This window comes from Musca domestica, unplaced genomic scaffold (assembly GCF_030504385.1).
Source record: "Musca domestica strain aabys unplaced genomic scaffold, Musca_domestica.polishedcontigs.V.1.1 4, whole genome shotgun sequence".
In the NCBI taxonomy this organism is placed as follows: Eukaryota; Metazoa; Arthropoda; class Insecta; order Diptera; family Muscidae; genus Musca; species Musca domestica.
Genome location: NW_026712328.1, coordinates 10,860,922 through 11,120,029, shown reverse-complemented (window position 1 = coordinate 11,120,029; position 259,108 = coordinate 10,860,922). Strand labels below are relative to the sequence as shown.

The 259,108-nt window shown below is 35.0% G+C and overlaps 3 protein-coding genes and 2 long non-coding RNA genes across 9 annotated transcripts; 3 read left to right on the top strand and 2 right to left on the bottom strand.

Moving 5' to 3' along the window:
* Positions 1–74,676: 74,676 nt before the first annotated feature.
* LOC131804147 (uncharacterized) lies at positions 74,677–238,752 on the bottom strand. The gene is made up of 8 exons (XM_059126562.1): positions 238,363–238,752; positions 238,101–238,295; positions 195,742–195,895; positions 156,211–156,289; positions 155,911–156,116; positions 155,660–155,788; positions 155,459–155,604; positions 74,677–74,904 (listed from the first exon to the last, which is right to left on the bottom strand). The coding sequence occupies exons 1-8, from the start codon at positions 238,635–238,637 to the stop codon at positions 74,751–74,753; spliced, it is 1,338 nt and encodes a 445-aa protein (XP_058982545.1). The 5' UTR covers positions 238,638–238,752; the 3' UTR covers positions 74,677–74,750.
* LOC131804150 (uncharacterized) lies at positions 123,752–124,787 on the top strand. Of its 2 annotated transcripts, XR_009342914.1 has the most exons (4): positions 123,752–124,132; positions 124,254–124,385; positions 124,451–124,600; positions 124,679–124,778. It is a non-coding gene; the product is annotated as an uncharacterized LOC131804150 (long non-coding RNA). The 2 variants fall into 2 exon arrangements; XR_009342913.1 differs by having other exon boundaries at positions 124,451–124,787.
* Positions 132,023–136,587, top strand: LOC131804146 (uncharacterized). Of its 2 annotated transcripts, none has more exons than XM_059126561.1 (2): positions 132,023–135,810; positions 135,885–136,587. In XM_059126561.1, exon 1 carries the CDS (start codon positions 132,105–132,107, stop codon positions 135,150–135,152), a length of 3,048 nt encoding a protein of 1,015 aa, XP_058982544.1. In that variant the 5' UTR covers positions 132,023–132,104; the 3' UTR covers positions 135,153–135,810; positions 135,885–136,587. The 2 variants fall into 2 exon arrangements, with proteins under 2 accessions (XP_058982544.1, XP_058982543.1); XM_059126560.1 differs by having other exon boundaries at positions 132,023–135,815.
* LOC131804149 (uncharacterized) lies at positions 168,638–258,790 on the top strand. The gene is made up of 7 exons (XR_009342912.1): positions 168,638–168,896; positions 248,724–249,540; positions 249,601–250,751; positions 250,843–251,300; positions 251,381–251,518; positions 252,077–252,268; positions 257,988–258,790. It is a non-coding gene; the product is annotated as an uncharacterized LOC131804149 (long non-coding RNA).
* LOC131804148 (uncharacterized) lies at positions 171,833–181,846 on the bottom strand. Of its 3 annotated transcripts, XM_059126564.1 has the most exons (3): positions 181,674–181,846; positions 180,790–180,972; positions 171,838–173,527 (listed from the first exon to the last, which is right to left on the bottom strand). In XM_059126564.1, exon 3 carries the CDS (start codon positions 173,523–173,525, stop codon positions 172,581–172,583), a length of 945 nt encoding a protein of 314 aa, XP_058982547.1. In that variant the 5' UTR covers positions 173,526–173,527; positions 180,790–180,972; positions 181,674–181,846; the 3' UTR covers positions 171,838–172,580. The 3 variants fall into 3 exon arrangements, 2 of the variants coding, with proteins under 2 accessions (XP_058982546.1, XP_058982547.1); XM_059126563.1 differs by lacking the exons at positions 180,790–180,972; positions 181,674–181,846 and having other exon boundaries at positions 171,833–172,177; positions 172,563–174,851; XR_009342911.1 differs by lacking the exons at positions 180,790–180,972; positions 181,674–181,846 and having other exon boundaries at positions 171,840–172,177; positions 172,563–174,835.
* Positions 258,791–259,108: the final 318 nt, after the last annotated feature.

Genomic DNA, 259,108 nt, shown 5'->3' with positions numbered 1-259,108 from the left:
CTAAATAATGTCGCTTAAATCATCAAAATACCGAAAATCGGGGGGTACCCTTATATGGGGGCTATACGAAGACGTGGACCTAAGACGATTTAGCCATGTCCGTCTGTCTGTCTGTCTGTCTGTGTGTCTGTCTGTCCGTCTGTCTGTCTGTCTGTTGTAATCACGCTATCTTTCGAACAGATTGAGATAGAAGGCTAAAATTTTGCACACATGTATATTTTGCCAATAGGCAGGTTAAGTTCGTAAATGGGCCATGTAGGTCCAAGTTATCATATAGCCCCAATATAACTGTACCTCCCGATATTCAGTATTTTGATGATTTTAGCGACATTATTCACCGGGATTGTTTCAAATGTGGCATTTGAAGTTCGTAATGACATCTACAGCCTAAGACAGAAAATTATCTGTGCAGGTCCACGTCCTCGTGTAGCCCCCATATAACGGTACCCGCCGATATTCGGTATTTTGATGATTTTAACGACATTCTTTACCGGAATCGTTTCAAATTTGGTATTTGAAGTTCGTAATAGATACTAAATCCTAATTAAAAAAATGAGCCATGTAGGTCCACGTCTTCGTATAGCCCCCATATAAGGGTACCCCCCGATTTTCGGTATTTTGATGATTTAAGCGACATTATTTAGCGAAATCGTTCCAAATTTGGTATTTGAAGTTCGTAATGGATACTACGGCCTAAGACAGAAAATTTTCTGTGCAGGTCCACATCTTCATATAGCCCCATATACCGTACCCCCCGATATTCGGTATTTTGATGATTTTAGCGACATTATTTATCGGGATTGTTTCAAATTTCGCATGTGAAGTTCGTAATGGATACTTCAGCCCATGCCAGAAAATTGTCTGTGCAGGTCCACGTTTTCGAATAGCCCCCATATAACGGTACCCCCCCCATATTCGGTATTTTAATGATTTTAACTACATTATAAACAGATTTTTCTTCAAGTTTCACATTTAAATGATTGTAATAACTTATGACAAAATATGCCTATGCAGGCCCACGTCGTCGTATAAGAACTCGGTATTCTTAAGATTTTAACAGAATTTTTAACGGATTTTATTTTTTGGAAATTGCCAAATTTGTACCAAATGGTGGAGGGTATTAAAAGATCGGCCCGGCCGAACTTACAGCTTTTTTACTTGTTTCTGATATGTTTTATTTTTGTAAACATATATTATATATTACCTCTCTGGAAAATGGATTTTAGTTCTCTCAATTTCTACAGTTGTGTTTGTATTATGAGAATAAAGAGCAAAATCCATTAAATGTTTTCTAGTTATAAAACCGTCCAAACCGTGAGTCGTGGAAATCATTGTAGTGAAGAGAAAAGAGAGATCATTTTAAATGATTTTGAAAGAAAACCCTATCCTGATGTAGGAATTTTATTGGGCTGGTCTAACAGAATAATACACAATGCCATTATATTCGTGGAAAAGAATGAAAAACGTGGACGAAAGCCTCGCAGTTGTTGGTGAAGCGATTGCTTTGCCGGAGCCGGAGCTAAAAAAGAACTACAAGTATCGGTCTTTGTTAAGACAGTTTAAGCTCGCTTACGTTCAATGCGTGTAGTCAAATAAAAGTTCCGCTTTTAAGTGTAAAGTGTACGTCGTCAAGAGAACAAAGTTTTCAAAAGAGCGCCTGAATTGGCCTGTGGAGAAATCGTATATAGCTCCCGTTATACCTGCAAAACCATTAAACATGGTGCGTCTATATCTATAAAAGAGGAAAAATGTTTGTATGTTTGTTTGTAGTTTATGGATTCGAAAACCGCTCAACAGATTTTCCTGAAAATTTTAAAGTATATTGCAAGTCGCCTGAAAGTAACATAGGCTATATAATTCTTTGAAATTCCACTTGATATAGCATCAGAATCGGAGGTATCTCCCAAAAATTTAGATTTTATATGCACATATCTATTGATGAAACAAAAATAAATTTTCCAATTATATTGAAATTGGCTCAGATTTGGATGTAGCTCCCATATATATTTTTGCCAAATAATACTGAAATCGGTTCAGATTTGGATATAGCTCCCATATATATTTTCGACCGATATCGTTTATTTGATGCACAAAACACGATATGTATGTCCGAGTCCAATGAAATTCGGCATGAGTGCCTCGATTTGGTTTACAATTGAATTTTTGAAATTATATTGAAATCGGTTCTGATTTGGATATTGCTCCCATATATATTTTCGGAGGATTTCATATATTGGATACACCAAACACAATACGTATGTCCGATTCCAATCAAATTCGGTATGAGTGACTAAATTTGGTACAAAAGTAAATTTGTCAAATTTTATTGAAATAGATTCAGATTTGGATATAGCTCCCATATATATTTTCGGCTGATTTTACATATTTGATGCACCCAAGGCGATATGTACGTCCGAATACAAAGAAAATCGGACAGAGGGACGAAATCTGGTACCAAACAAAACTTGCCAAATTATATTGAAATCGGTTGAGGTTTCGGTATAGCTCTTGAAGGCATATAAAATCAAAAGGGGTAGCGAAGCCCGCCGGGTTCAGCTAGTACAATATATACAGACAAATTGCCAAAATATCTTAAAGCCATCTAGATGATAAAAGATTCATTCTAGAGGATGATATTCATACTTATGCTTGGGACCACTATAGAATTTATAATGTACAAAGAAGGGATACAGATTTCAGACCGATACATGCATTCATCATGCATTTGAAAACACACCATATGTTGAGTAGTGGTTTATAGGAAATTTTTGCATTAGCTTTTTAAATTCTTTGTTGAAAAATTATTTTCTATCATCGGTTTTCAAATTATTTGGAATTATTCCGCTTTGTAAGATTTTTTTTAAATGCATGATGCCGAAAATTTATCGGTCTGAAATCTGTATCCCTTCTTTGTAGATTATTAATTCTATAGTGGTCCCAAGCAACTAAATCTGCCTGTCAGAGATCATCAATACCCTTTCTAATAACCCTTCGCCTTTGAAAATTTCTTCGTGCTTGATGGCAAAGTTCATTTACCAAATCCCGCTTTTTCATTATTCAATTTTAGAGGGATATATGAGAGCAATAACATTGAATGGAAGCTTAGATAAGACTTTAAATATTTCTTTTCGTGAACGTTTCAGTTGTGATATTTCTTCTTTTAGGTAGGAACACTCCTAATGAATTTTTTTTATTTTATTTAATATTGCTTGTATGTGCTTGATTTGCGTATATAAGTTTATTTGGTTGACCGCATCCGCTCCTTCTTATTTTGCAAGTTAAGGTTGTTATCATTGTCAATATTCACTCCCAATATCACTGCTATTGATTGTTTTTTTTAATGTAATTATGTCTAAACTTGTCAATAGTCATATGTATGTTCGTTGGATGATTATTATCTTTGATAATAGAAACAGTGTCATATGTGTGACTATTGTTTCCAGCTTGTTGTGATGCTATCAATAGCTTTAATCGCTCTATCTATTCGTTGGGATCGTCCCAGTATATATAGTTGGGTTTACTAGGATTTATTGTTAGTAAGCCATTCGTCCATAAGTTCATATTTTAACTTGTGTGCATTTTAGTCTAATAATATTGTTTTGTATATATCGAGATCTGTATGGTCATAACTCTTTTGATTTTGATAAAACAACAATTCAAACAAACCGGGTGTTAATGCCCAATTTTTATTTCCAATCATAATCTTTACATCGCTGATTTTGAGTGGTTATTCCCCATATCTCCATTTATATCTTTGTGTGGATCATAGACTTCATATATTTTCTTTCTTCAGCAGGAATTGTACGAAAAACAGTGTAATTTATTTCACTGTTGCAAAATGTACAAATGTACATTATTTAATCTATAGTGGTCCCAAGCATAAGTATGAATATCATCCTCTAGAATAAATCTTTTATCATCTAGATGGCTTTGAGATATTTTGGTAATTTTGTCTGTATATATTGTACTGAACCCGGTGCGCTTCGCTACCCCTTTTGATTTTATATGCCTTCAAGATTTTATAAACGAATATATGTTGGCTTCAAAAAAAATGAAAAAAATTCAAAAATTAAAAAAAAAACAAGTAAAAAAGCAGTTAGTTCGGCCGGGCCGAACTTTGAATACCCTCCACCTTTTGGAATGAATTAGAAAAATTTCAAAAAAAATAAAACCATTAAATTTTATTTTAAATCTTTACAATATCTTATATAGGAAGGTGCCGATATATGGGGGTATATATGATATTGTGGACCTATTAAGACAAATCTATGTCTGGGTGTAAAGTACTCACAAGGACTGTGGATTTTCTGATAATTCCATTGGAAAAAGTGGCTAACATCTTCAAAATACCGAATATCGGAGGGTACCGTTATATGAGGGCTATACGATATCGTAGACCGATATAGCCCATCTTCGAACTTGACCTGCTTGCAGACAAACGAGAAATTTGTGCAAAATTTTAGCTTCCTATCTTAATTCGTTTAGACTGTAGCGTGATTACAACAGACGGACAGAAGTACGGACAGTGCTAAATCGTCTTAGAATTTTACGCTGATCAAGAATATATATACTTTGTTGGGTCTAAAATGATTATTTCGATGAGTTACAACGGAATGACGAACTTAATATACCCTCCATACTATGTATGGTGGAGGGTATAAAAATCGTAATATTGCAATGCGTAAATAAACAAATAGCTCGGCTTCCCAACGCGAGAACATGACAGGAACAGCTGCCATGAGAAAAGCAGGAACATGCCAAATTTTGTCCGCATATACTAAGGGTTCGGATTTATTAATTTCACAGCAAATGCCAAGCGCGCAGTAAACTGCAATCTTTAGAAGTTGAGTGCATTTCTGTTGCAATTAGAGAATTCGTGGTAGCAACATACTTCCCCGTAATAATCGTATCCTCAATTAAATTGTTGTGTAGTTTTATACTGATAGCCTAATACCATTGTAAAGGCATTGTGTGTGTATGGTTCTTAATAAAATCGTATCCCAATCTGAACCGATTTCATAATAATTTGACAAAATTTGCTTTTACTACAAATTCCGTCACATCTGCCATATTTCATTAAAATTAGTGCGTCAATTACATGAAATCGGCCGAAAATATATATTTGGATATACATATCTAAATTTAAAATTTATTTTTTTACCAAATTTAGTCATTCATGCCGAATTTTATTGGACTCGGACATACGTATGGTGTTTTGTACATCAAATACATGAAATCGTCCGAAAATATATATGGGAGCTATATCCAAATCTGAATCGATTTCAATATAATTTGACAAATTTAGTTTTGTACCAAATTTAGTCACTCATACCGAATTTGATTGGAATCGGACATACGTATCGTGTTTTGTACATCAAATACATGAAATCGTCCGAAAATATATATGGGAGCTATATCCAAATCTGAATCGATTTCAATATAATTTGAAAAATTTAGTTTTGTACCATATTTAGGCACTCATGCGGAATTTCATTGGACTCGGACAAACGTATCGTGTTTGGTGCATCAAATAAACAATATCGGTCGAAAATATATATGGGAGCTACATCCAAATCTGAACCAATTCAAAATAATTTGTCAAATTTATTCTTGTTTCAAATTCCGTTACGCATTCCAAATTTGGAGACTGTATCTGTTACCTACCAATAGATATGTGCATATAAAATCTAAATTTTTGGGAGGTACCTCCGATTCTGATGCTATCTCCAGATCCAAGTGGAATTTCAAAATTTAAATATAGCCTATGTTACTTTCAGGCGATGTTGTAGTATACTTTTAAATTTTCAGGAAAATCTGTTTAGCGGTTTTCGAGTCCATAAATTATAAACAAACAGACATGCAAGCATTTTCCTCTTTTATAGATATAGATGGTGCCATAAAAAATCTTTTCTTTATAAAGACATTCTCTATATTTATCTACAATATATTTTTAGGGCCGACTTTAAAACCCTTACGTTTCTTTACTTCTTCACTTTCAACTACATTGATAGCGTAGATTTTGGGTCGAAGGCCTACAAATTCAATCATTGTTTTTTCCCTTAATCTCATCCTCCATTATGCCAAGTTTATTTTTATTAAGAAGAGGTATTTTATATATGCTATCCTGAGGTGTCAAATCTAACCAATATTTTATTTAAGGTTAATTCGAAATACAAATTCCATCCGTTAAATGTTAATATGAATGAGTCTGTATCCATATAGTTTAAACTGAAGTCATCACATCATCCAATAATTTTAGCTACAGTATTCACTGGAACTATTTTAAATTTCGTATTTGAAGTTCGTCCTCGTATAGTCCCCATGGAACGGGTTTCATATTTCAAGTTCCTTCCAAATGGTGGAGGGTATTAAAAGTTCAGTCCGACCGAACTTAGTTGCTTTTTTACTTGTATTTTATTTTTTGTCGATATTTTCCATTGTCTTACAGAATGAAGAATTATTCAATAACTTGTAAAAATCTTTTTCAAACCCCTTTGTTGTCTTTTCTCTTTTTTTTTCGATATGTAAGGAGCTAACCAAGCGCTTTATGTGAAAGTCAAAACTCTATGGACTTTTTTAAGAATCAGACTATGTTTCAGAGATTGCTTAAGCACTTTGTGGTGGATCGTGTATGTTTTTTGTCGGAAAAATCGGCAATTAATATTTCGAGTATTAAACCACCAACACATTTTTTTTTTCAAAAAAAAGCAAATCATTATATTTTTCGTGAAGGTGCAGGGTATATTTAATATTAAACCTTCCACAATGCACAATGCAGTAGAAGCATTGATAGGAATAGATAATATTACAGCTGATTATTATATATCTCCAGTTGAGTTTAAATCTTTTTCGGGGAGACATTCAGTCATAACTGTAATAATAAGTAAAAAAGCAGCTAAGTTCGGCCAGACCGAACTTTTAATACCCTCCACCATTTTGAAGCCTCTTGAAAAATTCAAAAAAAAAAAAAATCCGTAGAAAAACACCACTTAAATGAGAACTATTAATTGGGGGCTATACGACGACGTGGACCTGCAGTAACTTTTTGATAAAGGCTGTAGTACCGATTAGAAAATACCGAATATCGGGTAGTACCGTTATATGGGGGTTATACGATATCGTGGACCTATGTGGACAATTCTCCTTTAGGAGGTGAAGTACTCAGAAGGAACCCCTGGTGTGAATTTTTGGACAATTCCATTAAAAAGTGTGGCTAAAATTATTAAAATACCAAACACAAGGAGGTATCGTTGAATGGGGGATATACGATATCGTGGGGGTAAATTACTCAGAAGAAATTCCTTGTGTCGATTTTTAGACAATTCCATTAAAAAATGTGGCAGAAATCATTATAATACCGAATATTCGTAAGTACTGTTTCATGGGGGATATACGATGCCGTGGACCTATATAGCCAATTCTATTCCAGGAGGAAAGTACCCACAAAGGACTTCTTGTGTAGAATTTCAGATAATTCGATTGAAAAATTTGGCTACAATAATCAAAATACCGAATATCGGGGGGCACGGTTATGTGGGACGGATAGACGGACGAACAGGACTATATCGTCTTAGAATTTTACGCTGATCAACAATATATACTTTGTTGGGTCTCAAATTATTAATTCGATGAGTTACAATCGGAATGACGAAATAAATATACCCTCCATACTACGTATGGTGGTATAAAAATTGTCCTCTGGTTTGGAACTATCATAATTTGGGGTATCTTCATTATTTGCTAGTGTCTGGTTGAACACTTGGTTAGCCCCACTCGAATACCATTTTTGCAGAAATTGTGCATGTCTATATCTGAAAGCAGTTGAAGTTTAGTACATAGTATCCCATGATAGAGATGGTGCTGTAAAATACTGGGAAGGGCCAAGTTCGTGAATTCCCCTACATAACCTCATCTATAGTCATTTAAAGACCACTCAGTATCTGTCAACTTATTATAAAATTGGTCTTTAGATGGAAATTGTTTCTCCTTCAATTTTCCAAATGATGAAATATAGTCCTAGAGAAATACACCTTTCCTAGTCTTGAGTTCAAATGTTTAATAATCAGGAAAATGAGATCTGACAACAACAAAAGAATCTCGAGATAAATTCTTTACTAATTAATATAAAGAAGAAGGCATAAATCTATAACGAAGAACTAAGCTCTAATATATTCACTTTCTTCTTTTTATACCCTCCACCATACATAGTATGGAGGGTATATTAAGTTCGTCATTCCGTTTGTAACTCATCGAAATAATCATATTAGACCCAACAAAGTATATATATTCTTGATCAGCGTAAAATTCTAAGCCGATTTAGCCCTGTCCGTCCGTATGTCCATCTGTTGTAATCACGCTACAGTCGAAACGAATTAAGATAGGAAGCTAAAATGTGCACAGATCTCTCTATTGTCTGCAGGCAGGTCAAGTTCGAAGATGGGCTATATCGAACCACGATATCGTATAGCCACCATATAACGGTACCCCCCGATATTCGGTATTTTGATGATTTTAGCCACATTTTCCAATGGAATTGTCTGAAATTCCACACAAAGAGTCCCTTGTGAGTACTTTATCCCTTGGAAGAGAATTATCTATATAGGTCTAAGATATCGTATAGCCCCCATTAAACGGCACCCCCGATAATCGGTATTTTGATGATTTTAGCCACATTTTTTAACATAATTGTCTGAAATTCTTCACAAAGAGTTCTTTGTGAGTACTTTATCCCCTGAATGGGAATTGTCTATATAGGTCCACAATATCGTATAATAATAATAATACAGCGGTACCTCCCGATATTCGGCATTTTGATGATTTAAGCCACATTTTCCACATAATTTTAGCCACATTTTCCGAAATTGTCTGAAATTCTACACAAGGAGTTCTTTGTGAGTTTTTTACCCCAGACATAGATTTGTCTATATAGGTCCACAATATCATATATCCCCCCATATGTAGGCGCCTTCCGATGTTAGGTATTTTAAAGATTTTAACAGAATTTTAATGGATTTTTTTTTTTAAATTTTCTAATTCGTTTCAAATGGTGGACGGTATTCACTGCTTTTTTACTTGTTTTCTTTTGGCTTGTCATCCTCTTCTTGCTGCAATTCTTCATCATCTTCATCACTTGAATCTTCTTCCCCTACAATAACTGTACGGTTTAAAAAACTAATGTCGGTAGACTCGTTATCCGTATTATTATAATAAGACATTGCAATTTTTTTTTGTCTATAGGTTCGACTCTTTATTTCACCACCAAATTCAATTAATTCTTTAAAGAAGAGGTTGCAATCATACGAAGAAAAGTTGTAGCAAAATATCGGAAGAAATTTAGTTAGATGGTATTTCACCTTGCAATTGCACAAACATTTACAATATTGAATAAGGGTAAGTGCGCCTACGTTCGGCATGTCCCAGTAGTCGGCAGTTTTGAAATTTAAACATAAATAACTAAGAATAGAATTGACCAAATAATGAAATAATTGCAAAAAACCGTCAACAGTGTTCTCTGCTCTCTTTCTGTAAAAAACAATGAGTTCCGATCATTTATTACAAGAGAATAATGGTGTTCGTCAGTGAGTGATAAAGATATATATGGGAGCTATATCCCATATATATAAAATTTGGCAAAGATATTTTTGAGCTGTATTTGTATTTGAATATCGTTGTTACGGAGTGCATATTACGGCTGTGGGTAACATATACAACAAATCGGATGAACAATATATATGGGAGCTATAGCTATATCTGAACCGATCTTCACTTAATTTGGCTGCTTCCTTCTAGACTCAATTCGGCCGTATGTGCCAAATTCCATCCCATTTATAACAATATTAGACGCTTGGTGCACAATAAAAGGTAAATCAGACGAAGTTATATATGGGAGCTATATGCAAATCTGAACCGATCTCGATAAAATTTAGCAAAAGTATTTCTGAGCTGTATTTGATATATTTCCCTGAATATCGTTCTTACAGAGTGCATATTACGGCTGTGGGTAGCATATACCACAAATCGGATGAACATTATATATATGAGCTATAGCTATTTCTGAACCGATCTTTACTAAATTTGGCATACTACCTTCTAGACTCAATACGGTCGTATGTGTCAAATTCCATCACATTTGGGCAAATATTAGACGTTTGGTGGACAATAAAAGGTAAATCGGACGAAGTTGTATATGGGAGCTATATCCAAATCTGAACCGATCTCGATTAAATTTAGCAAAGGTACTTCTGAGCTGCATCTGATATATTAGCCCAAATATTGCTGTTACAGAGTGTATATTACGGCTGCGGAGGACAAAAATAACAAATCTGACAAAAATAACAAAAACAATATATATGGGAGCTATAGCTATATCTGAACCGATTTCGATCAAATTTGGCATACTTATTTTCAGGCCTATTTCAGGCCTTCCATACAATTCGGGCTGATATTACACGTTTGGTGCACAATAAAAGGCAAATCGGACGAAGATATATATATATATATATATATATATATAGGGCCTGTACGACAAGCACCTACCTGTTTGCCCCAAGCCATTACCATATTCAAATTCGAAACTTGAAATAAACGGTGAATAAAGTAGCCAAAATCATCAAAATACCGTACCGGAGGTACCGTTATATAGGAGCTATACGAAGACCTGGACCTGTATAGACAATATTCTGTCACAGGCTGTAGTATCCATTTCGAACTTCAAATGCCAAATATGAAACGATTCCGGTGAATTATGTCGCTAAAATTATCAATATACCGAATATCGGGAGGTACCGTTATATGGGAGCTATATGTAAACGTGGACCTACATGACCCATTTACTTAACGAAAAATAGCGTGATTACAACAGACAGGCATGGCTAAACCCTGGTCAAGAATATATATACTTTGTTGGGTCTGACATGAGTATTTCGAGGAGTTACAAACGGAGTGACAAAATGAATATACCCTTCATAGTATGGTGGAGGGTATAAAAACATACAAATCAAGCATTTTTCTGTTATATTATTTAATGCCGATATTAGGAACAGAAAAAAAAACGATTTGCTAGTGGTCGGCATGGGATGCCGATTACTAAAAAATATCATTTTTGACCAATTTCACCAAAACTTGAGAAAAGTATTAAAAAATAATCTAAATAAAAAATAACTCAAATAAAACCAGTAAGGAAAGCTCAAAAGTCGGGCGGGGCCGACTATATGATACCCTACACCACTATGGATATTTAGTAGAGCTCTCGTAAAAAGGTTTATACAGGGCATTTCAGAGCTCTATGAGATATTTGGTACAAAATCAAAATCTATCTAATTCTATCGTGCATTTTACGAACTATAGCTATATCTGAACCGATTTTCACCAAGTTTGATGTATTTGATTCTAGGCTGAATTCGGTCAGATTTGCCAAAACCCAGGACATTTGGGCTGATATTGGACATTTGGTGCGCAATCAACACGAAATTGGATGAAGATATATATAGGAGGTATATCCAAAACTGAACCGATATTTGTAAAACTGAAAAAGAAGATATTTCTTGGCTGCATCTGATACCAAATATTATTCTTGTATCGTACATTTTTCGAATTTGAGGGACTTAAAGTACAAATCGGATGAAAGGTATATATAGGAGCTATAGCTGTATCCGACCGATTTTCACTAAATTTGATGTACCAATATTAGCCATTTGCTGCACATTTAATCCGAAATCGGATGAAGATATATTTGGGAGCTATAGCTATATCTGAAACGACTTTTACTAAAATTGGTGTCCTTGCTTCTAGGCTGAATTTGGCCAGATATGCCAAAATTCATGCCATTTCGGTTGATATTGGCCATTTGTTGCACAATTAACTCGAAATCGAATGAAGATACATATGGGTGCTATATCCAAATCTGAACAGATTTTGAGAAAATTAAAAGCGACTACTTTTGGGCTTTATCTGATACCTGGTACCAAATATCATTCCTGTGAAGAGTATATTACGAATGTAAGGGACTTAAAGAGCAAATCGGATGAAACATATTTATCGAGCTAGAGCTATATCTGAACCGATTTTTACTAAAATGTGTGTACTTGCTTATAGGCTGGTTTCGGTCGGATTTGCCAAAATTCATGCCATTTGGGCTGATATTGGCCATTTGATGCACAATTAACACGAAATCGGATGAAGATATATATGGGAGGCATATCCAAATCGGAACAGATTTTAATAAAATTAAAATCAACTATTTTTGGGCTTTATCTGATAACTGGTACCAAATATCATTTCTGTGGAGTGCATATTACGAATGTGAGGGATTTAAAGACGAAATCGGATGAAACATATATATGGGAGCTATAGCTATATCTGAACCGATTTTTACTAAAATTGGTGTACTTGCTTCTAAGCTGGTTTCGGTCGGATTTGCCAAAATTGATGCTATTACGGCCATTTGGTGGTCAATAACCCGAAATCGGATGAAGATATATATGGGAGCTATATCCAAATCTGAACCGATTTCGATAAAATTTAAAACAGCTATTCCTGTGCTCCATCTAATACCTGGTACCAAATATCACGGTTGTGGAGTGAACATTACGAATGTAAGGGACTAAAACACTAAATCGGATGAAACATATATATGGTTGCTATATCTGTATCTGAACCGATTTTCACTAAATTTGATATACTTGCTTCTAGGCTGAATTTGGTCCGATGTACTAAAATTCAGTCCATTTGGACTTATATCGGCCATTTGGTGCACAATTAACCCGAAATCGGATGAAGATATATATGGGAGCTATATCCAAATCTGAACCGATTTCGATAAAATTACAAACAGCTATTTCTGGGCTGTACCTTATATCTGGTACCAAATATCACGGTTGTGGAGTGAACATTACGAATGTAAGGGACTAAAACACTAAATCGGATGAAACATATATATGCTTGCTATATCTATATCTGAACCGATTTTCACTAAATTTGATGTACTTGCTTCTAGGCTGAATTTGGTCCGATGTACTAAAATTCAGTCCATTTGGGCTTATATCGGCCATTTGGAGCACAATTAACCCGAAATCGGATGAAGATATATATGGGAGCTATATCCAAATCTGAACCGATTTTCTCCAAATTTGTTGTATTTACTTTAAGGCTAATATCGGTCACATGTGCCAAAATTCGGGCCATTTGGGCTGATATTGGCCATTTGGTGGTCAATTAACCCGAAATCGGATGAAGATATATATGGGAGCTATATCCAAATCTGAACCGATTTCGATAAAATTTAAAACAGCTATTTCTGTGTTTCATCTAATACCTGGTACCAAATATCACGGTTGTGGAGTGCATAGTAGGAATGTGAGGGACTTAAAGATCAAATCGGATGAAAGATATATATGGGAGCTATAGCTATATCTGAACCGATTTTCTCCAAATTTGATATACTTGCTTCTAGGCCGAACCCGGTTAGGTGTGCCAAAATTCAGGTGATTTGGACTGATAGTGGACATTTGGTGCTCATTTAACCCGAAATCGGATGAAGATATATATGGGAGCTATATCTAAATTTGATCCGATTCTCACCAATTTCAATAGGGTTCGTCCTTGGGCCAAAAAAATATTGTTTGGAAAATTTCATCTCAATCGGATAATAAATGCGACCTGCATTTTGTTCACAAGAATACATGGACAGACGGACGGACGGACGGACGGACGGACGGACGGACGGACGGACAGACGGACGGACATGCATAAATCGACTCAGAAAGTGATTCTATGAAGGTTCTCAAAAGTAACTATGGGTCTATCTCGTTTCCTTCTCCATGTTACAAACAAATGCACAAAGACATAATACCCTTACCACTATGTGGTGTAGGGTATAAAAATAGTTTTGAGTCGGCAGTTGCTTTTATTTGTGCTTTTTGACCAACTTTTTATACCCTCCACCATACTATGGAGGGTATATTAATTTTGTCATTCCGTTTGTAACTCCTCGAAATATTCATGTCAGACCCAACAAAGTATATATATTCTTGATCAGCGTAAAATTCTAAGACGATTTAGCCATGTCAGTCTGTCTGTCTGTCTGTCTGTCTGTTGTAATCACGCTATCTTTCGAACAAATTGAGATAGAAGGCTAAAATTTTGCACACATGTATTTTTTCCCAGTAGGCAGGTTAAGTTCGTAAATGGGCCATGTAGGTCCAAGTTATCATATAGCCCCCATATAACGGTACCTCCCGAAATTCGGTATTTTGATGATTTTAGCGACATTATTCACCGGAATTATTTCAAATTTGGCATTTGAAGTTTGTAATGGATGCTTCAGCCTAAGACAAAAAATTATCTGTGCAGGTCCACGTCTTCCTGTAGCCCCCATATAACGGTACCCCCCGATATTCGGTTTTTTGATGATTTTAGCGACATTGTTTACCGAAATCGTTTCAAATTTGGTATTTGAAGTTCGTAATGGATACTACATCCTAAATCTAAAAATGAGCCATGTAGGTCCACGTCTTCATATAGCCCCCATATAACGGTACCCCCGATATTCGGTATTTTGATGATTTTAGCGACATTGTTTACCGGAATCGTTTCAAATTTGGTATTTGAAGTTCGTAATGGATACTTCATCCAAAGTCAAAGAATGAGCCATGTAGGTCCACGTCTTCATATAGCTCCCATATAACGGTACCCCTCGATATTCGGTATTTTAATGATTTTAGCGACATTATTTACAGGGATTGTTTCAAATTTCGTATGTGAAGTTCGTAATGGATACTTCAGCCCATGCCAGAAAATTGTCTGCGCAGGTCCACGTCTTCGTATAGCCCCCATATAACGGTACCCCCCATATTCGGTATTTTGACGATTTTAGCTACATTATAAACAGATTTTTCTTCAAGTTTCGCATTTAAATATTGTAATAATTTATGACAAAAGTTGCCTATGCAGGCCCACGTCGTCGTATAAGCATTCGGTATTTTTAAGATTTTAACAGAATTTTTAACGGGTTTTATTTTTTGGAAATTGCCAAATTTGTACCAAATGGTGGAGGGTATTAAAAGTTCGGCCCGGGCGAACTTACAGCTTTTTTACTTGTTAAAATTAAGTAGGCTTAGAACAGTGTTGGTTTGTTTGTTCGGGATACCGTAGTATTTTGTTGTTGCAAAATGGTCAGGCTTTAACCCTTTTTGTTGTTTTTATAAAAACAACGTTTGTTTATTATTGGAGAACGATGGTAATGTTTACCAGGGGGTAAGGCAGGGAATACCTAGGTTTCGGAAAGAGCCACCAATCCTCATCAGTTCCCTTGTTATACCCTCCACCATACTATGGAGGGTATATTAATTTTGTCATTCGGTTTGTAACTCCTCGAAATACTCACGTCAGACCCAACAAAGTATATATATTCTTAATCAGCGTAAAATTCTAAGACGATTTAGCCATGTCCGTCTGTCTGTCTGTGTGTCTGTCTGTCCGTCTGTCTGTCTGTCTGTCTGTTGTAATCACGCTATCTTTCGAACAAATTGAGATAGAAGGCTAAAATTTTGCACACATGTATATTTTGCCAGTAGGCAGGTTAAGTTCGTAAATGGGTTATGAAGGTCCAAGTTTTCATATAGCCCCCATATAACGGTAACTCTCGATATTCGGTATTTTGATGATTTTAGCGACATTATTCACCGGAATTGTTTCAAATTTGGCATTTGAAGTTCGTAATGGACACTACAGCCTAAGACAGAAAATTATCTGTGCAGGTCCACGTCTTCGTATAGCCCCCATATAACGGTACCCCCCGATATTCGGTATTTTGATGATTTTAGCGACATTATTTAAGGGAACCGTTCCAAATTTGGTACTTGAAGTTCCTAATGGATACTACATCCTAAGTCAAAAAATGAGCCATATAGGTCCACGTCTTCCTATAGCCCCCATATACCGTACCTCCCCCGATATTCGGTATTTTGATGATTTTAGCGACATTATTTAACGGAACCGTTCCAAATTTGGTATTTGAAGTTCGTAATAGATACTGCAGCAGAAAGCAGAAAATGGACCATGTAGGTCCACGTCTTCGTATAGGCCCCATATACCGTACCCCCCGATATTCAGTATTTTGATGATTTTAGCGGAATTATTTACCGGGATTGTTTCAAATTTCGCATGTGAAGTTCGTAATGGATACTTCAGCCCATGCCAGAAAATTGTCTGTGCAGGTCCACGTCTTCGTATAACCCCCATATAACGGTACCCCCCGATATTCGGTATTTTGATGATTTTAGCGACATTATTTATCGGGATTGTTTCAAATTTCGCATTTGAAGTTCGTAATGGATACTTCAGCCCATGCCAGAAAATTGTCTGTGCAGGTCTACGTCTTCGTATAGCCCCCATATAACGGTACCCCCTATATTCGGTATTTTGATGATTTTAGCTACATTATAAACAAATTTTTCTTCAAGTTTCCCATTTAAATGTTGTAATAACTTATGACAAAAGTTGCCTATGCAGGTATACGTCGTCGTGTAGACATTCGGTATTTTTAAGATTTTAACAGAATTTTTAAAGGATTTTTTTTTATTTTATTTATTTATTTATTTTATTTTTTTTTTTTTTTGGAAATTGCCAAATTTGTACCAAATGGTGGAGGGTATTAAAAGTTCGGCCCGGCCGAACTTACAGCTTTTTTACTTGTTTTTTGTCTGGGATATTCTCCCCAGAAGTTATTTTAAAAACAAGTTAAAAAGTATCAGTCGGTATTGCCGACAGATATATACCCTCAGCCTATGTTCGATTAAATAATCGAAATATATTTGACTAGTGTTACAATTATTCAAACGTTTGAACCTCTATAGACCCGGTTCCGAAGGAATGGGCCAATATTGTCCATTTTGTATCAGACCCAAAAATATGATATTAATATTCCAACGTTCCTGGTATGGATTATATTGACTCACTCCTTCACTTCTTATGAGATATGTAATAATTTTTAGAAAATGTTAAAATGTGCGTGATGTACCATATAGAGTCTACCGGAATATTCAATTTTTATACTTCATCTGATACAAATAAAAAATATTGAGCCAATTTTATGCGAAATCATAAATTCCGATAAATGTCATATTCATATCAGGCTTCTTATTGAGAAAAATATTTGAGCATAGCAAGTAGTAAAGAATTGAATCGAATCAATTTAGAAAGTTATGACAGATAAAATTATTGAAAATTGTGACCCTTTGTGGGTGAGGTACCAGAAGGGGTTCGCAGATATATATCAACTTCATAACAGATCTTGTGTTAGCAAAAAGAATTTTATGTGTGAAATTTGAAGAGATTTGGATGCTTATTTCGCTTTATTAGAGCGTTTTGTTTTTCAAAATCTTGAACCCTAAGTATGGGGGAGGTACCAGAAGAAATTGTTCGATCTATACCACCTTTATAACAGATCTTGTGTTGATAGAAATATTGAGATGTGCCAAGTCTAAATGGATTCTGATCTTAATGTGGCTGTTTCTCTCCGTATGAGACGCTGATGTTCTCTCAGGCATACAAACCGTAACCGCATAGAAATAAAAATAAATAAATAAAACCAAATAAGGATTAGTATTAAATATAATATAAATGACCGTTTATTGAAACGTTGTGAGAGTTTGTCAACCCGAGTCGACAGATTACCTTTGTTATGCGGTTAGCTCCGTAGCTAGCAAGAGAGTCACTATGAATGCCAAGTCGCAATGCATCGAGGTGGCTGGAAGCACCGATGATTCCAGGAAATCTATAACAGCAACACGGGCTGAGAGAGTTGTAGAGAAATGACTTGGAAAAGCTGCCTACGGTCCGAGCTGTGCGAACGTAGGCCCCAAGGAGAGTTGTAGGGAAAATCTTCAGACTAGGAAGGCTTTCTCCCTATGGTCCGAACCAAGCGAACGTAGGCTCCAAGGGGAAGTTGCAGGCAACCTTTTAGCCCAAGAATGCATCTCTCTACGGTCCGTACTAAGCGAACGTAGGCTCTCTGGATCGTTTGGCAATTTGCAATTCTAACTTAAACATTGCCGCCCAACTTAAAACATTGGACAATGTTACAATAATTATAAATATAAATTAGTTTGCAATATTAATTATTCTCGTATTCTTTTGTACCAAATTGCGTGGAATCAATATAATTCGTATTAGCCATTTAATTTATGGTAGCAAGCAATGTTATAGAATCAATAAGTTAAGAACTTAATCAAAGTAACTTAATAGTAAGAAGAGGTGAGATCAGTTTCTAGTGAGCGTATTTCATATTTTGTTTATAAATTCATTTGTAAATTTATAACGAGTGTATAGCTTAAAATTATCCATCCAAAAACCGTATATTGTGGCATAAATAATCCACACAAGAAGAAAGCGTAATTTAATTGGCGAGAACGACGCGCTTTTTTACTGGTCGCCGTACCATCCCTTGTGATGTCTTTACGCCAATTAGCCGAACCATTCCATCATCGCCGTGTTGAACCTTAACAACTCGATCTAGCCTCCATGCCAAATTTTGTAAGTTTTCTTCCCGTTTTCTATTACAAAACGGGCCGAACTTTAAATACCCTCCACCATTTAGAACGAATTTGAACATTTTCGAAAAAGATAACATTCGCCAAAAATTCTGTAAACATTTTTATAATACCGATTATAGCCGTTATATTAGGCCCTGTACGACAAGCACCTACATAGGCATTGTTTGCCCCAAGCCATTACCATATTCAAATTCGAAACTTGAAATAGACGGTGAATAAAGTAGCCAAAATTATCAAAATACCGTAGATAGGGAGGTACCGTTATATAGGAGCTATACGAAGACCTGGACCTGTATAGACAATATTCTGTCACAGGCTGTAGCTTCCATTACGAACTTCAAATACGACATCTCAAACAATTTCGGTGAGTATTGTACCAAAAATCGTCAAAATACCGAATATAAGGAGGTACTGATATATGGGGCCTTTACGAACACCTGGACCTGCATAGGCAATTTTCTGTCACAGACTGTAGTTCGCATTACGAAATCTAAATACGTAATTTGACGCTAAAATACGAATAATGACGCTAAAATCATCAAAATGCCGAATATTGGGAGGTACCATTATAATGGGGCTATACGAAGACGTGGACCTGCACAGACAATTTTCTGTCTCAGGCTGTAGTATCCATTTCGAACTTCAAATGCCAAATATGAAACGATTCCGGTGAATTATGTCGCTAAAATTATCAAAATACCGAATATCGGGAGGTACCGTTATATGGGGGCTACATGTAAACGTGGACCTACATGACCCATTTACTTAACAAAAAATAGCGTGATTACAACAGACAGACAGACAGGCATGGCTAAACCCTGGTCAAGAATATATATACTTTGTTGGGTCTGACATGAGTATTTCGAGGAGTTACAAACGGAGTGACAAAATGAATATACCCTTCATAGTATGGTGGAGGGTATAAAAACATTCAAATCAAGCATTTTTCTGTTATATTATTTAATGCCGATATTAGGAACAGAAAAAAAAACGATTTGCTAGTGGTCGGCAGGGGATGCCGATTACTAAAAAATATCATTTTTGACCAATTTCACCAAAACTTGAGAAAAGTATTAAAAAATAATCTAAATAAAAAATAACTCACATAAAACAAGTAAAAAAGCTGTAAGTTCGGCCGGGCCGAACTTTTAATACCCTCCACCATTTGGTACAAATTTGGCAATTTCCAAAAAAAAAATAAAATAAATAAATAAATAAAATAAAAAAAAAATCCTTTAAAAATTCTGTTAAAATCTTAAAAATACCGAATGTCTATACGACGACGTATACCTGCATAGGCTACTTTTGTCATAAGTTATTACAACATTTAAATGCGAAACTTGAAGAAAAAATTTTTTATAATGTAGCTAAAATCATCAAAATACCGAATATAGGGGGTACCGTTATATGGGGGCTATACGAAGACGTGGACCTGCACAGACAATTTTCTGGCATGGGCTGAAGTATCCATTACGAACTTCAAATGCGAAATTTAAAACAATCCCGGTAAATAATGTCGCTAAAATCATCAAAATACTGAATATCGGGGGGTACGGTATATGGGGCCTATACGAAGACGTGGACCTACATGGTCCATTTTCTGTTTTCTGCTGCAGTATCTATTACGAAATTCAAATACCAAATTTGGAACGGTTCCGTTAAATAATGTCGCTAAAATCATCAAAATACCGAATATCGGGGGAGGTACGGTATATGGGGGCTATAGGAAGACGTGGACCTACATGGCTCATTTTTTGACTTAGGATGTAGTATCCATTACGAACTTCAAATACCAAATTTGGAACGGTTCCGTTAAATAATGTCGCTAAAATCATCAAAACACCGAATATCGGGGGTACCGTTATATGGGGGCTATACGAAGACGTGGACCTGCACAGATAATTTTCTGTCTTAGGCTGTAGTATCCATTACGAACTTCAAATGCCAAATTTGAAACAATTCCGGTGAATAATGTCGCTAAAATCATCAAAATACCGAAAATCGAGAGTTACCGTTATGTGGGGGCTATATGAAAACTTGGACCTACATAACCCATTTACGAACTTAACCTGCCTACTGGTAAAATATACATGTGTGCAAAATTTTAGCCTTCTATCTCAATTTGTTCGAAAGATAGCGTGATTACAACAGACAGACAGACGGACAGACAGACAGACAGACAGACACACAGACAGACAGACGGACATGGCTAAATCGTCTTAGAATTTTACGCTGATCAAGAATATATATACTTTGTTGGGTCTGACGTGAGTATTTCGAGGAGTTACAAACGGAATGACAAAATTAATATACCCTCCATAGTATGGTGGAGGGTATAAAAATAGTTTTGAGTCGGCAGTTGCTTTTATTCGTGCTTTTTGACCAACTTTTTAAAATTAAGTAGGTTTAGAACAGTGTCGGCTTGTTTGTTCGGGATACCGTAGTATTTTGTTGTTGCAAAATGGTCAGGCTTTATCCCTTTTTTGTTGTTTTTATAAAAACAACGTTTGTTTATTAGTGGAGAACGATGGTAATGTTTACCAGGGGGTACGGCAGGGAATACCTTGGTTTCGGAAAGAGCCACCAATCCTCATCAGTTCCTTTGTTTTTTGTCTGGGATATTCTCCCCAGAAGTTATTTTAAAAATAACTTCTATGACAAAAAAACCTTTTTTACCCAAGTGACGAGATCGTAAGCTCAATAGAAGAGGAACCAAAGAATTAAATAAAACTAAAATTCTTTTAGAAAGTCTTCTAAATCTTACAACCGCGCTTATAAACATTTACATCTTTCTCCACTTGTTATGCTTTCATTCAACCTGAACGAAGTAGCATAACAATGTAAGTTGGCTTTGTCTGTTACAACAAAAATCCCTTCGTCGACCGTGCCTTGCCTATTAATAGAACAGTGTTGGTTTGTTTGTTCGGGATACCGTAGTATTTTGTTGTTGCAAAATGGTCAGGCTTTAACCCTTTTTTGTTGTTTTTATAAAAACAACGTTTGTTTATTAGTGGAGAACGATGGTAATGTTTACAAGGGGGTAAGGCAGGGAATACCTAGGTTTCGGAAAGAGCCACCAATCCTCATCAGTTCCCTTGTTTTTTTTTCTGGGATATACTCCCCAGAAGTTATTTTAAAAACAAGTTAAAAAGTATCAGTCGGTATTGCCGACAGATATATACCCTCAGCCTATGTTCGATTAAATAATCGAAATATATTTGACTAGTGTTACAATTATTCAAACGTTTGACCCTCTATAGAGCCGGTTCCGAAGGAATGGGCCAATATTGTCCATTTTGTATCAGACCCAAAAATATGATATTAATATTCCAACGTTCCTGGTATGGATTATATTGACTCACTCCTTCACTTTTTATGAGATATGTAATAATTTTTAGAAAATGTTAAAATGTGCGTGATGTACCATATAGAGTCTACCGGAATATTCAATTTTTATACTTCATCTGATACAAATAAAAAATATTGAGCGAAATATTGGGCTAAATTACAAGAAAGGATATTTATATCCAATTTTATGCGAAATCATAAATTCCGATAAATGTCATATTCATATCAGGCTTCTTATTGAGAAAAATATTTGAGCATAGCAAGTAGTAAAGAATTGAATCGAATCAATTTAGAAAGTTATGACAGATAAAATTATTGAAAATTGTGACCCTTTGTGGGTGAGGTACCAGAAGGGGTTCGCAGATATATATCAACTTCATAACAGATCTTGTGTTAGCAAAAATAATTTTATGTGTGAAATTTGAAGAGATTTGGATGCTTATTTCGCTTTATTTGAGCGTTTTGTTTTTCAAAATCTTGAACCCTAAGTATGGGGGAGGTACCAGAAGAAATTGTTCGATCTATAACACCTTTATAACAGATCTTGTGTTGATAGAAATATTGAGATGTGCCAAGTCTAAATGGATTCTGATCTTAATGTGGCTGTTTCTCTCCGTATGAGACGCTGATGTTCTCTCAGGCATACAAACCGTATCCGCATAGAAATAAAAATAAATAAATGAAACCAAATAAGGATTATTATTAAATATAATATAAATGACCGTTTATTGAAACGTTGTGAGAGTTTGTCAACCCGAGTCGACAGATTACCTTTGTTATGCGGTTAGCTCCGTAGCTAGCAAGAGAATCACTATGAATGCCAAGTCGCAATGCATCGAGGTGGCTGGAAGCACCGATGATTCCAGGAAATCTATAACAGCAACACGGGCTGAGAGAGTTGTAGAGAAATGACTTGGAAAAGCTGCCTACGGTCCGAGCTGTGCGAACGTAGGCCCCAAGGAGAGTTGTAGGGAAAATCTTCAGACTAGGAAGGCTTTCTCCCTACGATCCGAGCCAAGCGAACGTAGGCTCCAAGGGGAAGTTGCAGGCAACCTTTTAGCCCAAGAATGCATCTCTCTACGGTCCGTACTAAGCGAACGTAGGCTCTCTGGATCGTTTGGCAATTTGCAATTCTAACTTAAACATTGCCGCCCAACTTAAAACATTGGACAATGTTACAATAATTATAAATATAAATTAGTTTGCAATATTAATTATTCTCGTATTCGTTTGTACCAAATTGCGTGGAATCAATATAATTCGTATTAGCCATTTAATTTATGGTAGCAAGCAATGTAATAGAATCAACAAGTTAAGAACTTAATCAAAGTAACTTAATAGTAAGAAGACGTGAGATCAGTTTCTAGTGAGCGTATTTCATATTTTGTTTATTAATTCATTTGTAAATTGATAACGAGTGTGTAGCTTAAAATTATCCATCCAAAAACCGTATATTGTGGCATAAATAATCCACACAAGAAGAAAGCGTAATTTAATTGGCGAGAACGACGCGCTTTTTTACTGGTCGCCGTACCGTCCCTTGTGATGTCTTTACGCCAATTAGCCGAACCATTCCATCATCGCCGTGTTGAACCTTAACAACTAGATCTAGCCTCCATGCCAAATTTTGTGAGTTTTCTTCCCGTTTTCTATTACAAAACGATTGAGGTACAGCTGAACCTCTGCGAAATCTCTTAATCGGAGGAGACAATATTGAATCGCCTAAAAGATTTTCCTTTTTTTCGAAATGCAGCCTAGAATTAAAAACTTGCATATGTTTTGCTAACAATGGACCCGTTAGGATCCAACCGAATGCCGTATTTTGAGCTACAAGTGACCCTAGAACCTTTTGATGATCTCCCTCTAACACTATCTGGGGATACATATCAGCACCTATCAACAAATCTACCGGACGACTGTCAAAGAGGTGAAAATCAGCTAATCGTAGCTTGTGCAATTGATCAAAAAGATTAGACCGAACAGCAAATGAAGGCAAGTTTTTCGAAATCTGAGGGAGAATGAAAGCGACTGTCTCAAGCTTACCAGAAGGAATGTGGTTAGAACCAAGGCAAATCGATCAATTTTTCCTTACTGTGGTAGAAACGGAACCGTTGACACCAGAAACCGTAGCATCTACCGTACGTACTGGTAACCGAAGTTGCTTTTGAATGCGATCAGTAATGAATGAAGGATCAATTAGAGCCCGAACTGGATAAGAGGCACCCTGATGAAGGATATTGACCATAGCCTTACCTAGCAATACATTCCTATTCTGCGAAGTGTGAAAAACTTGCGCATTGCTGGTAGTGGGATTAGAACGAGTAGAAGTGGATGCGACGTTAGGATTTGATAAAGCAAACGAGGGCGAGGGTGAGCTATTTGATACCCGAGTATCACTGCTTTGTCTATGTATTAACGAATGATGAGTGCCTTTGCAAATACTACACCGATTAGAACTTTTGCACTCTTTAACTGAATGTCCCCGAGACAGACAGTTCCAACAACATCCCTGTGTTTTGACAACAGACAATTTCTTTTCTATCGACAATATTCGGAATTTAGGACATGACCGAAGTGAATGATATTGTTTGGGACAGAGCGAACAAAAGAATTCCGAAGAGGATTTGGCGTGAACATTTAGCGAAGCATTATTGAAGTGAGGCTGAACCTTGGCTTGATTCGATCTGGTATGCGAATCAGAACCCTTAATGTCCCGTAAACAATCAAGAGTCTGAATTCTCTCAGTCAGAAATAAATCTAAATCTATCCACGAAGATAATGCCGATTTATCGCGTATACTTTGCTCCCACAAGGTGACCGTTAACCTAGACAAACGTTGAATACACAAAAAGACTAAAATAGGATCCCATTGATCCGTTGGAATATCGTAAACAGCCATAGCCGACAAGCAGGCGTTTATACCTCGTTGAAGAATTTTTAAATTAGAACTAGTCTCTCGATCTACCGTGAATGTCCCCGAGACAGACAGTTCCAACAACATCCCTGTGTTTTGACAACAGACAATTTCTTTTCTATCGACAATATTCGGAATTTAGGACATGACCGAAGTGAATGATATTGTTTGGGACAGAGCGAACAAAAGAATTCCGAAGAGGATTTGGCGTGAACATTTACCGAAGCATTATTGAAGTGAGGCTGAACCTTGGCTTGATTCGATCTGGTATGCGAATCAGAACCCTTAATGTCCCGTAAACAATCAAGAGTCTGAATTCTCTCAGTCAGAAATAAATCTAAATCTATCCACGAAGATAATGCCGATTTATCGCGTATACTTTGCTCCCACAAGGTGACCGTTAACCTAGACAAACGTTGAATACACAAAAAGACTAAAATAGGATCCCATTGATCCGTTGGAATATCGTAAACAGCCATAGCCGACAAGCAGGCGTTTATACCTCGTTGAAGAATTTTTAAATTAGAACTAGTCTCTCGATCTACCGTGGGAAGGTCAAATAAAATCTTGAGATGACTATTCACAATGACTCGTTTATTGTCAAAAGTACTCTTTAAAGTGGTACAAGCTAAAGTGAAACTTCGGTGAGTGAGAGGAAATTTGTTTACGATTTCCCTAGCTTCCCCGGATTTTTTTTGCACTAAATGACAAAGTTTCTCTATATCACTTAAGCGGGCATTGTTTATGAAAACCGTACTAAACAAATCCCGAAAAGTCGGCCATGAAAGGAAATCTCCTTTGAAAACTTCAATATCGCACGGAAGAAGGGTAAGGGAGTGAACATTATCCGAAGGAAATCAACCTGAGACGTTGTGTCTAGCACTTTTCATTGAATCAACTTCAGAAGCAATTGTATCGACCTGTGTTCCCATATCCTTAGATTTTCGGGACGACGAACTTAAATTGGGAACTGCGTTTTCCGAAGTTTCAACTAATGACACAATAGAACCATTTAAGATAGAATTAGAAGGTGACGATGGGAGTTTCCGATATTCGGTAAGTCTCCGCTTAATGGCCGAAAGACATTTAATATATGTCTGATGCGAAACTTCATATTTACTGTCTTCTGAATCGATATCCTCTTTTCGTGAATCTACCGATGACATCAAATAGTCCAGGCATTTATCAAACATTTCCTGAACTTTTGCCTACAATTTTTCGATTTCTCGGGAACAAACATCTAGTTCAAACTCATCAATGTCCTCATCGCGCACGAAATTGAAATGTGCGTCAAATTTAATGAGAGCATCCGAAGCTCTAATAAACATGTCCAAAGGTGTGAACGGCATGGTGAATAAGTATTAAAGCCAGAAAAGAAATTACTTGAAATTTCGACGAGAAAGTGCACGAACCACTGAATATCAAATCGTACTCAATAAGATGGACGATGGAGGAGTTCTACTATTTATCGCAAGTCAGAAAATGCAAAAACAAGCACTATATAAGCCACAGATATCTAAAAATATTTGTTTAACACCAAATTATTATTTAACTGCCAAAACTAATTCCATAAATTATATTTCAAACTTTCGATAGGACCGTCCGTAGGGTGTGCGTCTAGCGAAAAAAGAAAAAAAAACTAAAATTCCAAGAAATACCACCAAGTTGATTTTTGAAGCAAGAAAATATAAAAATCTTTATAATCCAATAAATTTTCCAAGAAATATTAAGTTTATTCTTCCGCCGTTCCGATGTGACCGAATGTAGGGTACGCAATAATTAAGAAATTGTTGCCCAATACAACAAAACTAAAAATAGTACTCTTTATAACCAGGAAACCAAGCAATTATTTTATATAAAGTTTAAAAATATACTGTATTTTATTCTGGCAAAAATAATATCAGTATTCGTATATATGTGGTTGGCTGTAGGGTGCAAATGTCCAAAAACCCCGTTGGTAGCAAAATATGTATTCAACTAAGAAAAAACACCAACTGTCTATTTTCATAAATTTATTTAAAAATAAATAATGGATTTTTCACCTGCGACCCACTGTGCAGCGAAATAAAGAAAGAAGACAAGTCGACAGCGTAGTCAACGTGCCTGTGGTGGTGCATAAGCAAGCGGCAGAGCAGCAACAACTGACTGCGTTGTTGTTAGAAAACAAGTTAAAAAGCAGTAAGTTCGGCCGGGCCGAACTTTGAATACCCTCCACCTATTGGAACGAATTTAAAAATTTTCAAAAATAAAATTCTTAACAAATTCTGTTAAAATTTTAAAAATACCAAATATGGCCGTCTATTGGGGTCTATACGACGTGGACCTACATAGGCATTCAAACTCGAAACTTGAAATAAACAGTGAACAATATAGCTAAAATCGTCAAAATATCGCATCTAGGGAGGTACTGTTATATCGGAGCTGTGCGAAGACCTACACCTGCATAGACAATTATCTGTCACAGGCTGTAGAATCAATTACGAACTTCAAATACCACATCTCAAACAATTTCGATGGGTATTGTACCTAAAATCGTCAAAATACCGAATATAGGGAGGTACTGATATATGGGGCCTATACGAAGACCTGGACCTACATAGGCAATTTTCTGTCACAGATTGTAGATCTCATAACGAACTCCAAATACGTAATTTGAAACAACTCTGGTGAATAATGACGCTAAAATCATCAAAATACCGAATATTGGGAGGTACCCTTATATGGGGGCTATAGAAGACGTGGACCTGCACAAACAATTTTCTGTCTTAAGGTGTAGCATTCATTTCGAACTTCAAATACCAAATTTGAAAAAATACCGTTAAATAATGTCGCTAAAGTCATCAAAATACCGAATGTAGGGAGATACCGTTATATGGGGGCTATACGAAGACGTGGACCTGCATAGACAATTTTCTGTCTTAGGGTGTAGTATCCATTTCGAACTGCAAATACCAAATTTGAAACAATTCCGGTGAATAATGTCGCTAAAATCATCAAAATACCGAATATCGGGAGGTACCGTTATATGGGGACTATATGAAAACGTGGACCGACATGACCCATTTACGAACTTAACCTGCCTACTGGAAAAATAAACATGTGTGCAAAATTTTAGCCATCTATCTCAATTCATTCGAAAGATAGCGTGATTACAACAGACAGACAGACGGACAGACAGACGGAAACCGCTAAATCGACTTAGAATTTTACGCTGATCAAGAATATATATACTTTGTTGGGTCTGACATGAGTATTTCGAGAAGTTACAAACGGAATGACAAACGAAAGATTGCGTGATTACAACATACAGACAGACGGACATCGCTAAATCGACTTAAAATTTTACGCTGATCAAGAATTTATATACTTTGTTGGGTCTGACATGAGTATTTCGAGAAGTAACAAACGGAATGACAAAGTTAATATACCCTCCATAGTATGGTGGAGGGTATAAAAAAAACACTACAAATGTACATTCGAAAATAGCAACTCAAACCGTAAACAAGTAAAAAAGCTGTAAGTTCGGCCGGGCCGAACTTTTAATACCCTCCACCATTTGGTACAAATTTGGCAATTTCCAAAAAATATAATCCGTTAAAAATTCTGTTAAAATCTTAAGAATACCGAGTTCTTATACGACTACGTGGGCCTGCATAGGCATATTTTGTCATAAGTTATTACAATAATTTAAATGTGAAACTTGAAGAAAAATCTGTTTATAATGTTGTTAAAATCAATAAAATACCGAATATGGGGGGGGGGGGTACCGTTATATGGGGGCTATTCGAAAACGTGGACCTGCACAGACAATTTTCTGGCATGGGCTGAAGTATCCATTACGAACTTCACATGCGAAATTTGAAACAATCCCGATAAATAATGTCGCTAAAATCATCAAAATACCGAATATCGGGGGGTACGGTATATGAGGCTATAGGAAGATGTGGACCTGCACAGAAAATTTTCTGTCTTAGGCCGTAGTATCCATTACGAACTTCAAATACCAAATTTGGAACGATTTCGCTAAATAATGTCGCTTAAATCATAAAAATACCGAAAATCGGGGGGTACCCTTATATGGGGGCTATACGAAGACGTGGACCTACATGGCTCATTTTTTGATTTAGGATTTAGTATCTATTACGAACTTCAAATACCAAATTTGAAACGATTCCGCTAAATAATGTCGCTAAAATCATCAAAATCGGCGGGTACCGTTATATGGGGGCTACACGAAGACGTGGACCTGCACAGATCATTTTCTGTCCTAGGCTGTAGTAGTCATTACGAACTTCAAATGCCAAATTTGAAACAATCCCGGTGAATAATGTCGCTAAAATCATCAAAATACTGAATATCAGGAGGTACAGTTATATGGGGGCTATATGATAACTTGGACCTACATGGCCCAATTACGAACTTAACCTGCCTATTTGCAAAATATACATGTGTGCAAAATTTTAGCCTTTTATCTCAATTTGTTCGAAAGATAGCGTGATTACAACAGACAGACAGACAGGCAGACGGACATGGCTAAATCGTCTTAGAATTTTACGCTGATCAAGAATATATATAATTTGTTGGGTCTGACATGAGTATTTCGAGGAGTTACAAACGGAATGACAAAATTAATATACCCTCCATAGTATGGTGGAGGGTATAATAAAGAAGTAAATTCAAGCTCTCACAACAACGGAACGGACTACCAAATCGTTTTTATACCCTCCACCATACTATGGAGGGTATATTAATTTTGTCATTCCGTTTGTAACTCCTCGAAATATTCATGTCAGACCCAACAAAGTATATATATTCTTAATCAGCGTAAAATTCTAAGACGATTTAACCATGTCCGTCTGTCTGTCTGTGTGTCTGTCTGTCTGTCTGTCTGTCCGTCTGTCTGTCTGTTGTAATCACGCTATCTTTCGAACAAATTGAGATAGAAGGCTAAAATTTTGCACACATGTATTTTTTACCAGTAGGCAGGTTAAGTTCGTAAATGGGCCATGTAGGTCCAAGTAATCATATAGCCCTCATATAATGGTACCTCCCGATATTCGGTATTTTGATGATTTTAGCGACATTATTCACCGGAATTATTTCAAATTTGGCATTTGAAGTTTGTAATGGATGCTACAGCCTAAGACAGAAAATTATCTGTGTAGGTCCACGTCTTCCTGTAGCCCCCATATAACGGTACCCCCCGATATTCGGTTTTTTGATGATTTTAGCGACATTGTTTACCGGAATCGTTTCAAATTTGGTATTTGAAGTTCGTAATGGATACTACATCCTAAATCAAAAAATGAGTCATGTAGGTCCACGTCTTCATATAGCCCCCATATAACGGTACCCCCCGATATTCGGTATTTTAATGATTTTAGCGACGTTATTTACAGGGATTGTTTCAAATTTCGTATGTGAAGTTCGTAATGGATACTTCAGCCCATGCCAGAAAATTGTCTGTGCAGGTCCACGTCTTCGTATAGCCCCCATATAACGGTACCCCCCATATTCGGTATTTTGATTTTAGCTACATTATAAACAGGTTTTTCTTCAAGTTTCGCATTTAAATATTGTAATAATTTATGACAAAAGTTGCCTATGCAGGCCCACGTCGTCGTATAAGCATTCGGTATTTTTAAGATTTTAACAGAATTTTTAACGGGTTTTATTTTTTGGAAATTGCCAAATTTGTACCAAATGGTGGAGGGTATTAAAAGTTCGGCCCGGCCGAACTTACAGCTTTTTAACTTGTTTTTTTTTCAGTATGCAACCAGTGGTTGGAATATCGATATATCGTTGTTGTTATTTTTTCATTGCAGTGGAGTAATTAGAGGCTGCGAATAGGAATAGCAATAATAAAAAAACAACTAGAACAATTGGCGAAGTAGGTGTACTGTAAGTGAATGATCAGAATGATAGGTAAATTCACTACTGCATAGACAAATGCTTGTTTGTTATTTTAACCGATATTTATAGAAGGTTCAACCGAATAAATATTTTAAAAACATTAAATATTTAGCAATTACTGGTGAGGATTATTATGCACTGCGGTTTTATTTACAAAACAAGAATAATATATTGCCGTTAATGCCGAGAATAGAGTGTAGATGGGCACTCATTACAACTATTTTCCGAAGAAGCACTCACGAACTTTGGGTTTCGTTTATTTTTTCGCTCACTTTTAGAAAATGATTTCAATGATTGTTTATGTGATCGATGAAGATGATGTTGTTGTTTATAGTGTGTATGATGTAATGTGGACTGTATGTGGATGCGGCGGGATGATTTTTCGTGCTTTATGCCTGAGAAAAGGGGAAAAGTACTGGTAAAAGATCCGGCTCGATTGGACCAAATGTTTCTCTCCGTATGAGACGGTGATGTTCTCTCAGGCATACAGACCGTGACCGTATAGAAATAAAAATAAATAAATAAAACCAAATAAGGATTAGTATTAAATATAATAAAAAAGACCGGCAATTGGCAATTTGCAATTCTAAATTAAACAGTGGCGTTTTATGAGCTTCATGGGTATTCAAAATTTCGACACTTTGTGGGGGAGGTACCAGAAGGAGTGGACCGATACATTCCATGTTAACAGCAGATCCTGGGTTTATAAAAATATTGGAATGTGTGAAATTTGAAGACGTTCGGATCCTTACATCACATTTTATAAGAGTTATAATTATTCAAAATGTTGACCCTTTGTGGGGGAGGTACTTGATGGAGTGGACCGATACTGTCCATTTTAGCACCTGACCTGGCACTGACGCAAATATTAGGATTTGCAAAGTTAGAGCAAAATCGGGTAACCATTTCTCCTTCTGTGCAAAAAATATATTTTATATATATTTTTTGAAAATTTCGACCTTTTGTGAGGGAGGTACCAAAAGGAGGGAATACATTCCTCTTAACACCAGACCTTGGGTTAATAAAAATATTGGGATATGTGAAATTTGAAGACAATCGGACTTTTACTTGACTTTTTATAATAGTTGTAATTATTCAAAATTTTGACCCTTTGTGGGGGAGGTACTTGATGGAGTGGACCGATATTGTCCATTTTCGCACTTGACCTAGAACTGATGCAAATATATGGATTTGCAAAGTTTGAGCAAAATCGGATTATTGCTTCTCTTTATGTGCAGAAAAACTATATATATATATATATATATATATATTATTTTTCTTTTTGAAAATGTCGACCTTTTGTGGGGGAGTTACCCGAAGAAGTGGACCGATACATTTCATTTTCACACCAGACCTTGGGCTAATAAAATTATTGGGATGTGTGAAATTTTAAGACAATCGGACTCTTACATCACATTTTATAGGGGTTGTAATTATTCAAAATGTTGACACTTTGTGGGGGAGGTACTTGATGGAGTGGACCGATATTGTCCAATTTCGCACCTGACCTGGCACTGATGAAAATATTAGGGTTCGCAAAGTTCGAGCAAAATCGGATTATCCTTTCTCTTTCTGTGCAATAAATTATTCTCTTTGAAAATTTTGACATTTTGTGTGGGAGGTAACAGAAGGAGTGGACCGATATTGCCCATCTCCGAACTCGATCTAAGTTTGACAAAAATATTACGATGTACCAAGTTTGGATGAAATCGGATACTCCCTTCGAGAGTTATCATGCGCACCAGCCAGCCAGACAGACAGACGGACGGACGGACGGACATCGTTAGATCGACTCCAAATGTTCTGAAACGGATTTGGTCCAAAGAGACCTAGGGTCTAAAACCATTATTTCGACTAGGCACGTTTTGACCGTATCAAATGATATATACCCTCTGTAGCCATATGGCTGAGGGTATAATAACTTCTATGACAAAAAAACATTTTTTACCCAAGTGACGAGATCGTAAGCTCAATAGAAGAGGAACCAAAGAATTAAATAAAACTAAAATTCTTTTAGAAAGTCTTCTAAAGCATAACAAGTGGAGAAAGATGTAAATGTTTATAAGTGCGGTTGTAAGATTTAGAAGACTTTGCTGTACGCTTGGTATTTGCTATAAAAATGTTTAAATCCCGAGGACAAACACTTCCTGATGCGGACTAAATTTGGCATGTTCCTGTTTTTCTCATGGTCAGCAAATTCACCTGTTGGTAGACCCAACGATTTGTTTCTTTACGCCCCTGAAGGAAAAACAAAAAAAAAAATATGGTTTATCCTAAGGCATTACAACTGATGAGGGTTGATGGCTCTTTCCGGAACCTAGGTATTCCCTGGTAAACATTACAACATTTAGAAACAACAAAATATTTTTATATAAAATATTAAATGCATATAAAATCAAAACGAGTAGCGAAGCTCACTGGGTTCAGCTAGTATCTTATGTACTGGTACCACCTGCTGAATCATAGAATTGTCACGATCAAGGATTAATTTGATTCAGAATGTTAAATAACTTTGTTGCCGCCACAACTTAGTTTTTAACATTCCGCGATAGATTAGTTTCATAACATATACTAAATTGTGAATTGTCACGATCAAGGTGAAGCTGTAAAACAGAAATGCTAAAAATTAATTTTAATAATTCTCTATTGCGCATAGCGAATAGAACATTTGCCACATTTTTCTATCATATATTTTAAATCGTAATTTGTAGATCGTATTGGTCTACAATGTCTACAATGGTCTACCTTTTCCCTTAGCACCCATATAACGATATCTCCTTATATTCGGTATTGTGATGATTTCAGCTACATTTTCCCACAGATTAGTCTCAAATTTGCTGTTAAGGTTCGACCCGGCCGAAGTTAACGTTTTCCTATTTGTTTATATTAAATTTAATATGGTATTGTTACACGAAAAAATTCGTGAATGAAGTTCAGAATTTATGTCTAGAATTAATTTCGAGCACTCATTCATTTACGTTGGTATAGATTTCTTTAGCGCCTACCGCATTCAATGGTGGAAAAACTCGTGATGGCGTCTTCAACAATCAGCTCATTAGAAGCCTTATCATTTCTTCAGAAGTTTCCTTTCTGTTTCCCGTTTAATCAACCATTATATCGGTGTATGAATGGGAATTTAATAGAATTTTTTATGCATCGTATTCATTTTTTAATTTGTAGTATTTCTTTAGTTTGGTGTGGTAGCTATCCCAGTATACTGTCCTTTTTTTACCTATGCCTCTATTGTAAAGCTTTCGAACCTCTTACCTTTGTTACAAATTTTATATGTCAAGCGATGCGGACAATTATCTTCATAGGACATCAATCTGGTGTCCGATAGATTGTTGATGTTTTGTCGACGTCTTCGCTACTCAGGGATTATTCATTGTCCTGCCTTAGTCATTCTTTTATTAATCTTTCGTATTTTGTGCAATTAATTTTGGATTTGTTGCGGAAGGTTATCGGACTTGTCTTTTCCCTAACTTTGTTTACAAATATGGGCATGTATAATTTAGTACCGATCTTACCTTGCAGTCGTAGAAACACTACTACCGTATTTCTAAACTAACAGATAAGCCAATGCCAAAATTTAAAGTTCAAATACTATCCGTTCACCCAGTTTCAATTTTAGTTCCACTTAGCACCTTTCATGTACATTTAGAGCGTATATCCGAAACCACATCTTTATTTCACCCTACCCATCATCCGTTCACTCAAAACTAAATTGCACCAAAATCTAGTACCATTTAGTACAGTTCCTATATTTAGTACACATTTTCTTAAAACACCTCCTTATATCAATTCTACTTCACATCCTGACCAATTTATTATCTTTTGTATCAAATTTACAAAATTTTTATACCCTAGCTGGGCCAGTCCGCATTGCCGGCCCGAAGTTTTAGTCTTTAATGCATAGTTTTTAAAGCATTATAATTCACACATCTGGCTCACATAAAAGGCACCATTTTTAGTATAAATATAAATGATTACTCGTATAGTATAAATGATGGCTCGATTAAATAGAACAAAATACGTCTTTAAAAACCCTATTTTTCAGTAAGAGATTTTAGTTTTAGAGATAAAATCCTAAATAATATAGCATATATATTAAAAAGTATACATTAACTGTTTATAATAGCCCCATGTAAGATGGTTCTCTACCCCCAAATTAGCATAAACACTGATTTTAAGTCAAATCGATTCGAAAATATAATCAAAACCCTCGAAATAAGTAGAATCAGGAGGTATTTTTATATGAGCCCTACTCCGAAACATTGACATTGAAAAATTTCCACAAAGAGGTTTTTTACCAGAAGCTAGATGCCAAATAAGGACAAAATCAATTGAAAAATGTGACCAAGACTGTCGTAATAGCTAAAATCACCGGATACCTTCACATAAGAGTTATAATGGAGCATGGTCCTATATTTATAATTATTTGAAGGAATTTGTTTTTCTTTCTAAAATCTCAAATTACCAACATTTGAGGAATTTGAAAGAGGCTATATCACAATGTAGACCAACCTGATACATATTTTGTACAAATTATTCCTCATGTAACTCCTAGGACTGTATCAAATCTAAAACATTATCGTAACTTTTGCGGAGTATTAGGAAAATATTTGCGACCTTTTGTGTATGGTTAAGCTATATAAAATGAACTCTAAAAAAGTTAGATCGGGGTACCCCTCTTTTGGGATTTTTATTTACCAACCGAAAATTTTCCTAACCCCAAGATTGTCTGCGGCTCAGTATATATTCTTGATCAGCGTAAAATTCTAAGTCGATTTAGCGGTGTCCGTCTGTCTGTCCGTTGTAATCACGCTATCTTTCGAACGAAGTGAGATAGAAGGCTAAAAATTAGCACACATGTTTATGTGTCCAGTAGGCAGGTTAAGAGTTATGATATCACCCCATCGCGTCATTATTTAAATGGTTACCTTTCTTAAATAACACACACGCGTTTCCTGTTCTTCATGCACTTGCTTCTTTATTTTTTTTTTTGTCGTTGTAATTATTTTTTGTGTGCTTACTTGTTGGAAATATAATTCAGCACACTTATGCTGTTGACCCCAGAAATTGCAACTTTAGCAATTTACCTGGGAAACTAAAATGTTGGGAAATATAATTTAATATAACACGCGTATGCAAGTAATCAATATTTTTTGAAATAAAATAATAAGCGTGCAGAAGAACAAGAACGCTTAATAAGCACTTTAATTTAATAAATAAAACCGAAATTATGTTTTTCAATTAGTCTAAGAATAGTACTCAAATAAAGTGGTAGCAGAAGCTACAAGAAAATAAAACAAAAAGAATTTTGTTTTTTTTATTGACTAGTAAAAGTCAAACCAAAAGTGGCGACGAGGATGGGATATCGCGAATAAGGACATTAATTAAAGAATTAATTATTTCCTTGTTAATATTTTAAATATTTTAACGCGATCCCAAGTGACAGTGAAAAAAGGATATTAAAAAAAAGGACAATAATTAAATAATTAATTTATCCTTTTTAAAGTGATCCTTAGTGACAAAAGTGTTTTACAAAAATTACAATAAAAAAAGGATATTGAAAATAAAAAAAAGGACAATAATTAAATAATTAATTTATCCTTTTAAACTGATCCTTAGTGACAAAAGTGTTTTACAAAAGTTACAGTAAAAAAAGGATATCAAAAAAAAAAGGACAATAATTAAATAATTAATTTATCCTTTTAAACTGATCCTTAGTGACAAAAGTGTTTAACAAAAGTTACAATAAAAAAGGATATTGAAAAAAAAAAAAAAGACGATAATTAAATAATTAATTTATCCTTTTAAACTGATCCATAGTGACACAAGTGCTTTACAAAAGTGAAAGTGAAAAAGGATATCACAATAAAAAAAAAGGACAATAATTAATTTATCCTTTTAAAGCGATCCTTACAAAAGACAATAATATTTATTTTACAAAAAAAAAACAACAGTAAAAACAAAATAAAAAATTGTTAAAAAAAGGTGAAATCGAAAAATTGTTAAAAAGAAAAAAGGTGAAACATTTTTGGAAAAAAGAGGTGACATCACCAAAGAAGAATATTACAAAAGAAGAAAGATCTGGCAAGGAGGAGGAAAACAAGACGGAAGGAGAAATCACACGCAGAGGAAGAAGGAGCTGGCAAGAATTAAGAAGATAAAAAAAAACGAAAACGAAGTAGAAGGAGAAACTAAAACTTATAACTTATATACTTATTGAAAATCATAAAATGGCACTCCCTAATCAAATACAGTTAGACCCTATTAAATACCTTAACACGATCCCCCCATTCAATGGAAACCGCAATGATCTGACGAACTTTACCAGACTAATAGACCGAATACACCCAATGCTTAGGACCTATGACGAACTATCACAACTATTATTCTCAGACATTATAAAAAGTAGACTCGTCGGTAGCGCAAAGGAAATTATAGAAATAAATACACAAGCACAATCCTGGACAGAAATAAAGACAGTATTAGAAAATAATTTCGGTGAAAAGAAAAACTGTGAACAGTTATTTGACGAACTAAGGGCGGTTAATTTCGAAACTACCACAATCGATTTTTATAACGAAATAAAACACAGACTTAGGCGTCTGAATAACAAAGCCCTACAAGTTTTAGGCGAGGGTGAAGGAGCTAATCAAGTAGCTCTTAACAACAGGAGATCTGCCCTGCACATCTTTAAAAATAAGATGCCAGAGCCAATGCGAACAGTGTTAGCTTGTAGAAATCCTGAAACTTTAGAATCCGCGATGGATATCCTATTTGAAAATGGTTATGAACGTATGGGAAAGGACGGCCGAATTATAAAAAAGACCGACAAAATAAAAAAACATAATAGTGAAGAACTAGACGGTAACCGCGAATCAATGGGGAATAAAACGAATAATAATAGAAAACAATACTTTAATAAATCTAACAATCGCAACAATTATCATCGAGATACCCAATACAATTATAGACAGGACAATCAAAATAGTTATTACCAACGCAATTCGGATAATTACCACCAAAATCATCATCGCAACGGCGAAAATTATAACCAAAATCATAACCAATACCAACATCGTAATATGCATAAATATAATCAACCCCAAACAGTAGAACCTATGGAAATTAATAACATACAATATTTTCAACCGACATCCTCAACTAAGGGTTACCAATGTCATTGCAATCAGGACAACAAACAGAAGGGAACAAATACAAAGAATGTCCAAAATTTTCAGACGAAGGCCTCAACGGAAACTTACCATATATAACAATAAAAACCAAACTAGGAAGTCTAAAATTCCTAATTGATACGGGAGCAACACATTCCATAATTAACCCTGGAATCTGCAACCCTAAGTGGAAGGTACCTTGCAATGTCACAAACATTAAGACCCTCCAACACACTATTAAAATTTCGGAAAAAGTAGCCATACCAGCATTTAAAGAATTTGGAACAAATGTAGATACCAAAATAGAATTCCTCGTTTGTCAATTCCATAACCAATATGATGGAATAATTGGCAATAATATATTAAGACAAATTAAATCAATAGTAAATCTGAAGGATAACTTTTTAGAAACTGGAGAAATTAAAATACCTATTCAATATACCAATGACGGTGTTGAATACTATTTCGAAAAAAACAGGTTTTCATCAAGTCTCGTTACCTGTTGAACAGAAAAACGGACTTGTATATAACCCCCAAACCATATATGACGATAAGAATATCGAAATAATGGAAGGTGTATATGAAGCAGAAAATTATAAAATTAATGCTTTCATTAAAGTTAATGGAAATTTACCAAAACGAGTTATTTTAGAAAGCCAGAACACAAAAGAAATAACCTCTGATAATTTTTATACATTTGATTTTGGCGATAATATAGACAAACCAATACTAGAACAAGTTCGTTTGGACCATCTAAACGAAGAAGAAAATAGAAAACTTGTACCGATTATTAAGAAATATAAAGATATATTTTACTCGGAAGAAAGTGACCTTACATTTACGAACGCCATTAAACATGAAATAAGGACCATGAATAACATCCCTATTGCAACAAAAACATACCGATATCCGTATGTTCATAAAACTGAAGTAAAAAAACAAATTGAAGATATGCTACATAAAGGTATAATAAGACCCAGTCATTCACCTTACTCAGCGCCGGTTTGGATTGTCCCGAAAAAGATGGATGCCAGTGGTAAACCTAAATGGAGACTCGTGATAGATTATAGAAAACTCAACGAAGTAACCATAGATGACAAATACCCAATACCAAATATTGATGAAATTTTGGAAAAACTTGGACGCTGTCAATATTTTACCACACTTGATTTGGCGAAAGGATTCCACCAAATCGAAATACATGAAAAGGATATTCCAAAAACAGCATTTAGCGTGGAGGGCGGACACTACGAATTTTTACGTATGCCATTTGGACTGAAAACAGCTCCAGCCACCTTCCAACGCCTAATGAATGAAGTTTTGGGCGATCTTATTAATACAATTTGTTTAGTATATATGGATGACATCATCATATTTTCAACCTCTCTTCAAGAGCATATAGAATCCATAACAAAGGTTTTTCAGAAACTCAAAGAAGTTAATTTGAAAATCCAATTAGATAAAAGTGAATTTATGAAAAGGGAAACGAAATTTCTCGGGCATGTAGTATCAGAGAATGGTATCAAACCAAATCCTGAAAAGATAACTTGTGTACAAAATTTTCCCCTACCGAAGACACAAAAAGAAATAAAGCAATTTCTTGGACTAGCAGGCTATTACCGAAAGTTTATTAAAGATTATTCAAAGATAGCCAAGCCAATGACAAAATGCCTTAAAAAAGATTCTGTTGTTGATATTGAAAATTTAGAGTATATAGAATCTTTTGAATCACTTAAAAGATTATTGACAAATTCACCTGTTCTAGCTTATCCTGATTTTAACCAAAAATTCGTACTTCAAACCGATGCTAGTAAATTCGCTCTGGGAGCTGTTCTATCGCAGAATGGACATCCCATTTGCTATGCTAGTCGTAGTCTGAATGGTGCCGAACAGAATTATAGTACTATAGAAAAAGAACTACTTGCAATTGTATGGGCAACAAAGTATTTTAGACCATATCTCTTTGGAAGAAGATTTTTGATCGAGACCGACCATAGACCGTTAGTCTGGTTATTTTCTATAAAAGAACCTAATTCTAAGTTAGTTAGATGGAGATTACGCTTACAAGAATACGACTACGATATCAAGTATAAAAAAGGTATTATGAATGGAAATGCAGATGCATTATCCAGAATAGAAATTAATTTCAATGACGATGGAAGTGCACCTAGCACTATTTCAGAAACAAATAATCCTCTAAATTTTTACAAGAGACAAATTATAATTCATAAAACACAGTCAGGATCGTTGAAGATAAAAAATGAACAGATTTTTAATAATAACAGGAAGACAATTTATGCTAAAACTTTTGACGAAAATACTTTAATCACTCTATTAAAAACCCATTTTAATCCAGACAGATCTAACGCAATTTTTGTTAATGATGAACTAGTTTTTAACGAAATGAAACAAACTTTTGACAAATACTTTGGGGAAAACGAAAACTTTAAGATCATACGTTGTAAATTTCTCCTTAAGGATATTACAGACGAAAATGAGTTGACGGAAATAATAGAAAAAGAACATTTAAAAAATAACCATAGAGGAATTAATGAAAATTTTGCAGAATTAAAAACCGAAATCTATCACCCACAACTAAAGTTACGTATAACACAGTTCATTAACAATTGTGACGTTTGTAATAAAGAAAAATATGAAAGAAACCCCATTAAACAACAATATAGAATTACTGAAACACCTAATAAACCCGGAGAAATAATTCACGCGGACGTATTTTATATCTTAGGTAAAACATTATTTCTTACCTTTTTAGACAAATTCTCAAAACATGCTCAAGCTATTAGGATAAAAAATAGATCATGGATCGAATTTAAGAAAGCACTTTCTCAATATCTTTCTGCAGTTGGAAGTATAGAGAAATTAGTTATGGACAATGAACTAGGTTTTAAGGCAATACCCCTTCGAGAGTTTTTAAGGGAGCAGGAAATTGAAATTCACTATACCTCAAATAATAACCATACTTCAAATGCAGACGTCGAAAGACTCCACAATACCATTAATGAACATATCCGAATTTTAAAACATGACCCCAACCGAGAAACAGAAAGTGTTGAAGAAAAAATGTATAGAATTATAATGTATTACAATAATACTATCCATTCAACAACCAATAAGAAACCAATAGATTTTAAAAATGGAAAAATAAGCCAAAATGAATATCCACTAATTAAAGAAAAAATAATGAAAACCAAGGAAAGGATCATAAACAAACTAAATGAAAACCGCGAGAATGTAGACATCCAAACAGGTCCAGTCTATTTAAATGATAAACGTGGTGGGAAAAATCATTCTAAATTTCGAAAGGTAATTGTGACCGAACTAGACTCTGACCATGTAGTAACAGATAAGAATCTAAAATATTATAAGTCACATATAAAAAGAAAAAAGAAATTTCAAAACATTAACTAGCAACAGACTTCAACATAATATAATTACTACATTATATTTTTAGATGAAATTACAAATAAATCTTTTATTACTCACTTCAATTGTGAACATTATCAACTGCCAACTAATGGAAATACACGACTTATCTATAAACGAAGGATACATCCCAATTAAAGACGGCAACATAAGGATCATCGATCATTACCGAAGAATTTATCATATTATTAATGTAACTGATTACTACAATACTATAGAAATAATAGAGAATAATATTAATTCGTTACATGGCTCACTATTTGAGTCAACGTCGTTATTGGATACAACTATAAATAATTTTCATATTTTGAAAATTAAACTAGGGAATTTATCACCAAATTTTAGAGTTAGACGAGGTTTAATAAATGGTTTAGGCAAAGGGTTGAAATTTATAACAGGAAATATGGATAGTGATGACGAACAGGAAATCAGATCCTATCTTACAAATTTAACGACAATTTCTAATTCTAACTCAAATGATATAGCAAACATTGCGCGCATAAGTAAAATTCTTTCTACACAGATTCAAAACATAGCAACTCATATTAATAGACAACAATATATAGTTAAAACGTACATCAACAAGTTCCGTAATGAAATTGAAAATAAGATATCTTCATTAGAAGACGAAATAGATTTCATTAAACACATTTACCAAATTAACAACGACATAAGTTTACTCAGAAATCATATAGATGATATCGCAGGAGTTATATTTACTAGTAAATTAAACATAATACCAACAGACTTACTCGACGAACAAGAAATTGAATTAATAGACGACTTTGAAAAATATACTAAGACAAAAGTTGCCGTTTCCTTTGAAAAAGACCAAATTATCATCATCCTCTCCATTCCCCAATTTTCCAAATCATCCTTTGAACAAATAATCCTCGAACCAATGCCTAATAACATGAATAAATCAATTCTTCTTAAAGAAAATAAAATTTTAATAGACGATAAGCAAAACGCATATTATTCAAATAAAACTTGTTTATATAAAAACCTTAAAAAAATTACCGACCTATGTATCTCGGGCATTTTAAAGAATAAAACAGCAAATTGTATCCTTAAAGATAATAAGAACACAGAAGTAAAAGAATTAAAAGAAGGAATAATTTTATTCAAAAATTTCTTTGGAAATTTCACTAATACTTGTCATTCTGAAAGAAAACATACTAATATAAGTAAAAACTTTATAATTAAATTCGAAAATTGTTTAATCAATGTTGGAAACTTAACATTTAAAAATGAAAAACTAATAGTTAAAGAAAAATTAATACAAACCTCTCTTTTAAAAGAAATAAAAGAAAATAGAACATATAATGAAATAAATCTAGAGGACCTATATATAAAACAAATAAAATATGAAGATAATTTTACCAGAACTCAAGAATTAAACAGAATATATAACATAGCTACAAATAGCACCACAATAACAATATTAATTATATTGCTAATTATTATTCCTATATTTTGTAAAAGAAGGGCAACCATTCTCCAAATTTCGTCGGAGCCTCAATCTAACGGAGGGGGAGTTATGATATCACCCCATCGCGTCATTATTTAAATGGTTACCTTTCTTAAATAACACACACGCGTTTCCTGTTCTTCATGCACTTGCTTCTTTATTTTTTTTTTTTGTCGTTGTAATTATTTTTTGTGTGCTTACTTGTTGGAAATATAATTCAGCACACTTATGCTGTTGACCCCAGAAATTGCAACTTTAGCAATTTACCTGGGAAACTAAAATGTTGGGAAATATAATTTAATATAACACGCGTATGCAAGTAATCAATATTTTTTGAAATAAAATAATAAGCGTGCAGAAGAACAAGAACGCTTAATAAGCACTTTAATTTAATAAATAAAACCGAAATTATGTTTTTCAATTAGTCTAAGAATAGTACTCAAATAAAGTGGTAGCAGAAGCTACAAGAAAATAAAACAAAAAGAATTTTGTTTTTTTTATTGACTAGTAAAAGTCAAACCAAAAGTGTTAAGTTCGTAAATGGGCCATGTAGATCCACGACTTCGTATAACCCCCATATAACGGTACCTCCCGATATTCGGTATTTTGATGATTTTAGCGACATTATTCACCGGATTTGTTTCAAATTTGGTATTTGAAGTTCGAAAGGGATACTACAGCCTGAGACAGAAAATTGTCTATGCAGGTCCACGTCTTCATATAGCCCCCATTTAACGGTACCTCCCGATATTCGGTATTTTGATGATTTTAGCGACATTATTCACCGGAATTGTTTCAAATTTGACATTTGAAGTTCCAAAGGGATATTACAGCCTAAGACAGAAAATTTACTGTACAGGTCCACGTCTTCGTATAGCCCCTATATAACGGTACCTCCCCATATTCCCCCATATGATTTAAGCGACATTATTCACCGGAATTGTTTAGGCCCCATATATCAGTACCTCCCTAAATTCGGTATTTTGACGTGTTTAGGTACAATACCCACCGAAATTGCTTGAGATATCGTAATGAACTTCGTAATTGATGCTACAGCCTATGTCAGAAAATTGTCTATGCTGGTCCAGGTCTTTCGTATAGGCCTCATATATCAGTACCTCCGTATATTCAGTATTTTGACGATTTTAAGTACAATACTCACCGAAATTCTTTGAGATGTTGCATTGTTCTCATTGGACGGATAATTGTCATATGAAAGAAGTATAATGTACGTAGGTCACTGATTTCATTTTTAATATTTTTCATTCACAACTCAATAATAATTATTAATGTTCACTTCAATATAGTATGTCAAATTGAAAAAAATCATACCAAAAACATTTTTTTCATTTTGATTGGCATATTTTTCCGCGATTTTTTTTTTGCCAGGATACCATTCCAAAATTGTATGAATTGTATGAATTGCAAAAATCCGTCAAGTCGCTCTTTAGTTATAGATTTCGATTGAATTCAACATGATAACCCAAATTGAAAAATCATTTAAAATTTAATCGTACATTATAAAAAATTGAAAAAAAAAAAACAATAATTGAAAAAAGAAAAAAAATCTTCACCTTGTTCGAAGTTTTAAGGTCCGTGCAATGTTTGTCAATAGAATGTACTATTATTTTAAAATTCGATTCCATTGAAATTTTTTTTCGATTTTTTCCCGATTTGAGAATTTTTGCAGTGAGATGTCTTTTATCGTGATTTTTAGCGATTTTGCGATTTCGATGTCATCTATTCCGTTTCGCCACTACATAATTCGATACTACACTTTCATGTAAACTACCATCAATTTCAGTTCTCAAGAAATCAAGTCAATTAAATAAATTGGTATTAATATTCGAATTCAAAAATAAAATTCAAAAAACACTACAAATATACATTAGAAAAAAGTAAGTCAAAATGGGAAAAATCATACATTTCAAAAGTCAAAATGAAAATGTTAATATATTACATTTTAACGCGATTTTTTTGGTTTCAATCCTTTTCGGCCAGGAGACAATTCCGAATTTGTATGAATCGTTAAAGTCAGTCCAGCGGTTCTTAAGCGTAGTAACTAACCCAAAAAAGAAAAGCAAATTGAAACCAGTAAAGAGAATTCAATAATAGACGCTATGATTATAATTATAATTTAAAGTTCGATAGACTAAATACGCCGAAGCATTTGTATCTTTTAAATTCGGACTTGTATTGCCCATTTTGTGCACAATTAATTTGAAATCAGATAGAGATATATATGGGAGCTATATCCAAATCTGAACCGATCTCGATAAAATTTGGCAAAGATATTTCTGAGCTGCATTTGATATATTTCCCCAGATATTGTTGTTACAGAGTGCAATTTTTGCAATGCTTTTTCGTGATTTGATAGCGATTCTAAAAAGTAATTAAAATATTATTGTTCATAGCTTGTTATCTTCTGAAATTATATTATTCGTATAATTCCACTTTGCCACTAAATACATAAAATCTATAAATAACAGTTTTGTCCGTTGTCGCTTTATGCTCCCCAAAAAGACTACACATTATATTACAATTTAAACAAGTTAAAAAGCAGTAAGTTCGGCCGGGCCGAACTTTGAATACCCTCCACCTATTGGAACGAATTTAAAAATTTTCAAAAATAAAATTCTTAACAAATTCTGTTAAAATTTTAAAAATACCAAATATAGCCGTCTATTGGGGTCTATACGAAGTGGACCTACATAGGCATTCAAACTCGAAACTTGAAATAAACAGTAAACAATATAGCTAAAATCGTCAAAATATCGCATCTAGGGAGGTACTGTTATATCGGAGCTGTGCGAAGACCTGCACCTGCATAGACAATTATCTGTCACAGGCTGTAGCATCCATTACGAACTTCAAATACCACATCTCAAACAATTTCGATGGGTATTGTACCTAAAATCGTCAAAATACCGAATATAGGGAGGTACTGATATATGGGGCCTATACGAAGACCTGGACCTACATAGGCAATTTTCTGTCACAGATTGTAGATCTCATAACGAACTCCAAATACGTAATTTGAAACAACTCTGGTGAATAATGACGCTAAAATCATCAAAATACCGAATATTGGGAGGTACCCTTATATGGGGGCTATAGAAGACGTGGACCTGCACAAACAATTTTCTGTCTTAAGGTGTAGTATTCATTTCGAACTTCAAATACCAAATTTGATAAAATACCGTTAAATAATGTCGCTAAAGTCATCAAAATACCGAATGTAGGGAGGTACCGTTATATGGCGGCTATACGAAGACGTGGACCTGCATAGACAATTTTCTGTCTTAGGGTGTAGTATCCATTTCTAACTGCAAATACCAAATTTGATAAAATACCGTTAAAGAATGTCGCTAAAATCATCAAAATACCGAATATCGGGAGGTACCGTTATATGGGGACTATATGAAAACGTGGACCTACATGGCCCATTTACGAACTTAACCTGCCTATTGGCAAAATATACATGTGTGCAAAATTTTAGCCTTCTATCCCAATTTGTTTGAAAGATAGCGTGATTACAACAGACAGACAGACACACAGACAGACGGACATGGCTAAATCGTCTTAGAATTTTACGCTGATCAAGAATATATATAATTTGTTGGGTCTGACATGAGTATTTCGAAGAGTTACAAACGGAATGACAAAATTAATATACCCTCCATAGTATGGTGGAGGGTATAAAAAGATCGTGCAATATAAAACATTATTATTGTATATTGAAAAAAGTTAAACAGAAAATTTTAAAATTTCACATTTTTACGCGATTTTTTTGGATTTTATCCTTTTTGCCAAGAGACAATTCCGAATTTGCCTGAATTTGTCAGATAAGCGGTTCTTGAGTTATTAGCGTATTAACTAATACAATTTTCTTTTATATAAATAGATATATTTATATTAAAAAGTAGGCGTGGTTAGTTCCTCAGCCCCAAAGTAAATACTTAGGTTTGGATGGGAAGTCAATAGTTTCTCCTGTAATAATATTCAAACCAAATTTTTCATTATTTTTGCAAATATAGAGATTTTAGATAAATCGAAATAGTGGGTGTAAACGTAGGTGTTGTCAATATTTTTATACCCTCCACCATACTATGGAGGGTATATTAATTTTGTCATTCCGTTTGTAACTCATTGAAATAATGATCTTAGACCCAACAAAGTATATATATTCTTGATCAGCGTAAAATTCTATTTAGCCATGTCCGTCTGTTTGTCTGTTGTAATCACGCTATCTTTCGAACAAATTGAGATAGAAGGCTAAAATTTTGCACACATGTATATTTTGCCAATAGGCAGGTTAAGTTCGCAAATGGGCCATGTAGGTCCACGTTTTCATGTAGCCCCCATATAAAGGTACCTCCCGATATTCGGTATTTTGATGATTTTAGCGACATTATTCACCGGAATTGTTTCAAATTTGGCATTTGAAGTTCGTAATGGATACCACAGCCTAAGACAGAAAATTGTCTGAGCAGGTCTACGTCTTCGTATAACCCCCATATAACTGTAGCTCCCGATATTCGGTATTTTGATGATTTTAGCAACATTGTTCACCGGAATTGTTTCAAATTTGGCATTTGAAGTTCGAAATGGATACTACAGCCTGAGACAGAAAATTGTCTGCCCAAGTCCACGTCTTCGAATAGCCCCTATACAACGGTACCTCCCGATATTCGGTATTTTGATGATATTAGCGACATTATTCACCGGAATTGATTCAAATTTGGTGTTTGAAGTTCGAAATGGATACTACAGCCTGAAACAGAATATTGTCTGTGCAAGTCCACGTCTTCGTATATGCCCCATATATCAGTACCTCCTTATATTCGGTATGTTGGCGATTTTAGGTACAATACTCACCGAAATTGTTTGAGATGTCGTATTTGAAGTTCGTCATGGAAGCTACAGCCTGTGACAGAAAATTCTCTATGCAGGTCCAGGTCTTCGTATAGCTTCTATATAACGGTACCTTCCTATGTACGGCATTTTGATGATTTTGGCTACATTATTCACTGTTTATTTCAAGTTTCGAATTTGAATATGGTTTCGAATTTGAATATTGTCTGTGCAAGTCCACGTCTTCGTATATGCCCCATATATCAGTACCTCCTTATATTCGGTATGTTGGCGATTTTAGGTACAATACTCACCGAAATTGTTTGAGATGTCGTATTTGAAGTTCGTCATGGAAGCTACTGCCTGTGACAGAAAATTGTCTATGCAGGTCCAGGTCTTCGTATAGCTTCTATATAACGGTACCTTCCTATGAATTTAAATATGGTAATGGCTTGTGACAAACAATGCCTATGTAGGTGCACGTCGTACAGGCCCTAATATAACGGCAATATTACGTATTTTTAAAATGTTAGCAGAATTTTTGGCGAAAGTTATCTTTTTCGAAAATTTTCAAATTCGTTCTAAATGGTGGAGGGTATTCCAAGTTCGGTCCGGCGGAACTTACTGCTTTTTTACTTGTTTTCTAAATCTAACTCCGGGTATGACGAACGTTTGTGCATCAAATTACGCAAATCGGTCCATCCGTCCTCAACTGATTCCATTACCAACGAACAACAATTGATTTTTATACCCTCCACCATACATAGTATGGAGGGTATATTAAGTTCGTCATTCCGTTTGTAACTCATCGAAATAATAATTTTAGACCCAACAAAGTATATATATTCTTGATCAGTGTAAAATTCTAAGATGATTTAACCATGTCCGTCCGTCTGTTGTAATCACGCTACAGTCAAAACGAATTAAGATAGGGAGCTAAAATTTTGCACAGATCTGTCTTTTGTCTGCAGGCAGGTCAAGTTCGAAGATGGGCTATATCGGTCCACGATATCGTATAGCCCCCATATAACGGTACCCCCCGATATTGGGTATTTTGTTGATTTTAGCCACATTTTTTAATGGAATTGTCTGAAATTCCACACGAGGAGTCCCTTCTGAGTGCTTTATCCCCTGAAAAAGAATTGTCTATATAGGTTCACGATATCTTATAGCCCCATATAACGGTACCCCCCGATATTCGGTATTTTGCTGATTTTAGCGACATTATTCACCGGAATTGTTTCAAATTAGGTATTTGAAGTTCGTAATGGATACCACAGCCTAAGACAGAAAGTTGTCTTCGTATAACCCCCATATAACTGTACCTCCCGATATTCGGTATTTTGATGATTTTAGCAACATTGTTCACCGGAATTGTTTCAAATTTGGCATTTGAAGTTCGAAATGGATACTACGTATAGCCCCCATACAACGGTACCTCCCTATATTCTGTATTTTGATGATGTTAGCGACATTATTCACCGGAATTGTTTCAAATTTGGTGTTTGAAGTTCGAAATGGATACTACAGCCTAAAGCAGAAAATTGTTTATGAAGGTCTTCGTCTTCATATAGCCCCCATATAACGGTACCCCCCGATATTCGGTATTTTGCTGATTTTAGCGACATTATTCACCGGAATTGTTTCAAATTTGGTGTTTGAAGTTCGAAATGGATACTACAGCCTAAAGCAGAAAATTGTTTATGAAGGTCCTCGTCTTCATATAGCCCCCATATAACGGTACCTACCGATATTCGGTATTTTGAGGATTTTAGCGACATTATTCACCGGAATTGTTTCAAAATTGGCATTTGAGGTTTGAAATTGATACTACAGCCTGAAACAGAATATTGTCTGTGCAAGTCCACGTCTTCGTATATGCCCCATATATCAGTACCTCCTTATATTCGGTATGTTGGCGATTTTAGGTACAATACTCACCGAAATTGTTTGAGATGTCGTATTTGAAGTTCGTCATGGAAGCTACAGCCTGTGACAGAAAATTGTCTATGCAGGTCCAGGTCTTCGTATAGCTTCTATATTCTATATATGTACTTTATTTTGATGATTTTGGCTACATTATTCACCGTTTATTTCAAGTTTCGAATTTGAATATCGTAATGGCTTGTGACAAACAATGCCTATGTGCTGCTGCTTTTTTACTTGTTTTCTAAATCTAACTCCGGGTATGCCGAACGTTTGTACATCAAATTACGCAAATCGGCACAGCCGAAAATTTTCAAATTCGTTCTAAATGGTGGAGGGTATTCCAAGTTCGGTCCGGCGGAACTTACTGCTTTTTTACTTGTTTTCTAAATCTAACTCCGGGTATGACGAACGTTTGTGCATCAAATTACGCAAATCGGTCCAGCCGTCCTCAACTGATTCCATTACCAACGAACAACAATTGATTTTTATACCCTCCATCATACATAGTATGGAGGGTATATTAAGTTTGTCATTCCATTTGAAACTCATCGAAATGATCATTTTAGACCCAACAAAGTATATATATTCTTGATCAGTGTAAAATTCTAAGACGATTTAGCCATGTCCGTCCGTCAGTCCGTCTGTTGTAATCACGCTACAGTCACAACGAATTAAGATAGGGAGCTAAAAGGAGTTAATTTTGAGCACTTTACCCCCTGAAAAAGAATAGTCCATATAGGTCCACGATATTGTATATCCCCCATATTACGGTACCCCCCCCCCCCCCCCGATATTCGGTATTTTTATGATTTTAGCCACATTTTTCAACGGAATTGTCTGAATTCCACACAAGGAGTTTGTTTTGGGTACTTTACCCCCTGAATGAGAATTGCCTATATAGGTCCACGATATCGTATATCCCGCATATCACGGTACCCTCCGATATTCGGTATTTTTATGATTTTAGCCATATTTTCAACGGAATTGCCTGAAATTCTACACAAGGAGTTCTTTGTGACCACTTTACCCCCTGACAGAGAATTCTCTTTATAGGTTAACGATATCGTATATCACCCATATAGCGGTACCCCCCGATATTCGGTCTTTTTAATGATTTTAGCCACATTTTCCAATGGTATTGTCTGAAATTCACACAAAGAGTTCCTTGTGAGTAATTTATCCCCTGTAAGATAATTATCTATATAAGTCTACGATATCGTATAGCCCCAATATAACAGTAAGTCTTCGCTATTAGGTATTTTGACGATTTTAGCCACATTTTTCAACGCAATTATCCGAAAATCCACACAAGGAGTTCCTTGTGAGTACTTTATCCCCAGACATAGGTTTGTCTATTTAGGTCCACAATATCGTATTTTCCAAACCAAACCCCCCCCCCCCATATATCGGCACCTTCCGATATTAGGTATTTTAAAGATTTTATCTGGAGGGTATTCAAAGTTCCGCCCGGTCGAACATACTGATTTTTTACTTGTTATATATATAGATAGATATATATGTATATACTAGTTGGCCCGGTCCGCGTTGCCGGCACGAATTTTTTGTCCATTATGCATATATGTCAAAGCATAATTATTCATAGATATGGCTGATATAAGTGTTCAGGTACTGGTCGATTAAAAGTGTTTTAAAATACCTGTACCCATATTTAAGCCGTGGGCTTCTATATTTAAACCGTGGGATTCAAATGTGTGGATGTGCTGTACAAATTAATTTCTAGTATGGTAAAAATCGTAACAAAATTTTTCTGTATTTTGTACACCACATAATTGAGGCCTGAATGAATTAAGAAAAGCCAAAGTTAATAACTGTTTTAAACCAATTAACTCCTTAGACTGTGCATTAGAGTCCTCATAAGTCCCCCTAACGATGTCGGTCTGTTTAAAAAAAAAAAAAATTTTCAAAAAATAAAATTCTTAAAAAATTTTGTTAAAATTTTAAAAATACCAAATATAGCCGTCTATTGGGGTCTATACGACGTGGACCTACATAGGCATTGTTCGTCATAAGCCATTACCATTCAAACTCGAAACTTCAAATAAATAGTGAATAATGTAGCTAAAATTGGTACCTCTAGGGAGGTACCGTTATATCGGAGCTGTGCGAAGACCTGCACCTGCATAGACACTTATCTGTCACAGGCTGTAGCATTCATTACGAACTTCAAATACCACATCTTAAACAATTACGATGGGTATTGTACCTAAAATCGTCAAAATACCGTATATAGGGAGATACTGATATATGGGGCCTATACGAAGACCTGGACCTACATAGACAATTTTCTGTCACAGATTGTAGTTCTCATAACGAACTCCAAATACGTAATTTGAAACAACTCTGGTGAATAATGACGCTAAAATCATCAAAATACCGAATATTGAGAGGTACCCTTATATGGGGGCTATAGAAGACGTGGACCTGCACAAACAATCTTCTGTCTTAAGTTGTAGTTTTTATTTCGAACTTCAAATACCAAATTTGCAAAAATACCGTTAAATAATGTCGCTAAAGTCATCAAAATACCGAATATCGGGAGGTACCGTTATATGGGGGCTACATGTAAACGTGGACCTACATGACCCATTTACTTAACAAAAAATAGCGTGATTACAACAGACAGACAGACAGGCATGGCTAAACCCTGGTCAAGAATATATATACTTTGTTGGGTCTGACATGAGTATTTCGAGGAGTTACAAACGGAATGACGAAATTAATATACCCTCCATAGTATGGTGGAGGGTATAAAAAGTACCCGTGGAAAATTTCCAGCTTTAAAAGTACAAATTATGCTTATTCTTTTAAAATAAATAATTTTTTGGCAAATATCTCTTCATATACATCTATATCTTTGCCAGTACTTACGTACTAACCCAGTTATATAATTTGTGTTTAATAATAATTGAAATCGATTTAACAATATCGCTTACGAACTAAGTGGTACTTGCCAATTACAACAAGTAAAAAAGCTGTAAGTTCGGCCGGGCCGAACTTTTAATACCCTCCACCATTTGGTACAAATTTGGCAATTTCCAAAAAATAAAACCCGTTAAAAATTCTGTTAAAATCTTAAAAATACCGAATGCTTATACGACGACGTGGGCCTGCATAGGCAACTTTTGTCATAAATTATTACAATATTTAAATGCGAAACTTGAAGAAAAATCTGTTTATAATGTAGCTAAAATCGTCAAAATACCGAATATGGGGGGTACCGTTATATGGGGGCTATACGAAGACGTGGACCTGCACAGACAATTTTCTGGCATGGGCTGAAGTATCCATTACGAACTTCACATACGAAATTTGAAACAATCCCTGTAAATAATGTCGCTAAAATCATTAAAATACCGAATATCAGGGGGTACCGTTATATGGGGGCTATATGAAGACGTGGACCTACATGGCTCATTCTTTGACTTTGGATGAAGTATCCATTACGAACTTCAAATACCAAATTTGAAACGATTCCGGTAAACAATGTCGCTAAAATCATCAAAATACCGAATATCGGGGGTACCGTTATATGGGGGCTATATGAAGACGTGGACCTACATGGCTCATTTTTTGATTTAGGATGTAGTATCCATTACGAACTTCAAATACCAAATTTGAAACGATTTCGGTAAACAATGTCGCTAAAATCATCAAAAAACCGAATATCGGGGGGTACCGTTATATGGGGGCTACAGGAAGACGTGGACCTGCACAGATAATTTTTTGACTTAGGCTGTAGCATCCATTACAAACTTCAAACGCCAAATTTGAAATAATTTCGGTGAATAATGTCGCTAAAATCATCAAAATACCGAATATCGGGAGGTACCGTTATATGGGGGCTATATGATAACTTGGACCTACATGGCCCATTTACGAACTTAACCTGCCTACTGGGAAAAAATACATGTGTGCAAAATTTTAGCCTTCTATCTCAATTTGTTCGAAAGATAGCGTGATTACAACAGACAGACAGACAGACAGACGGACAGACAGACAGACACACAGACAGACAGACGGACATGGCTAAATCGTCTTAGAATTTTACGCTGATCAAGAATATATATACTTTGTTGGGTCTGACATGAATATTTCGAGGAGTTACAAACGGAATGACAAAATTAATATACCCTCCATAGTATGGTGGAGGGTATAAAAACACAGAACAAAAACATTACTTATAATTATATTGTCTGCAATTCTTTATTTCATTCATACATTTTTCAGCAAATGGGCATGATTTGCATTGGTTCCAGTTTTGCAATAAAATCACGAAGTAATATTAACATCCATTAGGAAGTTTATAATAATCAGTGCACTCTGTTCCGCTTATTCCAATAATGACGGCTTTTAACGTTGACATTAGGGGAAATGTTTTTTGTAAAAGTTTAAAGTTATCTGCATTTATTCTTCCAGCAATCCAACCTGTAGCCAAACTGTAAGCAATGACAAATATTATATATATATATATATAATGTACCCTTGGCTTTAAAAGTACAAATTATACTTGTTCTTTAAAAATAAATAATTTTTTGGCAAATATCTCTTCATATACATCTATAGCTTTTCCAGTACTTAGGTAATATCCCAGGTATGTAATTTGTATTTAATAATAATTGAAATCGATTTAACAATATCACTGGTACTTGCCATTTACAAAAACACAGAACAAAACCAGTCAAGAAAGTCCTAAAGTCGGGCGGGGCCAATTTTATGATACCCTACACCACTTTGCTAATTTAGTTGAGCTCCACTTAATAATTAAAAGTTTTTTTTTTTATGGGAGAATTCAATCATACACGCTATGATTATAATTATAATTTAAGATTAAAAGGACTAAATATGCCAAAGCATTTGTATCTTTTAAATTCGGACTTGTATTGCACATTTGGTGCAAAATTAATTTGAAATCAGATAAAGATATATATGGGAGCTATATCCAAATCTGAACCGATCTCGATAAAATACGGCAAAGATATATCTGAGGTGTATTTGATATATTTCCCTGAATATCGTTGTTACGGAGTGCATAGTACGGCTGTAGGTAACAAATACAACAAATCGGATGAACAATATATATGGGAGCTATAGCTATATCTGAACCGATCATCACCAAATTTGGCATACTACCTTCTAGGCTAAATTTGGTCGTATGTGCCAAATTCCATCCCATTTGGGCAAATATTAGACTTTTGGTGCACAATAAAAAGTAAATCGGACGAAGTTATATATGGGAGCTCTATCCAAATCTGAACCGATCTCAATAAAATTTAGCAAAGGTATTTCTGAGCTGCATTTGATATATTTCTCCACATATTGTTGTTACAGAGTGTATATTACGGCTGCGGAGGACAAAAATAACAAATCGGATGAACAATATATATGGGAGCTATAGCTATATCTGAACCGATTTCGATCAAATTTGGCATACTTATTTTCAGGCCTAATTTGGTTGTATGTGTATATATATATACATATAACTGTACCTCCCGATATTCGGTATTTTGATGATTTTAGCAACATTGTTCACCGGAATTGTTTCAAATTTGGCATTTGAAGTTCGAAATGGATACTACAGCCTGAGACAGAAAATTGTCTGCGAAAGTCCACGTCTTCGTATAGCCCCCATACAACGGTACCTCCCTATATTCGGTATTTTGATGATGTTAGCGACATTATTCACCGGAATTGTTTCAAAATTGGCATTTGAGGTTCGAAATTGATACTACAGCCTGAAACAGAATATTGTCTGTGCAAGTCCACGTCTTCGTATATGCCCCATATATCAGTACCTCCTTATATTCGGTATGTTGGCGATTTTAGGTACAATACTCACCGAAATTGTTTGAGATGTCGTATTTGAAGTTCGTCATGGAAGCTACAGCCTGTGACAGAAAATTGTCTATGCAGGTCCAGGTCTTCGTATAGCTTCGATATTCTATATATGTACTTTATTTTGATGATTTTGGCTACATTATTCACCGTTTATTTCAAGTTTCGAATTTGAATATCGTAATGGCTTGTGACAAACAATGCCTGTGTAGGTGCACGTCGTACAGGCCCGAATATAACGGCAATATTCGGAATTTTTAAAATGTTAGCAGAATTTTTGGCGAAAGTTATCTTTTTCGAAATTTTCAAATTCGTTCTAAATGGTGGAGGGTATTTCAAGTTCGGTCCGGCCGAACTTACTGCTTTTTTACATGTTTTCTAAATCTAACTCCGGGTATGCCGAACGTTTGTACATCAAATTACGCAAATCGGCACAGCCGAAAATTTTCAAATTCGTTCTAAATGGTGGAGGGTATTCCAAGTTCGGTCCGGCGGAACTTACTGCTTTTTTACTTGTTTTCTAAATCTAACTCCGGGTATGACGAACGTTTGTGCATCAAATTACGCAAATCGGTCCATCCGTCCTCAACTGATTCCATTACCAACGAACAACAATTGATTTTTATACCCTCCACCATACATAGTATGGAGGGTATATTAAGTTTGTCATTCAATTTGAAACTCATCGAAATAATCATTTTAGACCCAACAAAGTATATATATTCTTGATCAGTGTAAAATTCTAAGACGATTTAGCCATGTCCGTCCGTCAGTCCGTCTGTTGTAATCACGCTACAGTCACAACGAATTAAGATAGGGAGCTAAAATTTTGCACAGATCTGTCTTTTGTCTGCAGGCAGGTCAAGTTCGAAGATGAGCTATATCGGTCCACGATATCGTATAGCCCCCATATAACGGTACCCCCCGATATTGGGTATTTTGTTGATTTTAGCCACATTTTTTAATGCAATTGTCTGAAATTCTACACAAAGAGTCCCTTCTGAGTGCTTTATCCCCTGAAAGAGAATTGTCTATATAGGTTCACGATATTGTATATCCCCCATATCGCGGTACCCCCCCGATATTCGGTATTTTTATGATTTTAGCCACATTTTTCAACGGAATTGTCTGAATTCCACACAAGGAGTTTGTTTTGGGTACTTAACCCCCTGAAAGAGAATTGTATCGTATAGCCCCCATAAGTGATACCCACCGATATTCGGTATTTTGACGATTTTAGATACATTTTTCAACGGAACTGTCTGAAAATCCACACAAGGAGTTACTTGTGAGTACTTTACCCCCTGAATGAGAATTGCCTATATAGGTCCACGATATCGTATATCCCCCATATCACGGTACCCTCCTATATTCGGTATTTTGATGATTTTAGCCACATTTTCAACGGAATTGCCTGAAATTCTACACAAGGAGTTCTTTGTGACCACTTTACCCCCTGACAGAGAATTCTCTTTATAGGTTAACGATATCGTATATCACCCATATAGCGGTACCCCCCGATATTCGGTCTTTTTTAATGATTTTAGCCACATTTTCCAATGGTATTGTCTGAAATTCACACAAAGAGTTCCTTGTGAGTAATTTATCCCCTGTAAGATAATTATCTATATAAGTGTACGATATCGTATAGCCCCATTATAACAGTAAGTCTTCGCTATTAGGTATTTTGACGATTTTAGCCACATTTTTCAACGCAATTATCCGAAAATCCACACAAGGAGTTCCTTGTGAGTACTTTAGGTTAGACATAGGTTTGTCTATTTAGGTCCACAATATCGTATTTTCCAAACCAAACTAGCTGGCCCGGTCCGCGTTGCCGGCACGAATTTTTTGTCCATTATGCATATATGTCAAAGCATAATTATTCACAGATATGGCTGATATAAGTGTTCAGGTACTGGTCGATTAAAAGTGTTTTAAAATACCTGTACCCATATTTAAGCCGTGGGCTTCTATATTTAAACCGTGGGATTCAAATGTGTGGATGTGCTGTACAAATTAATTTCTAGTATGGTAAAAATCGTAACAAAATTTTTCAGTCAAATGAGCAGCAATTTGGAATTTACTGTATTTTGTACACCACATAAATGAGGCCTGAATGATTTAAGACAAGCCAAAGTTAATAACTTTTTTAAACCAATTAACTCCTTAGACTGTGCATTAGAGTCCTCATAAGTCCCCCTAACCATGTCGGTCTGTTTGTCCGCCAAAAGGTGGACTTGAGGGAGTCTATTACATAGAGAAAATTCTAAAATTTGTAGATATGTTGAAATGTTTGTGTAAGATTTTCACCACCCAAATACACATTTTTAGCCAAATCCTTTGAAATATGGTAAAATCAGGAGGTACCTTTATATGGGCACTACTCCGAAACATCGACCTACATTGAAAAGTTTCTTCTACCCCTTATGATCCAAGATGACAAATAGAGGCCAAATCAAAAATATAGCAGAACAACATAGCATGTCAAACTGAAAACAAATTCGCGTGATTTAAATAAGTAAAAATAGTTTTATCCACCACATAATTGTAAGTTGGAGACCCCATAAAGTCCATATTTTTCATCAAAGTATAATTCAATTGCGATTCAACAAATATTCGGTCCCGTGCTACTTTCTTATATTTGTAATTTGTTCATGTTTTCACAATTTATTTCATATAAATGTACATCCCAAATCTACGTTCCCAACCAATATTCTCTTGGGGGTTACAAATTCAAAAGAATAAAAATTTTTCTTTTCTGACCACACATTAGATGCGAAAGTGGTATTGGGGATACTCCAATGTGGGGACTTTACTTAGATAAATTCCTATGTGGCAATTATCTGTATGATGGTTCCCTACGACAGGGTAGCATAAATACAATTTTTTAGCCAAATCAATTGATGAATGTGGTCAAGACCAATATGGGCCCTACTCCGAATATTTTATGCGAAGAGTTTCTCTACCCCCTTAGAAACAAAGATGCCAAATAAGGGCCAAAAAATGAAAAAAGTGGCTAAGACTCCAACACTAGCTTAAATCATGCGATGGTTATATAAATATTTTGTTTGTTTAAAGAAGAATAACAAGTTGAAAAAATCTTCAACTTGTTCGCTAATTTTTTAACAGAAAATGTTTAAAGGTCATTACAAAGTTTGTCAATAGAATGTACTATTATTTTAAAATTCGATTCAATTGAAATTTTTTTTTTTTTTTTGATTTTTTCCCGATTTGAGAATTTTTGCAATGAGACCTCTTCTTTGTGATTTTTTTAGCGATCTTTAAACTTTGGTGTGACTGCGTTAAATTATTTCTATGTCATCTATTTCGTTTCGCCACTACATAATTCGATACTACAAATTTCAGTTCCCAAGAAATCAAGTCAATTAAAAAGCAGTAAGTTCGGCCGGGCCGAACTTTGAATACCCTCAACCTTTTGGAACGAATTTAAAAATTTTCAAAAAATAAAATTCTTAAAAAATTTTGTTAAAATTTTAAAAATACCAAATATAGCCGTCTATTGGGGTCTATACGACGTGGACCTACATAGGCATTGTTCGTCATAAGCCATTACCATTCAAACTCGAAACTTCAAATAAATAGTGAATAATGTAGCTAAAATTGGTACCTCTAGGGAGGTACCGTTATATCGGAGCTGTGCGAAGACCTGCACCTGCATAGACACTTATCTGTCACAGGCTGTAGCATTCATTCCGAACTTCAAATACCACATCTTAAACAATTACGATGGGTATTGTACCTAAAATCGTCAAAATACCGAATATAGGGAGATACTGATATATGGGGCCTATACGAAGACCTGGACCTACATAGACAATTTTCTGTCACAGATTGTAGTTCTCATAACGAACTCCAAATACGTAATTTGAAACAACTCTGGTGAATAATGACGCTAAAATCATCAAAATACCGAATATTGAGAGGTACCCTTATATGGGGGCTATAGGAAGACGTGGACCTGCACAAACAATTTTCTGTCTTAAGTTGTAGTTTTTATTTCGAACTACAAATACCAAATTTGCAAAAATACCGTTAAATAATGTCGCTAAAATCATCAAAATACCGAATATCGGGAGGTACCGTTATATGGGGGCTATACGAAAACGTGGACCTACACAGACATTTTTCTGTTTTGGGGTGTAGTATCCATTTCGAACTTCAAATACCAAATTTGACACAATTCCGGTGAATAATGTCGCTAAAATCATCAAAATACCGAATATAGGGAGGTACCGTTATATGGGGGCTATACGAAGACGTGGACCTGCATAGACAATTTTCTGTCTTAGGCTGTAGTATCCTTTTCGAACTTCAAATACCAAATTTCACACAATTCCGGTGAATAATGTCGCTAAAATCATCAAAATACCGAATATAGAGAGGTACCGTTATATGGGGGCTATATGAAATCGTGAACCTACGTGGTCCATTTACGAACTTAACCTGCCTACTGGAAAAATAAACATGTGTGCAAAATTTTAGCCATCTATCTCAATTCATTCGAAAGATAGCGTGACAGACATCGCTAAATCGACTAAGAATTTTACGCTGATCAACAATATATATACTTTGTTGGGTCTGACATGAGTATTTCAAGGAGTTACAAACGGAATGACAAAGTTAATATACCTTCCATAGTATGGTGGAGGGTATAAAAACACTACAAATGTACATTAAAACAAGTTAAGAAGTAGTAAGTTCGGCCGGCCGAACTTTGAATACCCTCCACCATTTAAAACGAATTTGGAAATTTTCAGAAAATAAAATCATTAAAACATTCTGTTAAAATTTTAAAAATACCAAATATAGCCGTTATATTGAGGTGTATGCGTTGTGGGCCTACATAGGCATTGTTTGTCATAAGCCATTACCATATTCAAATTCGAAACTTGAAATAAACGGTGAATAATGTTGCTAAAATCAACAAAATATCGTATATATGGAGGTACCCTTATATCGGAGCTGTGCGAAGACCTGGACCTGCATAGACAATTTTCTGTCACATGCTGTAACATCCATAACGAACTTCAAATATAACACCTCAAACAATTTCGGTGGGTATTGTACCTAAAATCGTCAAAATACCGAATATAGGGATGTACTGATATATGGGGCCTATACGAAGACCTGAACCAGCATAGACAATTTTCTGTCTTATTCGAACTTCAAATACCAAATTTGAAACAATTCCGGTGAATAATGTCGCTAAAATCATCAAAATACCGAATATAGGGTGGTACCGTTATATGGGGCTATACGAAGACGCGGACTTGCACAGACAATTTTCTGTCTTAGGCTGTAGTATCCATTACGAACTTCAAATGCCAAATTTCAAACAATTCCGTTAAGTAATGTCGCTAAAATCATCAAAATACCGAATATCGGGAGGTACCGTTATATGGGGGCTATATGATAACTTGGACCTTCATGGTCCATTTACGAACTTAACCTGCCTATTGGGAAAATATACACGTCTGCAAAAATTTAGCCTTCTATCTCAATTTGTTCGAAAAATACAACAGACTGACAGAAAGACGAACAGACAGATAGACAGACAGACACAAAGACAGACAGACGGACATGGCTAAATCGTCTTAGAATTTTACGCTGATCAAGAATATATATACTTTGTTGGGTCTGACATGAGGATTTCGAGGAGTTACAAACGGAATGACAAAGTTAATATACCCTCCATAGAAATTGCCAAATTTGTACCAAATGGTGGAGGGTATTTAAAGTTCGGCCCGGCCGAACTTACAGCTTTTTTACTTGTTTAATATAATTCTCTCCAAGTGATAGCATGCGCTCTATAGCAAACTATAATTGCTCTAAAGACATATGTTGTTAAGTGGTATGATCTACTTGAAATAATGCATGGTAGAAGCATGGTAGAAAAATACAGATAGATGCATCAACGCTTGGGAGCATTGATATGTCAAAAATTTTTAAATTTCTTTTTAAATATAAGTAGATTTTATATGTTTCCTAATACGACGTCATTCGGAGGTTATTATTTTCTTTTTCAACAATTTTTACAAATTTAAATAATTTTTCATTCAACATTTTCAATTCCAAAATTGGTTTGACAGTTCATTGTCCCAGCAGCTGCGTCGATGCGTCAGCCTATATTCTTCTACCATGCTGGAAGTATGCACTCAAAAGTATGTACAAAAAATTTTGTACACACACTCTCTCTCTCTTTCTGCAATAGAGGGTAATATGCGGTTAAGCCAATTGGGAAATGCTTCAGACTTAAGCAATCAATTAATTGTTTTGAATAAATTAAGCTAAACAAGTAAAAAAGCTGTAAGTTCGGCCGGGCTGAACTTTTAATACCCTCCACCATTCGGTACAAAAAAAAATAAAAAAACCGTTTAAAATTCTGTTAAAATCTTAAAAATACCGAATGCCTATACGACAAGGTAGGCCTGCATAGGCAACTTTTGTCATAAGTTATTGCAATATTTAAATGCGAAACTTGAAGAAAAATCTGTTTATAATGTAGCTAAAATCATCAAAATACCGAATATAGGGGGTACCGTTATATGGGGGATATACAAAGGCGTGGACCTGCACAGACAATTTTCTGGCATGGGCTGAAGAATCCATTACGAACTTCACATGCGAAATTTGAAACAATCCCGGTAAATAATGTCGCTAAAATCATCAAAATACCGAATATCGGGGGGTACGGTATATGGGGGCCATACGAAGACGTGGACCTACATGGCGCATTTTCTGTTTTATGCTGGAGTATCTATTGCGAACTTCAAATACAAAATTTGGAACGATTCCGTTAAATAATGTCGCTAAAATCATCAAAATACCGAATATCGGGGGGTACCGTTATATCGGGGCTACATGAAGACGTACACCTACATGGCTCATTTTTATACCCTACACCACAAAGTGGTCAGGGTATTATGTCTTTGTGCATTTGTTTGTAACAGGCAAAAGGAAACGAGATAGACCCATAGTTCCTTTTGATGATCTGCATAGAATCACATTCTGAGTTGATTTATGCATGTCCGTCCGTCCGTCTCTCCGTCTGTCCATGTATTTTTGTAAACAAAGTACAGTTCGCTATTTATTGCCCTATCCAGATGAAATTTTGCACAAATCATTTGTTTGGACCAAGGACGAACCCTATTGAAATTGGAGATAATCGGTCCAAATTTAGATATAGCTCCCATATATATCTTCGTCCGATTTGCATTTTATTGTGCACCAAACGTGTAATATCAGTCCGAATGGTATGGAATTTTGCATGTACGATCAGATTGGACCTGAAAATAAGTATGCCAAATTCTATCGAAATCGGTTCAGATATAGCTATAGCTCCCATATATATTGTTCATCCGATTTGCCATTTTTGTCCTCCGCAGCCGTAATATGCACTCTGTAACAACAATACTTTAGGAAATATATCAAATACATCTCAGAAATACATTTGCCAAATTTTATCGAGATCGGTTCAGAATTGGATATAGCTCCCATATACAACTTCGTCCGAATTACCTTTTATAGTGCACCAAACGTGTAATATTTGCCCAAATGGGATGAAATTTGGCACTTACGACCGAATTGAGTCTAGAAGCTAGTATGTCAAATTTGGTGAAGATCGGTTCAGATATAGCTATAGCTCCCATATCCGATTTGTCATATTTGTTACCCACAGCCGTAATACGCACTCCATAACAACGATATTCAAGGAAATATATCAAATACAGCTCAGAAATATCTTTGCCAAATTTTATCGAGATCGGTTCCGATTTGGATATAGCTCCCATATATATATTTATCCGATTTCAAATTAATTGTGCACCAAATGGGTAATACAAGTCCGAATTTAAAAGATACAAATGCTTCGGCATATTTAGCCCTTTGAACTTTAAATTATAATTATAATCATAGCGTTATGATTGAATTCTCCCATAAAAACTTTTAATTGTTATGCGCAGCTCTACTAAATTAGCAAAGTGGTGTAGGGTATCATAAAGTCGGCCCCGACCGACTTTAAGACTTTCTTTACTGGTTTGACTTAGGATGTAGCATCCATTACGAACTTCAAATACTAAATTTGAAACGATTCCGGTAAATAATGTCGTTAAAATTATCAAAATACCGAATACCGGGGGTACCGTTATATGATAACTTGGACCTACATGGCCCATTTACGAACTTAACCTGCCTACTGGCAAAATATACATGTGTGCAAAATTTTAGTCTTCTATCTCAATTTGTTCGAAAGATAGCGTGATTACAACAGACAGACGGACAGACAGACACACAGACAGACATGGCTAAATCGTCTTCTTTTAAAATAAATAATTTTTTGGCAAATATCTCTTCATATACATCCATATCTTTGCCAGTACTTACGTACTATCCCAGGTATATAATTTGTGTTTAATAATAATTGAAATCGATTTAACAATATCGCTTACGAACTAAGTGGTACTTGCCAATTACAAAAACACAGAACAAAAACATTACTTATAATTATATTGTCTGCAATTCTTTATTTCATTCATACATTTCTCAGCAAATGGGCATGATTTGCATTGGTTCCAGTTTTGCAATAAAATCACGAAGTAATATTAACATCCATTAGGAAGTTTATAATAATCAGTGCACTCTGTTCCGCTTATTCCAATAATGACGGCTTTTAACGTTGACATTAGGGGAAATGTTTCTTGTAAATGTTTAAAGTTATCTGCATTTATTCTTCCAGCGATCCAACCTGTAGCCAAACTGTAAGCAATGACAAATATTATATATATATATATAATGTACCCTTGGCTTTAAAAGTACAAATTATACTTGTTCTTTAAAAATAAATAATTTTTTGGAAATATCTCTTCATATACATCTATAGCTTTTCCAGTACTTAGGTAATATCCCAGATATGTAATTTGTGTTTAATAATAATTGAAATCGATTTAACAATATCACTGGTACTTGCCATTTACAAAAACACAGAACAAAACCAGTAAAGAAAGTCCTAAATTCGGGCGGGGCCGATTTTATGATACCCTACACCACTTTGCTAATTTAGTTGAGCTCCACTTAATAATTAAAAGTTTTTTTTTTATGGGAGAATTCAATCATACACGCTATGATTATAATTATAATTTAAGATTAAAAGGACTAAATATGCCAAAGCATTTGTACCTTTTAAATTCGGACTTGTATTGCCCATTTGGTGCAAAATTAATTTGAAATCAGATAAAGATATATATGGGAGCTATATCCAAATCTGAACCGATCTCGATAAAATTTGGCAAAGATATTTCTGAGCTGTATTTGATATATTTCTCCACATATTGTTGTTACAGAGTGTATATTACGGCTGCGGAGGACAAAAATAACAAATCGGATGAACAATATATATGGGAGCTATAGCTATATCTGAACCGATTTCGATCAAATTCGGTATACTTATTTTCAGGCCTAATTTGGTTGTATGTGCAAAATTCCATACTATTCGGGCTGATATTACACGTTTGGTGCACAATAAAAGGCAAATCGGACGAAGATATATATGGGAGCTATATCTAAATTTTTACCGATTATCTCCAATTTCAATAGGGTTCGTCCTTGAGCCAAACAAATATTGTTTGCAAAATTTCATCTCAATCGGATAATAAATGCGACCTGCATTTTGTTCACAAGAATACATTGACAGACGGACGGACGGACAGACGGACGGACAGACGGACTGACATGCATAAATCAACTCAGAAAGTGATTCTATGCAGATCATCAAAAGGAACTAAGGGTCTATCTCGTTTCCTTTTGCCTGTTACAAACAAATGCACAAAGACATAATACCCTGACCACCTTGTGGTGTAGGGTATAAACATTAATTATAGTTATATTATCTGCAATCCTTTATTTTTATACCCTCATCCATAGTATGGAGGGTATATTAAGTTTGTCATTCCGTTTGTAACACCTCGAAATATACATTTTAGACCCCAAAAAGTATATATATTCTTGATCAGCATAAAATGCTATGTCGATTTATCAATGTCCGTCCGTCTGTCCGTCTGTTGAAATCACTCTAGCTTCCGAACGAAATGAAGTAGGTTAATAGAATTTTACTCAAATGTGTATTATGTCTGCAGGACCTTTGGTATTGGTCTTCGTATAGCCCCTATATTATGGTACCTTCCGATATGCGGTATTTTGATGATTTTAGCGACATTATTTACCGGAATTGTTTCAAAATTAATATTTACAGTTCGTAATAGATACTACGGCTTAAGATAGAAAATGGGCCATGTAGGTTCACGTCTTCGTATAGCCCCCATATAATGGTACCTTCCCATATTCGGTATTTTGTTGATTTTAGCGGCATTATTTACAGGAATTGTTTCAAATTTGGTATTTTAAGTTCGTAATGGATACTACATACTAAGACTGAAAATGAGCCATGTAGGTCCAAGTCTTCGGATAGCCCCATATAACGGTACCTCCCAATATTGGGTAATTTGATGATTTTAGAGACATTATTTACCGTAACTATTTCAAATTTGGTATTTAAATTTCATAATGAATACTACAGCCTGTGACAGAAAATTGTCTGTGCAAGTTCACGTCTTCGTATAGGCCCCATATAACTGTTCCTCCCAATATTCGGTATTTTGGCGATTTTAGGTACAATACTCACTGAAATTGTTTGAGATGTCGTATTTGAAGTTCATAATGGATGCTGTAGTCTGTAACAGAAAATTGTCTGTGCAAGTCCAATTTTCTTCGTATAGCTGTGATTTAACGGTACCTCCCTATATACAGATTTTGATGATTTTAGCTACATTATTCACCGTTTATTTCAAGTTTCGAATTTGAATATGGTAATGGTTTAAGACAACAATGCCAAAATAGGTCCACGTCGTATAGACCCCAATATAACGGCTATGTTGTTAAGATTTTAACAGAATTTTGAAGGGATTCAATTTTTTGAAAATTTTAAAAATCGTTCAAATGGTGGAGGGTAATCAAAGTTCGGCGAACTTACTGCTTTTTAACTTGATTTCAAGTAATATTAACATCCATTACGAAGTTTATAATAATCAGTGCAATCTGTTCCGGTCATTCTGATAAGGGCGGCTTTTAACGTTGAAATTATATATATATATATATACTAGCTGAACCCTTTTGATTTTATATGCATTAAAAATTTTATTTACGAATATATGTTGGATAAAGAAAAACAAATTTAAAAATTAAAAAAAAAATATTGCACTAATTTAATGCGTTAATAAACAAAATCATTACAAAAGCAGATTATCAACATACCCAATATAGATACGTATCGTTATATGTGTTAGACAACTCCGAGGAGAAATGTGGCAAAAATCATCAAAATACCGAATTTCTAGAGATACCGTTATAGGGGGACTATACCAAAACGTGAACCGATAGATCATTTTCAATACCAACCATCCTATACACAATAAAAATTCTTCGGCTAAAGTTTGACGCTATACGTCAAATAATGTGGGCTGTATCGTAATTTAAACAAACAGACATACAGACGGACAAATCGACATAGAGTTTTATGCTGATTATGAATATATATATGCATATTTAACGAACATTTAGTGATGTTACAAATGGAATGAAAAGTTAATATACCCTCCTTTCCAAGGTGGATGATATAATAGCATTAAAGAATAAAATTACGGGCCGGCAACGCGGACCGGGCCAGCTAGTATATATATATATATATATATATATATATATATATATATATATATATATATATATATATATGTATATATATATATATATATATATATATATATATATATATATATATATATATATATATATATATATATATATATATATATATATATATATATAGATACGTCTATACGACGTGGACCTATATTGGCATTGTTGTCATAAGCCATTACCATATTCAAATTCGAAACTTGAAATAAACGGTGAATAATGTAGCTAAAATCATCAAAATCTGTACATAGGGAGGTACCGTTAAATCACAGCTATACGAAGACATGGACTTGCACAGACAATTTTCTGTTACAGACTACAGCATCCATTATGAACTTCAAATACGACATCTCAAACAATTTCAGTGAGTATTGTACCTAAAATCGCCAAAATACCGAATATTGGGGGTACAGTTATATGGGGCCTATACGAAGACGTGAACCTGCACAGACAATTTTCTGTCACAGGCTGTAATGTCTCTAATGTCTCTAAAATCATCAAATTACCCAATATTGGGAGGTACCGTTATATGGGGCTATCCGAAGACTTGGACCTACATGGCTCATTTTCAGTCTTAGTATGTAGTATCCATTATGAACTTAAAATACCAAATTTGAAACAATTCCTGTAAATAATGTCGCTAAAATTAACAAAATACCGAATATGGGAAGGTACCATTATATGGGGCTATACGAAGACGTGAACCTACATGGCCCATTTTCTATCTTAAGCCGTAGTATCTATTACGAACTGTAAATATTAATTTAACCTACTTCATTTCGTTCGGAAGCTAGAGTGATTACAACAGACGGACGGACATTGATAAATCGACATGCTGATCAAGAATATATATACTTTTTGGGGTCTAAAATGTATATTTCGAGGTGTTTCAAACGGAATGACAAACTTAATATACAATCCATACTATGGATGAGGGTATATAAATAAAGAATTGCAGATAATATAACTATAATTAATGTTTTTGTTCTGTGTTTTTGTAAATGGCAAGTACCAGTGATATTGTTAAATCGATTTCAATTATTGTTAAACACAAATTACATACCTGAGAGATTACCTAAGTACTGGAAAAGCTATAGATGTATATGAAGAGATATTTGCCAAAAAATTATTTATTTTTAAAGAATAAGTATAATTTGTACTTTTAAAGCTGGAAATTTTCCAAGGGTACTTTATATATATATATATAATATTTGTCATTGCTTACAGTTTGGCTACAGGTTGGATCGCTGGAAGAATAAATGCAGATAACTTTAAACTTTTACAAGAAACATTTCCCCTAATGTCAACGTTAAAAGCCGTCATTATTGGAATAAGCGGAACAGAGTGCACTGATTATTATAAACTTCCTAATGGATGTTAATATTACTTCGTGATTTTATTGCAAAACTGGAACCAATGCAAATCATGCCCATTTGCTGAGAAATGTATGAATGAAATAAAGAATTGCAGACAATATAATAATAAGTAATGTTTCTGTTCTGTGTTTTTGTAATTGGCAAGTACCACTTAGTTCGTAAGCGATATTGTTAAATCGATTTCAATTATTATTAAACACAAATTATATACCTGGGATAGTACGTAAGTACTGGCAAAGATATGGATGTATATGAAGAGATATTTGCCAAAAAATTATTTATTTTAAAAGAATAATCATAATTTGTACTTTTAAAGCTGGAAATTTTCCACGGGTACTTTTTAGCTTAATTTATTCAAAACAATTAATTGATTGCTTAAGTCTGAAGCATTTCCCAATTGGCTTAACCGCATATTACCCTCTATTGCAGAAAGAGAGAGAGTGTGTGTACAAAATTTTTTGTACATACTTTTGAGTGCATACTTCCAGTATGGTAGAAGAATATAGGCAGACGCATCGACGCAGCTGCTGGGACAATGAACTGTCAAACCAATTTTGGAATTGAAAATGTTGAATGAAAAATTATTTAAATTTGTAAAAATTGTTGAAAAAGAAAATAATAACCTCCGAATGACGTCGTATTAGAAAACATATAAAATCTACTTATATTTAAAAAGAAAAAAAATCTTAACAACAAATACGACGTGGACCTATATTGGCATTGTTGTCATAAGCCATTACCATATTCAAATTCGAAACTTGAAATAAACGGTGAATAATGTAGCTAAAGTCATCAAAATCTGTACATAGGGAGGTACCGTTAAATCAGAGCTATACGAAGACCTGGACTTGCACAGACAATTTTCTGTTACAGATAAGGACGCTTATTCTGATAAGGACGGCTTTTAACGTTGAAATTAGGGGAAATGTTTCTTGTAAAAGAATATATATATATATATATATATATATATATATATATATATATATATATATATATATATATATACATATATATATATATATATATATATATATATATATATATATATATATATACATATATATTATATATATATATATATATATATATATATATATATATATATATATATATATATATAGAGAGAGATATATGTATATATATATATAATATGTATATATATATACATATATATCTCTATATATATATATATATGGAAATTTTCAGGAAAATCTATTCAGCGGTTTTCGAGTCCATAAATTACAAACAAACATACAAACATTTTCCTCTTTTATATATATATATATATATATATATATATATATATATATATATATAAAAGAGGAAAATGTTTGTATGTTTGTTTGTAATTTATGGACTCGAAAACCGCTGAATAGATTTTCCTGAAAATTTCCATATATACAGCAACATTGCCTGAAAGTAACATAGGCTATATACATTTTTTAATTTCCACTTGAAACTGGAGATATAGCATCAGAATCGGAGGTACCTCCCAAAAATTTAGATTTTATATGCACATATATATTGATTGGTTGAAGATACAGTCTCCAAATTTGGAATACGTAATTTGGAACAAAAATGAGTTTGCCAAATTATATTGTGATCGGTTCAGATTTGGATATAGCTCCCATATACATTTTCGACCGATTTCGTTCATTTCACAATATGAATGTTCGATTCCAATGAAATTTGGAATGTGTGACGGGATTTAGTCCGAAAATATATTTGTCAAATTATATTGAAATCGGTTTAGATTTGGATATAGCTCCCATATATATTTTCGGACGATTTCAAGCATTTGATGCACCAAACACGCTATGTATCCCCAATTTCAATGAAATTTGAAACGTGTGATAGTTTTTATCTAAAAAATTGATTTCCCAAATTATATTGAAATCGGTTCAGATTTGGATATAGCTCCCACATACATTTTCGGCCGATTTCATGTATTTGGTGGACCAAACACGACATGTATTTCCAATTGTAATGAAATTTAAAATAAGTAACGGAATTGGGAGCCAAAATGAATTTGTCAAATTAAATTGAAATCGGTTCAGATTTGGATATAGCTCCCATATATATTTTCGACCGATTTCATGCATTTGATGCACCAAAGACGCTATGTATCTCTAATTTCAATGAAATTTGGAATGTGTAGCGGAAATTAAAACAAATATACATTTGTCAAATTATATTAAAATCGGTTCAGATTTGGATATAGCTCTCATATATATTTTCCGCCGATTTCACATATTTGATGCACAAAACACGATACGTATTTCCGATTCCAACGAAATTTGACATGAGTGGCTAAATTTGGTACAAAAATAAATTTGACAAATTATATTCAAATACGCTCAGATGTGATTATAGCTCCCAAATATATACTCAGCCGATTTCACATATTTGATGCACCCAAAGCGAGAGAGACAAAATCTGGCACCAGCAAAAATTGCCAAATTATATTGAAATCAGTCGAGGTTTGGATACAGCTAACATACATATTTCGGCCGTTTTCATACATATTATGCACCAAACACGATATATATGACCGATTCCAATGAAATTCAGAATGTGTGGCGGAATTTGGTTATAATAATAAATGTGATAAATTAATTGGAAATTAGTTAAGATTTGGATATAGCTCCCATATATATATTCTCGGCCGATTTCACATATTTGACGCACCAATTTCAATGAATTATGAAAGGTGTGGCGGAGTTTGGTGTAAAAGTAATTTTTTTAAAATTATATTTAAATCGGATTGGGATATGATTTTAATAAGAACCATTGACCTACAACGCCTTAGGCTAACACTAAAAAACAACACAACAATTTGTTTGAAATACGCTTATTACGGCGAAGTATGTTGCTATCTCGAATTCACTAATATCAATAGAAATGCCACTCTACTTAAAAAATTGCAGTTTCCTGCACGCTTGGTATTTGCTATGAAATAAATAAATCCAAAGGACAAACCCTTCGTGTATGCATGCCATGTTACTGCTTTTGTAATGATTTTGTTTATTAACGCATTAAATTAGTGCAATATTTTTTTTTTAATTTTTAAATTTGTTTTTCTTTATCCAACATATATTCGTAAATAAAATTTTTAATGCATATAAAATCAAAAGGGTTCAGCTAGTATATATATATATATATATATATATATATATATATATATATATATATATATATATATATATATATATAACAAATTTAAAATTAAAAAAAAATATTGCACTAATTTAATGCGTTAATAAACAAAATCATTACAAAAGCAGTAACATGGCATGCATACACGAAGGGTTTGTCCTTTGGATTTATTTATTTCATAGCAAATACCAAGCGTGCAGGAAGCTGCAATTTTTTTAAGTAGAGTGGCATTTCTATTGATATTAGTGAATTCGAGATAGCAACATACTTCGCCGTAATAAGCGTATTTCAAACAAATTGTTGTGTTGTTTTTTAGTGTTAGCCTAAGGCGTTGTAGGTCAATGGTTCTTATTAAAATCATATCCCAATCCGATTTAAATATAATTTTAAAAAAATTACTTTTACACCAAACTCCGCCACACCTTTCATAATTCATTGAAATTGGTGCGTCAAATATGTGAAATCGGCCGAGAATATATATATGGGAGCTATATCCAAATCTTAACTAATTTCCAATTAATTTATCACATTTATTATTATAACCAAATTCCGCCACACATTCTGAATTTCATTGGAATCGGTCATATATATCGTGTTTGGTGCATAATATGTATGAAAACGGCCGAAATATGTATGTTAGCTGTATCCAAACCTCGACTGATTTCAATATAATTTGGCAATTTTTGCTGGTGCCAGATTTTGTCTCTCTCGCTTTGGGTGCATCAAATATGTGAAATCGGCTGAGTATATATTTGGGAGCTATAATCACATCTGAGCGTATTTGAATATAATTTGTCAAATTTATTTTTGTACCAAATTTAGCCACTCATGCCGAATTTCGTTGGAATCGGAAATACGTATCGTGTTTTGTGCATCAAATATGTGAAATCGGCGGAAAATATATATGAGAGCTATATCCAAATCTGAACCGATTTTAATATAATTTGACAAATGTATATTTGTTTTAATTTCCGCTACACATTCCAAATTTCATTGAAATTAGAGATACATAGCGTCTTTGGTGCATCAAATGCATGAAATCGGTCGAAAATATATATGGGAGCTATATCCAAATCTGAACCGATTTCAATTTAATTTGACAAATTCATTTTGGCTCCCAATTCCGTTACTTATTTTAAATTTCATTACAATTGGAAATACATGTCGTGTTTGGTCCACCAAATACATGAAATCGGCCGAAAATGTATGTGGGAGCTATATCCAAATCTGAACCGATTTCAATATAATTTGGGAAATCAATTTTTTAGATAAAAACTATCACACGTTTCAAATTTCATTGAAATTGGGGATACATAGCGTGTTTGGTGCATCAAATGCTTGAAATCGTCCGAAAATATATATGGGAGCTATATCCAAATCTAAACCGATTTCAATATAATTTGACAAATATATTTTCGGACTAAATCCCGTCACACATTCCAAATTTCATTGGAATCGAACATTCATATTGTGAAATGAACGAAATCGGTCGAAAATGTATATGGGAGCTATATCCAAATCTGAACCGATCACAATATAATTTGGCAAACTCATTTTTGTTCCAAATTACGTATTCCAAATTTGGAGACTGTATCTTCAACCAATCAATATATATGTGCATATAAAATCTAAATTTTTGGGAGGTACCTCCGATTCTGATGCTATATCTCCAGTTTCAAGTGGAAATTAAAAAATGTATATAGCCTATGTTACTTTCAGGCAATGTTGCTGTATATATGGAAATTTTCAGGAAAATCTATTCAGCGGTTTTCGAGTCCATAAATTACAAACAACATACAAACATTTTCCTCTTTTATATATATATATATATATATATATATAATATATATATATATATATATATATATATATATATATATATATATATATATATATATATATATATAATATATATATATATATATATATATATATATATATATATATATATATATATCTATATATATATATATATATATATATATATATATTATATATAAAAGAGGAAAATGTTTGTATGTTTGTTTGTAATTTATGGACTCGAAAACCGCTGAATAGATTTTCCTGAAAATTTCCATATATATATATATATATAGAGATATATATGTATATATATATATACATATTATATATATATATACATATATATCTCTATATATATATATATATATATATATAGATATATATATATATATATATATATATATATGTATAAATCTACTTATATTTAAAAAGAAAAAAAATCTTAACAACAAATACGACGTGGACCTATATTGGCATTGTTGTCATAAGCCATTACCATATTCAAATTCGAAACTTGAAATAAACGGTGAATAATGTAGCTAAAATCATCAAAATCTGTACATAGGGAGGTACCGTTAAATCAGAGCTATACGAAGACCTGGACTTGCACAGACAATTTTCTGTTACAGATAAGGACGCTTATTCTGATAAGGACGGCTTTTAACGTTGAAATTAGGGGAAATGTTTCTTGTAAAAGAAATATATATATATATATATATATATATATATAAAAAATTTTGTACACACACTCTCTCTCTTTCTGCAATAGAGGGTAATATGCGGTTAAGCCAATTGGGAAATGCTTCAGACTTAAGCAATCAATTAATTGTTTTGAATAAATTAAGCTAAAAAAGTACCCGTGGAAAATTTCCAGCTTTAAAAGTACAAATTATGATTATTCTTTTAAAATAAATAATTTTTTGGCAAATATCTCTTCATATACATCCATATCTTTGAAAGTACTTACGTACTATCCCAGGTATATAATTTGTGTTTAATAATAATTGAAATCGATTTAACAATATCGCTTACGAACTAAGTGGTACTTGCCAATTACAAAAACACAGAACAGAAACATTACTTATAATTATATTGTCTGCAATTCTTTATTTCATTCATACATTTCTCAGCAAATGGGCATGATTTGCATTGGTTCCAGTTTTGCAATAAAATCACGAAGTAATATTAACATCCATTAGGAAGTTTATAATAATCAGTGCACTCTGTTCCGCTTATTCCAATAATGACGGCTTTTAACGTTGACATTAGGGGAAATGTTTCTTGTAAAAGTTTAAAGTTATCTGCATTTATTCTTCCAGCGATCCAACCTGTAGCCAAACTGTAAGCAATGACAATATTATATATATATATATAAAGTACCCTTGGAAAATTTCCAGCTTTAAAAGTACAAATTATACTTATTCTTTAAAAATAAATAATTTTTTGGCAAATATCTCTTCATATACATCTATAGCTTTTCCAGTACTTAGGTAATCTCTCAGGTATGTAATTTGTGTTTAACAATAATTGAAATCGATTTAACAATATCACTGGTACTTGCCATTTACAAAAACACAGAACAAAAACATTAATTATAGTTATATTATCTGCAATTCTTTATTTATATACCCTCATCCATAGTATGGATTGTATATTAAGTTTGTCATTCCGTTTGAAACACCTCGAAATATACATTTTAGACCCCAAAAGTATATATATTCTTGATCAGCATAAAATGCTATGTCGATTTATCAATGTCCGTCCGTCTGTTGTAATCACTCTAGCTTCCGAACGAAATGAAGTTGGTTAAATTAATATTTACAGTTCGTAATAGATACTACGGCTTAAGATAGAAAATGGGCCATGTAGGTTCACGTCTTCGTATAGCCCCATATAATGGTACCTTCCCATATTCGGTATTTTGTTAATTTTAGCGACATTATTTACAGGAATTGTTTCAAATTTGGTATTTTAAGTTCGTAATGGATACTACATACTAAGACTGAAAATGAGCCATGTAGGTCCAAGTCTTCGGATAGCCCCATATAACGGTACCTCCCAATATTGGGTAATTTGATGATTTTAGAGACATTAGAGACATTACAGCCTGTGACAGAAAATTGTCTGTGCAGGTTCACGTCTTCGTATAGGCCCCATATAACTGTACCCCCAATATTCGGTATTTTGGCGATTTTAGGTACAATACTCACTGAAATTGTTTGAGATGTCGTATTTGAAGTTCATAATGGATGCTGTAGTCTGTAACAGAAAATTGTCTGTGCAAGTCCATGTCTTCGTATAGCTGTGATTTAACGGTACCTCCCTATATACAGATTTTGATGATTTTAGCTACATTATTCACCGTTTATTTCAAGTTTCGAATTTGAATATGGTAATGGCTTATGACAACAATGCCAATATAGGTCCACGTCGTATAGACGTATCTATAAGATGGATGATAGTAATAATTCTGCCCGGCCGAACTTAATTTTTTTACTTGTTTTTAAAGTAATATGAATTATTTGTCATTGAAATTGCGCGTTGGAGACCCCATAATTTCCATATCTTTTATCATAGTATAATTCAAAGATTAAACAAATGTCCCGTTCCTTAAATCATATGATATACAAAACGTGATCAGTTTTTGCATAGATGGTTTCTTCCCAAATTAGCAACATTTGCCGAAATTAGTATGAAAATATGGTTAAAATGTAAGATATACTTGAAATCGGGTTGTATCCTTATCCGGGGGTTATGGCCCATATCATGAACTGAAAAAGTGATTTAAGGTATCGTGAAAGTTTAGGAAGAATTTCTGAATGAATAGAAATCCTTTTCCCTTTATATTCGGTATTTCACTAATTGCAGTCCCAATGAATTTTGCATATTGAGTTCTCATTGGACGGATTATTGTCATGTAATAGAAGTAGGTAGGTCCACGTGTTGAAATGGGGCTCATTTCGACAACGTTTTGTCGGTTATTTTTGCTTATTTAAATGTGTTCGCATCTTCCAGCTGAAGCACGATGTAGATCCTGAAGTTGAAAGCTAAATGCCAATTTCAGACATGAAAGATCGCCATTTAACATCTTATTGCGTACTATTTCATTTTTGATATTATTCATTCAGAATTCAAAACAATAAAAAATGTACAATTCTACATAGTTTTTAAATTGAAAAAATTTCACGCCCAAAGGATTTTTTCTTTTATATTTTTATTGTCATATTTTACGCAATTTGTTTTGCAAGATTCTATTCCGAAGTTGTATGAATTGTGCAAATTTTGGTTTCACCACATTAAATTATTTTGACATCATCTATTCAGTTCCGCCACTCCATAATTTTCGTCGCTTTCTACTACCCAAAAAGACTACAAATCATATAAGAATTCAAAAAAAAAAAATACTACAAATGTACATTCCGAAATAGTAAGTCTAAATGGAAAAAAATCATGCAAAATAAAACATTACTATTGTACACTTCAAAAGTCAAAATGAAAATTTTAAAATTTCACATTTTTACGCGATTTTTTTTTTTGGATTTTATCCTCTTCTGCCAAGAGACAATTCCGAATTTGTGTAAATCGTTGAAATCAGATCAGCGGTTCTTGAGTTATAAGCGTAGTAACTAGTAGTAACTAACACAACTTCCTTATATATATAGACAGATTAGAAGTATGCGTGGTCAGTTCCCTGGCGCCCAAATAAATTCCTAAGTTTGGAGGGAAAGTCAACAGTATCTCGTGTAATAATTTTCAAACCGATATCTTCATTATCTGGCAAATATAAAGATTTTAGATAAATCAAGATAGTGGGCGTAAAAGTAGGCGTGATCAATATTTTTTTTCTTTAAAAACATAACTCGGAGTATTGCGAACCTTTGTACAAAAAATTATGCAAATCGGTCCAGCCTTTTTCAACTGATTCCGTTACCAACAAACAACAATTGATTTTATATATATAGATATATATATATATATATATATATATATATATATATATATATATATATATATATATATACATGGAAATCTGAATATAATCTATATCTATAAAAGAGGAAAATGTTTGTATGTTTCTTTGTAATTTATGAACTTGAAAACCGCTGAACAGATTTCCATGTATACTACAACATCGCCTGAAACTAACATAGGCTATATACATTTTTGAAATTCCACTTGGAATCAGAACCGGAGGTACCTCCCAAAAATTTAAATTTTATATGAACACTAGCTGGACCGGTCCGCGTTGCCGGCCCGTAATTTTAGTCTTTAACGATATTGTAACATCCACATTGGAAAGGAGGGTATATTAACTTTTCATTCCATTTGTAACATCACTAAATGTTCGTTAAATATGCGTATATATATTCATAATCAGCATAAAACTCTAAGTCGATTTGTCCGTCTGTATGTCTGTTTGTTTAAATTACGATACAGCCCACAATATTTGACGTATAGCGTCAAAATTTAGCCGCAAAATTTTTATTGTGTATAGGATGGTTGGTATTGAAAATGATCTATCGGTTCACGTTTTGGTATAGTCCTCATAAAACGGTATCTCTCGAAATTCGGTATTTTGATGATTTTTGCCACATTTCTCCTCGGATTTGTCTAACGCATATAACGATACCTACCTATATTGGGTATGTTGATAATCCACACATTTACGCGTATAATTGTTTCAAATTTGGCATTTTAGAAGGTTTGATAGATGACAATCCTTGAAGTATATGCGGCGGTTATTTCCCATATCATGAACTGAAAAAGTGATTTAAGGTATCGTGAAAGTTTAGGAAGAATTTCTGAATGAATAGAAATCCTTTTCCCTTTATATTCGGTATTTCACTAATTGCAGTCCCAATGAATTTTGCATATTGAGTTCTCATTGGACGGATTATTGTCATGTGATAGAAGTAGGTAGGTCCACGTGTTGAAATGAGCCCCATAACGTTTTGTCGGTTATTTTTGCTAATTTAAATGTGTTCGCATCTTCCAGCTGAAGCACGATGTAGATCCTGGAGTTGAAAGCTAAATGCCAATTTCAGACATGCCATTTAACATCGCCATTTGACATCTTATTGCGTACTATTTCATTTTTGATATTATTCATTCAGAATTCAAAACAATAAAAAATGTACAATTCTATATAGTTTTTAAATTGAAAAAAATTTACGCCAAAAGGATTTTTTCTTTTATATTTTTATTGTCATATTTTACGCAATTTGTTTTGCAAGATTCCACTCCGAAGTTGTAGGAATTGTGAAAATCTGTCAAAACGTTCTTGAGTTATAAGCATAGTAACTAATAAACAAATTGGAAAAAAAATCTTCAACTTGTTATCTATATATATATAAAAATCAATTGTTGTTTGTTGGTAACGGAATCAGTTGAAAACGGCTGGACCGATTTGCATAATTTTTTGTACAAAGGATCGCAATACTCCGAGTTATGTTTTTAAAGAAAAAAAAATATTGATCACGCCTACTTTTACGCCCACTATCTTGATTTATCTAAAATCTTTATATTTGACAGATAATGAAGATATCGGTTTGAAAATTATTACACGAGATACTGTTGACTTTCCCTCCAAACTTAGGAATTTATTTGGGCGCCAGGGAACTGACCACGCATACTTCTAATCTGTCTATATATATAAGGAAGTTGTGTTAGTTACTACGCTTATAACTCAAGAACCGCTGATCTGATTTCAACGATTTAGACAAATTCGGAATTGTCTCTTGGCAGAAAAGGATAAAATCCAAAAAAAAAAAAAATCGCGTAAAAATGTGAAATTTTAAAATTTTCATTTTGACTTTTGAAGTGTACAATAGTAATGTTTTATTTTGCATAATTTTTTTTCCATTTAGACTTACTATTTCGGAATGTACATTTGTAGTGTTTTTTTTTTTTTTTTTTTTGAATTCTAATATGATTTGTAGTCTTTTTGGGTAGTAGAAAGCGACGAAAATTATGGAGTGGCGGAACTGAATAGATGTTGTCAAAATAATTTAACGTGGTGAAACCAAAATTTTCACAATTGATACAACTTCGGAATGGAATCTTGCAAAACAAATTGCGTAAAATATGACAATAAAAATATAAAAGAAAAAATCCTTTTGGCGTGAAATTTTTTCAATTTAAAAACTATATAGAATTGTACATTTTTTATTGTTTTGAATTCTGAATGAATGATATCAAAAATGAAATAGTACGCAATAAGATGTTAAATGGCGATCTTTCATGTCTGAAATTGGCATTTAGCTTTCAACTTCAGGATCGACATCGTGCTTCAGCTGGAAGATGCGAACACATTTAAATAAGCAAAAATAACCGACAAAACGTTGTCGAAATGAGCCCCATTTCAACACGTGGACCTACCTACTTCTATTACATGACAATAATCCGTCCAATGAGAACTCAATATGCAAAATTCATTGGGACTGCAATTAGTGAAATACCGAATATAAAGGGAAAAGGATTTCTATTCATTCAGAAATTCTTCCTAAACTTTCACGATACCTTAAATCACTTTTTCAGTTCATGATATGGGCCATAATCCCCGGATAAGGATACCACCTGATTTCAAGTATATCATACATTTTAACCATATTTTCATACTAATTTCGGCAAATGTTGGTAATTTGGGAAGAAACCATCTACGCAAAAACTGATCACGTTTTGTATATCATATGATTTAAGGAACGGGACATTTGTTTAATCTTTGAATTATACTATGATAAAAGATATGGAAATTATGGGGTCTCCAACGCGCAATTTCAATGACAAATAATTCATATTACTTTAAAAACAAGTAAAAAAATTAAGTTCGGCCGGGCAGAATTATTACTATCATCCATCTTACCCTCAGATGGATAACAGTAATAATTTTTTAATATAAAAGTATCTAAATTCAAGCGTGTTTCACTTTAAACTTCATATACCAGTAAGACTGTTTGAATAATGCAGTTAACTTATCAAAAAACCATAAAGTGAATTAGGCCGTTATATGGGGCCATACCAAAACGGGAACATCTGTGGACAATTTTATACTTCAAGGATTGTCATCTATCAAACCTTCTAAAATACCAAATTTGAAACAATTATACGCGTAAATGTGTGGATTATCAACATACCCAATATAGGTACGTATCGTTATATGTGTTAGACAAATCCGAGGAGAAATGTGGCAAAAATCATCAAAATACCGAATTTCTAGAGATACCGTTATATGGGGACTATACCAAAACGTGAACCGATAGATCATTTTCAATACCAACCATCCTATACACAATAAGAATTTTTCGGCTAAATTTTGACGCTATACGTCAAATAATGTGGGCTGTATCGTAATTTAAACAAACAGACATACAGACGGACAAATCGACATAGAGTTTTATGTTGATTATGAATATATATATGCATATTTAACGAACATTTAGTGATGTTACAAATGGAATGAAAAGTTAATATACCCTCCTTTCCAAGGTGGATGATATAATAGCATTAAAGAATAAAATCACGGGCCGGCAACGCGGACCGGGCCAGCTAGTCTATATATATAAAAATCAATTGTTGTTTGTTGGTAACGGAATCAGTTGAAAACGGCTGGATCGATTTGCATAATTTTTTGTAAAAACTTTCGTCATACCCCGAGTTAGGTTTTTAAAGAAAAACAAGTTAAAAAGCTGTAAGTTCGGCCGGGCCGAACTTTTAATACCCTCCACCATTTGGTACAAATTTGGCAATTTCCAAAAAATAAAACCCGTTAAAAATTCTGTTAAAATCTTAAAAATACCGAATGCTTATACGACGACGTGGGCCTGCATAGGCAACTTTTGTCATAAATTATTACAATATTTAAATGCGAAGCTTGAAGAAAAATCTGTTTATAATGTAGCTAAAATCAAAATACCGAATATGGGGGGTACCGTTATATGGGGGCTATACGAAGACGTGGACCTGCACAGACAATTTTCTGGCATGGGCTGAAGTATCCATTACGAACTTCACATACGAAATTTGAAACAATCCCTGTAAATAACGTCGCTAAAATCATTAAAATACCGAATATCGGGGGGTACCGTTATATGGGGGCTATATGAAGACGTGGACCTACATGACTCATTTTTTGATTTAGGATGTAGTATCCATTACGAACTTCAAATACCAAATTTGAAACGATTCCGGTAAACAATGTCGCTAAAATCATCAAAAAACCGAATATCGGGGGGTACCGTTATATGGGGGCTACAGGAAGACGTGGACCTACACAGATAATTTTCTGTCTTAGGCTGTAGCATCCATTACAAACTTCAAATGCCAAATTTGAAATAATTTCGGTGAATAATGTCGCTAAAATCATCAAAATACCGAATATCGGGAGGTACCGTTATATGGGGGCTATATGATTACTTGGACCTACATGGCCCATTTACGAACTTAACCTGCCTACTGGTAAAAAATACATGTGTGCAAAATTTTAGCCTTCTATCTCAATTTGTTCGAAAGATAGCGTGATTACAACAGACAGACAGACGGACAGACAGACAGACAGACACACAGACAGACAGACGGACATGGTTAAATCGTCTTAGAATTTTACGCTGATCAAGAATATATATACTTTGTTGGGTCTGACATGAATATTTCGAGGAGTTACAAACGGAATGACAAAATTAATATACCCTCCATAGTATGGTGGAGGGTATAAAAATATAGACCATGCCCACTTTTGCGCCCACAATTTTTATTTATCTAAAATTCTTATGTTTCCCAATATAGAGGAGATATCGGTTTGAAAATTATTGCACGAGATACTGTTGACTTTTCATCCCCTTCTAAGTATTTATTTGGGGCTGAGGAACTGTCGTTGTCAGTACTCTTTAATCTATATCTATCTATATATAAAAGAAAGTTGTGTCAGTTACTACGCTTATAACTTAAGAACCGCTGGACTAATTTTAACGATTCATACAAATTCGGAATTGTCTTCTCTCCGAAAAGGATAATATCCAAAAAATCGCGTAAAAATGTGATATATTAAAATTTTCATTTTGATTATTGAAATGTACAATAGTAATTTATTTTGCATAATTTTTTTCCATTTTGACTTACTTTTTTCTAATGAACATTTGTAGTGTTTTTTATATTTTATTTTTGAATTCAAATATTAATACCAATTTATTCAATTGACTTAATTTCTTGAGAAATGAAATTGATGGCAAGTTACATGGAAGTGTAGTACCGAATTATGTGGTGACGAAACGGAATAGATGATGTCGAAATAATTTAATGGAATCGAATTTTAAAATAGAAGTACATTCTATTGACAAATAATATAAGGATCTTTAAACATTTGCTGTAAAAAATCAGCGAACAAGTTGAAGATTTTTTCAATGTGTTATTCTTCTTTTGTCAATTTTTTTTTCAATTTGTATTATCTAATTGAATTCAATAAATTTTTTGTGAACAAAATAAAGAATAATTTTTCACTATATACAAATTTTCACCAAAAAATGAAATAAGTGGGAAATACGATGTTAACTGACATCTACCTTTCAACTCCAGGGCCGACATCGTGGTTCAGCTGGAAGATGCGAACACATTTGAACAAACAAAAATTACCGAAAAAGCCTAATGGGGCTCATTTCAAAGCGCGGAACTACTTCTTTCCTGTCACAATAATCCGCCCAATGTACATTCAGAAAAATACCGAATATAAAGGGTGGAAAATAGTAGAGCGAATGGGACTCTTAGTAAGAAAAGGATTTCTATCCTTCCAGAAATTCTTCCCAAACATTCAAAATAGCTTAAATCGCTTTTGCAGGTCATGATATCGATCATAACTCGCGGATAAGGGTACAACTCGATTTCATATTTATATAACCATCATATGATTTAAGCTAGTTTTGGTGTTTTGGTCACTTTTTTAAATATTTTGGCCATTATTTGGCATCTTTGTTTCTAAGGAGGTAGAGAACCTCTTCGCATAAAGTTTGAAATTTTCAGAGTAGAGCCCATTTTGGTCTTGACCACATTCATTAATTGATTTGGCTAAAAATTGTATTTATGCTACCCTGGGGTAGGGAACAATCATATAGATAATTGCCACATAGGAATTTATTTAAATAAAGTCCCCACATTGGAGTATCCCCAAGTCCACTTTCACATCTAATTGGTGGCCAGAAAAGAAAATTTTGTTTTCTATTGAATTCGTAACCCCCAAGAAAATATTGGTTGGGCCACGTTTTGGTATAACCCTTATATAAATGTATCCCTGATTTCAGCTGTGACTGTGGCAACTGATTTGGCCATTATTTGCTGTATTTAGGCTACTTTGTGAGTAGAGAACCATCTTACAGAAAAATGTCAACATACGTAAATATTTTGGTACAGTCCCCAGGCCCGCCGATCTATAGTGATGTTTACCGATTGGCGGACAACAACGGGTATTGTTTAATCGTCATTGAATTTTACAATAAACAAGAACATAGACTCTTTAGGGACTCTAATGCGCAATTTGAGGTGCTATGGTAATGGGTGTAAAAGCGTAATTAACTTTGACTATTCAGAAATTATTTTGCCCTCCTTCCATAGTTATTTATTTCTATTTAGTCGAATCAATATTTATATTAAACTAGCTGGCCCCGTCCGCGTTGCCGGCCAGTACTTTTAGTCTTTAGTGCATATTTTCTAAAGCATAATAGAGCATAGACTTATGTGAGCCGGACAATTTTTATTATAAGTAAAACAACTCCATAGTAATTTTTAAATAGAAATAAAAACATTCATGTCAAAAATTATAAAAGATAATCACCCACCGTCGCTTTTAGATAGTTTGAATAGCTTGATCTTATTATTCAGCCGTAGGCTTTAATTGAGTGTTAAAAACCTATATGATATAGAACATCCATAATAATCCCATGTTAAAACTTAATTTTTGGTATTGTAAAGAGCTTAGCGAAATTTTCCCTTCAAATGAGCTGTAGTTTGGGATTTGTATTTACAACGTTTAGAATACCGTGCTGTGTGGAATTAGTCCACCTCATAATTAGGGGCAGAATGATTTCAGAATAGTCAAAGACAATTACTCTTTACTTATTTACTTATTTTTGTCATTTTTCATGATAGTATAATTCAAAGACGAATATTAAATATTAATTACGAATATTAAATCATTGATGGTTATACCAAAACGTAATCACTTTTTGCGAGGATTGTTCCTTCTCAAATTACCAACCTTTGCTGAAATGAGTACTCAAAATATGGTTAAAATGTAAACTATACTCGAAATCGGGCTATACACTTAACCGAAAGTCATATATCATGACCTGCAAAAGCGATTTAAAATATTATGAAAGTTAAGGAAGAATTTCTGGAAGAATATAAATCCTTTTTTACTAAATGTTCAATTCACTCTACCATATTTACTGACCCAATGAATTGCCCAATGAATTGCATTTTTGAGTTCTCGTTCTCACATCAAAGAGATTGTTTTTCATTCACATTTTTATTGGCATATTTTACCGCGATTTTTGGCAGGATAACGTTCCAAAATTGTATGAATAATCAAAATCCGTCAAGCCGTTCTTTATTATAAGCGTAGTACCTAACATAACATTCTTTTATATTGTGAAAATAATTCTTTATTTTGTTTACAAAAAATCTACTGAATTCAATATGATAAGCCTAATTAAAAAAAATTGTAAATTATACAAAATTGATAAAAAAAGCAAACTGAAAAAAGAAAAAAAATCTTCACCTTGTTCGATGATTTTTTACAGTCGAAGTTTAAAGGTCCTTGCGAAGTTTGTCGATAGAATGTACTATTATTATAAAATTCGATTCCATAGAAATATTTTTTCCGTTTTTTTCCTATTTGTGAATTTTTGCAATGAGATCTCTTTTTTCGTGATTTTTCGGGGAGTATAAAGCGACAACGGACAAAACTGTTATTTATAGATACAAGCTATGAACAAAGATATTTTAATTACTCTTTTAAAATCGCTAAAAAAAATCACGAAAAAGGCCATCTCATTGCAAAAATTCTAGAATCGGGAAAGAAAAATGAAAATTTTTTTAATGGAATCGAATTTCAAAATAATAGTACATTCTATTGACAAACTTCGTAACGACCTTTAAACATTTGCTGTAAAATATCAGCGAACCAATTGAAGATTTTTTATTTTTTTCAATTTGCTTTTCTTTTTTGTCAATTTTATATAATGTACGATTTTTTTCAATTTAGCTTGAGATATTGAATCCGATCGTTTTTTTTATGAAAAAAATAAAGAATAATTTTCACCATATATTAGAAAATCATGTCAGTTACTACGCTTTTAAATCATGAACGGTTTGACGGATTTTAAGAATTCATACAATTTCGGATGGTATGCAATACGATATTAAATGGCAATCTTTCATGCCTAAAATTGGCATATAGCTTTCAACTCCAGGACCTAAATCGTGCTTAAGCTGGTAAATGCGAACACATTTAAACAAACCAAAATGGCCGACAAAGCGTTATGGGGCTCATTTCAAAACGTGGACTTACTTCTTTCACATGACAATAATCCGTCCAAAGAGAACTCAAAATGATAAATTCATTGGGTCTGCAATCAGTGAAATACCGAATATAAAGCAAATTGGAATTTAGTAAGAAAAGAATTTTTTCCTAAACTTTCAAGATACCTTAGATTGCATTGCAGGTCATGATTTGGGTCATAGGAGTACAACCCGATTTTAAGTATAGTCTACATTTTAACAATATTTTTTCATACTAATTTCGGCAAATGTTGGCAATTCGAGAAGAAACCATCATCATCCAGAAAATTAATTGCCATCTTTCGGTAATGGGTGTAAAAGAGTAAATATCTTTGACTATTCTGAAATCATTCTGCCCTCAATTATGAGGTGGACAAAAATAAATAACACGCAGCACGGTATTCTAAACGTTGGAAATACAAATTCCAAATTACAGCTCATTTTAATGGAAAATATTGCTAAGATCTTTAAAACACCGAAAATTGAGCTGAGTTTTCACATGGGGCTATTCTAGACATTCTTTATCATAAAGGTTTTTAACACTCAAATTATAGCCTATGGCTGAAAAATAAGATCAGGCTATTCAAAATATGTAACACCAACGGTAGGTGAACATCTATAATAATTTTTGCCATGGTCCCCAGGCCCGCCGATCTATAGTGATGTTTACCTATTGGCGGACAACAACGCGGGTATTGTTTAATCGTCATTGAATTTTACAATAAACAAGAACATAGACTCTTTGGGGACTCTGTGCCAGGCCAGGTAGTATACATAATACATTCGTATATATATATATAAATATATATATCTATATATATATATATATATATATATATATATATATATATATATATATATATATATATATATATATATATATATATATATATATATATATATATATATATATATATATATATATATATCTATATATATAAATGTAAGTTGTGTTAGTTACTACGCTTATAACTTAAGAACCGCTGGATTAATTTTAACGATTCACACAAATTCGGAGTTGTCTACTCTCCGAAAAGGATAATATCCAAAAAAATCGCGTAAAAATGTGATATATTAACATTTTCATTTTGACTTTTCAAATGTACAATAGTAATGTTTTATTTTGCATGATTTTGTTTCCATTTTGACTTACTTTTTTCTAATGTACATTAGTAGTGTTTTTTTATATTTTATTTTTGAATTTGAATATTAATACCAATTTATTTAATTGACTTGATTTCTGGAGAACTGAAATTGATGGCGGGTTACATGGAAGTGTAGTACCGAATTATGTGGTGGCGAAACCGAATAGATGATATCGAAATAATTTAACGCGGTCACACCAAAAGAAAGATAATTATTAATTAAAAATAATTACTTTTTCAAAATCGCTAAAAAATCACAAAAAAGAGATCTCATTGCAAAAATTGAATCGAATTTTAAAATAATATTCTGACTATTCTGAAATCAGTCAGCCTTCAATTATGATGTGGATAAAACTATTTTGACTTATTTAAGTCAAGTGATTTTTTCAGTTTGACATGCTATGTTGTTCTGCTATATTTTTGATCTGGCCTCTATTTATCATCTTGGATTATTAGGGCTGAAGAAAGTTTTCAATGTAGGTCGATGTTTTGCAGTAGTGCCCATATAAAGGTACTTCCTGATTTTACCATATTTCAAAGGATTTGGCTAAAAATGTGTATTTGGGGGGTGAAAATCTTACACAAAAATTTCAACATATTTACAAATTTTAGAATTTTTTCCATATAATAGTACCCCCTCAAGTCCACCTTTTGACGGACAAACAGACCGACATGGTTAGGGGGACGTAGAAGAACTCTAATGGACAATCTGAGGTGCTAATGGCTTTAAAAAAGTAATTAACTTTGGCTATTCTTAATTCACTCAGCCCTCAATTATGAGGTGTACAAAATACAGCAAATTCCAAATTACTGCTCATTTGACTGAAAATTTTGCATACTAAAAATTAATTTGATCCCTTACATGGTTATAAGATTGATATATACTTTTTAATAGATTTGTATAGCACATCTACACCTTTGAACCCCACGGTTTAAATATTGAAGCCCACGGCTTAAATATGGGTACAGGTATTTTAAAACACTTTTAATCGACCAGTACGCGAACACTTATATCAGTCATATCTGTGAATAATTATGCTTTGACAAATATGCATAATAGACATTTTGACTTTCGAATGTACATTTGTAGTGATTTTTTTTTTTTTGGAATTCTAATATGATGTTTAGTTTTTTTGGGTAGTATAAAGCGACAACGCATAAAACTGTTATTTATAGATTTTATGTATTTATTGGGTAATATGTATAATATCATTTCAGAAGAGAATAAGATATGAAAATTCTAAAATCGGGAAAAATCGAAATTTTTTCAATGAAATCGAATTTCAAAATAATAGTACTGTAGAATGTACTTCATAAGGACCTTTAAAAATTCGCCGTAAAAAAATCAGCGAACCAGTTGAAGATTATTTGTCTTTTTTCAATCCTTTCTTTTTTCTATATTGAAGTGTACATTTCTTATTATTTTCAATTCTGAATGAATAATATTAAAAATGAAATGAGTGTGTAATACGATTTTAAATGGCGATCTTTCATGTATAAAATTGGCATCTAGCTTTCAACTCCAGGACCTTCAGCTGGAAGATGCGAACACATTTATACAAACAAAAATGACCGAAAAAGCGTTATGGGGTTCACTTCAAAAAGTGGACCTGTTTCTTTCATATGACAATAATTCGTTCAATGAGAACTCAAAATGCACAATACATTGGGACTGCAATCCGTGAAATACCGACTATAAAGGACGCAAAATAGTAGAGCGAATTCCTTCCAGAAAAATTTTCCAAACATTCAAGATACCTATAATCGCTTTGGCAGGTCATGATATGGGTCATAACCCCCGATAACGGAACAACCCGATTTCAAGTATATTCTACATTTTAACCATATTTTTCGTACTAATTTTATCTTATGTTGATAATTTAAAAAAACCATCCTTGCAAGAAATGATCACGTTTTAGTATCACCATCATATGATTTAAGGTATTTTCGGGGTCTTGGCCACTTTTTCCATTTTTTGGCCCTTATTTGACATCTTTGTTTCTAAGGGGGAAGAAAACCTCTTCTCATAAAATTTTTATTTTTCGGAAAAGGGCCCATCTTAGTCTTGAGGCTACATTGGGTAAAAAACTCTGAGGTCGAAAATCATCTTACAGATAATTATCCACATAGGCATTTATTTAAGTATAGTCCCCACATTAGTATACCCCCAAGTCCACTTTCCCAACCAATGTGTGGTCACAAAAGAAAATTTGGTATTCTATTGAATTTGTAACCCCCAAGAGAATATTGGTTGGGAACACAGATTTATGATGTACGTATATATGAAAAAAACTCCGAAATGTCAATCTTGGACTTATTCAGTCGGAAATTGAGGCAGAAACATGAAAAAATACGAAATTAGAAAGTAACACGAGACCGAACATTTCTTTAATCATCATTGAATTACACTACGATGAAAAATGTGGACTTTATTGGATCTCCATCTCACAATTTAAATGACAAAAAATGTATGCCCAAAAGAGTATTTTTTTTGGATATTCTGACAACATTCTGCCTTCAAGTATGAGGTGAACGAAACTAAATACCAAGCAGTACGGGATTTTAAACGTTGGAAATACACATTCGAAATTATAGATCATTTGAATGCAAATGTTAAGCTTTTTACAACAATAAAAATTGAGCCGAATTTTCACATTGGACTATTATAGATGTTCTTTATCATAAAGGTATTAACACAAAAATTAATTTCTATTTAGTCATGGAGTCATTACTTATAATGAAAATTGTGCCGCTTACATAAGTCAGATCTGTGATTTATCATGCTTTAAAAAATACGCATTAAAGACTAAAAGTACGGGCCGGCAACGCGGACCGGGCCAGCTAGTATATATATATATATACACGAATGTATTATGTATACTACTATATATATATATATATATATATATATATATATATATATATATATCGGCGGGCCTGGGGACCATATGGGGACTGTACCAAAATATTTACGTATGTTGACATTTTTCTGTAAGATGGTTCTCTACTCACAAAGTAGCCTAAATACAGCAAATAATGGCCAAATCAGTTGCCACAGTCACAGCTGAAATCAGGGATACATTTATATAAGGGTTATACGAAATCGTGGCCCAACCAATATTTTCTTGGGGGTTACAAATTCAATAGAAAACAAAATTTTCTTTTCTGGCCACCAATTAGATGTGAAAGTGGACTTGGGGATACTCCAATGTGGGGACTTTATTTAAATAAATTCCTATGTGGCAATTATCTATATGATGGTTCCCTACCCCAGGGTAGCATAAATACAATTTTTAGCCAAATCAATTAAAGAATGTGGTCAAGACCAAAATGGGCTCTACTCTGAAAATTTCAAACTTTATGCGAAGAGGTTCTCTACCTCTTTAGAAACAAAGATGCCAAAATAATGGCCAAAATATTTAAAAAAGTGACCAAGACACCAAAAATAGCTTAAATCATATGATGGTTATATGAATATGAAATCGAGTTGTACCCTTATCCGCGAGTTATGATCGATATCATAACCTGCAAAAGCGATTTAAGGTATTTTGAATGTTTGGGAAGAATTTCTGGAAGGATAGAAATCCTTTTCTTACTAAGAGTCCCATTCGCTCTACTATTTCCACCCTTTATATTTGGTATTTTTCTGAATGTACATTGGACGGATTATTGTGACAGGAAAGAAGTAGTTCCGCTCTTTGAAATGAGCCCCATTAGGCTTTTTTGGTAATTTTTGTTTGTTCAAATGTGTTCGCATCTTCCAGCTGAACCACGATGTCGGCCCTGGAGTTGAAAGGTAGATGTTAGTTAACATCGTATTTCCCACTTATTTCATTTTTTGGTGAAAATTTGTATATAGTGAAAAATTATTCTTTATTTTGTTCACCAAAAAAAATTACTGAATTCAATTAGATAATACAAATTGAAAAAAAAAATTGACAAAAGAAAATGTTAATATATCACATTTTTACGCGATTTTTTGGATATTATCCTTTTCGGAGAGAAGACAATTCCGAATTTGTATGAATCGTTCAAATTAGTCCAGCGGTTCTTAAGTTGTAAGCGTAGTAACTGACACAACTTTCTTTTATATATATAGATAGATATAGATTAAAAAGTACTGACAACGACAGTTCCTCAGCCCCAAATAAATACTTAGAGGGGGATGGAAAGGAAACATAAGAATTTTAGATAAATAAAAATTGTGGGCGCAAAAGTGGGCGTGGTCTATATTTTTTTCTTTAAAAACCTAAGTCGGGGTATGACGAAAGTTTTTACAAAAAATTATGCAAATCGGTCCAGCCGTTTTCAACTAATTCCGTTACTAACAAACAACAATTGATTTATATATATATATATATATATATATATATATATATATATATATATATATATATATATATATATATATATATATATATATATATATATATATATATATACTATATATACTAGCTGGCCCGGTCCGCTTTGCCGCTTTGCTTGGAAAGGAGGGTATATTAACTTTTCATTCCATTTGTAACATCACTAAATGTTCGTTAAATATGCATATATATATTCATAATCAACATAAAACTCTATGTCGATTTGTCCGTCTGTATGTCTGTTTGTTTAAATTACGATACAGCCCACATTATTTGACGTATAGCGTCAAAATTTAGCCGAAAAATTCTTATTGTGTATAGGATGGTTGGTATTGAAAATGATCTATCGGTTCACGTTTTGGTAGTCCCCATATAACGGTATCTCTAGAAATTCGGTATTTTGATGATTTTTGCCACATTTCTCCTCGGATTTGTCTAACACATATAACGATACGTACCTATATTGGGTATGTTGATAATCCACACATTTACGCGTATAATTGTTTCAAATTTGGTATTTTAGAAGGTTTGATAGATGACAATCCTTGAAGTATAAAATTGTCCACAGATGTTCCCGTTTTGGTATGGCCCCATATAACGGCCTAATTCACTTTATGGTTTTTGATAAGTTAACTGCATTATTCAAACAGTCTTACTGGTATATGAAGTTTAAAGTGAAACACGCTTGAATTTAGATACTTTTATATAAAAAAATTATTACTATTATCCATCTGAGGGTAAGATGGATGATAGTAATAATTCTGCCCGGCCGAACTTAATTTTTTTACTTGTCTTTAAAGTAATTTGAATTATTTTTCATTGAAATTGCGCGTTGGAGACCCCATAATTTCCATATCTTTTATCATAGTATAATTCAAAGATTAAACAAATGTCCCGTTCCTTAAATCATATGATATACAAAACGTGATCAGTTTTTGCGTAGATGGTTTCTTCCCAAATTACCAACATTTGCCGAAATTAGTGTGAAAATATGGTTAAAATGTAAGATATACTTGAAATCAGGTGGTATCCTTATCCGGGGATTATGGCCCATATCATGAACTGAAAAAGTGATTTAAGGTATCGTGAAAGTTTAGGAAGAATTTCTGAATGAATAGAAATCCTTTTCCCTTTATATTCGGTATTTCACTAATTGCAGTCCCAAAGAATTTTGCATATTGAGTTCTCATTGGACGGATTATTGTCATGTAATAGAAGTAGGTAGGTCCACGTGTTGAAATGGGGCTCATTTCGACAACGTTTTGTCGGTTATTTTTGCTTATATAAATGTGTTCGCATCTTCCAGCTGAAGCACGATGTAGATCCTGAAGTTGAAAGCTAAATGCCAATTTCAGACATGAAAGATCGCCATTTAACATCTTATTGCGTACTATTTCATTTTCGATATTATTCATTCAGAATTCAAAACAATAAAAAATGTACACTTCTATATAGTTTTTAAATTGAAAAAATTTCACGCCAAAAGGATTTTTTCTTTTATATTTTTATTGTCATATTTTACGCAATTTTTTTGCAAGATTCCATTCCGAAGTTGTATGAATTGTGAAAATCCGTCAAAACGTTCTTGAGTTATAAGCATAGTAATAATAAACAAATTAAAAAAAATTTCAACTTGTTCGCTGGTTTTTTACAGCCAATATTTAAAGGTCCTTACGAAGTTTGGTTCTTACTATTATTTTGAAATTTGATTCCATTGAAAAAATGTTCTCAGTTTTTCCCTATTTTAGAGTTTTTGCAGTGCAATATGCTCTTTTTTGATTTTTTAGCAATTTTGGTTTCACCACGTTAAATTATTTTGACATCATCTATTCAGTTCCGCCACTCCATAATTTTCGTCGCTTTCTACTACCCAAAAAGACTACAAATCATATTAGAATTCAAAAAAAAAACACTACAAATGTACATTCCGAAATAGTAAGTCTAAATGGAAAAAAAATCATGCAAAATAAAACATTACTATTGTACACTTCAAAAGTCAAAATGAAAATTTTAAAATTTCACATTTTTACGCGATTTTTTTTTGGATTTTATCCTCTTCTGCCAAGAGACAATTCCGAATTTGTGTAAATCGTTGAAATCAGATCAGCGGTTCTTGAGTTATAAGCGTAGTAACTAACACAACTTCCTTATATATAGACAGATTAGAAGTATGCGTGGTCAGTTCCCTGGCGCCCAAATAAATTCCTAAGTTTGGAGGGAAAGTCAACAGTATCTCGTGTAATAATTTTCAAACCGATATCTTCATTATCTAGCAAATATAAAGATTTTAGATAAATCAAGATAGTGGGCGTAAAAGTAGGCGTGATCAATATTTTTTTCTTTAAAAACATAACTCGGGGTATTGCGAACATTTGTACAAAAAATTATGCAAATCGGTCCAGTCGTTTTCAACTGACAAGCAACAATTGATTTATATATATATATAGACTAGATGGCCCGGTCCGCGTTGCCGGCCCGTACTTTTAGTCTTTAAAGCATAATAAATCACAGATCTGACTTATGTAGGCGGCACAATTTTGATTATAAGTAATGACCCCATTATAATTACTCCAATTTTGATTATAAGTAATGACTTGATTATGAGTAATGACTCCATGACTAAATATAAATTAATATTCATGGCAAAAATTATAATTACCCTCGGTTTTAGATATTTTGAATAGCCTAATATTATTTTTCAGCTATAGGCTTTAATTTGAGTGTTAAATACTTATATGATAAAGAACATCTATAATAGTCCCATGTGAAAATTCAGCTCAATTTTTGGTATTGTAAAAAGCATTCAAATGAGCTATAATTTGAAATTTGTATTTCCAACGTTTAAAATCCCGTACTGCGTGGCATTCAGTTTTGTCCACCTCATACTTGAAGGCAGAATGTTGTCAGAATAGCCAAAAAATCACTCTTTTACCCGTAAGAAGAGCATTAATTGTTTGTCATTTAAATTGTGTGGTGGAGATCCAGTAAAGTTACTTTATAATTTCGTATTTTGTTATGTTTCTGCCACAATTTCCGACTGAATGAGTCCCAGAATGACATTTCGGAGTTTATTTCATATAGACGTACATCCCAAATCTACGTTCCAAACCAATATTTTATTGGGGGTTACAAATTCAATAGAATACCAAATTTTCTTTTCTGACCACACATTGTTTGGGAAAGTGGACTTGAGGGTATACTAATGTGGGGACTATACTTAAATAAATTCCTATGAGGATAATTATCTGTAAGATGATTTTCTACTCCAGCGTTTTTTACCCAGGTAGCCTCAAGACTAAGATGCGCACTATTCCGAAAAATAAAAATTTATAAGAAGAGGTTTTCTTCCCCCTTAGAAACAAAGATGTCAAATAAGAGCCAAAAAATGAAAAAAGTGGCCAAGACCCCGAAAATACCTTAAATCATATGATCGTGATACCAAAACTTGATAATTTTTTGCAAAGATGGTTTCTTCTTAAATTATCAACATGAGCTAAAATTAGTACGAAAAATATGGTTAAAATGTAGAATATACTTGAAATCGGGTTGTTCCGTTATCAGGGGTTATGACCCATATCATGACCTGCCAAAGCGATTAAAGGTATCTTGAATGTTTAGGTGGAATTTCTATTTTGCGTTCTTTATAGTCGGTATTTTACTGATTGCAGTCCCAATGTATTTTGGATTTTGTGTTCTCATTTGACAATTTATTGTCATACGAAAGAAGCGGGTCCACTTTTTGAAATTAACCCCATAACGCTTCTTCGGTCATTTTTGTTTGTTTAAATGCGTTCGCATCTTCCAGCTGAAGCACGATGTAGGTCCTGGAGTAGAAAGCATTTAACATCGTATTGCGCCCTCATTTCATTTTTAATATTATTCATTCAGAATTCAAACCAATAAAAAAATTTTCACTTCAATATAGAAAAAAAAAATTTCACTTCAATATAGAAAAACAAGTAAAAAAACATTAAGTTCGGCCGGGCCAAACTTTTAATACCCTCCACCTTAGGGTAAAAGAAACATTAGAAGAAATGTGGCAAAAACCATTAAAATGCCGATTATGGGGAGGTACCGTTATATGGGGGCTATACCAAAACGTGGACCTATAATTACAATATTTCGCCACCGGAGCTGGAACCCATTATGACCCACAAATACCAATTTTTAGACAAATCAGTGAAAAAATGTGGCAAAAACCATCAAAATACCGAATATCGGGAGGTACCGTTATATGGGGGCTATATCAAATCATGGACCCATGCATGCAATGTTTCGCCACCGAAGCTGGAACCAATTATGAAAAACAAATACCAATTTTCGAACAAATCCCTGAAAAAATGTGGCAAAAATCATCAAATTACCGAATATCGGGAGGTACCGTTATATGGGGGCTATACCACAACGTGGACCTATACATGCAATGTTTTGCCACACACTCAGGGACCCGCTATGACCTACAAATACCAATTTTAAGACAAATCCGTGAAAAAATGTGGCATAAATCATCAAAATACCGAATATCGGGAGGTACCGTTATATGGGGACTATACCAGAACGTGGACCGATATATCTCATTTTCAATACCAACCATCCTAGACACAATGCAAATAGCTCTGCTAAATTTTGGAGCTCTACGTCAAATAATGTGGGCTGTATCGTGATTTCAACAAACAGACAGACGGACAGATAGACAGACGGACATCGTTAAATCGACTTAGAATTTTATGCTGATTATGAATATATATACTTTATGGGGTCTAAAACGAATATTTAGGGATGTTACAAACGGAATGACAAAGTTAATATACCCTCCTTTCCAAGGTGGAGGGTATAAAAAAAAGAATCTTCAACTGATTCGCTGATTTTTTTTGCGGCAAATTTTTAAAGGTCCTTATGAAGTTTGTCGGTAGAATGCACTATTATTTTAAAATTCGATTCCATTGAAAATTGTCGATTTTTCCCGATTTTAGAATTTTCATATAAAGCGACAACGGATTTCATGTATTTATTGGGTATTACGAATAAATACATAAAATCTATAAATAACAGTTTTATAACCTACACATCATATTAGAATTAAAAAAAAAACACTACAAATGTACATTCGAAAATAGTAAGTCAAAATGGAAAAAATATGCAATATAAAACATTACTATTGTACATTTTAAAAGTCAAAATGAAAATGTTCAAATTTCACATTTTTACGCGATTTTTTTGGATTTTATTCTTTTCTGCCAAGAGGCAATTCCGAATTTGTCTAAATCGTTAAAATCAGACCGACGGTCTTTATCTTATAAGAGTAGTAACTAACACAACTTTCTTTTACATATAGAGAGATAGATTTAAAAGTAGGCGCGTTCCTCAGCCCCTAAATAAGTACTTAGGGTTGGATGGAAAGCAAACAGCATCTCGTGTAATAATTCTCAAACCGATATCTTCACTATTTTGGCAAATATAAATATTTTAGATAAATCGTAATAGTGGGCGTAAAAGGAGGCGTGATTAATATTTTTTCTTTAAAAACCTAACTCGGGGTATGGCAAACGTTTGTACAAAAAATTATGCAAATCGGTCCAGCCTTTTTCAACTGATTCCGTTACCAACAAACAACAATTGATGTTTATATATATATATATATATATATATATATATATATATATATATATATATATATATATATATATATATATATTTAATACCCACCCAAATGTATGCTGTTTTGTCAATAGGAAAAAAATAAAATAACAGTGGTTTATAGCATACAACTAGCATCCGATTTGGATGAGTCGCATTGCTATTACATTGTGGAACAAAATCCATATTAGAATTAAAGAACAAAACAAAATATAATAAAATGTGTCCATCGCACTTGAATCTGAATCGGATGCCTTTGTATTGTTTTGTAAAGTTTTTTTTGTGTGTGTTGTTGCAGCCGGTGTTGTACCGTTATTCATTTTTGATGCTTCTTTCTTTTTTAAAGCAAAATTTTATTCTGTGAAGTGTTTTTGAAAGCGCAAGTTGTGAATATTGAAAAAATGTTAATAATATAAGAATATAGTAAGTGTTGTGTGTTAAATAAGTGAAATAAAATGTCAGGATTCAGAGGAGAAATTTAAGACGATTAAAGAAAGTGGAAGCAGACTATTTAAAAAGAAATGCACAGTTGAGGACGGACTGTTTGGAAAACAATGATATTGTACTAAATGAGCAGATTCCATGCATTCCAAAATTGTAGAAGATATTGGAAAATATGAAAGAATATTAAAAACTCTCCGTTATAATCCATTATTAATTTAAATTCTTTCAGGTTGGTATCATAAAAATTATACTTTCACCAGTTGGCTTATTAAAAACTTCTGCAAGATTATTGACATTTCTATAATATTATCTTACAACTATGATAGTACCCAAAATAAAAAGGCGTTTAAGGATTATAAACTTTTAAACATGGCCATTTTCGGTAAGTTAAATTTTTTCTTACATATTTTTTGAAAAGTGATATTATATTACCTTAAAATGTAGTCCATTAGTCTATTCTATAATATAACTGTTTGATATTAAAAAAATGTTCTATATTTTCTATCCTTTTTTCAGAAGCTGTCATATGTGAAGAATTCAATGAACAGGATTACGCCAAAAAAATTAGAAATTGTTTCAAATTCCCAAAGGCCAGACACTTCCGAACAATGTCCTTTAGTTTAAGCTTTGTTTCTTCTCATTATTTGAATAAGAATAAATATAATAAGAATATTTTATTGTTAAAAACACTGTTCTATAGTAGTTGAATATTTTAATAAAAAACAGCTAAAATTTAAGTTCCACAATCTAAAATGTTGATGGAATCGGACCCATCCAACCTTCGCTTACAATGTTGATAGATTTCGGACCCATCCAACATTCGCTTACATTGCCGGTACATTTCGGACTCGTTTGACGGCCTAGGCCATCGCTGTGTAAATGTAAGTAGAAATTATATACAGGCTTTGGATGGGTTGCATCTACATGGTCTGTGGCCGCAGATGGAAGATGTATGTGCAAAAAAATCCGCTGGGTTATTAAATGTAATAGCAGAGAGCGAGGAGTGCGTGCAAACTTTAATCAATAACGAAGATCAAGAAAACGGGAGAATAAAGCTAGTCTCTCTGATTGACGACAACGACTTACAACGGGCAAAACTGGGTATAAGAGAAAGGGTAATAATTGATAATAATTAAAACAAAATAATAATTAAAACAAAACTATCTGTTGTGTAAGAAGGAATGTGATACCAAATTGAGGAATATGCTACGGGACATGTGTATATTTAGACTACTAAAACGGGATCCAACTTATAACCAACAAAATAAAAACAACAAATCGACGAAAAAATTACTAAAAATTAATATAATAAATGTTTTCGAAGAAAAAAAAAAACAAATTGAGTACTAACACAGCAGTCGCGCCAAAAATTTACCGCCTACCTAAAAGCCATAAAGAAGGAAACCCACTTAGACCGATATGTTCATCAATAAACTCCCCAACATATGAGCTTTCCAAATACATCGTTGACATTTTAAAACATTTGACGAAGGATTCTGGTTATAATAGCAAAGAGGCGCTGGATCTAAAAGGCTGAAATAAAGATGTAAAAATTTAAGAAATCTTATTATGATTTGACGTTATATCGCTATGTCCTACCATATCTATACATTTTGCTTTGAGGACAAAAATAAAAAATGGGACATTATTAAAACCCATACACCAATTCCAAAGGACCTCTTCAATGAAATACTGAATCTTTGTATAAAAGAATCAAGATATTTTATTTATTACAGAGTGCATATTACGGCTGCGGAGGACAAAAATAACAAATTGGATGAACAATATATATGGGAGTTATAGGTATATCTAAACCGAATTCGATCATACTTCGTTGGCATACTTATTTTCAGGTCTAATCTGATCGTACGTGCAAAATTCCATACTATTCGGACTGATATTACACGTTTGGTGCCCAATAAAAGGCAAATCGGACGAAGATATATATGGGAGCTATATCTAAATTTTGACCGATTATCTCCAATTTCAATAGGGTTCGTCCTTGGGCCAAATAAATGATTTGTGTATAGGATAGGTCAATAAATGCGAACTGTACTTTGTTTATAAAAATACATGGACAGACGGACGGACAGACATGCATAAATCGACTCAGAATGTGATTCTATGCAGATCATCAAAAGGAAGTATGGGTCTATCTCGCTGTCATGGTACCAATAACCGACAGCTTCAGGACAATTTATTAATTATTACTTAAAACACGCAAGATGAATAAAAATAAATGCAGCCGTAAATTTTATGAAAAGAGTACACAGTTCAGCGACGAACGAGTTCACCGAAAAACGAAAAGCGAATACGTAATGTCCTTCAAAACAACGACTTCTCGAAAATAAAACAAGTTAAAAAAAATAAGTTCGGAAACGAAACGAATTTGGAAATTTTCAAAAAATTAAATCCGTTAAATGTTCTCTTAAAATCTTTAAAATACCGAATATAAAACGTGAAATAAACGGTGAATAATGTAGCTAAAATCATCAAAATGTCGTATATAGGGATGTACCGTTATATCAGAGCTGTGCGAAGACCTGGACTAGCATAGACAATTTTCTGTCATAGGTTGTAGCATCCATTACCAACTTCAAATACGACATCTGAAACAATTTCGGCCAATACGAAGACCTAGACCTGAATAGACAATTTTCTGTCACAGACTGTAGTTCTCATTACGAACTCTAAATACGTAATTTTACGGTGAATAACGATGCTAAAATCATCAAAATGCCGAATATCGGGAGGCCTATACGAAGACCTGGAGCTGATTAGACAATTTTCTGTCACAGACTGTAGTTCCCATTACGAACCCTAATAACGTAATTTGAAACAATTCCGGTGAATAATGAAGCTAATATCATCAAAATACATCAACTTTGGGAGGTACCGTTATATGAAGGCTATACGAAGACGTGGACCTGCACAGACAATTTTCTGTCATAGGCTGTAGTATCCATTACGAACTCCAAATACAAAATTTTAAATAATTCCGGTAAATAGTGTCGCTAAAATCATCAAAATACCGAATATCGGGGGGTACCGTTATATGGGGGCTATATGAAAACGTGGACCTACATGGCCCATAATATGATGGAGGGAATAAAAAAATCATGAATTAAAGCTATTGAGTCAATTATAGAGCATGGAATTCTTTCCGGTGTCAACTTAACTCAAATAAAATCTTCGAAAAGGGAAATTGTGCAAATAGGTTGTAAAAAAGTTGTGTCGGTTGTGTACAACTTGGCTACTCTCAAAGTGTAGCAACGGCTTTGTAAAATTAAAAATTTTACAGAACTTATAACTGGAATTACGTCATAATCTTTTACCTTTAGTCGAAAAATATTAGGAGATAGCAATATTTACGGGTTATATCTAAACGAGGAACAATATATACCATTTCTAATATCAATGTGCTAATAAGGAGAACTTTAATAGAAAACAAAACATAGGTCAACAATATTGTGCTTCTTATAGAAATGAAATAAAGATGCTACATAAATAATCCATAAATCAAGGACAACATTAATAAACTTAACCCATGGAAAAGGCTACGTTCAAGCTTTATCAAAGAGTATGAAAACAGGTAAGAAAGCAGCTAAGTTCGGGTGGTACCGAACTTTTAATACCCTTCACCATTTTAAGGAGCTTAAAAAATTAATAAAAATATCCGTAGAAAAATACATCTCAAATTAAATGCTCTATATGGGGGACATACGAAGATGTTGTCCTTCATAAGTCATTTTTTGTCATCAAATCAAATACGAAATTTGAAACAAGTCCGGCGAATAACACCGTTGATATCATCAAAATACCGAATATTGGGAGGTATCGTTATATGGCTATACGAAGACGTGGACCTGTTATAGGTTGTAGTACCCATTACGAACTTTACCTACAAAATTTGAAACAATTCCTTTTATGCTTCTTATACACCCTCCAGAATATTATTCGCGATAGTATTCGGCATTTATTCTGATGCCACGGTCTATTAACACAAGCGGAGAGCGACCATCGGCTGTTATGCCGGTCCACACCATTACCATGGTAGGCGCTTGAGTTCTGGTGGCCAACAGAAGGTGCACATTTTCAGCTGACCGATCATTTTATTTGTTTACAAACTGCTGTATAATGAATATTTTCTAATCGGAGAAAACCAAATTCGGCAGTTCACAACTTTCGGCCAAGCGAAGCAACTCTTTAGCTCTTTAGAGTCTATTTTCTTTCTGTTGCGATGTAAGTTCTAACAATTTTTGGAATTTCAATGGCTTTACCCCGAGCTCATTTTTCAATATTTACGGATGGAATATTGCTATATGTTCAGCTCACGAGCTATTTTTCGGCCACTGCGACGCGGTTTTCGATCAAGTCGCTTCTTTACTTTTCTGCTGATGCTGCTGTTTTCCTCCGTCCACTTCCTTGACATTGGGCCACGCTACCAATATCACGGTAACGAGCGATGGTACGAGACACAAAAGATTTATTCACATTTCAATGCTGGAGTGCTCTAACGATAGCCACTTGTGATTTTCCAGTCAAATATAAAGAAATCACACTATTACGCTTGAATTCCATCACGAATAACTATTTTTCTGGAAAATTCTCACCAAAATGCTTTTGTAAGCTTGTAAACAATATAATGAGCTGTCACTGTAATAATTTTAACAGCTGTCGGACGAGTGATATGACAGCAGTCTTAATTTGTTTGAAAATTTTCAATAAAATATATTCAGCAGTTTCTGAGTCTATAAATTAAAAACAAACAATCAAACGTACAAACAGAGGAAAATGATTTTCCTAAAAATTTATAGCATCGCCTAAAAGTAATATAGACTATTTATATATATATATATTTTAAATTCAACTAGGAACTAGAGATGTAGCATCAGAATAGCAGTTAGCTCCAAAAATTTTAGATTTTTTTTATGAGTTTTTATCGGTTATAGATAGTCTTCAATTTTTGCAATGTGTTTGAGAAATTATATTGAAATCGGTTGAGGTTTGGATATAGCTTCCACATATATTTTCGACCTATTTCGACTTCAGGTATTTAATATACCAAACACGATATGTATTACCAATTTCAATGACACTTAGAATCTGTAACGGAATTTGGTACAAAAATTAACTTGCCGAAATATATTGAAATTGGTTCATGTTTGAATTATATATATATATATATATATATATATATATATATATATATATATATATATATATATATATATATATATATATATATATATATATATATATATATTTTCGGTCTATTTCGTATATTTGGTTGACCTAACACGATATGTATGTCCGATTCCAATGAAATTCGAATCCCTCTAATACCAACAGAAATGCTGTTCAACTTTAAAAATGCCGTTTTTTGTATCATTTGCTATGACAATTAGTAAATCACAAGGACACACTCTACGTGTAAGAGGGCTATATTTAGCATGTTCCTCGACTATATTTAGCATCGTCAGCTGAACCTGGCACTTTGGTAGACCGAGCTATCTGTTTGTTTACGTCCCTGAAGGAAAAAAACGTTGTATATTCCAAAGCAAAATATTGGTATATAAGGGTTGCGAATCGCCCCGGAATTTGGAATGTGGAATGGGATTTGAAGCAAAAAATTAATTTGTCAAATTATATGGAAATCGTTTTAGATAGTAGTTCCCATTACGAACTCGAAATACGTAATTTGAAACAATTCCGGTGAATAATGAAGCTAAAATCATCAAAATACATCAACTTTGGGAGGTACCGTTATATTAAGGCTATACGAAGACGTGGACCTGTACAGACAATTTTCTGTCATAGGCTGTAGTATCCATTACGAACTTCAAATACAAAATTTTAATTCCGGTGAATAATGTCCCTAAAATCATCAAAATACCGAATATCGGGGGGTACCGTTATATGGGGGCTATATGAAAACGTGGACCTACATGGCCCATAATATGATGGAGGGAATAAAAAAATCATGAATAAAAGCTATTGAGTCAATTATAGAGCATAGAATTCTTTCCGGTGTCAACTTAACTCAAATAAAATCTTCGAAAAGCATAATTGTGCAAAGAGGTTGTAAAAAAGTTGTGTCGGTTGTGTACAACTTGGCTACCCTCAAAGTGTAGCAACGGCTTTGTAAAACTAAAAATTTTACAGAACTTATAACTGGAATTACGTCATAATCTTTTCCACGATTTCATTTTGTAACACTACTGTACTGACATTGAAATCTGTACCGATTTCAATATAATTTGGCAAATTTATTTTTCGATCAAATCCCGTCACTCATTCCAAATTTTATTGGAATCGAACATACATATCGTGTTTGGTGCATCAAATAAACGAAATCGGTCAAAAATATATATGGGAGCTATATCCAAATCTGTACCAATTTCAGTACAAATATATTTTCTGATCAAATCTCGTCACTCGTTCCAAGATTGAAATCTAATTTTTTGGGAGGTACCTATTATTCAGATGCTATATAAAATTGAATTTAAAAGCTAAATAAAATGGAATTATCTCCAGTTCTAAGTTGAATTTCAAAAATTTATATAGCCTATGTAACTTTCAGGCGATGTTGCATTATACTTGGAAATTTTTCAGGGAAATCTGTGCAGCGGTTTTCGAGTCCATAAATTACAAACAAATATTTTCCTCTTTTATAGATATAGAAAAGAAGAAGCTTTGGTTATTAAAATACGACTGGAATTGAAATTGAACATTTAAGCACCTGGTCCTAAATTAAGACTATGAATTTGTAGTCAATATAATTAGAAAGGAGCGACAAAAAACATTCAAAGTAACTATAATGGCAGATACAGCAACATGATCTTTTTTCGTAGCGTTAACCAACTACTTTCGTAAGACAAATATCCATCAAATGAGGACCCAAAATAAAATACAATGAAAAGCTGTACAAAGAGATACATTTGTATAAGGAATAAAGGAAATAGTGGGCATTTATTGCTTATTTGTCACAAATGAATTTTTATTCCCGAAAAAGCATTTCAAACCTTCAAAATAAATCTGCAATTTTCATAGCATTTCATGATCCACAGTGAAGCAGTGACTATTTCCAGGAAAGAGTTTGCTATTCTGAAAACCTTAAATATCAAGTTTAGTCGAAAAATATTAGGAGATAGCAATATTTACGGGTTATATCTAAACGAGGAACAATATATACCATTTCGAATATCAATGTGCTAATAAGGAGAACTTTAATAGAAAACAAAACATAGGTCAACAATATTGTGCTACTTATAGAAATGAAATAAAGATGCTACATAAATAATCCATAAATCAAGGACAACATTAATTAACTTAACCCATGGAAAAGGCTACGTTCAAGCTTTATCAAAGAGTATGAAAACAGGTAAGAAAGCAGCTAAGTTCGGGTGGTACCGAACTTTTAATACCCTTCACCATTTTTAAGGAGCTTAAAAAATTAATAAAAATATCCGTAGAAAAATACATTTTTTGTCATCAAATCAAATACGAAATTTGAAACAAGTCCGGCGAATAACACCGTTGATATCATCAAAATACCGAATATAGGGAGGTATCGTTATATGGCTATACGAAGACGTGGACCTGTTATAGGTTGTAGTACCCATTACGAACTTTACCTACAAAATTTGAAACAATTCCTTTTATGCTTCTTATACACCCTCCAGAATATTATTTGCGATAGTATTCGGCATTTATTCTGATGCCACGGTCTATTAATACGAGCGGAGAGCGACCATCGGCTGTTATGCCGGTCCACACCAACAGAAGGTGCACATTTTCAGCTGACCGATCATTTTATTTGTTTACAAACTGCTGTACAATGAATATTTTCTAATCGGAGAAAACCAAATTCGGCAGTTCACAACTTTCGGCCAAGCGAAGCAACTCTTTAGCTCTTTAGAGTCTATTTTCTTTCTGTTGCGGTGTAAGTTCTAGCAATTTTTATACCCTCCACCTTGGAAAGGAGGGTATATTAACTTTGTCATTCCGTTTGTAACATCCTTAAATATTCGTCTTAGACCCCATAAAGTATATATATTCATAATCAGCATAAAATTCTAAGTCGATTTAACGATGTCCGTCTGTCTGTCTGTCCGTCTGTCTGTCTGTCTGTCCGTCTGTCTGTTGAAATCACGATACAGCCCACATTATTTGACGTAGAGCTCCAAAATTTAGCAGAGCTATTTGCATTGTGTCTAGGATGGTTGGTATTGAAAATGAGATATATCGGTCCACGTTCTGGTATAGTCCCCATATAACGGTACCTCCCGATATTCGGTATTTTGATGATTTATGCCACGTTTTTTCACGGATTTGTCTTAAAATTGGTATTTGTAGGTCATAGCAGGTCTCTGAGCGTGTGGCAAAACATTGCATGTATGGGTCCAAAATTTGGTATAGCCCCCATATAACGGTACCTCCAGATATCCGGTAATTTGATGATTTTTGCAACATTTTTTCACGGATTTGTCTGAAAATCGGTATTTGTTGGTCATAATGGGTTCCAGCTCCGGTGGCGAAACATTGCATGTATGGGTCCATGATTTGGTATAGCCCTCATATAACGGTACCTCCCGATATTCGGTATTTTGGTGGTTTTTGCCACATTTTTTCACTGATTTGCCTAAAAATTGGTATTTGTGGGTCATAATGGGTCCTAGTTCGTGTGGCGAAACATTGTAATTATAGGTCCACGTTTTGGTATAGCCCCCATATAACGGGACCTCCCGATATTCGGTAATTTAATGATTTTTGCCACATTTTTTTCACGGATTTGTCTGAAATTTGGTATTTGTTGGTCATAATTGGTTCCAGCTTCGGTAGCGAAACATTGCATGCATGGGTCCATTATTTGATATAGCCCCCATATAAAGGTACCTCCCGATATTCGGTATTTTGATGGTTTTGCCACATTTTTTCACTGATTTGTCTAAAAATTGGTATTTGTGGGCCATAATGGGTCCTAGTTCGTGTGGCGAAACATTGTAATTATAGGTCCACGTTTTGGTGTAGCCCCCATATTACGGTACCTCCCAATAATCGGCATTTTAATGGTTTTTGCCACATTTCTTCTAATGTTTATTTTACCCTAAGGTGGAGGGTATTAAAAGTTTGGCCCGGCCGAACTTAATGTTTTTTTACTTGTTGGAATTTCAATGGCTTTACCCCGAGCTCATTTTTCAATATTTGCCGGATGGAATATTGCTATATGTTCAGCTCACGAGCTATTTTTCGGCCACTGCGACGCGATTTTTGATCAAGTCGCTTCTTTACTTTTCGAACCATTTCTGCTGATGCTGCTGTTTTCCTCCGTCCACTTCCTTGACATTGGGCCACGCTACCAATATCACGGTAACGAGCGATGGTACGAGACACAAAAGATTTATTCACATTTCAATGCTGGAGTGCTCTAACGATAGCCACTTGTGATTTTCCAGTCAAATATAAAGAAATCACACTATTACGCTTAAATTCCATCACGAATAACTATTTTTCTGGAAAATTCTCACCAAAATGCTTTTGTAAGCTTGTAAACAATATAATGAGCTGTCACTGTAATAATTTTAACAGCTGTCGGACGAGTGATATGACAGCAGTCTTAATTTGTTTGAAAATTTTCAATAAAATATATTCAGCAGTTTCTGAGTCTATAAATTAAAAACAAACAATCAAACGTACAAACAGAGGAAAATGATTTTCCTAAAAATTTATAGCATCGCCTAAAAGTAATATAGGCTATTTATATATATATTTTTATACCCTCCACCATACTGTGGAAGGTATATTAATTTTGTCATTCCGTTTGTAACTCCTCGAAATACTCATGTCAGACACAACAAAGTATATATATTCTTGATCAGCGTAAAATTCTAAGTCGATTTAGCGATGTCCGTCTGTCTGTCTGTCTGTCTGTCTGTCCGTCTGTCTGTCTGTCTGTCTGTCTGTCTGTCCGTCCGTCTGTCTGTCTGTTGTAATCACGCTATCTTTCGAATGAATTGAGATACAAGGCTAAAATTTTGCACACAGGTTTATTTTTACAGTAGGCAGGTTAAGTTCGTAAATGGGCCATGTAGGTCCACGTTTTCATATAGCCCCCTTATAACGGTACCTCCCGATATTCGATATTTTGATGATTTTAGCGACATTATTCACCGAAATTATTTCAAATTTGGCATTTGAAGTTTGTAATGGATGCTACAGCCTAAGACAGAAAATTATCTGTGTAGGTCCACGTCTTCCTGTAGCCCCCATATAACGGTACCCCCCGATATTCGGTATTTTGATGATTTTAGCGACATTATTTAGCGAAATCGTTCCAAATTTCGTATGTGAAGTTCGTAATGGATACTTCAGCCCATGCCAGAAAATTGTCTGTGCAGGTCCACGTCTTCGTATAGCCCCCATATAACGGTACCCGCCGATTTTGATGATTTTAGCGACATTATTTACCGGAATCGTTTCATATTTGGTATTTGAAGTTCGTAATAGATACTACATCCTAAATCAAAAAATGAGCCATGTAGGTCCACGTCTTCATATAGCCCCCATATAACGGTACCCCCCGATATTCGGTATTTTAATGATTTTAGCGACGTTATTTAGCGAAATCGTTCCAAATTTCGTATGTGAAGTTCGTAATGGATGCTACAGAATATGACAAAAAATTGTCTACGCAGGTTCAGGTCTTCGCACAGCTCCGATATAACGGTACCTCCCTATATTCTATACTTTGATGATTTTAGCTACATTATTCGCGTTTATTTCAAGTTCCGAATTTGAATTTGGTAATGACTCATGACAAATAATGCCTGTGTGGGTCCACGTCGTATAGGCACCAATATAACGGCAATATTCGGTATTTTTAAAATTTTACAAAAATTTTTTCAGGATTTTATTTCCAAATTCGTTCCAAATGGTGGAGGGTATTCAAAGTTCGGCCCGGCCGAACTTACTGCTTTTTAACTTGTTTAAATTCAGATTTTTATGAGATTTTTTATGAGATTTTATCGGTTATAGATAGTCTTCAATTTTTTCAATGTGTTTGAGAAATTATATTGAAATCGGTTGAGTTTTGGATATAGCTTCCACCTATTTCGACTTCAGGTATTTAATACACCAAACACGATTTGTATTACCAATTTCAATGAAACTTAGAATCTGTAACGGAATTTGGTACAAAAATTAACTTGCCGAAATATATTGAAATTGGTTCAGGTTTGAATATAGCTAATATATATTTTCGGTCTATTTCGTATATTTGGTAGACCTAACACGATATGTATGTCCGATTCCAATGAAATTCGAATCCCTCTAATACCAACAGAAATGCAGTTCAACTTTAAAATGCCGTTTTTTGTATCATTTGCTATGACAATTAGTAAATCACAAGGAAGTATAAGTGTAAGAGGGCTATATTTAGCATGTTCCTCGACTTTGGTAGACCGTCCCTGAAGGAAAAAAAACGTTGTATATTCCAAAGCAAAATATTGGTATATAAGGGTTGCGAAGCGCCCCGGAATTTGAAATGTGGAATGGGATTTGAAGCAAAAAATTAATTTGACAAATTATATGGAAATCGTTTTAGATGGATATAGCTCCCATATATATGTGAAGCGCACAGTTATATATATATATATATATATATATATATATATATATAGTGGTGTCCACCCCATACATGAAGGCAGAATGTTGCCAGAATAGCAAAAAAAATTACTCTTTTACTCCGATTACCGTAAGATGGGCATTAATTATTTGTCATTTAAATTGTGCGGTGGAGATCCAATAAAGTTACTTTATAATTTCGTATTGTTTTCATGTTTCTGTCACAATTTCCGACTGAATGAGTCCCAGATTGACATTTCGGAGTTTATTTCATATAGACGTACATCACAAATCTACGTTCCTAACCAATATTTTCTTGGGGGTTACAAATTCAATAGAATACCAATTTTTCTTTTCTGACCACACATTGGTTGGGAAAGTGGACTTGGGGGTTAACTAACGTGGGGACTGTACTAAAATAAATTCCTATGAGGATAATTATCTGTAAGATGTTTTTCTACCCCAGAGTTTTTTACCCCAGGTAGCCTCAAGACTAAGATGCGCACCTTTCCGAAAAATAAAAATTTATAAGAATAGGTTTTCTTCCCCCTTAGAAACAAAGATATCAAATAAGGGCCAAAAAATGAAAAAAGTGGCCAAGACCCCGAAAATACCTTAAATCATACGATGGTGATACCACAACGTGATAATTTTTTGCAAAGATGGTTTCTTCTTAAATTATCAACATAAGCTAAAATCAGTACGAAAAATATGGTTAAAATGTAGAATATACTTGAAATCGGGTTGTTCCATTATCAGGGGTTATGACCCATATCATGACCTGCCAAAGCGATTAAAGGTATCTTGAATGTTTAGGTAGAATTTCTATTTTGCGTTATTTATAGTCAATATTTGAATGATTGCAGTCCCAATGTATTTTGCATTTTGTGTTCTCATTTGACGATTTATTGTTTTGAAATTAACCCCATAACGCTTCTTCGGTCATTTTTGTTTGTTTAAATGTGTTCGCATCTTCCAGCTGAAGCACGATGTAGGTCCTGGAGTAGAAAGCATTTAACATCGTATTGCGCCCTCATTTCATTTTTAATATTTTTCATTTAGAATTCAAACCAATAAAAAAATGTACACTTCAATTTAGAAAAAGAAATCTTCAACTAGTTCGCTGATTTTTTGCGGCAAATTTTTAAAGGTCCTTACGAAGTTTGTCGGTAGAATGTACTATTATTTTGAAATTCGATTCCATTGAAAAATTGTCGATTTTTCCCGATTTCATATAAAGCGACAACGGATAAAATTTTTATTTATAGATTTTATGTATTTATTGGGTATTACGAATAAATACATAAACTCTATAAATAACAGTTGTGGTTTTATACTACCCAAAAAAAAACCTACACATCATATTAGAATTCAAAAAAAAAAAAAAAAACGCTACAAATGTATATTCGAAAATAGTAAGTCAAAATGGAAAAAATATGCACTATAAAACATTACTATTGTACATTTTAAAAGTCAACATAAAAATGTTCAAATTTCACATTTTTACGCGATTTTTTTGGATTTTATTCTTTTCTGCCAAGAGGCAATTCCGAATTTGTCTAAATCGTTAAAATCAGACCGACGGTCTTTATGTTATAAGAGTAGTAACTAGCACAACTTTATTTTACATATAGAGAGATAGATTTAAAAGTAGGCGCGTTCCTCAGCCCCTAAATAAGTACTTAGGGTTGGATAAAAGCCAACAGCATCTCGTGTAATAATTCTCAAACCGATATCTTCACTATTTTGGCAAATGTAAAGATTTTAGATAAATCGTAATAGTGGGCGTAAAAGGAGGCGTGGTCAATATTTTTTTTAAAAACCTAACTCAGGGTATGACGAACGTTTGTACAAAAAATTATGCAAATCGGTCCAGCCGTTTTCAACTGATTCCGTTACCAACAAACAACAATTGATTTATATATATATACTAGCTGGCCCGGTCCGCGTTGCCGGCCCGTAATTTTATTCTTTAATGCTATTATATCATCCACCTTGGAAAGGAGGGTATATTAACTTTTCATTCCATTTGTAACATCACTAAATGTTCGTTAAATATGCATATATATATTCATAATCAGCATAAAACTCTAAGTCGATTTGTCCGTCTGTATGTCTGTTTGTTTAAATTACGATACAGCCCACATTATTTGACGTATAGCGTCAAACTTTAGCCGAAGAATTTTTATTGTGTATAGGATGGTTGGTATTGAAAATGATCTATCGGTTCACGTTTTGGTATAGTCCCCATATAACGGTATCTCTAGAAATTCGGTATTTTGATGATTTTTGCCACATTTCTCCTCGGAGTTGTCTAACACATATAGCGATACGTATCTATATTGGGTATGTTGATAATCCAAACATTTACGCGTATAATTGTTTCAAATTTGGTATTTTAGAAGGTTTGATAGATGACAATCCTTGAAGTATAAAATTGTCCACAGATGTTCCCGTTTTGGTATGGCCCCATATAACGGCCTCATTCACTTTATGGTTTTTTGATAAGTTAACTGCATTATTCAAACAGTCTTACTGGTATATGAAGTTTAAAGTGAAACACGCTTGAATTTAGATACTTTTATATAAAAATGTTTCCTTTACCCTCAGATGGATGATAGTAATAATTCTGCCCGGCCGAACTTAATTTTTTTACTTGTTTTTAAAGTAATATGAATTATTTGTCATTGAAATTGCGCGTTGGAGGCCCCATAATTTCCATATCTTTTATCATAGTATAATTCAAAGACGATTAAACAAATGTCCGGTATACAAAACGTGATCAGTTTTTGCATAGATGGTTTCTTCCCAAATTACCAACATTTGCCGAAATTAGTATGAAAATATGGTTAAAATGTAAGATATACTTGAAAACGGGTTGTATCCTTATCCGGGGTTTATGGCCCATATCATGAACTGAAAAAGTGATTTAAGGTATCGTGAAAGTTTAGGAAGAATTTCTGAATGAATAGAAATCCTTTTCCCTTTATATTCGGTATTTCACTAATTGCAGTCCCAATGAATTTTGCATATTGAGTTCTCATTGGACGGATTATTGTCATGTGATAGAAGTAGGTAGGTCCACGTGTTGAAATGAGCCCCATAACGTTTTGTCGTTGAAGTTGAAAGCTAAATGCCAATTTCAGACATGAAAGATCGCCATTTAACATCTTATTGCGTACTATTTCATTTTTGATATTATTCATTCAGAATTCAAAACAATAAAAAATGTACAATTCTATATAGTTTTAAATTGAAAAAATTTCACGCCAAAAGGATTTTTTCTTTTATATTTTTATTGTCATATTTTACGCAATTTGTTTTGCAAGATTCTATTCCGAAGTTGTATGAATTGTGCAAATTTTGGTTTCACCACGTTAAATTATTTTGACATCATCTATTCAGTTCCGCCACTCCATAATTTTCGTCGCTTTTTACCCAAAAAGACTACAAATCATATTAGAATTCAAAAAAAAAACACTACAAATGTACATTCCGAAATAGTAAGTCTAAATGGAAAAAAAATCATGCAAAATAAAACATTACTATTGTACACTTCAAAAGTCAAAATGAAAATTTTAAAATTTCACATTTTTACGCGTTTTTTTTTTTTTTGGATTTTATCCTTTTCTGCCAAGAGACAATTCCGAATTTGTGTAAATCGTTGAAATCAGATCAGCGGTTCTTGAGTTATAAGCGTAGTAACTAACACAACTTCCTTATATATAGACAGATTAGAAGTATGCGTGGTCAGTTCCCTGGCGCCCAAATAAATTCCTAAGTTTGGAGGGAAAGTCAACAGTAACTCGTGTAATAATTTTCAAACCGATATCTTCATTATCTGGCAAATATAAAGATTTTAGATAAATCAAGATAGTGGGCATAAAAGTAGGCGTGATCAATACTTTAAAAACATAACTCGGGGTATGACGAACCTTTGTACAAAAAATTATGCAAATCGGTCCAGCCGTTTTCAACTGATTCCGTTACCAACAAACAACAATTGATTTTTATATATATAGATATCTGTTGATCGATTGCAGATAAAGTCTCCAAATTTGGAATGCGTAACGGAATTTGGAACAAAAATAAATTTGCCAAATTATATTGAAATCGGTTTAGATTTGGATATAGCTATCATATATATTTTCGACCAATTTCGTTTGTTTGATGCCTCAAACACGATATTAACGTTAGATTCCAATGAAATTTGGAATGTGTGACGGAATTCGATCCGAAAATAAATTTATCAAATTATATTGAAATCGGTTCAGATTTTGATATAGCTCCCATACACATTTTCGGCCGATTTCATGTATTTGGTGCACCAAACACGATATGTACGTCCAATTTTAATGAAATTTGAAATAAGTAACGGAATTGGGAACAACAAGTAAAAAAGCTGTAAGTTCGGCCGGGCCGAACTTTTAATACCCTCCACCATTTGGTACAAATTTGGCAATTTCCAAAAAATAAAATCCGTTAAAAATTCTGTTAAAATCTTAAGAATACCGAGTTCTTATACGACGACGTGGGCCTGCATAGGCATATTTTGTCATAAGTTATTACAATAATTTAAATGTGAAACTTGAAGAAAAACCTGTTTATAATGTAGTTAAAATCATTTAAAATACGGAATATGGGGGGGGGGGGTTACCGTTATATGGGGCTATTCGAAAACGTGGACCTGCACAGACAATTTTCTGGCATGGGCTGAAGTATCCATTACGAACTTCACATGCGAAATTTGAAACAATCCCGATAAATAATGTCGCTAAAGTCATCAAAATACCGAATATCGGGGGGTACGGTATATGCGGCTATATGAAGATGTGGACCTGCACAGACAATTTTCTGTCTTAGGCCGTAGTATCCATTACGAACTTCAAATACCAAATTTGGAACGATTTCGCTAAATAATGTCGCTTAAATCATCAATCAATTATTATCTTCCCTTGTTATGAAATTATTTGAGTTTGTTCCTGTTGTTCGCAAAAGGATTAGTAGTGGTGATAATTGGATTAAATCCAACTGCATTACTTTGGCTTGTTCTATCCGTGATCTAGCTTTTAGAGTCTATCTAAGTGACAAGAGTCGGGAGAATTGGAAAATTTTTTGTAAGTGCCGTAATAAGGCGAAATCTCTTATCCGACGCGAACGCAGACGATTTTACTATCGGAAATTTAACGCATTGGGGTCATCGGCCCTCTGGCGCTTTTTGAGGAGTTCAGGTTGCATGGAGGAAGATTTTGATATTGATGTTAATGTTGCAAATGCATCATTTATTGGTTATAACTTGCAGGTCAATGATAATATGCCGGAGTTTACTGGATCAGATGCTGGGTTCTCCTTTAGTTGTGTTCATGTTGATGACATTTTTATAGCGCTATGTAAAATCAAATCTAAATCTATTGAAGTAGATGGTATACCGCCCGATTTCTTGAAGCTCATTTTTTCATACATTTCTGATTATGTCTTGGACGTGTTTAATTATATTTTCATGACATCTGCGTACCCCCTTTTGTGGAAGACAGCTCGTGTGGTCCCAATACCTAAAAGTAGTGTAGTAAGCAGCCCTGACGAACTTAGACCAATATCTATTCTTCCAGTGCTTTCTAAAGTTTGAGAACACATTATGAAGGTTCAAATATTATCACACGTAAGGAGATATATTTATAACGGGCAGTTTGCTTTCCGTAAAAATCACAGTGCAACAGGATTGTTACTCTATATGACTGATGAGATTAGGGGTATTCAAATTTGAACAGAAATACAGTAGTGGTGTCTTTAGATCTTACTAAGGCATTTAATTCGGTATCTCATCCTGTTTAACTCAGGGGAGTGGGGGGAAAGGCTTCGAGAGCGGTAGCAACAACAAAACTCCCCAGAGTTATTATGATGTGAGATTTGTAGGTGAGAGATGTGAGGTGATGTGTTGTGAGAGGTTTGGTGAGGTGCGGGTGATACGCGTGTGTGGTGTAGGATAAAAAGAAAGACAAATGCAAGAAATGAAACACAGAAATATAATTAGTGTAATTCAATATAAATTCATGGTTTTATTGGTGATTCTTTCTTTTCAAACAACAAAGTTACCTCTTTTCAATATGGTGTTGGCGACAGTGGCCGTGATGGGTTTCGCTTCAAAGACTAAAGACAAGTGAACGCAATGGTTCTGAGTGACCGCTGAGGGTCCCATGTCTGTCTACAATTACAACTACAACTACTTCCAATGAGAGCAAGGTGAGCCTACCGACAACAACCAATGCCCAGCGACGATCCGCTCACTACGGTCTCCGCCAGGGGAGGTGTAGAGGAGATGCCTGTGCGCCAATCAGCATCCGTGATTGATCGAGCATTGGAAAGTTGTGGTGGAACGTATCGAACTTATACATTCCGGCCCCCTTGCTAGAACTACGAGTCTAGCAATTAATATAACTTTATTATAAGTTAGGAGAGAACGTAAATTCAGATTCCTAAGTGCGCTATAGTTGCAGATTTTCGTATTTTCATCTAAGCGATTACCGAATTACCGATAGATTCGGTCTACAATTTCAATATTTAGCGCAAATAATTCATGTTTTCAGCAAATTTCGTTAATGATACGATTATTATACCCTCCACCTTGGAAAGGAGGGTATATTAACTTTGTCATTCCGTTTGTAACATCCTTAAATATTCGTCTTAGACCCCATAAAGTATATATATTCATAATCAGCATAAAATTCTAAGTCGATTTAACGATGTCCGTCTGTCTGTCTGCCCGTCTGTCTGTCTGTCTGTCTGTCTGTCCGTCTGTCTGTCTGTCTGTCTGTTGAAATCACGATACAGCCCACATTATTTGACGTAGAGCTCCAAAATTTAGCAGAGCTATTTGCATTGTGTCTAGGATGGTTGGTATTGAAAATGAGATATATCGGTCCACGTTCTGGTATAGTCCCCATATAACGGTACCTCCCGATATTCGGTATTTTGATGATTTATGCCACGTTTTTTCACGGATTTGTCTTAAAATTGGTATTTGTAGGTCATAGCAGGTCCTTGAGCGTGTGGCAAAACATTGCATGTATGGGTCCAAAATTTGGTATAGCCCCCATATAACGGTACCTCCAGATATCCGGTAATTTGATGATTTTTGCAACATTTTTTCACGGATTTGTCTGAAAATCGGTATTTGTTGGTCATAATAGGTTCCAGCTCCGGTGGCGAAACATTGCATGTATGGGTCCATGATTTGGTATAGCCCTCATATAACGGTACCTCCCGATATTCGGTATTTTGGTGGTTTTTGCCACATTTTTTCACTGATTTGCCTAAAAATTGGTATTTGTGGGTCATAATGGGTCCTAGTTCGTGTGGCGAAACATTGTAATTATAGGTCCACGTTTTTGTATAGCCCCCATATAACGGGACCTCCCGATATTCGGTAATTTGATGATTTTTGCCACATTTTTCACGGATTTGTCTGAAATTTGGTATTTGTTGGTCATAATTGGTTCCAGCTTCGGTAGCGAAACATTGCATGCATGGGTCCATTATTTGATATAGCCCCCATATAAAGGTACCTCCCGATATTCGGTATTTTGATGGTTTTGCCACATTTTTTCACTGATTTGTCTAAAAATTGGTATTTGTGGGCCATAATGGGTCCTAGTTCGTGTGGCGAAACATTGTAATTATAGGTCCACGTTTTGGTGTAGCCCCCATATTACGGTACCTCCCCATAATCGGCATTTTAATGGTTTTTGCCACATTTCTTCTAATGTTTCTTTTACCCTAAGGTGGAGGGTATTAAAAGTTTGGCCCGGCCGAACTTAATGTTTTTTTACTTGTTTTTTTTTTAAATTGGTCGATTTCAATTCGTGATGCAAGATTAGGTTGCAGTCGCGGGAGGCACTGAACCGGTAAGGATATACCCGAAAATAGACTTTTGGGCCAGCAAAGAATCCAAAACTATTTTTGGAGGTTCAGCTTCTAAAATTTTAGGATATAAGTCAGCGCCAAGTAGCAAATCTATTGAGCTATTATCGGAAGAATCCGCTAAATCTATGTTAGGAATCCGAGTCTTCAAATTGCTAATAGATGGTGACAAAAACAACTTCCCCTTAATGTTTGGTAAGACTAATGCATTCGTTTCTACAGTCTTAGATGCATTTTTAGGGGAGGACAACTTCAGAGAGCAAACTTCCTTTTTATACCCTCCACCTTGGAAAGGAGGGTATATTAACTTTGTCATTCCGTTTGTAACATCCTTAAATATTCGTCTTAGACCCCATAAAGTATATATATTCATAATCAGCATAAAATTCTAAGTCGATTTAACGATGTCCGTCTGTCTGTCTGTCCGTCTGTCTGTCTGTCTGTCCGTCTGTCTGTTGAAATCACGATACAGCCCACATTATTTGACGTAGAGCTCCAAAATTTAGCAGAGCTATTTGCATTGTGTCTAGGATGGTTGGTATTGAAAATGAGATATATCGGTCCACGTTCTGGTATAGTCCCCATATAACGGTACCTCCAGATATTCGGTATTTTGATGATTTATGCCACGTTTTTTCACGGATTTGTCTTAAAATTGGTATTTGTAGGTCATAGCAGGTCCCTGAGCGTGTGGCAAAACATTGCATGTATGGGTCCAAAATTTGGTATAGCCCCCATATAACGGTACCTCCAGATATCCGGTAATTTGATGATTTTTGCAACATTTTTTCACGGATTTGTCTGAAAATCGGTATTTGTTGGTCATAATGGGTTCCAGCTCCGGTGGCGAAACATTGCATGTATGGGTCCATGATTTGGTATAGCCCTCATATAACGGTACCTCCCGATATTCGGTATTTTGGTGGTTTTTGCCACATTTTTTCACTGATTTGCCTAAAAATTGGTATTTGTGGGTCATAATGGGTCCTAGTTCGTGTGGCGAAACATTGTAATTATAGGTCCACGTTTTGGTATAGCCCCCATATAACGGGACCTCCCGATATTCGGTAATTTGATGATTTTTGCCACATTTTTTCACGGATTTGTCTGAAATTTGGTATTTGTTGGTCATAATTGGTTCCAGCTTCGGTAGCGAAACATTGCATGCATGGGTCCATTATTTGATATAGCCCCCATATAAAGGTACCTCCCGATATTCGGTATTTTGATGGTTTTTGCCACATTTTTTCACTGATTTGTCTAAAAATTGGTATTTGTGGGCCATAATGGGTCCTAGTTCGTGTGGCGAAACATTGTAATTATAGGTCCACGTTTTGGTGTAGCCCCCATATTACGGTACCTCCCCATAATCGGCATTTTAATGGTTTTTGCCACATTTCTTCTAATGTTTCTTTTACCCTAAGGTGGAGGGTATTAAAAGTTTGGCCCGGCCGAACTTAATGTTTTTTTACTTGTTAGATTTAGATTTTGCTAAAACACGAGTTGTAATGCCAAGTGCATTTTTGAGTTTCTTGCTAACAATTGATACCTTAGAAGAAGGGTCTACTATAGCACGGGCAGTATGACTTTTTCCATTATGAACCATATTAACTAGTGCAGTCCCCAGAAGCACATTATCTTCAATGGTGTTGGGAGACTGGCTGTTCGAATTATTTTTTGCAGAGAGAGGGTGCGTTTTAGAGGGCTTTGGAACTCGACTTTTGACCTTCGTAAAAGTCGGAGGGGGATTTGGACCTCGACTTTTGACTTTGGTAAAAGCCGGAGGTACCTTCTTAGATTTCAAAACTACTTTTTGCGATGTTGAAACAACTCTAGTAATTTGTGGCCGGTGAAGGAGGCTGTGATGCCTTTGTTTACACGATTTGCAACTATTTGTGCTGTGACAATTTTTAACAGCATGACCACGAGATAGGCAATTTATACAACACTTATTCTTCTTGACAATCGAAAATTTGTCCTCAAACGAAAGATTTATAAAGGTTGGGCAGAGTCGAAGAACATGACTCTGGTTAGAACAAATGGGACAATTACTATTCGACAATGATTTAGTAGACCGAGGGACACGCACAGTTTTTGGCCCATGTGCCAATGGCTTTTTAATGGTGAAACTAGATGTACAAACATGCTCTGATGCCAACGATCTAGTGGAGCAGCAAGAAAGTTCAACGCTTTTTGGCAATAACGATTTCTTTGTAGGTCTAGAAGTAACATTCTTTGATGACAACGAGGAATTGGGAGAAACAACGTTGGTGGATGGATTTTTACACAAATTTTGAATACATTGTAAAGTTTGTATTCTTTCTGTGAGAAAAGCATCTAGGTCTGGCCAGGAAGGCAACAACGACTTATTTTTGATACTTTGCTCCCACAAAGTCAAGGTGTTTAAGGGCAAACGCTGCAAACAAATATGTACAATAATTGGATCCCACTGATCCGTGGCGACGTCATAGACGGCCATTGCAGCAAGACAACTATTAATTCCATTTTGAATAATTTTCAAACAATAGCAATTCTCTTTTTCAAAGGTAGGAAGCTCGAATAAACGTTTAATGTGACTATTTACCACGATGCGCTTATTATCATACACATCCGACAAAGCTTTCCAAGCTAAATGCACGCCTTTCAATATCTGAAAGGCGTGCATTTTTCACAAATAGGGTGGTAAATAAATCCCGAAACGTGGGCCAAGACACAAAATCGCCTGCAAAGACTTCTATTTCAAGTGGAGGTAGGGCGAAATTATTGCAATCGAAAGGCGGACTGGAGCAAGTATTGGTGGCAGAAGATTTGGAACAAGTATCAACGGGTGGAGAAACAGACTTCACAGGAACCGATAAGAGAGGTTCGCTCGAAAGCAAGCTTGAAGGTGGTGTTCTATTAGATTCATTACAAATAGCTGTGTTTGGTACGTTAGAACTGGGAGCAGGTAAGGACTGAGGAGCCTCAGCAGGAGAGCCAATTTCATTGAGTGGGGATTTAAGGCGGACAAGATGCTTGTTTATGGTGGTCAAACACCAATGATATGCAATAAATGCATTATTGTACTTATCCTCAACGACATCAAAATGGTCAGTCTGTGCAGTCTCCGATGCCGTGAGGTAGTTTTTACACTCAGCGTAGGTGAACAAAACCTTTTCCCACAATTCTCGTATTTCCGAAATACGGACTTCAAGATTAAATACTGTAAACTGGGATTCATTTATCTGTTCGAAGTATTCAACAGACTTGAGAACAGTGTTAGTAGCTCTAATTAATCGAGTAACTGGTGTTATCGACATTCTGTTACGTGGATTAGACGGAAAAACAAAGCAAACAAATGCAACTACGAGAAATAAAAAGCTCCCTCAAAAAACCTCCACGAATTTGGTAAAATTGGGAATGAAAACAAGGATAAATAGGAGAAAATTTAGGAAAACTTTTCCTATATGGCAAAAACTACAAAATTTAAAAAGACTAAAATTGCTCCAATATTAACAAAGTTAAGGTAATTAATAATTAATTAAGGGTTTGTACAACATATGTCCCAATTCCAAAAATCTTACAACCAACTCGAGATTTTTGTCAAAGTTTTTACAAGAGTCCTGCAAAATTGTGTAGTTCTACAGAATATATTATGCAAAATTTGACAATTTTTGCAAGATTATGCCGAAAGTAGGGTGTATTCTTCCAAAAAATACCCAAAACCCTACAGAGAGTCACAAATAGTGTAAACAACTGTGATTTATTTACCCAAACAATTACGTAAAAACAAAAACAAACAGATTCAACTAACATGTGCTGCTTAAATATATGCACAGAATGCCGAATGTAGGGTGAATTTATCAAAAAAATTCCAAAAACCCTACGTAGAGTTGCAATTGCAAGCAGAAGTTAAACAAAATCTAAAAATGTTGTAAAATTAACCGAAAAACTATTAATTTTAACCAATATGTTTCACTAAATATGTCTGCAAAGAATGCCGAATGTAGGGTGAATTTATCAAAAAATTCCAAAAACCCTACTACTAGTCAAAAATATTTCAGAAAATTATCGAAAAATAATTTCTAAAATAAATTAAAACAAGTAAAAAAGCTGTAAGTTCGGCCGGGCCGAACTTCTAATACCCTCCACCATTTGGTACAAATTTGGCAATTTCCAAAAAATAAAACCCGTTAAAAATTCTGTTAAAATCTTAAAAATACCGAATGCTTATACGACGACGTGGGCCTGCATAGGCAACTTTTGTCATAAATTATTACAATATTTAAATGCGAAACTTGAAGAAAAATCTGTTTATAATGTAGCTAAAATCGTCAAAATACCGAATATGGGGGGTACCGTTATATGGGGGCTATACGAAGACGTGGACCTGCGCAGACAATTTTCTGGCATGGGCTGAAGTATCCATTACGAACTTCACATACGAAATTTGAAACAATCCCTGTAAATAATGTCGCTAAAATCATTAAAATACCGAATATCGGGGGGTACCGTTATATGGGGGCTATATGAAGACGTGGACCTACATGGCTCATTTTTTGATTTAGGATGTAGTATCCATTACGAACTTCAAATACCAAATTTGAAACGATTCCGGTAAACAATGTCGCTAAAATCATCGAAAAACCGAATATCGGGGGGTACCGTTATATGGGGGCTACAGGAAGACGTGGACCTACACAGATAATTTTCTGTCTTAGGCTGTAGCATCCATTACAAACTTCAAATGCCAAATTTGAAATAATTCCGGTGAATAATGTCGCTAAAATCATCAAAATACCGAATATCGGGAGGTACCGTTATATGGGGGCTATATGATAACTTGGACCTACATGGCCCATTTACGAACTTAACCTGCCTACTGGAAAAAAATACATGTGTGCAAAATTTTAGCCTTCTATCTCAATTTGTTCGATAGATAGCGTGATTACAACAGACAGACAGACAGACGGACAGACAGACAGACAGACACACAGACAGACAGACGGACATGGCCAAATCGTCTTAGAATTTTACGCTGATCAAGAATATATATACTTTGTTGGGTCTGACATGAATATTTCGAGGAGTTACAAACGGAATGACAAAATTAATATACCCTCCATAGTATGGTGGAGGGTATAAAAACATTAAGTTCGGCCGGGCCAAACTTTTAATACCCTCCACCTTAGGGTAAAATAAACATTAGAAGAAATGTGGCAAAAACCATTAAAATGCCGATTATGGGGAGGTACCGTAATATGGGGGCTACACCAAAACGTGGACCTATAATTACAATGTTTCGCCACACGAACTAGGACCCATTATGGCCCACAAATACCAATTTTTAGACAAATCAGTGAAAAAATGTGGCAAAAACCATCAAAATACCGAATATCGGGAGGTACCTTTATATGGGGGCTATATCAAATAATGGACCCATGCATGCAATGTTTCGCTACCGAAGCTGGAACCAATTATGACCAACAAATACCAAATTTCAGACAAATCCGTGAAAAAATGTGGCAAAAATCATCAAATTACCGAATATCGGGAGGTCCCGTTATATGGGGGCTATACCAAAACGTGGACCTATAATTACAATGTTTCGCCACACGAACTAGGACCCATTATGACCCACAAATACCAATTTTTAGGCAAATCAGTGAAAAAATGTGGCAAAAACCACCAAAATACCGAATATCGGGAGGTACCGTTATATGAGGGCTATACCAAATCATGGACCCATACATGCAATGTTTCGCCACCGGAGCTGGAACCCATTATGACCAACAAATACCGATTTTCAGACAAATCCGTGAAAAAATGTTGCAAAAATCATCAAATTACCGGATATCTGGAGGTACCGTTATATGGGGGCTATACCAAATTTTGGACCCATACATGCAATGTTTTGCCACACGCTCAAGGACCTGCTATGACCTACAAATACCAATTTTAAGACAAATCCGTGAAAAAACGTGGCATAAATCATCAAAATACCGAATATCGGGAGGTACCGTTATATGGGGACTATACCAGAACGTGGACCGATATATCTCATTTTCAATACCAACCATCCTAGACACAATGCAAATAGCTCTGCTAAATTTTGGAGCTCTACGTCAAATAATGTGGGCTGTATCGTGATTTCAACAGACAGACAGACAGACAGACAGACGGACATCGTTAAATCGACTTAGAATTTTATGCTGATTATGAATATATATACTTTATGGGGTCTAAGACGAATATTTAAGGATGTTACAAACGGAATGACAAAGTTAATATACCCTCCTTTCCAAGGTGGAGGGTATAAAAATTCACAAATTATGCTGTTTTACTCCACTGTGCCGAACCAACAACGGATATGGCACAAAGAGGAATAAAACACAAGCGACGTCGGCAGAGAAATGACTATGCGTAAGCAGCTACGCACCCACACAAGAACCGACGCTACAAACGATCCAACAGTGAGAGTTGGAGATCAAAACAATTTGTTGTTATTTCTATTGAATATCTAACCGCCCGCTGGCAATGAAAATTCCATTTAACTCAATTTCACCAGTCCTATACTAGATATAAGCCGGACTAGTACCAAATGTGTCCCCAAGTAATGCAAAGGTAACCAATTGACACCTTTTCGTCCCCAAGTAATGCAAAGAAGCGACAGTTGTGCATAAATAAAAACCACCACGAAAAAACCAAACGAACATTTGAATGATATCTCTACGAACAAGAACCACTTATAGTTTTTTTTAGATTACCAATAAAAAAAACAATGCACCGTTATTCTTGAGGAATGCAAGTGCGTTTTGTTTGGAAAAAACATTCTTATTCTGATCGTTGTGAAGTGAAGTATCATTTTTCTGTGCAAATAAGTTATAAAGTGTTGAAAATAACAAATAAAAAGGTAAGAATGAGTAGTATAAGTAATAATAGTAATAAAATAATAATAAAAGTAATTCAAGGTAAAATTATAGCATTCTTCTCAGAATTGTTACAAATTATTAATTTGTTTGTTTTCTCTATAGGTCAAATCAAAATTTTAGCTGATGCTTTAGCTGAGTTGAAGATGATGGTGCTACGATCTCAAAGTGATGAGATACCATTATCGAATAGGTTCCCCATCACTTATGAAAAATATTGAGAATCAATACATATATGTAAGTATTTTTTAAATGTATTACTGAACAAACATAGATTATATACAATTTTTGTTAATTTTTAGGTAAAGATTATAGCATCAATTATAAAAGGAGAGGAAATATCGAAATGTTTAAAAATGTTATCGGTTCAAATATTACTACGAGTATAATATTGAGGGAAACCATGGAAAAAAGTTTGAAGTCCCTAAGTAATATATACAGCGTTATTTTAGGTAAGGTGTATATAAACATTATTTTTATATTCTACATTTTCATACATTAAACATTATTTTTTGCACATTCAATACCAGTTACAGAATATTCGGACACCCCTGAAACACAACTGCGAAAAGCAATACAAGTGCTTTTATAAATATTAAATTTAATTTATTTTTGTTCAAGTTTTATAGAGTAAGGTATATTTGTATTCACTTGTTTGCAATAAAAAAATTAATTAAAACTAAAAATTAGAATTTCACTAACAATAATTGGTACTGAACTAGTTCATGGGAAACCAGTTTAAAATTGGTCTGCTTATGCTAGATAAGGGATAGTCAAATGACACTAGTACATAACTGTATACATAGAACTAGTTAAAAGGTAGTCTGCTGACACTAGTCTGTGGCTGTGTACTTGGAACTTGGTAAGGGTTAGTCTTTTGTCACTGGTATATGACTGTAAACCTGGAACTAGTAAAGTACCATCTACAGGTAATGCAAAGGGAGCCAATTGGTTACCTCGTATGACATCCCCATGTTAAAGTTTACAGTTGTTTGCACTGTGAGGGGTCTTAAGTGGAACTAGTTACTGTAACTCTGAGAATCGACGAGTTTCCGATGCCGAACTAGTTCATGTTGCTAGCGGGCGACGCTTAAAAAGGGCGCGTGGAATGTTGGAGTATTGTTGTTGCAATTTTGGCAATGTAAATTCTCAAGTGAGAACTGATCAATTTTTCAAAAAACAAATGAAGAAGGAATTGCAACAACAGTGAATGTGTGGTGGCGACCACGACAAAATAACCAACCGACAGTGAGATAGTCGGTTATTGCAAGAATGTTGTTTTTGCAAATGAGTGTTGCTCGTTAAAGGGCTCTACCTTTGAAACGTGAAGGGGGATAACAACAGCGACCAAATGTGTAATATGTATTTATGTTATGGACAAAGCGATGATGCAAAATTCTTCTCCAACTAAATTGAGGGAATAGAGAAAGAACGAGGGGGAATAAAACAACATCAACAACTCGATGGAAGGAGGTTGTTGAGAAAACTCTGTCCGTAACAAAGAGATTACAAAACGAAATAGAATAGAACAACACCAAATATTTGGTGTTGATCAGTACAAGAGAAGCTAATTACATGTATTTTCACAACAATAAAGCTACTTGGTGTAGGGAAATGCACTTGATTAACACAAAAAGTGTTAATACGAGTCGACAACTGACTTGTTTTCAAACGAAAGGCAAATGTATGATCACCGCGGCGTTGGATGTTCAGTACAAATAATATTTTTTTTTCTTGTACAAAGACGAGAGTGGACAGTATATTGAATGCAACAAATACACGCGTAGAACAATCGTCGCGGGTAGCTCACTTCAAATGGAAAACTGAATTTACGTACCTGTTTCTTAGTCAAATATTTTGGTGATGATGAGAGGGATCCAGTGATTTCTTCATCCAAACAAACGACAACAAATTTTGGCTCGAATCCGGCTCGATACGACCAAATGTTTAACTCAGGGGAGTGGGGGGAAAGGCTTCGAGAGCGGTAGCAACAACAAAACTCCCCAGAGTTATTATGATGTGAGATTTGTAGGTGAGAGATGTGAGGTGATGTGTTGTGAGAGGTTTGGTGAGGTGCGGGTGATACGCGTGTGTGGTGTAGGATAAAAAGAAAGACAAATGCAAGAAATGAAACACAGAAATATAATTAGTGTAATTCAATATAAATTCATGGTTTTATTGGTGATTCTTTCTTTTCAAACAACAAAGTTACCTCTTTTCAATATGGTGTTGGCGACAGTGGCCGTGATGGGTTTCGCTTCAAAGACTAAAGACAAGTGAACGCAATGGTTCTGAGTGACCGCTGAGGGTCCCATGTCTGTCTACAATTACAACTACAACTACTTCCAATGAGAGCAAGGTGAGCCTACCGACAACAACCAATGCCCAGCGACGATCCGCTCACTACGGTCTCCGCCAGGGGAGTTGTAGAGGAGATGCCTGTGCGCCAATCAGCATCCGTGATTGATCGAGCATTGGAAAGTTGTGGTGGAACGTATCGAACTTATACACATCCTATGTTGATTAGAAAGCTTAAGAATGAATTTAATTTTTCTGATACTGCTTGTAAGCTTATAATGTCTTATTTGAGTGATAGATCGCAATTTGTCTCTTATAACGGAATATCTTCTGAAATACTTTCTCTGACTTGTGGTGTGCCACAGGGTTCGGTACTGGGTCCGTTGCTGTTTGTCCTCTATGTGAATAGTCTTGCTGAGTGTTTTAGTGGATTAAGTTGTACGCCGGTTTTATTTGCGGGTGATGTGTATCTTATTTTGAAGGACGATACGTCTTCCCCAGCTGCCTTTGAGAGCAGAATAAATAATTGCCTTGCTAGGTTTAATCAGTGGTCTTCAGACAATTCATTAACAATAAACACTCTTAAAACAAGAGCAATGATGTTTGGAAGTCGTGTGTATGATCTTAACATTACTTTGGATCGGAATCCAGTAGTGTTTGTTAGCAAGCATAGAATTTTAGGTATTTTGGTTGATGACAAGCTTTCATTTGAATCTCATGTTGACACTGTTCAACGTAAAGTCTTTGGAATTATTCGCAAGCTCTACTTAACTAATATGTATGTTCCTCAGTGGGTTAGAAGACGATTGGCTACAGCACTTCTTATGCCTCATGTTAATTATGGTTTAGAGACATTTTCTGGTACGATTGATCGTGTTTCCTGTAGGTTGCGACGTATTGTTAACTCTATTGTACGATTCGTCTTTGGTGTGAAAAGGCGTGAGCACATTTCGAGTTATGTTGTGAGTTTTTTGGGCGTTGATTTTGAACGATATGTTTGCAGTAGGATTTTAAGTGCATTTTATAAGATTGTGAAAAATGGTGTACCTGTTTTGCTAAATAATATGTTTAGCTTTAATATGTCTTCTAGGACAACTCAGATTTTTATACCTAGGATATTTAACACTACTTTTGAGAAGTCCTTTGTGATACGTGTTGCTAGAATATGGAATTATTTGCCTGTTGAACTTAGAATTTTTTCACAGTCCAACAATGCGTTTCGCTTAAAACTGTTGAATCATTTGAGATTACTTCGTTGAAGGGAGACGTGGTTGTAATATTACTGTACTTTTTTTTGTTTAATTATCTTTTGAAAAATTTTCTATTGTGCCTTTTTTGTGAGCTTTTATTATTAAATTCTTTGATGACGGTGGCATATATTTTTTGTATTGTTGCTTATGGTATATAGATGCATATTGTCCTTTTTTAGTATTTTTTGTAGTTATGGCTGGGGAGCCAATTATATATGAGATTTTGTTATGGATATTGTTATTAGTTTTAAGTTTACTCAGGAATATTTTATATTGTTAATACTATTTATTGGCCTTGAAGGCTTTGGTATTATACAATGGAAATTGAATAAATAAATAAATAAATAAAAAAAATACCGAAAATCGGGGGGTACCGTTATATGGGGGCTACACGAAGACGTGGACCTGCACAGATAATTTTCTGTCTTAAGGCGGGATCACATGATTGCCGCAATGCGCCTGTTCATAAAACTATGAACATGAAAGACTGCTGCAATAAATTAGATCGTTAAGTGATTTAGGCTATAAAATGTTTATGTAATTTTAACCCAACATTCTAGAGTACTTGTAAATGTGTGTGCATGAAAGATAAGAGCATAAGGGATGATAACACTTCATGCTGCTGGAGACGCATTGATAATAAAGAATATTCTCCCATAAACATGCGCTCAGCTGGGGAGTAAATATAGATCACAGCAATTGTGTGTTGCATTAGGCCTATGCATAGAATTAGAAATGTCAAGTGTTTGTAGCCTTAAGTAGATGCATAAGATTAAACCCCCCTAAGATTTCTGTTGTGTACTAGCACTTAAGTAATACATTTTGTTCAATAAAATTAGAATTAAACTGACAAACGAACAAACAAGTTCTAGAATTTGATTCTCCCGCTAACATTGGTCCTTCGACAAAAAAAAAACCAGCGGCCACAAAAATATATTTCAAAAAAAAAAAGAGAATTATATTTTTGTAAAAAAAAAACAAAACAGAAAAAAAAAGCCATAGGGGCAAAACAAAAAAAGCCATAGGGGCAAATAAAAAACAAAAAAAAAGCCATAGGGGCAAAACAAAAAAAAGCCATAGGGGCAAATAAAAAACAAAAAAAAAAAAGCCATAGGGGCAAAGAAAAAACAAAAAAAGCCATAGGGGCAAAGAAAAAATCAAAAAAAGCCATAGGGGCAACAAAAGCAAAAAAAATAAAACAGAATAATTTTGAAAAAAGCCACAGGGGCATTAAAAGAAAAGAAGCTAAAACTACAAATTTTACTTGCTTCACAAAACAAGGAAAAATGGCGTCGAGACATAACTTGTATAAGCTCCAAAGCCTACTCCTTAAAGAAGTAATTGGGATTAAGGAAAAACTGCAAGCAGGCATGGTTCGGAAAGCAGCCATGGGTGACACACTACGATCCCTGGAAAGCAAAATGAAGGAAGCCACTACGAACCACGAAATGCTGAGAGTGCATGGCGAAAACACTGATCCCTATTTCAAAGAAAATGTTTGGGATCTCATCAACTTGAACTATGGAAAAGCAAAGGAACTCCTAGCGAGTTTGGAAGAAGAGGTCGAGCGAGAACCGCAAAGGGTAATAAAAGAAGCAGAGCCCGAAGTGCATGGGCTAATGCTCGATCAACAGTTAAAGGCCTTCCAAGAGGAAATGCAACAACAGATGCAACAACAAATGCAACAATTTATGTTGATGTTCGAGAAGAATAAAAGAGAAAATGAGGAAGAAAGACAAACCCATATAGAATCATCACCAATGGGCAATCAGGCGAATATAAAAGTAAGCGCAATCATCTACCAATTCAGGAAAAAAGTAAACAAACTCGCCGATGCCGTTGAATGCGATTTAGCTGGACTATCAAAATATGCTTTGGAGTACATGAAGTCATCGTGGGAGAAGCATATGGATGAAATTAGGAAATTGCATCTCGAGCTCTCAACGGTGCATGGAATGGAAGAGGTAGATCTCGAATTTGAAGAAATTGAAGAAAAGTTTGAGAGCAAAATGCAGGATATGATAAGAAGGATAGATGGTCTTAAAGAGGAGTCACTGGAAGTAGAACTAAAAAGAGTTCAAATACCATCCTTTAGTGGTCATGTGGAAGAGTGGAGTTCATTTCACGATTTATTTAAAAAGATGATTGATGAAAACTCCAAATTATCAAAAGTTCAAAAACTGTACTACCTCAAGACAAATCTAAAAGGAGAGGCATTTCGCTTGGTGCAACATCTTCAAGTGACCGAGGCAAATTATGAAGCAGCATGGGAATTACTGGAAAAAAGATATGGCAACAGGAGAATTTTATTCACTAAATTGGTAGATAGAATACTGGACCATCAAAACATCAACAGCCTGTCAGCAATAAGCATAAGAAATTTGCTGGACAATGTAAATGAAAGTATTCAGGCGTTGAAAGCAATGGATATTCCCCTAGAGCAAGCGGATCCCATTTTAGCCCGAATAATTATACGGAAACTGGATAAGGATGGGCTTATTCTTTATGAGCAGAATGTAAAGAAATCCAAGGACATCCAAAAACTTGAGGATGTGATGGACTTCCTGGAGCAGCAGTTTCAAGCCTTGGAAGCTTCAGTAGGCAGAAAACACAATAACATAGGACTGTACAAACTCCAAGAAAAATCAGCAGTGGTAGCGGAATTAAAACAATGTAAGTTCTGTAAAATGAGCGGACATGATATCGCATGGTGCAGAAAATTTTCGGCGTTATCTTCGAATGAAAGATACAATTGGGCAAGATCAGCACAGGTCTGCCTCAGATGCTTAAGCCACAACAAGGATAAAAAATGTTACAATGAAATTAAATGCCAGAAGTGTGGAATGAATCACATCACAGTGATGCATTTAGAGCGAAGAGGACATACGAAAGCAATGACCACCAATACAACAACAAATGTTCTGCTAGCAACAGCCCAAGTTCGTATAAAATCACTGCATGGAGAATTTGTAACAGTCAAAGCGCTGATAGACCAAGGATCACAAATTACATCCATATCAGAGGACGCGGCTCAACTGTTGCAGCTACCAAGGAAGAAGACAGAAGTGAGGTTACAAGGTCTAGGAGAGACCCTAGTTGGCGTGGCGAAATCTAAAGTTGCACTGGAACTACGACCCAGATTTTTGAGCAACATAATGATTAAGGCAGAAGCACTAGTCCTTCCAGCACTTGCATCAGCACATCCCGACAGAAGGTTTCAATATGACGTGGATAAATGGAGAAATGTAAATTTGGCAGATCCAAATTTCAACAGCCCGGAAAGAATCGATTTAGTCATTGGAGCCGATCTTTACTCACAAATATTGGAAGAAGGAGTTCGCCACGATGAGCAAATTGTGGGACAAAATACGAAGTTGGGTTGGATTTTATCTGGAACAGTAGTAGTAAATCCTGGATTGAACATAAAGAAATCGGCAGCAACAACAACAATTGAGAGGTTCTGGGAAATAGAGGAAATAGAAGATGAAAAAACGACCGAAGAAGACGAATACTGCCTTAAGTTATATGAAGACACAACACGCCGAGACAATTCAGGAAGATTTGTCGTGCGTTTGCCGTTAATTGAAGAAAAAGATTTGGGAGATTCATATAAAAGAGCCATGGCGAGGTTTATAAACTTGGAAAAAAGATTAGAAAATAATGCGGAATTAAAGTCAGAGTACGAGAAAACAATGAACGAGCTCATATCCATGGGCCAAATGGTAAAGGTGGATCCAAGTAAGAAGGCTTTGTATTATATGCCGCACCAAGCAGTGGTACGTGAAACAAGTCTAACCACAAAAGTTAGAGTGGTATTTGATGCTTCATCGACAACTTCAAATGGGAAGTCGCTGAATGACATACTTCACGTGGGACCAAGGCTTCAAAAAGATATATTTGACATTGTAACAAAGTGGAGATCGTGGAAGTTTGTCATCTCAGCTGATGTGGAGAAAATGTTTCGTCAGATTAAAGTTGAAAAAGAAGACCAGGAATACCAACATGTGTTGTGGAGGAGTAATCCGTCGGAGCCTATCCAACAATATAAACTTACTACGGTAACATATGGCACTGCATCAGCACCATTTCTGGCTGTAAGATCGCTCATAGAAATTGGAAATAGGTGCCAGAATCAAGAAATCGCTCAGAGGATCAAAGAAGATTTCTACATGGACGACCTTTTAACAGGAGCGAATACAAAACAAGAATGCAGGGAGGTGCAGAAGAAGATAACGCTGCAACTGGAGGATTATGGGTTTCATTTAAGAAAATGGATATCAAACTCTCCTGAAGTATTGAGTGCGGTGAAATTGAATGAAGAAATGAAGTGCTGAGAATAGAAGAAGATGAATGCTTGAAAACATTGGGATTACAATGGAATCCACAGATCGATTGCTTTACATTTAGTATGCAAATTAAAAAAGAAGACAAGTTGACAAAACGAATAGCATTGTCAAGACTGGCACAAATATTCGATCCATTAGGTTGGCTGACGCCAGTCACGGTAACAGCAAAACTATTTATACAGCAGTTATGGATACAACAAATAGAATGGGATGTGCCATTGGAGGAGAAATTGAGTGGAGATTGGCGGCAGTTTACATACAGTCTGCCTGCTTTAGAAAATTTAAGGATTCCAAGATGGTTTGGAATATTGGAAGACAAAACTGCACAGTTACATGGGTTTGCAGATGCTTCCGAGAAGGCTTATGCAGCAGTCGTATACCTTAAGGTAAATTCGCAGGTGACCATAGTGGCTGCAAAAAGTAAGGTAAATCCAGTAAAAAATAGGAAGACGCTTCCAAAGCTGGAACTTTGTGCAACACATCTATTGGCTAAACTACTACAGAAGATCAAAGGAGTATTGAAGTCAGCAACACCAACTTTTGCTTGGAGTGATTCCATGATTTCCTTGGCATGGATTCACAACTCCAAAAACAAGGATAAGTTCATAAAAACAAGGGTGATGGATATTTTGGAGAGAATACCCGAAGCGAAATGGGGCTACGTCAAGTCAAAGGAGAATCCAGCAGATATGGGTTCAAGGGGTGTCCCACCGGAGACTTTGACAAACAATACATTGTGGTGGGAAGGCCCCGAATGGCTGAAAAAAGATGAACAAGATTGGCCAAAAAGCAACATAAATCAAACAGTAGCAACAACAGTAAAGTTTTCGACTGAAAACCACTTATATGAAAGTATGATGAAGTATTCGTCATTTAAGAAACAGATACGTGTAATGGCTTATCTACTGCGTTTTATAAAAGGGCTAAAAAAGAAGCGAGCAGTAAATGAGCATTTGACGGCAAAAGAGTTGGAAGAAGCAGAGATGGAGATAATAAAACTACATCAAGAAAGAGAATGGCCAGTGGAACTAAGGAAATTGAAGACATTGGGAACGGTGGATCATCAAAGTAAAATAGCTTCACTACATCCACAGTTGGATCGAAATGGCATAATGCGGGTTGGTGGAAGACTTGCTTTGTCAGAGCTGAACTATAACCAAAAGCATCCAATAATTATTCAAAAGTCAAGATTAGCGGGAAATATCATTCGAAATTGTCATATTCAAACGATGCATGGAGGAAATCGACTTATGGAAAATATACTAAGACGAAAATATTGGATTATTGGAGCTAAAAATAGGATAAAACTTTGCATTAGGTGTTGTCCAAGATGTACGCGCTTTAGAGGTGAAGTGCGAAATCAATTGATGGGAAATTTACCAGCTTACCGTGTCAGTATAAATCAACCCTTTCAACACTGTGGCATTGATTATGCGGGTCCGCTACAAATACGGTGCTCCAAAACAAGAGGAGTGAAGGCTATGAAGGGTTACGTAGCGGTGTTCGTATGCATGGTAACTAAGGCGGTTCATTTGGAAGCTGTCAGCGAACTTACAACGGAAGCATTTCTGGCGGCGCTAAGGCGATTTTTCGCGAGAAGAGGAAAATCAACCGACTTATATTCAGACAACGGAACGAACTTCGTAGGGGCAGCAAGGCAGCTTGACAGAGACTTTTTGGATGCCGTTAAAAACAACACGAAGTTAGCTCCCATTTTGGAAAATGAAAAAATAAGTTGGCATTTCATTCCGCCGGCAGCTCCTCACGTTGGAGGAATTTGGGAAGCAGCAGTGAAGTCCATGAAATATCACCTAAAAAGAATAATTGGTGATACGAAATTGACTTACGAGGAGTTGAGTACGGTGCTATCTCAGATTGAAGCAGTATTAAATTCGAGGCCGCTACATGAACTTGGAAGCGGTACAGAATATATTGACACTTTAACACCTGGACATTTCTTAATTGGCCGTCCGATGTTAGAATCACCGGCGACTATCGATGAAGGTAACTTAGGATGTCTTAATAGATGGAAACTGCTACAACGAATTAAAAGTCATTTTTGGAGCAGATGGAAAGAGGAGTATCTAACCACATTACAAAACCGAATGAAATGGAAGAAACAAAATAATAATGTGGAAATAGGCAATGTGGTGATATTGAAAAACGAAGAAACGCACGCGGCGCGATGGCCACTGGCCAAGGTGGTAGAAGTCCATCCAGGGAAGGACGGAGTTGTAAGGATTGTGACAGTTAAAACACAAGACGGCGTGATAAAGAGGCCAATTAACAAATTATGTCCATTGGAGCATATGGACGAGGAATCTGAAGAATTGCCCAGACAGGAAAAACAGGCGGAAATTACACATACTAATATGACAAGATGTGAGCGAAAAATAAGGAAACAACCAATAACGTGGGCAATGATGCTGAACTTATTTTTACTAATATCTACCAAGGCATCATCTGTACATGAACTGAATAGTTCGGCTGCGGTATATTTGGATCCCATGTCTCAAATTCACATGGTTTCCTCATCATGGAATATGGTTGTGTACTTTGAGCTGAAACCATATTTAGAAACATTAGACCTGGCTTCCGAATTGCTGAAAACATCAAAAAGCTTATGCCCACGACTTCAAACTTTTGAGGAGCAGTGTTGGTCCACGATTAACAATATGGAACTCAAGATTAATAAGATAAAGACCAACAATCGATTATTCCTCAGAGAAGACAATCGTCAAAAAAGAGGAGCTCCGTTGAAATTTGTAGGTTCGTTTCAACACTGGGCATTTGGGATAATGGACGATGACGATCGAGTAGCTATGGAGAGCAATATGAAAAATCTATTAGCCAACCAAAAGGATTTGAAGAAGTTAGCAAAACAACAGACATCGGTAGTCGACGCTACAGTAAATCTTTTAAGGAAAACCACAGAGGAAGTGAATTCGCACTTTTCGGATATCAAAGGCAAAATTGAGAACATAAGTGCTACAATGAATGAGAATTACTTCGTGTATAGAGAATCCATACGATTCTTTATAATAGCAAAACAAATTCATGAGCTTTTGGAAGAATGTGACGAAGTCCAAAAAGAAGTTGTTGATGCATAAATTGATGTAAACAGCGGTAAGTTTCATCCCGTCCTGATAACACCCAAACAATTACAAGCAGAGATAGTAAAAATACGAGATGCTCTGCCTGAAAAATATGTACTGCCAGGAAAGCGTACAGGAATGGAATTAAAAGAGATCTTACATTTGATGACGTGCCACGGATCGTTTGTGGGGTCCCAACTGGTAATTAATATAAAAATACCGCTGTTCAATCGGCAGTCATCCCAGTTTTACAAAGTAATTCCGATACCATTTGAAGAAGGAAATACGATATTGATAGCCCGGGTGAATTCCCCGTACATTGTATATAATTTTGAGCTGGATTCTTTTCATTTCTTAACACAGCCTATGCTGAATGAGTGCAAAGAGACGTTGGGTAAGGAGATAATGTGCGAAGAGAATTTTCCATGGAGAGATGCAACTACAAATAATTGTGAATTATCTCCTCTGAGACCGCACATAAAACTAAACTGCGCCTATGACGAAGTGGAACGAATGCCTTATTGGATGCCATTGAAACGAAATGGCAATTGGCTTTTTAAAACCTTTTCAAGTACAACAGCTCATTTGCAATGCTCTCACAAACAACAGACGATTATGGAACTTCCAAAGCAAGGAATTCTCACGCTGGATGCAGACTGTACAGCGAGGATCGGTAAAGTAACGTTGGTAGCTGTGCATAAAGTTCATAACGAGATAAACACAGAATTCCATTCGTTTCTTTTGAAGGATGTAAGTCCGGACGAAAAAGAATCAATCAAACCCCTTGGAAATATACTTATCAATCATCATCAAGAAATTGACGAGCTAAAGAAATTCGTGGACAAGTTAAAGAAAGAAAATGTGGAATTGCGAGGCTTGAAGTTCCATCACATCTCATCACACGTAGCTTTTATTTTAGTAATTATAGTAATAATAATTCTAATTATTTTATTTATAAGAAGACAGAAAAAATTAAAACGCATAACCGAAATTCAATTTCCCCGAGGCCAGGATGTCTAAATAAATTATTTGCCGCCCGGGAAAATGTTCATAAAACTATGAACATGAAAGACTGCTGCAATAAATTAGATCGTTAAGTGATTTAGGCTATAAAATGTTTATGTAATTTTAACCCAACATTCTAGAGTACTTGTAAATGTGTGTGCATGAAAGATAAGAGCATAAGGGATGATAACACTTCATGCTGCTGGAGACGCATTGATAATAAAGAATATTCTCCCATAAACATGCGCTCAGCTGGGGAGTAAATATAGATCACAGCAATTGTGTGTTGCATTAGGCCTATGCATAGAATTAGAAATGTCAAGTGTTTGTAGCCTTAAGTAGATGCATAAGATTAAACCCCCCTAAGATTTCTGTTGTGTACTAGCACTTAAGTAATACATTTTGTTCAATAAAATTAGAATTAAACTGACAAACGAACAAACAAGTTCTAGAATTTGATTCTCCCGCTAACAGCGCCAATTATTGGTGCATTTTATATGCCAATCGTGTGATTGCACAATTTATTGTCCAATGCGACAATCAAAAATAAATTGTGCTGATTTGCGGCAATCAAATACAACTCTGGTACGACAATCGTGTGAACTGTTAATAGACAACCATGCGCAAATTTAAATTTGAAAAATGCGTCAATATTTATTGTTTTCTAGTGCGTCAATCAAAGAAGACAATATTTTTTAATTTTTTAAATAATTATACCCTACACCACAACGTGGTCAGGGTATTATGTCTTTGTGCATTTGTTTGTAACAGGCAGAAGGAAACGAGATAGACCCATAGTTCCTTTTGATGATCTGCATAGAATCACATTCTGAGTCGATTTATGCATGTCCGTCCGTCCGTCTGTCCGTCTGCCCATGTATTTTTGTAAACAAAGTACAGGTCGCATTTATTGCCCGATCCAGATGAAATTTTGCACAGATCATTTGTTTGGCCGAACCCTATTGAAATTGGAAATAATCGGTCAAAATTTAGATATAGCTCCCATATATATCTTCGTCCGATTTGCCTTTTATTGCGCACCAAACGTGTAATATCAGCCCGAATTGTATGGAATTTTGCATATACACCCAAATTAGGTCTGAAAATATGTATGCCAAATTTGATGGAAATCGGTTCAGATATAGCTATAGCTCCCATATATATTGTTCATCCGATTTGTAATTTTTGTCCACCGCCGCCGTAATATGCACTCCGTAATAACGATATTCAGGGAAATATATCAAATACTGCTCAGAAATATCTTTGCCTAATTTTATGGAGATCGGTTCAGATTTGGATATAGCTCCCATATATATCTTTATCCAAATGGGCAATACAATTCCGAATTTAAAAGATACAAATGTTTCGGATATTTAGTCCTTTGAACTTTAAGTTATAATTATAATCATAGCGTGTATGATTGTATTCTCCCATAATTGTTATGTGTAGCTCTACTAAATTAGCAAAGTGGTGTAGGGTATCATAAAGTCGGACCCACCCGACTTTAAGACTTTCTTTACTGGTTTTTCTTGTGTTTCTACCGTCAACATTTCTTTGTCGTAAGTAAAGTTAATTTAAATTGTTGTATTTGCTATAATTATGTTTATATTATGTATTTGTTCAGCTGAGCTTGAGTTCTTTTCCCCCGATTAGCAACCAGAAACACCTGTGCCGAAAAAAAGAAAAAAACCAAGTGTAATTTGCTCGTGGACCTACACTGCAATACAGGAGCTGATACAAGCTGTGGAACAGCATCCATGTGTTTGGCAGTATTCATCCATCGAGTACAAAGATAGGAATAAACGGGAGCAGGCATGGCGGGAAATTGAAAAAATGTGTACAAGGCACACGGTGGAAGACTGCAAGGCCAAATGGTGCAACATTAAAACGGCCTTTCAAAATGTAAAAAAAAACTAAAATCAAAATCTGGTCAGGGATTTCATTTTTCATTTTTCTCATCGTCAAATGCACACACCATAATTATAGCTGCTGCAATTTTTTTTTTTTTTTTAAGAACACATCTTAATAAAACAAATTGTTAAATGCTTTTACATTTTTAATAAACAAACTTTGACACATTGCAGCTGCTTCTGATATTTGCCGTGTAGTAGAACAATCATGTGACTGAAGTTGGACAATAATTGTCACTTGATGGTTTTGAGACAATACGCGGCAATCAAATTTATGAAAAGTTGGACAATCATGTGACCGCAGAGAATTTGATTGTGACAATTTATTTATTGTGGTAAAACTTTGGACAATAAAAATTGGTTTAAATTGGCGCATTGCGACAATCATGTGATCCCACCTTTAGGCTGTAGTAGTCATTACGAACTTCAAATGCCAAATTTGAAACAATCCCGGTGAATAATGTCGCTAAAATCATCAAAATACTGAATATCAGGAGGTACAGTTATATGGGGGCTATATGATAACTTGGACCTACATGGCCCATTTACAAACTTAACCTGCCTATTGGCAAAATATACATGTGTGCAAAGTTTTAGCCTTCTATCTCAATTTTTTCGAAAGATAGCGTGATTACAACAGACAGACAGACACACAGACAGACAGACGGACATGGCTAAATCGTCTTAGAATTTTACGCTGATCAAGAATATATATAATTTGTTGGGTCTGACATGAGTATTTCGAGGAGTTACAAACGGAATGACAAAATTAATATACCCTCCATAGTATGGTGGAGGGTATAAAAATGAATTTGTCAAATTATATTGAAATCGGCTCAGATTTGGCCGTTTTCATTATTTGATGCATCAAACACGCTGTGTATATCAAATATCAATGAAACTCAGTATGTGTGATTGAATTTGGTCTAATGATTTATTTATCAAATTATATTTAAATCGGTTCAGATTTGGATATAACTTTCAAATATTTTTTCAGCCAATTTCACATATTTGATGCACCAAACGCGATACATATTCCCGATTCCAATGAAATTCGGCTTGAGTAATTAAATTTGGTACAAAAATAAATTTGCAAAATTATATTGAAATCGGTTCAGATTTGGATATAGCTCCCATATATATTTTCGACCGATTTCGTTTATTTGATGCCTCAAACACGATGTTTATGTTCGATTCCAATGAAATTCGGACCGAGAGAAGAAAATTTAATACAAAAAAATCCAAATTATATTGAAATCGGTTGAGGTTTGGGTGTAGCTCCTATACATATATTTCGGCCGATTTCATGTATGTTATGTACCAAACACGATATGTATGTCAGATTCCAATTAAATTCAGTATGTGTGGCAGGATTCGGTTACAATAATAAATTTGACAAATTAATTAGAAATCTGTTAAGATTTGGATGTAGCTCCCATATATACTCTCGGCCGATTTCACACATTTGATGCACCAAACACGGTATATACCTCCAATTTCAATGAAATATTGATGGTTTGACGGAATTTGGTGTAAAAGTAAATTTTATCAAATTGTATTGAAATCGGTTCAGTAGGGATATGATTTTATTAAGAAGCATTGACCCACAAAGCCTTTGCAATGGTATAAGGCAAACTGTAAAAAACGACACAACAATTTTATTGAGGAACGGATTATTACGGGGAAGTATGTTGCTTCCTCGAATTCTCTAATTGCAACAGAAATGCCACTTAACTTCAAAAGATTGCAGTTTCCAGCATGCTTGGCATTTGCTATAAAACGTGTAAGCGGACTAAATTTGACATGCTCCTTCTTTTCTCATGGTCATCTGTTCCTGGCATATTCACGCGTTGGTAGGCCGAGGTATTTATTTGTGTATGCATAAATGTATTACAATAATTACGTTTTTTATATTTTTGAATTTTTCTTTTTTTAACCAACAAATATCTATATATATAAAAATCAATTGTTGTTTGTTGGTAACGGAATCAGTTGAAAACGGCTGGACCGATTTGCATAATTTTTTGTACAAAGGTTCGCAATACCCCGAGTTATGTTTTTAAAGAAAAATATTGATCACGTCTGCTTTTACGCCCACTATCTTGATTTATCTAAAATCTTTATATTTGTCAGATAATGAAGATATCGGTTTGAAAATAATTACAACAGTATCTCGTTGACTTTCCCTCCAAACTTAGGAATTTATTTGGGCGCCAGGGAACTGACCACGCATACTTCTAATCTGTCTATATATATAAGAAAGTTGTGTTAGTTACTACGCTTATAACTCAAGAACCGCTGATCTGATTTCAACGATTTACACAAATTCGGAATTGTCTCTTGGAAGAAAAGGATAAAATCCAAAAAAAAAAAAAAAATCGCGTAAAAATGTGAAATTTTAAAATTTTCATTTTGACTTTTGAAGTGTACAATAGTAATGTTTTATTTTGCATGATTTTTTTTCCATTTAGACTTACTATTTCGGAATGTACATTTGTAGTGTTTTTTTTTTTTTTTTGAATTCTAATATGATTTGTAGTCTTTTTGGGTAGTAGAAAGCGACGAAAATTATGGAGTGGCGGAACTGAATAGATGATGTCAAAATAATTTAACGTGGTGAAACCAAAATTGCTAAAAAATCAAAAAAGAGCATATTGCACTGCAAAAACTCTAAAATAGGGAAAAACTGAGAACATTTTTTCAATGGAATCAAATTTCAAAATAATAGTAAGAACCAAACTTCGTAAGGACCTTTAAATATTGGCTGTAAAAAACCAGCGAACAAGTTGAAATTTTTTTTTAATTTGTTTATTATTACTATGCTTATAACTCAAGAACGTTTTGACGGATTTTCACAATTCATACAACTTCGGAATGGAATCTTGCAAAAAAATTGCGTAAAATATGACAATAAAAATATAAAAGAAAAAATCCTTTTGGCGTGAAATTTTTTCAATTTAAAAACTATATAGAAGTGTACATTTTTTATTGTTTTGAATTCTGAATGAATAATATCGAAAATGAAATAGTACGCAATAAGATGTTAAATGGCGATCTTTCATGTCTGAAATTGGCATTTAGCTTTCAACTCCAGGATCTACATCGTGCTTCAGCTGGAAGATGCGAACACATTTAAATAAGCAAAAATAACCGACAAAACGTTGTCGAAATGAGCCCCATTTCAACACGTGGACCTACCTACTTCTATTACATGACAATAATCCGTCCAATGAGAACTCAATATGCAAAATTCATTGGGACTGCAATTAGTGAAATACCGAATATAAAGGGAAAAGGATTTCTATTCATTCAGAAATTCTTCCTAAACTTTCACAATACCTTAAATCACTTTTTCAGTTCATGATATGGGCCATAATCCCCGGATAAGGATACCACCTGATTTCAAGTATATCATACATTTTAACCATATTTTCATACTAATTTCGGCAAATGTTGGTAATTTGGGAAGAAACCATCTACGCAAAAACTGATCACGTTTTGTATATCATATGATTTAAGGAACGGGACATTTGTTTAATCTTTGAATTATACTATGATAAAAGATATGGAAATTATGGGGTCTCCAACGCGCAATTTCAATGACAAATAATTCATATTACTTTAAAAACAAGTAAAAAAATTAAGTTCGGCCGGGCAGAATTATTACTATCATCCATCTTACCCTCAGATGGATAACAGTAATAATTTTTTAATATAAAAGTATCTAAATTCAAGCGTGTTTCACTTTAAACTTCATATACCAGTAAGACTGTTTGAATAATGCAGTTAACTTATCAAAAAACCATAAAGTGAATGAGGCCGTTATATGGGGCCATACCAAAACGGGAACATCTGTGGACAATTTTATACTTCAAGGATTGTCATCTATCAAACCTTCTAAAATACCAAATTTGAAACAATTATACGCGTAAATGTGTGGATTATCAACATACCCAATATAAATACGTATCGTTATATGTGTTAGACAACTCCGAGGAGAAATGTGGCAAAAATCAGCAAAATACCGAATTTCTAGGGATACCGTTTCAATACCAACCATCCTATACACAATAAAAATTCTTCGGCTAAAGTTTGACGCTATACGTCAAATAATGTGGGCTGTATCGTAATTTAAACAAACAGACATACAGACGGACAAATCGACTTAGAGTTTTATGCTGATTATGAATATATATATGCATATTTAACGAACATTTAGTGATGTTACAAATGGAATGAAAAGTTAATATACCTTCCTTTCCAAGGTGGATGATATAATAGCATTAAAGAATAAAATTACGGGCCGGCAACGCGGACCGGGCCAGCTAGTCTATCTATATATATATAAATCAATTGTTGTTTGTTGGTAACGGAATCAGTTGAAAACGGCTGGACCGATTTGCATAATTTTTTATAAAAACTTTCGTCATACCCCGAGTTAGGTTTTTAAAGAAAAAAATATAGACCACGCCCACTTTTGCGCCCACAATTTTGATTTATCTAAAATCCTTATATTTGCCAATATAGAGGAGATATCGGTTTGAAAATTATTGCACGAGATACTGTTGACTTTCCATCCCCCTCTAAGTATTTATTTGGGGCTGAGGAACTGTCGTTGTCAGTACTTTTTAATCTATATCTATCTTATATATATATAAAAGAAAGTTGAGTTAGTTACTACGCTTATAACTTAAGATCCGCTAGACTGATTCTAACGATTCATACAAATTCGGAATTTTTTCCTCTCCGAAAAGGATAATATCCAAAAAATCGCGTAAAAATGTGATATATTAACATTTTCATTTTGACTTTTGAAATGTACAATAGTAATGTTTTATTTTGCATGATTTTTTTCCATTTTGACTTACATTTTTCTAATGTACATTTGTAGTGTTTTTTATATTTTATTTTTGAATTCAAATATTAATACCAATTTATTTAATTGACTTGATTTCTTGAGAAATGAAATTGATGGCGAGTTACATGGAAGTGTAGTACCGAATTATGTGGTGACGAAACGGAATAGATGATGTCGAAATAATTTAATGGAATCGAATTTTAAAATAGAAGTACATTCTATTGACAAAATATATAAGGATCTTTAAACATTTGCTGTAAAAAATCAGCAAGCAAGTTGAAGATTTTTTCAATGTGTTATTCTTCTTTTGTCAATTTTTTTCAATTTGTATTATCTAATTGAATTCAGTAAAATTTTTGTGAACAAAATAAAGAATAATTTTTCACTATATACGAATTTTCACCAAAAAATGAAATAAGTGGGAAATACGATGTTAACTGACATCTACCTTTCAACTCCAGGACCGACATCGTGGTTCAGCTGGAAGATGCGAACACATTTGAACAAACAAAAATTACCGAAAAAGCCTAATGGGGCTCATTTCAAAGCGCGGAACTACTTCTTTCCTGTCACAATAATCCGTCTAATATAAAGGGTGGAAAATAATAGAGCGAATGGGACTCTTAGTAAGAAAAGGATTTCTATCCTTCCAGAAATTCTTGCCAAACATTCAAAATACCTTAAATCGCTTTTGCAGGTCATGATATCGATCATAACTCGCGGATAAGGGTACAACTCGATTTCATATTTATATAATCATCGTATGATTTAAGCTATTTTTGGTGCCTTGGTCACTTTTTTAAATATTTTGGCCATTATTTGGCATCTTTGTTTCTAAGGAGGTAGAGAACCTCTTCGCATAAAGTTTGAAATTTTCACAGTAGAGCCCATTTTGGTCTTGACCACATTCATTAATTGATTTGGCTAAAAATTGTATTTATGCTACCCTGGGGTAGGGAACCATCATATAGATAATTGCCACATAGGAATTTATTTAAATAAAGTCCCCACATTGGAGTATCCCCAAGTCCACTTTCACATCTAATTGGTGGCCAGAAAAGAAAATTTTGTTTTCTATTGAATTTGTAACCCCCAAGAAAATATTGGTTGGGCCACGTTTTGGTATAACCCTTTATATTTGCCAAAATAGTGAAGATATCGGTTTGCTGTGAGATGCTGTTGGCTTTTATCCAACCCTAAGTACTTATTTAGGGGCTGAGGAACGCGCCTACTTTTAAATCTATCTCTCTATATGTAAAATAAAGTTGTGCTAGTTACTACTCTTATAACATAAAGACCGTCGGTCTGATTTTAACGATTTAGACAAATTCGGAATTGCCTCTTGGCAGAAAAGAATAAAATCCAAAAAAATCGCGTAAAAATGTGAAATTTGAACATTTTTATGTTGACTTTTAAAATGTACAATAGTAATGTTTTATAGTGCATATTTTTTCCATTTTGACTTACTATTTTCGAATATACATTTGTAGCGTTTTTTTTTTTTTTTTTTGAATTCTAATATGATGTGTAGGTTTTTTTTTGGGTAGTATAAAACCACAACTGTTATTTATAGAGTTTATGTATTTATTCGTAATACCCAATAAATACATAAAATCTATAAATAAAAATTTTATCCGTTGTCGCTTTATATGAAATCGGGAAAAATCGACAATTTTTCAATGGAATCGAATTTCAAAATAATAGTACATTCTACCGACAAACTTCGTAAGGACCTTTAAAAATTTGCCGCAAAAAATCAGCGAACTAGTTGAAGATTTCTTTTTCTAAATTGAAGTGTACATTTTTTTATTGGTTTGAATTCTAAATGAAAAATATTAAAAATGAAATGAGGGCGCAATACGATGTTAAATGCTTTCTACTCCAGGACCTACATCGTGCTTCAGCTGGTAGATGCGAACACATTTAAACAAACAAAAATGACCGAAGAAGCGTTATGGGGTTAATTTCAAAACAATAAATCGTCAAATGAGAACACAAAATGCAAAATACATTGGGACTGCAATCAGTCAAATATTGACTATAAATAACGCAAAATAGAAATTCTACCTAAACATTCAAGATACCTTTAATCGCTTTGGCAGGTCATGATATGGGTCATAACCCCTGATAACGGAACAACCCGATTTCAAGTATATTCTACATTTTAACCATATTTTTCGTACTAATTTTAGCTTATGTTGATAATTTAAGAAGAAACCATCTTTCCAAAAAAATTATCACGTTGTGGTATCACCATCGTATGATTTAAGGTATTTTCGGGGTCTTGGCCACTTTTTTCATTTTTTGGCCCTTATTTGACATCTTTGTTTCTAAGGGGGAAGAAAACCTCTTCTTATAAATTTTTATTTTTCGGAAAGGGGTAAAAAACCCTGGGGTAGAAAATCATCTTATAGATAATTATCCTCATAGGAATTTATTTAAGTATAGTCCCCACATTAGTTAACCCCCAAGTCCACTTTCCCAACCAATGCGTGGTCAGAAAAGAAAATTTGGTATTCTATTGAATTTGTAACCCCCAAAAAAAAGTTGGGAACGTAGATTTGAGATGTACGTCTATATGAAATAAACTCCGAAATGTCAATCTGGGACTCATTCAGTCGGAAATTGTGACAGAAACATGAAAAAAAAATACGAAATTATAAAGTAACTTTATTGGATCTCCACCGCACAATTTAAATGACAAACAATTAATGCTCTTCTTACGGGTAAAAGAGTGATTTTTTGGCTATTCTGACAACATTCTGCCTTCAAGTATGAGGTGGACAAAACTGAATACCACGCAGTACGGGATTTTAAACGTTGGAAATACAAATTTCAAATTATAGCTCATTTGAATGCTTTTTACAATATCAAAAATTGAGCTGAATTTTCACATGGGGCTATTATAGTTGTTCTTTATCATTAAAGCCTATAGCTGAAAAATAAGATCAGGCTATTCAAAATATCTAAAACCGACGGTAATTATAATTTTTGCCATTTTTGCCATATATACTAGCTGGCCCGGTCCGCGTTTCCGGCCCGTAGTTTTAGTCTTTAATGCAAATTTTGCACAGCAAAAAATTTCACAAATCTAGCTAATAAAGGTGAACAAATTTTAATATAAATATTGATTCGACTAAATAGAAATAAATAACTATGGAAGGAGGGCAAAATAATTTCTGAATAGTCAAGTTAAAGTTAATTACGCTTTTACACCCATTACCATAGCACCTCAAATTGCGCATTAGAGTCCCAAAGAGTCTATGTTCTTGTTTATAGTAAAATTCAATGACGATTAAACAATACCCGTGTTGTTGTCCGCCAATCGGTAAACATCACTATAGATCGACCCCAGGACTGTACCAAAATATTTATGTATGTTGACATTTTTCTGTAAGATGGTTCTCTACTCACAAAGTAGCTTAAATACAGCAAATAATGGCCAAATCAGTTGAAAAACGTGGCCACGGTCACAGCTGAAATCAGGGATACATTTATATAAGGGTTATACCAAAACGTGGCCCAACCAATATTTTCTTGGGGGTTACAAATTCAATAGAAAACAAAATTTTCTTTTCTGGCCACCAATTAGATGTGAAAGTGGACTTGGGGATACTCCAATGTGGGGACTTTATTTAAATAAATTCCTATGTGGCAATTATCTATATGATGGTTCCCTACCCCAGGGTAGCATAAATACAATTTTTAGCCAAATCAATTAATGAATGTGGTCAAGACCAAAATGGGCCCTACTGTGAAAATTTCAAACTTTATGCGAAGAGGTTCTCTACCTCCTTAGAAACAAAGATGCCAAATAATGGCCAAAATATTTAAAAAAGTGACCAAGGCACCAAAAATAGCTTAAATCATACGATGGTTATATAAATATGAAATCGAGTTGTACCCTTATCCGCGAGTTATGATCGATATCATGACCTGCAAAAGCGATTTAAGGTATTTTGAATGTTTGTGAAGAATTTCTGGAAGGATAGAAATCATTTTCTTACTAAGAGTCCCATTCGCTCTACTATTTTCCACCCTTTATATTGGACGGATTATTGTGACAGGAAAGAAGAAGTTACGCGTTTTGAAATGAGCCCCATTAGGCTTTTTCGGTAATTTTTGTTTGTTCAAATGTGTTCGCATCTTCCAGCTGAACCACGATGTCGGCCCTGAAGTTGAAAGGTAGATGTCAGTTAACATCGTATTTCCCACTTATTTCATTTTTTGGTGAAAATTTGTATATAGTGAAAAAATATTCTTTATTTTGTTCACAAAAAATTTACTGAATTCAATTAGATAATACAAATTGAAAAAAAAAATTGACAAAAGAAGAATAACACATTGAAAAAATCTTCAACTTGTTCGCTGATTTTTTACAGCAAATGTTTAAAGATCCTTATATAGTTTGTCAATAGAATGTACTTCTATTTTAAAATTCGATTCCCTTAAATTATTTCGACATCATCTATTCCGTTTCGTCACCACATAATTCGGTACTACACTTCCATGTAACTAGCCATCAATTTCATTTCTCAAGAAATCAAGTCAATTAAATAAATTGGTATTAATATTTGAATTCAAAAATATAATATAAAAAACACTACAAATGTTCATTAGAAAAACTTAAATCAAAATGGAAAAAAATCATGCAAAATAAATTACTATTGTACATTTCAATAGTCAAAATGAAAATGTTAATATATCACATTTTTACGCGATTTTTTTGGATATTATCCTTTTCGCAGAGAAGACAATTCCGAATTTGTATGAATCGTTAAAATTAGTCCAGCGGTTCTTAAGTTGTAAGCGTAGTAACTGACACAACTTTCCTTTACATATATAGATAGATATAGATTAAAAAGTACTGACAACGGCAGTTCCTCAGCCCCAAATAAATACTTAGAGGGGGATGGAAAGTCAACAGTATCTCGTGCAATAATTTTCAAACCGATATCTCCTCTATATTGGGAAACATAAGAATTTTAGATAAATCAAAATTGTGGGCGCAAAAGTGGGCGTGGTCTATATTTTTTTCTTTAAAAACCTAACTCGGGGTATGACGAAAGTTTTATTATGCAAATCGGTCCAGCCGTTTTCAACTGATTCCGTTACCAACAAACAACAATTGATTTTTATATATATAGACTAGCTGGCCCGGTCCGCGTTGCCGGCCCGTAATTTTATTCTTTAATGCTATTATATCATCCACCTTGGAAAGGAGGGTATATTAACTTTTCATTCCATTTGTAACATCACTAAATATTCGTTAAATATGCATATATATATTCATAATCAGCATAAAACTCTAAGTCGATTTGTCCGTCTGTATGTCTGTTTGTTTAAATTACGATACAGCCCACATTATTTGACGTATAGCGTCAAACTTTAGCCGAAGAATTTTTATTGTGTATAGGATGGTTGGTATTGAAAATGATCTATCGGTTCACGTTTTGGTATAGTCCCCATATAACGGTATCTCTAAAATTCGGTATTTTGATGATTTTTGCCACATTTCTCCTCGGAGTTGTCTAACACATATAACGATACGTATCTATATTGGGTATGTTGATAATCCACACATTTACGCGTATAATTGTTTCAAATTTGGTATTTTAGAAGGTTTGATAGATGACAATCCTTGAAGTATAAAATTTTTCACAGATGTTCCCGTTTTGGTATGGCCCCATATAACGGCCTCATTCACTTTATGTTTTTTTGATAAGTTAACTGCATTATTCAAACAGTCTTACTGGTATATGAAGTTTAAAGTGAAACACGCTTGAATTTAGATACTTTTATATAAAAAAATTATTACTATTATCCATCTGAGGGTAAGATGAATGATAGTAATAATTCTGCCCGGCCGAACTTAATTTTTGTACTTGTTTTTAAAGTAATATGAATTATTTGTCATTGAAATTGCGCGTTGGAGGCCCCATAATTTCCATATCTTTTATCATAGTATAATTCAAAGACGATTAAACAAATGTCCGGTATACAAAACGTGATCAGTTTTTGCATAGATGGTTTCTTCCCAAATTACCAAGATTTGCCGAAATTAGTATGAAAATATGGTTAAAATGTAAGATATACTTGAAATCGGGTTAAGGATACAACCGGGGGTTATGGCCCATATCATGAACTAAAAAAGTGATTTAAGGTATCGTGAAAGTTTAGGAAGAATTTCTGAATGAATAGAAATCCTTTTCCCTTTATATTCGGTATTTCACTAATTGCAGTCCCAATGAATTTTGCATATTGAGTTCTCATTGGACGGATTATCGTCATGTGATAGAAGTAGGTAGGTCCACGTGTTGAAATGAGCCCCATAACGTTTTGTCGGTTATTTTTGCTTATTTAAATGTGTTCGCATCTTCCAGCTGAAGCACGATGTAGATCCTGGAGTTGAAAGCTAAATGCCAATTTCAGACATGAAAGATCGCTATTTAACATCTTATTGCGTACTATTTCATTTTTGATATTATTCATTCAGAATTCAAAACAATAAAAAATGTACACTTCTATATAGTTTTTAAATTGAAAAAATTTCACGCCAAAAGGATTTTTTCTTTTATATTTTTATTGTCATATTTTACGCAATTTTTTTGCAAGATTCCATTCCGAAGTTGTATGAATTGTGAAAATCCGTCAAAACGTTCTTGAGTTATAAGCATAGTAATAAAAAACAAATTAAAAAAAAAAAATTTCAACTCGTTCGCTGGTTTTTTACAGCCAATATTTAAAGGTCCTAACGAAGTTTGGTTCTTACTATTATTTTGAAATTTGATTCCATTGAAAAAATGTTCTCAGTTTTTCCCTATTTTAGAGTTTTTGCAGTGCAATATGCTCTTTTCCAGTTCCGCCACTCCATAATTTTCGCCGCTATATATAATATATATATATATATATATATATATATATATATATATATATATATATATATATATATATATATATATATATATATATATATATATATATATATATCGCACTAAAATCGTAGGTGATGCAGATACCGCCTTAGAGTCGTATCACGCATTAAAAAGTGCCTTTCAATGCATTATTCGGACAAAAGGGACATTGGAACGCTGGAATACCAGATGATGACATTGTGTCAAGGTAACAGGAGTATAACAAAATTTTATCAAGCCGTTTACCAGCACTTTTCTCTATTACTTGACAAAGTCTCTTCCCTAGATCTGGAAGAAAGTAGCCTTCACGCCATGACAAACACTTACAGGGAAAAGCATTAGATACGTTTGTAAGGGGTTTGAATGGAGATTTGCCGAAATTATTAAGCGTACGCGAACCAACATCCTTGCCACAAGCATTACATATTTGTGTAAAGTTGGACAATATGACATTTAGGAGAAATTATGCCCATGGACAATCCATCAGAAATAATGTACAAAAGGATAAGATCGGTGCGGCGACTTTTACAAATGTGAGAGTATTTTATCCCGAACTTGCCTATGTTGGTGGAACACCGTCCTTGAGACCACTTCTTCCACCTAGACGTAATATCATTTGAATTTTAATCCGACTTTAAGTCGCAATCAAAATTTAAACCACAACCCAAACTTTCATGCTAACGTTAATCCAAATCTCAATAGTAATATTAGTTTCAATCACAACCGTAACGTTCCTGAAAACTTTAGAAGGAATTCAGCTTTTACAAATAATCTTCAAAATCGGCGACCAGAGCCCATGGATGTAGATAATTCAATCCAAACCCGCCAAGCCAATTACGTGAACAGACCACCTAACAATTTAGCAGTAAAAAGACCAGCAACATCTTTTCAAATTCCAGCGAGTAAATTTCAGCGAAATTTCCATATAAATGCTGATTGTATGCCGAAGGAAACCTTTTATGATTACTATCGGCCGGAAGATGGTAATATGAGCCATCATAACCAGAACGTGGATTTTGAATATGATGCTGATTACTTTCATCAAATTCCTGAGGAAGTAACAACGCTCGAAAAGAAAGAAGAAGAAACTGATGATGTTAAACTTGCTGTTAATTTTTATACCCTCCACCTTGGAAAGGAGGGTATATTAACTTTGTCATTCCGTTTGTAACATCCTTAAATATTCGTCTTAGACCCCATAAAGTATATATATTCATAATCAGCATAAAATTCTAAGTCGATTTAACGATGTCCGTCTGTCTGTCTGTCCGTCTGTCTGTCTGTCTGTCTGTCCGTCTGTCTGTCTGTCTGTCTGTTGAAATCACGATACAGCCCACATTATTTGACGTAGAGCTCCAAAATTTAGCAGAGCTATTTGCATTGTGTCTAGGATGGTTGGTATTGAAAATGAGATATATCGGTCCACGTTCTGGTATAGTCCCCATATAACGGTACCTCCCGATATTCGGTATTTTGATGATTTATGCCACGTTTTTTCACGGATTTGTCTTAAAATTGGTATTTGTAGGTCATAGCAGGTCCTTGAGCGTGTGGCAAAACATTGCATGTATGGGTCCAAAATTTGGTATAGCCCCCATATAACGGTACCTCCCGATATTCGGTATTTTGGTGGTTTTTGCCACATTTTTTCACTGATTTGCCTAAAAATTGGTATTTGTGGGTCATAATGGGTCCTAGTTCGTGTGGCGAAACATTGTAATTATAGGTCCACGTTTTGGTATAGCCCCCATATATCGGGACCCTCCCGATATTCGGTAATTTGATGATTTTTGCCACATTTTTTCACGGATTTGTCTGAAATTTGGTATTTGTTGGTCATAATTGGTTCCAGCTTTGGTAGCGAAACATTGCATGCATGGGTCCATTATTTGATATAGCCCCCATATAAAGGTACCTCCCGATATTCGGTATTTTGATGGTTTTTGCCACATTTTTTCACTGATTTGTCTAAAAATTGGTATTTGTGGGCCATAATGGGTCCTAGTTCGTGTGGCGAAACATTGTAATTATAGGTCCACGTTTTGGTGTAGCCCCCATATTACGGTACCTCCCCATAATCGGCATTTTAATGGTTTTTGCCACATTTCTTCTAATGTTTCTTTTACCCTAAGGTGGAGGGTATTAAAAGTTTGGCCCGGCCGAACTTAATGTTTTTTTACTTGTTTAGATTAAACTGTTCCTCATTACCATATTTCGAAGCAAAAATGGGGAACGACAAAAAATTAAAAATATTACTAGACACTGACAGCAATAAAAATTACATCAACCCAAAATTTGTAAAAAGTCCGAAACAAAACGAATGAAATTTTAAAGCAAAGTCCATTAAGAGTGACGTCGAAATAACACAGCATAAATTTATAAAATTGTTTGATGATACTCCCATAAAATTTTTTCTTCTACCAGAATTAGAAACATTTGATGCAATATTAGGAAACGATAGTTTAAAAGAATTTTCAGCTGTGATTCATACAGCCGAGGATTATTTCACCATTAAGGGAGGTAGAAAAGTCCCAATTAAACAGTTCATTTCTCAGAACGTAAATAAAAGTAATATTGTAGCTGATGCACTTTCTACACCCCCTGGAACGAATATTAACTCTTTAACGGGAACAGTGCATAGTAGCGACAGTTCACCAGAAAAACTTATTCCTAAAGTTGAAGTGCCAATAAATGCATTTAAAAATCAATTTTTTCTTGAAATCAACGACACCCCAAATTACAATTTTCAAATAATTTTTCCAGGATATCATAGACATTCGATATCGGAACCAGAATATGATACTGAAAGACTTATTTCAATTTTAAAAAGATACCTTAACCCATCGGTCATTAATTGCATTAAAACTCCAGAGTTTATTATGAGAAAAATTCAAGAAATTTATCCACATCATTTTGTAAATTTTAAAATTAGTTTTACTCAACTTTTTGTAGAAAATATTTTGTCGGAATCTGATCAAGAAACGATTATAATAGAAACTCATAATCGTGCGCATAGAAATGCTGTAGAAAATAAAATGCAAATATTGGAAAAAGCATATTTTCCCAGTATGTTCTCTAAAATTAAAAGAATATTAAAATTGTGCTCCACATGCAAAAGAAATAAATACGACAGGCATCCAAGTCAACCAAAACTGAATGCCACACCAATACCAAACTACCCAGGTCAGGTTATTCATATTGATATTTTCTCAACAGATAGAAAATTAGTTTTGACGGCCATAGATAAGTTCTCGAAATACGCTCAAACCAAGATTCTCTAAGGAAAATCAATAGAGGATATTAGGAGACCTTTGAGAGATATTCTGTTTTTCTATGGAGTTCCCTAAACGGTTGTCATGGACAACGAAAAATCATTGAATTTTGCAACCATACTTTTTATGATGAAAGATGAATTGGGAATAGAGGTGTTTACAACTCCACCATACAAAAGTGAAGCCAATGGCCAAATCGAAAGATTTCACTCAATATTGGCCGAAATTTTGAGATGTCTCAAGGAGGAAGGTATTTGTAGGAATTTTGAGGAGCTTTTGGAACGATCCGTAAACGAATATAACCACTCAATACATTCTACAATCGGTAAGAAACCAGTAGATATGTTTTTCGGGAGGACTGTGGATTTTTCCCCAGGAAGCTATGAAAGAACAAGGGAAAATAATATCAAGATGCTGAAAAAGAAACAGGAAAAGGATTTAATCTATCACAACAAAGATAAAGACGAAATCAAACAATACATACCCGGACAGGAGATTTTTGTCAGAGTTAACAAAAGACTTGGAACAAAATTATCCGAAAAATTCAAACGAGAGCTAGTAAAGGAAAACAGACATTCAACTGTAGTGACCGAAAGTGGGAGGGTCGTTCATAAGAAACATATTAAGAACTAAGTTTTATTACATTTATTTACAGATTTTTTCTGCTGCTTGGTTACTCTAAAGGAGAGTTCCAGATAATGGATTACTCTAACTCTAGACTAGTAGTGATCAATACAGGGACCGCGAAAATTCAGAACGGCGTTTTCAAACTTGTCCTTACAATTGACTTGATACAATATGAAAATTTGATAGAAACGTTAGAAAATGGAATTGACATACGTGACAACAACAATAACTCATTATTACCGTACCTATCCTATTCCATATCCCAAATTAAATCCTGTCTATCTAGACTTAAATTCAAAACAATAAAAAAAAGATCTCTGGACTTTATTGGTAGCGCCTGGAAATGGTTAGCCGGTAGTCCGGACCACCATGATTTCGAAATAATAGAAAATAAAATAAATAATGTCCTTGTTAACAATAACAATCAAATTGTAATTAACCAATTAACAATAGAGAAAGTAAACCAAATTTCAAAGATTACCAATAATATTTCTAAATTATTAGTGAGTCAAGATATCGAAGAAAAATTGTTAGATTTTAAGTATAAGTTGGAAATTATTAAAGAAGAACTGTCTAATATAGAATATGCCATTCATCGGGCCAGATCAAACATTGTAAATTCATTCATTTTTTCTAATACAGAGGTAAATATTTTAAGAGATATTTTTTATAATGATAACATACCATTTGCTATTATGGATGAGGTATTAAAGTTTTCAAAAGTTAAAGTCGCTTCAAATAATAATGAAATAATTTATATTGTTAATATTCCTACAACTAATAATGTAAATTGTGACAAGTTGCTAATTAAACCCGTAAGGAAAAATATTAAAATAATAAAGACAATATTTAAAAATTTTAAACATTAAACATTTAAAATCTTAATTTATATATATATATATATATATATATATATATATATATATATATATATATATATATATATATATATATATATATATATATATGTATATTCTCCAAGAATAAAAAAAAAACAAATGTCAAGAACATAGCCAGACGACGCTTCATTTATGTTTGCAATCTCCTATTTAATTTTTCGAAGACATTTTCATTTATATATATATATATATATATATATATATATATATATATATATATATATATATATATATATATATATATATATATATATATATATATATATATATATATATATATATATATATATATATAAATATATATATATATATTTATATATATATATATATATATATATTTTGATAATCCCAGTCACATTTACCCACGAAATTTTTTCAAATTTGGAATAGAAGACTCGCATCACATTTTGTTATAGCCCCCATTCAGATCCCTCCCGATATTCAGTATTTTGATGTTTTTAGCCACATTTTTCGCGGATTTGTCTAAATATTGGAATTTTTTGTTTGTAATGGGTTCTAAATCTGGTGGCAGAACGTTGTGGGACCATACACAATGATTTCCTATAGCTCGCATATAACGGTAATTTCATATATTGGTAGTACACAATGAGTATTGGTAGTACACAATTTTTTTCTACTTCTTTTACATTAACATGCCCACATCTTCCGCGCAAATTTTGCTTTTTGAATCCCTCGGTGAATCGTGCTAAAACAGTTCATTTAACAGAAATGTTAAAACACAAAAGGTGTTTTCGCGAGTTACAGTACTCCAAACATGAGCTTCAATATATGTTACATTTGTATACAAACGCCGATATATAAATCACAATATTTACCTCCAAATTGGGAGCCAAAGGTTTCCATCTTCCCTGTGTCTTTTTGAAATTTTAATATTTTTGCAAATAATGTAAAAATGACAGTTGCCGTTACTGCTGTTAATTACGTCGATCGACAGTAAGGCTGATTCGGCCAGTTGCATGACCTACAATGATCATCATATTTTAAAAGATTTCTATTAACAGTTACTACATGTTTACTTTAGAGTTCGATTGAGAAGTTTCTGCGGACCGACGTTTTCTTCTAATTTCATCTGTACCATCTGCTCCGTTTACGTCATCCGTTCCGTCTACAGCAAGCATTGACATATTGGTCGTATCTTCCTTATTCTACAAATAACACCAAGAATTAAAATAACAAATTTCAAGAACATGGCCAGACGACGCTTCATATGTGTTTTGTTATCTCCTATTAAAGCTTTCGAAGACATTCGTCAACATATTTAACTTACCATTGTTATACACATTAATACTTGCAGTACGAACATTCCAAAAGATAGGAATGCTAAAGTTGTAAGTGCAATATTTGTGATATCTTTTAATCCGACTTCTTTCGTTTGGTTAAGCGCAGTCATCGATGTCTGGAGTGGATGTGAGCTCCCTTGATTCGCAAATGAATGTGAATTCGCTGGATAGTAATCATGAAATTCATCATATCCTGTAGACGATTGTTATCAATTCAAATTATTCAAATAGGTCTACAAAAAAAACTTCAAACTCTAAACTATACAGAATTTTTTTAATGGAATCACCTGACTTAGCAACTGGTTTGATATTCATCTTCCTTGGTGTTTCTCCAAAGTGGTGATTATTTTTGAAAAGTGATGCCGGCTGTAAAAATTCATTAAACAACCAATGAAATGAGAAAATTAAAAAATTATATATTTATACCAGCTGAACCCGCTTCTACTTTCGCTTTTAGATGCATTCAAAATTTTATATTCAAATATTTTTTGGTTCCAAAAAATTAAAAAAAAAAATACAAATAAAAACGTGCTAAATTTAGTCCGTTTCCACTAAGAGTTTGTCCTTGAGAATTATTAGTCGTCATAGGAAATGCCAAATGTACAGGAATCTGCAATTATGCAAAAAATTATGCAGGAACTAGGTTAAAGGATGCGTGGTTGTTTAAACAACCACTCCACTCGGTGACCTATTGATCCATTGTGGAACTTCATCCAAATCTAAACCGATATCAATATAATTTGACTAATTTATTTGTAGACCACATTCCGTCACACATTGCAGATTTCATCAAATACATGAACTCAACGAAAATATATATATGGGAGCTATACCCAAATCTGAACCGATTTTGCTTTGGTGAATTTATTTTAGTAACAAATTCCATTACTCCCAGTCTGAGTGGAATTTCAAAATGTATATAGTCTAGATTACTTTCAAACGTAAATAAGATTTTCCTCTTCCGTCACACTTACCCAACTTCATTGAAATTGGAAATACATAGTGTGTTTGGTGCATCAAATACATGAAATCGCCCAAAATATATATGGAACAATATCCCAATCCGAACCGACTTCTATATAATTTGGCAATCTTATTTTTGTGCAAAATTCAATTATATATTGTAAATGTTATTGAAATTAGAGATACATTGAGTATTTGGCCAAAAAAAAAAAAAAAAAAAAAAAAAAAAAAATATATATATATATATATATATATATATATACTATAAGAGCTATATCCAAATCTGAGCCGATTTCAATATAATTTGACAAATTTAGTTTGTATTTAATTCCGTTACATATTTCAAATTTTCTTGAAATTGAAGATACATAGCGTTTTGGTGAATCAATTACATGAACTCGGATCAAAATTCTGAACTGATTTCAATATAATATAAATTCAGTTTTGCACCAAATTCTGTTACATATTCTAATCAACCACATTAAATCGGACGAAAATATATATGATACCTTTATCCAAATATAAACCGATTTCAATATAATTTGAATAATTTATTCTTGTACGGAGTACCTTTACACGTTCTAACTTTCATTGCAATTGGAGATACATGGCGTGTTTGATGCATCAAATACATTAAATCGGCCGAAAATATAAGGTGAGATAAGCATTTTGGTGAGAATTTTCCAGAAAAAAAGTTATTCGTGATGGAATTCAAGCGTGATAATGTGATTTCTTTATATTTGGTTGGAAAACCACAAGTGGCTATCGTTAGAGCACTTCAGAATTTAAATGTGAATAAATCTTTTGAGTCTCGTTACCGTGATACTGGTAGCGTAGCCCGACGTCAAGGAAGTGGACGAAAAAAAGCAATATCAGCAGAAATTGTTCGAAGAGTAAAGAAGTGATCGAAACCCGCGTCGCAGTGACCGAAAAATGGATCGTGAGCTGAACATATCGCAATATTCCATTCGGTAAATATTGAAACATGAGCTCGGGGTAAAGCCATTGAAATTCCCAAAAGTGCAAGAACTTACACCGCAACAGAAAGAAAATACACTCAAAAGAGCTTAAGAGTTGCTTCGCTTGGCCGAAAGTGGTGAACTGCCGATTTTGGTTTCCTTCGACGAGAAAACATTCGTTGTCCAGTAGTTTGTAAACAAACAAAATGATCGTGTTTACTTGTCAAAGAGGTCAGCTGAAAATATGCACCTTCTGTTGGCCACCAGAACTCAAGCGCCGGCCATGGTGATGGTGAGAGCCGCCATAACAGCCGATGGTCGCTCTCCGCTCGTATTCATCGACATCAACAAGTGGCATCAGAATAAATGCCGAATATTATCGCGAAAATATTCTGGAGGTTGTATTAAAGCCTTGGGTATGCAAACATTTTCGTCGCAGACTTTGGACATTCCAACAGGACTCAGCACCATCGCACTCAGCAGGCACCACCCAAGAATGGTTACAAAATGAGGTTCCTCGCATCATTTCCAGCACACAATGGCCACCAAAATCTCCGGATACCAATCCGTTGGACTATTGTTGCTGGAAAGCAAGGTTGGCACTAAAAAATACCAAAGTGTTGATCACCTCAAGCAAGCGCTACGCCGGGAATGGGGCAAAATACCGCAGAGAAACATTCGGACAGCGTGTGACGGTTTCATTGGCTGTTTGATCTAAGTTTGTTTGTTTGATCTAAATAAATCTAAGCTTATTTGATGCTATTTCCGACATTTTTTGCTTTCATTCAATAAAATTAAAAAAAAAAACAAGTTAAAAAGCAGTAAGTTCGGCCGGGCCGAACTTTGAATACCCTCCACCATTTGGAACGAATTTGGAAATAAAATCCTGAAAAAAAATTGGTAAAATTTTAAAAATACCGAATATTGCCGTTATATTGGTGCCTATACGACGTGGACCCACACAGGCATTATTATACCCTCCACCAAAAAAGGTATGGAGGGTATATTAACTTTGTCATTCCGTTTGTAACTCATCGAAATAATCATTTTAGACCCAACAAAGTATATATATTCTTGATCAGCGTAAAATTCTAAGACGATTTAGCCCTGTCCGTCCGTCTGTCCGTCTGTCCGTCTGTTGTAATCACGCTACAGTCTAAACGAATTAAGATAGGAAGCTAAAATTTTGCACAGATCTCTCTTTTGTCTGCAGGCAGGTCAAGTTCGAAGATGGGCTATATCGGTCCACGATATCGTATAGCCCCCATATAACGGTACCCCCCGATATTCGGTATTTTGATGATTTTACCCACATTTTTCAACGGAATTGTCTGAAAATCCACACAAGGAGTTCCTTGTGGGTACTTTATACCTCGGCAGAGAATTATCTATATAGGTCCACAATATCGTATAGCCCCCATATAACGGTACCCCCCGATATTCGGTATTTTGATGATTTTGCCCACATTTTTGAACGGAATTGTCTGAAAATCCACACAAGGAGTTCCTTGTGGGTACTTTATACCTCGGCAGAGAATTATCTATATAGGTCCACGATATCGTATAGCACCCATGTAACGGTACCCCCCGATATTCGGTATTTTGAAGATTTTACCCACATTTTTCAACGGAATTGTCTGAAAATCCACACAAGGAGTTCCTTGTGGGTACTTTATACCTCGGCAGAGAATTTTTCATATAGGTCCACGATATCGTATAGCCCCCATGTAACGGTACCCCCCGATATTCGGTATTTTGATGATTTTACCCACATTTTTGAACGGAATTGTCTGAAAATCCACACAAGGAGTTCCTTGTGGGTACTTTATACCTCGGCAGAGAATTATCTATATAGGTCCACAATATCGTATATCCCCCATATAACGGTACCCCCGATATTCGGTATTTTGATGATTTTACCCACATTTTTGAACGGAATTGTCTGAAAATCCACACAAGGAGTTCCTTGTGGGTACTTTATACCTCGACAGAGAATTATCTATATAGGTCCACAATATCGTATAGCCCCCATATAACGGTACCCCCCGATATTCGGTATTTTGAAGATTTTACACACATTTTTGAACGGAATTGTCTGAAAATCCACACAAGGAGTTCCTTGTGGGTACTTTATACCTCGGCAGAGAATTATTTATATAGGTCCACAATATCGTATAGCCCCCATATAACGGTACCCCCCGATATTTGGTTTTTGATGATTTTACCCACATTTTTCAACAGAATTGTCTGAAAATCCACAAAAGAAGTCCCTTGTGGGCATTTTACCTCCTCAAAATGAAGTGTCTATATAGGTCCACGATATCGTATATCCCCCATATAACTGTAACCTCCGATATTCGGTATTTTGATGATGTTAGCTACGCTTTTCAATGGAATTGTCTTAAAATCAACACAAGTAGTTCCTTGTGAGTACTTCACCCCCTGAGAGAGAATTGTCTATACAGACCCACGATATCGTATATCCCCCATATAACGGTACCCCCCGATATTCGGTATTTTATGATTTGACCCACATTTTTCATCGGAATTGTCTGAAAATCCACACAAGGAGTTCCTTGTGGGTACTTTATACCCCGGCAGAGAATTATTTATATAGATCCACGATATTGTATAGCCCTCATATAACGGTACCCCCGATGTTCGGTATTTTGATGTTTTTAGCCATATTTTTCAACGGAATGGTCACAAGGGGTTCTTTGTGAGCACTTTACCCACCGACAGAGAATTCTCTATATAGGTTAACGATAACGTATAGCTCCCATATAACGGTACCCCGCGATATTCGGTATTTTGATGATTTTAGCCACATTTTCCAATCGTATTGTCTGAAAATCCACACACGGAGTTCCTTGTGAGTACTTTACACGCAGATATAGATTTGTCTTTATAGGTCCACAATATCGGCACCTTCCTATATTAGATATTTTAAAGATTTTAAAAGAATTTTTATTGGATTTTATTTTTTTGAAAATTTTCTAATTCGTTCCAAATGGTGGAGGGTATTCAAAGTTCGGCCCGGCCGAACTTACTGCTTTTTTACTTGTTTGTCATGAGTCATTACCAAATTCAAATTCGGAACTTGAAATAAACGCGAATAATGTAGCTAAAATCATCAAAGTATAGAATATAGGGATTTACCGTTATATCGGAGCTGTGCGAAGACCTCAACCTGCTTAGACAATTTTTTGTCATATTCTGTAGCATCCATTACGAACTTCAAATACGAGATTTCAAACAACTTCGGTGAGTATTGTACCTAAACTCGTCAAAATACCGAATATAGGGAGGTACTGGTATATGGGGCCTATACGAAGACCTGGACCAGCATAGAAAATTTTTTGTCACAGACTGAAGTTTCCATTACGAACTGTAAATGCGTAATTTGAAAAAATTTTGGTAAATAAAGACGCTAAAATCACCAAAATACCGAATATAGGGAGGTACAGTTATATGGGGGCTATACGAAGACGTAGACCTGAACAGACAATTTTCTGTCTTAGGCTGTAGTATCCATTGCGAACTTCAAATACCAAATTTTGAACAATTCCGATTAATAATGTCGCTAAAATCATGAAAATACCAAATATCGGGAGGTACAGTTATATGGGGGCTATACGAAGACTTGGACCTGCACAGACAATTTTCTGTCTTAGGCTGTAGTATCCATTTCGAACTTCAAATAACAAATTTGAAACAATTCGTGTGAATAATGTCGCTAAAATCATCAAAATATCGAATATCGGGAGGTACCGTTATAAGGGGGCTATATGAAAACGTGGACCTACATGGCCCATTTACGAACTTAACCTGCCTACTGTAAAAATAAACCTGTGTGCAAAATTTTAGCCTTGTATCTCAATTCATTCGAAAGATAGCGTGATTACAACAGACAGACAGACGGACAGACAGACGGACATCGCTAAATCGACTTAGAATTTTACGCTGATCAAGAATATATATACTTTGTTGTGTCTGACATGAGTATTTCGAGGAGTTACAAACGGAATGACAAAGTTAATATACTCTCCACAGTATGGTGGAAGTATAAAAACAAGTAAATCTTAAAAACCCCGAATGTAGCCGTATATTAGGGTTTATACGACGACTTGGACCGGCATGGGCAACTTTTGTCACAAGCTATTACAATATTCAAATGCGAAAATTAAAAAAAATATATGTTTATAATGTAGCTATAATTATCAAAATACCGAATATAGGGAGTTACCATGGGGGTTATAAATGGACCTGCCCAGACAATTTTCTGCCATAGGCTGTAGTATCCATTACTAACAAATACAAAATTTGAAATAATTCCGATAAATAATGTCGCTAAAATCATCAAAATACCGAATATTGGGGGTCCCGTTATATGGGGGCTATACGAAGACGTGTACCTGCACAGACAATATTCTGTCATAGGCTGTAGTATCCATTCAAACTTCAAATGCCAAATTTAAAACAATTCCGGTTAATAATGTCGCAATAATCATCAAAATACCGAATATCGGGGGGTACCGTTATATGGGGGCTATACGAAGAAGTGGACCTTCACAGACAATTTTCTGTCATAGGCTGTAGTATTCATTACGAACTTCAAATATTAAATTTGAAATAGTTCGGGTAAATAACGTCTCTAAAATCACCAAAATACCGAATATCGGGAGGTACCATTATATGGGGGTTATACGAAGACGTGGACCCTCCACCAAACTATGGAGGCTATATTAATTTTGTCATTCCGTTTGTAACTTCTCGAAATACTCATGTCAGACCCAACAAAGTATATATATTCTTGATCAGCGTAAAATAAGACGGTTTAGCCATGTCCGTCTGTCTGTCTGTCTGTTGTAATCACGCTAACTTTCGAACGGATTGAGATAGAAGGCTAAAATTTTGCACACATGTATATTTTGCCAGTCGGCAGGTTAAGTTCGGAAATGGGCCATGTAGGTCCAAGTTATCATATAGCCCCCATATAACGGTACCTCCCTATATTCGGTATTTTGATGATTTTAGCGACATTATTCACCGGAATTGTTTCAAATTTGGCATTTGAAGTTCGTAATGGATACTACAGCCTAAGACAGAAAATTATCTGTGCAGGTCCACGTCTTCGTATTGCCCCCATATAACGGTACCCCCCGATATTCGGTATTTTGGTGATTTTAGCGACATTATTCACCGGAATTGTTTCAAATTTGGCATTTGAAGTTCGTAATGGATACTACAGCCTAAGACAGAAAATTTTCTGTGCAGGTCCACGTCTTCGTATTGCCCCCATATAACGGTACCCCCCGATATTCGGTATTTTGATGATTTTGGCGACATTATTTAACGGAATCGTTCCAAATTTGGTATTTGTTGGTAATAGATACTGCAGCATAAAACAGAAAATGGGCCATGTAGGTCCACGTCTTCGTATAGCCCCCATATAACGGTACCCCTATATTCGGTATTTTGATGATTTTAGCTACATTATAAACAGATTTTTCTTCAAGTTTCGCATTTAAATATTGTAATAACTTATGACAAAAGTTGCCTATGCAGGTCCACGTCGTCGTATAGGCATTCGGTATTTTTAAAATTTTAACAGAATTTTTTACGAATTTTATTTATTTATTTTTTTTTTTTTTCTTTGGCAATTGTCAAATTTGTACCAAATGGTGGAGGGTATTAAAAGTTCGGCCCGGCCGAACTTACAGCTTTTTACTTGTTTTGACTTAAGTCATAGTAGCTATTACGAATTTTTAATATTAATTTTGAAACAACTCCGGTAAATAATGTCGCTTAAATCATCAAAATACCGCATATCGGGAGGTACCGTTATATGGGGGCTATACGTGGACCATTTTCAATACCAAAAGTCCTGCAGACGTAGTACACATTTGAGTAAAATTTTATCAACCTACTTTATTTCGTTCGGAAGCTAGAGTGATTTCCACAGACGGACGGACATTGATAAATCGACATAGAATTTTATACTGATCAAGAATATATATATACGATGTGTTTCAAACGGAATGACATACTATGATGGAGGGTATAAAAATGTAAAAATTACATTTTGACTTTGTTGCAATTTTGTTTCCCACCCTGTAAATATGGGAGCTATAACTAAATCTGAACACATTTCTATATAATTGCTCATGGGAAAAGCGCTACAAGCGTAGCACTAATGTTCGCCCTCGAAGGCAATGCCCATGTACGTCGTCTCTCCCTTTTTTCTATACTGGCAATGCCATTTCACTGGTTTTATTTTGATTAACATTTTCCTGCTCTCTTGCTCTCAGAGTAAGAACAAGAGTTCGAGGAGAAGAAGAATCATCTTCTATTAGTTTTTTTCTTTGGAGTTTTTAACATTGTATTTTTGCCTTTGACCAAGAAGGTCGTTATAATAAAATTGTGCGAAAGAATAAAAGTGAAGTTAAAAATAATTTTTGTGCGTTTGATTTTAAAGCGAGGATCGACACAGTGGTAGCAGACCGTATTTGGAAACATTTTGTTGAGGCTGCATAGTAACCCTTGCCCAAGTAGGAGTATTTACCAGAGCCAGAAGTGCAGGTAACCAGTCGATCAGGGAAACTGACTCTGTGGTGACCGACTGTAGCAAAAGTTGTCCCGTCAACATCTGGTCCTTCGAAACCGGCAATTAGGACAAAGTAATAGAAGTAAGTACCGGCAATTTTTTGGAAAAAAAATTTAAATTGTGGTGAAGAGCGAAAACTGGATCTATAGTCGTGGTTCCGTTACATAACCTTGCTAAAAATATTCAAGGGTAGCTAAGGTTATTGACTCATTTGGTACCGTTGGAATATTTTTGGAGCCTTGTCGCTGCTTACTCTTTGGCCCTTGATGGTGTTGTTGTTTGTAACAGCACTTTGTTTATTTCTTTGCCTGCCTTCTTGTGGACTACCTTTTTGGGGCTCGCTGTTTTGTGTGCTTGCCGTTTGCCTGTAAATCTACATAATAGGCAAAATTTCTTCTCCTGTCATAACATACAAAGCAGTGTTGTTGTGCATGGGTGGTACGTTAGACGCACTGGCATTGTTTATGTTGTTGGTGGCTCGCTGCTTGTGCGTTGGTTACTATGCCGTGGTGCTGTTGCGCCGTTGCTGTTTATGATTTGGTGGCTCGCAGCTTGTGCGCTGGTGGCTCTGCATAGTTGTTGCATTGTCTCTATCTAATTTGGTTGGGCTCTATTGGTGTTTGTCATTGGCGGCTGCCCTGACTCATATTCATTTGCATTGATTTTGATTGCTAGTCTATGAAGAACTATATTTCTCGAAGGAGATAATACGAAGCAAATAATAAGTGGAAAGAGTAACATTGACTCTTTGGTTATCCACCTTATTAAAAAAAAATATATTGCTACATACACAGTGGTGTGTAACGGCGTTTAATGGAATCTATGAGATTTTGGCGAATTTAAACGTCGTAAAGTAGTAAAAGAAGAGCAATTTTATTGTTAGTGGATTTTGCCCTTTTATATATTCGAAACTGTGGGTCAGAAGCATCTATTTGTAATATAGAGACTTGCTCAAACAAAAAAAAAAAACTCTAATTGAGAAAACATTGAAAATTCATTGTTGGAATGAACATTATTTGGACTGTTTGTTGAGTGCTCTTGACTGCTCAGATTGGACGTTTAATTGTAAACGTTTTTGGAACAAATTATTCCAAAATTAGAGTAGAAACCTTTCTCTGGAGGAGCAGTTGACATTTCCCCATCAATAATTTTTCGAGATTATCGCCTTTGAATTTTTTGCTAGATCGATGACAATGGCAAGTCTAGAAGACTTTTTGAATAAATGTGAGGAAATTATTTCTTTTGAAGAAAATTTAAAGGAGACTGATTCCTCAGGATTCAATGATTCTGCAATTGAAGTGGAAAAATCAGAGCTTCACAGTTTGTGGACAGAATGGAAGGAAACCCTGAAAGCTTGTACCTCTGACCCGGAGAGCTATAAAAAAATAAGGAGACTATAAAAACCAATAAAAAACTTGCTCATCAGAGTTACGTTAGGTGCATTAACATCTTGGGGGAATGGAAGGAAAAAGTAAAGGTTGTACCCATTGCTTAAAATCAAAAAGTGTCTGCCTCAATTTCAGTCCCGCCGTGTGACACGGAGGTTTTTCATGGGGACTATGTGTCATGACCCAGTTTTCGCGATTTGTTCACGGCCATTTATATCAATAATAAAAAACTTAGCTCTGTTGAGAAACTTTACCATTTGTTCCAAAAAACAAGTGGAGAGGCAAGAGAAATAAATCGCCATATTCCGTTGACAGCCGAAGGTTTCTCTATTGCTTGGGACAATTTGAGGAACCAATATGAAAATAAGAGAATTCTAGTAAATACTCAGCTGCGAAATTTATTTAATCTTGCTCATTGTGGGCAAGAATCGGCATGTGGCCTAAAGAAACTGCAACGAGACGTTACTAATTGCATAGCGGTCCTTGATTTATATAAAATTGATGTGAAGTCTTGGGACCCTATATTTGTCTATCTAAACATTTTAAGGAATGGAGTTCCATACAAAGTTCGTGCGCTAATAGACCCTTGCTCGGATGACTATTTTATTTCCTCTCGGTTGCAAAAAATGCTAAAGTTACCAACAAGCTTTGTCTCTGCGGAAATTTCTGGTTTAGGCGGTCAACATCTGACGAAATGCTCCAAAATAGCATCTATTAGAATTGGTTCGATGAAAAATATTTCTTTCACGCTAGACTTCGAGGCTTTCGTGGTCCCAGAAATAACGGGAAATATACCCACACAGCCATTGGATAAGATTCGTATGAACGAATTACCGGATCTAGATTTTGCGGATCCAACGTTTTATCGAGGTGGCCAAGTAGATGTATTGCTCGGTGGAAACATTTACCCAATTATCTTGCTCAGTGGAGTTAGGAAAAATATCTTTGGCTCACTTTTAGCTCAAGAGACCGTGTTTGGGTGGGTATTGACTGGCCCAGCAACCAATTTGCTCTGTCCGACTTCAATGAGTGTTTCCCATTGCACTAGAGTGTCAGTGCAAGACCAGCTAGCTAGGTTCTGGGAAATTGAAGAGGTACCCAAGGTCTCAACTACCTCGATAGAGGAACAGAAGTGCGAGGAAATTTTTCGATCTACGACTTCCAGAGGCTCTGATGGAAGATATACCGTGAACTTGCCCTTTAAAGACGATCCTCCTTTTTCTTTCGCATCAAAGTCTAGCCGATACGTTGCTCTTACTCAATATTTGCGGAATGAGACGTCGTTACTGAGAAATCCAAAACGAAAATCGGATTATGATGATGTGATTTTAGAATATTTGTCTCTGGGACATATGGAAAAGATAGAACACTTTGTAAACTACAAGGACTGTTTTTATTTGCCTCATCATGGCGTTTTTAAGCCTGAAAGCGTGACTACGAAACTGAGAGTAGTCTTCAACGCTTCATGTGCCTCGGTTAATGGCAAAAGCTTAAACGATGTGTTGTATGTTGGACCTTCCCTTCAAAAAGATATTATCTCTCTGATATTAAATTGGCGCTTATACAAATATGTATTTAATGCAGACATTTCTAAGATGTATCGTCAAATTTTGATCAATCCATTACATGCAAAGTACCAGCGTATTCTGTTCAGAACTTGCCCAGACGAAGAGGTTTCTGATTACCAATTGAAGACGGTAACGTGTGGCGTCAATTGCGCCCCATACTTGGCTCTTAGAACTCTTTTAAAATTAGCAGATGACGAAGAGTATCGTTTCCCAATTGGCTCGAAAATTCTAAGAAATAATATGTATGTCGATGATGCTTTGGTAGGCGTTCATACTGTTTCGCAGGGGTTGAAAACGAAGTAAGAATTGATAAAAATTCTTGAATCAGGTGGATTTGAACTTCGGAAGTGGACGTCCAATTCCAAAGAAATTTTGAAGGAGCTCGGCGACAAAAGCTCTGCAAAGACGTTGGGTATTCGGTGGAACGCCTCGGTAGATAGTTTCTACTTTGTTATGGACAAAATTCCAGAAAGAAATTCGTTTTCTAAGAGGCAAGTGTTGTCCATTATCGCAAAGATTTTCGATCCTTTGGGTTGGCTTTCCCCAATTACGAATTTTTAATATTAATTTTGAAACAACTCCGGTAAATAATGTCGCTTAAATCATCAAAATACCGCATATCGGGAGGTACCGTTATATGGGGGCTATACGTGGACCATTTTCAATACCAAAAGTCCTGCAGACGTAGTACACATTTGAGTAAAATTTTATCAACCTACTTCATTTCGTTCGGAAGCTAGAGTGATTTCCACAGACGGACAGACGGACGGACATTGATAAATCGACATAGAATTTTATACTGATCAAGAATATATATATATACGATGTGTTTCAAACGGAATGACATACTATGATGGAGGGTATAAAAATGTAAAAATTACATTTTGACTTTGTTGCAGTTTTGTTTCCCACCCTGTAAATATGGGAGCTATAACTAAATCTGAACACATTTCTATATAATTGCTCATGGAAAAAGCGCTACAAGCGTAGCACTAATGTTCGCCCTCGAAGGCAATGCCCATGTACGTCGTCTCTCCCTTTTTTCTATACTGGCAATGCCATATCACTGGTTTTATTTTGATTAACATTTTCCTGCTCTCTTGCTCTCAGAGTAAGAACAAGGGTTCGAGGAGAAGAAGAATCATCTTCTATTAGTTTTTTTTCTTTGGAGTTTTTAACATTGTATTTTTGCCTTTGACCAAGAAGGTCGTTATAATAAAATTGTGCGAAAGAATAAAAGTGAAGTTAAAAATAATTTTTGTGCGTTTGATTTTAAAGCGAGGATCGACACAGTGGTAGCAGACCGTATTTGGAAACATTTTGTTGAGGCTGCATAGTAACCCTTGCCCAAGTAGGAGTATTTACCCGAGCCAGAAGTGCAGGTAACCAGTCGATCAGGAAACTGACTCTGTGGTGACCGACTGTAGCAAAAGTTGTCCCGTCAACATCTGGTCCTTCGAAACCGGCAATTAGGACAAAGTAATAGAAGTAAGTACCGGCAATTTTTTGGAAAAAAAAATTTAAATTGTGGTGAAGAGCGAAAACTGGATCTATAGTCGTGGTTCCGTTACATAACCTTGCTAAAAATATTCAAGGGTAGCTAAGGTTATTGACTCATTTGGTACCGTTGGAATATTTTTGGAGCCTTGCCGCTGCTTACTCTTTGGCCCTTGATGGTGTTGTTGTTTGTAACAGCACTTTGTTTATTTCTTTGCCTGCCTTCTTGTGGACTACCTTTTTGGGGCTCGCTGTTTTGTGTGCTTGCCGTTTGCCTGTAAATCTACATAATAGGCAAAATTTCTTCGCCTGTCATAACATACAAAGCAGTGTTGTTGTGCATTGGTGGCGCGCTGTCAGTACGTTAGACGCACTGGCATTGTTTATGTTGTTGGTGGCTCGCTGCTTGTGCGTTGGTTACTATGCCGTGGTGCTGTTGCGCCGTTGCTGTTTATGATTTGGTGGCTCGCAGCTTGTGCGCTGGTGGCTCTGCATAGTTGTTGCATTGTCTCTATCTAATTTGGTTGGGCTCTATTGGTGTTTGTCATTGGCGGCTGTCCTGACTCATATTCATTTGCATTGATTTTGATTGCTAGTCTATGAAGAACTATATTTCTCGAAGGAGATAATACGAAGCAAATAATAAGTGGAAAGAGTAACATTGACTCTTTGGTTATCCACCTTATTAAAAAACAAGTAAAAAAACATTAAGTTCGGCCGGGCCAAACTTTTAATACCCTCCACCTTAGGGTAAAAGAAACATTAGAAGAAATGTGGCAAAAACCATTAAAATGCCGATTATGGGGAGGTACCGTAATATGGGGGCTACACCAAAACGTGGACCTATAATTACAATGTTTCGCCACACGAACTAGGACCCATTATGGCCCACAAATACCAATTTTTAGACAAATCAGTGAAAAAATGTGGCAAAACCATCAAAATACCGAATATCGGGAGGTACCTTTATATGGGGGCTATATCAAATAATGGACCCATGCATGCAATGTTTCGCTACCGAAGCTGGAACCAATTATGACCAACAAATACCAAATTTCAGACAAATCCGTGAAAAATGTGGCAAAAATCATCAAATTACCGAATATCGGGAGGTCCCGTTATATGGGGGCTATACAAAAACGTGGACCTATAATTACAATGTTTCGCCACACGAACTAGGACCCATTATGACCCACAAATACCAATTTTTAGGCAAATCAGTGAAAAAATGTGGCAAAAACCACCAAAATACCGAATATCGGGAGGTACCGTTATATGAGGGCTATACCAAATCATGGACCCATACATGCAATGTTTCGCCACCGGAGCTGGAACCTATTATGACCAACAAATACCGATTTTCAGACAAATCCGTGAAAAAATGTTGCAAAAATCATCAAATTACCGGATATCTGGAGGTACCGTTATATGGGGGCTATACCAAATTTTGGACCCATACATGCAATGTTTTGCCACACGCTCAAGGACCTGCTATGACCTACAAATACCAATTTTAAGACAAATCCGTGAAAAAACGTGGCATAAATCATCAAAATACCGAATATCGGGAGGTACCGTTATATGGGGACTATACCAGAACGTGGACCGATATATCTCATTTTCAATACCAACCATCCTAGACACAATGCAAATAGCTCTGCTAAATTTTGGAGCTCTACGTCAAATAATGTGGGCTGTATCGTGATTTCAACAGACAGACAGACGGACAGACAGACAGACAGACAGACAGACGGACAGACAGACAGACGGACATCGTTAAATCGACTTAGAATTTTATGCTGATTATGAATATATATACTTTATGGGGTCTAAGACGAATATTTAAGGATGTTACAAACGGAATGACAAAGTTAATATACCCTCCTTTCCAAGGTGGAGGGTATAAAAATATATTGCTACATACACAGTGGTGTGTAACGGCGTTTAATGGAATCTATGAGATTTTGGCGAATTTAAACGTCGTAAAGTAGTAAAAGAAGAGCAATTTTATTGTTAGTGGATTTTGCCCTTTTATATATTCGAAACTGTGGGTCAGAAGCATCTATTTGTAATATAGAGACTTGCTCAAACAAAGAAAAGACTCTAATTGAGAAAACATTGAAAATTCATTGTTGGAATGAACATTATTTGGACTGTTTGTTGGCACACCATTAAATAATTTGCTCGTTTGAAACTTTACAAGAAGTACAAATTAAAGTTTTTTAAATCTTTCTCAATTATTGGGGAATAGATATAGTAGAGCAATCGTTCTAAATTTATGATTGATAAATGCTGAAGTTTAATCGCCGGTCTGTAAAATATCTTTTTTGGAGACTTACGGAAGACGTTACAAACATTCAAAACTCAAGGGTACGGTTGTTGAGTGCTCTTGACTGCTCAGATTGGACGTTTAATTGTAAACGTTTTTGGAACAAATTATTCGAAAATTAGAGTAGAAACCTTTCTCTGGAGGAGCAGTGATAGCTCGATGACAATGGCAAGTCTAGAAGACTTTTTGAATAAATGTGAGGAAATTCGTTGACAGCCGAAGGTTTCTCTATTGCTTGGGACAATTTGAGGAAACAATATGAAAATAAGAGAATTCTAGTAAATACTCAGCTGCGAAATTAATTTAATCTTGCTCATTGTGGGCAAGAATCGGCATGTGGCCTAAAGAAACTGCAACGAGACGTTACTAATTGCATAGCGGTCCTTGATTTATATAAAATTGATGTGAAGTCTTGGGACCCTATATTTGCCTATATTTGCTCTACAAAAATGCCGAAACTTACTCTTTCTCTATGGGAGCAGTCTTTACATAATAAGACAGAAATGCCTCACTGGGATGACTTGAATAAATCTCTCACGGAGAGATTTAAAGCATTGGAAAGTGTGTCTGTTTCTAGGCTTACCTTTTTTGCCTTTGAGCCTTTTGAAATAATAAGAAATTAGTTTTGTTTTTTATTTTGTGTTTTTATTTATTATTATTTAGATTTTTTCCCAGGGGTAATTGCAATATAGATGTAACATTAGGTTTTAGGTTTTTGCAATTTATTTTATGTTTTCAATAGTTCATAAGTTTTATTTAGTTTATTTATTTTTGTACATTTTAACTCACTAGTTTCTAAGTTTCAATTCACTAGTTTTAAGTTAATATATTCTTAAATTAATTAGTTTGTAGGTTTTAGAATTCAAAACTTTCGTTGCATAATTTCACCTTCTTGTTGTACGTTGTTTGGCTCTTTATGTTGTAACTTCACTGTTTTATGTCTCTATTTTTTGTAAAAGTTGTGTTATTAGTCTTGTTATTTTGGGGTTTTGTATTTACACTTTCACTTGTCACTCGGGGGGGAAACTCGCGTTCGCGCTAAGAATTCGATGAGAACTAACTATTCCCCAATTTGCATCGTCACATCAAACCTGTTTTGGCTGTTGACGATGCTTATTTATTGGAATTCAGCATTGGAATTTACCGGTGGCTGCATAAATGTATGTGTGTATGTGTACGTGTTTACATTATTTACATCATTTTGTTATGATGCCATTTATGCGGCCGCCGGTAAATATCCAACCAACAGTGTTGGGCAAATTAATAGCAATATTATGAACATTTTCTGGGCCCCGAATGACAAGTGTAAGTATTCATTTCTAATATACCATAAGGATCCTCGGTCTTTAGTTCCTCGGCATGTTCTTGATTGGCCCAGCAAACACGTAGCCCAGTTGAGTATTGTACGCCAGGACATCTCCAATTCCAGCTGCTGTACACCCATCTTTCCTTATGGCTGAGTACGTATCCGCTCCCAGTTCCACATCGATCGGACTATTTCCTCTGGGATCAGGGTCAGCTAAAGCGTAGCTCGTGAAGCATCTAGTGGGGTCTTCTAGTATTGGGTCTGAGTAAATGCGTCTGGGCAGGTCTTCGATTATTAGCGCATTTACCTTCAGACGCCATGTAGAGTTTGTGCGGCGGGGCGAAACGGTGAAAGTGGTGAATCGCTCCCCTTTGTAGTTCCGCGACTGCAGACCCAAGCGACGGAAAGCTGCATAGGAAATCTTTGACATCGTCGCAGATTGGCTAATAATAGCTCGCAGCATACTAAACCCCTCCATGCCCTCGGCCGTTATGCGTACCATCGCTGTTGGTACAAAAACCAAATCCCATGCGAAGGCTGGGGTGGTGACGGCTTCTATATTCAGGGATACCTCATCCAATTGAGACGCCCCGTGCAAAAGGGTATGGTGCCGGTCGTTGCATCTCCGGCAACCAGTTAGAGACGGGCAGTCGGGGGCCAAATGACTTCTCGCCAGGCAATTTCGGCAATACCCCCGACGCTCCACGGTCTCATACCGCTGGAAGGGCGTCTGTCTGCGGAATCTCTCACAGGCACTGAGGGCATGGTCATCTTGGCAGAGCCCACATGAATATTGCCAGTAGCTTGGTCTTTCTTGGCGTTGGCGGGGTCTTGCGTCGGATCGGCTTCGTTGACGTCTTTCAGGGGATGTGGAACTGGGACGTATGGGTCTATTGGCGCTTCTTGCTGTTGGTCGGGCATTTGAGTTCGGGCTACGGCTGCTATCGTCTAGACGGCAGTCCTGGTTGGGCAAGTAAGCGGCCATATCTGAAAAGAAATTGAGGCGAGTACTAAATTCTTTTTTGAGTGGGAATCCGACTAGTCAGTCGGAAAACAATTTGACAATTTTTGTAATGGGTCTGCTAATGTTGCCACTTGCCGTCCGTATGTCTACAACCCTGGTATTTTGGTCACTACCTGGATACGTTTTTTCGATACGACCTAACTTCCATTCATGCGGAGCCAATCTATCATCTTTTACGACAACTAAATCTCCTTCTTTGATGTTCTCCTTTTCATATTTCCACTTAGTTCTTCTGTGAAGTTCGTGAAGATATTCTAATTTCCATCTGTTGCAAAAGTATTGTGAAATAACTTTGAGTCTTTTCCAACGATTGACTAAGCTTAAATCTGTATCTGAAATGTCTGGTTCAGCTGGGGTAAGAATAGGTGTTCCTATTAAGAAATGACCAGGTGTCAAAGGGGAAAGGTCGTTTGGGTCGTCGCTAGCAGGACTTAAGGGTCGTGAGTTAAGGCAGCCTTCAATTCTTGATAAAATAGTTGTAAATTCTTCAAAAGTGAAATTCATTTTTGGGATACTTTTTCGTAAATGAGTTTTAAATGATTTGACGCCAGCTTCCCACAAGCCGCCCATGTGCGGAGCACCAGGAGGAATAAATTTCCAAGTAAGATTTTGAGTGAAATTATTTTGAATTGTGCTATTTTGAATATTCTTCATGAAAGCTAGTCTATCTCGCTTTAATAGATCAACCGCTCCCACAAAGTTTGTTCCGTTGTCCGAAAATATACAAGACGGACAACCTCGCCGGCTAATAAACCTAGAAAAAGCGGCAAGAAAGGCATATGTCGACAAATCGCTTGTTGGTTCTAAATGTATAGCCTTAGTGGCGAAACAGACAAAAATGCAAACGTAGCCTTTTGTAATAAAGCAGGCTCTTCCTGAATAACTTTTAATGTTAAAGGGTCCTGCAAAATCTACCCCTGTGTTTGTAAAGGGTCGAGAAAGAAAAGTTCGTTCGGGTGGTAGCGACGCCATGATTTGAGTTTGGGTTTGTTTTTTGTGAATTAAGCAAATTCGACAATTTCGTATGGTTTGTTTGATTAGCGACTTGAGTCCGAATATCCAGAATTCGGACCTTAATACTCGGGTCATTAATTGATTACCCCCGTGTAAGGTAACCTTATGAGTGAATTCGACTAACAATTTGCTAAGTTTTGCGCCATGTGGTAATATTATTGGGTGACGTTCGCTATATGTAAGGGCTGGCGATTGTACCAATCGGCCATTTGCTCTAATAATACCCTTTGAGTCTAGAAATGGGTTGAGGGTCAACAGAGGACTTGAAGGAGAAATTTGACTCTTTTTCATAAGTGCGTTGTATTCGTCTGCATATACGAATTTTTGGGTACGAATTATACAAGATCGTTTTCCATCTTGGATTTCATCTGATGTAAGGTCGTTTGCTGAAGTGCGAAGGTGTTGTCTATTTACCCCAGAATTTTTCCAGAGTCTTAGAGCATATGCGTATGATCGATAAACCTTAGATAAAGAGGAGAAATGTTTTAAAGGGTCTTCCTTTTCTGCGAAAAGGGTCATGACTTTTGCCGTTTTGGCTTCCAAATTTGTGTCATTTGGGATTTCATACGATGGCCAACGGTCTTTTGGCATTCTGAGCCATTGAGGTCCCTGCCACCAGAGATCACTAGTCTTTAGCTCTGCGGGTGAACATCCACGGCTCGCAATATCAGCTGGATTATTTTCCGAATCAACATGTCTCCAATTTTCTTGTCCAACATTATCAGCAATTTCCGAGACTCTATTTCCAACAAATGTGCTCCAATGACAAGGAGGCTTTTTTAACCATGCTAATACGATGGTAGAGTCGGTCCAAAATTGTGTCGAATATTTTGATATCTGTAGGCTATTTACAATGGATTTAGCTAATTTTGATAGTAATACCGCCCCGCATAACTCGAGTCTGGGTATTGATAATTTTTTAATAGGAGCGACACGAGTTTTTGCTGCTAATAAGAATGTATGCGCCTTATGGTCAGTATTTTCCACCCGAATATAAAGAGTGGCTCCATATGCGCTTTCTGACGCGTCACAAAATCCATGAATCTCTACAGAACCATCTAGCGTGTATTGAATCCATCGAGGAACTCTCAGATATTCAATATCTTTGCTATTTTGGACGAAATTGTTCCAGTTCATCTGAGTTATTGGCTTCAATTGATCATCCCAGTCAATTTTGTCTAGCCAGATTTGTTGCATTATTAGCTTGGCTACAACAACCACCGGTGCCAGCCATCCACATGGGTCAAACAATTTGGCTATCGTTGATAAAACTTCTCGTTTTGAAGATACATTTTTATTTTCCATTGAAGGTGGTGTGAACGAAAAATAATCGCCTGAGATATTCCATCGAATTCCAAGGGTCTTAGTTGAAGCATCTTCGGAAATGTCTAGCCAATTGAGTGGTAGCAAATGTTCATGTGGAATATCTTGTATTATTTTGCGATCATTTGATGCCCATTTCATTAGTGTAAAACCAGCAGAGTCTAAAGCAGCAGTTAATTCCTTTCGAGCTTTTATTGATTCATCTTCAGTGTGGCCGCCAGCTAACACATCATCAACATACAAATTATTCAAAATTATATTTGCGGCTCTAGGGTACGATTCTTTGACATCTTCTGCTAGTTTAAGAAGAGTTCTCAATGCTAAATATGGTGCGCAGTTAACTCCAAATGTAACTGTCAGCAGCTCATAATCCTCTACTGGGTTTTCCGGAGACTTTCTAAAGAGAATTCTTTGATATTTTGTTTGATTTGGATCCAAAAGTATTTGGCGATACATCTTTGTTATATCTGCATTGAAGGCATACTTGAAAAATCTCCATTTTAAAATTTGCAATACTAAATCCTGTTGAAGAATGGGTCCAGGAAATAGTATGTCATTGAGACTTGTTTTGTTTGATGAAGGACAAGATGCGTTAAATACGACTCTTAACTTCGTTGTGAGTCGATCGGGTTTTATCACAGCGTGATGTGGTAGATAATAATTTGGCATTTTATCTATTTCATTCGGATTGACTTTCCTCATATGACCGAGTTCTAAGTATTCAAGTATTGAAGCATCATATTGTTCTTTGATCTCTGGTGTTTTCATAAGTTTTTTCTCCATTCTGTAGAATTGAGCTAGGGCGATGTTTCTGGAATTCCCCAATTCCTCGCATTTTTTGAATGGGAGAGTCACCACATATCTTCCATCCTTGTTCCGTATTGTTGTTTCCATGAAGTTTTGTTCACAAAATTGGTCTTCTTCTGACCGTAAAACTTTTTTAGGGGTCTCTTCCACCTCCCAAAAACGTGTAAGTACTTTCTCTATTGAAGTTGTGTTTAAAAGTGAAATTTGTTTTCGTTGAAGGATGCTTCCTGGTATGGGTCCTCCAACTATCCATCCAAATTTGGTTTTTTGTGTTAAAATTGATCCAAATGTTTTCATTGGAGTTCCAATTGTGAATATTAATGGTCCTATGTCCATTCCAATAAGTAAATCGATTGGTTGACTAACGTAAAATTTCGGGTCAGCCAGTTCTAATGCTGTTACATCTCGAAGTTGTGAATCATCTAAGTTCTGTGGTGGTAGATTTGAAGGTAAGTTCTTTAAAACTGGAGCCCAGACTTCCAGTTTAAAGCTAGGGTCGTATTTGGATCTCATTGTAAACAAGCAAGATTTTGTTGAAGTCTCAGAAACAAATTGACTTAAGCCAGTGACATGAACTAAGTTGTTCCGTGTAGGTAACTTCAAAAAGTTTTTCATCTTTTCCGAAATAAAGGTGGATTGTGATCCTGAGTCTATTAGAGCTCGGGCATCGTAAAGTTGTCCTTTGGTTTCAATTTGTACTATTGCTGTGAAAAGTAGCGTTCCTCCAGATTGTCGCTCACTAATTTGCTTATCTTGGAGGGTCAAAGTAGTAATAGTAGTTGGTTCTAGGTTTGTAGTGGACTGTATTTGATTTGTAAGAGCGGCAGCACTAGTACTAGGTCGTGCTTCCACTCGAGCTAGGTATGAGTTAGTTGTTTGGGTTTCCGTTCCCTTGTGTAACAAAGTATTGTGTTTCATAGTACAAATACGGCAGCCAAAGCGACTTTTGCAATCCTTTACTCCGTGATTTGATGACAAGCAATTGTAGCATAAGTGTGAAGTTTTCACGATGTGAATTCTGTCATTCACACTCTTTTTCAAAAATTCGCTGCAATCTCTTATGAAATGATTTGATTTGCAGACTTGACAAGTTTGAGTATTTTTCGGCTTATTTTGTTGAGGTAATATTACATTAGTAGGTCTTCCTCCAAAGTTGTTTGTATTTTTTGAGACATTTGTTTGAAATGTTTTCAAAAATCTAGGCGTGTGATTGTTAGTTGGTTTTTGTTGAGCGAATTTCGATGTAGAAGGCTTTATGTTACCAACTGATTCCAAAGTTTTGAATTTGTTTGTTAAGAAAGCGTCAAACTGTTCCCATTTTGGAATTTGTTTACAATCGCTTAATGAGTTCTCGAATTCTTCTAAAAAGCCTCTAGGTAATTTTGTTGAACAAATGTATATTAAAATCGGATCCCATCCTTTAACATCAACATCAAGCATCCCCAGTGTCTGAATGCTGCTATTAACAGTGCGTTGTAGTTTTTGTATAGTGTGACTTGATTCAGTAGAAACTCCAGGTAGATTAAAAAGTGTCTTGATTTCTTCATTAATTTGCATTCGTTTATTCTCGTAACGATCTGTGAGATTTTTCCATGCTAATGTAAATCCATCATTAGTTAGTGGGACATGTGAAATACTTTCTCTAGCTTCTCCTGCTGTCTTCTGCGTTAAATGGAATAATTTTTCGACATTGCTTAATTTTGAGTTGTTAATGTAAATTGCCGAAAATAGATCTCTGAAAGTCGGCCATTCTCTATAACCACCTTTAAATGTGTCTGTATCGCATGGAGGTAGCCGCGATACGTTTGTGAAATCCACTTCCCTTCCTTGTTGTGACATCTCTGACTCTCTTTTCATTTTTTCCTGTGTCTTTTCATCCAAAAGATTTTGAATTTGTCCATTTATTGAACTCAGCGCTTTTTTGTACGATCCCATGGTATCCATATAGTGCTTCCTCAGTTTATTTTTATCGATCGGCTTTCCTTCCTCTTCTGGAACATAATCCCGACAGTCTATGTAGGCTCTCTTGACCTGGTCCCATGCAGAGTCCAACTCCATTCGTGTTGTTTCCAAAGTATGTACCGTGTCATCAGGTTTGGTTATTGAAAAAATTGAAATATAATCCAGAAGATCGTTGACGCAATTTGTGAATTTATCGCTTAAAGTTTTATCCATTTTGAAAACTGAGCGTTAACCTTTACGAAATTTTGTTGGTTTACAAAAAAGAAAAGTTGCCCAATGAAAAGGACTAACTTGGTTTAGAATTTAAACTTTTATCCAAATTTTGATTTTTTAAAATGAGGATAAGTTTTTTTTTTCAATATTGGTCGACGAAAACGATCCTATTTTATTGGTTTGAGTCAAATTATATTTCGTTCCTTTCAATAATTTAAAAGTTTTTTTCAAAAATTCAAAATTTTTTTTTATATTTGACGCCGGACTGACTTGATTAAAAATGTTTGCTGGGTTACCAGAAGGGTCAAATTTTCGCCAAAATGAGCAAAAAAGAAAATAAAATCTCTTAAAGTCCACTTACAGGAGGATTTTATTTTTGCAATTCGACAAATAATCAAAAGTTTTTAAAACAGAAGTGTTTAAACGAGAATTGCAAATTACCAGAGATGTTTTTTCCAAAAAAAAACGAGAGTCTAATTTGATTGTCAACGAGAAGTTGAAAATCCCAAAAAAAATTCAGAGAATCCAAAAAAATTTCAACGAAGTAAAAATGTGTGTTGGGTTGTCGAAAAAAATTTTAAAATTTTTTAGTTAAAATCACTTAATATCCTATGAAAGGAGGATTTTATTTTATAACCAATAACTTTGATTATTGCTTGTGAAAATTTGTCTGATTCAACAAATTTTCTAAATTCGCCAAATTTTTTCGATAAAATTCGCAACGAGAATTAGAGAAAATTATGTATGTATAAATCCAAATATTTCAGAAGAAATATTTCAAACAAATAATTTGGGTCAAAAATCCAAAAATTTGAGCAAAAATTTCCAAAAAATTTGATTTGGGTCAAGGTCCAAATATTTCAGCGGAAAATTTTATGTCCCAGCAAAATATTTCAAAAGAAAATAATTTGGGTCAAAATCCAAATATTTTCAGCATAAATTTCAAGAATTGCAGAAAAATTGAAGAAATTGCAAAAAATTTAAGAAATTGCAAAAAAAATCCAAGGAAGAAATTTTTCCCAAAAAGTCGTGTAATGTGTCACAAAATCAAAAAAGTATACCAGCAAAATATTTCTGCGAAAAATGCAAGAAATTAATTTTGGGTCACAGAAAAAATTTTAAGCTCCTTAGAGCAATAAATATTGTGCTAAATGGGAAAAAAGGTTAAAATTAGAATAAAAATAAAAAATTGTAAATATATGGGATCGATTTTATGTCTGTCCACCAGACTCCGATATAAAATTTGTTCTCCAAAATTTTAAATAAATTTGTAGTTTAAGTTTCTCATGTATGTCTGTCCACCAGACGCTTGCTTTTTTTTTCCAAAAAATGTTTCAAAAAAAAATTAGGTTATTTTTCGTCTGTCCACCAGACGCTATTTTTTAAACGGGGTTTATTTACTCGTTTATGTATTCGGATGACGCCAAAATTTTCCAAAAAATATGGCGACTATATATTACAAGTGACGCTTTGTTTCAAAAGTTGTATATAAAATTGTTGTAATATGGCGTTTATATGCTTTCTTGGTGACGCCAACTTTCCAAAGTTAAAAGCTTATGTGTTTGTGTCAATATGGCGCTTATGTATTCGCCTGAACTCCACGTTCATAAAATTCCAGAATTTTTAGTATATATATATTTGGATATGGCTGAAAATTCCCGTTTTTTCAGAAAAGAATATGTCTGCCTGTTTTTCCCGGGTCAAAAGCCAACTGTCCGTCCAGAAAAATGGCTCAAAATTGGTAAATTTTCAATCACTGTGTCAGAGTTGGCAACTAGCAGCTTTGAATATGGGTCAAAGTGTTATTGCAAATTATGGGAATATGCGGGTCAATGCAAATATTGAAGATTTGCTTGCTCCCGAAATGCCCTTTTGTGTCAAAAAAGAAAATTTCACGAGTACTCACTTTGATGTTGGGTTTTGGGTCTCGGTTGTTGTTGTTGTGCTGCGTGTGTCCGTCCTACTGCTGGCTCCAAAATTCTCCGTGTTGTGGTTGTTTCGCAATTTTCCTTTGCCACTGCTTTTTTCCACTGAATACTGTCTCTTTTGTGTCACTGTGTATCGTCTTTTGTGTATCACTGTGTATTGTCTTCTTGTATAAAAAAAATTTAATGTCACTTATTATTTTGTAAAATTTTTTGAGAATTGTATATTTTTTAAAATTAAAGAAAAAAATTAATTTTTCTAAAATTTTAAAAAATTTTATTATTTTGTTGCACTGTGTATAGTCTCTTTTCGTTGCACTGTTCACTGTCTATTTTTTTTATTAATTGTTTTGTTTTTCAATATTTAACAATTTATTTTTTCTTTTTTGACTTTTTTGTTCTTTGCACTTATTTTTGCACCCACTGTATATTTCACTGTTCTTTTTTTTTTTTCACTGTTCTTTTGTCCGTCCACTCACAAGTTTTTTTTCGTTTTTAATAATTTAAAAAACTTCACTTTTTTAATCCGGCTCTGGAGGACCAAATGTTTCTAGGCTTACCTTTTTTGCCTTTGAGCCTTTTGAAATAATAAGAAATTAGTTTTGTTTTTTATTTTGTGTTTTTATTTATTATTATTTAGATTTTTTCCCAGGGGTAATTGCAATATAGATGTAACATTAGGTTTTAGGTTTTTGCAATTTATTTTATGTTTTCAATAGTTCATAAGTTTTATTTAGTTTATTTATTTTTGTACATTTTAACTCACTAGTTTCTAAGTTTCAATTCACTAGTTTTAAGTTAATATATTCTTAAATTAATTAGTTTGTAGGTTTTAGAATTCAAAACTTTCGTTGCATAATTTCACCTTCTTGTTGTACGTTGTTTGGCTCTTTATGTTGTAACTTCACTGTTTTATGTCTCTATTTTTTGTAAAAGTTGTGTTATTAGTCTTGTTATTTTGGGGTTTTGTATTTACACTTTCACTTGTCACTCGGGGGGGAAACTCGCGTTCGCGCTAAGAATTCGATGAGAACTAACTATTCCCAATTTGCATCGTCACATCAAACCTGTTTTGGCTGTTGACGATGCTTATTTATTGGAATTCAGCATTGGAATTTACCGGTGGCTGCATAAATGTATGTGTGTATGTGTACGTGTTTACATTATTTACATCATTTTGTTATGATGCCATTTATGCGGCCGCCGGTAAATATCCAACCAACAGTGTTGGGCAAATTAATAGCAATATTATGAACAGTGTCCGATATAACTTGTTCGAATGGGGTACAATTAGGACAAGGTTCTCGCCCAAAGCACAATCAATGTGAAAAATTGAGACAGTTTAGAGTCCACCATACCAAAGTGAATGAAAATAAATGCAATTTGTGTAAGGGCACTCACCCCTTGAAATCTTGTCCGAAATTCCTAAATATGGACTTCAAAAATAGATTAAATATCATTAAGAGGGAAAATCGTTGCATTAATTGTATGGCATTGGGCCATCGAGCGGTGGACTGCCGATCTCAGGGTTGCTCTAAATGTAAAGCAAAGCATCATAGTCTTCTTCATAAGAATACAATTTCTCAAGGTAATGATGCATACTCAACCAACACCTCAGATTTGTCTCAAATGTCGAATGTGAGTCCAAATATATCTTCGGGTCCAACAACTCTATCTAATCCTCGGGCCTTCCATACCTCTGTCTCAAATAGAACAATGCTTGCCACAGCATGGGTAAACATTTTAAGGAATGGAGTTCCATACAAAGTTCGTGCGCTAATAGACCCTTGCTCGGATGACTATTTTATTTCCTCTCGGTTGCAAAAAATGCTAAAGTTACCAACAAGCTTTGTCTCTGCGGAAATTTCTGGTTTAGGCGGTCAACATCTGACGAAATGCTCCAAAATAGCATCTATTAGAATTGGTTCGATGAAAAATATTTCTTTCACGCTAGACTTCGAGGCTTTCGTGGTCCCAGAAATAACGGGAAATATACCCACACAGCCATTGGATAAGATTCGTATGAACGAATTACCGGATCTAGATTTTGCGGATCCAACGTTTTATCGAGGTGGCCAAGTAGATGTATTGCTCGGTGGAAACATTTACCCAATTATCTTGCTCAGTGGAGTTAGGAAAAATATCTTTGGCTCACTTTTAGCTCAAGAGACCGTGTTTGGGTGGGTATTGACTGGCCCAGCAACCAATTTGCTCTGTCCGACTTCAATGAGTGTTTCCCATTGCACTAGAGTGTCAGTGCAAGACCAGCTAGCTAGGTTCTGGGAAATTGAAGAGGTACCCAAGGTCTCAACTACCTCGATAGAGGAACAGAAGTGCGAGGAAATTTTTCGATCTACGACTTCCAGAGGCTCTGATGGAAGATATACCGTGAACTTGCCCTTTAAAGACGATCCTCCTTTTTCTTTCGCATCAAAGTCTAGCCGATACGTTGCTCTTACTCAATATTTGCGGAATGAGACGTCGTTACTGAGAAATCCAAAACGAAAATCGGATTATGATGATGTGATTTTAGAATATTTGTCTCTGGGACATATGGAAAAGATAGAACACTTTGTAAACTACAAGGACTGTTTTTATTTGCCTCATCATGGCGTTTTTAAGCCTGAGAGCGTGACTACGAAACTGAGAGTAGTCTTCAACGCTTCATGTGCCTCGGTTAATGGCAAAAGCTTAAACGATGTGTTGTATGTTGGACCTTCCCTTCAAAAAGATATTATCTCTCTGATATTAAATTGGCGCTTATACAAATATGTATTTAATGCAGACATTTCTAAGATGTATCGTCAAATTTTGATCAATCCATTACATGCAAAGTACCAGCGTATTCTGTTCAGAACTTGCCCAGACGAAGAGGTTTGTGATTACCAATTGAAGACGGTAACGTTTGGCGTCAATTGCGCCCCATACTTGGCTCTTAGAACTCTTTTAGAACTCAATTGGCTCGAAAATTCTAAGAAATAATATGTATGTCGATGATGCTTTGGTAGGCGTTCATACTGTTTCGCAGGGGTTGAAAACGAAGTAAGAATTGATAAAAATTCTTGAATCAGGTGGATTTGAACTTCGGAAGTGGACGTCCAATTCCAAAGAAATTTTGAAGGAGCTCGGCGACAAAAGCTCTGCAAAGACGTTGGGTATTCGGTGGAACGCCTCGGTAGATAGTTTCTACTTTGTTATGGACAAAATTCCAGAAAGAAATTCGTTTTCTAAGAGGCAAGTGTTGTCCTTTATCGCAAAGATTTTCGATCCTTTGGGTTGGCTTTCCCCAATTATAATAACTGCGAAGATTCTCATGCAGCAATTATGGCTCGATGATGTTGGATGGGATGACCCCCTAAAGCCGCATACCTTATTAAGCTGGAGGAACTTTGTCTCAACTTCCGTGGGAATTGAAGAAATTAGCATACCCAGGTGGGTAAATTACTCTGTTGACTGCAATGTTCAATTACACGGCTTCAGTGATTCGTCTGAGTCGGCTTATGCAACAGCGTTGTATTTGCGAGTTGAAGTGGGACATCATATTTTTTCAAATTTGCTCGTTGCGAAGTCTAAAGTTGCCCCTTTAAAGAAGATGTCGCTACCACGATTAGAGCTCTGTGGCGCATTGCTTCTTGCGGAGTTAGTAGATTCAGTTTTGCCTCAATTGGATATTCAAAAGACGTCTTTGTTTGCTTGGTCAGATTCGACTATTGTACTAGCTTGGCTCAGGAAACCATCATACTCTTGGACAACGTTTGTCGCAAATAGAGTTTCTATTATCCAGGAGAAAATAGGAAGTGACTGGCATCATGTTCCTACGTATGAAAATCCGGCATATCTGGCAACCCGGGGGCGGACTCCTTTAGAAATAAAGGAGAGTGATCTGTGGTGGCATGGACCAACCTGGCTCAAATCGCCCGAAAATAGATGGCCGTCTGGTGTGGTGATATCTGAAACGATATTGGAGGCTAAACATAAAGCTTAAACGAAACGTTCATTTTGCTCAATTGTACAAAGTGCGTTCTGGCTCAAAAGAAACGACAAACACAGCTAATGGCTGCCCTTCCTCCAGAACGGACTACAATATCCAGACCATTTTCTACATCTGGTGTAGATTTCGCTGGCCCGGTGGAAATTAAGAATTTTAGTGGTAGAGGCTGCCGCATTTCGAAAGGTTATATTTGTCTGTTTGTTTGCTTCGCCACCAAGGCGATCCATTTGGAACCGGTCAGCGACCTTTCAACCCCGGCGTTTATCGCCTCTCTTGCTCGATTCGTTGCCCGGCGTGGTTGTCCCCGTCATATATACTCGGACAATGGCAAGAATTTCGTGGGTGCTGATCGCGAAATACGATCCAACCTCATGAAGATTATATCAGAAGCCAGAGACGATTCTGTTACTCGATACGGGTTCCAGAAGTTAGATTGGCACTTTAATCCTGCCGCAGCTCCACACATGGGTGGCCTGTGGGAGGCAGGGGTTAAAAGTTGCAAAGTGCACCTGAAGAAAATCTCAGGGCAGATACGATATACATTCGAGGAGCTCTGCACTATACTCGCCCGCATAGAAGCGTGCATTAACTCTAGACCACTTACTTCCTTAACCGATGGCATAGATGACCCTAGCGCCCTTACTCCCGGGCACTTCCTCATCGGCGGTCCTCTGTTATCTCTTGCTGAGCATGACGAAGTCGAAAATAAAACGTCCTTGTTGAACCGTTGGAGACGTATAAAGTTGATTTCTCAAGAATTCTGTAGGCGCTGGAAAATGGAGTATCTCAAGGAGCTCCATAAACGCACTAAGTGGAAAGTGGCTCAAAACGATCTACAAGTTGATGATATTGTGGTGCTACATTCTGACTCACTTGCTCCAAACGAGTGGCGCCTGGGTCGCGTGGTAAAATTACACTTTGTACAGGACAATAGGGTTCACAAATTAGTACTCCTTCCTCGTCCCGAATAAACTTTGCTCTATAGACCAGCTTACGTTGTCACACTTAATGATGTCTTACTCTATGAAAATACGTCTACCCATCTTATTGTCGCCTAACCATGCCTTACACTTTCTTACAGTTGAGTTACAATGATGCCTTTAGGTGCCTACTTTGCCACACTCGGCACTGTCGCAGTTTTCTTCAGGCGAGGCCTTCAGAGAAGGACGCTATTGTACGCAAGTATCAGGGCTGCGTAAATTGTCTTGGCCTAGGTCATCGCGTTATTACCTGCCCTTGGAACGAAGGCAGTCGGGTATGCAATTTGGCCCATCACACCTGGTTGCATCCTCTTGATTTTAACCGGGAGGTTTGGTTGCGTATGACCGCCGAAGTCATGATGCATCTCCCGGGACTGGATGAAACACCCAGGAAAGTTCGTGTCCTTATCGACCCTCTTTACGATGAAAGCACACTCGAACTGGGCTCTCCCAGCAATTTTGTGATGTACCCGAGTCCTGCCACTGTTGTGCTGACATCGACAAACAACAATGTTTGGACGTACACCGCCAAACTTAACGTCCAGCTTGAGTCCGAGTTGTTATCGCCACGTCACGCCGTCGATATGCAATGTGTAAGAAAAGTTTACCCAAAGAAGGCGATAGCGGATCCCCATTTTGAAACACCGGGAAAATATAATGTGATCTTGAGAAAATCAGCATCTGATGGAATTTTCTTGGGCCTACCGATCATTGAACCAGGCATGCCGTACGCTCAAAACACCATCTTTGGCTGGACCTTTTTCGGCGACGTTTCCCGGAAGAAGTAAATGTTTCCCAAATATTCCTACTTATCCGATGGAAGTTATCAGTATTTGTTACGATACCATGAAGACCGTGGAGCTGGTTCCTTATTTTTATTAATTTTTAATTTGTTTAGTTTTTTTCTAATTTTCTAACGTTTTATATAATGTCAAATTAATTTCATAGTATACTTTAGTTGGGACCTTGTCCCAAGGGGGGGAAGATGTTCATGGGAAAAGCGCTACAAGCGCAGCACTAATGTTCGCCCTCGAAGGCAATTCCCATGTACGTCGTCTCTCCCATTTTTCTATACTGGCAATGCCATATCACTGGTTTTATTTTGATTAATATTTTCCTGCTCTCTTGCTCTCAGAGTAAGAACAAGGATCAAAGTAGAATTAATTAAAAACCGGGGTTGGACTCCCTGTCTCTTTGCACAACATTGGGTTTAATCATTCCCGTCTTAAAAATGTTACCACGTGTTAGATAATGGGTAATATTGGTTAACTTCTTTTGGTGCACTCAAAACTTCAACAATTCAAAGTAGAATTTGTGGTAGAAATCGGGAGCTATACAAAATCGTGGACCTATACACGCACTGTTTTGCCACCGTACTTATAATTGTATGCTGATTATGAATATATGTATATATGTTTATATATATATATATATATATATATATATATATATATATATATATATATATATATATATATATATATATATATATATATATATATATATATATATATATATATATATATATAACCAAAAATCAAATTTGAAACAATTTCGGAGGTAAATGTGATTAGAGCTATCAAAATACCGGAGCAAGAGTCCCTTATGACGTACAGTATCAATTCTTAGACAAATCCGTGAAAATGTTGGCAAAAATCATCAAAATACCGAACATTGGCAGATACCGTTGTATGGGGGCTATACCGAAACGATATATCTCATTTTCCATACCAACCATCTTAGGCACAATACAAATTGTTCTGCCAAATTTTGAAGCTCTACATCAAATAGTGAGGGCTGTATTGGCAGACAGACAGAACAAACATCGCTAAATCGACTTAGAATTTTATGCTGATCATAAATATATATATAAATATATACGACGAATATTTAGGAATGTTACAAACGACAAAGTTAATATACCCTCCTTTCCAATGTGGAAGCAGCTGTGTCCATGCGACTACCTGTATTCTTCTATCATGATTCTTTCATATAAAATACACAACCTTCGTTATCCATTATTTCATTTGAATAAATTTTACTGTTATTGCCATATTATCAATATAAAATATTGCAACATGGACTCCGCAAACTTTACGTTTAAAGATAAAGGGACGATTGCCTGCCCTTTTGTTTATCAGACAGTTTATATTCAAATGAATTATTAACCTGCCATAAGCCGGCTATTACATAAAAATGTGATGTTGTCGTGCAAATAAATCGTTTTTCGTTATTATAAGTTTCATTTAAATATGAACTGTTCATGAGCAAAAGGTCAGACAATCCTCCATTCATCATTTAACATAAAGTTTAGTGAATTCATGTTGCCATATTTTATATTGATAATATGGTCAATTTTTAAAAAAGAATGAAGATGCCACTGTGAAAAATGCCGTGACTTCCAGTCACATTTACAAAAAGCTTGTCATATTTCTTAATCATTTGTTTTAAAGGAAAGAAGTAATAATGAAAAACGGATGATGTGAACTTTATCCTTTACTTTTTCTAAAGTAAGGGATAACAAAATAGGACTATAAAAAAATTCTAAAAACGGATCTATGAATCGTAAAAACTAGTACAAAGGGATATTGATGGTGATACATCATAAGTACCAGTAGTTTATTTTTAAAATCAACGAGTTACTTATATTACGTATTTTTATACCCTCCACCATACTATGGAGGGTATATTAATTTTGTCATTCCGTTTGTAACTCCTCGAAATATTCATGTCAGACCCAACAAAGTATATATATTCTTGATCAGCGTAAAATTCTAAGGCGATTTAGCCATGTCCGTCTGTCTGTCTGTGTGTCTGTGTGTCTGTCTGTTGTAATCACGCTATCTTTCGAACAAATTGAGATAGAAGGCTAAAATTTTGCACGCATGTATATTTTCCCAGTAGGCAGGTTAAGTTCGTAAATGGGCCATGTAGACCCAAGTTATCATATAGCCCCCATATAACGGTACCTCCCGATATTCGGTATTTTGATGATTTTAGCGACATTGTTCACCGGAATTGTTTCAAATTTGGCATTTAAAGTTCAAAATGGATACTACAGCCTGAGACAGAAAATTGTCCGCGCAAGTCCACGTCTTCGTATAGCCCCCATACAACGGTACCTCCCTATATTCGGTATTTTGATGATGTTAGCGACATTATTCACCGGAATTGTTTCAATTTTGGTGTTTGAAGTTCGAAATGGATACTACAGCCTAAGGCAGAAAATTGTTTATGAAGGTCCACGTCTTCATATAGCCCCCATATAACGGTACCTCCCGATGGTATTTTGCATTATTGGCTACATTATTCAACGTTTATTTCAAGTTTCGAATTTGAATATGGTAATGGCTTGTGACAAACAACGCATATGTAGGTGCACGTCGTACAGGCCCTAATATAACGGCATTTCGGTATTTTTAAAATGTTAGCAGAATTTTTGGCGAAAGTTATCTTTTTCGAAAATTTTCAAATTCGTTCTAAATGGTGGAGGGTATTCAAAGTTCGGCCCGGCCGAACTTACTGCTTTTTTACTAGTTAAAAATGTCCTTGCTTTTTATGTATGTAGACAGAACATAAGCGTAAAAGTAATGATCTTAATCAAACCATCAACATTCAAAAAGTCAGAGATAGAACAGCTCAATGAATCAGTTATGAGTTATTGTACAATGTACATTCGCTTGTTATTGTTTTGAGGGTGTAGCCAGAAAAAAATTGTCTACTGGCAGTATCCGTGGAGAAAATATTGTTATTATATTCTAACAAATAATAAAATGTATATAGTATTTGTTTCCCTTTTTCATTATTTATGTTAATGTTTTGTTAATATGAATTTTTTATACCCACCTCCTTGAAAAGGAGGATTTATTAACTATGTCATTCCGTTTGTAACATCCCTAAATATTCATCGAAGACCCCATAAATCATATATATTCATAATCAGCATACGATTTAACTTCGTTCGTCTGTCGGTCTGTTGACATTACGATACAGTCCACATTAAATTTGGCGGAACAATTTGTATTGTGTCTAGGATGGTTGGCATTAAAAATGAGATATATCGGTTTGATATAGCCGCCATATAACCGTACCTCCTGGTATTCAGTAGTTTGATGCTTTTTGCTGAACATAGTATATATGAGTAGATATGAAAAAACAGCAACCAAATTCAGACTGCTGTCATTTCTAAGACACTTGTCCGACATTTCTTAAATTTATTCCAATGACAGCTCATTATATTGTTTACAAGAGTACAAAAACATTTTAGTGAGAATTTTCCAGAAAAAAAGTTATTCGAGATGGAATTCAAGCGTGATAGTGTGATTTCTTTATAATTGGCTGGAAAACCACAAGTGGCTATCATTAGAGCACTCCAGCATTTAAATGTGAATAGATCTTTTGTGTCTCGTACCATCGCTCGTTACCGTGATACTGGTAGCGTAGCCCGACGTCAAGGAAGTAGACGGAAGAAAACAGCAACATTAGCAGAAATTGTTCGAAAAGTAAAGAAGCAACTTGATCAAAACTCGCGTCGCAATGGCCGAAAAATGGGTCGTGAGCTAAATACATCGCAATATTCCATTCGGCAAATATTGAAAAATGGGCTCGGGGTAAAGCCATTGAAATTACAAAAAGTGCAAGAACTTACACCGCAACAGAAAGAAAATAGACTCAAAAGAGCTAAAGAGTTGCTTCGCTTGGCCGAAAGTGGTGAACTGCCGATTTTGGTTTCCTTCGACGAGAAAACATTCGTTGTCCAGTAGTTTGTAAACAAACAAAATGATCGTGTTTACTTGCCAAAGAGGTTAGCTGAAAATATGCACCTCCGCTTGGCCACCAGAACTCAAGCGCCGGCCATGGTGATGGTGAGAGCCGCCATAACAGCCGATGGTCGCTCTCCGCTCGTATTCATCGACATCAACAAGTGGCATCAGAATAAATGCCGAATATTATCGCGAACATATTCCGGAGGGTATATTAAAGCCTTGGGCACGCAAACATTTTTGGCCGCCGTCCTCAGACATTCCAAATAGATTCAGCACCATCGCACCCAGCACGCGCCACCCAATAATGGTTACAAAATGAGGTTCCTCGCTTTATTCCCTGCGTTGGACTAATCCGTTGGACTATTGTGTCTGAAGTATTTTGGAAAGCAAGGTTAGCACTAAAAAGTACCACAGTACCACCTCAAGCATGCGCTTCGACGGGAAAGCGCCAAAATATTGCAGAGCAACACTCGGTAAGCGTGTGACGATTTCATTGGCCGTTTGAAGCCCATAATTCGTGCCAAAGAACAAATCTAAACTTATTCTAAAATTTGATGCTATTTCCAAAATTTGTTGCTTTCAGACAATAAAATTAAAAAGCAAGTTAAAAAGCAGTAAGTTCGGCCGGGCCGAACTTTGAATACCCTCCACCTTTTGGAACGACTTTAAAAATTTTCAAAAAATAAAATTCTTAAAAAATTTTGTTAAAATTTTAAAAATACCAAATATAACCGTCTATTGGGGTCTATACGACGTGGACGTGGAAGAGTCGTTTGAAAAGTCATTGGATGAGTCAATCGAACCTGAACGATTAATGGAAAAAGCAATGGTAAGGGAATATGTATCTTTAATAAAGCATCAAATGTGGACTCTCGTTAATCGGGTCAAGGGGAAGAATATAATAGAATATAAAGTATACACAACTTATAACATACTCCACTTTTGGAAGGGACTTGAAAACTTTCAAAAAAAATCTGAAAACTACCACTTAAATGAAAACCTTTATATAGGGACTATACGAAGACGTGGACCCGCTTGCTTGAGGTGACCAACACTGTTGTACTTTTACTCCTTGTGTGGATTTTCAGACAACTCTGTTGAAAAATGTGGGTAAAATCATCAAAATTCCGAATATCGGGGGTACCGTTATATAGGGGCTATACGATATCGTGGACCTATATTGATAATTCTCTTCCAAGGGATAAAGTACCTACAAGGAACTCCTTGTGTGGATTATCAGACAATTCCGTTGAAAAATGTGACTAAAATCATCAAAAGTACCGAATATCGGGGAGTACCGTTATATGGTATACGATATCGTGGACCGATATAGCCCATCTTCGAACTTGACCAAAACAGCCAAGCAAAACAAAACAGGGAGTCGTAACACAGATCAGCGACTCTCAAGAAGCCCTTCTACTCCATATCAACCTTCATCGGAGCGAGACGGCAACTATAGCTCTGATGAAACTAATTAATACAGGTAAGATATACATTGGATTGATTCAGGAACCTTCGACAGTTAGAAACAAGGTCTCTGGACTAAAGCATTTTTACTATGCCAATACAGGGTCTCGACCGATAACTTGTATAATATGTCCCAAAAATGTATGATTTTTGCCCAGAGTTGTCAACATCGGAAGCAACAGTACTGAAACAGAGGAATTGCAGCATGTACCTAACGTCAGTGTACCTGCCGTTGGAGTCATCAACAATACCATCTACGTCGGAACTGCAGCAGATGGTAAACAAAGCAAAACGAACAGGTAACGAACATGGCGTAGTACTAACACTAATAAGAGCTAGGCCCTATTAGATTATCTAAATACTAACGACCTAAATATTCTTAGCTTTAGAAAGAATGGAACATTTGTAAATACAATATTTAGAAGGTTCTAGACATTACTTTTTGTTCAGAAAATAATATAAACGAGCTTCACAATTGAATGGATTCGGATGAGCACTCTTTTTCGTCCTATCGGTATATAAGGTTTGAACTTACCCGAAACAAATCCAAGACAAACTGGATGAAGTTACGGAGACTAGTAAAAGAAAGGCTAGGCAAGAAAACATTGAATAACTAAGTATATATGATATAGACAGAAATGTCAATAGGTTAACGGACACCTTAGTAAAGACATTCGAAGAATGCTGTCCACTTCGAGAGAGGAAATCTGCTTACAAAAAACCCTGGATGACAGGGGAATTTCGTAAGATGTCCGAAGGCTTTACAATAGAGCTTGACGTAAAAAACTAGAAACTAGAATGGATAAGTAAGGGCCACGTCACATACTATCAAACAATTTTACAGGTGGCAGCGTGAGAATTAATGGACAACTTTGTATCGGACCGGATACCTGTATCAATTGTAGCTGCCTCATGTTAACCATTAATTCCTACCAGAGACTCGTAGATCGACCGGTTGCTATCGCAAATGCCGACTGGAGACTGTTGTTATACAGACGGCTTAGTACAAAGGGGTAGAGTCGAACTGAGACTTTTTTATTGAAGAACCAAACGCCGTAATCTCTTTCTGCTTGTCCGATCATAGTACAATAATTCAAACGGAGGTGCGGGCGATTGCGGAGTGGTTGAATTAGCTTAATACCAACACGAGACCGGCTATCCGTAAAGGTCCTAACGGACAGTAAGCCCGCTATAAAAGCTATAACATCCAAAACAGTTAATTTAAAATCTGTATTGGAATGTATAAACTCAATCAACAACTATTCTCAACACGGCTCAGTACGCATTATATGAGTACCAGATCATGCGTGACTTAGAGGTAACGAGATTGCGAACTCTCTCGCCAAAAGAGGCAGCGAATTGGGAATAGTAAACTTAGACAATCCAGTGCCGCTAAACGCGTCACGTCTAGAGTTGAAGAAACGGACAGAAAACGCCCACATATCCCTATGAAACAATGAAGGCGTAGGGAAAACCACAAAAATCCTATGGGCGACCCCAATGAGATAAAGTATCCCTATGGAACAATGAAGGCGTAGAGAAAACCCCAAAAATCCTATGAGTCGACCCCAATGAGATAAAAAGATTATTTTATTACAAGGTAACAAAGAGATTTGTGGGTTAACATGCATCCTCACGGGGCATCTGGGCCAAAAAGTTCATATGTATGAGATAGGATTTGCAGATAGCAGTATTTGCAGAGCATAACATGCCTTAATCAGATCATGATAAATTAAATAAGACAGTTAAGGAATTTTGTTAAGGCGACTGTATTTCAAATATAAGCAGTCTTCTTCAACAACCTTTTAGTCTAGAGCGCACAACATGCATATACTGGCTTAAGTGTATGTCCACCAGGACGTGTGGCGATTGTTTCGCACCGCTTTTCAAACTATGGTAAAATGTGAGGACAACATTCGAGCAATTCATGGTAAATTGGAAAAAAGGGGATAAGGACGAAAGAATGGATAAGGTAGACTCTCAAGCAGCCGCAAAATAGGGGAAGTAGTATCCCCATCGCAATTATCATTCCAAAGTCCCGCCACTTTTATCCATCCTGAGCATAATTCCAGCTGTTCGTTTAACCTTCCTTCATAAGTCTATAATGGAGATTACACGCCTTAACCCATATTTCCAGATATGCTTACAGCGGTACACATCAAAATTTCTAAGCTCAATTAGTTGAGCTTTTATTTCATTTAACTCAGAAGACTAAAGGAGAAGCACTTGATATGGGCCTTGATCAATCACATTTCCCCGCTTTCCTCGCATAACTTATGCTCTCGTTTCGAAAATAAGCAAAATCTGATGAATGATCTGTTGAAAGTTTTATTCAAACTGCCTTTCATAAAATCCGAGTAAGTGAGCACCATTTAGTCAATGAAAAGTGATATCAAGTAATTGATACGCTTGTAATGTACGAGATCGATGTCGGAAATTGGGATCCAACATTCGCATTATTTTATTCTAATGTCTTCCAGACTCAACTATCATATAGTGGGAGCAAGGTTTTTCTGACAAAAACATTATATCAAATTGAGAAAACCTTGACGCTTTTCTTACAAATCTGTATCGTAATCTTAAGTCCACTTCCTTTACAATCCCAGGACGGAGGACAAAAAAAGAAAATACATCTCACATTCCTAGACTTCAAAAATTTTCTCAAAATCGCATCGCGTTCAAAATTTCTTGACGACAGACCGGCACCCCTTGGCACTAGACACAATTTTATGTCCATCTAGCCTTAATCATATACAAATATCCTCAAATATTTTACTCTATACCTCGCAAAACTTCCTACAGAGTTTTAATTATATACGGTAATGGGTTACGTGTAGAATCATTTGTATAAACTATGGGTCATGCAGGTCTACGTTTTAGTATAGCCCCCATAAAGAGGATACCCCAATTTCAAGTACTTCTGTTATATGTTTCAACCTAATTTCGGAAAATTTTGGTGATTTCGGTTTTTAGAAAGAAAAAAACCATCCTTTCAAAATTTTATAAACATAAGTCTCCGTTTTCGTAACACTCTCTATTGAAGGTATCCCCTGATTACAGCTATTCCCAAGGTCTTTGCCCCATTTTTCAATTAATTTGACCCTAATTTTCCATCTTGGCTTCTAAGAGCGTAGAAAACCTCTTTGATGAAAATTATTAAAGTACATATAAAGGTACCTCCTGATTTTATTTATTTCGAGTGTCTTGGCCACAATTTCTAATAGATTTGCATATAATGTGTATTAAGACTGCTTTGGGGGTTAAGAACTATCTTACTGAAAAACTTTAACATAGGTACATATTTTGGTATAGCCCTCTAAAACAGTACTTTCCAGGTCCACCGATCTACACATATTTTTTTCTATTGACGGACAAACAGTCGTCATTGAATTTTAATATAATCAAAAACATGGCGTTTATGGGGATTTTTACGCACATTTGGAGGCGGTTTAATAATGGCTGTAAAAGAGAAATTAGCTCTGCCTATTCTGAAATGATTCTGCCTAATTCTAAATTACAGCTCATTTGAATGGAAAATGTTGCTAAAGACTTTACAATACTAGAAATTGAGCTGAGACTATTATGAACATTTCATATATACTTTTTAATATATGTGCTATATTATTTAGGTTTCTAAATGTTATATTTATTATTTATAATAAATATGATGTCAGTTACATGATCACATTAAAGCAGCCAGCTAGTATATAATATATGCTTACCACTTACGTTTTCATCACCAGTGTACGCATATCCCGTTACGTCGGCTTCCTCTATGTTTTCTAATCCATAATCGACATCATCGTAGGCAAGAGATGTTGCATTTAACAATTGGCTAGGCTTACCATAGAAATTCAGCTTAGCGTACTCCGCTTCTCCTAATCTGGTCAAATATAAAAACAAAATATCTATTAAAATAATATTAATAAACATTTTTATACCCTCTACCATACTATGGAGGGTATATTAACTTTGTTATTCCGTTTGTAACTCCTCGAAATACTCATGTCAGACCCAACAAAGTATATATATTCTTGATCAAAGCAAAGTTCTAAGTCGATATAGCGATGTCCGTTTTTCTGTCTGTCTGTCCGTCTGTCTATCTGTTGTAATCACGCTATCTTTCGAACGAATTGAGATAGAAGACTAAAATTTTGAACACATGTTTATTTTTTCAGTAGACAGGTTAAGTCCATGTAGGGCCATGTAGGTCCACGTTTTCATATAGCCCCCATATAACGGTACTTCCCGATATTCGGTATTTTGATGATTTTAGCGACATTATTCACCGGAATTGTTTCAAATTTGGTATTTGAAGTTCGAAATGAATACTACAGCCTAAGACAGAAAATTGTCTGTGCAGGTCCACGTCTTTGTATAGCCCCCATATAACTGTACCTCCCTATATTCGGTATTTTGATGATTTTAGCGACATTATTAACCGGAAATGTTTCAAATTTGGTATTTGAAGTTCGTAATGGATACTATAGCATATGAAAAAAAATGTCTGTGCCGGTCCACGGTCCGGTCCCCATGTACCGTTGGGATGTAACGTTATCATCCCAATATTCGGTATTTTGATGATTTTAGGGTCATTATTCACCGGAATAGTTTCAAATTACGTATTTAGAGTTCGTAATGGGAACTACAGTCTGTGACAGAAAATTGTCTGTGCAGGTCCAGGTCTTCGTGTAGGCCCCATATATCAGTATTCCCTAAATTCGGTATTTTGACGATTTTAAGTACAATACCCACCGAAATTGTTTGAGATGTCGTATTTAAATTTCGTAATGGATGCTACGGCCTGTGACAGAAAATTGTCTGTGCTGGTTCATGTCTTCGCACAGCTCCGATATAACGGTACCTCCCTATATACCATATACTCATGAGTTTAGCTACATTATTCGCCGTTTATTTCAAGTTTCAAATTTGAATATGGTAATGGCTTATGACAACCAATGACTATGTAGGTCCACGTCGTTTAGACCCCAATATAACTGCCATATTCGCTATTTTTAAAATTTTAACAGAATTTTTTAAGGATTTTATTTTTTGAAAATTTGCAAATTCGTGGCACATGGTGGAGGGTATTCAAAGTTCGGCCCGGCCGAACTTACTACTTTTTAACTGGTTTATAATGCAATTATTTAACCCCCTTTACAGATTTAGTGGTGTTGTTGTTGTTCTTTAAATATCGTTTCTTGTTTCTTTCCTAAAACGGAATAATTATTATATCCTCACTATACAAAAAATTCATCATTGCATTTGTAACTCCTCGAACTACTAATTCGATGTATCTTTCTTTAGGACGAATTCAGATAAAAAGCTAACATTTTAAGCTACCTATATTTTATTTTGTTTGACCCACGGTTTCTTCTTATATTCGTTATTTTTACGATTTCAACCACATTTTCTAACGGAATACTTTAAAATTTGATATTTAGACATTTTCTAGAGGATTTCTTTAAAATTTGATATTTAGAATTGGTAGTGAATTCTACCGCGGGTGACAGAACATCTGTCTATATAGACCAGCGCTTCTCAAGAAAAAATGTCTCTTTCCAGTCAAATTTCTCTTTTCTTATTTAAATCAACAACAAAACAGACTTAACTTAACATTATGTATTCAAATATTTTTCATCCATTTGCTTTATAATTATTTTGGCAAACATTCATGTTTAAAAACAATTAAATGGAATCGTAAAATATAAAGAAAAACAGAATTTTAAACATTTAATTTACTTGGTTTCACATTACGACGCACAGTGTCACGACCGATTTAGATCCGACTATTGTAGACAATGGTTACTTTTTCCTTTTTTGTCTAAAATAATATATTATTTATGATCTACTATTTAAAAATTTAAAACTTCGGTTCCTATAAATGTGGTTAGTAAGTTTCCTTGGTATGAAATAACATTGGCTTCACTTTTATTTGCGTGTAAATACTGATTTTATGGTCTTACGTTGTTTTTAACACGTTGTACTTTCTGTTAACATTTAAAAAATACGGAATATAGTCGTTATATTGGGGTCGATACGACGTGGACTTACATAGGCGTTGTTTCTCATAAGCCATTACCATATTCAAATTCGAAACTTGAAATAAACGGTGAATAATGTAGCTAAAATCATTAAAATATCGTATAAAGGGAGGTAACGTTATATCGGAGCTGTGCGAAGACTTGGACCAGCATAGACAATTTTCTGTCACAGGCTATAGTATTCATTGCGAACTTGAAATACGACATCTCAAGAATATATATACTTTGTTGGGTCTGACATGAGTATTTCGAGGAGTTTCAAACGGAATTACAAAGTTAATATACCCTCCAAAGTATGGTGGAAGGTATAAAAAAGATTTTATTTATTGTTTGAGTTGAAAATTAAATTAAGAACAATAAATGTATAAATGTTCCAACTGGGGTTTGCTGCTGGGTTTTATCATTTTCAGTGACCACATCAATATAAATATATAATATATTGCGGAAATGGATAGAAATGACGTATTCGAATAGGTAATATGTTATGTGTACTTACAAAATTTATGGAGGACCGAATAGAAATGCGACTTACCAATAAAGGGAAAAAAACTTCTTAGCATATACATAAGATTGTGTTCAAATTGTAAAAATATTGTCCTAACAGACAAATGGTAGAAACAGGTTTAAAAGATTTGCGCTTTATTTAGATTCTGTAAAATTGAAGATTATACTTATTCTACAAAGTATTTAGAATTTATTTATTATTATCTACAAATCTAATAACTCTTCATAATGATGTAAGTCAGAACTAAACACCGATGAATTTGTGAACTTGTTTCATCGACTTCGGCCGAAGTCATTATAACATTTTGTTTCTTTATTGTCAATAATGTAAACAAGTAAAAACACCTTAAGTTCGGCAGTGACGAACCATTAATATACATCCCAACAGATGAAGATAACATTTAAAAGTATACAATCGAGCTTCATTTAAAACGGAAAATCCCAGTGAACTCGGTTGGAGGATTTATCAGAAATTTCAAATATCATAAACGGTCGGCAGTTTTAGGATATACCAAAGCTTTAACCTACATAGGCAATTTTCTGCTATAGGGGTTGGTATATATAATGAGTTTCAGGTACCAAATTTAAAGCAATTAAATTGAAAATGTGGCTAAACTCACGCAAATTCCCGATATTGGGAAGTGCCGTTATGTGGGGATATAGAAAAGGTGGACCTATATAGACAATGTTCCGTCACCACACGTGGTTCTGAATATAGGATGGAAGGATAAATATAGAATTAAAACAAACCCGTTAGAAAAAGTGTTTAAAATAATAAGAATACCGTATATCGGGATATACCGTTATAAGGGGTATATAGGAAATATTAAACCTATGTAGTCAATTATTTGCTACAGTGGTTGGTGTCTATTATGAACATCAACAATCAAATTTGAAATACTTCCGTTGAAAATGTGGATTTAATCTTTAAAATACTTAATACTTTGAAGTACCGTCAAATGGGGACTATATGAAAACGTGGATAGATAATTTCCTTATCCCATAGGGTGTAGAACCTATTACAATCTTTAAATACCGAATTATAAACAATTCCATTTGACAATGTGGCCTGAATGGACAAAATACTGAATATCGGGAGGTACCGTTCTATGGGGCAATATGAAAACCTAGTAGGTCCCAATAGTAGGTCCTCGACATAGTAACACTGCCAATTTTTAGCTGGCATTTTTATCAATTCTCTTTTAAAATTTCTGCGTAAATCTTCGCGCCTTTACACGGTGGCATTTTACGATAATAGTGCTTGGCATTTTTTCTGACATTTTATTTTATTCAGTATTTCGTATAGAGCTAATTGTTTGTAACAGATATTTATAAAGAAGTGATTTAAAATTAAATGTGTGAATCTAAAGAAGAAATGATGGAAAAAGTTATTGACGTGTTAAATATTGCATTATTAACTTTTATTTTAACTTTCTTTTTTTACTTTTTAATACTTCCAATAAATTTTCATATAATTCACTATACAATTCAATCACTAAAAACAAAACATCACATCACCTCCATCGGCAATCAACTTCTCCGCTACACATTCCGTATACTCCAAAATTACATTGACCATGGGGTTCGCATCTTCAGACTTCCAGGGACGGTTAGCCAGACGTACAATTTTCTTGAACACCTCCGGGGTCATCACCTGTCCAAAATTGAGTTCATAGAGCTCGCTGATGGACTCTTAAGTTGAGAGTTCAAAGTGAACCATTTTGACAATAATCTCCTGACAACTCCAAATATCCGCAAATTTAGAGTTAGCAACTAACTTCTCTCCTTCAGCAAAATAGGGAGCCCTTATCACAGCTCCACCGTTCCCCATCTCCTTCACCTCAAGCACCCTAACATCAAGAGTAGGGCCCACCGCATCCACCACCTTCATAACCACCTCATTACTATAAGTATCCTTCTTTGTTGTCACTATTATTGACCAGGTCTCGACTGGCTTAAACACAGAAATCTCCACAGGCAACGCCTGAGGTGCCACTGGCGGCGATGTAACAGGACTGCTGCCTCTTGTTTGACCAAATTATTAAAAATTTAAATAGTAAAACGGTTAGCTATCAGAATGGAGAACATATGTAATAACACAAAATGTACAACAAACAAGTTAAAAAGCAGTAAGTTCGGCTTGGCCGAACTTTGAATACTCTCCACAATTTGGAAATTTTCAAAAAATAAAACCCTTAAAAAATTCTGTTAAAATTTTAAAAATACCGATAGCAGTTATATTGGATTCTATACGACGTGGACCTCCATAGGCATTGTTTGTCAGAAGCCATTACCATATTCAACTTGAAACTTGTAGTAAAGGGTGAATAATGTAGCTAAAATCATCAAAATATCGTATAAAGGGAGGTACCGTTATATCGGAGCTGTGCGAAGACTTGGACCAGCATAGACAATTTTCTGTCACAGGCTATAGCATCCATTACGAACTTCAGATACGACATCTCAAAAAATTTCGGTGGGTATTGTACCTAAACTCGTCAAAATATAGGGAGGTAGTGATATATGGGGCCTATACGAAGACCTGGACCTACATAGACAATTTTCTGTCACAGACTGTAGTTCCCATTACGAACTCTAAATACGTAATTTGGAACAATTCCGGTAAATAATGACGCTAAAATCATCAAAATACCGAATATTGGAAGGTACCGTTATATGGGGGATATACGAAGACGTGGACCTGCACAGACATTTTTCTGTCATAGGCTGTAGTGTCCAATACGAACTTCAAACACCAAATTTGAAACAATTCCGGTCAATAATGTCGCTAAAATCAGGAAAATACCGAATATAGGGAGGTACCGTTATATGGGGGCTATATGAAAACGTGGACCTACATGACCCATTTACGAATTTAACCTGCCTACTTGAAAAATAAACATGTGTGCAAAATTTTAGCCTTCTATCTCAATTCGTTCGAATGATTTCAACAGACGGACAGACAGACAGACGGACATCGCTAAGAATCGACTTAGAATTTCACGCTGATCAAGAATATATATACTTTGTTGGGTCTGACATGAGTATTTCGAGGAGTTACAAACGGAATGACAAAGTTAATATACCCTCCATAGTATGGTGGAGTGTATAAAAACATCAACAAAACAATAAGGGATAAATAATAGCGCACGAGCACAAAAAACGGCACTGACAAAGTGGAATAAACGCTTTTAAAAGAATAACAAGATATAATCAGAGAGAAAGATTTATCAGTTCAGTATTCGAAAAGACAAGACATTTTCTCAAGAAACATACTGTACTAAACTAACTGTACTAAAGGAATTAAAACTGTAGTAACGTATAAATCACATTATACCAGCAAAATGGAAACACTTCTACAAAACAAAAATACATATAAAATAGATTATGAACAAGTAAAATAGTATCAGTCGGTTTTGCCGACAGATGTATACCCCCAGCCTTGAGTTATAAACGTGACAGATTTGGACTATATCGGCTACTTCTTGTACTTTATATGAGATAGGTGCACATTTTCGGAAATATGCGCAGGTAACAGATATAGAGGACCGAAGTATTCCATTTTCATACATCATCTAATACAGATAAAATATATTGGTATGTGTAAAATTTGAACGAAATTGAACATTCGTATCCAATTTTATGCGAAATCATAAATTCCGACAAATTACATATTCATATCAGAATACTGGTTAAGAGAAATATTTAGATATAGCAAGTTGTTAAGAATCTCCGACTTGTTTCGCAAGTTATGACAATTATAAGTTGGCAGATCTTGTGTTGATGAAAATATTGAGGAGCTCCATGTCTGAATAGAATCGGATGTTAATTTTGCGTTTTATGAACTTCGTGGATACTCAAAATGTTGATCCTTTGTGGGGGAGGTACAAGAAGGAGTGGACCGATATATCCCACCTTCACACCAGATCTTGAGTTAGTAGAAATAATGGCACGTGTGTAATTTGAAGAGAACCGGATGTTTATTTCGGATTCTTTCCTCGTTTTGATTATTCAAAACTGCCATCCTTTGTGTGGGAGGTACCAGAACGAATGGTCCTATTTCTACCATCTTTATAAAAGATCTTGCGTTTATAAAAATATTGAGACGTGCTAATTCTGAATGGAATCGGATGTTAATTTAGTGTTTTAAGAGCTTGATGGATATTCAAAATTTCGACCTTTTGTGGGGGAGGTACTTGATGGAGTGGACCGATATTATCCATTTTTGCACCTGATCTTGAACTGACGTAAATATCAGGATTTGCAAAGTTGGAACAAAATCGGATTATCGATTCTCTTTCTGTGCAGAAAATATATATTTTTTTGAAAATCTCGATCATCTGTGTGGGAGGTACCAGAAGGAGTGGACCGATATATTCCATCTTAACACCAGACCTTGGGTTACATTAAATATTGGGATGTGTGAAATTCGAAGACAATCGGACTCTTACATCAATTGTATGAGAGTTTTAATTATTAAAAATATTGACCCTTTGTGGGGGAGGTACCAGAAGGAGTGGACCGATCTTGTCCATTCATACTTGACCTAGTACTCACGCAAATATTAAGATTTGCAAAGTTTGAGCAAAATCGGATTATCGTTTCTCTTTCTGTGCAAAAAATATCTATTTTTTCAAATTTCGACCATTTGTGGGGGAGGTACCAGAAGGAATGGACCGATATATTCCATCTTAACATCAGACCTTGGGTTAACATAAATATTGGCATGTGTGAAATTTAAAGACAATCGGACTCTTATATCACATTTTATAAGATATGTAATTATTCAAATTTTTGACCATTTGTGGGGGAGGTACTTGATGGAGTGGACCGATATTGTCCATTTTCACACTTGACCTAGCACTAACGCGAATATTAAGATTTGCAAAGTTGGAGAAAAATTGGATTACCGTTTCTCTTTCTGTGCAAAAATTAAATTTTTTTGAAAATTTCGAACTTTTGTGGGGGAAGTACCAGAAGGAGTGGACCGATATTGCCCATCTCCGAACTCGATCTAAGTTTGACAAAAATATTACGATGTACCAAGTTTGGACCAAATCGGATACTCCCTTCGAGAGTTATCGTGCGCACCAGCCAGCCAGACAGACAGACGGACGGACATCGCTAGATCGACGCCAAATGTTCTGAAACGGATTTGTTCCAAAGAGACCTAGGGTCTAAAACCGTTAATTCGACTAGGCACGTTTTGACCGTATCAAATGATATATACCCTCTGTAGCCATATGGCTGAGGGTATAAAAATGGTCTTATTTGCTGATCGCTACCAATATCATGATTTCATCCCGGCGAAGGGAATAGTCAAAGTAACCTTTATAAATATCGAGTATTCACAAGTGAATGATAATCAAACTCACTTCTTACCTTTCCCAAAAAAAGTGTGAGTTGGTTGGTATTTTGTTTTATAATACCTTTGCACGTGCTTCGCTGTTGTGTATTTGTAGATGATGTTTTCGATATTGAAGATAAGGACGACACATATACAATTCTTACAATTTTAAAAAATATCACTAATAAAATTAATTTACCATGGAAATAGAAAATTAAAGTGAAAATCCAAACATAGATATGAAAGTGATTCGAAATATAGCAAATATTGATTTTGATTTGTACATCAAAGATACTTCCTATAGTAGAATACAAAACTATCATGCCATATAGCCGAAAACACAAACACATGATATAGGAAAAAAATAATGTACATTAAAAAAATAATAATTTTTCAAATAAATTTATTACATTGCACCGCGGGGCCCTTGTGCTCGAATGTAGCATCCGGCCAATCTTTAGTATAGCTATTACTATTTAGACTCCACACAGTCCGGGATTCGTCACCCACTATCAAATGATAAGCAGAAAACAGGTTCTCAAAACCCAACAATTATTTATTGTACTGCATAATCTCATGCAATTGTTTTCTTTACTCCTAGACAGCTCGTGCTTGTACGTTCTTACGTAAATAAGGAACTCAGCTTTACGCTTAGACAAGTCATTAACACTAGCACGTCTAGCCCTTTGGAATCTCTTCCTGAGGCGGCTGAGTCCCCTCCGCATCAGACTTAGCTCTCGGATCCAACATATGACCCTAATTGGTTTCACATTACGGCGCCTACCAAGGAGCACGTAATTGACTTCCCTTATCCAGTCGTTTAACATAAAAATCTGGTCATCTACGGTCAGTGCCCCAAAGACCACTATTAGCATATCAATCTTCATAATACGTTTCGCATAAAGGTCCCGGTTCACGTCTTGTTCTTTCCAATCCCCGCAACTCTCTTTTCCCTGCGTACATCGCCGCTGCGTGACCATGAGCTCAATGAGATTATAATCACTAACATATAGCCATCAACATCGTTGTCGTCGCATTTGCAGAGGGCTCATTAGAGATATATTGATCCGAGGGCTTATGCAATATTTCGACACCCCACGCTAACACCCTTTAGCCTAGCATCCCTCATCGTATGTGTTTCTGATTGCCACAAGAATGCCTGGCATCTCGGTGAACCACACAAGGAGGATGCATTCGCGTCTAACCCTAGGATAAGCGGTCAGCTACTCGCAAGGAGAATTATCGAATCCATATACCTTAAGTACGGCTCCAAAGACAAGCAAAATGTACAATTGATATCTAGCAACATATTTCCCTCCCCCTATTCAACGGACAGACATAACCCCCATTTGCTACTTGAGACAATTGTACAGTTTATGTCACTGTCAATAACAACTATCGCAGAAACTCTCCCCTCATCCGCAAAGACACGCTTCGCCCCGGAAGTCCCCGCACACAATTCTATCTGAAAAACGTCTCCTGAATCAGATTGAAGTTAGCACCCTTACGGAGAAGCGACTGCCCAAGTTCGTGCATCAAAGTCGCAGACCTCTGCCAAAATGCATATCATGCAATTCTTTCAAAACTTGCCAGTCGATATTTCAGCATGTAGGCGCTGCATCACAACCTTCGGCCTTAGTTTGTCATTTATCGACACCCTGAGGCCCAAATCGGCAAAATTAGGGTTTTCGGCAATTTTCTACCGCTTAGCTACAGAAGAACTACGTAGCAAAGCTCCACCATCTGCCGTTTCTTTAACTTCGTGGACCCTCACCTTCAATATGGAACATCGCCTCCTTGCTGCCTTTCTTCCCCTTGACAACTATTGACCACGTCTTAACCTACTTAATTACTGGAGCAGTTTGGACTGGAACAGGCTCACCAACTGGCATCACAGAAGGCACTTAAGACACCGCAACCATAAAAGACCTGGTACTAGGCGCGTACCTCACTTTATAGCTATACTCTCATGCTCTTCATTTTTGGCCCTGAACCTCTCATTTTTACAATGACCCTCATCCGAATCTCCTCATATTTGCGGGCCAATCAAATTACCCCTCGCATCGTATCAGCGCTATATTGCGTCTTGTATATCAGGTCCAGCAGGGCATCCGAAAACTCCATCAATTGCCTTAGGAGGAATATTACCGTCACAAACTAACAAAATAAGGAAAAAGGTACCAACTCCAGCAATTAAAAATTGGAACACAAAGGTTTTAACGTAACCTCATTTACTCCGAGACACACTTAATGGCTAAAGCCACCCCAAGCAAGCACAATTCAATAGCCACATTTCTAGCAGTTCCAAATACCAAATACCGCTGCGGTGAAACTCCCCTGAATATGTCGCCAAAATAGTGACGAAACGCCGGGAAGCAATGCAACTCGTACTTTAATTCGTTGGTGCGCTGGTGCCTTGTTTTGATGAAAAATTATTTTTTGTGTTGTAAGACCGGAAGTTTTTTCGAATCTGTGCATTTAATTGATCCAAAAGGTTGCAATAGTACTCTGAATTTATTGTTTTACCCCCGTAGATAGTCAATCGATAAAATACCTTTGAAGCATCCATCTTGCAGAAAGCGTTTTCATCTGTAGTTATTAATGCAAAATTAAATGGACTCTATCATTTGAGATGCCCAAGAATTTAGCAATGTCACGCACTTTTATTCGTCGATTAATACCATTTCATTCACTTTGGCTATAATTTCTATTGTTGTCGCTTTTTTATTATTAATTGGAAAGTGCGTACTTTCAAATAAAAAACGAATTTTGAAAATATATTCAGTAGCATTTTTTATAGCATTTTCAAAAAAATTATCTGAGAGACCCTGTACTGTATATTTTTAAATCTGAATGAGTGCTCAATAAAAATGTTGGTATGGTTAAAAATATTGCAGGATTGAAGATTGGGGCCCTCCCGAAATGAAATCCAGACTACGTCTCGGATATGGAAACTCTATGGATTTTCAGTACCAGTACGGACCTTAAATACATCTGAGTTAAATTTTATTAACTGTTCGGAAGATAGGGTGATTTTCACAGACGGACAGACATGCCTCAATCGACAATATGTATATGTATAATATGTGTGGAGTAAAAAATGTATATTTCGAAGTGTTACAAACAGACTACGGACTTAATATATTTGGATACTATTGTGGATGGTATAAAATCATTTGTTTGTTAAACAAAAGTTGGTATCTTCCTCCATATATATAAAAGTGGAAAAGTCTGTACGTTTGATCGTTTGTAATTTATAGACTCAAAATTGCTAAACCGATTTCCCTGAAAATTTTGCCTGAAAGTAACTTATGCTATTTATTATTACATTAAAGAATTCAGCTAAGGCGGTTAATAAATGTCATGTGTCAATATCATGTGTCATGTATGCTAACTAAGTTTGGCATGTTCACGCGTTGGTAGAAAGAGCGATTAGTATGTTTGCTTCCTAAAGCGTTACAATAAATATGTTTTAGTACCATATACCACACTGTGGTCATGGTATTATGTCTTTCTGCATTTGTTTGTAATATAGCTAAGGGAGCGAGATAGACCAATAGTTCTTTTTGATGATCTGCATAGAATCACATTCTGAGTCGATTTATTTATGTCGTTCCGTCGGTCTGTCAACGTATTTTCATAAACAAAGTACAGGTCGCATTTATTGTCCGATCGAGATGAAAATCGTTTGTTTGGCTTAAGGATGAACCATATTGAAATTGGAGATACTCGGTCAAAATTAAGATATTTCTCACATATATATCTTCGCCAGATTCACCTTTTATTGAAGACCAAGTGTGTAATATTATTCACAATAGAATGGAATTTAGCGTATGCGACCAAGTTGAGCCTAGAAAGAAGTTTGTTAAACATAGCTATAACTCCCTTATATATTGTTCATCCGATTTGTCAATTTTGTCATTCAAAGCCGCAAGATGTACTTCGTAACAGCGATATTCGGGAAAATATATCAAATACATCGCAGAAATACCTTTGCCAAATTTTATCGAGATCGGTTCAGATTTGGACAAAACTCCCATATATGTCCCATATCTTTACTCAATTTCAAATTTATTTTGCATCAATTGGTTTATATAAGCCCGAACTGAATGTATTTTGGCATATACGAACGAATTCGGCCTGGAAAATCCGATTTTGTATATAAGTCCCTTACACTCGTAAAATCTCTACAGCAAGTATTTTTGTGCCAGCTATCGGTTCAAATTTATTTATAGCTCCTATATATCTTTATCCGATTTCAAATTTTTTAGCCTATCAGCTGAAATAGAATGCATTTTGAAGAATATCGGTTCAATATCGGTTATATATACCATATACCTGACCCGCTGTGCTGCCCTAGCTTTATCGTTTTTTGCTTTTTATTTTATGACCATAAAAATCTTGAAATTAAATCATGTAGTTTTTAGTTTCGTCCAGCTCATTCTAACTTCTCCTTTATGACCACAACCACATAACCATACCTTTTCTCTCATCAGTTCATAACACCACAAAATATTATTTGGGTCACAGAGGATAAAATTCTACGTCGACAAAACTATGTTCGCCCGTCTCTTGAAATTATAAAAGAGGTCACAATATCTAAGATAGATCTTTGAAAGTAGAACATGCGTCGAAGTATGCGCATGTATAATTCCTATACCCATTTTGTTATAGGCCTAATATAATTCCACAAACTGGTACTCGTCAGTTTTAATGTTTCTGCCACAATTTCCGACCGAATGATTCATTATAAACCAGATGTTTGAACCGACGTAGCCAGAAATGCCTTCCATGACTATTTCTAGAAGCTCACCAGAAAAAATACGATTTTTAGAAAATATATAAAAATTTACCAGACTACGTCAGTGTACAGTTTTCCATCATTGAGATCATTTTCCAATCAAATTAGTATTTTAAAGTTTCATGTGCAATGTCCGTTACGGCTCTTATATAGATGTATCCATTGTGATATTCGGCTTGCACCAATCCCAATTTCCAAAAAATGGACTGCAATTTTGAATTTTGGTTTCTTATTGGAAGAAATTCATATGAAAATAGAAGGACCACTCTTTAATTTATATATACACTCCGCGACACATGAATAGGACACCAATGTAATTCATATTAAATTACAATTTATAAACATATATAGCGAAAAAAATTTAAAATTTTTGCATTTTTTCATCCACAGGTAGTTCTTAACGAGAAAAATATTTTTCGATGTGATATGGATAATGGTTGTTTAAAATAATGCCAATGAATGTAAAACTACTGCAAATTTGGCTTTATAATTGCGTCAGTAGAATAGGACACCCTTTAAAAAAACTCATAAAATGTATAGTTTGAAAATAGTTTTTATTTTGGTTTATTTTTAACGTTAAATTATTGAGATTTGAACACATTTTTGCAATATTAATAATGAGTAGGTCCTCCTTTGTTAAGAACTACTTCGTACATTCTGTCTGGAATGGAATCGTACAACGATTTAATGTAATCGAGGGAAATTGTGGACCAGGCCTCTTTTATTGCATAGATAAGGTCATCTCTGTTGTTGTACTGCTTACCAGAAGCGTAAACTTTTCTAACTAGCCAGCCCCACACATTTTCAATTACATTAAGGTCTGGGGAGTAAGGTGGCCAGTTAAGAAGCTTGACATTTTGGCTTCGAATCCAAGACTTTACGACTCCAGCTGTATGAATCGGTGCATTGTCGTGCTGGAATATCCATTCTAGGTCTCCAAAAAAATTTTTGAATTGAGGAAATGCTTCCTGAAGAACATTTTTGTAGCAATTTGCATTCATTGTGGTGGTTAGGAATTGCAAATCGATAGTGCCATAGTATGATATGGCCCCCCATACCATTACACCGCCCACTCTGCTATGCAAGCGATCCAAATAATGATTTTCTTTTCGAATATCGTGGAAATAATAATTAAAACCATCTGGCCCCTCGAAATTAAATTTTTTTTCATCAGAGAAGACGACACGGTGCCAATTTGTTTTACCCGTCCAATGCGAACGACAAAATTCGAGGCGTGCCTTTTTACGCGTGTCGTTAAGCGGTGGTTTCTTCTTAAGTTTTAATCTCTTTAAGTGGTCAGCTTTAGAAATAACACGCTGAACAGTTCTTACGCTCGCTACTACACCTGTTTTAGCTAAAATTTGTGCTGCAGAGTCGTGAGAGTTTGAAGCTTTTCTAAGTATAGCACGTTTATCTGCTGCTGAAAGTACACTTTTTGTTCGACCTTTCATATTTTTTTCGTAACTTGATTCATTTTTTAAAAAATTGGATACTACATTCCGGCTTCTGCCAATTTTTTTTGCGATTTGATTAATAGATAAATCAGATTCTTTGTAAATTTTAATTTTAAGTTTTTCTTCAACAGTCAATGATTTTCCTCGTCCCATTTAAAGCAGTGTCTTATTCAAGTGTCGCGAAAAAATACTGTACTTTTACCACAGTACCAAAACAAAATAGAAAAAATCTCATAACGGTACATTTTCTGCACATTAAATTACACTCAAATAATGAGCGATAATCAATAAGAAAAAACAATAACAAATAAACTACAATTGTACCTTTCTTTTGTAAAAACCAGCAGTCTCTTAAATAATATTTGCGTTGTCCTATTCATGTGTCGGGGAGTGTATATAAGGATGCATTGGTCTTTTTAAGGTTGCTTTATCTTAATAAATTGAACATTTATGAAAATTTTTAACAAAAACTAATTTTAATGGCTTATTTTCATGCGGTTCTTTTTCATTTTATCAACAGACGATTCTGATTTAGGGCGAATTGTGAGAATCAGTCCAGGCGTTTTTTAGTAAACGCAGTAACTAACGGCATGCAATAACTTTTCCCGATAACTTTCCGATATTTCCACTGATATTTTCGAATTTTCCTCTCAAAAAGCAATTCTGGAACCATTTTTACACAAAATTCTATATCAAAAAACATCTTTCGATTTTCTCGACTTTTCTGGAGGTTTTTCTTAAAACTTTCTTTCGTAAGAATTATCACAAAAAACCGAAAGAAAACTTGAGTGGAATCGGCTCAGCCGTTCTCAATTGAGGAGTTACTATACATTTTTTGCACTAGCTGAACCCGGTACGCTTTGATACCTCTTTTGCTTTTATATGCATTCAAATTTTTTTTTATGCGACTGTTTTGTATTTTTTTATACCCTCCACCTTGAAAAGGAGGGTATATTAACTTTTTTATTCCGTTTGAAACATGTCTAAATATTCGTCGTAGACATCATTATTGTACGTCAAAATTTAGCAGAATAATTTGTATTGTGTCTAGGATGGTTGGTATTGAAAATGACATATATCGGTCGTTTTGGTATAGCCCCCATATAATGTTACCTTCCGATATTCGGTATTTTGATGATGTTTGCCACATTTTTTCACGGATTTGTCTGAGAATTGGTATTTGTTGGTCATAATAGGTCCTAGGTCCGGTGGCAAAACATTGCATGTATAAGTCCACGTTTTGGTATAGGCCCCATATAACGGTACCTCCCGATATTCGGTATTTTGATGATTTTTGCCACATTTTTTCACGGATTTGTCTGAGGATTGGAAGTTGTGGGTCATAATTGGTTCTAATGTTTCCATTACTCTAAGGTGGAGGGTATTAAAACTTCGGTCCGGCCGAACTTAATTTTTTTACTTGTTATTAAATAAAAAATTCAATAATTTTATAAAGGTTTTTTGTAATGCTTTAGGGCGTACAATATTTATTTTTCCTTCGAGAGCGTATATAACAGTCGCATACACAAACAGTTTGTACATGGGATATATTAACTGTAATAGCATATTCCAATCGTACAGGAAGTTGCAATGTTGAACGGCATTTTTGTTGATGTTACAGGGATTGGAGGTAGCAAATCATGTGAATGTACATACTTCCCCGTAATAATAGTAGAATCTGTGTAGTTTTTTACACCCTCCACCACACAATGGAGGGTACTTTAACTTTGTATATTCGTCTGTAACTCCTCGAAACACTTATGTCAGACCCAACCAAATATATATATTCTTGATCAGCGAATGACTGTCTGTCTGTATGTATGTTTGTATGTTTCGAACAAATTAAGATAGAAAGCTAAAATTTTGCACAAATGTGTATTTTGTCAGTAGACACGTCCACTTATAGTCACCATATAACGGAAACCCCCCCTGTGCATACAGGTCCACGTCTTCGTATAGCCCCCATATACCGGTAGCTCCCTTTATTCGGTATTTTAATGATATTTGTGACATTATTCACCAGTATTGTTTCAAATTTCGTATTTGAAGTTTGAAATCGGTACTACTGCCTATGATCCACGTCTTCGTATAACCCCCATACAACGGTTTTCATTTAGGCGATACTTTTCGACGGTCATTGAAATTTGACATACATAGCGTGTTTGGTGCATTAGATCCACGAAACCGATCGAGCTATAATTCCGCAACACATTCCAAATCTCATTGAATTTGGAAATACATATCGTGTTTGTCGCATCAAACACATGAAATTAGACGAAAATGTATTTTTTACAAAATTCCAATTCCAATTTTTTTTTTTGAAATTGGAGATACATAGCATATTTGGTTCATCAAATACATGAAATCGGTCGAAAATATATGGTGGAGCTATACCCAAATCTGATCCGATTTAAATATAACTTGACAAATTTATTTTTGTACCAAATTCCGTTACGAATTCCAAATTTGAAGATTGTGTCTGTAACCGATCAATAGATATTACAATTTGATGCTACTAATAAACAAGTAAAAAAGCTGTAAGTTCGGCCGGGCCGAACTTTTAATACCCTCCACCATTTGGTACAAATTTGGCAATTTCCAAAAAAAAAATAAAATAAATAAATAAATAAAATAAAAAAAAAATCCTTTAAAAATGCTGTTAAAATCTTAAAAATACCGAATGTCTATACGACGACGTATACCTGCATAGGCTACTTTTGTCATAAGTTATTACAACATTTAAATGCGAAACTTGAAGAAAAAAATTTTTATAATGTAGCTAAAATCATCAAAATACCGAATATAGGGGGTACCGTTATATGGGGGCTATACGAAGACGTGGACCTGCACAGACAATTTTCTGGCATGGGCTGAAGTATCCATTACGAACTTCAAATGCGAAATTTAAAACAATCCCGGTAAATAATGTCGCTAAAATCATCAAAATACTGAATATCGGGGGGTACGGTATATGGGGCCTATACGAAGACGTGGACCTACATGGTCCATTTTCTGTTTTCTGCTGCAGTATCTATTACGAAATTCAAATACCAAATTTGGAACGGTTCCGTTAAATAATGTCGCTAAAATCATCAAAATACCGAATATCGGGGGAGGTACGGTATATGGGGGCTATAGGAAGACGTGGACCTACATGGCTCATTTTTTGACTTAGGATGTAGTATCCATTACGAACTTCAAATACCAAATTTGGAACGGTTCCGTTAAATAATGTCGCTAAAATCATCAAAACACCGAATATCGGGGGTACCGTTATATGGGGGCTATACGAAGACGTGGACCTGCACAGATAATTTTCTGTCTTAGGCTGTAGTATCCATTACGAACTTCAAATGCCAAATTTGAAACAATTCCGGTGAATAATGTCGCTAAAATCATCAAAATACCGAAAATCGAGAGTTACCGTTATGTGGGGGCTATATGAAAACTTGGACCTACATAACCCATTTACGAACTTAAACTGCCTACTGGTAAAATATACATGTGTGCAAAATTTTAGCCTTCTATCTCAATTTGTTCGAAAGATAGCGTGATTACAACAGACAGACAGACAGACAGACAGACAGACAGACAGACAGACAGACGGACATGGCTAAATCGTCTTAGAATTTTACGCTGATCAAGAATATATATACTTTGTTGGGTCTGACGTGAGTATTTCGAGGAGTTACAAACGGAATGACAAAATTAATATACCCTCCATAGTATGGTGGAGGGTATAAAAAGAAGCTTTCACTCGAATCGTTTGTATTCAAACGTATTCGTTTTAATTTCGGTTTTTATAAATAGTTTGAAAGCTCTCGTCTATTCTGATAACCTTTGTTATGTCAGTGTTTCCATAACCATTATTCAGTTAAGTTGTATTATTTAATTTCACAGAGGCTATGCTGCACGCAGCCAGTGTTCAATCAAAATTTATCAAAAAATTGTAAAATAATGTTGGAAAATGTCTAGAAAAAATATGAAATGTTGGCCCGGAAACTGGCGCCGAAAAATAAATGTATTTAAACAGTTCATATGTAAATTCCCCATCATAAACATACAATTTCTACTCAAAACCATAGATATCTTCCTGTAGACTTTTTCTGACGATTTCTCTCTCCCAAAAATACAATGGGATGTAAAAGCTTTCGTATTTACGTCACTGACATAAAAAGCGTTTGCTCTAAAAACCTTAATATAGTTTCTGTCAACAAATCTACGAACGAATGGGACAAATATAGTTACAAAAATAGGCTGTAGATCCGACTCTCACTGTTGGAGCCAGGTTCTTGGTTTGTTATGTGTTGTTAACAACAACAGAAATAATTTTACGCGCACTTTTTGTGACACCTATAAGTACCAGTGCACAGTGGTCGAGTACGTATGGGAACAGCGGCCAAAAATACTTTCAGTGCAGATATCAATATGAATCTTTGGTTATGGTACCTTGATGGGATAAAAATAAAAAATGTGACAAAATGGATATAGTCGGTGCAAGTTTTTGGCATGGTCCCCAACGTACCTCCCAAATAAGAGTTATTTTCCCAATTCTTGTCACATTTCCACACCAAATTGTTTTGTTATTTCACATTTACGGATAATTTCACAAAGACGGATAATAAGAAATGTATTCGTTGAAACACGAGAATTTTTTCGGATATGATTTAGCCGAAACTTTTTTATATCTTTGTTTCTAGACTCCACGGCGTCCTCCCATAATTCTCCAATCGATAATGTCGGGTGCATGTATTAAAATGTTATGAAGTGTGGGTGGAAGATAGTACCATGGATATCTATTTGTTAACTCTTTAACAGTTCCCAATGCAAAGGCCTTAAATTTTTCGACATTAATATTACACCCAGAAGTCAATGCTTATAACAATATTGCACACCTCTCAATTACATCTTTATCAATCCCAAACAACAAAAAATATTCTGTCACTAGCACCATAAAACTGACGAAAATGCCGCGAAGTTACTTATGTATTTTGGGCATAACATACACATCTAACAAAATCTGAGAGTTAAATTAGCACTTTTCGAATCTTAGGACATTACTAAGAAGAAGGGGAAGACAAAAAAAAAACAAGTCAATACCTTGCTTTCCATAATTATGCCAACATTTGTCATTTTTAAATGTATTCAATTTTTTATGCTATTCTAGAAGTTGGTCGTTAGAATAAAGCCATGATTAATGTGTTTTCTGAAAGCTTATCCCTTAAGTGTTCATGTGTACACATATGACAATAAATATATTTTTTTTTGAATTTTGGCCAATGGCAGCGACCACTGTGCAGTGGTTCGTTAAAACTGTTGTGAAGTAGTTTATCGTTCATTGCCACTTCCCATCTGGTTAAGGCAGAAATTAATACATCCAAATTCGAAGCTCAAACCACCAAGATATCTGACAAACTGTTAGTGCTCGTCAATTCCATATCGCTCAATCAGATTTTTCTTTGTCTATCCATTACGGTACAATCAGATATTCAAAATCCGGCAGACGTATCAGTTTCAACTTGACCTTCGTCAACAAATGTTTCCAATACTATGTATAATCGAATTTACATCGGTGTGATGTTGATGACTTTAATAAGGACTTTTTATCGTGGCCAACCTTCCGGACACACTTGTTTAGCATCATACTCTAGCGCATAAGCTAAATAGAATGGCGTCCAAAGCCCAACACACCAAAAATAGTTTGTCTTAACAATTTGTAACAATGCTTGAGAAACACTTATGTTTTACAAACTTTACACATTTGTTTCAATTTTTGAAAATGTGAAAATTGTTAGCTGAAAATAGTTTTCTTTTGGTAAAAAGCAAAATGACGCGAATTTAGGACTCATTTCCGGACCATTTATTAAGATAACTATGAATAATAAATCTGGGAATCTGTGGTATACATTATTTCAACCTCATTTCTGAATGGAGGCGTCAAAAAAGTTGCAAGAATTCAATAGAAGTCTTGTATTAGTGGAGGAGATGAAGAAGCTCCAATAAGTGAAAAACGTCTTGGTATCAAGCCAACGGGAGGCAGTGACGGCTGGATAGCCATCAATGGACCTCACCTTAATTTAGTCTACGCTCAAGTAATGTTCTTTGCAGAATCAAGAAGTTTTGTTTCATATTATATGTATCAGTTTCGACGCACTTTTCATATTGCAAATATTGAGTAGTTCCAGTAAAAATCCCGTTCATTCCGAGCCTTGAGTTATGTGGAACTGTACTTTTGGCTGAAATGAACGACAGTCTTCGTCCGTTATTGAATGTCACATTCTATTCTATATTCTGCTGCACGGACTCCACAATTCTACTTTTGTTGTTGGTTAAACCACCTTGTTTTGGAAAGCTTTCGTAGCAAATAGAGCTTCCCATATTATTCATATTGCTCATTCCTCTAAATGACGTCGTGTTTTTTCTAAGGCAAATCTAGCTGGCCTGCTTAGGAGAGAGGTTTTCCCATCAGGCTTTTCTGCAATGACTTGTGGTTGCGGGCACCTCATTGGCTGCGTGACACATAGAGTTTGACCTGTAGAGACGTGATTTAAATACCTGACACATGTTTCGAACAGAAGCCCATCCGCATTTATCTTTGTCTAGTTTTTTGAATTCCAAGACATCTTACAAGTGTTCTCGCGCTTTGGTAAAGCCTTTCCGGTACTTTCTCAGGTTTATCGATGCACTTCTCGTACACATCCAAGATTCCGTACAAATTGCAAACATAAATCTGGCCCCTATCAGTGACCTGAAGAGAGAAAGAAATTGTTGAAGCATTCGATACTTGCTTCAAGTTGGTTCGAAATCTTAATCCTTTCCTAGATTCTGATGTTCAAGTGGCGACCTTTCGACCTCTTCTCAAAGTGAGAAAAATCCAATTAAAATTCCGTTTAATTTTGATTTTTCAAACTAGCCAGTTGTAAGAGTAACACGCTCTCCGTATTAGATTCCCAAGGAAGCCCCCTTATATTTATAAAACGTTGCCAGAAGCAAATAATAGCAGTCCTTCCTCCAGAAAGGACAAAACTTCAATATCCAAACCGTCCTGTTGAATCACTAACACGCTTTCAGAAAAAAATTACGAATATTAATTTCTTTGATCGTCATTGAATTATACTATGATAAAAATTATGAACTTTATGGGATCTACAACGCACAATTTAAATGACAAAAAAATAAATAAATTCCATTCTTACGGTAATGGGTGTAGAAGAGTAATTATCTTTGACTACTCTAAAACCATTCTGCCCCTAATTATGAGATGGACAAAACTAAATACTACACACCACGGTACTCTAAACGTTGTAAATACAAATCCGAAGTGACAGCTCATTTGAATGGAAAATGTTGCTAAGCTCTTGACAATCCCAAAACCAGATGTTCTATTTTTGAGGTTTTTATTTTTAACACTCAATTGAAGCCAATGGCTGAAAAATAAGATCAGCCTATTCAAAATATCTATTTTAATTTTTACCAAGAATGATTATATACATTTAATGAATATATTTATATATATATATATATATATATATATATAGATATATATATATATATATATATATATATATATATATATATATATATATATATATAGATATATATGCAACAGTGGTCGAGTACGTATGGGAACAGCGGCCAAAAATACTTTCAGTGCAGATATCATATATATATATATATATATATATATATATATATATATATATATATATATATATTTATATATATATATATATATATATATATATATATATATATATATATATATATATATATATATATATATATATATATATATGATATCTGCACTGAAAGTATTTTTGGCCGCTGTTCCCATACGTACTCGACCACTGTTGCATATATATATCTATATATATATATATATATATATATATATATATATATATATATATATATATATCTATATATATATATATATATATATATATATATATATAAATATATTCATTAAATGTATATAATCATTCTTGGTAAAAATTAAAATAGATATTTTGAATAGGCTGATCTTATTTTTCAGCCATTGGCTTCAATTGAGTGTTAAAAATAAAAACCTCAAAAATAGAACATCTGGTTTTGGGATTGTCAAGAGCTTAGCAACATTTTCCATTCAAATGAGCTGTCACTTCGGATTTGTATTTACAACGTTTAGAGTACCGTGGTGTGTAGTATTTAGTTTTGTCCATCTCATAATTAGGGGCAGAATGGTTTTAGAGTAGTCAAAGATAATTACTCTTCTACACCCATTACCGTAAGAATGGAATTTATTTATTTTTTTGTCATTTAAATTGTGCGTTGTAGATCCCATAAAGTTCATAATTTTTATCATAGTATAATTCAATGACGATCAAAGAAATTAATATTCGTAATTTTTTTCTGAAAGCGTGTTAGTGATTCAACAGGACGGTTTGGATATTGAAGTTTTGTCCTTTCTGGAGGAAGGACTGCTATTATTTGCTTCTGGCAACGTTTTATAAATATAAGGGGGCTTCCTTGGGAATCTAATACGGAGAGCGTGTTACTCTTACAACTGGCTAGTTTGAAAAATCAAAATTAAACGGAATTTTAATTGGATTTTTCTCACTTTGAGAAGAGGTCGAAAGGTCGCCACTTGAACATCAGAATCTAGGAAAGGATTAAGATTTCGAACCAACTTGAAGCAAGTATCGAATGCTTCAACAATTTCTTTCTCTCTTCAGGTCACTGATAGGGGCCAGATTTATGTTTGCAATTTGTACGGAATCTTGGATGTGTACGAGAAGTGCATCGATAAACCTGAGAAAGTACCGGAAAGGCTTTACCAAAGCGCGAGAACACTTGTAAGATGTCTTGGAATTCAAAAAACTAGACAAAGATAAATGCGGATGGGCTTCTGTTCGAAACATGTGTCAGGTATTTAAATCACGTCTCTACAGGTCAAACTCTATGTGTCACGCAGCCAATGAGGTGCCCGCAACCACAAGTCATTGCAGAAAAGCCTGATGGGAAAACCTCTCTCCTAAGCAGGCCAGCTAGATTTGCCTTAGAAAAAACACGACGTCATTTAGAGGAATGAGCAATATGAATAATATGGGAAGCTCTATTTGCTACGAAAGCTTTCCAAAACAAGGTGGTTTAACCAACAACAAAAGTAGAATTGTGGAGTCCGTGCAGCAGAATATAGAATAGAATGTGACATTCAATAACGGACGAAGACTGTCGTTCATTTCAGCCAAAAGTACAGTTCCACATAACTCAAGGCTCGGAATGAACGGGATTTTTACTGGAACTACTCAATATTTGCAATATGAAAAGTGCGTCGAAACTGATACATATAATATGAAACAAAACTTCTTGATTCTGCAAAGAACATTACTTGAGCGTAGACTAAATTAAGGTGAGGTCCATTGATGGCCATCCAGCCGTCACTGCCTCCCGTTGGCTTGATACCAAGACGTTTTTCACTTATTGGAGCTTCTTCATCTCCTCCACTAATACAAGACTTCTATTGAATTCTTGCAACTTTTTTGACGCCTCCATTCAGAAATGAGGTTGAAATAATGTATACCACAGATTCCCAGATTTATTATTCATAGTTATCTTAATAAATGGTCCGGAAATGAGTCCTAAATTCGCGTCATTTTGCTTTTTACCAAAAGAAAACTATTTTCAGCTAACAATTTTCACAGTTTCAAAAATTGAAACAAATGTGTAAAGTTTGTAAAACATAAGTGTTTCTCAAGCATTGTTACAAATTGTTAAGACAAACTATTTTTGGTGTGTTGGGCTTTGGACGCCATTCTATTTAGCTTATGCGCTAGAGTATGATGCTAAACAAGTGTGTCCGGAAGGTTGGCCACGATAAAAAGTCCTTATTAAAGTCATCAACATCACACCGATGTAAATTCGATTATACATAGTATTGGAAACATTTGTTGACGAAGGTCAAGTTGAAACTGATACGTCTGCCGGATTTTGAATATCTGATTGTACCGTAATGGATAGACAAAGAAAAATCTGATTGAGCGATATGGAATTGACGAGCACTAACAGTTTGTCAGATATCTTGGTGGTTTGAGCTTCGAATTTGGATGTATTAATTTCTGCCTTAACCAGATGGGAAGTGGCAATGAACGATAAACTACTTCACAACAGTTTTAACGAACCACTGCACAGTGGTCGCTGCCATTGGCCAAAATTCAAAAAAAAATATATTTATTGTCATATGTGTACACATGAACACTTAAGGGATAAGCTTTTCAGAAAACACATTAATCATGGCTTTATTCTAACGACCAACTTCTAGAATAGCATAAAAAATTGAATACATTTAAAAATGACAAATGTTGGCATAATTATGGAAAGCGAGGTATTGACTTGTTTTTTTTTTTTGTCTTCCCCTTCTTCTTAGTAATGTCCTAAGATTCGAAAAGTGCTAATTTAACTCTCAGATTTTGTTAGATGTGTATGTTATGCCCAAAATACATAAGTAACTTCGCGGCATTTTCGTCAGTTTTATGGTGCTAGTGACAGAATATTTTTTGTTGTTTGGGATTGATAAAGATGTAATTGAGAGGTGTGCAATATTGTTATAAGCATTGACTTCTGGGTGTAATATTAATGTCGAAAAATTTAAGGCCTTTGCATTGGGAACTGTTAAAGAGTTAACAAATAGATATCCATGGTACTATCTTCCACCCACACTTCATAACATTTTAATACATGCACCCGACATTATCGATTGGAGAATTATGGGAGGACGCCGTGGAGTCTAGAAACAAAGATATAAAAAAGTTTCGGCTAAATCATATCCGAAAAAATTCTCGTGTTTCAACGAATACATTTCTTATTATCCGTCTTTGTGAAATTATCCGTAAATGTGAAATAACAAAACAATTTGGTGTGGAAATGTGACAAGAATTGGGAAAATAACTCTTATTTGGGAGGTACGTTGGGGACCATGCCAAAACATGCACCGACTATATCCATTTTGTCACATTTTTTATTTTTATCCCATCAAGGTACCATAACCAAAGATTCATATTGATATCTGCACTGAAAGTATTTTTGGCCGCTGTTCCCATACGTACTCGACCACTGTGCACTGGTACTTATAGGTGTCACAAAAAGTGCGCGTAAAATTATTTCTGTTGTTGTTAACAACACATAACAAACCAAGAACCTGGCTCCAACAGTGAGAGTCGGATCTACAGCCTATTTTTGTAACTATATTTGTCCCATTCGTTCGTAGATTTGTTGACAGAAACTATATTAAGGTTTTTAGAGCAAACGCTTTTTATGTCAGTGACGTAAATACGAAAGCTTTTACATCCCATTGTATTTTTGGGAGAGAGAAATCGTCAGAAAAAGACTACAGGAAGATATCTATGGTTTTGAGTAGAAATTGTATGTTTATGATGGGGAATTTACATATGAACTGTTTAAATACATTTATTTTTCGGCGCCAGTTTCCGGGCCAACATTTCATATTTTTTCTTGACATTTTCCAACATTATTTTACAATTTTTTGATAAATTTTGATTGAACACTGGCTGCGTGCAGCATAGCCTCTGTGAAATTAAATAATACAACTTAACTGAATAATGGTTATGGAAACACTGACATAACAAAGGTTATCAGAATAGACGAGAGCTTTCAAACTATTTATAAAAACCGAAATTAAAACGAATACGTTTGAATACAAACGATTCGAGTGAAAGCTTCTTTTTTATTAGTAGCATCAAATTGTAATATCTATTGATCGGTTACAGACACAATCTTCAAATTTGGAATTCGTAACGGAATTTGGTACAAAAATAAATTTGTCAAGTTATATTTAAATCGGATCAGATTTGGGTATAGCTCCACCATATATTTTCGACCGATTTCATGTATTTGATGAACCAAATATGCTATGTATCTCCAATTTCAAAAAAAAAAAATTGGAATTGGAATTTTGTAAAAAATACATTTTCGTCTAATTTCATGTGTTTGATGCGACAAACACGATATGTATTTCCAAATTCAATGAGATTTGGAATGTGTTGCGGAATTATAGCTCGATCGGTTTCGTGGATCTAATGCACCAAACACGCTATGTATGTCAAATTTCAATGACCGTCGAAAAGTATCGCCTAAATGAAAACCGTTGTATGGGGGTTATACGAAGACGTGGATCATAGGCAGTAGTACCGATTTCAAACTTCAAATACGAAATTTGAAACAATACTGGTGAATAATGTCACAAATATCATTAAAATACCGAATAAAGGGAGCTACCGGTATATGGGGGCTATACGAAGACGTGGACCTGTATGCACAGGGGGGGTTTCCGTTATATGGTGACTATAAGTGGACGTGTCTACTGACAAAATACACATTTGTGCAAAATTTTAGCTTTCTATCTTAATTTGTTCGAAACATACAAACATACATACAGACAGACAGTCATTCGCTGATCAAGAATATATATATTTGGTTGGGTCTGACATAAGTGTTTCGAGGAGTTACAGACGAATATACAAAGTTAAAGTACCCTCCATTGTGTGGTGGAGGGTGTAAAAAACTACACAGATTCTACTATTATTACGGGGAAGTATGTACATTCACATGATTTGCTACCTCCAATCCCTGTAACATCAACAAAAATGCCGTTCAACATTGCAACTTCCTGTACGATTGGAATATGCTATTACAGTTAATATATCCCATGTACAAACTGTTTGTGTATGCGACTGTTATATACGCTCTCGAAGGAAAAATAAATATTGTACGCCCTAAAGCATTACAAAAAACCTTTATAAAATTATTGAATTTTTTATTTAATAACAAGTAAAAAAATTAAGTTCGGCCGGACCGAAGTTTTAATACCCTCCACCTTAGAGTAATGGAAACATTAGAACCAATTATGACCCACAACTTCCAATCCTCAGACAAATCCGTGAAAAAATGTGGCAAAAATCATCAAAATACCGAATATCGGGAGGTACCGTTATATGGGGCCTATACCAAAACGTGGACTTATACATGCAATGTTTTGCCACCGGACCTAGGACCCATTATGACCAACAAATACCAATTCTCAGACAAATCCGTGAAAAAATGTGGCAAACATCATCAAAATACCGAATATCGGAAGGTAACATTATATGGGGGCTATATATATATATATATATATATATATATATATATATATATATATATATATATATATATATATATATATATGATATCTGCACTGAAAGTATTTTTGGCCGCTGTTCCCATACGTACTCGACCACTGTTGCATATATATATCTATATATATATATATATATATATATATATATATATATATATATATATATATATATATATATATATATATAAACCTTTACAGCGGAAATGAATTTAGTGATGTCCACCTGTCTATTGAAACACTTAATAAAGCCTTTTGTGTATGCTTAAGACTATATATGATGGATCCTAAAAAAGTTTAGCCAGGTACCCCTATTGCATAAAACGGTACCTGTGATTTGAGTATATTAAAGACTTCGGAAGAATTTTCGGAGTATATAAATCCTTTCCTTACTAAATTATAAATTCGCTGTACCACTTTGTACACAAAACCCCTTTTGGAAATTTGATCTACTAACCGAATACTATCACAAAGAATTGTCCAACTCCCAGATTGTCTGTTGCGCAATATCGTTACTCGCTGTTGCATAAAACGGTACCTGTGATTTAGATATATTAAATCCTTTTCTTACTAAATTTAAAATTCGCTATATTCGGTATTTCACTCATTGCAGTCCCAATAAATTTTGCATTTCGAGTTTTCATTGCACGGAAGTAGATTCACGTTGTGATATGAGCCCCATACAGCTGCGTTGGCCATTTTTGTTTGTTTAAATGTGTTCGCATCTTCCAGCTGAAGTACGATGTAGGACCTGTGGTTGGAAAGCAAGATACCAATTAATATATACGAATATATCATATACCTCATTTTACAACATAGTTCAAAGAGAAAAAATCAATATCTGACTACCGTTCTAGAGATATAAGCGCACTAACGAACAAAACTTTATTTTACATGTTGAAAATAAGTTTTTATATAAAATTGACAGAAAAAAAACGAATTGAAAAAAGAACAAGTAAAAAAGCTGTAAGTTCGGCCGGGTCGAACTTTGAATACCCTCCACCATTTGGGACGAATTTGGCAATTCTCATAAACAATAAAATCAAGAATATATATACTTTGTTGGGTCTAAGATCATTATTTCGATGAGTTACAAACGGAATGACAAAGTTAATATACCCTCCATAGTATGGTGGAGGGTATAAAAATCAACAGAGGTTGTTCGTTTCATTATTCTTCTGGAGTCTCCTCATATAGGTTGACTGTGAAAACTGGAGTTACTATCACGAATTATTGTTCGCACAAATTCGCAACCCATATAAGTATGTGCAATACTTTTTTGTTGGAAACATGTTCTCTGTTCCTCCTAAACCGTTTTCATTCTTATATTTTACAATTTTACCATTGTTACATCAACGACATAGAAGTCTAAAGATACGACAAGTCAGAGTCAAAATATTGACACCAGGTGAATTTACCTCTGTTGTTTTGATGTCGTTGCAACATACTCACCAATGTAAAGTTGTTTAGGAGAAAATGCAAATTTTAATTAGTAAAAGAAATCAGTGAAATACATATAACAGAACCTCCCAGATCAACCGATCTATTGTGATATTAGCCGATCGGTTGGCAAACATTGACTTTTTGGGGACTCTAAGGCACAATTCGAGGTGCTATGTTAATGGCTGTAAAAGAGAAATTAGCTTTGACCGTTCTGAAACCATTTTGCCCTTAATTATGAGGTGGACAAAACTAAGTACCAAACCGCACGATCTTGAAGACGTTGTAAATTCTAAATTACAGCTCATTAAATGAAAAACGTTGCTAAATTCTTGAGAATACTAAAAATTGAGCTGAGCTCTATTATAAACAGTTTTTATACTTTTTAATAAATGTGCTCTGTCACTATACAAAAACGTGGACCGAAATATCTCATTTTCAATACCAACCATCCTAGACACAATAAAAATTGCTCTGCTAAATTTTGGCGCTCTACCTCAAATAATGTGGGCTGTATCGTGATTTCAACAGAGAGGCAGACGGACAGACAATGCAATTTTTTAAATCTCAAATGAAAGCCTATGGCTGAAAAATACCACCATTTTTGCCTTTCGAGCATAACGCCAATGCAATTTTTTAAATCACATTTTAAAATGAACTAGTTGATATATATTTATATATGTATATATATATATATATATATATATATATATATATATATATATATATATATATATATATATATATATATATATATATATATATATATATATATATATATATATTCATTTGAGATTTAGAAACCTAAATGACAGAGCACATTTATTAAAAAGTATAAAAACTGTTTATAATAGAGCTCAGCTCAATTTTTAGTATTCTCAAGAATTTAGCAACGTTTTTCATTTTATGAGCTGTAATTTAGAATTTACAACGTCTTCAAGATCGTGCGGTTTGGTACTTAGTTTTGTCCACCTCATAATTAAGGGCAAAATGGTTTCAGAACGGTCAAAGCTAATTTCTCTTTTACAGCCATTAACATAGCACCTCGAATTGTGCCTTAGAGTCCCCAAAAAGTCAATGTTTGCCAACCGATCGGCTAATATCACAATAGATCGGTTGATCTGGGAGGTTCTGTTATATGTATTTCACTGATTTCTTTTACTAATTAAAATTTGCATTTTCTCCTAAACAACTTTACATTGGTGAGTATGTTGCAACGACATCAAAACAACAGAGGTAAATTCACCTGGTGTCAATATTTTGACTCTGACTTGTCGTATCTTTAGACTTCTATGTCGTTGATGTAACAATGGTAAAATTGTAAAATATAAGAATGAAAACGGTTTAGGAGGAACAGAGAACATGTTTCCAACAAAAAAGTATTGCACATACTTATATGGGTTGCGAATTTGTGCGAACAATAATTCGTGATAGTAACTCCAGTTTTCACAGTCAACCTATATGAGGAGACTCCAGAAGAATAATGAAACGAACAACCTCTGTTGATTTTTATACCCTCCACCATACTATGGAGGGTATATTAACTTTGTCATTCCGTTTGTAACTCATCGAAATAATGATCTTAGACCCAACAAAGTATATATATTCTTGATTTTATTGTTTATGAGAATTGCCAAATTCGTCCCAAATGGTGGAGGGTATTCAAAGTTCGACCCGGCCGAACTTACAGCTTTTTACTTGTTCTTTTTTCAATTCGTTTTTTTTCTGTCAATTTTATATAAAAACTTATTTTCAACATGTAAAATAAAGTTTTGTTCGTTAGTACGCTTATATCTCTAGAACGGTAGTCAGATATTGATTTTTTCTCTTTGAACTATGTTGTAAAATGAGGTATATGATATATTCGTATATATTAATTGGTATCTTGCTTTCCAACCACAGGTCCTACATCGTACTTCAGCTGGAAGATGCGAACACATTTAAACAAACAAAAATGGCCAACGCAGCTGTATGGGGCTCATATCACAACGTGAATCTACTTCCGTGCAATGAAAACTCGAAATGCAAAATTTATTGGGACTGCAATGAGTGAAATACCGAATATAGCGAATTTTAAATTTAGTAAGAAAAGGATTTAATATATCTAAATCACAGGTACCGTTTTATGCAACAGCGAGTAACGATATTGCGCAACAGACAATCTGGGAGTTGGACAATTCTTTGTGATAGTATTCGGTTAGTAGATCAAATTTCCAAAAGGGGTTTTGTGTACAAAGTGGTACAGCGAATTTATAATTTAGTAAGGAAAGGATTTATATACTCCGAAAATTCTTCCGAAGTCTTTAATATACTCAAATCACAGGTACCGTTTTATGCAATAGGGGTACCTGGCTAAACTTTTTTAGGATCCATCATATATAGCATACACAAAAGGCTTAAAATATTTTGCTATTTACTTTACAAAATTTACGTTTATTTAGTGTTTTAGATTTGTTACAATCCAATGGGTTACATTTAATTATGTATGTCTACGTTTTGTATATCTATATCCAATAAAGAGGAAATGGTTTGTTTGTAATTTATCGAAATTCCACTTGAAACTGTATATAAATAAAAAAAAAAAAAAGAAAAAAAAAAAAATATATATATATATATATATATATATATATATATATATATAGATATATGAGCTATGCCCAAACCTCAACCGATTTCAAATTTAGTCACTCCTGCCGAATTTAATTGAAATCAGGTATAGATATCGTTTTTGGAGCATCATATATGTGAAATCGCCCGAAAACATATATATATATATATATATATATATATATAGATATAGATATAGATATAGATATATATAAATATAAATATATATACATATATGATGCTCCTAAAACGATATCTATACCTGATTTCAATTAAATTCAGCAGGAGTGACTAAGTTTGAAATCGGTTGAGGTATATATATATATATATATATATATATATATATATATATATATATATATATATATATATATATATATATATATTTATATATATATATTTATAATTCTGAATGAGGTATTTGTTTACAATAATAAATTTGATAAATAAATGAGAAATCGGTTAAGATATGGATATAGCTTCCACCTATAGCATTTTCAGATTAAATGAAACCTTTTGCAACTGAAATGAAAATTTCTGCAGTGGAATTGAAACCTTGTGCAACCGAAATGAAACTTTTTGCAAATCAAAGGAAACCTTTAGATTTATAGAAGGAAAATAACAAAATACTTTTTATTTTTCGTAGCCATAAAATAAAATCAACTAATTATAAGTAATATAGTTAGAGAGGAATAGTTACTGATTATTAATATCTACATTTTTATATTATTTTTAAATTTTCAATTATTGATGTATAATTTGGTGTAAAATATTTCCATATTATTAAAATTCAAATGCTTAAAAATAGAAATTGAAACGAATGTTGGCCTTTATAGGTATGGGCTGGAATGAAATGCGAAATTAAGCTTTACTATAATGTTTTATAGTTATAGTATGCTACTAATCTTACATAATAAAGGATTCCCGCTTCGCAGCTTTATTTATTATGGAGATAGAGCAGTCTTGCTATGTGGACTATTGAGTGGTTCGCGTTATCGCATACACAATGTTATGCTTTATTGAAACATCCTAGTATCATTTTCAATATCAAACATCCTAGACAATGTTGTGCCAAATTTCAAATCTCTACATCTTACATCCCAATATCGTGATTTCAATAGACAGGTGGACATCACTAAATTCATTTCCGCTGTAAAAGGTTTCATTTCGACTGCAAAAGGTTTCATTTCCACTGTAAAAGTTTTAATTTCCGCTGTAAAAAGTTTCATTTCAATTGTAAAAGATTTCATTTAATCTGAAAATGCTATATATTCTCGGTCGATTTCACATATTTGATGCTCCAAACACGGCATGTACCTCCTATTTCAATGATATAAAGAAGGGTTGACGGAATTTGGTGTAAAAGTAAATTATTATTTTTTTTAAGAAGCATTAACCAACAACACAAATTGCAATGGTATAAGGCCAACAGCAAAAAACTGCACAACAATTTAATTGAGGATACGATTACTACGGGGAAATATGTTGCTACCTTGAATTCACTAATTGCAACAGAAGTGCCACTCAACTTCATAATATTGTCGCTTCCTGTACGCTTGGCATTTGCTATGAAATTAATAAATCTGAAGGACAAACCCTTCATGTATGCGGACTAAATTTTGCAAGTTCCTGCATGTTCACACGTTGGTAGACCGAAGTATTTGTTTGTTTATGCATTAAAGTATTACAATAGTTACGTTTTTTTAATTTGTTTTTTTTTAATTAGTTTTATTTTTTTAACCAACAAATGTTCCTATATAATATTTTGAATGCATATAAAATCTTAAGGGGTAGCAGAGCGCACCGGGTTCAGCTAGTATGAAATAAACTCCGAAATGTCAGGGACTCATTCAGTCGTAAATTGTGGCAGAAACATGACAATTACGAATATGAGAAAAATAGCACGGGACCGAACATTCGTTTAATCTTCATTGAATATATCATGATGAAAAATATGGACTTTATGGAGACTCCAACGCACAGTTTAAATGACAATAAATTAATTATTATTATTTTGACTATTCGAAAATCATTGTGCCCTCAATTATGAGGTGGACAAAACTAAATACCACGCAGCAAGGTATTCTAAATGTTGGAAATATAAACTCCAAATTATAGATCATTTGAATGAAAATGTTGCTAAGCTCTTTACAATACCAACAATTTAACTGGGTTTTCATTTGGGGCTATTACAGATATTCTTTATAATATAGGTTTTTAAAACTTAAATTAAAGCCTATGGCTGAAAAATAAGATCAGGCTATTCAAAATATCTAACACCATGCATATTTATTTATATTTAGAAATTGCTATGGAGTCATTACTTATAATAAAAATTGCGCGGCTTTCCTAAGTGATATCTGTGATTTATTATGCTTTAAAAAATTACATTAAAGACAAAAAGTAGGGGCCGGCAACGCGGGGTGCAGGTACAGGGTGAGATGAAAAAACTGCAACCAACTTCAGACTGCTGTCATTTCTAAGCCACTCGTCCGACAGATGTTAAAATTATTCCAGTGACAGCTCATTATATTGTTTACGAGCGTACAAAAGCAGTTTGGTGAGAATTTTCCAGTTATTCGTGATGGAGTTCAAGCGTGATAATGTGATTTCTTTATATATGGCTGGAAAACCCCAAGTGGCTATCGTTAGAGCACTCCAGCATTTAAATGTGAATAAATCTTTTGTTTCTCGTACCATCGCTCGTTACCGTGGCAGTGACCAAAAAATGGCTCGTGAGCTGATAAATCGCAATATTCCATTCGGCAATTATTGAAAAATGAGCTCGGGGTAAAGCCATTGAAATTCCAAAAAGTGCAAGAACTTACACCACAACGGAAAGAAAATAAACTCAAAATTTGCGATAGTACAGTCACTAAAGTCCAGGACTGTAGTGGATGTTAAACCACAGCTACTACAGTTACTCAATATGTTCCATGGTACAAAAACCATTTATTGTGACAACGAAAAGTCACTAAACTCGCACACCATTAAGGCTACGTTGAAAAATCAGTTCGGCGTAGATATCGTGAATGCCCCACCCCTACACAGCAGATCAAATGGGCAGGCAGAGCGCTTCCACAGCACACTGATGGAAATAGCGCGATGCCTTAAATTTGACAAGAATGTGGACGATATTGAAGATATAGTACTTTTAGCCACCATCGAGTATAATAAATCAATACATACGGTGACTGGAATCAAACCCATAAGAATTTTCCATTCAACAAAGGATGATGAACAAATAGTGTCACGTTTAAAATCCGCCCAGGGTAAAGAGTTAATAACTCACAATAAGAACCGACGTGACAGGGAATTTTCTGTAGGGGATAAAGTTCTCATCAAGAATAATAGGAGATTAGGGAACAAACTAACTCCACTTTATAGTGAAGAAGAAGTCCAACAAGATCTAGGGACAAAAATTCTGATAAGAGGGAGGAGGGTCCATAAGGACAATCTTCAGTGAAGTTCTTTTCACTATAATGTAAACAAAGAAGATATCTTATATTGGCCGTGCGTTAAAGGAAATATTGTTTACATTTTTTAGGATTACCTTTGGATTGGTTATAGCCATATTAGTGTCGGCATCAAATGGACGGTTAATGGACTACTCTAATGCGAGATACATTCCGGTAATCGGCGGGTATCTCGTAATTTAGGAAAACTTTGGACACATAAAACATATTACTAACCTAACCTTATACGAATTACTAAGAGACGAGACAGCTAACGCTACAAACCACTTTCCCCAAACTCATATGAGAAAGATGCTGGATGCGGACGTAAACCAAATAAGTAGACTGATACAGATGGTAAATATTCACTATAGGCAAGCGAGAAGCCTGAATGCATTAGGAACAGTCCTGAAATACATCACTGGGACACCTGATCATGATGACTTCGACAAACTGACCCACACAGTTGACCAACTAATCAACTCGCAGGAGTGACAGTTTACTATCAACACCGAAGTGCAGAAGAAGTTAATAGCTTCACCACCACAGTAAACAAAATGTTAAAGTCAGAAAAACAAAGCGAAGTTGATACAGGAAATCTTTATGATATCCTCCTAACGAGAAATAGGGCGATAATAACAGAATAAAATAATTTAGTAACTTCCATTACATTCGCAAAAATTGGAGTTTTGAACCCTATCCTTTAAGATATCAATGAAATCAATTTCACAATAAAAAAACAGCACTTCACAAACCCTTCCGTAGCCGATATTATGGCTGTATCTAAAATTAAGATTTTGCAATACAATAATGTAATATATTTTCTGATAAGATATCCTATCCCTAAACATAAATGTAAGAAAATTATTATATTACCAGTAGCAAAAGGTCACTTCATGCTGCACTTGCAAGAATCCACCCTAGCTGCATGTCACAATTACACCTCAGCAATAAGAAACTGCAGCGATGCGATACCAACATTTTCTCTGTCATCATCACACACATCATGCGCTCTGGAACTAATGGCACGTAACACCGCTAACTGCAGCACAACATTCAACAACCTCCCACCAATTACAGTGATAGGCGATGGTTTGATGGTCATAAATGATCAACTGACGGTTGTAGAAGAAAGCAACGAACCCCCTGTTACAGTCAATGGTACTTACCTAGTTGTCTTCAATGATATCGTTAGAATTAATAATACGATGTACCACAACGAAAATTCAACGACAACCGGATATTCCATGGGTTTCTGTGACTAACATAACGCAACACACCGACATACTAAGCATGTCCTATCTACATCATGTCAACAAACAAAATCTCATCAAACAAAATCTCATCAAATATCCATCACCTACAACATGCGGTCTATCAATGTCATATCTCAAGTTTATCGACCACTGGAATTATATTACTTATACGACTGGTTGCTTACTCACTCCGACGCAGGGCCTCCAAAAAGAAAAAAATTCTTATAAATAAATCTGTGGAGGTTGCAATAAAAAACGCTAACGCTGGGACCGTGGACGGCCCTAACTTAGAAGGGGAGGAGTTATTGTGAAGTAACACGCTTATGTCGTTGTTCCCACAGCTTTGACGTTTGTCAAGTAACTGATCGCTATACGCGTCTGAGTAACCAAATGCGGTGCTGCAATGTCAGCAAAGCGGTGGCAGAGCTATGGCAGTTGAGCTTAGATTAAGAAAAATTAAATATTATTAAGTTAGTAAGAAGTATCAACACGTATATTAAAATTGTAATAAGTGTAATAAAGAATAATAATACAATTGCATAATTTACATTAAAAATTATATATACTAATATTTAAAAAAACAAGTTCAAAAATTAAAAACCGGTAAAGAAAGTCTTAAAGTCGGGCGGGCCGACTTTATTATACCCTATACCACTTTGCTAATTTAGTAGAGCTCCGCATAACAATTAAACGTTTTAATGGGAGAATTCAACATACACTCTATAATTATAATTATATATAATTATAATTATGATTATAATTTAAAGTTCAAAGGACTAAATATGCCGAAGCATTTGTATCTTTTAAATTCAGACTTGTATTGCCCATTTGGTGCACAATTAATTTGAAATCGGATAAAGATATATATATATGAGCTATATCCAAATCGGAACCGATTTCAATAAAATTGTTTAAAGATATTTCTGAGCAGTATCTATATATATAAAAGAAAGTTTTGTTAGTTACTACGCTTATAACTTAAGAACCGCTGGACTGATTTTAACGATTCATACAAATTCGGAATTGTCTTCTCTCCGAAAAGGATAATATCCAAAAAATCGCGTAAAAATGTGATATATTAACATTTTCATTTTGACTTTTGTGGTGGCGAAACGGAATAGATGATATCGATATAATTTAACGCGATCACACCAAAGTTAAAAGATAATTACTTTTTCAAAATCGCTAAAAAATCACGAAAAAGAGATCTTATTGCAAAACTTCTCAAATCGAGAAAAAAATCTAAAAAAAAAAAAAATCAATGGAATCGAATTTTAAAATAATAGTACATTCTATTGACAAACTTTGTAAGGATCTTTAAATATTTGCTATAAAAATCAGCGAACAAGTTGAAGATTTTTTCAATTTGTTATTCTTCTTTTGTCAATTTCTTTCAATTTGTATTATCATATTGAATTAGGTGGATTTTTTGTGAACGAAATAAAGAATAATTTTTCACTATATACAATTTTTCACCAAAAAAAATGAAATAAGTGTGAAATAGGATGTTAACTGACATTTACCCTTCAACTCCAGGGCCTACATCGTGGTTCAGCTGGAAGATGCAAAAAAAATTAAACAACCAAAAATGACCGAAAAAGTCTAATGATGCTCATGTCAAAGCATGGACCTACTTCTTTCATGTGACAATAATCCGTCCAATTAGAGCTCAAAATGCAAAATTCTTTGGGAGTACAATCAGTAAAATACAAAATTTAAAGGGTGCAAAATAGTAGAGTGAAGGGGACTTTTAGTAAGAAAAGAATTTCCATCCTTCCAGAAATTCTTCCCAATCATTCAAGATACCTTAAATCGCTTTTGCATGTCTTGATATCGATCAAAACTCACGGATAAGGGTACAACCCGATTTCATATTTATATAACCATCTATGATTGAAGCTATTTTTGGGGTTTTGGCCTTTTTTAATTTTTTTTTTTTTTTTTGGCCCTTATTTGGCATTTTTGTTTCTAAGGGGGTAGAGAACCTCTTCGCATAAAATTTAACATTTTTAGAGTAGGGAGCCATCATACAGATAATTGGAATTTATTTAAGTAAAGCCCCCACATTGGAGTATCCCCAAGTCCACTTTCACATCTAATGTGTGGTCAGAAAAGAAAATTTTGTATTCTATTGAATTTGTAACCCCCAATAGAATATTGGTTGGGCCCTCATATGAATGTATCCCTGATTCCAGCTATGACTGTGGTCTTGGCCACGTTTTTCGACTGATTTGGTCATTATTTGCATCTTGGCTTTTCTATTTCGAGGGTCTTGACCACATTTTCCAATCGATTCTGCTGTATTTAGGCTACTTCGTGAGTAGAGAACCATCTTACAGAAAAAATGTCAACATACGTAAATATTTTGATACAGATTTTACCGATTTCCGGATGACAACACGGGCATTGTTTAATCGTCATTGAATTTTACTATGAACAAGAACATAGACTTTTTGGGGACGCTAATGCGCAATTTGAGGTGCTATGGTAATGGGTGTAAAAGCGTAATTAACTTTGACTATTCAGAAATTATTTTGCCCTCCTTCCATAGGTATTTATTTATATTTAGTCGGATCAATATTTATATTAACCTTTAACTTGTGAGGTGACATATTTTATTACGTGGTGGTAAATTTTACCCCTCTAAATTTTAAAGAAAAAAATTTTGTTAAAACTTTTATTTGATAATAATTTGTTTTTTAAAACAAATATATTATCAAATTTTGAATTACAATAAGGAAAAAAAAACATTTTTTTTTAATTTAAACAAAATTTTTATTCATTGTAATAGAAGAGAGAATTTCAAGAAAATTTGAAGGGAGGGTAAAATTTACCACCACCTCGGGAGTTAAAGGTAAAAATTTGTTCACCTTTATGAACTAGATTTGTGAAAAATTATGCTATATAAAATTTGCATTACAGACTAAAACTACGGGCCGGCAACGCGGACCGGGCCAGCTAGTTTGATATATTTCCCTGAATATCGTTGTTACGGAGTGCATATTACGGCTGTGGGTAACAAATATAACAAATCGGAGCTATAGCTATATCTGAACCGATCTTCACCAAATTTGACATACTAGCTTCTAGACTCAATTCGGTCGTACCAAATTCCTTCCCATTTGGGCAAATATTAGACGTTTGGTGCACAATAAAACGTAAATCGGTCGAAGTTTTATATGGGACTATATCCAAATCTGAACCGATCTAACCGATAAAATTTGGCATACTTATTTTCAAGCCTAATTTGGTTGTATGTGCAAAATTTCATACTATTCGGGCTGATATTACACGTTTGGTGCACAATAAAAAGCAAATCGGACGAAGATATATATGGGAGCTATATCTAAATTTTGACCGATTATCTCCAATGAAAATTTTCATCTGGATAGGGCAATAAATGCGAACTGTACTTTGTTTACAAAAATACATGGACAGACGGACGGACGGATATGCATAAATCGACTCAGAACTATGGGTCTATCTCGTTTCCTTTTGCCTGTTACAAACAAATGCACAAAAACATAATACCCTCACCACCTTGTGGTGTAGGGTATAAAAATATATTGTAATACTTGAATGAACTAGTTTTTACTGTTAGCTTAAAACCATTACAAGGGCGTTGTGGGTCAATGCTTCTTAATAAAATTATTTCCCAATCTCAACCGATTTCAATATAATTTGACTACATTTATTTTTGGTCCAAATTCCGTCACACCTTCCATATTTAATTGAAATTGGGGCGTCAAATACATGAAATCGGCCGATAATATATACATATATAGCAGCTATATCCAAATATTAACCGATTTTATGTTCATTTGTCAAATTTATTATTGTAACCAAATTCCGCCACCCATTCTGAATTTCATTGAAATCGGTCATATATGTCGTTTTTGGTGCATACATACATGAAATCGGCCGAAATATATATATATATATATATGGCAGCTATACCAAAACCTCAACCGATTTAAATATAATTTGACATTTTTTTGGTGCTAAATTTTGTCACTCATGCCGAATTTCATTGACGGGGGACATACGTATAGTGTTTGGTGCAGCTATATCCAAATCTGAACCGACTTGAATATAATTTGACAAATTTATTATTCTTCCAAGCCGAATTCGTTCGTATGTGCAAAAATACATTTAATTCGGACTTATATTAACCAGTTGGTGCACAATAAATTTGAAATCGAGTAAAGATATATATGTGAAGAACATCCAAATCTGTACCGATCTTGTTAAAATTTGACAAAGGAATTTCTGAGAAGTATTTGATATATTTCCACTAATATCGTTGTTACGAAGTACATATTGCGGTTGTGAAGGACTAACGTGACAAATATGTATTGGAGTTATAGCTGTATCTATACTGATTTGGATTAAATTCCATACTTATTTCTCGGCTCAACATGGTCACATACTCAAAATTCCATCATATTGGGATTAATATTACACATTTGGTGAACAATAAAAGGCAAATCAGACGAAGGTACATATGGGAGCTATATCTAAGTTTTGACCGAGTATATCCAATTTCAATAGGGTTCATCAAAGCCAAATTAACGATTTGTGCAAAATTTCATTTCGATCGGGCAATAAATGTAACCGGAGGCACGTACATGCATAAATCGACTCAGAATATGATTCTATGCAGATCATCGAAAGGAACTATTGGTCTATCTCGCTTCCTTCTCTATGTTAAAAACAAGTGCACAAAGACATAATACCCTTGCCCGATGTTTGTTTAATTCAATCACAGTATTGACAAAACACAATTGGTATGACAATTTTATATAAATTTTAACTTTAGAACTAATTGCTTGGTTTTAAATGTTTGTCGCATTAACTCGTTCAAGTTGAATGATACCGAGCCTAGGCTTTCAAATTCTTTTATAAATTGTCGGCAAGCTTCTTGCAGAATGCCACTCACTAATTCATTTAGATTGCTGGTCCCAATTACTAAAAATTTTTGTTTTTTCGTTATAGAAATATGGGAACGCACATCGTCGGTATTGTTTTCCATAAGCCTTATATTCTGATTTTGAGTGTAATTCTTATGATTTGAATTTTTATAAGCTCCACCATACTATGGAGGGTATACTAATTTTTTCATTCCGTTTGTAACTCCTCGAAATACTCATGTCAGACCCAACAAAGTATATATATTCTTGATCAGCGTAAAATTTTAAGACGATTTAGCCATGTCCGTCTATCTGTCTGTCTGTCTGTTGTAATCACGCTATCTTTCGAAAAAATTGAGATAGAAGGCTAAAATTTTGCACACACGTATATTTTGCCAGTAGGCAGGTTAAGTTCGTAAATGGGCTATGTAGGTCCAATTTGTCATCTAGCCCCCATTTATCGTTACCTCCCGATATTCGGTATTTTGATGATTTTAGCGACATTATTCACCGGAATTGTTTCAAATTTGGGATTTGAATGTAATGGAGTCCCGGTAAATAATGTCGCTAAAATCATCAAAAAAAAGTTCATAATGGATACTTCAGCCCATGCCAGAAAATTGTCTGTGCAGGTATTTTGATGATTTTAGCTACATTATAAACAGATTTTTCTTCAAGTTTCGCATTTAAATATTGTAATAACTTATGACAAAAGTTGCCTATGCAGGCCCACGTCGTCGTATAAGCATTCGGTATTTTTAAGATTTTAACAGAATTTTCAACGGATTTTATTATTATTATTTTTTTTTTTTTTTTGGAAATTGCCAAATTTGTACCAAATGGTGGAGTGGAAAGTTCGGCCCGGCGAAATTTCAGCTTATTAACTTGTTAAGAATAATAATGGAGGCGTGTCTGTTCGAAGAAAAAGTTTTAGTTTCATAAAAAGTTATTTCTTTAATATGATACATATCCACATTACTGACACACTTTTAAAATTATTACACAATTTTAGAAAGAAAACTGTAAAAATCACAAATATGCCAAATCTCATGGAACACCTATCATAACACCGACTATATATCTTTAATATAAAGCATACCTCTTCAACCAGGTTACATATTTATTTGAACCTTCATCTTGCAGTTGTTTGTTTCTCTCGCTCGTCTCATTAAACTCGGGATTAGCTGCAGCGCCTATACGTTTTATTGCCCATGCTTTCGATGCTTTTTTATACATAGCCGAAGAAATTTGATTGACCAAGTATTCTGATAACATGTAGTTTTTCATCATCTGTCTTTTATTTTAAAAATAAGTAATTTTGTATGAAAGAATCAATCGACACATCTTTATTTAGTACTCACCTGTGAAATTTCATAGTTTTTACAGCTAAATCAAGATCAGAACTACTAAGACATTCCGTTCCAAGTGAGATGTTTTTTTTATCATATCCATTATTATTTGAATATAAAAATGGATCTGATATTTTAATGTTGTTGCTTAAGATACTGTTGACGTCCAATGTGAGAACGTTTAAGTCGCTGCTTTGAATTTTGGCCTGCAATAGTGGAGCCAGCAAATTCACGACTGTGAACACCAAACCGATTTGATCATTAAAACCTGTTTTTGTTGCAAGCATTTTGGTTGCGGAATTAAATACAATATTAACGTTGTTCGTGCGTACTGGCGAAAAACATTTGTATGCATTCCTCAGTGGTCCAACTCTTTTTAAAGAAACGTATGTGTCACGGTTAATGAACAAAGACAATTTATGCTCTACTTATGAAATGATTTCATTGCACTAAGAGTATTCGGAGCAAATCCATTAATAAACTAGTAAAGAAAGTCCTAAAGTCGGGCGGGGCCGATTTTATGATACCCTACACCACTTTGCTAATTTAGTTGAGCTCCACTTAATATTTAAAAGTTTTTATGGGAGAATTCAATTATACACGCTATGATTATAATTATAATTTAAAATTCAAAGGACTAAATATGCCGAAGCATTTGTATCTTTTAAATTCGGACTTGTATTGCCCATTTGGTGCGAAATTAATTTGAAATCGGATAAAAATATATATGGGAACTATATCCAAATCTGAACCGATCTCGATAAAATTTGGCAAAGATATTTCTGAGCTGTATTTGATATATTTCCCTGAATATCGTTGTTACGGAGTGCATATTACGGCTGTGGGTAACAAATACAATAAATCGGATGAACAATATATATGGGAGCTATAACTATATCTGAACCGATCTTCACCAAATTTGACATACTAGCTTCTAGACTCAATTCGGTCAGTGTGCCAAATTCCATACCATTTGGACAAATATTAGACGTTTGGTGCACAATAAAAGGTAAATTGGACGAAGTTATATATGTGAGCTATATCCAAATCTGAACCGATCCCGATAAAATTTAGCAAATGTATTTATGAGCTGCATTTGATATATTTCCCCAAATATTGTTGTTGCAGAGTGCATATTATGGCGGCGGTGGACAAAAATAACAAATCGGATGCACAATATATATGGGAGCTATAGCTATATCTGAACCGATTTCGATCAAATTTGGCATACATATTTTCAGACCTAATTTGGGTGAATAGGCTGATATTACACGTTTGGTGCACAATACAAGGCAAATCGGACGAAGATATATATGGGAGCTATATCTAAATTTTGACCGATTATTTCCAATTTCAATAGGCTTCGTCCTTGAGCCAAACAAATGATCTGTGCAAAATTTCATCTGGATCGGGCAATAAATGCGACCTGTACTTTGTTTACAAAAATACATGGACAGACGGACGGACTGGCATGCATAAATCGACTCAGAATGTGATTCTATGCAGATCATCAAAAGGAACTATGGGTCTATCTCGTTTCCTTCTGCCTGTTACAAACAAATGCACAAAGACATAATACCCTGACCACCTTGTGGTGTAGGGTATAAATATAACATTTGATGAACATGTTAGTTTGTAACTAGGTGACAGTTTAAGCAATGTCATGTGTGAAAGTAATAGTCGTTAAAGTCAATCCAAATATTAAAAATAATTAATGGCAACGTCAACATTTTAGTTTATGGCTCAAATCAATAAATGTTTATAGATAGAAACGATGTTGTATCGTATTTTCGTATTTATTGTTTACTTACAACTAATTTAATCGATGTTGTGGAGCAGATAGTATCTTTGGATGTAACCTTTTAAGATTAATACCTTTTACCAGTTATCGTTACTCTACCATATACATTTCTAAGGAGAATGTTGCCCTTTTACCACCAAATAATTGAATGGGATCTATGGAAACTATCAAAATCAAAACTATCAAAAATTCTTACGTTAAACTCTCTCTCGCCAAAATGCCTAATTATTTGATTTCTGGCATACCTTGTTGTTGTAGCAGTAGTACCTGCATGTGTTTGCGTTCTGATAATCTGGTTACAGCTCCAATTAAAGAGGTGCAGCGTATTGTGCGGGCCTGTATCACAAGCCGGGCAGGCGTCACGCACATCTTCATCAATTCGTGCCCAATACGAATTGAGACGACTACACCATCTTGAACGTAATTAGTCCAAAATTACCCTGGTTTGTCTAGGCAGCTGTCGTTGTTCAGCTGCAATGGGAGGTGGACTCCGAGGACGGCATTCATTTTATAGTTGCTAATAGCATCGACGACTGCATCGGTATGAATGTCACTCAGACCTGCCTTGATTTAGAGGTTCTCTCTTGTAGCGCTGGACCTCCCCCTCTAGATCATGTATGTCCTTCCTGACACGCCTGGGTGGGGGAGATTTTGGTTGGGATGACTCTCACGGTAACACCCAAGCAGGTACTGCAATGAAAGCATATGATTATGCTGACGTAAGAGAAGGACTTTCGCCTCCTCATGTAGATGGTCCACTGGTGTCATGAGAAGGCACCCTGTCGCAGTTCTCAGGACAGCGTTCGGCAGGTCTGGATATGCTTCCACTGCGTAGCACTAGTATTCGCAGACCACACTGGAGCCGCATAGCTGACCACAGACCGACCTATCGCGTTATAAGAGGTCAACAAGGTTTCTTTGTCCGCACCCCAAGAGCTGCCGGCTAGCGCCTTGAGAACCTTGTTCCTACTTTTCATCTTGTTGCAGATAGCTGTGGCTTGCGCGGACGACTTGAACATGCTGTCGAACGTGACCCCAAGAATCTTGGGATAGTTCGTGGTCGGTATTAGATTCCCCTCGACCTGACCATTCAGCTGTGTTCTCATCTCCGCAGACCATGTCGTAAAGAGTGAGGCCGTTGATTTCGTGGCGGATATTTTCATATTCCTCACGTGGAAGTATGCGGTAAGTTCCGCGAGATAGGGGTTCAGCCTTTCGCATATGTTATCGACCACTGGACCCGACGCCATGATCGTACAATCATCCGCATACGTTAAGATCTCAATGCCGTCTGGAGGGCGAGGAATTCCGGAAAGGTAAAGGTTAAACAGTTCCGGAGATATCACCCCACCTTGGGGAACTCCCTGTTTCACTCTACGGGTTTTGGACTTCTTGTTCCGGAATTCCACGTACGACCACACATATAGTTGATTATCCAACGTTTTAAACTTGGCCAGAGGGTAGTACTCTGCACGTCCTCAAACAGTATGACATTATTGACCGTATCAAATGCCTTTGATGGTTCAAGGGCTACCAACACTGTTCTGTCACACGGCCTGTTCTGGTTCAGTCCTCGACTGATATGTTTGGAAATGGTGTGTAATGCTGTCGTGGTAATATGTTGTGGACGAAATCTGTGCTGGTGGTTGGCAACTGTATAGCTTCCTCTAATGCTGGGAAGGAGTAAAGCTTCAAGAGTCTTAGCTACTGGCGACAAAAGCGAAATCGGCCTTTACGATTCGCCTTTACAGGCATCCTTGCCTGGCTTCGGTTAAAATACAGCTCTTCGGATCAGTCACCGTTACGCCTTTAAAAGTGACTGAGGTCCTATCATCCTTTTTCCCGGGGTTCGAGAGGGACTTAACCGTTACCCACAGCTTACTCATATCGATTCCAATGTCGCAACACTTCAGATGGTCAAGCCACTTTTTCCTCTTATGCTCCTGTACCAACCGGTTGACTTCCACTGACAAATCACTGATTCTAGGATCAGTAGGGTTGGTACGACGGAGCTCATCACGCTCGTTTGCTATTTCCCGTTAATTTTGGTCTTATCTCGAGAATTCGACCTGCAGGTATATAGCGAGCTGCTGCAGCTTTGATGATGTTTCGGATAATCCTTTCTGCTACCCGAACATCAGAAGGGTGGGGCAGTTCTCTGAAGCGGCGGTTGGTGAATTTTATGAACTCTGGCCAGTGAGCTTTCCCATGGTTAAGGAAAGTGCGGCGTTCAGAGATTATGAAATCGGGCGACCAGCTTATGGAGACGATTATCGGGAGATGGTATGAGCCAAGAGAAATGACGGGTTGCCAAGTCACGTCATTTATCAGACCGGGTGAGACTATGGTTAAGTCTGGTGAACTGTAACACTCTCCTCTTATTCGGGTGGGGGCATCCTCGTTAACCGTGCAGAATGTGGAGCAGTCAATCGGCTCTGCCAACGCTTATCCACTCTGGTCATTACCTAGGACGGAATGCCACAACTCATGGTGGGCATTAAAATCCCCTAGGTTATTGCCTACCAACAATGGGCTAATATCAAGCAAATAACGCCGTTCACAGCTATTAATCGGCGGGATCTACACATTAAGCACCTCTACCTCGGCAGTTCCAAGCGAGATAGGTCTGTACTGAACAGAATGGTGTAACAGGAACGCTAGCCCCCCACCTCCACTTCTGGTGCGATTCTTCCATAGTACGTTGTAACTATAACAACGTTGTAGGCTGCAATTTTCATTCAGCTTGGTTTCCTTCACCGCTGCGATTTTAATATTCCTCCGACTCATAAATTCCACTATCTCATCTATTTTGCCTCGGAGTCCGTTGCAATTGAATTGCAAGAATGATGCACAATCCGAAGTTGGAACAGCAACATGTGGTGTTAGGTGCGGCGGTCTTGGTTGCTGTTCTGGAGACTGCGGTGGAGTGCCATACTCCGACGACGTCTCTGATGAGGACGACAAAGAAGTGGACTCGCTGGAAATTACGTTACTGCAGCAGTCGCAACATAATCCCTTTCGTAGTCTCGCAAACGCCTTAGTCCGGAACAGTTCTTAAAGTGCACCCATTCTCTACATCCATTACATTGCACCGAAACAGATCTGTGGTGGATGACGTTCTGACAAACCGAGCAGAACCAAGGTCCGTGTTTTTCTTCAATCCCGGCACGGACCAATAAAATCCTACTTTTATACTCCGGTTCGGCCCGGCTTCGGGAGATACCGTTATATGGGAGATATACGAAGACGTGAACCTCCACATACAATTTTTCGTCATAGGTTGTGGTACCCATTACAAACTTTAGATACGAAATTTGAAACAATTCCGGTGAAAATGTCGCAAAAATCAAGAAAATACCGTATATCTGAGGGTATTGTTACATGGTTGCTGTAATAAAACGTGGACCTATGTTGACAATTCTTTTTCAAGGGGGTAAAGTACTCAGAAGGAACTCTTTTGTCGATTGACAAATTTGGCTACAATTATCAAAATATCGAATATCAGAAGGAACCGATATAAAGGGGATATATGATATCGTGGAACCATATAGACAATTCTTTTCCAGGGGGTAGAGTACTCACAAGGAACTCTTTTTGTGGATTTTAAACAATTCTATTGAAAAATGCGGCTAAAATGTAGGTGGTACCCTCATATGGGCGCTATACGATATTGTGGACTAATATAGACCATCTTCGTACTTGACCTGCCTGCAGACAAAAGACAGATCTGTGCAAAATATTACCTTCCTATCTTAATTCTACTTAATATACTCTTCATACTATGTGTGGTAGAAGGTATAAAAATATTAATCGTTGTTATATGAAACTAGCTCATATATTTTAAAACATAATAATTCGCAGATCTGGCTTATATAGGTGGCAAAAATTTAATTATATAATATTTTTTTATTATATAATGACTAATGACTTAAAAAACCCTAAATGATATAGCAAATCTATTAAAATATATAATCATTATGGTGTTCCTCCTTTAAATCTCTCTCATTGTCTTTAATTTTATCATCAGTCAAAATTAAGGGTGAGTCAAGTAACCTCACCACTGATTTTTAAAGAGACAATTATTTTTTTAGTTAAGATTTCTCAGGAACGCAAGAGAAACTTATTTAAAAAGAACAAAGAAAGCAAAAACAAGCAAAACAAATAACTAGATCGAAGTACATTCAAAAATCAGTTGATTTTTCTCAGGATTTTGTAAATAAAACAAAAAGGCAAAAAATACGGCACGTGTTATTTTGCTGATTACGAAAGATGGCATTCTATACTAAAATACAAAATTAAAATTTTAGGACCTTCTCAATATTATTTTTTTAAACTCCATATACTATTCGGAAAAGGCGAAAATATGGTCATATTTTTAATTAGTAATTTTGAAATATATGACGTATGATCTTCGGTACTGAAGTAGAATTTTGCATTCTATAATAGTTTAAAAACTTACATACAAAGGCATTGTTTGTCATAAGCCATTACAATATTCAAATTCGAAATTTGAAATAAAACGGTGAATAATGTAGCTAAAATCATCAAATAATCGTACATAGGGAGGTAACGTTATATCGGAGCTGTGCGAAAACCTGGGCCAGCATAGACAATTTTCTATCACAGGCTGTAACATCCGTTACGAACTTCAAATACGACATCTCAAACACATTCGGTGGGATTTGTACCTAAACTTGTCAAAATACCGAATATAGGGAGGTACTGATATATGGGGACTATACGAAGACCTGGACCTGCATAGACAGTTTTCTGTCACAAACTTCAAATAACAAATTTGAAACCATTCCGGTGAATAATGTCGCTAAAATCATCAAAATACCGAATATCGGAAGGTACCGTTATATGGGGGCTATACGAAGACGTGGTCCTACATAGCCCATTTACGAACTTAACCTGCCCATTGGAAAAATAAACATGTGTGCAAAATTTTAGCCTTCTATCTCAATTCATTCGAAAGATAACGTGATTACAACAGACAGACGGACATGGCTAAATCGACTTAGAATTTTACGCTGATCAAGAATATATATACTTTTTTGGGTCTGACATGACTATTTCGAGGAGTTTTCAAACGAAATGACAAAGTTAATATACCCTCCATAGAATGGTAGAGGGTATAAAAAATATAAAATATAATATCAGTGATTATACTCAAACGTGGAGCAGCATGACCCATATTTTGTACAAACGATTCTACTTTCGTGATTTTTATCTACTAACCGAATACTATCCACTTAGAATTTCCCTAGATTGGCTGTTGCACGATGTAATTACTCGGTATTGCGCTCAGCCCCCCGTTTACCGGTACCAACGATTTAAGTATCTTAAAGGTTTCGGAAGAATTTACAGAGGATCCTGGGGTTGGAAAGATAGATGCCAATTCTAGTCCGGAAAGATCATCATTTAACATCGTATCGTAACACCATTCAACATCGTAATTTTCTCCATCTTACATTCTGATTTCAAAACAAACCAAAAAATAAAAAATGTACACTATAAAAAATGTGCAAAATAAAGCATGTCACATTGAAAAAAATTAATTAAAAAATATGTCCCAAAAACATTTTTTATCCACATTGTTATTGACTTACTCTACGATGTTATACTTTTCTGTCATAATACCATTTATCTATATAGGTCCTAGCTTTACTATATTCCCCATACCTCCCCACTTTGGGTATTTTCATTGTAAACTTTATAAACTAGCAATATATAACAATAGAAAATATATATAATGATACAAACTTCATAGAAAGGACAGGGCATGATCTCTCTAATGAATTTTCGACGTCGGCAGGAGTAAAACAAGGTTGTTTACTGTCCCCATTGCTGTTTGCGTTATACTTAGACGACATACAGGAATTCATTGGCGACGAAATTGAGATTGATGACCCAAATATAAGAATACTGCTTAATGCAGATGATATAGTAATATGAGTATCGAAGAAGAGTATTATGATATAAGAAGAAGTCAAAATCAATGATATTCAGAAAAGGTGAAAAAATGGCGAAATAAAAAATGGCTTTACAAAACTGAACCAATAACAATTACCTCGGAATTTACATATATTGGGATATTATCGACACAAAAATTATCTTCCAACAAGTAAAAAAGCAGTAGTGAATACCCTCCACCATTTGGAAAGAATAAGAAAATTAAAAAAAAAAACATCCATTAAAATGTTTTAAATACTTAATATCGGAAGGTGCCGATATTTGGGGGATATGCGATATCGTGGACCTATATAGACAATAATCGGAAGGTGTCGTTATATGGGGGCCATACGATATCGTGGACCAATACAGACAGTTCTCTTTCAGGGGATAAAGTACTCACAAAGAATTCCTTGTGTAGAATTCCGTTAAAAATGTGGCTAAAGTCATCAAAATACCGAATATCGGGAGTACCATTATATGAGGGCTGTATGATCTCGTGGACCTATATAGATAATTGTCTTTTAAGGGATAAAGTACTCACAAGGAACTCCTCGGATAATTCCATTGAAAAATGTGGCTAAATCATGAAAATACCGAATATCGGGGGGTACCGTTGTATGGGGGATATACGATATTATGGACCTATATAGACAATTCCCTTTCAGGGGGTTAAGTGATCACAAAGAACTTCTTGTGTGGATTTTCAGACAATACCATTGGAAATAATGGCTAAAATCATCAAAATACCAAATATCGGGGGGTACCGTTATATGGGGGATATACGATATCGTTAGAATATATAGATAATTCTCTGTCAGGGGGTAAAGTGCTCACAAAGAACCCCTTGTGTACAATTCCAGACAATTCTGTTGAAAAATGTGGTTAAAAGTGTCAAAATACCTAATATCGGGGGTACCGTTATATGGGAGCTATGCGATACCGTGGACTTTTATAGACAATTCTCTTTCAGGGGATAAAGTACTCACAAGGAACTTCTTGTGAGAATTCAGACAATTTCATTGAAAAATGTGAGTGAAATCATCAAAATACCGAAATACCGTAGACCTATATAGATAATTCTCTTTCAAGGGATAAAGTACCCACAAGGAACTCCTTATGTGGATTTTCAGACAATTCCGTTGAAAATGTGGGTAAAATCATCAAAATACCGAATATCGGGGCACCGTTATATGGGGACTACACGATATCGTGGTCCTATATAGATAATTCTTTTCCATGGGATAAATTACTCACAAGGAACTCCTTGTGTGGATTTTCAGACAATTCCGTTGAAAAATGTTCTACAAAAACAGATTACGGAGCAAGAGATATTCGTGAACTCTTAGTGCAAAACGATGTTGAACTATTTGATTTCAACAGTAGCAAAAGCGAAGTCATCGAACAAAAATACCACCTTTTAAAAGCAACATCACAAATATTGGTGTGATGCCATATATACAGCCAATCAAACGACCCGAATTTACTTGAAGCTAGCTACATCAGTAGGTCAAATTTAATTTATTTCATAGAAGCAATTGTGGATTTTGAAGATTTTACCTGCATTTTGCACATCTCCAACCGATTTCACTGGATTTGCAATTTCACATCAATCTCGTTTGAATAAAGGGGGATTCTACTTAGATTGTTCATCTGAATAATAGGTCTATGTTTTCTCATTTTATTTGTTACAAACAAATAATAAGATGGACCTATTCTTCAGCTTGACGATCTAAGTAGAATCCCATTCTGAGTTAAATATAGAAAAAGCTTTCAAATATAAAAAAAATTTAACCAGGGTCGTTCGTATTCGAAAGCCAATATGCCAATAATTCCATATCCATTATTATACCCTCCATCTTGGATTGTAGAACATTAAATTTGCCACTATGTTTGTAACGCCTCTAAATATTCGTCGAAGATCCCATAATGTATATACATATATTTTATGTCTATTTAACGATGTCCTTCCGTTGAAATCACATGTACAGACCATATTATTTGACGTAGAGCTTTGAACTTTGGCACAATAGTTTCGGTATTTGTAGTTCATAATGGGTTGTCCACTCAGTGTTAAAACTTTGTTAATATCGGTCTACGATTTCCATATAACGGTACCAAACAACGTCTTCTTTCGTATTTTTTGTTAAAAACCCCAAAAATACAATGGGGAAAAAAGCGTTTGTTATGTGCCACCTACTTCGGCACTCTGGTGGGGTTCCCTATCAGGGGGATCCTTAACCCTTACCACCAGCAGTCCTAGGGGCTTAACAACTAGAAACGGAAGTTGGTCTTAATAAAGGACAAAACAACAATTGAAACAACACACCACACGAACATGACAAGGGAACTTGATGGCATTTATCCCCACACATAGCCCGCCCAACCTTGACCCTTTGATCCATAAACACAAATTTTAAAAGGGCCCCAAATTCCACACACACTTACCTAACGCGAAAACTACATCCTAGTATCCTCTCTCACAAACAAAAATTAGCACATCAAAAATTACAAAAATTTAATAAGGACAACACACAATTAAAACTTAAAATACATCAATCTAAAACTAGTATTACTTTATATAATTAATTTCTTTTTTTATCTTCTTCTTTTTTAGGTTAAAAGTTCATTGGGTTTTAAGACGGCAAGGAAAATTCAAAATTTCTGCACGGTGTGTCACAAAAATGTTACCTGGTCATCCCGGATACAACAAAAAGAGCATCACCACAGGCTAACGGGGATTTACCAGTTACTTATGCCGCTCCTCGGACTGGTAAAATTTTTGAATCTGGATTTTTGTCCAATTAAATTATTGAAAAATCTGCCCTCCTCCCGTTTGGAAAATTGAGGGGGACAGTCAAATCGTTGTTAACTGTTGTGGTGCAATCTTAAAAGACAAAAGAAAACCAACCGAGCACCAGTCAGTAACAGACAAAATTAAGATTCACCATCAACACTTTATCAAGCTTTAGCGCGTTTCCCTACTTGCCCTCCATTTATACCCTCGGTGAAGCTGTTAGTTGGAATTTCCACTACTTTCCAAAAAATGTCTGTCTTTTTCATTGTTTGTTTACTTTATTTTTGCCACTGGTACTACTAAACCTATGATATTAATCAGGGCTGTATTTATGCTACTGTCACCATACCTCTTTGACTGACCAAATACATCCCTGATGTGGCATCACCTTTTTTTTGGTCTGGCATGTTGTACTGACCGTTTCCGCTTCATTTTTAAACCGGTGGCGGACGACGTACTTGGTTCGCCGAAATGTTGCCAGTAGTTTTCCTCAAAAAAAAACTTAAAAATTATTCAGCAGTAAGTCACGCGCAACAATACTTCGCCATTTTCATTTCACTCAATGAAAATGGTGATGTGCGTGATGGGGAAAATGTGAAATAAATGAAAGCAGTCGTATTTGGAATACGGAATACAGGTAAGCAATTGCAAAATTATTCGTCATATACAATATTTAACAGGTATTTTTCTTCTACAGGTAAAGCAGATTTTCTTCAATGAGAAAAACTCGTGTTTGCCATTGGTAAGCTTGTGCGTATATATCGCAAAAAAAATGGTGGCGTGGTTTTACGCACACATACGTTTATACGCACATGAACCCTTTCAACACTCGGCGTTGTCAATGCTGTTTCATTGTGTCTCAATTAAAGGCCTGCACAAGACGAATTGTATGAATTAGCTGTTTTCGACACACTGACTTTGTCTACCCAATCATGCGCTATGTATTTGAGAGGCAATGACAACCAACAACACCCCCCATTTTGATTCATGTGTGCCATTGTCTAAGGTTCGATCGTGGCATGGCTGACTCGAATATTTGCATGGTGTTCTCATGGCATTGTGTGTCATTTGTGTACGTGTGCTTAAATTGAGAGAGTGTGTGTGTGTGTTACTTTTGACGGTGAGGGTGTGTTTTTGTGTGTGCTGTAATTTTGAAGTAAGAAACACCGCGTTCACATAAAATTGAGTTCAATAACAAAATGTACATAGACATAAACAAATGAATAGAAAAAATGGAATATATTCTGAATAATCCCAATTTATTGGTGATTATCATAAAATTTTGGTCATAAAAAACAGGTAAATATAGTTTGCCTATTTCTACATATAGTGTTCTTTTAAAATTAAAGTTTGGGGGCAGAGATTTGACTCTCATTCAATAACAGAATGTGCACAGAATTGAACAATGGAAGTATATAGAGTTGTTACATGAATTACAGTAGCACTCATTCTCATTTACAACTCACTACCGGAGGCAAACATTTATGAAATTATAATCAAAATAAGAAAATTTTTCAGGGGATTATTGTTTTAATAAGGATGAACATTTTGCGTTTGATCAAACAGGGCACAATATGACGAGCGTTTTCTATCCATGGCATAAATCTCTCAATGCAGTCAATGCAGAATGCCTTTACACACATGCCTGTTGTCATCGGCAGAATTACTTCGTACACACAGCTGCCGGCAATGGCAGAATTTCTGTACGCATACCGATGTTAGCATTGGCAGAACTATTAAACACACATCGCTGTCGGCAGCGTTATTACACGATTATCGTAATATGTGTGTTGTCGTATGAAGGGTCTACCATTTTATTCACACGGAACAACAGGCCATAAAAGAATGGTAATTAAGAGTTATTCATTTGGCAGACGAACATATTATTTTTTTTTAATTGATTGTACTTTATGTTGTTTATATTTATATTTTATTTCAGGAATTTTATATATGAAGATAAACTTCAATTGGCGTATTCGGTATTCCAGATTACTTTCTTTTTTTAATTGATTGTACTTTATGTGGTTTATATTTTTTTATTTTATTTCAGGAATTTTATATATGAAGATACTCTTCAATTGGCGTATTCGGTATTTCAGATTACTTACTTTTTTTAATTGATCATAAAGTACGATCAATTAAAAAAAGTAAGTAATCTGTTTATATTTTTATTTTATTTCAGGAATTTTATATATGAAGATACTCTTCAATTGGCGTACTCTGTATTTCAGATTTTTATTGTCCATTAAATTCAATTACATATATGACCCATTCATTGTGTGTTATGTTATAGTTATGTACACATGGCGGTTGGCGTGGCTTATTAGGCCGACTATAACCATATGCTGATTGGAACATATGGTGGCATGAGTTTTATGGGCGACGTACGTGAAAAAGGTATATTCGTTTACTCTGTGTGTTTATTTTTTTTACAATTTTATTGTTATTTTCTTTGCCGGTATCGGTCTTTGCTGAAGTTTCCCCAACTACCTGTTGGGTAGTTACCCTCGTCTCCTATGTGCGTGTTTTATATTATGGGACAAGCAGTAAAATAGGACCTTTTCGTGTTTCAAACTGTAAACATTTATGGCAAAGTGTCTCAACCTTAAATACGGGTGAGTAATGTGGTGTTCTTTCGGTTTTAGAGTGTGTATTTACAAGTGACAATTTTCCATGTTAACCAAAAGAAGTGTTGTGTTACCTGGTAACAGGATAATGTGAATTTTTAACAAACATCAATATTTATTCTACAATTAAAACTCGGTAGCAGTAATTAAAACCAATCATGACAATTTGTTGGCGATCGTGTTGGCCAATACCAAATAAGCATAATAATGAAACTTTAATATGCATGATTAAAGCAAACATCTTTTTACGATATCGATGTGATAAAGTAGATATATTATAATTTATCATGGGCCAGATGCGGCAATGGGAATGAAAGTAAATTTATCTCATGTGGTCTTGTGAAATTGAAGTGTATGATTATAATAATAATATCCATAAACAAAACAAATAATTTTTATATATTTGTTTGTATCCATTTAGTATTTAATATAATTCAACCTAAATTGTTTTATGAAGATTTTTTGAGTGTTGTTGTATCCGAATTAAAACATTTATTCCCGAACGGATTTTTCACTTTATTAATTCACAATTTATCTCTTCTTTAGGTTATTTTTCGCTTTTGCTTGTGCAGCAACATGAAATTATTGTGTTCCTGCAACTGTGTTCCTGCAACACATCACATATAAATGTTAGTGACACACAATATGCCAACTACCTGCATTGCATAACCCGGATCAACATCTTAATATTTTGGAAAAGAAGGTGCTAAACCAAATAAAAAGAATATTTATAAACAGGTGAGTTTTGTGTGAACAGGTACTGACTTTGAATGGACAAAAAAATATGGTGGCTTCAAAGTGATTACGAAATGAACAATATACATATACATTGACAATTATGTGTTAACTATTTATTTATTATTGTGGTTGTTTATATATTTATGGTGATACATTAAAAAAAATTTAATCAATTTTTTAGAGATAAAATCAAAATGTTATTTTTATTAAAATGCCTTCATTAATTTGCCTTGCTTCTCCGATCATATTTTCCATTTCAAAAAAATATAATTATATTTTTCTGTGGGTCAATATCTCACTATTGGTTTCAGTCTACGTGACTATTTTAATGTGTGCTTTGTATCTTAACACTTTTTAATTACTCTTTTTCAATTAATTTAGTATATTGGGGGTTGTTTCATTTGTTATTGTTAACATGTAACTTCCTTTTATGGGACCAACCCGGGGAACTCCCACACCCTGAAGTCTCAAAGCCGGGTAATCAAGCACATTTCATAGCCTAATATAAAATATAAAAAGGTATCAATAATCGCTAATAATAATTAAATGCAAAAGGCAAATGGTCGTTCACGAACATACATTTCCTTAATCTATATTGCACTTGTATTGTTATCACAGAATTATTGCACTTCTTATATTTTAATGTCTTTGGCATGGAAATTACCTAGAGGCTTGCCCTGTAGTGTTTCAAGTTCGTACATATTGTTAGCGATTGGCTTGACAATCCTACATTTCAGAAACTGGTTTCATATGCTTGATGCATGTTGTTCTTTATCTGCTCTCGCATTACTTCTAGCCGATCATTTTTGTTTAGCTGTTCTATTTGGTGTTCGGTGAGGGATTTTAATCTTCTAGCCAGTTTATAATCTGTTCCACTGGTAAACATGTTATACCCGAATAGGGCGAAGAATGGGTTTACACCAGTGGCAGAATGTACAGCGGTTCTCAGTGTTTGTTCTATTTATGGTAAAAATAAGTCCCAATCCCGGTGGTCACTTTGAACATATGTTCTAATTGCTGCCAGTACGTATTGATTTACACGCTCCGAAGCATTGGATTGGGGAGCATAGTAGGCGGTTGTTAGGTGGTGTATTTTATAATTTTTCATCATTTCTTCAAATGCTTCCCATTGCCACTATGATGTACGCGTTACCCTTTTTTGATCGTGGGTACTTTCCGAGAAAGTCCACATACAATTTTTGGAACGGTCTATCGGTGATCACTTCGTTTCCAATGGTAGGATTTAGATGTCGGTTTGAGGACTTTGTTTCTTTGCAAATGTCGCAATTTTTCACGTACTGTCTCACTTGTGAGGCCATTTTTGGCCAGTAGTACCAGGTTCTTAATCGGTCTAGATTTTTGTTGTTCCATTCGAATTCTATCAAGTCTGGATCTACATTGGGCTTTCTTTTATAAATTTTATCGCCTTCGACTTTCAAATCTGGCAATGCTTCTTTATTTTTGAGAATATTTTCCCTAAGCTCTACATAATCTTCGCTCTCAAAAGCTGTTGTTTCGAAGTTAAGTAAATCATTATCAAGATATATTTCCTCCATAACCATATCGGAGTCAATAGGCATTCGCGATAGGGTGTCCGCCACAACGTTTTCTGACCCCTTTTTATGTTCGATAGAAAAATCGTAGGTTTGTAGCTGCAATGACCATCGTGCCAATCTACCACTCAGATCTTTTAGTGACATTAGCCACTTTAGGCTGGCGGGGTGGGTAATTATGGTAAACTTCATAAGCATCTTTTCACCGCAAGCACAGATGCTAAACATTCCTTTTCCGTTACCGTATAGTTTCTTTGGCAGTTATTTAATTTCTGGGAATAAAACGCAAATGGGTTTTCTTCTCCATTATCATTTTTTTGAAAAAGAACTGCCCCTACGCCATATTCTGATGCATCGCATTGTACATAAAATTCTCTGCGGAAATCAGGATGTCTGAGGACAGGGGCTGACGCTAGGGCCTGCTTGAGAGTTTTAAAGGCTTTCGGAGTCATCGCGAATTTTTGACCTTTCTTAAGGGTATCTGTTAGTGCGGCAGATATTGAGGCAAAATCCCTAATGAACCTCCTATACCGGCAGTGCCGAGGAAGCTGCGAACTTCTCTCGGTGACTTCGGTACGGGGATTTTTAATATGGCGGCGAGCTTCTCGGGGTCGGTTTTTAGGCAACCATTCCCAATGATAAATCCCAGATATCTCAACTCCTTAAAACAGAAGAGTGATGTCTTCAGGCCTATTGTCAGGTTTGCCTTGTGTAAACATTCGGATACTTCCTTCAATAATTTAATATGATTCTCAAAATCGTCAGCTATGATTAACAAGTCGTCCAGATATACGAAGATGTTTAACTTTAACCTCCCTGGTATCACCTTATCCATAAGCCTTTGAGCCGCATTACATAGACCAAACGGCATAACCCTAAATTGGCCTCGCTTCGTCCTCCAGCTCTATTTGCCAGAAGGCATACTTCAGGTCGACACTGCTTATGTAGTGGGTTTGGTCTATGCAGCTCAGGATACCATCTATGTTCTGGAGGGGGTACGCATCTTTGATTGTCAACGCGTTCAACTTTCGCGCATCCAAGCAGAACATGGTGCGGTTACTCCAAGCTGAATCACTTTCCTCTATGACGTTGAGTGCTAACATGTTGTCGATCTCTTTGTAGACAATTTCTTGGACAGTCGGAGAGAGGGGATAGTGCTTATCCTTGATTGGATTAGCCCCTTCTACAAATTTTATTGAGTGTTTTTCCAACATGGTGCACCCTAAACCAATCTCTTCGAAAGTCGGAAAGCTTTTTATAACCTTGTATAGTTTTGTTTCTTGATCCTCGGTTAGTTTGTGCATCTTAGGAATTTTATTTTCGGCATCACCATGTAGGTTTCTTTGCAAATTTATATCAATTTGTTCAATCGGAAATATGTGTGGAGCGATTTTAAACAGTTCCCAAAACTCTATTCCGAGGTATAAGTCCTGTTCTAAATCAGGGCATAGGTATAGGGACATTTCATGGATTTTGGTTTCGTATTCGACATCAACTGTTATCTTTCCAGTACCCTATGTCTTTGTCCAGAAGCAGTACTGACATCGGACATATATAGACTGACTTCTATACCTAAATCTTCCACAATTTCCCTAAAATTTTTCCTAATATACTGACTGTGGCTCCGGAATCGAGGAGACCTTTAATTGGTTTTCCACCGATCTTCACCGTTGCATATGACCTAGGATCTTTATAGTTTTGAAACTTTCTTATTGCTTCTATCACTGACTTTTTCTGGTTCTTTTCATTGTTATGGGTTATGGTTCTTTTCATTGTTCTACCTTGGCAGGGGTTTCTGAGTGGCGGGTTGATCGGCGGAACGATGGTTCTCCGCTGAAACCTCGTTCGCTTTCCCGTTCTACATTCACTACATTTCGGAGTAATGGTGTTTGGCTTACCACATTTAAAGCAAAATCTATTTCTGTGTGACCCAGTGCAGTTCCGAAATACATGCCCAGCATAATATAGATATACTTATAGCGGATAAATCAAGGATTTCATTATTTTCCTCCAATAATTTACCATCGTCATCCTCCACTTCTTCCTGGAGCGCGTTTATTTTAAATGCTTTGTTTACGGTTGGATGTAACATCGGGGCTCTATCCCTACGAAAAAATGTTCTTTCAATTTCAAGACATTCTATTCGCAGCTGTTCCAGAGATGAGACTGGCATGGAATATACTATAGTGGACAGGTTTTTCTGCAGATTCTTTTTCACCAGGGATATCATCTCGAATTCTGACACGGACTTTTCTAGTTTCGACCTCATTAGACTGATGTCGTGAAAGAAGGCATCGATAGATTCCTCGGTTGCTATTTACGCTCCAAAAGGTCTCTCATCTCTTCGAAGCAGGTACGTCGCGTTTTAAATCTTTCTAATAAACCGTGTTTTAGTGATTCCTAATCCGAAATGTTATCATTTTTTTGTTGTAACCAGAACCAGTCATATGCTGGTCCCGATACCAATATATGAAATTCATTTAAAATGTCAGACCATGCCAGACGATAATGCCTTTGGAAATATTCCAATCGATAAACAAAATCTTCCGCGGACAAACTATTTGGTTTACCGGAAAAATTTAATCTAAACCTCTCTACTTTGACACCATGGCTACTCGAAGCACTCATAAGTGATGGTATTACTCTGGTAGTCATGTTTATATTGTTTTCCCTGTTTGTGGGTATAGATTGATACATAGGGTTATTAGAAGTGTTCGGATAATTGTTGTTCATAGGGTTATTGTCCTGCATAGGTCTATAAGCAGGCATAGGGTCGTGTTCAAGAATGGGATTGTTTTGGGATATAGGGTTGTATGGAGGAACAGAATTGTTGGTGGTCATTTGTTGAGGTATATTGTTGTTCATGGCGTCATCGGTAGGCAGATCAGGATTTGATGGAGGATCTTTCCGTATCTCAATAGATAGTTTTGAGACGGCCTCGCTTAATTTACCTATGACACTATACACTTTTTCTAACTCTTTGGCTACAGTGCCTTGTACCATGTATTGCAAATTAGCTTGCGCGTGGTTTAAGCTTTCTTGCACTAGACTTCTTACCAATTTGTCAACTTCAACCGGGTGTTTTGGTGGATTTGGCTGGGTACTTGTTTGGGGAGAATTGTTGTGTGGTAATCCGGCTGTTCCACTATAGCCAGGGCTGTTATTTAATATAGTATCTGACAAATCCCTTATTGATGGGTCAGTATTGCCCTTAGGCTGTGACATTTTGGAACTTTTCTGGTTTTTCTTTTGTTTGGGTAGTGGTGACGAGATTGAATCTCTGCTCAAATCAAAAAGAGAATTTAATATCGAATTTAAAATTTATGTTGGGCGATAGTAAAATTTAAAAATATTAAAGAAAAGTGGCCAATTTATTTATAGCTTAAAATATTTAAGAATGAGTTAGTTACTATTGGCTTAAAATAAATATAATAAATAAATTGGACCATATAAGTTGTTAGGTAAAAATTATACTAAGATACAGTTACACACAAAAACAAAACAACAATTGAAACAACACACCACACGAACATGACAAGGGAACTTGATGGCATTTATCCCCACACATAGCCCGCCCAACCTTGACCCTTTGATCCATAAACACAAATTTTAAAGGGCCCCAAATTCCACACACACTTACCTAACGCGAAACCTACATCCTAGTATCCTCTCTCACAAACAAAAATTAGCACATCATATTAATATTCAAACTTAAAAATAACATTTATTTTAGATATTGTCATTATCAATTAACCTATGAACATAAAACATTTAGAATCATAAAAACTGAACTACTAATACCGAATAATCTTAGAATAAGAAATGCGAGTCACTGACTCAGATTAACACCTTTCTTATACGCGACAACCAATGGGCTATTAACGACAAAAAACACACAATTGACCTACCTAAAAGAGCTCTCTTAAGCGGCGGACGAACTTTTCATTGATAGGTCGATATATTTAAAGTATTTCTCATATAAATTCGTCAAGGGTTAATCCTACACTCGCTACATAAAAGGCATCGGCATTAATAACCCTTACAAAAAACTTAAACACTAAATCATTGAATAAGGACAACACACAATTAAAACTTAAAATACATTAATATAAAATTAGTATTACTTTATATAATTAATTTCTTTATTTTATCTTCTTCTTTTTTAGGTTAAAAGTTCATTGGGTTTTAAGGCCGCAAGGAAAATTCAAATTTCGGAGTTATCAGCACGGTGTGTAACAAAAATGTTACCTGGTCATCCCGGATACAACAAAAAGGGCATCACCACAGGCTCACGGGATTTACCAGTCACTTATGCCGCTCCTCGGACTGGTCAAATTTTCGATTCTGGATTTTTGTCCAATTAAATTATTGAAAAATCTGCCCATTTGGAAAATTGAGGAGGACAGTCAAATCGTTGTTAACTGTTGTGGTACAATCTTAAAGGACAAAAGAAAACCCACCGAGCACCAGTCAGTAATAGACAAAATTAAGATTCACCATCAACACTTACTTTTATGTTTGTCTTCCCAAAACATGGATTAACACTCTTCAATAAAATAACTCAAAATTCGAACAAATTTATAAATCGTTTTATTTTTCTGTTTTAATATTTTCTTGGTGTAAATGTTGTAGTATCCCAACGTATAGGTTAGGCGCGGCACTTAAAACTTTAGCGCGTTTTCCTACTTGGCCTCCATTTATACCCCTTGGTGAACTTTGAATACCCTCCACTTTTTGGAACGTATTTAAAATTTTTCAAAAAATTAAATTCTTAAAAAATTCTGTTAACATTTTAAAAATACCAAATATAGCCGTCTATTGGGGTCTATACGACGTGGACCTACATAGGCATTGTTTATCATAAGCCATTACCATATTCAAACTTGAAATAAACAGTGAATAATGTAGCTTAAATCGTCAAAATATCGCATATAGGAGGTACCGTTATATCGGAGCTGTGCGAAGACCTGCACCTGCATAGACAATTATCAGTCACAGGCTGTAGCATCCATTACGAACTTCAAATACCACATCTCAAACACTTTCGATGGGTATTGTACCAAAAATCGTCAAAATACAGAATATAGGGAGGTACTGATATATGGGGCCTATACGAAGACCTGGACCTACGTAGACAATTTTCTGTCACAGATTGTAGTTCTCATAACGAACTCCATATACGTAATTTGAAACAACTCTGGTGAATAATGACGCAAAAATCATCAAAATACCGAATATTGGGTGGTACCCTTATATGGGGGCTATAGGAAGACGTGGACCTGCACAA

Excerpts from the sequence above, each read along its gene's own strand:
- LOC131804147 (XM_059126562.1), bottom strand. The coding sequence starts at position 238,637 with ATGCTTGCAACAAAAACAGGTTTTAATGATCAAATCGGTTTGGTGTTC. Across the intron at positions 238,296-238,362 it reads AAAACTATGAAATTTCACAG|ACAGATGATGAAAAACTACA; the intron begins GTGAGTACTAAA and ends TTAAAATAAAAG. Across the intron at positions 155,605-155,659 it reads CTTCTCAATCGAACTCTAAA|GTCATGCAACTGGCCGAATC; the intron begins GTAAACATGTAG and ends TGATCATTGTAG.
- LOC131804148 (XM_059126564.1), bottom strand. The coding sequence starts at position 173,525 with ATGGCCGCTTACTTGCCCAACCAGGACTGCCGTCTAGACGATAGCAGC.
- LOC131804146 (XM_059126561.1), top strand. The coding sequence starts at position 132,105 with ATGCAAATTAAAAAAGAAGACAAGTTGACAAAACGAATAGCATTGTCA.